This window comes from Camelus bactrianus, chromosome X, assembly GCF_048773025.1.
Source record: "Camelus bactrianus isolate YW-2024 breed Bactrian camel chromosome X, ASM4877302v1, whole genome shotgun sequence".
Lineage (NCBI taxonomy): Eukaryota > Metazoa > Chordata > Mammalia > Artiodactyla > Camelidae > Camelus > Camelus bactrianus.
The window spans coordinates 17905034-18193391 of record NC_133575.1 but is presented as its reverse complement, the minus strand read 5'-3'; the positions used below and the strand labels follow the sequence as shown (position 1 = coordinate 18193391).

General features: G+C 38.7%; 7 protein-coding genes and 1 long non-coding RNA gene across 17 annotated transcripts in view; 4 read left to right on the top strand and 4 right to left on the bottom strand.

Annotated features, from left to right (window-relative positions):
* The window catches only part of EIF2S3 (eukaryotic translation initiation factor 2 subunit gamma), a 13179-nt gene extending 3772 nt beyond the window's left edge, over window positions 1–9407 (bottom strand). Inside the window, exons 1-9 of the mRNA XM_010970315.3 lie at window positions 9293–9407; window positions 8584–8647; window positions 7334–7461; window positions 7122–7243; window positions 4981–5075; window positions 3538–3696; window positions 2640–2774; window positions 1190–1284; window positions 625–769 (exon numbers count right to left, since the gene is read on the bottom strand). Coding sequence (XP_010968617.1) covers window positions 625–769; window positions 1190–1284; window positions 2640–2774; window positions 3538–3696; window positions 4981–5075; window positions 7122–7243; window positions 7334–7461; window positions 8584–8647; window positions 9293–9361 — 1012 coding nt within the window. The 5' untranslated portion in view covers window positions 9362–9407. The remainder of the gene's footprint in view (window positions 1–624; window positions 770–1189; window positions 1285–2639; window positions 2775–3537; window positions 3697–4980; window positions 5076–7121; window positions 7244–7333; window positions 7462–8583; window positions 8648–9292) is intronic.
* A 10150-nt stretch (window positions 9408–19557) lies between these two features.
* Window positions 19558–55368, top strand: KLHL15 (kelch like family member 15). Its single transcript, XM_010970313.3, has 3 exons — window positions 19558–19988; window positions 32611–33322; window positions 50060–55368. The coding sequence occupies exons 2-3, from the start codon at window positions 32618–32620 to the stop codon at window positions 51167–51169; spliced, it is 1815 nt and encodes a 604-aa protein (XP_010968615.1). The 5' UTR covers window positions 19558–19988; window positions 32611–32617; the 3' UTR covers window positions 51170–55368.
* A 23781-nt stretch (window positions 55369–79149) lies between these two features.
* On the bottom strand, window positions 79150–106628 carry CXHXorf58 (chromosome X CXorf58 homolog). The gene is given in 10 exon segments (XM_074359681.1): window positions 79150–83895; window positions 87516–87671; window positions 89843–89917; window positions 89919–90074; window positions 94525–94656; window positions 99866–99977; window positions 100396–100490; window positions 102437–102533; window positions 106111–106349; window positions 106497–106628. Coding segments are annotated over 10 exon segments (1254 nt in total). The 3' UTR covers window positions 79150–83835.
* APOO (apolipoprotein O) lies at window positions 106360–153409 on the top strand. The gene is made up of 9 exons (XM_074358864.1): window positions 106360–106635; window positions 127336–127443; window positions 128547–128666; window positions 131021–131075; window positions 134063–134158; window positions 136524–136615; window positions 140052–140132; window positions 150409–150474; window positions 153149–153409. Exons 1-8 carry the CDS (start codon window positions 106627–106629, stop codon window positions 150442–150444), a joined length of 597 nt encoding a protein of 198 aa, XP_074214965.1. The 5' UTR covers window positions 106360–106626; the 3' UTR covers window positions 150445–150474; window positions 153149–153409.
* Window positions 153410–155562: 2153 nt separating this feature from the next.
* On the top strand, window positions 155563–191994 carry LOC141576371 (uncharacterized). 4 transcript variants are annotated; one of them, XR_012504735.1, is made up of 6 exons: window positions 155563–155781; window positions 156700–156836; window positions 167118–167301; window positions 175316–175476; window positions 182116–182261; window positions 183717–189616. It is a non-coding gene; the product is annotated as an uncharacterized LOC141576371 (long non-coding RNA). The 4 variants fall into 4 exon arrangements; XR_012504733.1 differs by lacking the exon at window positions 155563–155781 and adding an exon at window positions 189625–191994 and having other exon boundaries at window positions 155922–156836; window positions 183717–184150; XR_012504736.1 differs by lacking the exons at window positions 155563–155781; window positions 183717–189616 and adding an exon at window positions 189625–191994 and having other exon boundaries at window positions 155923–156836.
* Window positions 191552–194596, bottom strand: SAT1 (spermidine/spermine N1-acetyltransferase 1). Its single transcript, XM_010970311.3, has 6 exons — window positions 194342–194596; window positions 194075–194126; window positions 193901–193984; window positions 192339–192440; window positions 192201–192241; window positions 191552–192071 (listed from the first exon to the last, which is right to left on the bottom strand). The coding sequence occupies exons 1-6, from the start codon at window positions 194405–194407 to the stop codon at window positions 191901–191903; spliced, it is 516 nt and encodes a 171-aa protein (XP_010968613.1). The 5' UTR covers window positions 194408–194596; the 3' UTR covers window positions 191552–191900.
* A 624-nt stretch (window positions 194597–195220) lies between these two features.
* Window positions 195221–248331, top strand: ACOT9 (acyl-CoA thioesterase 9). Of its 4 annotated transcripts, XM_045506870.2 has the most exons (19): window positions 195221–195882; window positions 197425–197653; window positions 205099–205521; window positions 215915–216117; window positions 226965–227143; window positions 229609–229706; window positions 231326–231371; window positions 233399–233569; window positions 233829–233866; window positions 237934–238017; window positions 238405–238508; window positions 242599–242672; window positions 245592–245659; window positions 246153–246264; window positions 246428–246518; window positions 246684–246769; window positions 247196–247283; window positions 247428–247578; window positions 248030–248331. In XM_045506870.2, exons 8-19 carry the CDS (start codon window positions 233415–233417, stop codon window positions 248116–248118), a joined length of 1140 nt encoding a protein of 379 aa, XP_045362826.1. In that variant the 5' UTR covers window positions 195221–195882; window positions 197425–197653; window positions 205099–205521; window positions 215915–216117; window positions 226965–227143; window positions 229609–229706; window positions 231326–231371; window positions 233399–233414; the 3' UTR covers window positions 248119–248331. The 4 variants fall into 4 exon arrangements, with proteins under 4 accessions (XP_045362826.1, XP_045362827.1, XP_010968608.1 ...); XM_045506871.2 differs by lacking the exon at window positions 215915–216117; XM_010970306.3 differs by lacking the exons at window positions 195221–195882; window positions 197425–197653; window positions 205099–205521; window positions 215915–216117; window positions 226965–227143 and adding exons at window positions 227316–227515; window positions 230685–230711.
* A 3328-nt stretch (window positions 248332–251659) lies between these two features.
* PRDX4 (peroxiredoxin 4) lies at window positions 251660–269628 on the bottom strand. Of its 4 annotated transcripts, XR_012504732.1 has the most exons (9): window positions 269260–269628; window positions 265946–266063; window positions 263131–263247; window positions 261088–261210; window positions 260170–260300; window positions 259122–259156; window positions 257444–257490; window positions 257158–257222; window positions 251660–253487 (listed from the first exon to the last, which is right to left on the bottom strand). XR_012504732.1 is itself a non-coding variant. In XM_074359392.1 (8 exons), the coding sequence occupies exons 1-7, from the start codon at window positions 269495–269497 to the stop codon at window positions 257172–257174; spliced, it is 813 nt and encodes a 270-aa protein (XP_074215493.1). In that variant the 5' UTR covers window positions 269498–269628; the 3' UTR covers window positions 251660–253487; window positions 257158–257171. The 4 variants fall into 4 exon arrangements, 3 of the variants coding, with proteins under 3 accessions (XP_074215493.1, XP_045362828.1, XP_074215492.1); XM_074359392.1 differs by lacking the exon at window positions 257444–257490; XM_045506872.2 differs by lacking the exon at window positions 251660–253487 and having other exon boundaries at window positions 257111–257222.
* Window positions 269629–288358: the final 18730 nt, after the last annotated feature.

Genomic DNA, 288358 nt, shown 5'->3' with positions numbered 1-288358 from the left:
AAACTCCTTCTTCACCAAACATTTACTTCTTTAATCCAAAGTTACAGCACCTCTGACTAATAGTCACTGTATCTTGCCTTTTTCTGGGTATCTGGTAATACACTAAATTGTATGAGACCAGAAAATCTATAAATTATCTCAGTAGTTCCTATATAATAGAAATTATCTTCTTTTATTCCCACCTCAGTGTAACTATGGTCTGATATGATTCAAATGGCATTTGTGGGTAACTTTCCACTTGTAAAACACACCTAAAAAACCACCACTCGCTACCCCAAAAACCATGTAGGTAAAAAAAAAAAAGAAAAAAGAAAAAAAAGAAAGTATAGTTAGGTATTTTAAGTGTTAGGTCATGAAACTTACTGTTACTGCTAGCCAGGGGCTACTTTATATAATTAAACCAAAATGTATTCTTCTTTAGGCTTAAAAATAATTTTTATAAACACATGAAACCATCTTATGCCCTAAAATCAACAGCTTAACCACATGTATGTCCCCCTACCTTGTTCAATTATTAAACCCAATTAAAAACCTATAATAAATTCTTAAGGGCAATCCATTTCCTATGCAAATACCATAAATATCCACAGATTAAACCCATAGAAATGAGAGGAAAATCCTTACCAATAAGCCCTCCTGGAGCAGCATACTGAAGATCATTATGCTCTGCGAAAAGCGACACAATTTTGGAAAAGATTGGTTTACACATGAGTTTTCCTTCACTATCTTTGGAAACAATACCAGGTCTGACCTCTATCTCCTGGCCCACCTATAAAAATATAAATAATTAATTAGAATCATTGTTGGACAACACAATTTTCATTACATATAAAAAGTTCTAATAGGAAGACCATAAAACTGAAAAGGCAGCTCTTTCCCTATTTCTAAGATGACTATTTAAAAAACAAGATATGGAAGAGAGCTTCAAAACCAGAACCATCCAACTGTTTCTAACTACCTATCACCATATAAAATGTGCTCCGTATTCACAGGAGCCTATACTCATAGAAGCCTATAAAGTTAGGGGTCAAACACATTCAAAAGACATCATAGTAAACAAAGAAATCTCTATCAAGTACTAGACACCATGAAAAAAAAATTATTTTCCAATTTGGAGTGTCCATACTATTTTCCTGATTAAGACAAGGGAAAACAAAAACAAAACCACAACAACCAAAATCCAGTTTACCTTTAATACTCCTTTTAGAATACTACCACCAGCCACGCCCCCCTTAAGGTCATCAACTTCACAGCCAGGCTTGTTGACATCAAAAGACCTAATGACTGAAAGAAAACAAAACAAATTAAAGTCAATTCTATTCACTTTAGTTTCAGAAAAAATATGATTTTGTAAGTTAACTTTTCTAAAATAGTAGACACATAAGATTTATATCACAGGGGTGACTTTGTGACAAAATCTCATAGTACTATTCCAACTAAATTTACTGCAGCCTTAATTATAATGGAAAAAGTGGAAATCACTTAAAAGTTCATTGATAGGAAGCATATTATGGTACATCCATGGTAAGGAGTATCATGCCCCTGTTAAAATAGAATTTTAGAGCCATATGTAATGAATAACATAGAAGGATAACTCACATACTGCTAAAAGAAAAAACTAATTATGCATAGTATGATTTCACTTCCACAAACAAAACAAGAAACGTACATGTTTATACATGATGACATGAGCAAAGAGAAAGGTGCAGGAATAACAGACACCAATTGTTAACTCTGGTTACTTCAGGGCTACGGGGTGAGGAAGACTGGACTTTTTCCTTTGTGTACCTCTATGTTATATGACTTCTGCAACAAAAATTTAGTTTTAAAACTTCAAAAAACTCTAGGACAATGTGACCTGCACTGAGGTTCTGAGAGCAGTGACCCTTAACAAGGGGTATGTATCACCAATCACCTAAGAGAACACTTCCCACGACACACAGTGGGTCCTGGGTGAAGACTCAGAGGGGCTCAAATGTCTGTTTTGAAAAGGCTCCTACATCTATGTAGAAATCATGAGCTTAGATGATCAAATTATACCAGTATTGGTACTAGGAACTAAAACAAGCGAAAGGGATGAAAATCTTCATTAATGGTACAATGAAATCACTTGTATGGAAGTTCTAATATACTGTTCCTAAGACATAATTCCATAGAATTTTTTTTCTTCTGTCAAGTCCAGAATATTCTTTTTTTTTTTTTTAATTGGAGTATAGTCAGTTTACAGTGCTGTATCAATTTCTGGTGTACAGCATACTATTTCAGTCATACATATACATACATATATTTGTTTTCAGATTCTTTCTCACTATAGGTTACTACAAGATATTGACTATAGCTCCCTGTGCTATGCAGAAGAAACTTGCTGTTTATCTATAGTTGTATTTCTCCTTCTTGATCACATAACATACCATATACCAAGCACAAAAAGGTCAAAAGTTCCTTCTGTACTCAGGACTCTGCCTCTTATCCAGTAATGCAATCTAGCATTGCCAAAATAATCTAAGAATTAATTGATTTCAAAAAAAATCTTATGAAGATTATAATTTCTCACCTCTGCAGAAAGAGGAAATATTAATAAACATCCTTAAAGGGGAATTACCAATATGGAAAAAGGTCAGACCAATCCTATCACTTACCAATAAGTCGGGGTTCTGAAGTAAAGTCTCTTGGGGGTACTGGAATTTTCTTTACTATGTACTCACAGACAACTTCAATATTGTATTTTAGCTGAGCAGAAATTGGAATAATAGGAGCTCCTTCTGCTACGGTACCTATACGACAAAATTCAGAAAGATCAAAATTCTTCAGTTTTACAGAACCTGTTATTTACATTACAGGAAATAGTTACGATTACTACAAGAGACGCCTAAACATCCCCACAGATGCCACCAGCAGGTAGAAAGTAATTATTCTTTTTAGAAAGGCGTCAGTATTCTACGTTTGCTTTTACTCCTGAAAATGACTACTACTGCCTTTAAGGAAAACAAATGTCAAAATACATTAACAGATTTATTTAATATACCAATAATAATAAAACTGTTACATAAAATACCAACACTCCTGGGAAAGAGCACTTTACTAGTTGAAAGATTTCTAATAACATGTAATTAACACCCCAATAAATGTCAAGATAAAATTATAGACTCTTTGCTAATCAAAGACAGCTGGCACATATAATATTTGCTCCTTATTAATTATATGTCAAATAGGCTGGTCAAAGAAATGGACCAAACATAATTAGATTTTAATCAAAGTGACATTTTGTTGTTGTTATGCTAGAACTGGGTTCACAGGAAGTCAACCTTTCTAACAAGAAAAACACGGCTAACAGAGGATCAAATGTCAACAATAAGGGAAGACACTATACCGCTAGAGAAAGCAATACTAAAAGATTAAATAAACCATTGTCAGTTCCAATTCTCAAAGCAGCTACTCAGTAAGAATAGAATTAAGACTTGACTTTTTTTTTTTAAATGCCTTTGTTTATTTTACTATCACCAAGGAGGATTTTTATTAGACATTATGGCTTCTTACCTTGTACAAATGCAAGGATCTGGTCATACTGTTCTTTAGCCTGGCTTTCTTTTACCAAATCAATTTTATTTTGTAGAATCAAAATATGCTTCAGTTTCATGATTTCTATAGCAGCCAGGTGTTCAGAAGTCTGAGGTTGAGGACAAGACTCATTACCAGCTAGATGATGAAGAATAAAAAAGAAGCATGAGATAGCCAGAAGTATTTGCCAGGATAGGCAAATCCATAAGAGACAGACAAGAGATCAGTGGGTGCCACAGGCTGAGGGGAAAGAGGATTAGAGTGACTGCCTAATAGGTTCAGGGTTTCCTTTTGAGGTGAAGAAAATGTTCTGGAACTAGATAGCGGTGATGCTTGCACAACATTGTGAATGTACTCATTGCCACGAAATTGTACACTTTAAATGGTTAAGATGGTAAATTTTATGTTATGTGTATTTTACTACCAAATATATATATATATATATCTCTACATGGCTGACATCTAATAAAGGAAACGCTTGAATGCCCTAGCCCTATTCAAGGCAGAAGTCCTGGATCATTGTCAAGCATCCATCTTTTGCCCCTGCCTCATCCCGCATTCATTTGCCTGCATTCACTGGAGCATCCCAATCATTTGGCTCCCATTCCTGGTCCTAACCAAGAAGCTTGGAATCAACAAGTTTGGCATTTCAAGGTCTGTCCTCAGCTTTTCCTCAGATATAAGGTATGGCTGGCTCTATCCAGTCTTAGAGATGTTCTGGCCCAGTCAAGCTCCTGAGAGGCAGAGTAACTAAGAGGGGAAGACACTTAATACATAATACAGTCCATGAATTTCAACTACTAACAGAGGTTACTCCCTAACAAGAGGAGGGAAGAACACTAAAAATAACAGTTTACATTATAAAGAAATAGGCATGTTCTGTTGGGGACTCGAACAATCATCCTCCCTAAGGGTGATGTTTCAGGTGTCCTGTACTATATCCTCTTGGCATACTTTAAAAAAATTACATAGCATAGCAACAAGATCTCTCAGCAGTTCACATAAGGGAAGTAACACAACCCTAGCCTTGAAAATCCCAATTCAGGTCTAGACTTCAGCACTTATTAAGATTTGCATCTAAATAAAACCATCATACACCAATGTTGCAGTAGACAGCTCAAAGACACATAACACAAAAAACATACATGTACTTTTACATGTAAATATAAAACTAAAAGGCACTGCCGACCTTTTCAGATATATACCACCATAAGAATTCTCACAGACATCAGGCCTAGGTCTATTTTGCTTAATATTTTGTGATAGCTGGTAGGCAAGGATGTCATCTTGGATGACACGTTAGTTACCATTCGTCACATTTAGGTACTAGATATGGCCCTTAAAGGCCTTAGTTCCCCTTTAAATATTCCATCTTGGACTTGACACAGAATGATTTGCCCAAACTAATTCTGACATATTTACCTATTAGCAGAAGAGCTGCATCCATCACTGCAGCACCGTTCAGCATAGTAGCCATCAAAATATCGTGGCCCGGACAGTCAACAAAGGAAACATGTCTAATAATTGAGAAATAACAATCAGTCCTAAGGTCAATCAATACTTCAATATGCAAGTTACAGATTTCATAAAATTAAATCTCTTTAAACACAGAATATGAATATTACATAAGAGTATGGAAATAATTCTTATTGCTATAAAGTCAAGTAGTTACAGGACTTGGTGCTTCTAGATCTCAGAAATAAGATTACCTATTAGCTCAATTCAAAACTAAATGAACAAACTCATAGAAAGAGACCAAATTTGTCATTACCAAATCTGTGGTCACCTGAGGTGGGGAGAGGGGGAACTGGATGAAAGCAGTCAAAAGGTACAATCATTCAGTTATAAGGTAAATAAATACTAGGGGTATAATGTACAATATGATAAATATAATTAACACTGTTGTATGTTATACAGGAAAATTGTTGACAGTAAATTCTAAGAGTTCTCATGATGAGGAAAAAAATTTTTTTTCTATTTTTTTAAGTTTGTATCTATAGGAGATGATGTTCACGAAACTTATTTCAATAATCATTTCATGATGTATGTAAGTCAAATCATTATGTTGTATACCTTAAACTTATACAGTGCTATATGTCAATTATCTCTCAATAAAACTGGAAGAAAAAATGAAATATGAAAAGAACAGCAGCAAAAAAGATTACCTACTGGCCGAGTAAAATCACTGCAGATCATTACAAAGCAAATGAAATCTATGTGTAGAAAGAGACAGAAATCCCCAAATCTAATCAAAATAAATACAGTAAAAAGTGTATATTGGGAATGTTACTGATTTGAAAGCTAAAACAGTGTTAATAGAATGGGCACTGCCACGTGAAAAAATAAATTGCCAAAAATTTCTCTAGCATCTTGAAAAGTTGGAATTGCCAATCTGAAGTGGAAATAGCAGCAGTTTTAACAAAACTATGTATGCTACTCATTCAGAATCATTATGTTTAATAACTGAATGCTCACACTGTCATATTCTAAAATAGGGGTCAGCAAACTGGCCCACTGCCACACCCACTCGTGCACATCACTTCTGCTTTCATAAGGCAAGAGCAGAAATGAGCAGTTGCAAAAGAGAACTTACGGCCTGCAAAGCTGAAAATATTTACTATCAGGCCCTTCACAGAAAAAATTTGCTGATTCCTGATAAGGGCCACAACAAGGGTGAGGCAAATGAGGCACTCACCCCAGGTGCAAAATTTAAGGGGGTGCCAAAAAACCTAATCAACAAGACAAATAATATTTCAATATTTTTAAAAATCAAAATTCATGCCAAAAATTCCACAATGAACAAAATATCAAAAATGTAAATGAAAACAAGATCAGCAATGATGCCATGCAAAAACAAAACTAGAAAACCAGTGATAAAGAGAAAAAAAACAGTAATTTGAGCCTGTCTTTATTTTTAAAAATGATATTCTGGTATGATTTCTTTGCATTAATTTCAAAAAACACTGCATTGAAATACTACTTATCTTGATTACTGAAGGCCTTTTTTTTTTTTTTTTTAAAGCTTTCTCTTTCCTCTTAAATTCTGGGCCTCATTCATCTCTCCCTAGTCTCAGCTCTGCCCTTGATCTAGAATTTTCTTGTGGAACATCCCCAACCCCCATAAACATCACTAGGTGAACGTCAGTATCCTCTGATAAAAAATAAAGATACGCAATCATATTCAGAAAACAGATGGGTAACAAGCCCCATGTATTTAAGAGAGGTGATTAAGAATAGCTTTGTTTCTCTATCTAAGAAGTAGAAACAACACTGTTTAAAAGAAATTTAGGAAGCCTGGCAAAAAGAATCCCTTAAGTCCAATGATCTGTTTCCTTCCATTTCATTCTACGTATGTGATACCTTTCCTTTGGAGAACTTTTCATGTAAGTATCTTAACATAGGTTTAAAAACTTCATTATGGACAATGAAGACAAAATAATGAAAAAATAAAGCCATTCAACAATTAGGTTCATTGTTTATTATCTCAATTAAATATTTCAAAAAGCACAAATCACAAGACAACAAAATGTGAAGTGCAGTGTTTTTAGCATGAAAGAAGTCACCTGACTAATTTGAAGTTCCCTTTGGTTCCTGGAATGTCTGTAGGAAATTCATCAGGTGTACTACTTCCACAGGATCTGTAACATTCTGGCCGAGGACAACTTGGGTCATCAAGTTTATAAATCTAAAAGTTTCAATGAAAAAAAGATATGGATTTGTTATCTGCACATTCAACAACTAAAGTTAATTTCTAATTTCACTGTACACAGCTCACCTTAGCATTAGCATAGCCAAGTTTGATTGTAATATTTCTTTCTAGTTCATTTTTGAACCTGACAGTGTGAACTCCAGAAATAGCTTTAACAACCGTAGATTTCCCATGAGCTACGTGACCAATTGTACCTATAGACAAAGTACAAAAAATTAATTCACGTGCATTCAGTTACACCACATATTTTTTCATTTTCAGAGTAGAAAACCCAAAGTCACAACTCATTGTAAACATCAACGTAAAACCAACGATGACTTCAATTTTTCCTCCTACACATCCTTTCTACAAAAGATTTATTTTGATAGAGGACTGAAAAGGACTTTCCATGGAGCTGACAACCTTGTTTAAAAACTATACTCAGCATAATACAAGCTATCCATCTTATGTTTTTAATCACAGAAAAGAGAGCCTTCACATAAAATAAACACGTGATAAAAAGTACTTGAAATCTTGTTATCAGGAAACTTTCCAGCATTTCCAGAGTGAAGTAAATAGGTATAAGCAGCCCTGACACAACAAAAAGGAATCCATGAAAACAAGAGAACCCAGGTTTAATTACAGTAATGCTGTCAAGGGTAGCATGTATCTTATAACTTTTTAACAGCCTCATGGTAAAGCCTTACTTTTAACTAGGTTTTACTGTGTTGTTTGTACAGACTCAAATACCCCAAATTTAAATTCAGTCAACATAACTTCTCCTCTAAAGTTCTAGGTACCAATTAAAAAAAAAAACCTCTACTTAATAATAGCTTATATATCAAACAAAACTTTCACACAAACTCTGCCCTTGCAATAATCCTGTGTGGCAAGTACAGTCGCACTTCCCCCATCTTTATTTTTTTAAGTTATTTTATTTTATTGTTTATGGGGGAGGTAATTAGGTTTTTAAAAAAGTTATTTATTTTTGATGGAGGTACTGGTTATTGAACCCAGGACCTTATACATAATAGGAACACACTCTACCACTGAGCTATACCCCACCCCATCTTCAAACTGCTACATGAGTACATATCATTTTATGTTATTGAACTTTTCAGATGTCTGTATCTTTTCTTTTCATCTGGTCTGTAAACTAGGCAACGTAACGTGCAACATGGGTTCCCCAAATATCTAGCAGGTATTTTGTTCACAAGAGCTTAATATCTATTTCTTGAATATCTGCATCCTCATATGATTAAGGTAATCACACAAAGGTTAAAATTACTTGCTGGAGAGCAATCAAGTCAAGGTCTCTTAAGTTATTCTTATCTTACCTATGTTAATTGTGGCTTGTCTGCTGATAACTTCATGCGAAAGTGGCGTCAACTTGGTAACATCCTGCAATCAAATATTTTATTTTTATTTTGTTTTATACTTAAAATTTTTGAAATATGTTTTATGTTAGTCCCAGGTGTACCGCAAAGTGATTCAATTATTATATACATACATTCTTTTACAGACTCTATTTTATTATAAATCACTGTACATAAGACGAATCACAACTGTGACTACATTTACTCTCTTCTACTTCTAAAGCGCTTTTCCTATACAAGCAATCTTGGACTCTGATGACTGGGAAGCTCTAAAAGTCCTTCATCGTTACACAAGACTACACCTCCACTCACTATGGGAGACACGGAGGCTGGAGGTCCCCCAGTCTTGAGAGCATTAGCACTGAGGAGAGTGTAGACATTCACTTCCCAGACCTTGAAAAGTGAAAAACCTTTATGACATTTAACACTGTGACATTCTGGCCGAATCATTCAGGAAGCTCGAGGTCCCACGATTTCACATCCCCACACCCAGCTCGCAGACTGGCAGAGGCGCGTGGGGCGGCGCGAGCGCAGTTTAGGGCGCCCGGCTTCAGGGCTCCCTACCCCATGCTCCCGACAGCCCGGCATCGCCTCATCTCAAAGCCTCCATGGAGACCCGGCAATCCTCACTCCTGAACTCACTCAGCATCCTCCCAGAACGATGCCTTACCAAAGTGGCGAGATCTTGCCGAGAAAGGTGCGGCTGCCCTAAAGTCACACCAGCCTCACCCCCCGCCATCTTGCCCGGAGAGGAAGGAAGTCGCCCCGGCAGCTGCCTGACCGTACGCAGGCCCCCTTGTGCCAGGCGGGGCAGCGGAGGCGGGAGGGCCGGCTAGGGCCCAGCCCTGGGAAAGGAGGATGCCCGGTGCAGCAGAGGCTTCACTGCTTGGACTTTTCTTCCCATGGATTTGTATAGTACCTGCTGGCAGGCTGACTAGAAAATACAAGGCCAAGTTTCAGGATCTATTCGTGGCAGACGTGTTGGATATTTGTACAGGCAACGCTGAAGGCAGCCCCAAAAAAGGCCCCTTCCTAGGCGGGTGATGCAACCGATGCGCGCGCTGGCGGGGGGTGTAGCTATTTCCGTTTCCCGAGGGGATGGCCGAGTTTCCACGGGCCTGGGAATCTCATCTGGGGTGTGAGGCTAGACGTTGGGAATATCCTTCTTTACCGATTTCCATAATTTAGTAAGGCGAGATCGGCTCCGGATCTGGCCAGCCTGTGACGGTGCTCTTGGCCGGGAGGTGGTCTCGCACTGAGCTGGCGGGCGGCGGGGAGGGCGCCCTCGCGCGGAGGTTCAGTGGTCCAGGGATGGCACAAGCAAAGTCTCTAACTTACTCTCGGAGAGAGGTTTCTAGAGCTAGGGAGGTGGTCCGTAGTATCGCTAATGGAGTTAGCATAGGATAGAAGCTAGGTGTCGTGGGAGCGCCCAAAGGGGTTTTTTTAAAAAGCTGATCCGAGAAAATCCACTCCTTCAGTGGAAAGATTACCAATAAATCAGTATTTTAAAACGTAAAGATTTTTGAGACTTTCTTAACCCCTTTTTCATCGTGTTAAAAAGAATTCCAGGAAGTTTCATTTTCCTCCAGGCATATCTACACTTTACACGTTTTTTATCATGAACATGTATTCATTTCTAGCCAGAAAGAAAAATTAGAGATGAATAAGAATTTAGGTTACCTGTGGTAATTGAATACTTAAGCAAGGTCAAAATTAATATATGTTTTCTATCACATACGTTTTAGGTGCAACAGTTTACCTAAAACAGGAAGTTACGGTTCAATAAATGCATTCACTGCTTAAGTGATGGTAGAAACTGTACAATATATTGTTTTTGGCATTATACCACCACCCAAATATAACTTATAAATGTATAAGTTCCTAAATTTAGAATTTATCTTACATTCTAAATAGGTATACCAGCCAATTCAGAAAACTCATTGCGGTAATAAAAATGTGTAATTAGGGGGGAGGGTATAGCTCAGTGGTAGAGTGCCTACTCAGCATGCCCAAAGTCCTGACTTGAATCCCCAGTACCTCCATCCCCCAACACACACAAAAAAAAAAGAAAAAAATTTTAATGGGGAATTAGTGGTGATGGTTACAGAACTGCAAATATATTTTAAAAAGTGAATTGTACTGCTTAAAAGGGTGAATCTTATGGTATGTGAATTACATCTCAATAAAAAATACAAAATTTGTTGACAATAACATATATAATATGCTTCACTGTCAGAAACTTTTATTGGAAGTAGGAATGTCACTAAAAATGATGCTATTAATAAGAACAGTAGTGTTAACATTGGCACTAGCTAAACGAGTATTAATTTTATTCAATCCTCACAACAATCTGATGAGGTATATACAGTTATTCCCATTTTACAGGTGAGGAAACCGAGTCCTAAAAAGATAACATGCTCACAATTTCACAGTTAATAAATAGCAAAGCTGGAATTCATAGACGATTACAAGTGTTCTTTTTTTAAAAAATCGGCTTTATTAAGATAAATTTGCATATCATAAAATTCACCTTTTACATATACAATTAAATGATTTTTAGTAAATTTACACAGTTATGCAACCATCGCCACAATCCAGATTTTGAACATTTCCATCACCCTCAGAGATCCCTCTTGTCATTTCCAGTTGCAGTCAACCCTGGTATCCATTTCTTGCCCTAGGCAACCACTAACGGTCTCTCTGTCTTTATAGATTTGCCTTTTATGTACATTTTATATAAATGGAATCATACAACATGTAGTCTTTTGCTTCTGGCTTCTCTCACTTAGTATAATGGTTCATCCATGTATATTTGAAGTTCATCCATGTTGTAGCGTCTACTAACAGTAGTTCATGCCTTTCTATTGCTGAATATAATTCCATTTTGTGAACAAACCACTTTTGTTGATCCATTCACCAGTTGATGGATATTGGGATTGTTTCCACTTTATGGCAGTTGTGAATAATACTGTATGAACATTTGTGTACAAGTTTTTATGAGAACATGTTTTCATTTATCTTGGTAAATATCTAGTTGTACAGTTGCTGAAATATACAACTGTATGGTAAATCTAAGTTTACATTTTGAGGAACAGCCACATTTTTCCCAAGTGGCTTCACCACCTTACATTCCCACCAGCAACCTATGAGGGCTCCAGTTTCTCCACACATTCACTCACAATTGATACTGTCTCTTCTTTTTATTATAGACATTCTAGTATCTGTGGTTTTAATTTGCATTTCTCTAATGACTAATGATGTTGAGCACCTTTTCGTGCACTTATTAGCCATTAATATCTCTTCTTTGGTAAAATATCTATTCAAACCCATTTTTTAAGTTTGAAAAGGGAGAAGTAAACATTTTTATTCATAGGTGATACATTTGTATATGTGGAAAGTGCAAAGGAATCTGTAAACAAAGTAGAAGAACTAGAACTAAAAGGTGACTTAACAAAATCACTAAACACAAAAATCCATTTTATTTCTATATTCTAGCCAAAGCGTTAGAAAATGAAATTAAAATGTCATTTATCAAATACTTGGGAACTAATTTAATACAAAGTATGCAAGTCCTCTAAAATAAAAAATTATAACATTAATAAAAGAAATTAGAGAGGACCCACATAAATGAAGGACATCTTGTGAATCTGAAGACTCCATGTGTTAAGAAGTCAGTTGTCCCAAATGGATCCATAAATTCAACACAATCCCAATCAAATTGTTACTGATCAGGGTTCTTGGACTCCTTATTCAATGGAAATTGATTAAAGGCCAGAAGAGAAATTTAGGCAAAGCTTTACTGGGACTTGTGCTGCAGCAGGAGGGCAAACCCATTTTTAATTTGGGTTGTTTATCTTATTGAGTTGCAAGAATTCTTTATATATTCTGGATATAAGTCTTCATCAGATACATGATTTGCAAAAGTCTTCTCCCAGTCTGTAGCTTGTCTTTTCATTTTCTTAATGATGTCTTTGAAGAACAAAAGTTTCTAAGTTGATGAAGTCCAATTTATTTCTTCTTTTATGGTAAGAACACTTTGCCTAACCCAAGGCCATGAAGGTTTACTCCTGTTTTCTTCTTAAAGGTTTATAGCTTCAGCTCTTACATCTCGGATCTGTGATTCATTTTGAGTTAATTTTTGTGTATAGCATGAGGTAAGGGTTTAACTCCGTATTTTTGCATGTGGATATCCAATTGTCCCAGCATTGTTTATTGAAAAATACTTTCCCTATTGAATTGCCTTGACAGCTTTGTCAAAAATAAAATTACTATAAAGTGACTATAAAAATGTCTATTTCTGGACTCTCAGTTCTGCTCCATTAATCTCTACGTCTAGCCGTAGGCCAGTACCGCATTGTCTTGATTTCTGTAGTTTTCTAGTACATTTTGAAATTGGAATGTGTAAGCCCTTTAACTATGTTCTTTTTCAAAACTGGTTTGGCTCTTCTAGAGCCTTTGCATTTCCACAGAAATTGCCGCATTGGCTTCTCAATCTGTACAAAACTACCCTGCCGGGTTTTTGATAGGGATTGTTTCAAATCCGGAGATAAATGTGAGGAGAATCACCACCTTCACAATATGGAGACTTTCGTTCCCGGGGTGGGTGGGGCCAGCCTGCCCCGCCTCGGCTTATCATTCCCACGCCCCTCCCAGTCGCGCTCCCTGGACAGCATCAGGCCACCAGCCGCCCTTTCCGCCAGGCCTGGGCCCCAGTCGTTCACGTGTACTCCCCCTGCCTCCACTTCAGCTCCTCCCGCCCCAAGCTGAGGCGCCCAGAACCGACTTACAAGTCCCCCTCTGCCCTGTATCGACAAAGACATTCTGTCCCGAGAGAGCTATGCCATCACTATTTTTTTTAAGAACTTAGTTTTAGGACCAATAAATAACCTCAGAGCCTTGATTCAATCCCGTCTCTATCCTGAACCACAGTCCCCAAACCCTAAAGCTGTGCTGCTGGCAACAGTCATTACTGGAGGCTTTTCTTCACTTCTTTCATCACCCAAACACCATATAGCAGCTCTTCATTGCTCCCACTCACCTCAACTCTGGCGCTCACACTTAGAATGTGTGTGTGTTTGCAGGCACATCTACTGAAATGCAGTACTGATGAATATGTGGCTTGTATCTTGAGGCTTCAAAAGTAGAGTGTTGCTTTTCACTGGGTCATAAAAAAAACATAAAAATGATGAAGTTTGGCAGAGGATTTGTTCTTTTAACTTTTTCATTTACAAGGGGGCATTGTCTACATTGTGTTTCAAAGTAAATACATTTCACTGAAATGATGACACCCGTCTCATCTCTGATTGATAGTGGGTGTTTAACAACTTACAGTACTTTTCTACCCAGAGGAGCACACCACACTCTTTGTTTTACTCTTATCTCACTGGTTACTCCTTCTCGGTCTCCTTGACAGTTTTCTATCTTCTCCCAGATGACTCCCTAATGTTGGAGTGCCCCAGAGCTCAGCCCTTCCTCTACCTACACTCAGTCCCTTGGTAATTTCACAAACACCTCATGAATATGTGGCTTGCTTGTTGAGGCTTCTGAAGCAGAGGGTTATTTTTCATTGGTTTGTAAGGAGCACAAAAATGATTCTTTTAAACTTTTGTTTTAATGTGTTCATTTTCAAGGGGGCACTGTCTACACTATACTTCAAGGTAAATATATTCAGTGTTAAAATGGCAACAACATTCACTGCAGCTTTTATTGACGGTGGATGTTCAGCAACTGACAGTACCTATCTCTCCAGCTTGTGGTATACCACACTCTAGTCTCCTAGCCCAGTGCCCTGGGTTTTCCTACCTTCGGCATGCCCAGGGCCCAGTCCTTGCACCTTCTCCTTCCTCCCCCATTCCCTTCAAACCTGCTCCTCTTGAAGCCAGCAAACGACAATTCCATCCTTCCTTGAAACCTCTCTTTCCTTTATCCCTACATCCCGGAAATCCTGGTGGCTCTCCCTTCAAGATTATTTGCAGAGTCTGGCCACTTCTGACCGTCTCCACTGTGGCCTCCATTCCACTCCATTGTTGGAATAGTCCATCTCTTTACCCATCTCCCTACTTCCACACTTGTCCGCCTAATTCTTTTTTTTTTTAATAGCCCATTTTATTTTTGCGTGTGTCATCTTTCCAATGCTTTTTTCCCCCTATTCAGTTTTATTGAGAGGTAACTGACATACAGCACTGTACAAGTTTAAGGTGTAAAGCATAATGACTTGACTTACAAATAATGTGAAACAGTCATCACAATAAGTCTAGTTAGCATCTAACATCTCATACAGATACAAAGAAATAAAAAAGAAAAAAATGGGTTTTTTTTCCCTGTGATGAGAACCTTTAGGATCTACTGTCTCAGCAGCTTTCAAATATACCATAGACCACTGTTAACTAGAGTTGTCATGTTGTATATTACATTATGCCCAAATTTTATTTTTTACACAGCAGCATGAGTGTTAATCATAATGCTCCTCTTCTCAAAACACTCCAATGGTTTCCGATTCCTCAAAGGCCAAAGAGCTTACAATGGCCTACAAGGCTTTACACAGTCTGGTTCCTCATTTTCTTCAAGTCAAGGCTAAAATGACTACTCAATCATCCAAGTTAAAATTGGAACACCTCTCCCCCTTGACACTCCTAATCTCTTTATCCTGCTCTATTATTTCCCATAGTACTAGTCTCATTCTAAGAGGCTGTATAATTTGCTTGTTTATTTTAATTGCCTGACTTATGTAGGGTAAAATAAGGCAAGGATTTTTATATGTTTTGCTCATTACTGGGAGATCCCCAGTGCTTAGACCAGGACTTGGCACACAGTAGGCACTCATTAATATTTATGGCATGAATAAGTGAACTAGCATAGTAGATTACAAGTGAACAATTTATGGAATTAAGTAGGAGTAAAAGATGCAACAGTGTGAATATCGTTTAATATGTTCATCAGTATAACATAATACAGTGGAAAGAGCACGGGTAAGAGGCAACATGGGAGGGGAGAAGCCCTACTGCCACGGTCTCAACTTGGCAGCATTCCTGATTTTTGCTTCTTTTCCCTCTCCCCTTCGTGTTCTACTGTAACCCTATTAAGTGTTCAGCGGTTCTCCAAATAAAGGTGCCTTGCTGCCTCTTCCAGGCCTCGAATGTACTGCCCTGTGGGTATCCTTTACTTTCTTCCTTTTTCCCTTTAGGTTGAACCTAGGGATCGCCGCCTCCGAGAAGCCTTGCTTGACCCACTGAAGCCCAGATTACATCCCCCGCCTCTGAGCTTGCTCACATCGCACCCCATGTTGTCTAAGCCGGTCACTATATTTTGGGGACTCCAAAACCAAACCTGAATGTACGCTTGTGGGCTGGCCACAGGTGCTAAACAGTTACTCTAACAGCTGCCAGCAGAGAATTGTGTGCTAGGGCTTTAAGGATGGAAGTGAATATGAAGAAGATTTGGACTCCTGGAAGAATCACATTGTTTAGTCCTCTTGACCATATAGATATAAGTTATCACTTCATTTTCTGTGAGGTAGCTCCCCACAGTGGTGAAATAACACAAATGTAAATAGTTCAGATGTACTCTGTGTCATGGGGGGAGTGCCCTTGAAGGGCTTTTGTTTGTTTTTGTGCCCAAATCCCTTTTGTATTTTCAGGGATTTGGTATTCTTCCACCTGGGCCAAGGGCATGGGTTTGGGGGCTCATGAGATTGGAGAAGAGAGATGAGAGAAATATCTGATATGCTTAAGAACGGGTTCCCACCAAATACTACAGATCTGACTTAGAGAATACCAGAGAGAACATCCCTTTGTAAAGATCTCTAGAAGCCATGACCTGCTGAAAGAGACTGAAGTTTCCTGCGATAACTTTAGGCTTCTGCTTTGCTAAGGAAGTAGAGGGAGAATTAAGTTTGTGAGTCAGGAGTGCAGAGAGAGAGAGCTGGAGAGATGTGGAGAGATGGTGACAAACCAGAAGGCCAGAGGTAATAGGAGAGAAGCTAAGAAGGGCCATTCCAAGTGACAGGTGACCAGTGATGACCAAGATGTGTGAACATTAGCCAGGAATCCTCCAACGTGCATGAAGACACCAATTTCCTATTAGTCATGCAACACAAAGGCTCCAGTTATTCTATTTGGCTGTTTAAACAACAAACTTGAAAGGCTGGGAAATTCAGGGATCCTCAGATTGCATTTTGGAGGCTTCATCTGGGATAGGCATCAGGAAGAAGTCTGCACTGATTTGGGGGATAGCGGTAGACCCTGAGGAACTGAGACGGACTGGACCCCACAAGATGCCTTTTACAACCCTGAAGAGTTACAGAGAGCTTGGCAGAAGTTTTCAAGAAGAAGGAAAATGCATATGCACCTTTTTTACAGTTTGCTAAGGGTATACGCTTTGATTCCCAGAGATTGGGGTGGAGGCTAGTTACATTAAAGTGATTACCAAGATAATTACCACAGACTCTGGATTTCTGAAAAGCCTAAACTTGTTTTTAAAAGAAGAGGAAGGACTAACACAACATTGTGTAACAACTATATTTCAATAAAAAGAAAAAGGAGGAAGGGGAGAGGGTATCCAGTCTCCTAAATCCTCAGAACCCCTAGGTAGGGACTTCCTTCTAGCTCCACTACCACTCCCAGTCCCAAACGTCCAGCATACCTCCCGTCTTCTCGGACTGCGAGATACCGGCTTTGAGGACTGTATTCGCAAATATTTAACCTAGATGGCTAGGAAAAGACAGCTTCCATTTGCCACATGGGGCTCTACCAATGTGAAAAGATGCCCTCAAGGTATTTAGGAGCTGCCATTACTTTCCAGTAATTGGAGAGAAATGTAATTGAAGCCAGGAATTACCTGGAGGAGTTAGTTTATTTAAATCATGTGGTTTTACTTTGCTTGGACTTGGAGAAGCAGAATACTTCTTACTATACTAGACTCTTCTATAAAACTATTTTTAAAAAATGCTAGTGAAAGAGGCATCGATGATTACGAGAACTTTTTTTTCAGGAGTGGCTTCTACATAGTAAATACATAGATTGGTGGAAAGACAAGGCCCAGTTCCAGAAACCGTATATATGTAAGTATATATGTACACCGAATATACATACACAAACACATTTTGGACTTTATGAAATGTGCTGTCATAAAGGAGTGTCCTGATCACAATGGCTCATGACATCACTGTAGGTATACATACACCTGCTACTTAGAACACAGACAGTTCAGTTCCGGCTTGAACAAGGAACAGAAGCAGCTGGGCAGGTCAGTGCCACTTTATGTAATATACAGTACAGTTCAAAATGTATGTGTTAGCTAATAGACGAAAATAAAAATCCAGAGCTTTTAGATGTTCAGAAATAATGTATGAAAACTCAAAATGTTCAACGCTGAACGAACACTGTTTTAAAAGTATTTTATGGCTTATAGTTTTTAAAAGCTTATGTTATAGTTTAAATCTGAAAGGGGAAGCGTATTTTCCTATTTTCAAAAGATTAAGGTGATTCTCTATTTTTTTTTTCCCACGAAGTAGTCTAATTCAGCAAAACGGTACACCGTGTGTGCTATTTTGGCCTCTTGGGAAACATGACATGTTCAAGTTTGCTAGAAAGAGCTAATGATCACTTTTTGCCACACATCTCACTTTTTAAGTTCTTCGGGCTACTGGTCTAGAGAGAAAATGGCGGCGGGGGATGGGGGTAGGAGAAATTTCTTAGCTTAGGATCAAAAAAGGGCAATGAATGACTTAATTTAAAGTTAGTTGTAGAACCATCGGCCTCCAAATGTGTATTTCTATCATTTACACTTTTCCCACAAAGAGATTTCACAACAATAAATTCACAAAACAGTCCTACAGTGTAGTTTTAAATTCTTAAACCAAGAAAAAGCGGTATGTAGAAAGCGTAGCTAGAATTCTAGAGCCAATTTGTTAAAACGAACAATCACCCAAAAAAATCACTGCCCTCTGAATGTTCGTTCTTGCCATCTCATTTTGACGCAAATAGAAACTGAACAGCGTTTTTAGATCCGGCATTTCTGTGTGGTGCAGACATGCCGTTTTCTATGAATTTTATCACCTCTGGGAAACGTATTCCTGAAACGTGTAATTGTTCAACACGCCAAATGGATCTATGACGCAATAATCCCCTGCAAGTTGCCTTTAAAAAATGATGTCATTCAGCGCAGATGTAGTCACTTTTATAACACAGGTAGATATGGTAAATCCCCCACCCCCACCGTGTGCAAGATGCAAAAAGACGTTTTCGGGTTTCCTAACCCTCAACTTGTCGAGGGTGAGCACACCGCAGTGGCTCGAGCCCACCGTTCGTGGAAGAGAAGAGGGACCGCTGCGAGGGGACCAGCCGAGCCCAGCATTCCCAGCCCCGACGGCGACGCCGCGGGGGAAACTGCGTCCCGCCGGGCCCGCCGCCGAAGCGTGGGGCCGCCTCCTTCCCTCGGTGAGGCCCGTTGGCGTGGCCGGCAGAACGTGGGGCCCCGCGGGCGTGGGACAGCCCTACCCCCACCCCGCTCCCACACCCGCTCCCGCTCCCGCGGCGCCGGAAGTGACGCGCGCTGGCTGAAAGATGGCGGCATTGGCGCTCGACCAGGGGGAAGGTAAACACCCTCCGGGCCGCGGCCCGCGCGCGGGCCCCCTCGAGGCGCCGGTGGGGGCTGAAGGCGCCTCTCGGCCTGCGTTCCAGCCCTCGGCTTTTCACCCTTCGACCTCCCTACCCGCGTGGCAAGCTTCCGCGTTGCGACGACGGCGCACGGAGCCCCCTGCCGGCGGGCCCCGCCTCCCTGGGCGGGCCCCGGGCGGCTCCCGCGGCCCACAGGGGGCGCGCGGCCCGGAGCGGCCCCTGGCTCGTGGCCCCGCACGCTCCGCCCCTTGCCCGCCCCTTTCCCGCCTTCCTCCACCCCCGGCGTGGGTGATCCTGAGGCTCCGCGCGCTTCGGGGCAGAAGCCCGGAGACGCCGTCGTCGACGCCGCCACCGCCGGCGCTTCTGCCGCTGCCCGCGGCCCCCCAGTCCCTCTCTCCGCCCGAGGCCCGGAGTCGGCCCACTCGCCGAGCCCCGCCGGGCGCTGCGAAGCCCCTGGCGTTGGCAAGGCCGGGCCCGACCCCGACGCCGCGCCGCCTCGCGCCGAGCCCGACTGTCTCGACTCGCGACTCAGCGCTGTCTTCTTTCCCAGGAGTGGTTTCGAGGGGGCCGCAGGCGCGCAGACTCGCCCCCCGCCGGAGCGCCCCGGCCCGGCCCGGGAGCGGCCCCTTGTAGACGTTCGAGGAGCCTGCCGAGTGCCGTCCCGGCGCCCGACCGCCCACCGCCCGGCCCGCCGGCCCGCTTCTTCCTGATGCAGACTGCCGTCCACTAGAGGCTGGACAGACCCCCGAGGTGCGTAGCCGCCCCTGGCCCTCAGGCCTGCGGGAGCCCGGGCTTCGTGCGCGGCCCCGCGCTAGGCACGGATTCGGTAGCCCCTTCTGCACCGACCCGAGTCACACATTGGGTAGACGCCGGGATCTAATTTGTCTTTGAGTTTACTTAAATTGTTCGAAATTTAATTTTTTTAAGGAGAGAAAAAAAAAAAAGGAAGAAGCATAATTCAGCCATTTTTTGCAGCACACAGCTGCAGGTACTATGATTATTTTCTCCCTAACCCGTCCCTTGCCTTTAAAAATTCCATTTATGCCTGAAATAGAACTATGCGAAATGCGAAGGATAAAACGCGGAATCAGAAGGTCTGGGTTCGACTGGGTGACTGTGAGAAAATCGCTTACCGAACCTCGGTTTCTTATCTATGAAATCGAGTCAGTAATAGCCACATCACAGCATAGTGAGGACTATATGAGGTCATATATGTGAAAATAATCTATAGCTGTAAAGTGTTGTAAAAATGAAAGGCGATTTTTGAAGTAACCTTTGCCAGAGTGGTTAATGTTGTAGTGGCTAACTGTTGCTGCCTCTTTATTTCTATATTATAAGTATAACCAGTAAGTGTGGAATAGCCAAGCAGTGCTGTGAATCGACTAGATATATAATCGTCACGTTGCTTGGCCTTCTTCCTACGAAATGCTAACTGCTTATTTAAATAACGGTATTTTTTAATTCAAATTTAACGTTACTGTAGTGCTTTGCTTTTCAATTTTCTAGGCCGCTTATACTCTTTTCTTACTCGGAATATTAAACACCTTATGTTAAGTCTTTTAATATTTTTCGAATTTACATTTTCTTTTGTTGATATGATTAAATTGTAATTTTGAAAATGCTTTTAAGATTCATATCCTCATTTGAATGCCTGTTTTTCATATCTAGGGAACAAGATGCCTGAATATCTCTACTAATTGGAAAATTGTTTTTGAAAGCTTATAAATGCATTTAGATTGCTGTAATTCTTAATAGATCTGGAAATGTAAAGAAAATTTCAACTTTTTGACACTTAAAGTAGTATTTATGTAATTTAATTCTTTTTTAATCATCACAACACTTAGTAGGTGCTTAGGACCAGTTTTTAAGTGGTAAAGGATGTTCATTTGCACTTTTTAATTGATGATTAACTTGGGGGGAATAATACGATATATAAACCATAAGTATTTGTGGTTTGAAAATTGGGCTTATTTGTCAGAATTTATAATATGTATGTGTAACAGATCAGTATGGAATCGTTCTAATTCAGCACACAAAAATGCCGTATGGTTTGGCTTTTAAAAATAGCCCACAAAAAGTGAAAGAGAAGCTTTTCTTTAGTATATTGTTATTTATACCTAACAAATGGTTTTCTGAGGTTTTTTTCAGATGCTTTTTAAAATTTATCATCCAATACCGGTTGTCTCTCAGAATATGCCTTTGTGTTTTGTCAAAAGGCAGAGTAATATAAGGCGAGAGTGATTAAATTAGCAAAAGGAAGAGCTGACTTTAATGTGCTAGCTTTTATACATTGGACTTATCACTTGTCCTGAAGATAAAATTTTAGCAGATCAGTGCTTTATTGGGAATTTCAAGGTTTGATCTCTCTGCCTTGATTTGGGTTATCTGGGGCTAAAATCTTGGAACCAGGGCTGGCATGGCTTCATGGGTGTTCAGAAGGGCCTCAAACTTGGTTTAATAATCTGCGCTTAATAGTGGCATTGTACAATATGAAGATAAATGGTAAAATTCATGCTAATAATTTAAATTTTTAATTTTTCTTAGAATGCATTAAACAGCAAATAAAAAACATCACGACAAGTCGAGAGAGAGACCTCAGAAGAAAGGAGCAAGCTTTATATTTTAGTACCTTTAATGTCACTTTTTTCCTGCTTTTGAACAAGGGACTCCACATTTTCGTTTTGCCCTGGGTCTCGAAAACTATGTAGCTCACCTGTCGTCAAACTTGCCCTTTCCCATTCATCGTAAATGTTTTGAGAGTGAATAACATTAACTGTGAGGGGAATGAATCTGTAGCTTATGAGAGGTTGGATTAATTTATTAGAATATATATTTTCTCTGAATTGGAATGCTATAGCTGGTACAGGGTTTTTTTCCTGAAGAGGAAGGAAAGGCAGTTATTGCTGAAGCATTGTAGGATACTGGTTAAACTCTGAACTCAGGCTGACCCATCTCCACCACTTCTTGAGAATCATAGCCTTGGGCAAGTTACTTAACCTCTGTGAGCTTTGATTTTTCTCATCTCTAAATCAGGTATGATTACAGAACATGGAGCGCTTGAGGGTTAAATTTACCTATTCATCCCACAAATACTTACTAAGCACTTATTATGTGCCAAGCACCGTTCCTAGAAAATTTCCAGGTACAAGAGTCAATGAAACAAAACAAAAAGAAAGAAAAGAAACAGAACAACAAACAAACTAAGGAAAACAGCCTATATCTCCTGTTAGGAAACAGGAAAGGGGAGAATATTCTGTTTGATGGAGTAGGTTGGGGGTTTTTGATTTTAAAAAGGGGGTTTGGGGAAGGCCTCACAGAGATATGACCCAGGAGTAAAGACCCGAATAGAGCCATGTATATCGGGATTAGTGATGCAAGCTGAGGGAATGGCAACTGCAGAGACCTTAAGGTGGGTGGGAGGCTGCTTTTCAAGAAAGGGCAAAGAGGCCAGTGTATCTGGGACAGGGTGAATAAAGGGGAGGAATTAGGAGATAATTACTGCTGTTTTAGGAATCGTTGGAGGGACTCTCATAGTTCATCTTTGCCATGGGTATATGTTATACTGCTGCTGGTCCAAAAGTGGAAGGCCTTTTCAGAATTAGAAATTTTAACTTTGGAATAAAGAAACTAGAAAAGGCAAGATATTTTTTTCCCAGTTTTTCTGTTTTTAATGTAAAACCTTTAAAACTCATCTGGCTGAATCATGGAAGCAAATAAAAACAGAAGATTTATTCTTTGTCTCTAATAAGATCATTGGATTTAGTTAACAATTCTGCATCATTTTAAGATTTGCAGGAAATCTGCATCGTAACATCATGACCTTCCAAAAGGTTTAGTTTAGTTGTATATTTCTTGTGTAGAACTAAAATGTTAACATTATAGTATTGATGATTTCATGATAGGATGTAACTTAGAATATTTGGGGTTTTATTCCCCAATAGAGGCTTTTCCTAGAATTCTCACTGGATCCAATCTCTAAAGACTAGGGAAGCTGTTTTCCATGACATCACTCTTGGACTACTTTACTTGTAGTGAGGAATAAGCATTAAATTAAAGTCTTCTGATGAAAAAATAGCGTTGAAACAGGAGTTTTTCGTTTTTTCTTAAAAGGTTTCTTGTATTGTAGGATGACTAAATGCTAAACATACCTGAAAAGTGAAGTAAGGATCCAGATCCTTCCTAAAAGCTTAGTTACATGGTCATTTGCAATTTGGTACTGAGTTATAAAAACATTTTGATGGATAAGAAAGAATTTCCAGTAATAAACAGATTAAACTTATGCAGCCTTTCCTCCCATATTAGACGGAGTTGTTTCTCATTTGAGTAGTGTGTCTGAGGGTAAAATGACTGCTAATAGAGCTAATAAAGTTAGTCTGTTTTTGAATTTTTCTTTCCTTTTAGATTGAGAAGTTGGACACTTTGAGGTTGTTGAATAAAAAATTTTATAGGTTACAGAAATTGTGAGAAATTTTATGACTCAGAAATTAATTCTATTTTTATCGACAGTACACCTTGCAGTTTCTTTTTAGTATGCAAGTATGGCATTTTCTGCATAGGCACCAACATTGGTAGGCTAACAGTTTGAGGATACTGGTAGTATGAAATAATTTAAATTTTTCATTGGAAATAAGGATATCAACCTCTGAGAATCTAGCTTTTGTACTGAATAGAGTTCTGAATGAATTTTCAAGCAGCTATGGGAGGAATGTAAAAACATTAAATTATTGCTTATGGCATAAACATGGAGGTTGGTTAATTTTGAAACATCTTCTACTTAATTGCCTAGAATTTTGCCTTCCAATCAGAATGACAGCCTTCTAACTGAAAAGGAAGCATTTAATTTCTTTCTCTCTAATTTCCTGACCAATTTTACCCCCACCAGACTTCTTTCTTTACTGGTCACTAGAGAGTTTGAACTGTTAGAAATTTCTGTGATATAAATAGCAATAATAGTCTTCCAAGGGAGAGGTAGGAAGAGATTGTGTATGTATGTGTTGTCATTTATCTCTTGTACCATCAGTGATACTCAAACCTTTTGGTCTCAGAACCTCATTATACTCTTAAAAATTGGGCTCTCAAAGAGCGTTTGTTTATGTGGGTTGTACCTATTTATATTGACCATATTAGAATTCAAAACTGGGAAGTTTAGAAAATACTTGCAATTCATTCTAAAAAGCCATTACATGTTAATCTAACTAATAGCATTTTTTAATGAAAAAATAACTATTTTCCAAAACAAAACTTGGTGAGATGAGTGGCATCGTTTTACATTTCTTGCAAATCTCTTTAATGTCTGGCTTAATAAAAGACAATGGGCTTTTTATCGGCTTCTGCATTCAGTCTGTTACAATATCACATGTAGTCTCTGGAAAACACTGAGAGAATGAAAGTAAAAAAGACAAAAATCATTTTTAAAATTATTATTATGAAAATTGTTTTGACCTCACGAAGTCCTCTTAGGGGATCAGGGCCCCAGTTGTCCCTGGACCATACTTTGAGAGTCGCTCTACCAGTCATTTCTTATGCAGAGAAAATGTGAGGCTTTCTTTTTTTCATTAGTCAGTGCCAAGTTTATGGAACAGAACAAACTCCAGTATTTCTTTCCTACTAGTATAAGTATGCCTTGTCATTTAGTTTAATTTAAGTTGGTTCCCCTTTTGAAAAAACCTACCATTTGAAATTCTGAAGGCTAAGTATAGAATGCAGAAGTGTAGAAGCCAAGGGTATAATGGTTTATAAACCATGATTTCTCTTAATCTGATGATCTGTTTTGAAAAGTGAGGAGACAAAATTTTTTACATTGAGCATTTTGTCTATCAGTAAATATCTTTTCTCAAAGTCCCTTAAGGGATTTTTTTCCCCCAGCTGTCATTGATTTATAGAATTCTTATTTAATTTTGCTTACTTTTACAGTGATTAGTTCTTATAATTATTTGTCCCTTAAATTGTTACAATTCTTTATCTTAGGCATAAGATTTTATTTTTCTTTTTGTATTCTTCATATACTTACCCTTTTCTAGTTATTTTATTTGCTTATATGTGTGCTTTTGTGCTGTTTTTGTTTTATTTTAATCTAAGCCTCACTTTTTTTTTCTTTTCTTTATAGCTTCCAGGGTATTGATTGTGAACAAGTTGGTTTTGTTTCACATGTTCATTTGTAAGTTTGCTTGTTTGATGCCTCGAACATTGATGTTATAGATCCGTGCTGTCCAATAGAATATAATGCAAGCCACCTATGTAATTTAAAATTTTCTCATAGCCACAGTTTAAAAAGTAAAAAACAGGTGAGATTAGTTTTAATGTTTTATTTAAGTCACTGTATCCAAAATATTATTTCAACATGTAGTCAGTATTAAAGTTAGTATAATGACAAACAGCTCATACAACTCAATAACAAAAAAAAAAAAAACAACCCAGTCAAAAAATGAGCAGAAGACCTAAATAGGCATTTCTCCAAAGAAGACATACAGATGACCAACAGGCACAAGAGAAGATGCTCAGTATCTCTAATTATCAGAGCAATGCAAATCAAAACTGCAGTGAAGTATCACCTTACACCAGTCATAATGGCCATCATTAAAAAGTCCACAAATGATAAATTGCTGGAGAGGGTGTGGAGAAAAGGGAACCCTCCCACACACTGTTGGTGGGAATGTAATTTGGTGCAGCCCGTATGGAAACAGTATGGACATTCCTTAAAAAACTAAAAATAGAGTTACCATATGATACAGCAATCCCATTCCTCAGCATATATCCAGAGAAAACTACAATTCGAAAAGATACATGCACCCGTGTTCATAGCGGCACTATTTACAATCGCCAAGACATGGAAGCAACCTAAATGTCCATTGACAGATGACTGGATAAAAAAGTGTGTGTGTATATGTGTGTGTGTGTGTGTACATACATACACATACATATGCAATGGAATATTGCTCAGCCATAAAAAATAATGAAATAATGCCATTTGCAGCAACATAGATGGACCTAGAGATTATCATACTAAGTGAAGTAAGTCAGACAAAGATAAATATCATATGATATCACTTACGTGTGGAATCTAAAAAATGATGCAGATTAACTTATTTACAAAACAGAAGTAGACTCATAGACATAGAAAACAAATCTATGGTTACTAAAGGGGGAAGGGAGGGAGGAATAAATTAGGAGTTTGGGATTAGCAGATATAAACTTCTATATATAAAATAGATAAACAGTCAGGTCCTACTATATAACACAAGGAACTATATTCAATATCTTGTAATAACCTACAATTAGAAAGAATAAAAAAGAATATGTATAAACTGAATCACTGTGCTATATAGCAGAAACTAACACATTGTAAATCAACTATACTTCAATAAAAAAAAAACCTTGGAAGCAACAGCAGCAATAACAAATTGGTATAATGAGATACTTTAACTTTTTTTTGTACTAAATTTTCAAAATTTGGTGTTTATCTTACATGTAGAGCACATCTCAACTTGGTCTAGCCACATTTCAAGTGTTCAAAAGCCCCGTGGATGGTGGCTTCCATATTGAACAGCACAGACACAAAAAGTAGCTACTCTTTTAGGGCAGAAAAGCCTAAGGAGCCCAGAAAAGCTAGGTTATACTTGTGTGACCAAAAAAAAAAAAAAAGGAAAACAATGCCATTACAAATGAGGTCCAGTGTTTTGACTACCAGTACATCTCCTGATCTCTTACAAACTTGCATTGTGGTAAATCTCAGGGAGGTATGGGGTTTCTAGAGGAAAGTTTGAAGGATGTTAAGTTCCCATGGTTTTGGGTGATAAAGAAGCATTAGGTAAGAATTGGACAGGGAAAACAACATTGATTGACCTTTGGTGGGGTGTCTTGTTCCAAACTAGACATTTAACTTATGTTAATTTATTTAATCATCACCCCAACTCAGTAATAATAGATGATGATTAATCCTAATATGTGGATGGAAACTGAGGTCAGGAAGTTAACTAAATTTCTTCCAGTGACCCAGATGGTAAGTACTAATAAGTGCTCTGATTTCAAAGCACTTGTGATTTCTAACCACACTATTTTGTATTTTTTGCAAATCACATTCTAGTGTTAACTCTATTTCTAACTAGTTGTATGACCTTGAAGAAAAAATTCACTTGGGGACGTTAGTGTCTTCATCTATCAAGTTAGAATTGGCCTGGGTCCTGAGAGACTTTACTGAGAAGATGGGTTGGTGGTCGAAGTGCTGTTGCTAAGGAGCAGGGTTTCTCCAGAATTAACTGGACTGTTAAAGGGTCAGATGTATTTTATTGGTCCCAGCACCACTAAGTGAAGGGGAGCATAATAATAAGCCCCAATGTTACGGTGTACTTAAGGGCCATATACTTTTCTAAGTCTTTAAGTGTTAACTCACAGCAGCCCATGAGGTAGGTTCTATTAATATTAGTATCTCCCTTTTACAGATAGGACTTTAGAACACAAAGAGGGTAAGTAGCTTGCCCCAAGGTCACAGAGCTAATAAGAGTTAGAACCAGAATTCAAATGTAGATATCTAACTCCAGACCTATACTCTAAACTCAGTACTTCCGTTTAGAGACTGTATCATGTTGGTCAGTTAATCACTGAGTATTGTTTTCTACTTACATAATGCTTCCCATAAAAGTGTAAAATACTGCTGCTGCTCTAAAGCTGTTAGTCTTAGTGAGTGATGCACCAAGCTTTTTTGGAAAGGAAAAAACCTGCATATTTCCCAGCTATCACAAATTAGTTTTAGAAAGTACTTTAGATCAGATACACTTCACAAATGCATTGCTAACACTTTAAAAATAGCTGTAGTTTATTTACTTCGCATATCTATATAAGTGCTTTACACATGCATAAAATCATATAAAAAGAATAGATGAGAGGTTTATGACTATAGATTTTCAAAGATCATCATGTTGAATGCTTTTATTTTATATATGCAGGGATAAGACCAAGAAAGTTTGAGTAGCTTACACAAAGTATAGCTATTTCTGTTCTAAAACTGTATTCGTTAGGAGCCTTGGTTATACATAGGAAAAATCCACTTAAGGTAGTGAAATGGGGCAAATTTATTCTGAGCTTGTAAGGATTTCTCTCAGAACCCATGAGCAGGAATAGAGCTGGGCCTTGGAACTGGAAAAATGAAGGCATTAGGGAGCACTCCTTGTCCTCTTGGCTTTATTCTTCTTTCTCAGTTGACTGGCTTTCTTTGATACTCAGCTCCCATGGCAGGCAGAGGTTGGTACCCACAGCTGCTCTTTGACATGTTCTAGTTCCAGTTATACACAGTTAGTGCACATCTGTCTTTTTCTCTTTCTCTCCAGTTCTTTCTATTCTTGACACAAGATTGTCATCTTGATTCATATTTCCCACCCCGATCTGACCATATGTGAATGGGGACAGGTTCACAGAGTGGAAGCCTGTCTGCTAGGAATCCCTCTTGGTGGGCTGCGTGCCCAGAGGAGAGTGGGTGCTGTCCTTACATCTTCAGGGTCTTTTGCCTCACAGCTTACCAATCCTCTTTTTTTCTTTTTCTGGCTTCTTTGCCTTATAATGTTTCTACCATATTAAGTGTCTGGAACCTAGATTGCTTTTTTTGAGAAAGCATAGTATCTCCTTTAAAAAATTTCCTTTAGATGCAACCTTTCTCAGAAAAATGAGTATTAGCTGTTTGAGACCTTATCAATAGTGATAACTATTGAATAGGGAGGGTTACTTTGCCAAGAAGTGAAATATGTGGTATTCTAGGCACTGTCAAAATAACAGATTAATGAAACACAATCTCCTCTCAAGTATATGAATACTGTTGTCCAACATTCTATTATTAAATCTCCATTAAATGTGACCAGTAAATTTTGGTGAGTCAGAAGGATAGTTGGTATCCATAATGATCCTGAGAATGATAATGAAATATCAAATTTTTATCCAGTTTAATTTGTTGTTTTTTATTCTAATTATTGTGAAAATTGATAATTGGTGTGATGTTGATAGCCCTCTACTGACCAAAATGTTTGATTATTCAGATATCACACTGTGTGATGTTCCTTTTGTTCTCTGTATGCATTTGTGTACATATGCGTTATATCACTTAGAAAATTCTAAGCTCATTAATGTTACTTTTGAAAATAATTCAGTAAGTAAAATCTGATAGTTTGCTTTAATCTTGAATGTGTTAGTAAAGTACTTTTGCCAGGCGTTGATTGCAGTGTCTAAAATATTTTATATCTATTTTCCAAATTATAGACAGCCCTCTTGTGTTTTACCTTTCCAAAATGACAGTATATAGCTTTTGGATTAATGGAGCGGTAATAAAAATTTGATAGTAATTTCATTTTGTTTATACTTTGCTGTCTTAGGTGTAATGTGGTATAATCAGACTTAACAGGTAAGTTAGGGACAAATGTGGAGAAAGAGGTACCTAGAATGCCTCTTGATAAGGTGGGGAATACAAAAGAAAGAACTGATTGGGGAGAGAGTAGAATTGTTATTATTTTTTAAAGTTTAAGAACAAGGAAAAGTTTGTTAGGCTGCCAGAGACACCAGCAGGCCACACAGACGAGAGGTGCCTGTGTGAGCTCCGAGGGTAGAATTACGATTCTGTTTAGTCATGCCGATTTTTAGATCTCTGTGGGGCACCCAGAGGTATCTAACCAAGAGATTTGCTCTGTACGGTACTAGTGTAAGGGTAGAGATTGGGACAGAGATGGCCAAGGTAATTAGAAAAGGTAGGTATTAGTAGAAACCATAGGTTTAGATGAGAAGAGAAAAGGTGCATTAATAGGATCCTGGGGAATACCAATGTTTAAGGGCTAGTTCAAGGAATAAAAGCCCAGGAAGGAGACTGAGAAATTAGCAGCCCAAGAATAGGAGGAGAATTAGGAAGATAGTGTCATGAAACTGAGAGAGTGATGAACCAAGGGGGTAAGTCATACTGCAGAAGGCTCCTGAGAAATAGGGACTAGGATGTAACTACTGGATTTGACAGGGAGGTTTTTAGATTTTTTTAAAAAGAGCTTTTTAAAAGCAATAATAGGGGGGTAGGGTATAGCTCAGTGGTAGAGTGCATGCCTAACATGCACAAGGTCATATGCTTTTTTTGAAGATGGATTAAAAAAACACAGATTAGCAAAAAGGGGGGAAAACAACGCCTGATACTCTACCATCCCAAGATAACCATTTTTTTAAGCATTTTGATATATTACCCTTTCAGACTTTTTTCTTATTTATTAACAAAGTTTTTTTTTGAGATAACCTCAGATTGTGATAACTACTAAATAAATGGCTTTTATGTCAAGATGTCAAACAAAGCAACAAAATCTAGTAATAGCCTATTCACAGGAGTGGAAAAGTAGTGCCTTTTAGCATGTCCATGGAAGCTGCCTTTTCACACTCAGCAGCTGAGGGCTCTGCCAAATCCAGGGTGCAGAAGGGATTCCTGAAAGACACACACCTCTGTTGATATCTAACATAATGCCTGGCGCACAGAGGTGCTCTTCTCTAGTAAGGAAAGAGAAAGGCATCGGTAATAGAGTGGTGAGGCTGGCAGTGGCCTGCCTGAAGAAGGAGGTAGGGAAGGTGCCAGTAGTGACTGTGGTGCCAGTTGATTTGCTGGAGGGCTCGTCCATCCAAACACTCAAGCAGGGTAAGGAAAGAGCTTGGGAGTTGGGGTCTGATACCAGAAGGTCTAGGCTGGAGGAGAACAGAGGTAAAATTTGAAGATGATAGACCAAATGAAAAGAGTGAAGGTTAAACCAGAGACTGGGAAGTTGATGGTTAAGATTTCAGATGTGGACCATTTCTGGATGGTGACGAGGCCCAGAAGGTTTGGAAATAAGGGTTTAAAATGGAGTAAGGGGGTAGGTTGTAGGAGTTGAGTGGTCAGGGAATTTTGACTCAGTTTTTGGATGAGTGATTTTATGTGAACATTGAAGAGATGGGGGAAATGACTCTTCACCAGGTACCAAAGTCAGCAGCAAATGTGAGAGATATCAGGATATGTGTATATGATACTTAACAAGGAACAGTAGAAGACGGATTTTTATCTGAGAGAAAGGCAATATTTTAGAAAAAGAATAGTAGAAAGCTAAGAGAAGGCTTGGAAGGTAGGTTGTAAGCTATAGAAGAGTATTTTGTTTTAAGAAGAATATGGAAGAGGGTTTTTTTGTTTTTTTTTAATCAGACTGTGGAGAAAACTTTCTGTGACCAGCAGCATGAGCCTGTAGGGGAATTTGTTTACACTGAAGCAAGGTTCCACAGGGCACAGTGGAAAGAGTTGGGAGGTAATTCGTGGATGGGAGGAGGGGTCATTGGGGAGGAAGCTTGGAGCTGTGTGAGAATGAGAGTTGAGAAGAGGATAGATAGTTGGCCTGGGGGGTTGTGTGAAAAGTGGAAAATTACTTTGCTTCATAAACAGTCTAACAGACTGAATTAGTTTATGCTGCTTTACTTAAGAGATCTAATTATAATTCCACTATTTTGGCTTCATTTCTCTAATAATGCAAAAATGCAGTTTGATATCCTTTTAAAGTTACATATTTTAAATATTTAAGCAATACATGGTCACTGTTTTTAGAGTAAGGTTAATGAGGTAAGTAAAAAGGAAAAGATAAACCTCAAAATTTCCTGAAATCCCACTACCTAGGGACATCATTTTGGTACATATTCCTCTAGACTTTTCCTCATCTAAACGTATATGTGTATTTAATTTTTGAAAATATACTGAGTATACTACAATTGCCTGCTTTTTTTTTCATAAAATAATACCTAATAAAGATCCTTTGTCAGAATAGGTAGGTGGCTGCCATCATTTTTAGTTGTTAGAGTAATCTATTATACCGTACCATATTTATTTCTATTGTTGGGCTTTTGAATCCTTCCAATTTTTTTTACCATAAATAAGGCTAGAAAGAAAAACCTTGTGTGTACAAGTTGGCATATTTATCTGCTTATTTCCTTTGGATAAATTTCTAGGAGTTTTCAAGGTCAACAGTGTACTTTTTGGTTTAATTTCACTTTGTCTCTTTTTCTCATGACAGTATTTGGTTGAGAAATCCTTTTTGGTTGATAATTTGGGGACATGTTTAAATATATTTGGTGAACAGTGTAAAATCACTAGGATAGGCATATATTGTTTGTAAGTTAACAATTTACCATTGTTCTATAGGTATTTAAGAGATTTTTTCCCCCTGGGTTTGGGAGCCAAAAGTATTACCCTGCAAACCTTTAAGTTGTCTTCTCCCAAAGGGTTTGTACATGTAGGACTTAGACAGTGGAATTGAGATAATTATAAAAATTGTTTAAGCTCTGAGTTAATAATGTCTTCAGAATGCATGGAAATGATTAACACAGTTTTCTTTGATTACTTTTTTTCCAGGTGATTCATGGCAGGGGACGTGGAAGGATTCTGTTCCTCCATCCATGACACCAGTGTCTCTGCTGGGTTCAGAGCACTGTATGAGGAGGGATTGCTTCTTGATGTCACTCTGGTTATTGAAGATCATCAGTTCCAGGCCCATAAAGCACTCTTGGCCACCCAGAGTGATTACTTCAGAATTATGTTTACTGCAGACATGAGGGAGCGAGATCAGGACAAAATTCACTTAAAAGGTCTAACTGCTACAGGTTTCAGCCACGTTCTTCAGTTTATGTACTATGGAACTATAGAGCTGAGTATGAGTACTGTTCATGAGATTCTTCAGGCTGCCATGTATGTTCAGCTTATAGAAGTGGTGAAGTTCTGCTGCTCATTTCTATTAGCGAAAATCTGCTTAGAAAACTGTGCAGAAATTATGAGACTCTTAGATGATTTCGGTGTTAACATCGAGGGAGTCAGGGAGAAGTTGGACGCCTTTCTGCTAGAGAACTTTGTTCCACTCATGTCCAGGCCTGACTTCCTGTCTTATCTGAGCTTTGAGAAGCTCATGTCTTACTTGGATAATGATCATCTGAGCAGGTTCCCAGAGATAGAGCTGTACGAGGCTGTGCAGTCTTGGCTGCGGCATGATAGAAGACGCTGGAGACATACCGATACCATCATTCAGAACATCAGGTTTTGTTTGATGACCCCATCCAGTGTTTTTGAGAAGGTTGGTGCATTTGAAAGCAATAGATAGGAGTTATCATTTAGCTAATAAGGCAATATTTCTTTATACATAAGATTCCCAGGCTTGGTCAGGAGCCAAAAAGAGAATGAATTGTTTCTAAGAATAGTTTATGTGTAAGAAGTCTAATTTGTTGTAGCTTGTGCATTTAGGTTTTTAAAAATACATTTTGTGGGTGAAAGATGAACCAGGTAGGTGGTAGAGTAGTTTCATTTTAAAAGTACTTTTAAAGTTGAAGTGTAATTATTTAACCCAAAATATTACAAGTATGCTTTAGCTTTTCTTTCTTTTCATAGAATAATTAAATTTGAACGGGGTCAATCTAGCTCTCTTTAAAAATTAATTTAAGTGATACATGCTGAAATTAGAGTTGAGAGGAGTTTTGTAGTTCTGAATGATATACATTAACACAGTTCTGTTTTCCTCTAAAATGTAGTAAGGAAACGTAAGATAGTTCTTGAAAACCAATAGGCCCAAGTGGTGATTTTCTTCTCTACTCTTACCTAGTTCTGCTCTGCCCTCCCTCCTCTCCCCGTTTCACTGTGCATACTAACTAAATTTAACCATGAAAACATATGTTTTTGTTGAAAACCGTTGTTTTGGCATTTCTAAACAAACAGACTATAAATCCTCTATCTGCATTGATAAAATATCCCTTTGCACATTTTACCATGTGATAGTTCTGCTGTCTTAAAATTGTCTTTCTCCAAAACAGCCTTGGCCTTTTTGCATGTAAGCATTTTTCATTTTTATATCGGAGTCTCGCTTGTGATCCTTTCTTGCCCAAAGGAGAGAAAGCAGTTTCAGTAATTGCTTAACTTAATTGGTTTCTAATCACATGGTTACCTCTGGGGCTCTGTTTACCTCTTGCATCTTTTCTTCTTTCTAGAAAGCACACTTAAACCTGTGGTCGACACCCTTCATGTTAAGTAGTTCCTCAGCTTTAGTTACCAGACCTGGTGATAAAAATATATTTGCAAAGGAGAGTTATTTACACCATTCGCAAACTAAACAAATTTGCGCCTTTGAATAACACTCAGCAGCCCCGGCATGTCTTTTTTCCCCCTCTGAAATGCTGTGAAATATCATTAACTTACACTTTTATGGATAATTCAATTTTGTGGAGTTTTATTTTTATTCTAAGAATGTACTGATAGGGTAGAAATAATTGAAACTAAAGAATACATTTCTTAATTAGTTTTTGTTTAGTGATAATCAGCCCCACGTCAACTATGTAAATCATTTGTCTCTGATGTTTTGATTTTTCTTCCTACTATTGTTTTTATTGTTCTCTTTCCCTGGGGGAATCCTGTTTTGTCTTTAATGTGTTAGATGCAAATACTTTCCCACTGCTAAAACAAACAAAAACCCTCCAACTTCAGTCTAGATGGAAGTACTTGTAAAATAGAAAATAAAATTTTCCCTCTTGCATGACAATATAATGGATAATTGATAGCAGTAAATAATTTTAAAGTATTGAGCTGCAGAGCCTTTTTATTTTCCAGCTATCAGTTTAAGGTGGTCAGTAGTGACAGTGGCTGAAAGTTAATACCATCAGGTAATTTTGTAAATCATATATAACAGCAGTTGTACCTTCTGATGGATTCTGTTTGCATGTATAACATAGGAGGTGGTTATTACTTAGTGGTCAAGTATTGGGAATCTCATCAGAATAAAGATGTTATTAAGGCTTCCTTCTTAATTTCTTAGGAAAACTTAAGGCCCCGGCCACAGAGAAATCTTTTCAATTTTTCAATATAAATCTTTGTTTTATTTTAGTGATTCTGGTAAGATAAATGGATGGGAAGGTAGTCAGTGATTCTTGTCTTAGCAGTGTATGAGAGATGTTTATCAAAGGAATGTATGGCTTTCTAAATGTTCAAAAACACTAAGGCATGTTTGAGACCTTATCTCTAAAAATTAAAATGGAAAATTTGGTTGGGAAATAAGAATTTGAACTATTTTACCCCATCCTATTTTAAACTCCTTGAAAATAGGGCCCATCTATTTTTCCAGCACTCTGCAGGTCTCAAACAAGGCCATTTTAATATCCATTATATATGCATAGAACCAGAAAGGGCACAGAAATAAAGACATGTTATATCTGTACAGGTCCTTTTTTAGTATGAGAATCTACATAGGGAAAGGTGTAGGCAGTTTTGATTTGTGGTTTTATCCTATTTGCTTCATATATTTTTTCTATGCTAAACCTTTGAAAAGAAGTTGAACACATTATGACACCTCATCCCTAAATACATATTAACATGCCTCTCCTCAGAATAAGGACTTTTTCCTACCCAAGTTCAACACTATTTCACCCAAGAAGATTAATAATAAAAGACCCTAATATCATCTAGTAGCTAGTTCATATTCAAATTTTCCCGGTTGTACCCAGAATGCCCTAGAATCTAGTCATGGTTTATGCATTGCTTTTGGTTACCATGTCTATTTAATCTTTCTTAATCTAAAACAGTCTCCTACCTTTTTTATTTTTTTTTGAGAAAAATCAGATTGTCGTCTTAGTGTCTCCCACATTCTGGATTTAGCAGAGTATTTCCTTGTGTTGATGTGAACTTAGAACTTAGTTCCTCTCTTATATTTCCTGTTAGCACATCTACCTTTTAGCATCGTGTATTTTCAGGAACAATTACAAGAAAATATTGTTGTAATGCCAGAGAAGGCCTTCGAAAACTACTTAGCAACTCTAATCAAACTTCGAATTTGCCATTCTTTTTTTCTATTAGGAGGCTAAGTAGCCCAATCCTGTGGCTAAAATTATCAAAGATTTTATTCACACTATTCTGTTAGGTTTCTTTTAGATTAAAAAATTCTCCCTTAAAAAAAATTGGAGCCCTTCCATTCAATTTATTGAAATTAAAACTAGCTGAAGTGTGAAAGTTTAAGAAGATTATTCTTTCTTACTAAAAAAAAGGTAGTGTATATAACTCTAGAACTGCGCTGTTCAATACTTGTGGTTACCGCTTGTGGCTTTTGAGTACTTGAACTGTGACAAGTCTGATTTGAGATTTCAGAGATTAAGAGGACAAAAAGGATATAAATTACCTCATTACTAATTTTTATATTGATTATGTGTGGAAATGATATTTTGGATATATTGGGTTAAGTAAACTGTATCATTAAAATCAATTTCACCTTTTTACTTTTTAAAATATGGCTACTAGAAAGTGTAAAATGACATCTTTGGTGTGCATTTGGGGCTCAGATTGTGTTTCCGTTGCACAGCGCTGCTCTAGAGGTTCAAGGAGTAAGTTGTGCTTTAGCAACTCTCTAAATACGCATACTTTTTCACATATTTAACCCCTCTCCTGGATTCCCAGCCTTTAGTGTTAAATGAATTTACCTAACTCTTCTGTGGAATAGCTGATGAAGATAACTTGAGTATAGCGTCTCTTTGTCCAGATCCTTTCCCTGGCCTCAGGAAAATGAAAACTGATTGAACAAAGCTTGGTGAAGGAACCTTTGGAGATTTTAATTCCTCCTTTGGTAGTAATGATCAGATCTGAGCAGTGGCTTGGTAAGGGGGCATTCTGCTTCTCTCCAAGGAATAGCCCCCACTGATTCCAGGAACCTGGATCATGCCCTTTAGCTGTGCCAGAATCTTTGGGTTTATTCCTCTGCAGTATCTTTTACCCTAGTCCTCCACTGGATTTTCTCCCTACCTGAAAACAGACTGTCTTAACTTTTGTACTGAATGCTCTGTGGGACATGACCATCACCCAAGACTTCCAGATTTCCTCACCGAGTTCTTACAGGCAGTGATTCTGGTTATCTGAACACTTCACACGTATGTCCAAGGCTATGTACCAGGTGCTCTACACACAGAGTCTACGGGTTATCTCCATTTTATAGATAAGAAAACAGGCTCAGAAAGGTTAGGAATCTTATCCCAGAATAAGTGTCAGTGTCCAGACTGGAACCTAGGTCTGCTTGCCCCAGTCCAAGCTAGAGTAGGGAGAGGACCCCCAACGTGCAGGAAGCATGTGGTTAACCCTGTGGCTCTGCTTGGGTTGTTTAGAAGTTGTTAAAGGTGAAAATTCTAACATGTTTGTATGAATGAAACATAGCCTAAGAAATTTATGGCAGTTAAAAAAGTATAAAATGTAGGAACACTTTTAAGATGTGAAAGCACAATTCTGGGGTTTTCACTGCATAATCAAGGAAAGCTGAAAATAAGTTTAAGGATCTTGTCCTTTTGACATAGTTGTTTAAGAGTTCTTAGGATTCATTTTAATCTATAGTGGATTCCCAGTTTTAAAACCAGACTTCAATTTCAGTTTTTACTTAATGCAAATGTCTGTGGCATCTATTTTACGAGCTTTGATGGTCTTTGCATCTGTTAACAGAGATAAGACCTGACATTTGTTATTCTGAATTTCAGTGAGGTGAAGATTTAAATAGTTTAAACTTGGCTCTCTTTGGTCTTACGGTTTTTAAAAAACAATTATTGCTTTATTGGAAACATTTTATGAAGTAAATGTGTATTTGGCAAAATGCGTATCATACTTGACTTTTTTGTATGGAAAAGATCTTTTTAGAAAAATCGTTACATTATTCATTAAAATATCCATATGTTGATTTTTTTTAGTAAAGTGACATTTTAATATTTTTGAAACCAGGGCATCTTTAGTATCATAAATATGCATAAGGTAAGATTGAGCCTACCAATGATCCTCTTAGAAATCATATAAATAATAATTGTAAAATCTTTCAATTTTTCAAAAAAACCCTCTCTTTTCTTAAGGAATCAGATTACATAGATGAATTCTGCTTTATTCCATTCTGTTTTGTAAATTAGCTCATGATATTCAGACACCCTAAAATAAGAAAATAATGTTAATTCTCTTTTACTGAAAATATATTTGGATTTAACAAATCATATCTGCATTTTATTTTATTTTTATTAAATTTATTTATTTCTCTTTTAATGAAGGTACTGGGGATTGAACCCAGGACCTTTATAACTGCATTTTATAAAAGTTTGTTGTGATAAGGATATTTACAGCTTTGAGGTAATTTTGATAGTCTGCTGTAAAAGATAACTTCATCACTAGAGAATATTAATCCTAGGATCAGACTGAAAATTAATGCTTCAGAAAGGCTTCCTAACATTTGTTTTTAAAAATGTCTTTTATTTAAGGAGCAAAATTTGTGGCTTTAAATTAAAAACTATAGTTTAAAATGGGGATAAGGTATTCTGGACTCATCTTCAAACTAATAGAATTCAAAGATTACAAATTAAGTATCCAAGAATACCTTACCAAAGTACCTGAGTGCCTTACTAAGAAGATAGTGACTCTCAGAACTGGTCTTCACAAAGCACTGATAATCTTCCAAATATTTTTTCTATCTGCATAGTTGGTTTATGTAGTATTAATAATGGACTGTGACACATAAGGAAATTTATTCTTAACATGTCTTGCTTGGGTGATGTGATATTCTGGTTGAGGCACAACCCACTTGGTAATGAAACTGCCTGGGCACGGGCACATCTGTGTAAAGTGTAGGTGCTGTGTACCCTCCAGAATTCCTTCGCTTAGTCGCTGTAACATGTTTTGACTAATCTAGCACTTTGACCAATCCAAAATTCCTATCCAGAAACCAGATCATTAACTGTAGTGTTACCACAGTTTAGCCCAAAAAACTTGAAAAAAGTAATTCTAATTACTTCAGCTACAACCAGACAAATCTAGAGGAAAAAACCTCTAACTCTCAGAGTTTTAGAAGTATGCAAGAAACAAGCAGTGCTGTATTTGACAATAAAAAAATTTTTTTAAAAGTTAGCAACCTGGATTTAAAATGTGAGATTTGATTAGAATTTCTAATAAGCTTGAATTGCCTTGGAAAAAGATTTAAATACCCTTCATATATTAAATAGTTCTTATACAACTATAAACTTGAAATTGCTTAAGTTAACAATCAGCTCACTTGCCCCTTGGAGTGAAAGCACAGAGATGAGCAGGTTTTTGTTTGAAACTAGGTCAATGGGTTAAGCGTACTTTCTCAGTTAACTTAATGTCTTTTTTTGCATGTCTCCTTTTTGCTGACCCCTGCCACCCCACCCCAGGCCCCATGGACTTGGATGATTATAATTAATACGTGTGCAGTTCTTTAAAAAATCACCCAAGGTGTTTTTCTCCTCTCAAGTCTTCTGCCATTTATGTATAGCTGTAGAGTGCTTTTATTTTCTACCTTTGACTTGCATTCACTCTAGATTCACAGGTTCCTGGAGAGTGCCGGTAATCTAGGTGTTGACTGCTGTTAGATCCCCTGGGAAAGAGGATGTATTAAGCAGGCAGGTACCTGTTGAAAATGGGAGTTTGAAAATTCAATCTTACTTGCTGATTTTCCTTTTAAATAAAAGGGAGATGAAAACAAAAGCATAGAATTGGAGTAAAAGGAAAGGAAGACATGGAATGGGGACAGCTGTGATTACTTGTAAAAGGAGAAAACCTTTTTAATGAATTGGGAAAAATGGAGGGGGGAGAAACCAAGTAATAAGCAGAAATCAAAAAGGATCAGAGAAGTCAGAAAATGACTGGAGAAAAGATTAGGAGCAGGAAAGGAACAAAGAGGGGAGATATTAAGATTTTAGGCTTTAAAGTTTTCATTCTCAAATTTAGTCTTTACCCAAAAATATGTGTCATAGGTAAGCCTTGTTCATTCAGAAGTTAGTTTTAGGGTTAAACCTTTTATTTGGCTTTCCTTCTGCTCTTCCATATTTATAAATAAAATATTTAAATAGTTGAGAGTATTTCCATAAATAGGGGGAAATGTGTAAAAAAAAAGTGAATTCTTTTATTTTATTGAGTTATAGTCAGCTTACAATGTTGTATCAGTTTCCACTGTAGAACACAATTTTTCAGTTATACTAGAACATACATATATTCATTGTCACATACTTTTTCACTTTGAGCTACCAGAAGATCTTGTATATATTTCCCTGTGCTATACAGTATAATCTTGTTTATCTATTCTATATATACCTGTCAGTATCTACAGATTTCAAACTCCCAGTCTGCCCCTTGCCACGCCCCTCCCCCCTGGCAACCACAAGTTTGTATTCTATGAGTCTGTTTCTGTTTTATATTTAAGTTCATTTGTCTTCTTTTTCTTTTTTTCTTTTTTTTTAGATTTCACATATGAGCAATATCATATGGTATTTTTCTTCCTCTTTCTGGCTTACTTCACTTACAATGACATTCTCTAGGGCCGTCCATGTTGCTGCAAATGGCGTTATGTTGTCAGGGTTTGTGGCTGAGTAGTATTCCATTGTATAAATATACCACATCATCTTTATCCAGTCACCTGTTGATGGACATTTAGTCTGTTTCCATGTCTTGGCTATTGTAAATAGTGCTGCTGTGAACATTGGGGTACAGGTGTCTTTGAAGTAAGGTTCCTTCTGGATAGATGCCCAGGAGCGGATTCCTGGGTCATATGGTAAGTCTATTCCTACTCTTTTGAGGAATCTCCATACTGTTTTCCACAGTGGCTGCACCAACCTGCATTCCCACCAGCAGTGTAGGAGGGTTCCCTTTTCTCCACAGCCTCTTCAGCATTTGTCATTTGTGGACTTTTGAATGATGGCTGGTGTGAGGTGATACCTCATTGTAGTTTTGATTTGCATTTCTCTGATAATTAGTGATACTGAGCATTTTTTCATATGCCTATTGATCATTCGTATGTCTTCCTAGGAGAATTGCTTGTTTAGGTCTTCTGCCCATTTTTGGATTGGGTTATTTGTTTTTTTCTTACTAAGTCATATGAGATGCTTATATATGCTGGAGATCAAGCCTTTGTCAGTTTCATCTTTGGCAAAAATTTTCTCCCATTCAGTAGGTTGTCGTTTTGTTTTGCTTATGGTTTCCTTTGCTGTGCAGAAGCTTGTAAGTTTAATTAGGTCCTATTTGTTTATTCTTGCTTTTATTTCTATTGCTTGGGTAGACTGTCCTAGGAGAACATTTTTGAGATGTATGTGAGATAATATTTTGCCTCTATTTTCTTCTAGGAGGTTTATTGTATCTTGTCTTATGTTTAAGTCTTTGATCCATTTTGAGTTTATTTTTGTCTGTGGTGTAAGGGAATGTTCTAGCTTCATTGATTTACGTGTTGCTGTCGAGTTTTCCCAACACCATTTGCTGAAGAGACTGTCTTTATTCCATTGTATCTTCTTGCCTCCTTTGTCGAAGATTAGTTGACCAAAAGTTTATGGGTTCATTTCTGGGCTCTATTCTGTTCCATTGGTCCATATGTCTGTTTTTGTACCAATACCATGCTCTTTTGATGACTGTAGCTCTGTAGTATTGACTGAAGTCTGGGAGGGTTATTCCTCCAGCCTCTTTCTTTTTCTTCAGTAATGCTTTGGCAATTCTAGGTCTTTTGTGATTCCATATAAATTTTATTATGATTTGTTCTAGTTCTGTGAAATATGTCCTGGGTAATTTGATAGGGATTGCATTAAATCTGTAGATTGCCTTAGGGAGTATGACCATTTGAACAATATTGATTCTTCCAGTCCAGGAGCATGGGATGTCTTTCCATTTTTTTAAGTCTTCTTTAATATCCTTCATCAATGGTTTATAGTTCTCTGTGTATAAGTCTTTCACCTCCTTGGTTAGATTTATTCCTAGGTATTTTATTACTTTGGGTGCTATTTTAAAGGGGATTGTTTCTTTATTTTCTTTTTCTGTTGATTCATCCTTAGTGTAAAGAAATGCAACTGATTTTTGAACGTTAATCTTGTAACCTGCTACTTTGCTGAATTATTTGATTAGTTCTAGTAGTTTTTGTGTGGACCTTTTAGGGTTTTCTATGTATAGTATCATGTTATCTGCATATAGTGACACTTTAACCTCTTCTTTTCCAATTTGGATCCCTTTTATTTCTCTCTCTCGCCTGATTGCTGTGGCTAAGCCTTCCAAGACTATGTTGAATAGGAGTGGTGATAGTGGGCAGCCTTGTCTTGTCCCAGATTTTAGTGGGAAGCTTTTGAGTTTTTCACCGTTGAGTACTATGCTGGCTGTAGGTTTGTCATATATAGCTTTTATTATGTTGAGATATGTTCCCTCTATACCCACTTTGGTGAGAGTTTTTATCATAAATGGGTGTTGAATATTATCACGTGCTTTTTCTGCATCTATTGAGATGATCATGTGATTTTTGTCCTTTCTTTTGTTGGAAAAAAAGTGAATTCTTGAACTTAGTTTTACTGTCTAAATATTAGCATAATCAAATGATAAGATGGTCTTAACTCTTTTCTAAAATTACATTATTTTCTATCTTTTACTTAACACTTATTTCATTCCTAGTGGTCCTCTCTTACTGTTGCACCAAAATTGGAAGGAAATTAGACTTTCTAAACACATTTATTTTTTAATTAAATATTTTCACTCTATAGAAAAGTTGAAGGGATAGAGGACTAACCAAATTGTGCTGAAATTCTTATTAGAATGTTGTCCTGAGGGGTCCTCTCCCTTGCCCCCATTTGCCCTGGTTACTTGACTTCTGAAGTTCTGTCAATACTTTAGACTCTTGTCTGCTCAGAGAAGAGAGGATGGGTAAATCCTTATTAAAAATTTGTCTTCGTGATTTGGTATCTGACTGCAATTATACTATTAGTGAGAGGATGTGTGTTTAGCAGGAACTGATTTTTTTAATAGCCTTATCTCTGCTCATTATTCAGTTTTTCAGGACAAAGGGATTAATTAAAGGTATTTTGCACCTAGTTTTTTTTGTGATGATTTTTGTCTCACATGAATCAGTATAAGCTTCAGTTCTGAGCATGATTTTATAAGTAGACTTTGGATATCAGGGTAGATGGTTTTGCAATACAACATATAAAGGCTGTTCCACATTTTACTGAATGTCAAAATTAGTATCAAATGAAGATGTGGTTCCCAAAGATGTAATTTTTTGCACTAAAGCTCCATGATAGTAACTGCTTTATTTCTAGATGTTTCTTTGAGAATATTGGATCATGGAGGAGGGATGATAAAACTGCTAGTACTCAGTCTTCCTTCCACATGACACCTCATACTCATTCTGAAAATTAGGTTAGCATTTTTGGGCATAGGAAGGGGCCAGAGAGGTGTCTATTCATGCAACTTACTCCTTTTATAAAGGGAAACTATCTAGAGTCTTGTCCATGGTCATACAGTGACTTGGGGACAGTGTCAAGTCTAAGCCTGTGGTCTTGAGTTCAGGGATTATTACAGCCCCCAGTCCCTACCCCTCCCACCTCTCCACCACTGGATAAACTGATAAAAGGCATTTTGTTTGGTTTAGTATAAATACACTGAGCCTTTTAAAAAATCCTTTTGAAAGGTGAAAGAATTGATAATACCTTAATTGTCAGGCTGAAAGCCTAAAATAATTTTTTTGGACTGTAGCCTGTTACAGTAGATTTTTTAAATTGTAGATTTTAAAAACTGTAGATTTTTTAAAAATTGTAAATAAAGGTAGTAAACTATGAAAATGCCCATTTAAATTATATTGCTGGTTTCATTTTAATTCTTTCAAAATTAAGAGTGGTATAAACAAATTACCTTTAAAAGTTAAAAATTTAGTAAGTGGCTTATATAACATTTTGACATTGGGCAGAGAAACATGGAATTTTTATTAGCTAGCTATTATTTATTTGACTTAATACATATATTTAGAGGAACCACATTCAAAATGAGTAATTTCTCACATTTTCTTCTTTACATGCATATGTGCATGCACACAGTTATATTAAACTAAAAGTTTATAGAGGAGGAAATGGCCAATTTAAAATTTTCAGATCACTGTTTTTAAGAGGCAATATATGCTTTCATTGTGTTCAGAATAAGACAAAGTGCTTTTCATAATACAATTTTAAGTATCAAAGCAAGAAAAGTGATCAAGAATGAATATATTCTTCCCATGTTTTAAAACAAGACAGCTTTTTTAATCCTATGAAAGGAATAAGGAAATTAGTTCAGAATATGAAAGAAATGTCATTCTTTCCATATCTTTCTTTTGAGAGCACCTGATAAACAGATAGTTAAACTGTTACGTGAGGACCAAATGAGAGAAATGCTTTCTCTATGAAAAGATGAACCACGTGTTTCTTTTGGGATAGCTCTCTTCATTAATGCATTTTAAATGATTCCATTCTTAAAGGTTTCAGCCCTACGCTTTTTGTTTTAAAGCAGAGTATATCTGTAATTACTTTGTCCAGGATTATCAAAGAGGCATTAATTTCCTCTTTTCTATAATGAAAGGAACTATTTATGCTTATTGATATTGTGTGGTTTCAGAGGAAAATTACAGCGATAAGTAGCTCTGGGAAAAGGATAAGGTAGATCTCAAACTTCTAGCCTTGGCAGAGAAAAGTAGGAGCTAAATTTCTTTGGTTAGAAGATCTTCTATGGTATAATAGCTGTTCCAAAAGGCACAACTTCCGCTATCATGGGCTTAGAGGTAGAACAAATTGGGTAAAGATATAGTTTTGATTGGGACTTTAACGTAGTGTTGAAGTGATTCTTGTAAACTCTTTGGAACCCAGATATCAAAGGAGCACAGTAGAATGCCTAGGGAGAGGACAAAGGGACCAGAAGATTGGGTATAAAACGAAAGACTAGGAAATGACCGTTAAGCTGGCCAATTCGATAGGATCTTCAAGAACTTGGGGTTGGAGGATGCAAGGCCATTATAGGCCATTCTGCATAGTCCTCGTGTGATGCTGGAATCTCTCTCCAGCAGTCCTGATAGGTGGTCACACCTGGACTACATCTAGTGGCAGGATGCTCAGACTCCAGAGGTAGACAGGTTTTGACTTTGGGAACATATACCCTTACCATTTTTATTGTAATCCCTGTGAAAAAGCCAAATCTATTTAGAACCTAAAAAGGGCAAGTCTCCTGAGAGCTCACTGGTAACTACATGTTGTACATGTATTATATATATGTTTTCCCCTGCAAAACAGTCCATTTTTATTTTTTGAGAATATTATATATACTGTTCTGCAGTTTTTGTCATTTGACATTTTGAACATCAGTGTTAGTGAATATGGACTAACCTCATTCTTTTTAATGATTGTATATGTTATATTTATTCAACCAGTGTCTTAATAGATATTTGAGTTGTGCCCAGTTTTTGTGCTCTTACAATGATGCAACAAACATCCATTATCTTGACAGTCCTAATTACAAAGCTTTTTCTTATATTGGCCTAAAATCTTTCTCCTAACTTCTACATATTGGTCCTGAAAACAGTTGCCATCTTTCTCCTGAGTCTTCTCTTGGATTGAAACAATCCTCATCTGTTTGACCATTCTTCGTGTTATTTGGATCCTTTTGCCATCTTCTGGACATGATCCATTTTGTCACTGTCTAAAGTGTAATGATGGAACTGAACACTCTCTTAACTGTGGTTTCAGTTGAACAGAGAGGGTAGGATTATCTGTTCTTTTAATTCAGTCCGTGATTTTATTAGCTCTTGAGGCTGCCATATCACATTGTTAATTCGTATGGAGTCAGTTAAAGCCTTACATTTGGAGTTTGTAGATCCCTGGAGCATCTGATAAAAGCTGTGGACTTGCCACCACCTCACCCTACCCCTCCAAATGGATTAATACAATTGTTGTAATTTCAGGTGGTTCATGGGTCCTTGGTGTTTCTCCTTTCTTTATGACTAGATTTTGTTGGTTACTTTGCCAAAGTCATGGATTCTCTAGCATTCTTGTTTAATCAAAACTTAAACCAGAAATGGCCAGTCTTGGCATTACTTGATGAGTCTGTGTTGCCTCCTAGTGTGTAGTGCTTTCCTACTATATGCAAGTGCTAACTATTTTTTTTAACAATCCAGGATCAGCCTCAAGCTAACCAGTCCATATTTTGAAACCTGTCTGGCTTGTAGTCCTTTCCCATTCTTCATGATTCCACACAGGTGACAGAAAGCAATTAAGCAGCCTTATCTGCAGAGCCTTCTAGGATCCCAGGACATGATTTGTGAGATCAAATGACTTGAACTCAGTGAGAATATCTGGCTGGTTTTTCTTTTTTTTTCCTTCAGCCATCTTGGATTTAAATTTCTTCTCAGTCATCATATTTAATCTTCAGATTACAAAGAATAAAATATTATTAACTAGGAATGGAAATAGGAGGCTGTTTCTCTTTGTCTTTGTCAATATTACATTAACAGTCCCATCCGGGGAATTCACTTTTCCCTCTATTTTTTTTTTTTTTTACTTTAACCTTTTAAATGCCACTTATTCAATATCTGGCACTTTGTAAATTCACAGTTCATCCTGAAGCTTTAGCCCTGTTCACGGTATTCTTAGAATCCATTTCACTCTTTATAACACTTGTTCTATGTGTCTGTTTTCTTTCAATCATCTGTTATAAGTGTTTTTTTAAACATCTGAATTCGAGAAAGCTCTCTGTGCAAATGCATCAGATTCTTAAGATTTCCCCTTTTCTTCCCCTCATCAATGTGTTTTGCAGTTATACAGTCAGCATTATGCTTTTAAGAACCTCCCAGCCTTGTTGAGCTTCTTTACACAGTTTCTGATCTTGGAATTGATCCTAATTTTCCTTTGAAAATCTTGAAATCTGCCTATCCAGTATGGGCAGCATTCCCCTGCCTTTCTTTCTTGATCTCCAAACATCATGGCTGCTTTCTCTAAAGCTTCTTCCTAGTTACATGTTACCAGTCATGTTTTACTGGTGAGGATTAGGTCCAAAGTAATAGTTTTTCTCATTTCTCCTCTACTTTCTGGAAGACTGAATTTTTACATAAACCAAAAGCGTATCTTCAGATGTATTGACGTAAATTGAGTGACACTTCCACAGATGTCCTCTGATCAGTAATAATAGCTAATAACAGCTGTTATTTTTTTTGTATACTGCCACCTGACTAGCACCATACTAAGTCCTTTCCACGTCGGATTACCTTGCTTGTCTCCTACCTTAGGGATATGAGTTGTGGGTGCTGTTGTTATCCCAGTAATATAGATGAGGAAACAGGTTTGAGGGTGTTGAGTCACTTGCCCAAAATTACACAGCTTGTGAATGCCAAGGTCAGATATTTCCTAAATCGGATTCTTAATCACTATACTGGGCTGCTTGATGTGGTGCTTAATTACTATGCTGGACAAGATTCTCTTACTTCAAAACCTGTGTAGCTGTCAGACCACTGGCTGTGCACAGTAGGCATTTAAATATTTAATTTGAGGTTTATGTTTCTTGTTGATTTCTAGGGTATTGCCTTTTAGCTCTTACAAATCAGTAAGAAAAAGATGAGAAAAATGTGTGAGGCACACTGTTAGGCAGTTCATAGAAAAATGAATGGAAAACGAAGATATGAAAAGATGCTCATTTTTTACTAATCAAACATATTTTTGATGGTTTTTGGAGACCCATTTTTTGAATGCAAGACTTTCTGTTATGTGATACTTGAAAAACAAAGAATGCAAAAATGTTTGTGAAACTTCAGAAATAATCAGTATTAACCCAAGCAAGCATATACAAAATTTTATTTAATTGGGAGACCAAAGTACTGTTGCTTTTTAAAAACTGAATATATTGTGAACATCAGTACTCAGTGATGTTATCTTTAATGGCTGTATAGTATTCTGTTGTTTCTCATAAGAGATTGAAGCTCAGTTTGTTTCCTTTGTTCTTTATTTTAATTTTTTATATGTGAAGTAAAAGTAAAGTATAAGACCTCAGATCTCATCTTTTTTCTTTATTATATTATTATTCTTTTTATTGAAACTGTTCACCATTATTCATTATTTACTGTGATATCTTCCACAGTTTTTATTTTGCTAGGAAGAATTAGGTTGTATGCCCAATCATTGTGATCAGTATGATTGATTCTTTGTGTTAAGAACAATTATACTATACTTTTTTTTAAGAGGGGTCATTAGACTAATTCATTGAACATGTTAAGTGTTTTAATAAATGAGTATGTAATTTAAAGAGTTTTCTAAAGAGTGATGGAAGCTGTGTTGTAACATACTGGAAATTGAGCTTTGGAGCAAGACTGTCCTGGTTCGAGATCTCAGCTCCACTAGTTTTAGTCATGTAAATAATTTGGGCAAGTCACTTAACATTGTAAGCCTCAGTTTTCTCATCAGGAAAACAGGGATGGTTATTGCTGTCTCACAGGAGGAATAATTTAACATGAGATGCACACGTAAAGCAACCATGCAGCAGTAATGTCAATTTTCCCTATTTTATGTAGTTAGATAAGGAGTTCTCAACCTTTTGTGGCACTTACGCCTTTGCTAGTCTGGCAAGACCCCTGGAAGGACCTCTTCTCAGAATAATGATTTTAAATACATAAAATTTAAAGGTTGCGATGAGCAAGGAAACTATGTTGAAATACAGTTATTGAAGTACCTAAAACATTTGTGATGCTTTCTGTTTCAGATAATTTTTTGGACTAAGGTGGGGAGCTAATGAGAAAGATAGAAGGGGAAAAAAAAAAGAGTAAAGGAAGGAAAGCTTATAAATACATATGCTTGGTTTTGATTCCTTCCCAAGCTGTTATCACCCTAGATTTCCAACAGGCTCATAGTCATTTCCACCTCAGCATCCTACCAGCAATTCAATTTCATCACCAGTGAAGTTGAATGCCTCTCCCAAACCAGCCTGTTTTCCGTGTTTCCCTTGAAATACCACGCTTCCTATCACCTCAATTCTTAGTCTTCAAATCACATTCAAGTTCTCACTTTTTCACCCTATTCCTTCTTCAAATCAATGCACTCCTGTCACTTTATCTCTACAGTGTCTAATTCTACCATCTAGATTTAAGACCCTCTCATCATTGTCATTCTGACACAGGCTGTTTCTGCTTGGCCTCCAACTTCCTACCTCTTTCTCAAAGTATCCCTTGAGTACTTCAGACTAGTTTGATACATTCTGTATGTGACGTTCTATGGCACTCACAGATGTGCTGCACACCTCGTGCCTGTCAGCTGCCTCATTTACTTACTGGTTAACGTGTATTTGTTTTCACTTCCTCAGATATATTCTAAGTTCTTTGAGGAAACAGACCACATCGTATGCATTTTTTTTAATCTCCCACAGAACTTAGCATAATACTTAAAAGTGCTTCATAAGAGTCTAGCAGTTGTTATAATTAGGTAGTTCCAGATCCAAAAACAAAAAGAAAAATGACCTTTTCTTGTCAACTGAACTTTCACTGTCAGAGTTGATGATATTAGACCAAGTCTGTATGTCAAAAACCTACTGAGAATTTTGTGTATATTTTAATTTTTACTAACTCACTAACTTAATTCCCCAAATTATTCAGTCATGGTTGTTCTTACAGCGTTCTTTGTGGTTAAGAAAACCATGGCCGAGGTTTCCTCTACTGTGAAACCTTTATTTGTCCTTGAAGAGCCACCACTTGTAGCCCAAGGCCTAACATATAATAGGTGATGAATACATTTTGTTGGAGGAATTTAGCTTGTGCCTAGAATTAACTTGTTTATTTGAAAAAGCTTGGGAATGTGTATAGATTATTACAAATACAAATTACAAAAATAAATACAAGAAAAGTTTTGTTAAAAAAAATTGAAAGTATGTGATCTTAACAGGAAAGCAGTTTTAGTAAAGTAAGCCTAACATACACTGATCTTCTTAGTGGGCTTTGATATTTTGTTTGCCACTGATGTTCTTTTTTTCTTTCTTTCTTTTTTTTGTTAAATTCCTTTACTTGTGTTCTTAGGTTAAGACATCAGAATTTTATAGATACTCCCGACAGCTGCGCTATGAAGTTGACCAAGCACTGAATTACTTTCAGAACATTCACCAGCAGCCTCTGTTGGACATGAAATCAAGCCGCATCCGCTCTGCCAAACCCCAAACTACAGTATTCCGAGGCATGATTGGACATAGCATGGTTAACAGTAAAATACTTCTCTTAAAGAAACCAAGAGTCTGGTGGGAGCTAGAGGGCCCACAAGTACCTCTGCGCCCGGACTGCCTTGCTATCGTCAATAACTTTGTGTTCTTGTTGGGCGGGGAAGAACTGGGCCCAGATGGCGAATTTCACGCTTCTTCCAAAGTGTTCAGGTATGATCCGAGACAAAACTCTTGGCTCCGGATGGCAGACATGTCTGTACCACGTTCAGAATTTGCAGTTGGTGTTATAGGGAAGTTTATTTACGCTGTAGCAGGCAGAACCAGAGATGAGACTTTCTATTCAACAGAGAGATATGACATCACCAATGATAAATGGGAATTTGTGGATCCTTATCCAGTTAACAAATATGGACATGAGGGGACAGTGCTCAATAACAAGTTGTTTATCACTGGTGGAATCACTTCATCTTCCACCTCCAAGCAAGTGTGCGTGTTTGACCCTAGTAAAGAAGGGACCATAGAACAGCGGACCAGGAGAACTCAAGTAGTTACCAACTGTTGGGAGAATAAGAGCAAAATGAATTACGCCAGATGCTTTCACAAGATGATTTCTTACAACGGCAAGCTTTATGTCTTCGGTGGTGTCTGTGTGATCTTGAGGGCCTCTTTTGAGTCTCAGGGATGCCCCTCCACAGAAGTGTACAACCCAGAGACTGATCAGTGGACCATCTTGGCATCCATGCCAATTGGTAGAAGTGGCCATGGTGTGACTGTGCTGGACAAACAAATAATGGTTCTTGGAGGCCTTTGCTACAACGGTCATTACAGCGATTCCATTCTCACTTTTGATCCGGATGAAAACAAATGGAAGGAAGATGAGTACCCGCGGATGCCCTGCAAGCTGGATGGTTTACAAGTATGCAACCTGCATTTTCCAGAATATATACTGGACGAGGTCAGACGTTGCAACTAATGACATCTTGCTTTAAAAAAGCCAAACAAAAAATTTGTTTGCAACAAAGTGGTTAGTTAAGAAACATGAAGAAAAACCTCACCAGTTTTACTATCAAAGCCATTGGTCTAATATCATAAAAATCTTTTCATTCTGTGCTAGCATCCTTTTTTTTCTTTTTATTGGCCTCAAATTCACGCAATAAGTTAATTCTAAGCGCTAGCTCTTGAAACTACTTCCAGAAGCAGTTTAGTAGAACGATCCACTTATCTGGGAAGTTGATTTTCTGCTTTAAACATTTCTTTCAAATGTCAGTGTAGGAGTCATGCATCTTCTAAGAGAAGACCTGATAAGTGTCACTGGGTGTAATTTCAGTTCCTATCTCTATCTGAAATCTTTTTGAACACTTACTTCAGTGTATTTCAGTCTGTTAGACTTTTTGGTTTTATTATTTAAGTTTAAAACTCTTGACCTTTTTGCATGGCTTTTTGCTGAAAATGCAAAAATATAAATTTTCTACAAAATTAACTTTTTTATATTCAAAACACTATTTCTAAGCTGCCTTCTCTTACCTGCATTGTGTTAGTGAAAGCATATCCATACTTGCATACATCTTACGAATATATAAGGCACATCTTCTTTTATGCGTGGTAGGATTCTGTATTTTTAAGCTAGTGCACTTGCACACACAGTTTGCCATACTTGTTGAATTTTAGATGTAACGTCTTTTCATGTATTAACATTTTTAGAAAGTTAAAATAACTGGAGTCCTCATTTGGATCAGCGTAGCCTGTCTTCTATCCATACTGATTCAGTAATATGCGAACTCCTTATATTCCTGAAGCATGTATGGATTTATGAAAACTAACATTTTATGTTTTATTTTCAAAAGTAAACGTTAGTGTTCCTTATCGATGTATGTCTTCTTTTTGAAAATGTTTTTCTTTGCAGTTTGTTAATGTTACCGTTTTTAGTGAGAATCGGAGTGGTATATGACAAGCCCTGGCCCTGCAGCGTGCAAGCACTTTTAAAGAGAATTTAGGTAATACCAGACTCCTAAATAAAGGCCCCTTAAAAGTAAGTGCAACTCCCGTTTTTTACATTCAATAAGGCTGCTGCATCTGTTATTGAATGGAAAGTAGCAACTTGTGGAAAATTTGAGCTCAGTTTTGACTTAGAGATAAAGAATAGAATTATAATCTTACTGGTCATATCTACTTGTTTATTTAGTACAAAGTATTTAGCGGCACTGGGGATGTAAGCCCTCAGCTTTTGTTTTATTTACTGAAAGCTACTAGCATGAAGGATAGTAACCTCAAAGTTCAGAATGGATCAAGAATAACTGTTTAAAAGCGTTTATAATAAGTGTTCTAGGATTAGCCGCACCTTTCAACTCTGTAAACTAGAAGGAAAAACATGTAATAGTTGTCAAAATTAAGCAAGAAGACCAGGGGGTGGATCATTCAGATTGATGCCATTTTCTCCTGAGTAGAGTCTATATCTGATACAGACTAGATCTACACTGGCAAAACTTGCCAGATCTTAGGATATTGGTGCAATATTGCAATGCCTTCTATATGGCTGTTGTATAAATTTTCTAGTTTCACCTTTTTTTTTTTTTTTTTTTTTTTTTTGCTGCTGCCACCACTGAACATAAAATGGAAGACTGAAGTCATGGAAATGTGAAGACTTGTTTTGTTTTTGCAATTAAAATAGACAACTTTGAAAAAAAATCTGATTTTTAGAACTCCACAACTGGAGGCATATAAGTTTAACAAACAGTCAGGTACATAAGTAGTTTTTTAAAAAGCAAAATATTGGGATTGGTTTTAGAAATCAACTGAATAATATTCTTTTGAGACTTAAATTTTTATTAAGTGGTCCTACAGTTTACTTTCAGTTCCTAAAAGTGAAATTCGGTATCTTGTTTCCCATAGTAATATGGGTAAAAGTCTTTTTCTACATCTTAAAAATCATTGTTAGTCATTTTACTTTTGAAAACTAGGAATTAGGTTAGCCATTTAATTCTTTTTCTCATATATTAGTTGGCTTAGCATTTTACATGTGTGTTATCTTGCTTTAAAGAAAATAATAACATCTTCATTATTTTCCTCATTGTTGTCTTTTGCTGGGAAAGACCGAGACACAGGGTACCCTTATCAGGCTTTTACACTCCAGTGGTGGGTTCTTTTTGATTGCTTAGATAAGACTTCGTAGACCTAGTTAAGGTAGATCTGAGCAAACAATTGAATATTCTTGGTCTTCCATTGTAAAAACACAAGGCCAAGGTCAAAGTTCATGTTTTGGGAAATTTGTGAAATCTTAACTTGAACTAACTCTGGGTTCAGCTTCACACATAAGTCATGTCTGACCTGATGTTAGCTGTAATCAGTTTTGAGCTTTAAGAATAGTTGTTATTGCTTGGGTTCTGAATGTAAGAGAAAAAACTCTTCTGTTTATATGTAGTGCTAATTTAGGTTATTTTAAATCCATGATTAACATACATTCCCTTTTAAAATTATGGTTTAATTGCTGAAAGAGATTTATTTTTGTTATACTAAACTATGGAAATTTTTTTCATAGAATTTTTTCAAGTTTATTTTTTGTGTGCTTCATTTGGAACCATTTTTGTTGGTATACGTTGTATGTGCTCAAAGTAAGTTTTAATTCAGTGAGAGATTTAAAACTATACAGTGTAACTCTTGTGATCTTTGTGTGTTAATTTTCACTTTACATTTTAAATGCCAGACTTTACAAAAATAGCTGATCTTTATTAACTGCATCTTAATTAGAAACGTTTGTTCTCTTTCATGTCTTTGACCTTCTAAGATTTGATTTTAATCTGCTTAAAGAAAATCCTTGCACTACAACCTTTTCATAAAATTCAAGATTCTCACATTGAAGGTTTTGTATTGGAGGAAATACTACTGGTTTTTAAAAAGCAAAGCTTAATTAATAGAATTATTAGCTTTTCTTGAGACAGCTTTCTCTGTGTCCTCATTACTTTGTTCTGTGTGAGTGTTCCTGTAACTTGTGAAATATTGACTGAGCCCTTCACTTATCTTTTCTAAAGCAGCACCTTTGGACACCTCATTCTGGGAAGCCTGCTCGAGTCATAGTAAAGGACACACACATTTGTGTGGGGAGAAGTGGTAAAAATGGAGAGTTTTGTCTTAATTACATGAAACTAAGCTTTAAAATATTTTATAACAAATTATTTGAGCTGCATAATCTAAACATGTCAAACGTTCAGTGGGACTATTTTTATATATGTATATGTGGTTGTAGGTCATAACATTTCAGTTTATAATATAAATTGTTATTTCAGTTTATAAGCTATCTCAGAAAAGACTAGCTCTTTTGAGAATACATAATTTAAAGTTTCAGACTGAAGTAAAACACAACATAGACAATAGTGTAAATTAGATATAAATGAGGGCTATATGGCAGTAACTGCTAGTGCCATTTTTCTTGTTTGCCTATTACACATTTTTGATTTTTCTTTTTGTACTTTGACCATTTTTAGGGATCATACGTTCTATCAGATTAGGTTTGGTTTGGGAATAAATATCTTCTAAAAAGAGATTTATCTTAAAAATAAAAGTTCTGAAAAATTAGTTTATCAAGAATTTATAAAGTCAAATATTCAATAGACATAGACTGGAATAGATAAACTCATGAAAGTTATATCCTTTCAGTATACCAGTATAACTCTAATATTACACAAGTAACATTGAGAGAATGCCATCAGCTTTGTTTGTTCCCCCTTAATTTTCTTGGATTTTCTTTTTACATCTTTGGGAACAACTACATTAAAAACTTTATTAATCAGTATATCAGTAAGGAGTAGGTGTTTGCTTTCTGAAGGAATGTTCCAGTGAGGTGATCAGAGAGGTTATTTTCTACCTAACTTGTATATGCCCTGTACGCCTTGGGCATACTTTGTCTATAGAAAAATATTTTGACCTTTAGGTACATTTTGGGCCAGTAGTCAAATAATCCTAGGGCCGATTTAAAAAGTCTTAGAATAATTTAAGGTTTGCCTTTTATACCTGTTTTGAAAGCCTTTACATTTTTGTCAGGTAATTTTTCCCAAGCCGTGAATATAATCTATTCAAAACATGTTTATGCTATCCATTCTGTTTTTAAATTGAAAAAAAAATGTTAAAAGTGTTTATGAAGAAAAGTTTAAATAAAATATTTTTAATCTTTAAAATATACTTCTTTATCTCTTATTATTTACTATCTTTATATAATTCATCACTTTCAGTCACTCATGACTTGATTAGCAGTATACATTTTGTTTTCCTTCAACGTGCCAAAGGAAGTGCCACAAAAATGTGATTTCTACCAATGCTTTCAGCCACAGATTGAAATGAGAGCATTTGAGTGAAATTATTTACACTTAAGATGCAATGGAAATTGTATAACGAAGCCAAGTCATTAAAGTTCCACTAACAGAGTTTTGCAGAGTGGAATTGAGAAAAAGTATTTAAAAGCCTCCAAGCCCTTAGTTTGGTGATTTTCAGATTTACTTTAGCATTTTTGATTGATTGTTCTTAAAGTCATTTCTGAAATTAGGGAACAGGAGGAAGAGAATCTGCTACAACACAAGCACTTGGATACACTTAGGCATGTGTGTGCCTTCTTAAAAATGGACTCCTGAGAAACCTCAGCAGGATTCCCTGGATCCTGGCTTCAAGCCACATTTCCAGCCTCTATCACTTCTCGTGCTCCATTTTGTTGTGATCTTTGTACGTTAATTTATAGCCTCAAATCACTTGCTTTCTTCTCCCTTCCCTGCTTGCAAAATCCACTTACTTGGCAAAGCCCAACTTAAATGCTCTCTTCGCCTCCTGAAACCTGTTATCTCTTCCATTGAATTAATTGCCTTTTCTACACTCAACACTTTACAGCTCTTACTTGATTTCATTTTGCATACTAGTTGGGTATAATTCCTTCTCTACAACTAGGTCATAGTCTTGGATGATGGGACCTTTTATTCCTCTTTGTACCTTCATGTCTAGCATGATACTTTTTGTATGTAATAGGCACTGAGCTAAATATTTATTGCAGCATGTGACAAATTCCACATGAGTTACAGACAGATGCTGCAGGCATTCGAAAGAGGGAGATAATATAGTTCAGGGTTTTTGTCTCTGCTTTCTTCTCAGTCTGCGTACTCCCTGTCCAGTTTCATCCACATCTATGGCTTAACCTACCACGTTTATTCTGGTATCTGTTAAATCAGTATTTCTCAACCCAGAGTTCCAACCGTCTCCTGAACATCTCTCACATGTTTTATCAGAATCTCAAACTGAACAAGTACAAACCTGATACATTATCTTCTCCCCCTAAACCTGCCCCTTGCCCTACATTCCCTGAATTCTTACGTGGCTCTACCATTGCCTGGGATTGTTGAAGTCAGAATCTTGGGAATTGTCCACTGATGCCTCTCTTCCACTCCACCCCAACATCTTAGTTCTTCCACTCCTATCAATTTAAATTCTCAACTTCCCTCACCTCTCCGGCCATACTGGCCTCCTGGAGCTTTCTAATCTTCTACCTCCACAATCCATTTTCTACACTGCTGCCAGAGGGCACTTTCAAAAGATAAATCAGATCCCGAGATTCAACAGCCTTCAATAATCCCCCTTTGCCATGAGAATAGGATCCAGACTCTCTAGTATGCCCTTTGTATCTGTTCAGTTTCTCTTATGCCCTAAACTCTAGCTCTGCAAGCTACTCGGACTTCCCTGGATATGCCATGTTCTCTCCAACGTCTGCCTCTGCGCATGCTCTTCCCCTCTTCCTTTCCTGGCTAACCCTTTCTTGGCCTTCAAGAACCAGCCTGGGCATCGTGGCCTTTGTGAAGTTTTTTTAAACTGGCCACCTTGTTCTTACCATAGTACCTTGTGGATGCCTAGACCCTACCTCCTCTGATGCTTGATTATAACTGTCTTCTTCTCTATCCCACCTTTAACTGTACTCTTTGAGGGCAGATACTGTCTTTATTTTCCAAGAGTCTGACTTAACATCTGGCACATTGGTAAGTCCTGCTTAATAAAAATAGAACCCAGAAACTTGGAAGGTCACCAATGAAATACTCCTGGTGAGGAGGGGCAGCTGTATTAGAGAGCTTGATTGTCTGCCAAAATTGACCTCCCTGAGGAATTTCCCTCCATTCAGTTTCCACTACCACTGTTCCCATGTCTAGAAGGTTGATGCATGCATACAACTATCACAGTTGTCAACAGATAGTTCTTCCCTTAATATCCAGTATTTCTAATCCAGGCTGAAAATTTCAAGTAAGACAAGGCCAAAGTGTGTGGTGCAGATCATTACTTCCATGAAATGCTCTGTGTGTGGGGTGGAGGAGTGTTCAGCGGTCACCATAATCTTGAGAAACACTGTATGTCATTTTCTTAGAGAATCTCAAATATTAGCATACCAAAGGCTCCGAAAAGTCCTGATGTTAACTCATTTTGATTTTTGTTTAGCTCAATGTAAACAAAACATTTGACAATTGAGCTTTTTTTCATGGAATATACGTGATCCATGAATGTTCTTGAAAAAGCCTGGCTAAGGAGTAACTGGAAGAAAACAAGTACCAAGAACCACTAATTCAGGCACTCTGGTCTACAAAGGAGGACCTCCTCCTGCAGCTCCAGTTAGTTTCCAGGCTAAAGTCAACATTTTGCCAAGGTGACATTACCCTGGGATCTCATATCCCAAGGAAGGTCCCACCTTCTCCCTTCAGGAGTAGGATGAATTTGTATAATTTGTGCAACTTGTATCATTTAAGGAGCAGGACTTCCAGAATGGCCAAGTAAGGAGCTCAGCAAAACCTCTCCCTAAAAAGTAATGAAAAAACTGAACAAACTTGTCAAAAAAGAAAAAAATGTAAAGATTGGAAATTGACCAAAGGCATACAACAACTTGGGAAGCATGTATTCAAGAAAATGTACTGAACTTCCATGAGAACAGTGGGAGTCTGTGATGTTTTAGCCTGGGGCTGCTCCCATCACAACTCCCCTTCCCCCAGCTTTGTGTCACAGAAATTCTAGCAGGGCCATCGGAGGGGCCTGCCTTTATTTGGAGTGGAGTGTGAAAAATCCCATGTATGTCAGTGTGGCCGACACTGCAGCTAGCCTGAGGTCTCAACAGTGACTGGGTTTAGCAATAGACTGGTGGACAGACTCAGATCTTGGGAATGAGATAGCTACTTGAACCCTGGTAGTCTGGGAAGCTGTGCTCATGGACAAGACTATGTGTACCTAAGGGAAGACCTCAGAGGGTCCTAGCAAGCCACTTATCCCTGGCTGGATGTGAGGCCTTGTAAATAGAAAATAAAAGCTGGAATAGACTTGGAAACTGCTTAAACTTTGAATGCCTTCCTCAGGCCACACACAGATTGCTCAGCTAAGTGTGGAAGCCTTACTGGCTCAAGGTGTTTAAGTGTAACTTCTGACTAATCATTGGCTGACCATGAAGCTATGCTGACTATGAGCTTAAAAATAAAAACAAAAATTAAAAGAAAAAAACAGCTGAGACATCAGTGGCTATATGTGGGTGGGGGTGGGGGGGAGAGCCTCCACAGAATTCCTCCAGGCAAGTCACTAAACAAACACAACAAACCAAAAAAAAAACGCAAATGACCACACAGAATCCAGAGTTGCTACAATATATTATCTAAAATGTCATTTCCAAGGAGAAATAATGTCAAAGAAACAGGAAAGTGACCCATACCTGGGAAAATATGGAGTCAACAGAAAACTCTCAGGGATCAGAGTGTTATGAATATGAGTGAGATTAATTTTGTATCTTGTATTCCACATAAAATTTTATTAGAAACAATTTCACAAGTCATTAAAATTTCTTGGAAAATAATATTTTTAGTGACTGCTTAGTGTTCCATAATATGACTATACAATAATTTATCTAACCATGCCTCTATCGTGACACCATACTACATTAAAATTTTTTTCTTTCATTTGATTATATATATATATATATATATATATATATATATATATATATATATATATATATATAAAAATTCCACACTTAAGATTATTTCCTTAATGTAGTTTTACAAGATGGAATTTAAAAAACAAACTAAAGTCCCAGACAAATAGTGCTAGATCAAGCTTCAGGGAAATTGTACGATATACCTGCATCAGCAGTTAAGGAGTTTATAACCACACTTTATACTTATAAATAAATTAGTGATCTACTAGGTAGAAACTGTATTTTAATTATTATGTCTTTGATTATAGTGAGGAGTAATTTTTCACATGTCTATTTGCCATATATGTTCTATGAATTCCTGTTCATGTCCTTTATGCATTTTTCAATGGTGTTTTGGTGTTTTATTATGGATTTTGAAGGGTTCTTCATCAAATATGCTTTGTAACACTTGAGAATACTATTCCAAATGATGACTAGGTATCTTTAATTATTGGGATGATTATCAAAAACCATATAATCAAATTTCATTAAATGTGGAAAGCAAATAAAACAATTTAGAGAAAACAAAGGGCTGTAAAGTACACTGACAGAAAAAAAAATGGTTAAGAATCAAGTATATTTGAAAGCTAGGAGAAGCTGATAAAAATATTAAGAAAGCCATGTAGTAAAGATTCAAAAGAAACCCATTCAAAAGTTAACAAACAGCATTCTCCTTAGATCTGGGGTATAAGAATTTTCTTTGTAGGGTTCCATCTTCTGTGATGGAAACATAAAAACATACATTAAAACTTTTATTGAATACCTGCTACATGGGTGCTAGCGGGAGTGAAAAAAAAGATCCACTCTGCTCTCAAACTAATGAGGAAACAAACACCTAAAAATCACTTAAGGCCAGAAAAGGTGCTAAGTAGAAGGAAGAACAGGATGCTGTGGAAGCTCAGAAAGTTAGTCACTACTGATGAGAATCAGTAAAAGGTTCATGGAGGAATTGGCATTTCTACTTGGTTATGGAGATTAAGTAGGATTTCTCTAGGTGGAGAATACGAGAAAGGGTTTTCAAGAAAGGATGTGCAAAAAAGCACAGGAGGTCACGAGAGGCAGGAGGTTCTGACCCAGGCATGCACCCAGATCCAATCTATCAGTTTTCTATTCAAGTGGATTCTAGTACCGGTAGAAATAATCAGCATAACAGCACCTCGTAAAATTTGTTATGAATGAAAAAATGGCTCATATTTATTTAATGGCTCATTTATTTTAACTCATTAATTTTTTTAAATCTCTGAGAATTAAAAAAAAACCAACCACAAAATTTTTTAGACTCTGTAAAAATAATCAACACAATAAAACTGACAATGTCAAAAACTTTATACAATTATATTTGTAGTCTTATGTTGGGCTCCCTGGAAGCTGACTCCAACTGAGATGAGAATGAGAGTGCAAGTTATCTGAGCAGTCATTCCAGAAAGCACCAATAGGGAGGGGGAAGTAAGAGAGGGATGGGGATGAGCCATTAAAGGGTGTGCCATCAAGCAGCTTTTCACTGAGGTTGACTGGGTTCAATCCCATCGCATCCCCGGGTACTACGAAAAACCGTGTATGTAGCACATACCTTAGTGTCACCCCACCAGAGGTCGAGGAAGCTGGGGTATTGATTCTCTGACTGCTGTCTGTCATTGACTTTAGGGTTATTCCCAGGCACTTTAACTTCCCAGCACTTCTGGCCTGGGATGTCTGAGTGAGAGAAAGCCCTCAGGTGAAGAGTTGCAGGTTGGAAGCCAACCACCATTCTTGTGTACTGAAGGGCGAGTGCCAAGGAGGTATGGGGAGGGCCACCACTATCTGCTACATTTGTCACTGACTCAAAACTATCAAAGAATCACATCTTGACAAAATTTAGGGCTACCAAATTTGCAACATGGGAATTGGTAGACATGATTGCCATAGAAGTAAACTCACTTGTAAGAGGTTAAAGTTTTTTTATTGGGACCAATTTTAAAACAAATCTTCATAGTGACATTTTTATAATAAGAATTTTCAAGGTGAAAATAATTTCAATAAAATAAAAGCAAATAAAAAAATTTAAAATATATACTAGAAACATTTTACCTGCATTATACAGAAAAATGGTATCAAGGAATTAAATTGATTTGAGTTTGCTCAGGAAAATATGTTCTTCATTAAATTTCATCAGTGTTGGCATGATTCTGATTAGAATGTTTGTACTCACAAACATGGATTCACAGTGTCCTCGGGCTCAAAACAAGAGGAGGATTGAAACATCCTGTTCTTGACTTGCTAGAGGCCAAAAAATGAGGATTTGTGCCAGGGGAAATTGCATGGGTAAATGTAGAGTGGAAAAGCATATGGAATGCTTTGGGAATGATGAATTCCTCACTGACAGAGCTATGGGAGCAGATGTTAAGCAAAAAAAAAATCATATTCATGAATATTCTGTGGATCTGCAGAGTTCTTTGTTGAAAGGCGATAAGAGAAAAATTGGATATTACAGCTCTCCAGTGAATTTCCTCACAACTTTTCACTAAAATAGCCCATGACCTTACAGAAAAGAATAAAAACCCATTAAAATAATGAGAGATTGACAGATAACATAATATAAAATTGTGAGCAGCCTTGAAAATAATTTTAAGGCAAATGGAGTTAGACTGAGAAAAACAGATCCATACGTCACCTTATGGAATATTCAGGCTTCCCTTCATGGAGAAAGATTTTCTTTTTTAAAAAAAGGTACATTGTTCTTGCTCCACCAACTGTGTCCTGACTCAGAGATTCGGGCCTTTACTAGCCAACGGACTGGGCCTTCATCTCTCTTGATTCTAAGGAGCTACATTGTGTGGCAGGCAGTTTTGATCCTCAGTTTTGCCCCTTGCCTTGAAACCCTTTGCCCCTACCCCTGCCAGTGCCCTCTGCCCCTGCCCCGGCCCCTGGCCCCTATCCCTACCCCTCAGTCTACCCACTGTCTTTTTTCACATTGAGACAGAACAAGCCCAGTAATCAACTAGGCAGGTAGTGACGATGGACTGGCCATGGTATAAAGCATATCCTCCCCCATTACTCACTCAGTGTAGGTGACCATAGACATAGAAGAACCATTTCACTTACTGCCATTGGCTTCCAGTACCAGAGGAGACAATGAGAGGAGGGCGATAACTATCAGAATACAAAGAGGTACAATAAGGGAAAGCCTATTAGAAGCGGAAATGTGGACTGGAAGCTGTGCTCAACTCTCCCACTTTCCAACTACAGATATATCAAAGAGATGGAACCACTACTCAAATGGATAGAAGCTGAGACTAAAGTCAAGCCACAAGTTCTGTTGTCACACTGAGTCTGGAAGGGTCTTCCCTTATTTGTATATGAATTAAAAGAAAAAAATAAATTAGAGTTTACAAACAAAGACGATGGGATAAGAGAAGTAGTTGGAAGACTCAGGGAAAGAAAATACTTGTGGAAAACTATTTGCTTTCAGAGCCAGAAGAAAAAGTCAAAACTATCTGGCATCTTCAAAAGATTGCAAATAATCATAACCTCTGCACACAGGAAGCAAAAGATCATAGGTAGATGAAGAGCAAAGGTGAAAAAGTAGCTGACTCAAAGAAAGAGTATAAGAAAATCCCAAAGGCAATAGGAGAATTAAAATCCACATGAAGTCAGCAAGGAATAGAAAGGATGCCGTAGAAAATTCACTTGCTGATGTGAAAGACATCTTTGAGATGCTTTCCCAGGGTGCAGATGAAAATGACAGAGATTCAGTTCTTCACCACATGCTTCATGAACACCTGCTATGTGCTGGTCACTGTATTAGGTGCTGGATCTAAAGGCTTTCACATTCTCTATCCTCAGAGTATGAGAGGCAGCCATTAAACCCTTAAATACAAATTAACATATAATTGCAAATTATGCTGGTTGCTGCAACTGGCACTATAAAGACTGCTCAGGAGAAGCCAATTCTGATTGGGTGCATAAGAAAGGTCTCTCTAAAGAAGGAATATATAGCTGGAGATATAAAGATGAGTAAGAGAAAAAAAAAAAAGTAGGTTAGGGCGTGTGGCTCTACAGCAAAAAAAGGATGTGGGGCAGCAGAGAGCCTGAAAGAGGACTGAGAAGAGAAAGGTAGGGAATGTGGTGCAAGATGTGTTGGGAGAGGTACTATGGCCAGATCACACAAGCCCACCTAAAGCTGGGTGAGGAGTTTGTATTTTATTCTAAGGGAAATGGGAAGTCATTTGAAGGGTTCTAAGTAGGTGGCTGATGTGATTTATGTTTTAAAGGGTCATCTGTTTCCCCAGTGGAGATAAGGATGGAATTGGGAATCTCACTGAGGGGGTCGGGGAAGTATGAAGTGTGATGATGACGTGGACAATGGTGGTGGCTAACACTGCAGAGAGAGAAGCGTATGGAGTTAGGACATGCGCTGGAGGTTACAACTGGCAGAAGTTGGTGATGGGTTGGGTAAAGGTGCTGGAGAGGGGACCATCTTGAATACAGTACATGTGATGATGCCATTAATTACAATGGGAAGATGAGCAGGAGAGCAATTTGGGGAGTGCAGGTTCAGGCCCTTCAGGTCTCAGATGCTTGTGAGGTGTTCATGAGTGAAAATGTCAAAAAAGTCCCTGGATATAGAAATCTATATGAAGTTCAGAAAAGAGATGAGAACTAGAGAGATAAATTGGACAGTCATCCACTATTACAGATAGTACTTATTTATTTTGGTTTTATGCACCTTTTCCTGATGGAAATATTCAAAGATACACAGAAGTAGACAAAATAGTATACTGAATTTCTATATACCCATCATAGTACACATAATGTTTTGTCATGAGAATGGTAAGTATCCTAAAGAGAGAAAGATCCAACTCCCCCTAAGTTTCTTCATCCTCAAAGTGGGAATATCTGAACCTACCTCATGGAGTTACAGTGAGAATAAAATGAGATTAACAGTGTGTGGTAACCAACTTTAGCCAGTAATATTTTGTTGTTGAGTGGGCAATATTGATCCAATATTGGAGGAAGAAAATAAATCAAGGTTAGTGAGTAGAAACAAATTAAGTTTCTAAACTCCAGAAGAAAGTATTCAAACCATTGCACTCTTACGGAAAGAAGAATGAAACAGAAGCTGCTGACACAGCTATGGCATGTTTTGTAATTCTCAAAAGGTGAGGCAAGCCAAGGACACAGCAGGAATCTGACCTAGTAAAATTCAAGTTTCAATGAAGTGTGAATTGTGTATATAAGACCACTAGTCCCTGGCAATGGAGCCCCCACTTTATGGCAGAAACATTACATTAAGGGAAAAGTCACATGACAATGAAGTACATAGTGAAAGGTCAGAACATGACAGGATCTGGTCTGGTGTGGGGTTGGGAAGGTTTCCACTGTAAAGAATGACTTCCTGAATAGACCAAAAGAGAGGGTTAAACTGTGCCTGTGCTCTAGAGCACAGCTTCTCAAACGTTAATAGGCACACTAATCGCCCGGGGGTGTTGTGAAGAAAAAGCTCCCTCTGCGGCAGTGGGTCCAGGATGGGGCCTGAGATTCTGCATTTCCAACAAGCTCCCAGGGGTCTCTGGGATCCTCCCCTGACTGCCTAAGTCTGTCACTGAGGAGTATGTGTGGCAGGTACCTGCCAGCACTGCTGCTAGAAAGACAGTAGCCCTGGGAAAATGGCAGAACCCATTCCTTCGGGAACCCTCCCGGATAAAGGCGCTGGCTTGTGGTGGCCAGGGGCTTTGTCCATCCCCCTGGGCCTTCTGTGGCCCAGGGCTGGGAGTAGAACAACGAAGGAGTCAACCGCTATTGGGATCAACACTGTCACCCACGTCCACGCCCCCAGGAACTCAGCATGCAGAGGTAGAGGAGAGAGAAAATGATGGGAGAGATGACAGATACGGAGAACGGAGAGTGAGCACTGGCACACAGGGACTCGCTGTTCCTAGCCAAGAGATGCAATGAAAGATCTTCTTAGAAAAAGGTTTTCCTAAACTTAAAGAAGATTTGTATCTGCAGGCTGAAAGAACTTACTACAGTTCAGGGAAAACGAACTACCTACACACAGACACATTTGGCAACAAGTTTTAACTACAAGGGGGAAAAACCTACAATCTAATGACAGGAGAAAACAAATCGTCATTAATTGAGGGCTTACCTTGAGTTCTGCACGCTACTTGGTGCTTTCCCTGAGTTTGCTCATTGAAACCTCATAGCATTCTAACAGAGTGCTGGTGTTGGCCTTTAAGTGGACTGGATCCAGAAACTCGGACGATCGTGTCAGGATCCCTCTGCTCTCCAGCTGCCTCAGCTCTCTCATTCCACGTGGGAGCAGGCAGGCTGCCCCAGACGCGGCACAGGCAGCTCCAGGCTCACGTTGTCCCAGCTCAGCTACCCCAGGAGGAAGAGAGTCCCTCTTCTGGTTTCACCATAGAAGGACACCCATTGTCTTGTTCTGCGCTTGCCCTTGGATCCATCACGGTGACCAAGAGGATGGAGTGAGATTATTTGGCCAGGGGCTGAGGGTCTATGTTTAGAAGTCCCACCAGAATTAAAAGGTTGGAGTAAGAAAAATAGACAAAAGAGAGGAAGGATGGTTTGGCCAACAAAAGCAAAATGTCCACGACAGGGGGGTCTATGAGTTGCCCCACTTTACAGATGACAACAGTAAGGATTAGAGGTCAAGTGACTTGCCCAAGGTCACACATCCAGTGTAACTGAAGAGCCAGGATATAAACCAAGGCAGTCTGAGCAGAACTCTTAACCACTGTGCTGTAGGCAACAAAGTGAGTTTGGTTTCAGACTTCTCTGCAACATCAGCTCTCAGAAGAAAATGGAGCAACAGTTAGACTTTCTGGAGAAAAAGACTAACCAAAGATTTCTGTGCTCAAATTATCTTTCACAATAATAGCTAACAAATGTTAAACATACACTGTGTGACAGTAACTGTTCTAAGTGCTTTATATATATTGACTCATTCACTTCATGGACAGCCCTGTAAGAGAAGAATTCTTATTATGCTCATTTTACAGATGAGAAAACTGAAGCCCAGAGAGGTTAAGTAAAAGGTTATCTAAGAGACAGGATGGTGCCTAGGGAATCTGATCTTTTAAGCCTACGCTGTGAACCGCTATTCCATACTGCCAGGGTTCAAAAGCATATTATCAACACACACTTCTTGAAAAAAATTAATGAAAATATACACCCCAATAACAAGAAAGTTAAAAAAACTGAGTTCTAAAATTAGAAAATTGTGTAAAAATGACAAAGTTTTTAAAAGTCTAAATGATTAATCTGTATCTTCATAAAAGATTTTATTAACAGAGAGAAGAGGGAGGGAAGTAAAAATGAGCTTAACCTGGGTGAATCAGAAGGAACTAAAAGATTAGCATTTCATTTTTCAAAAACATTTTTATAGGGGGAGGTAATTAGATTTATTTATTTCATTTATTTTTAATGGAGGTACCAAGGATTGAACCCAGGACCTTGTGCATGCTAGGCATGCACTCTACCACTGAGCTATACCCACCCCCCAGCATTTCATTTAAAAATTCTGATAATTTAAGAAATACAGGCCACAGAATGCCTTTTTTAAAATTGTTACTCAGCTTGAAAATTTTGTTTCTAAAAGAAAACAATAAGTTTTTTTTTTTTAAAAAGGTAAGCAGTAAGGGTTTTTGGTAATATGCACTTGTGGATGCAAACTTATTTGATGTGTTTCACACCACTGCTGTTATCTTTATTGGTGCTCAAATTATCACAACTGGGGCTAGTGGGAATTTGAAGTTGGCTCCTCAGTCCTTTTGCTGTGATCTAGTAGTCTCTAATAGCTTTACTGTTATCAAAATACCTTGTATGTGTTCTTCCCCAGACCCACAGGATGCTTAAAGGTCATACTTACTAGTCCTAAAAGGAGTATATATGCCTTCCAAAGCATGAGGAAGATAAAAGCAAAGGAAATACTCATAAGAGAAAAAGAAATCATAAACCAAAGGAAATGACAAAAGAATTTTTTAAATAGCATAGCAAAAAGATGAAACATAATAAACTAAATATATTAGTTACCATGATAAATATAAATAGATCCTGCTCCCATATTTAAAAATAAAATTTCCCAGACTAGATTTTAAAACATCAATTCTATGTTATTTAAAAGAATCACACAATGGCACAAAAAGATCAATGTAAGAGAATGGGAAAAAATATGCAAAACAGATACAAATGAAGGGAAACAAAGATCAAAATACTTGAATTAGTAGAATTTAAGACCAAAAACTGAATGAAATGAGACTGAAATGTATAAAACCAAAATATGAAGGATAGAGACTCAATAATAACAATTAGTAAGTCTTATTTAATAGATTCCTGGAAAGAAACATGTATACCAAACAATACACCTTTTTTCCTAGTGCCCATGGAACGCTTACAAAAACTGAATATATAGCTGCACTATCATGGCACTTACACAGGGTTCAGTTGCTGAAGGGGACTCACAGGACCCAAACTGGCAAAGCTTACAAATGTACAGTTTATTATAGGGAAAGGACACACTATAGCAAAAGCGTGAAAGTCAGAATATACATTGGGCCTATGACTCACAGCAGGGGTCTGTCCTCTCGCTGTAAGGGCCAGCCCAGATGACTCGTGGATCGGGAGCCACTGATGTATGCACAGAACACTCCAGAACCAGGGAGACTAAAATGAAATCTTTGCTGAGGTTGTTTATATTTTGCTTGTCACCTAGGCATAGCTCTGCTGCAGGACCAGCAGAACCCTGGGGCAGGGGCTGGAGAGTATCACACTAAGAGCAGGTGCAACTCTTCAATCTCATTGTTATTAATAAACAAAGCTGACAAGCTGGGTGAAACTACCCTGAAATTCTTTGGACTCATGGTTACATAGAGACACTATACATTAATGTTTCATGCTTTGACCAGGAGTCAGCGTCAAGCAGGAGCTTTAATATAACCAAACAGCTCAGGTTAATTGCAGATCTGCTGTGATTATCCTTTACAGCACAATCACAAAACATGAAGTATAGTTCAATAATTTCCAATATGCTGAGACCACACAAACTCTATTTTTGGATCACAATAAAAAAATTAATAAATAGGATGAGTACAAAGTAATCAAAAACACAAATTATAGTAAGGCACTTTTTTGAGAATATATGTCTGATGAAAATTGACAAGAATGTTAATATCCAGCATCAGTAAGGATCCAGGGGAACTAGGCCTCTTCATTTACTGCTCCTGGAAACATAAATCTGTAGAATCTTTCCCAGGTACATCTTGATAATGTATATAAAAATCCTTAAAAAGGTACATTCTTTCAGCTCAGAAATTATCTATTTGGCATTTCATTTTGAAAAAATAATTGAGAATATGGGCAGATGTTTATTGTAGCACAGTGCATAATAGCAAAATATTGGAAACAGTCAAAACGACCAGCAATATGGGGACTGTTTCAGAAGTTATATCCATGTCCAATTATTCAAAATAATTTTGTAGAGGTCTTTTTGTGGCAGGCTCTGTTAGTTGCAGGTCTAAAATCCTTTCCTGTCTTCTTCTGTAGTGACAGATCCCAGATATTGTTCAGAGCAGCAATGTTCACTTTCCAGGCAGAAAACCATAACAATCCTGTTCCCACTTTCCTAGCTTCCCTTCACCTAGGAATGGCCATGTGATCCGGTTCTGGCCAATGAAATGTGAAGAGAAGTCTCCTGGGGGCTTTGAGAAAGTTTTTTGCTTTTCTTATAAAAGGGCAAGATTCTGTTGATACCAATAATCATCTACTGCAGACCTTATATTTAGGGTGAAAAATTAACTATTTGTTAGGCAAGAATTGATTAGGTTTTCTTTTATTTGGAGCCCAAGGTGTCTCTCACTGTGGCAGATGCAGTGATGCGCTTCCTCAGATCTCCCTTCAGGACTCCCAGGTACTGGCAGTTCTCTAGGCTGCTGGTCTTCACCTGCCAACTATCTCCAGGAATTGTACTCAGGTGAAGTCAGCTGCCTTGCCCAGTGTCACATCCTCGTCCTGGGAGGCAGTCCACATCAACCTCTCCGTAGAAGTGTAAAGGCCCCACCTCCTTTCTTCAGTTTGCAGGGTCCTCCCAGCTCCAGGGCTGGAGCCCCTGTGACTACTGCACCATTGCCTAACTTCCCTTTCTGCCTAATCCTACTTTATTCCCTTCCCTGATGGTGTTGATTTTAAGAGTACTCTGTAATAAACTTCCTGCACTCAAATCTCTCAGAGTCTGTTTCCTGGGGAACCCCACCCACAGCACTGCTGACACATTTATTCACATAAAGGAGATGTTCCAAATATACTGCTAAATGACACAACAACAGGTTATAGAGCAGTATGTATGGTGTTTTCTTATTATACAGATTATATATCTGCAGTGAAAGAAATTCTGCAAAGGAAAACACTAACAATTTAACACCAGAACTTGTGTTTCCAACAATACATTGAACTAGATATTTAGAGAAACTCCTAATTCAGAACACATTAAATGCCAAAAAAAGAAGTTTTAGTATTTTAATACACATACTAGTGATGGGAAAGTAAGGGAATTCCTGGCCGGGGCAAGGGGAGGGAGGCAGAAATAATAGGAAAGCATAAATCCACAAGAGCTAGAGATCATATTTACTCTGGAGGTATCTGCTGATTCCTGATGGCCTTGAGCAAGGTTTTCATGAGCCACTGCTATAGGGGAGAGGAGACAAAGCCTAGAGCCCAAGCAGTGTGAGAGGTCAGGATGGAGATGCTTGCATAAAGGCAGGAAAGTCAAAGAACAGTAGCCTCAAAAAGTTTAGCAGGAAAAAGCCCACCTTGAAGACGGAGCTGGAGGAAGTAAACTTCATGGCAGTAGCCAAGCACAAGCAAACTCACATTGGTGTGGGTCAGATCTAAACTTGAATTGCTGTGGTCAAAATAAACCTTTTACCCAAAACAGAGTTCAAAGTGGTCCTTGGTAGTACCCTCAGAAAATTGTCAGAAGAAAACAAAAATTCTTCTTGGGAGGAATACATTTACCAACTTCAAAGAATTACCATAAAGTTACAAATTCAGAATAATAAATAAATCACTAAATCCATGAGGGTCAGCATAAATATCAAAATTCAGTATCAGGCACATGGACACACAAAACTATAGATATAGGACATCCAGATACAGATTACAAAATAATAACATTTGTTGTATGTAAAGAATTGAAAATAGAGTTAACAGAATAAGGGCAGAGACTATCAAAACTGACTAGGGTGAATTTGAAAGAAAGTCAAATAGGAGTTTATACAATAAAAAAGTAATAATTTAAATTAGAAACACAAAGAATGTTTCAAACAGCAGACAGGACTAAAAATAAAATTAGAGAATTAGAAGATAGATCTAAATAAATGACCAGTATAGGAAAAAAGACAATGATAGAAAATTTTAATTAGAGGTTAAGAGAAATAGAGCATAGAGAAGGTCCAATACATGTTCCAAGTGGAATTCCAGGAGAGAGAAATGATAATAGAGGAAAAGGCAATATACAAAGAGATAAGATTTCAGATATTACAAAGAACAACAATCTTCAGAGGCAGAAACCTAAGAACTCCAAGTAGGATAATTAAAATAAGTCCACATTTAAACACATAGTAATACAACTGCAGAATACCAAAGACAAGCAGAAGACTTTTCAGTAATGGCAGCCAGAAGACAATAAGATATTATCTTCGAAGTGGCAAGAGAAATTACTGTCAATCTAGAATTTTATACCTAGCAAATAAACTTTTATGAATGACAGTAAAATAGAGATATTTCCAAACAGAAATAGACATCATTAAAAGAACTTTTAAAGAACATATCCTGGAAGGATAAAAATGATTCTAGGAGGAATATCTGGGACACTGTCAGAAAAAAAGATAAGAAAAAGAAATAAAGGGTATACATATCAGAGAAGAAAGAAAATCATTTATATTGACAAACAACACTTCCATGTATAAAAACCCAAAGAGTCTACCAAAAAACTACTAGAACCAATAAGTGAGTTTATCAAGGTTATAGGACAGGAGGTCAATATACAAAAATCAACTAATTTCTGTATACTAGCAAAAGACAATCAGAAATTGAAAACTGAAAATAGTACTATTTACAAGAGCACCAAAAACATGAACTCTTTAGGTATGATTTTTACAGAATATGTGCAAGATCTGTATGCTGAAAATTACAAAACATCAATGAAAGAAATCAAAGAAGACCTAAATATATAGTGATATACTGTCTTCATAAATTGGGAGACTCATTGTTAAGATGTCTGTAGTAGGCAGCCTTTAAGATGGCCCTTAATGATCTCTGCCTTCTTGTATTCACGCCCTTGTACAAACCCCTGAACTTGAACGTGGGCTACACTGGGTATTGAACTTCTAATGAACAGAATAGGGCAAAAATGATGTCACCTCCTAGATTAGGTTGCAAAGAGTCTGTGGTTTTGTCTTGAGCACTTTCACCCTCTCACTCTGAGGAAAGCTAGCTGCAATGTTGTGAGCTGTTCTAGAGAGGCTCACAAGTAAAGGAACTGAGGGAGGCTTCCAGCCAACACCCCAAAAGGAACTGAATCTTGCCAACAACTACATGAGTGAATATGGGAGCAGATCCTCCCCAGTTGAGTCTTTAACTCAGCCTTGAATGACAACTTGATTACGATCTTATGAAAGGTCTTATGAAAGGCCCTGAGGCAGAAGCACCCCACTAAGCTGCACCCAGACACCTGATGCACAGAATCTGTGAGGTAATGAATATTTGATGGCGTAGACTGCTTAATTTTAGGCTAGTTTGTCATGTAATAATAGATAATACAATGTCAATTCTCCTCAAATTGAGGGATAGATCCCAGAAAGACTTTTGTAGAAATTTTCAAGCTGACTCTAAAACTGATATGGTAAAGCAAAGGAACTAGAATAGTCAAAACAGTTTTGAAAAAGAAAAAAAAGTTGGAGGACTCACAGTGCGTGATTTCAAGATGTGATATAAAGCTAGAGTAATTAAGTGTGGTAGTGGCAAAAAGATAGATACAATAGATCCATGAGCTAGAACACAGAGTCCAGAAATAAACCCACACATATATGGTCAATTGATTTTTGACATAGGTGAAAAGGCAATTTTTAAATAGATAATCTCTTCAACAAATGTTGCTGGAACCACTGAACATTCACATGCAAAAGAAACAAACAAAAGAGCCTCATTGTATACTTCACATCATATATACAGATGAATTAAGCATAGATCATAAACCTACATGTAAAGTTGAAAACAATAAAACTTTTACAATAAAATCTTTGTGACTTGGGTTAGACAAAGATTTCTTATCTCTGACACTAAAAGGATAATCTATAAAAAATTGATAAATTGGACTTCACCAAAAATCTGCTCTTTGAAAAACACTTTTTTTTTGAAAAACACTTTTAAGAAAAGGAAACAGACAAACCATAGTCTGAGAAAAATATTTTCAAAATACATATCTAATAAAGGAATTGTAAGCAAAATACATAATGAACTCTCTAAAGTCAATAATAAGAGCACAAACAATCCAATTAAAAATGGTCAAAATATTTGAATAGACACTTCACTAAAGGATATGTATGGATGACAAAAAGCATAAGAAAAGCTGCCTGACATCATTAGTTATTAGGGAAACGCAAATTAAAACTACAATGAAGTACCATTCCACTCCCTCTAGAATGGTTAAGATTCAGACAACTAATAACATCAAGGGCAAAGTAAGGTTGTGGGACTACTAGAACCCTTGCCTGTGGGAATGCAAAATGCTACAGCCACTTTGGAAAGCAGTTTGGCAGTTTCTTATAGAGTCTGACATACACTTACAAAGTTAAACATACATATAAGAATAATAGCCTTCCAAATATGCCCACATCCTAATTTCTGGAATTTGTAAAAGTTACTTTACATGCTAAAAGGAACAAGCTGCAGATGTGATAAAAATAAGGGATGAGGAGATTATCCTGGGTTATGTGGGTGGGCCTGATGTAATCACAATGGTACTTATAAGAGGGACACAAGAGGAGTCAGAACAAAAGGAGAAGGTAATTTGATGATGCAAGTAGAGATTAGAGTGATGCGCTTTGAAGATGAAAAAAGGGGCCTCCATCCATCCTCCTGTATTCCACCTGAAGAAGGAATATAGTGGCCACTAGAAGCTGAAAAAGGCAAAGAAAAGGATTCTCTCCTCAGAGTCTCCAAAGGGAATCAGCTCTACTGACATCTTAGTTTTGGTCACTTAAGACTCATTTTGGACTTTCAACCTCCAGAACTGTAAGAGAGTAAGTTTGTGTTGTTTTAAGCCACTAAGTTTATGGTAATTTGTTATAGCAGCAGTAGGAAACTAACACAATTTACTATATCACTCAAAATCCTAACTCAGTAGTCTTATTCCTAGATATTTACACAAGAGAAATGAAAACATATGTTTAGACAAAATCCTGCATGCATACGTGTATGGTAACTTTATTCACAGTTGTCAACAACTGGATACAACCCAGATATCATTCTACTAGTGAATGGATAAACAAACTGTGGTATATCAATAAAATGGAATAATATTCATTATTAAAAAGGAACAAACTACTGATGCTTGCAACACCCAACTCAAGATCACATTACAAAGATTTTCTCCTATGTTTTCTTCTAGCTTTATAGTTACAGGTTTTACATTTAAGTATATGATCCATTTTGAATTAATGTTGGTATACGGTGAGCATATGGTGTTAGGATCAAATGCATTATGGTAAGTAGGGCTGGGGGTGGGGGCAGTGGTAGAGGGTAAATGGAGAATGACTGCTAATGGGTATGAGATTTCCTTTTGCTGTATGAAAATGTCCTAGAATTGACTGCAATGATGAAACTGTACATTTTAAATGGATGAATTGTATGGTATGTGAGTTGTATCTCAGTTAACCTGTTTTTTAAAAAGTCATCCAGATTGGAAAAAGGGAGCAAAATTGTCTGGTACCAGATGATCTATGTGGAAAATTTGATGGAATCCACAAAGAAGCTACTAGAATTAATGAGTTAGTAGGATACAAGAACAATATACAAACATCAATTTTATGTCTATATATTCACAATGAACAGCTGAAAATTAAAATTTTGAAAAAGTAATTTCATTTATATTAGCATAAAAATATTAAATATTTGGGGATAAACTTGCCAAAAGACGTGAAAAACCTGTACACTGAAAACTACAAAATATTGCTGAGAGAAATTTAAAAAGGCTAAATTACTGGCCAGATATACCTAGTTCATGGGTTGGAAGACTCAATATAAAGATATTAATTCTCTCCCACATTCATCTATAGATTCAGTGCAATCCCAAAGTCCTAGTAGGCATTTTTTTTGGTAAAAAAAATGACAAGTAGATTAATGGAATAGTATAGAGAGTTCACAAACAAATCCACCCATATATGAACAACTTATTTTTTCAAAGGGTACAAAGGCACTGCAGTGGAGAAAGAATAGACTTTTCAACAAATGGTACTGTAATAATTGGTTATCCACATGCAAACCCCCCCAAAAGACAAAAGGAACTTGGATCCTCACACCATATACTCACTATATATCAAAATTAATTCAAAATGGATCATATACCTATATGTAAAACCTATAATTATAAAGCTAGAAGAAAACAGGAGAAAATCTTTGTGACCTTGAGTTAGGTGAAAATTTCTTAGATAGCACAATAAAAGTGTAAGGCATTAAAAACCAAACTGATGAATTAGACTTCATCAAAATTAAGAACTGCTCTTCAGAAAACACTTGTGATAGATTGAAAAGACAAGGCACAGACTGGGAGAAAATCTCTGCAAAGAAGATCTGATAAAGGATTTGTACCCAGAGTATATAAAAACTTTCAACATCCAGCAATAAGAAAACAAGTAACCCAATAAAAATATAGGCAAAAGATTTGGCAAGATACTTCACCAAAGATATACGAACAGCAAATAAACACATGAAAAGATGTTCAAAATCATTAGTCCTCGAGGAAATGTATGTCAAACCACAGTGAGATACCACTTCACACCTATCAGAACAGCTAAAATTAAAAAGACTGATGATATCAAGATAAATGGAAAGCCTATGTTCACACAAAGACTATACATAAATATTCAAAGTAGTAGTTTTAATTGTAATAGCCCCAAACTGGATACAACTCAAATGTCCATTTACAGGTGACCTACCCAACATGGATAAACAAATTGTGGTCTAGCCAAACAATGGAATACTACTCAGATGAACCACTGATATATGCAACAACATGGATGAATCTCAAAATTATCACATTGAGTGAAAGAAGCTAGACCCAAAAAGAGCACATGCTATTTGATTCCTCTTATATAGAACTCTAGAAAATGCAAACTAATTTATCCTGACAGAAAACAGATCAGTGGTTGCTTAGAGATGGGGGCTGGGAAAGGAAAAAGGGAGGGACTAAAGTGGCGTGAGGAAACTTATGGGCATGATGGAGGATACGTTCACTATTTTGACTGTGGTGATGGGTGTATGCATATGTCAAAACTTCTCAAATTGTTCTTTCAATGTGTACAATTTATCATATGTCTATTATACCTCAACAAAGCAGTTGAATTTTTTAAATTAAGATTTGTGTATTGTATATTGAGAATATTTTTCCCTGGCCCAATTTTCTATGTGAAGATTATAACCATAGTCATGCTTAACTAGGCACTCACCATTTATTAGTTATCAGAGGCAGAAAAACAGGGATTAAAAGCATGTTATTTTCCTCCTCTTTGAAAATTATTCATCTTTTTACTTGCAGAATTAAACTTCTTCAATCAGTATACTTCAACATTTGGCTAGAATGTGAAACGTTTCAGTAAAGTCCGGAAGGAAATAAATGACTTGATAAAACATAACATTTAAATTTGAAAAATTCTATCATACTGTTTTGTCCATTATATTGTTGATCTCTCATCTCAATCTGACTAAAATACTATTAAGTATTATTAATTTCACTAGCATGGAGCTTCAAGTCTAGAATCAACTGAAAAAAAATGGAGTTCTGTCAGAAAAGGAATGTGACTCTATAATTCAGCCCCTGTTCCAGCTGTTCTTCACGTGTGAAGGCAAACATTTCTGACACTTAAGGAGTCATGTCCGTTTCTGAAGCGATAACTGGAAGCAATAAGAATGGCATATGAAAAATTAATCAGAATGAAGCAAGCTCCAAATGTGAGAAACATTGGTGTGATGTTCAAGTTAATGTTCTTTGATTTTTGCTTATGAATGTCCAATTGATCAAGCATCATTTGTTGAAAAGATTATTCTTTTTCCATTGAATTGCTTTTGCATGTTTGTAAAAAAAATTAATTTGGTGCATTTCTGGGTTCTATTTTGTTCTATTGATCTATGTGTCTATTCCTCCACCAGTATCACACTATCTTGATTACTATAGCTATATAGTATGTTAACATCAGGTAGAGTGATTCTTCCCACTTTATTCCTCTTTATCAAAATGTTTTAGCTATTCTAGTTCCTTTGTCTTTCCATGTAACTTTTATTTTTTTATTTATTCTTTTTTAAAATTAAAAATTTTTGTTGTTTTGTTTTGTTTTTAAATTTCCAAATTCCATTTAGAATAAACTTGTCCATATCTACAAAAAAGTCTTGCTGGAATTTTGATAGGAATGGTGGTAAACCTGCATATCAATTTAGAGTTAATTAACATCTCTACTATATTGTAACATCTCTACTATATTGTCTGCCAATTCATGAACACAGTATGTCTCTCTATTTATTTAAATCTTTGATTTCTTTCTTCAATGTTTAAAATTTTTCAGCATACATATCCTTTACATGTTTTTCCTAGATGGGTTTTTTTTTTTGGCAGTCATTTTAAATGGCATTGTTTTTCAGTTTTCACATGTTTATTGCTAGTATATAGGAATAGACTGATTTGTGTGTATTTATCTTGTACTCTGCAGCCTTGTTGAACTCATTAGTTCTATGAGTTTTTTTGTGGATTCTTTGGGATTTCCTATGTAGACAATCACGTCATCTGCAAATAGAAATAGCGTACATTCTTTCTTTCTGATCTGTATGCATCTTATTTCCTAAGTGCTATGTTGAATAAAAGTGATGAGAGTGGACCTCCTTGCCTTGTTCCTGATCGAGGGAGAAAGCAGTCAGTCTTTTACCATTAAGTATGATGTTAGCTATATGGTTTTTTTTTTCAGTGCTCTTTATCAAGGTAAGGAAGTTCCCCTACGTTCCTAATTTGCTGAGTGTTTATTATGAATGGGTGTTTAATTTTGTTAAATGCTTTTTCTGCATCAATTATGTTATCATGTGATTATTCTACCTTAGCCTGTTGATACAATGGATTACAGTGATTGACTTTTGAATATTTTACCTTTATATCCTGGAATAAACCCCACTTGGTCGTGGTGTGTATACTTCTTTTTATATATTGTAGGATTTGATTTGCTAAAATTTTTTGAGGATGTTTATGTCTAAGTTCGTGAGTGATATCATTCTGTTGTTTTCTTTTTTGCACTGCTTTTGTCTGGTTTGGGTATTATATTGCCCTCAAAATGAGTTGGGAAGCATTCCTTCCTCTTCAATTTTCTGCAATAGTTTCTGTAGAATTGGTGCTAAAACTTATAGAATTTTAAAGCTGGAAGGCACCTTTGAAATCACTGAGTACTGACTGGGATCTTGATTTGACCATAGGGACACCAGAGACCCCATTTTTTTCTCTCTAGGTAGCCAGATTCAATTGTAGATTTCTATATCTTGGCAGATTAGCAAAGGAATTAAAACGACTATTCTTGACACAGAATTAAAAGAAGACAGTATGTTCAGAAGGCACTAAAAAGTCATTTACTAACAAAGCTGATATTTGTTCTCTTCAGTGCACTATAAAACCAGGAAATGATGAATGAATTCAAACGTTGAAGAAATAATGAACCAAAGCAGTAAAGGCTGGTGAGTCTTAGGTTGTTTTTCACCAGAAACTGACTCTGAAGCAAGGATTCCAGTGCAAGTAGTTTATGTAGAAGGTACAAAAACAAACAAATACCTCAGTAGGTGAATGAGGAAGTTACTGGGGAAGTAAGACAAGGAAGGTAGGGCAGCCAACAGAGTGAATTATTAAGTCCACTGCCACTGTGGGTGACTGAAACTTAATCATGTCAGGGAAATTCTGAGAACCAGTGTAAGGCACACACATGCCTCAGTTACTCCACCAAAGACAGAAGGAGCTGGGATATTTATATATCAAGTTCTTTCAGGCACTGAGTTAGAGTCACGTTTGAGGGGCATTAATTCCCTGGCACTTCTGGTCTGTTATGTAAAAACCAACAGCAGAATGCCCTAAACAAAGGTCTGCTTACAAAACAAAAACAAAAAAATCCACAAAAAAAAACTCCAAAACCAAAACAAAAGCAATAGTTTTACCTATGGGTCCCAAAATTACTATTGTGGGTTTTGCATTCCTCTCTTAATCCATTCTTCTCTTCTTTTTGTGGTTCTTCATTTGTCTATACTGACATTTTACAAAATTACATTTTCCTAGGTTTAAATTTAAAAAATTGTTTACCACTCGTACATTGTGGTGGTCTTCCTAATGATGCTATTAAATATGAATACAGAATTTTATGAATAAGAAAAAAAAGGTGGTCAGGGGTTGGTAAGTTGGAAGTTAGGCTGTGTGCATGAAGCGGTAAAGGCCAGGGGATACATGCTGCACATCTACAGCACCTGCCATAGCTGGGGAGGGGAATCACATTTTGAAGACAGTGAAATCACCTTCCATAGAAAGATTTGTGTGATTTTAGAGGGAAAATATGAATATCATGATTTAATTTATTCCAAAATTACTCAAACTATAGAAATATATTCCTGGGAGTGATGCTGTAAAACTTGTCAAAAATAATATTCCTTTGATGCTGTGCCTTCAAAAATAATCTATGAAGGCAAAAAGGGACTGACAATGCATAGTCTTTGCATAGAGCATTTTTATTCACTTTAAATTAATGCAAACCTGAATATTATCATCTTATGCTATTTAGCATGTTAAAAGAATTACATCAACTTATTTGTGCTAAATGAAAAAGTACTCTGAATGAGAAAAAAAAAGTAATGGATTGCATGCTGAGAATAACCTATGGATTAATATTTAAAGTTTCTCAAGAGATGATGTCATAATAAAACTTCCTGGGACAGAGAGTATAATGGCATTAGTCATAGATTTCCAGAAATGCTGATCCAACATCTTTTAACACTGGAGGATTTTTATTTATAGAAATCTGTAACAATTATTGATCCAAAGTAAGCTCAGGTTGTGTTTGATTCTTTCTTAATATTCCATGATGGAATGGTATAATGTTTGCTATTTATTTTTTTAGTCTGGTCCATAACCATCATATCTTGATTTTTTTCACTTTTCGAAGTTTCTCATATCTTTGCAAGTGTTGGAGAATATAATTTGACAGGTTAATTTTAATACCAAAGATTGTCACAATTTAATATTACCAGGGAGAAATGAATATTCACTCTTCCAAAAATACAGAAGGAAATGACTTACTTGTGGAGAACTTTAAAAAATGATACACATGAATATTTTAAACTTAATGTCATTTGTATGAATCATAGCTGAATATAATACTGTAAATTTATAGAGTTGGGTTGAAATTTCTTGGTATTTGGGCAATCTTCATTCTTTCTTATCGTTCTGGTCCACAGATTTGAGCATCTGACCTTACTTCCAAGCAAAGATTGAATAGTAGAGGTGAAGTAATTTCTTGTTACTAAAACTTCATTAATTTCATAAGCATAATATATATATACAAAACGTTCACTATCAAAACAAGCCACAAACTTATTTTAAATTAAGCCACACTTAAAATAATTTAGCCAAGTACTGTTTATGAACAGGAAGACCTGATGTCTTATTTAAAGCAAATCAACATTTCTTCAAGTTGTCAGTATTATTTTAGAAATAATTAGCATTAGTTAAGGAGACTGTATTATTGGTTTATCATAGGAAAAAGTTACAGAGAGCATCAACTTATAGAGTCTTATTATTCTGTGTCCTTTTTTAAACTTAAGGTTCTGATAACTTAGAACTATGTAATCAAATTTCCTCTTCTTTTAAAAAATCCTTTATTGCTGAGTTCCTACAAACTGTTCCTATAAAAGTTGCAGTCACCGTCAGTGGTGCCTGGTAAATGTACTAGCCTTGAACAACAGACAGAGGTTTCTATACAAGTGGTTATGCAGTTAATAATTTCTTCAGGAAGGCATTGCTGCACTACTTCTATGCTATTATCAGGAGTCCCTTTGTCAGTTAATATATGTTTCACATATAAGGCCTAACACTTGAAGATGCCTCCTAAGTTGGCGACCAAGCTAATGTTACAGAGTAAACTATAACAATTTGTCCCTCAAAAAGATTCTGTCAGTTGTCTGAAAATATTGAAAGTATTTAAAAATTACTTCATATTTTTTATAGCATCTCATTCAGGCATGTAATAAATGTTCAATATATATTCACTGAATTAGTATTTTTGCTGTTGTCATTGTTGTTAATAATAAAGAATGAGCCTTTAGATCCATCTACCAATTTACAAGAAATACAGGGGGCAAAAGAACATGTTAAGCTACCCCATGGGAATTTAATCAACAAAATCCAGATCATGGGAGATGCTACAGATAAACAATTTAGTTTTGTCAACAAATTGTAAGAGGGGGAAAGAGAGGTGGATGGGGAACCTACAGATTAAAAAGAGGTAAAAGATGTATAAAAATAGTAGGTGAAATTAAATCATAGTGTTTATGGATGCACACTTAGGTGAGGAAACTATAAAATAATGAAGTGATTACCACAATAGTCAGAAGGATGGTTACTCTTAGGAGAGGAGGAGCAGGTGGAGCACTTCTGGGGTGGTCAGCCATCGTTCTTTTTCTGACATGGATGGTAATTACAAAGGTGTCCCGGCTTCCAATAATTCATTAAATTGTATATTAGTTTTCTATAGTTTTCTATAGGTGTGTTATATTTAACAACAAAAAAGTTTAAGAAATAAACAAGAAATACATATATTTTCAAGTTAGTTACCAACATGACACCACAACAGATGTCCTCAACACCTCAACAGATGTTGAGAAGAGATGTCCTGTAGCTCACCATTATATAGTATAGACAGATACAATAGATATAAATAACAGCAAGGTCACAGAGCATAGTAAAATGTAGTAAAATAATTAGGAAGTGATGAGTTTTGAGTAACTAACTGTGCTTTTAATATAACAGTTTACTCACTTGTATGTTTATACAACTTAATTTTTAATAATGGCTATATTTAACAACTGGCTCACGAAATTCCTGGAAATGTAACAACCAGCTTGAGCAAAGCTAAGTATGAGCTGCTCTGGCACACTCCTGTCTGCATCCCAACAATTCTGCTTTCTCGTATTTTTAAAAGAAATTTAGTTTTTAAAATGAAATGCATACTTGCACAATGTTTTAAAAGTCAAATAGCTCTGCAATGATTGTTGAAAAATCCACTGGACTCTGCTCCTCTTCACCCCATTTTATGATTCTTAGAGGTAACCATTTCAATTATTTTAAGTGATTCTTTCTTATAAAGACACCAGTCCTATTGGATTAGGGGCCCACCCTACTCTAGTATGACCTCATCTTAAGTAATTACATCTACAACAACTTTATTTCCAAATAAGGTCACATTCTGAAGTACTGGGGGTTAGGACTTCAACATACATTTTCTGGGGAAGAGGACAGGACACAATTCAACTCATAACAGTGGGAAAGGGATTTTGTGTTTTAATTGCTTCTTAAACAGATTTTCAGACAATTTCTTCTCCTTCACTTCACCCCTTACTTTCAAAAATAGCCTGTGTGCTGCTGCCAATTCCTGAGCCTTCGGGGTGGGGGGGGGTGTCTCATGGTGTGAACTGCTTGGCTTCTTAGCTTTCCTTAGCCAGTTTAAGACACAGTTTTCTCAGATATGCTAAGTCAACTACTACTCATAAGTTTTCCAACTGACAAAATTTTGCCACTGTTTTCTCTGATCTTCTCTGATCTCTCTGTATCATTGAAGGTTTATGCCTTTAAGAAAAGTCTCTTTACCATTGTTTTAGTGGGTTTGAGGGGGTAACAGAGACTAAAATAGATACTCAAGCCAGCATTTTCATTCTCTCCTTCTTAAATAATGTCTTCTTTCTTAATTCTCTTGCATCTCAAACCACAACAAAACTTTTTAGAGAAAGAGTTTCTCTAATCTCTATATATGTGAATAATGGAGGGATAGAGAGAGACATGGGGTAGGGAGAGACAGAATCAGATTTGGTTGATTTAAATCCACACTCTATGATACTACTCTGCCTCCATGGAGTGGATAAACAAACATCGATATAGTACTCACCACTCAAAAAGTGAATGGCTGGAAAGCAATCTGACAATGCATATGAAAAACAATGCATATGTTTAACATCTCTGATGCATAAGTAGTACAACTCTCAACATTTTATCCTAAGGATATAATTTAACAGAATGAAGTGACACTGTGAACTTTCACTTATGGTGAATGGTAGACTAAATATTCTGAAAAACCATCCCACTACAAAAACCTACAAACCCTAGATAAAATACAAAAAACCAAAAAAACCTTTTAAAAGGTATAGTTGAGCTTGTAAGAAGGAAAATCCTCAGGAGTGAAAAATAAAGAGGGAGCTATAAGCTAGCATGGGATGTGACTGATGACCCTGAGTACATGTATCACTCCCAGGAACCTAAAGTCTCAGGTCTTCATAACCTCATGTATGTGGGAGACAAGATCTTGGGCTCAGATAAGGTTGGAATTGAGACCTCCACATAAAACCAGACTCTCAACAGACAGTAAGGTAAGACAAAATGTAGATAAAAGAGAAGGAATGCGGGAGACTCAATCTTCAGTATAACTAAAGAGCACATAGTATATTAAAGTTTCGAGACAGAAAAGAGAGAGCATCTAAAAGGAACAACAATTAGACAGGCAGTAACAGTGGAACAACTTCAGATTGCTGAGAGAAAACCAAACTACTGTCAATGTAGAATATGACATCTACTGAAATTATGTGTTTAAGAATAAGGGTAAAATGAGGACATTTTCAGAAAACCAAAAACTGAGCTATCACCAAAAGATGTTCATTAAAGAAGTTTTCAAGCGTATTCATCAGGATAAAAAAAAATAATCCCAGAAAAAAAAGTCTGAGATTTATAAAAACAACGATAATGTCTAATTTGGAGGTTAAAAACAAGATGGTGCTAAAAAAAATTGGATAACAATAACTTTAAAGACAACAGGATGATGATTAGCATTCTAAGGCCCTTGGATAGTTTGGGAAGGGAGGTGGGGCTATTGATTTAGATTTTACGGACACATTGCTAAACTTTAAGAGTAATTACTAAGAATAAAAATAGAGTTATAACTCTCAAAATAATAGAGGGGGAAATGTATAATCAAAAGAACAATCTGAAAGAAAAAAAGACAGGAGGGGAAGACAAAAAATCAAGACAGATAGCACAAAATAAAATGGTAAAGATAATTCCACATATCAACAATTAATTAAAATCACAATAAAGTGTAAAGTTTCCAAACTCACCAGTTAAAAGAAAGATATCCTCAGACTGGATTAAAACAAAACAAAACAATCCAGATACTTGCTGTTATCCTAGAGAAAACCTAAAACACAAAGAAGACATGGTATATCAGAATAATTAATGTTAGCTGCTATAACAAACCATCCCTATGATCTCTGAGGCTTAACACAACAATCAGGTTTATTTCTTGCTCACATCAGAGTTCATCAGGTCAGAGTGCTGCTTTGGCTGTTGTTCCTTCAATCAGTGACATAGGAATCTGGGGTCTTTCAATCTTAGTTCTACCATTTTGGAGTTTTTTTGCCTCAAGCCACGTGAGCAGGGGAAAGAGTGCATTGAAAACCACGTATGACATTTTAGGGGCCAAGCACAGAAAGGCTATACATCACTTCCACAACTGTAACTGTAAAAAGAGCTTGGAAATGCAGTCTTGTGTTGCCAGGAAGAGGAAATGGAATTAGTGAGCATCTAGCCAGTCTCTGACACACACAAATGTTGAAAATAAGAAAAGATGGAAAAAGGTATGCCAGGCAGACACTAACCAGAAGAAAGCTAGAGTAGCTGTGTTCATAATGGACAAAACGGTCTTCAAAGAAAAATATATTGTTAGGAATAAAGATAGTAGCCATATAACGATAACAGATTCAATTCGCCAGTAAGAGATGCAGTTTCTAAAATAAGGTGCCTAATGATATCTTCAAATAACATAAAGCGAATATTGACAATTACAAGGAGAAACCAACAAGTCCACTACCATTGTAGGATGTAACATATATCTTTCTCAGGAATTGATGTCGCACAGACTAAAAATGAGTAGCATAGTATAGGAAATAATAATACAATTAACAAGTTTGATCGAAAGGACATGTATCTAACTACAGGGAATGCACATTTTTCTGAAGAGTACAAGAAAGATTCATGAAAACTGACCATATACTTAGCTATAAAGCCAGTCTCAACAAGTTTCCCAGAATCAATATCATACAAATCATGTTCTCTGATTACAGTACAATTAGGTTAAAATAAATACCAGAAAGATAACCAAAATAAAGAAGACCGTGTATGATGATGTTCACTCTAGCATTAATTACCTATAATAGTGAAAAATTCAAATCACCGAAATATCCAATGATATGGGTATGGTCAAGTAAATTATGCCTTATCAACCCAATGGGGTATCATGTGGACATTAAAAATTACTTGTTTAAAAAAGACTATGTTTAAAATATAATATTAAGAGAAAATTTAAAATCTATATGTTACTTATGATTACAACCATGGGAAAATATTTGTGCATTTAGACAAAATAAGTGTGCAAATTAGAAAGGTATGAACAATTGAAAACAGTTGTTATAGTGGTGAGATTATATGTAATTCTACTTTTAAAAGGATTTTCTGTGATGTGGTTACATTGTTTAATGTGAGTTAAAAGAATCAATAGAAGACAGGCTCTCTGTCTGGCAGCTGATGCTAGTTATGCCTTAATATCCATTACCCCTTTCTTTTCTAACAATAGAATTTTAGTTGGGTACATAACTGCCCAAAACAAGAGTACATTTCCCTGCCTCCCTTCTAGCTAAGCATTATGATGGGACAAAGTCATAGCCAGTGAAATATGAGAAGTGGGTGCCCTTAAACGTAAAGAGTCTGTCCTCCTTTGACCTTTTCCTTCATCTTGTTACCTGAAATCTTCCTTTAGCTTTGTTATGGCCTGTTACATGGGGGTACTGAATCTGATATGCATTTGACTGGATGAGGGACTGCTTTCCAGTTTAATAAATGAGAATCTGTGTGACTCATGAGGACAAATATGTGTTTTCTATTCAACCGGTGCCAGTACAAGCTCTGAAAACAACAGGATTATCCATCCTATTTTTGGAAATCAAATGAGGACATATTAATATTGAAGAGTACACATGTATGTTGAATATATTCCAGTGGGAAATATACATATTTACTCCAATATTCTTTATCATTTAAGAGAATGTTTTAGGAAAGGATGGAATCCATTTATAGGCTACTTTGCACAATTTAAATCAGGAATAAACCTCCACATTTTAAATGTTAAACAAAATCAAAAACTATTTTTAAAATGCAATAAATAATGCACTTTGTTTAATTATCACAGCCTCAGGGAAGATTTGATATAATCTAATAGCCTGGATCACAAAAAATCAATAATTTGTACTATATCAGGAATGAGAATTTATCAATTCAAAAGGAAATTGATAAATATTACTCAAAACAGTCTTTATATTTAAAAAAATACAAAGCACAACATTTTTTTGGTAGTGGGAGGTAATTAGGTTTATTTATTTATTTATTTTCAATGGAGGTACTAGGGATTGAACCCAGGATCTGGGTTAGCATGTGCTAAGCATGCGCTCTACCACTGAGCTGTACCCTCCCTCAACAAGGTGCAACACTGAAGCGGAGACAACATTCTGCCCCAGGTGCTCACAATGCTCAATAATGATTAGGTATGCCATGTCATGCCTGCTGTAGCAACAAATTCATTATTATTTTTATTATAATTCAGAGTAGGTCAATCACAAGCTGTTCTATAAAAACAACATGCTACTAAAAAAAAGATACTGGAGGCTGACTCAAGAGCAGCCTTTTATTCTGTGAATTCTAATATTTATGCGAAGCATAGCCTGCTCAAATATTTTTTTAAATGAAGGAAAATCGAAATTGAATAAAAGGTACAGGGACTAAATACTCATCATCTTGAACAAAACCATATACAGCTAGACTGAGTGCATCTAGTTGAAATAATTTATTTAGGTTAAAATTCTGTCAGCAAGAAATATTTATACCTATGTTAATACAAAAGGGCTTAAAAATCTGCCACACTTTTGGTTAAGAGAGCATACCAAGGGCTTGTTTATATTTCGTTTTCCTTGAATGCACATACTCATCATTTATAGACAGACAAGCAGATTATTGAATAACTTGATTTTCTGTCAATTAGCTGTGCATTAACATGATGGAGAACTATTAATACACAAGTCTTGACACCAGGCAAATAATTCCTTTTCCTCTTTTTCCAATTCATCATTTGACACGAGTTCATTAACTTTCACAATGTCAAAAGAGGGGGTGGATAAAACGATTGTCTGTTTTTGCTTTGTACCTGATGTGTCCATTTGCAGCTCCTAGGTAGAATTATAAATAAAAGTGGAAAGTGTTTTATATTTTATTTTTCACTATTTTATGTTTTTATATTTGACTGTTTATACTTAGCCTCATCTCAAAATATTTTATAGCAGATTTTTAAAAAATTACAAAGTAAAATATGAATACATGTTCATTGTAAATATTCCTGCAATGCAGTATACTGAAGCAGATTTTCCACTGCATATAGTTCTTAGTAAGTGTAGATAGAAATGACTTCCATTTTGAGAAAAGCACCATTAGAGATGCGCTGAATCAACAATGTCAACATATAGAAATAGGGTTTTTTGCCAACTCATGCTGATGTGGAGCCAAAACGGCCGTTATTTACCAGAATAGCTACTCATACTGTTTAAGAATTTTTAAAATATGTGTTACCAAGAGGAACGTAGCTTTATACTATCCAGGGTATATACCAAATGTATGTATTTCATCCTTGAACTTGTAGATTAGGAAAATTCTACTTATGAAAGTAGAATTACTTACAGTTTGAATATTGTCCAAAAAAATACAAGTTAAACTTACACTTTCTGCAGAAACATTTTTCTCTTTAGCCATCTTATAAGCTTTTCTCATTTTTTCAACTTTCATTTGAGCTTGCTTGGATCGACGACCCAGATGTTTAATTTGACTTTGCTGCTGGTAGCGTCGATATAAAGGTTGAAGACTTGAGAAGGATGAGGGGCACCTAGAAAATATTTGTAGTATAGACAGAAAAATTCCATAAAATAATACAATTTAAATGTAAAGCAAGTTCCAAATTTTATTAAAGCATCCTCTAGCAAATACGTCATAAACCTCAGTGCTTAGAGCAATACTGCATGTAAGTTTTTAGGTCAAAGTTATCATTTCTGCCTATTATATAGCATGGTTCTTTATCTGCCACTTATGAAGGTGTATAGATAGATGATGTTTATGATGATGATGATGAAAATTATAAGACATGGTATCAATTTAGAATCAGTTTTCTTAGAAAACACCATGCAGTAGCCATTTGAATCTTTATATATAATCGTATATTAACATCAAAAAGGATTACATTGCATAATGGCTGAAACAAGCTGTTTTTATGTGTTGGGACCAGACACAGTTGGTGCCGTGCTCATAATCCCCTTGGCCATACCAATGCAGGACACGAAGGCCCAACTTATAACTGTCAGCATTGGCCTCAATTAGGCGGAGAGCTTTCTTACGAAAACAAGAGCCCACATGCAGGGAAAGTGCCCCAGAATTAATACCTCCCCTCCTGAGCTACCCTTAACCAATGACTAATGGGTGCTGGTGTATAAATATCTTAACTCCCTTGCCCGCTGCGGGATAACTTGAATTGCATGTTCTACACTGGTTAGGGCGTTCCCAGGAGGAATTAAGTTTCAGTTACCCACAGGGATAACCTGCTTGTTAACATACACTGTTTTGGCTGCCTGCTCTTTCCTGTTTCATTTCTCTACCCCACTGATGAGATCCTGGTGCTTCCTGGGATCACCTCCCAAATAAGCTACTCGTACTCAAATCCTTATCTCAGAGTTTGCTTCTGGGAGATCCTAAACTAAGACTTCATTAAAAGAAGCCTTTAAGAAAGTACTTTTTCCCTCTTCAATTGATATAGAATTTGGCTACTTATTTGCCTCTTTAAATGACTCATTCTTGGATAATCAGAGCAGGGAGCCTACAGTTACATATGGTGACAGAGAAAATTACACCATTTATTCAACCTTGGTGGTAATAGGGTTAAGTTCCATATTCAGTGCTTATACGGATGAGTTAGAGGAAATCTATTTCATGATGACAGACTGAGCCCTATACCAGGCCATCTGTCTGGTAAATGTATAGCTTTGATTATAAAATAAATGGGCTAAATTATGTTATTGGGTCAGCACCCACTCATTTCTACTTCTGAAAAAAGCCCAGTGTGTTTGCCTAACAGTGCGTCACCAGTGTCATTTCATGTACTAAAGGAGTATTTTTCATTCCAAATACGACTGTGTGAAAACAGACTATCAACAGGTCCTCTTCAGTCTGATTATCTCTTTTTAAGAAAAAAGGCTCAACTTGTAAATAAGATAGGCTAGGTAAGACTTGGTAATGGAAAGAAAAAAGGAATATAATTGGTGCAGTCATATTCTGTCCATGTTGTTCCAGATCATAATACAGTCTATTTTGCTACAACATACTTTTCTATAATGTGAACTGGCTCATATATTATTGGTAAAGAAGGGAATAATGTCACTGTAATTTATATGCAATTTATCCTCGGCAAGGGGAGCCAGAATAGCAAGAGAAGAATTACAACCTTCAGCAGAAAAGGAAAAAGTCTTGCTCTGTGCAGCATGGGCAACAGGGGCCCTTTTGGCTACATTTATGAAAACAAGAATTAACACCAGCACCTAGGACTCTCTCCCCAGAGAGGCCCCCCACGGCCAACAAGCACAATCTTACTGCCCTCCACCCTACTCCTTGCTTTGGGTGGTACATGGTTCTTGGCAGGTCACACTGCCTCTCATGCCCACTTAAAAGGCCATCACATTGGCCCAGGTCTCCACTTCCATCTGCACTGCCTCGGTGCCCACTACCTGCTCTAATTAAAGAGTGGCCAGTATTTCCACTCTATTGTACCTTTTTTTTTTTAATATTTTCTGGGGCAGACTGCCTAGTGATACAAGTTATCTCCCCAGGTACCAACTGTCCTTTTTGTTAGTGCTCTGTTTACAAAGTTGCATAAGTTTTGAGCAATCTGCCCCAACCTCATTTTTCCCAAATGCTGTTATTATCTTTTGTGAGCTATTTGGCAGAATGTGACCATTTCCAGAAGTGCCCCTAGTATTGCAAACCCCAGTGAAGGATCAACTTTTCCTAACTTCAGAAACAATTCGTAGCTGGTGCTGACGCATCTCTTCTGTTTTTGGTCTTTGTAACAGATACTTCATTTACTTTTTTAAGACGGTTTGAGATTATTCCAGTCTCTGCATAATCAACTATGTCATACATTATCATTGTCCTGGGAATGCTTTCGAGGTTTAACCTTCGCCAATAGTTATTTCTGCCACCAGAAGATGCAGGGGTCTCATCCAGAAGACTGGAATACTATATGGAAAAAATAACTAAGCATGATTAGCTGTAGTGCTTTAGAATGTTTGTAGACACATTTCCCAAGGTTCCACTCAAATGTTACTTCGTCCAAACAGCATTCCTTGATCCCATCTCTGAACTTTACTGGAATTCCTCTTCTGTGACTCTTATTTCTGACTACTTGATGTTTTAGCTCTCTGTGTATCTCTCAGCTCCCCTACTGGAAGGGAGGATCCTTCTCATACAGTATCATGTACATAATGTCACACTCACTAAATATATATCTAATGCATAAACATTACTATTTATTTAATGTATAATCTTATTTATTTAATGCATAAACATTAAACCTTTAAGGTAAATATAACTTAGATAAACTAAACTCAGGATGAGCCTAAAAACTGAAAATAGCTATGTGATCTACGTATCTGCCAATGTTTGTTTGTGACATGCTTGCATTGAGAAGACAGTTGCACAAACCTTTTTAGAAATAATTAGCTCATCTCTGGCGCTAAGTGGCGAATTTCACTATTTTCATTTCAAGTATTTGTAGAAATCGCACTTTTCTCTTTTTAAAATTTAAAATATCAAATTAGGAATTAAAAAGGTAAATACATGTAATCAATCAACCTTATCAATGTTCACTTAAGAGATAGAAATAGGGCAGGAGGAGCTACAATGCTAGGAAATGGAATAATAGCTACGCATTTAGGATATTACCCACCCCTCCATACACACACACTCTCTTGCACCTAAACAAATACAGGCAGTCCTCCTTTTGTATCATTTAGGTATGCACGAATTTCAATTACCACCATTTAGTCAAATGAACTCAGTCCTTCAACACCATGGTTCAAATTTCAGTTATCACAGTATTACTGAGTAATTGCATAAAGTACAAACTCTGCTGCTAGCTTTTCAGTCCATTGATTAGTACATAAATAACAGATATGCACGGTGGTAAATGACAAATCAGTTCACTTCTTTCAGAGTGTGTCAGTGACTGGTCACTGTGGATCTGCTATTTAGTTCACACACAGACAGCAAAGTATGTAACTGTGTTGCCTCTTCGTCTCCCAGTGATAAACCCATGTGACATTTTATAGATAAAGATAATCAAAGGGGAGAAAAGTCCAACAAAGAAACAAAGTGGTAAGACTGGAAATGAAATTCACAGACTGTTAATTGGAGTTCTAGAAGAAACAGGTGACCATGGGGATGTTGACACTATCATCATTCAAGAGACTGCAGGTAGGCTGCTAGAGGAACTTGGTGAAAGTGAATCTAGCAACATAAATGAGGAAAATGGCTGTGATGAAAAGGATGAAGTTTTCTCAGAGGAAGTAATGCTGGCAAAAAAGACACTTCATATTAAAGAAGCTCTGAGATATTCCACAACATTAATTTATTAAAAAAATTTAGAACATTTATTTTATCTTAGTACAATTAATTCAATTTAATTTATTTTAGGGGGAGGCAATTAGATTTATTTATTTATTCTTAGAGGAGGTACTGGGGATTAAACCCATGACTTCATACATGCTGAGCATGCACTCTTACCACTGAGCTATACCTATCCCCCAAGATATTCCACAACACTTAAAGTGCAAAGGACAAAATGTTGGTAGGTGATCCAAGGTTAGAAAGAAGTATGGCAATTTGCCAGGGCATAGAGAAGATGTTCACTCCTTATTGCTAGTTATATGAGAAGAACAAGAGGGCAAGCGCGGTTTAAATTACTCTTGATAAACTGGGTTTTAGGTTTTTATTTTTAAACAGATTTATTGAGATTCACATCTCAATAAAATGCAGAGTATAAAATTTAATAGTTTTTAGTATGATTGATAAGCTTTTTACAAAGAAGTTAATAAGCTTTTTACAGAGAAGTAAAACATTTTAATTCTCAATGTTTCTATTTTAAATTATAGTGTACTAAATACATGTTTTGCTTTTTTCCATTTTCCTATATATTTATAACAGACAGTAAGAGTTTTTAATGTTCTGACAAGATTTTTGAAAGGCAGGAAACAATCACAATTTTTCCCATTGATGACTGAGTTTGCTCTGCATGGTTTACAGCTTGTGTGGTCATTTTTATGGCCCTGAACTACTGTGCAAAGTGAGGACTGCTCGTATATTTTATTTCCAGAGAGTGGAGTGGTAAAATGGGTAAACATCTCAGAACTGTCAATGATCGGCTCTGTATTTATTGGCTATATATGACCTTGGGCAAGTTTTTAAAAATCTCATTAAACTCCATTTTTCTAATCTGTTAAAGGGTCACATAATTTACAAACTTGAAGATTAAAGCAGATAATATGCATATAAAGAACTAAAAACAATGCTGTGTCTGTCCATAAAGGGCTCAATGAATGTCAGCAATCATTATATCTCTCTCTTCCAATTCGTCAATCTGGTGACTTCTTTCTATGACACCAATGCTTGGCAGAGTCACAGTCTGCAAGTATGAGACCCATGTCCTTAGCAAATATAGTTGACATCCCCAAACTCTACTTATTTCCTGGTTCACTTCCCTATTCTTCCAGGTTTAGGCTCTCAAAGAAAGAAAACAGAATTGGGAATCTCTAAAGCACTGCATTTAATTTCATGTTTCACAAGGAAGCAACTGAGTGAACAGTTAAGGCCATATATTATCATTACTATGAGCTAGAATTTTGGGATCACTTGTTTCTTTAGAACTTCTAAAATAAAACAGGGTAATAATAGTACCTACTTCTTAGGGTTGTCATGATAATAAAGGGAGTTGGCATTACACAGCATTTGCTATTATTATTATTCAGGTATCTAGTTTAAGTTCCCTGAGTCAGCACTGCTGTCCGACCTGTTACGCAAACCAGAAACCTAGGAGCCATGTTGGACAACTTCTTTCGGCTTACCTCCCTGTCTTCAAGGCCCACTGCTTTTATTCTCTAATTATCTCTTGCATCTCCAGCCAGCCCTAAACCAAGATACCACCATCTCTCCTAAAATCTGTAGGAACCTCTCAACTAGGAGAATGCTTCTGCTGTCTCTAATCTGTTCTCTACATTGCAGCCAGGCGGATCTCTTCACTTATTAGATTATATCACCTCATTTCCTGAAACACTGCACCAGCTTCTCACTGGGCACAGAATTAAGGCAAAAAACAAACACCTTACTATGGTTGAAAGCCCTGCATGATGATCTCCTACCAGCCCTCCAGCCTGACTGCATACCACACCGTCTGTGCTCTCTCTTCTCCAGGTCCACAAATTTGCTTTCAGGATGTGCAGCTCCTCCTGCCACAGAGTCCTGGGGTGCACCACCTGCTGAGCCCCAGACTGAGGCTGTGATATATTGTTGATTGCCTGCCTATCAACCATTTCTCACTTTTCTCTTACGGAGCCGATTTTTTTTTTTCAGGTATGGAACTGACATATGATCCAGGAAGGAGGCCCCCAGCTCATGAACCATGAACGTTCTAAGTCAGTTGTGGAAAATGATCTCCTTTCCCCTTATCACTGATTGGTTTATGGGGAGCATGTGATCCACTTCTGACCAATGGTACCTGTGGGGAAGTCTGTTGAGGGCTTCTGGGAAAGTTTTCTTCCTGAGATAAGCAAAAAGATGCTAGGAATCCCCTTCTTCCTGCCTTTTAATGTAGTTGAGAATGTGATACTCATCTTGTTACTGTGTGAAGGAAGCCACGAGAACTGTAGAGAAGCTGACCCAGGACCCTGATGTCCTTGAGCTGTGGCATTAGCTAGCCCAGGACACACCTGTCCAGGGACTTCTTATATGGAACAACAAATGTCCTTTATTGTTTAAGCCTCTTGTGAATTGGGATATTCCATTACTTGTAGCAGAAAGCATCCAAACAATAATAGAACCCTTCCTCACTAGGTCAAATTCCCGTCATGCACTCTTAGCACCATGTATTTATTTTTTTCTGATGTTTTTAATTGAGATAAAATTCACATAATATAAAGTTTACCATTTTAACCATTTCAAAGTGTAAAATTCAGTGGTTTTTAGTAAATTCAAAGTATATATCACTACTAATTCCAAAACACTGCCATCACCCCAAGAAGAAACCCTACATTCCTTAGCTATCACTCCCCAGACACAAAAAGCCACATATTATATGATTCCATTAATATGAAATATCCAGAATAGGCCAATTCCGAAAGACAGTAGATTAGTGGTTGATAGAGGCTGGCGTGATGGAGGAATGGGAGGTAACTGCTTAATGGATGTAAGGTTCCCTTTTGGGTGACAAAAAGGTTCTAAAACTAGATGGTAGTGATGTTTGCACAACACTGGGAATGTACTTAGCTCCGCTGAATTGTACACTTTAAAATGGGTAAATTTTATATTGTGTGTATTTTACCACAGTAAGATAATGGATGATTCTTTATTCTTAGAGGATAGGATCAGATGGCTTATTTTGTTGTTTGTTTTCAGTATATAAATCTAAATTCCTTACTTGCACGTAGTCTTTCAGAGTGACAATATCTATTTTTTTAGTTATTTTGAACTTCTGGAAAAGATGTTCATCTTCCATAATTTGATGATAAAATTTCTTTTCCCCCATCACTTTGCAAGCATCAACCACTGCCTATAAAGAGAATAGAAAATACTTTTAAAATAGTAGTATAACAGTAATAACTATCAGCACACACTTTACATTTTTTTTGTGACAAATACATCAAATACTGTTCCTTTCTTCTAGCAGTTTGCTATTCAATAAAAAGACTGTATTTACAAAGAAAATATTTTATAGGATTTTTAAACCACTTAAAATTTGTTTCCATAACCATATCCACATAGTTTTAAAATGCAGCTAGAGGAGTAGTTGAATCTATAATCCTCAGAGGACCATAGTTTTTAAAAAAAAATCTGTTTTTCCCTCTATGAAAAACATTATTTTCCTTAAAAAAAACAAACAAACCTATAACGTCATTCATGCTGTCAATGCAGAGAAAACTTATCTGGTTATTAAGCAGGTTGCCCTAGGAACCGCACTGAAAGGTGGTACTGGGGCCAGCTCTCTTTTATGTGGTAGTTAATACATCGCCCCCAAACGGAAACATGTCTGTTTCAGAGTGCTTAGACCTCCCTCTCCTTCAAGCTTCATGCTCAGTAGCAAAAGAGCAGCAAAGGGTTTTTTCTTTTCTCTCCGAAATGTCAACATTTTGTACTCAAGAAAAGCACCTGAGAGGGCAGAGACAGAAGAATCACAGAAAATACGGAGTCTCAAATCGTGTCTGGCCCTATTTGCACCATACCCTTCCACATGTATCTACCCTTGTGCGAAGAGCTATACACAGACTGTGAGTACAGACTTAAGAGCTCCCCATCCTCCTCCCCACCCCACATCAGTATGTGCTGACTTTTCTAATACATATTTATATTATATGTTTGTGCTTTTGGCCACAAAGGGTATGCTCATGTGAAGGGAGACGTGGCATAAATGAAAATTCAAGTATTGTTTGATTCCAGATCAGTTTCTCTTTTTCTTTGTATCTTAGAATGTGATACTGTGAAAGTATGGGAACTCGGTGTTATAATGCTGATATAAGGCCACAGAACAGCAGTTGAGACAGGATTAAAAATCGGAATCTCTATTTTTTCCTTAATACACAGTACAACAGCAAGCCTTAATGTATTTTCTACTCCGATCCTCACTTTTGTTATCCAGAGTATTTCTTACTTATTTCTTTATTTAAATTCCAAAACTTAGAACTCAGACACATATGGAAAAATGAAAGAAAATATTCAAATGGTTGTAGTTTTATTCCTAATGTGCTAAATTGAAGGGACAGAAACAGTTTCCTAAGAATGTGATGGAACCTTTCTTTAGGCAGATTATTTTTGTTTTCCATTTCATTAGTTTCTCTATACATGATGCATCTATGGAAAGGGCAGTATTGGCACATATCCATTATGCGTTCTTGCAATTAATTTCCTGTGGGTTCAAATTAACCATCCCTACAGTGACATTAAAGGTAAAAGCAAATAGTTATACACTGAAAGGTCTGAAAACTATATAATTTCTGTCTTGAGAATTTCTTTAGATATAACTATATTTTATTTTAGCTCAAGTTACTTAGAAAAGGTATTTCTTGCCAGTTCCTCCCTACTCTACTCCACTCAGCCATCGGCACCATTCTCTCCAAGTCCCAGTTTCCTTATTTGTACAGTGTCTCAGCTGTGTGGCTCAGCTGTGTCAGGCCCACTCCAGTCTCTCGGCCAAAAAAACCCCATGCCTGGCAGCACAGGGCAGGCTCGTTGCCCACTTGTGACAGGGGTTTGAAAGAGAGTTTGTCCTCCAATGACCAAGATGTTCTTTATCAGACATCGACCGTGTATGGTCAAATTTAGGAAAGTCCTTCTGGATAGGAAGGGATAGGAATGAAGAGCCCAGCACCAGGAGAAAGGGAAGGTGAAACTAGGCAAGGATTCCAGGAGAGCAGTCAATCAGACAAGGATTCCAGAGGCAGGTTCCATTCCTAGTGGGTGACTCAAAGGGTCAGAAGGGGGCATCTCTAAATTTGACACCTTCCTTGATACCTGGCATCACTGTGGCCCAGAAGCCCCCACAGCCCTGCAGCTACTTACTGGCATATATCTATACTTGGGCTTGTCAAGTTACTCTAATATCTCAAGTCACTTCCCTGCCTGGCTGGAAATTCTCACTCACAAAGGTAGTAATAGCTGGGATCCCCACACAGGAAGGTTTCTTGGTTCGGTACAATTCAATCAGTCTCAGAATTAATAAAACCACCATAACTGCTAGTGTTCTTTCAACCTTGAAGGGTGCACAGTACAGTGGAAAGATGGAGAAGGGTTCAAGTCTCAGTTCTGGACTTGACAAGTCTCTCCAAGTTCCAGGTTCCCCTTTAGGCAAAATGGGATAACATGTACCTCATCCGAGTTATCAGGGGCCATATAAGAGAACATGCTTAGCGGGGTTCCTGACTCTGGAGTCAGGCTCACTGGGTCTTGGTGTCAGTTCCTTCACTTTGTAGTTGTGAGACCCTAAGCAAGACACTTAGTCTTTCAAAAATGAAGACAATAACAGAATCTACATTCTAGAGTTTATGAGAATTAAATGATAATGCACACAAAATGTTTAACATCATACTTGATAGTGCTCAATAAGGGCAGCTATTATTAATGATAATATATTTTTTGTTTTTTACATAAATGCCCAATCCTCAAAAAGAACAAGGATTTTCAATTTAAAATAATCGTTGCTGGATGTTAATGCTTAAGAATTGTCATTTACCCAGAGGTGTCCAGGCCACAGTGGGTTTGAGCACCTTTAGGACAGTGTTTGTCAAATCATATTGTGCCTAGGATCACCTGGGGGTCTTGTTAAAATTCAGGTGCTGATTTGGTTGGTCTGAGAGCCTGCATTTCTAATAAGCTCCAGGGGAAGCCAGTGCTGTGGGTCTGCAGACTACACTTTGAGCAGCAAGCTTTAAAATATTCTAAATATAGTTGGTAGACTAACTATAGTGACAACCCTCTGTAAATAAGCATTGCTCTGAAAATAGACCATTGAAGTAGGTAATTGAAAGGAGATCTCTTTTTTATACACATGGCTATCCAACTGTTCTAGCACCATTTGAACTGCTTTGCACCTTTGATGAAAATCAATTGATCTTCTATGCGTGTGTCTATTTCTGAATTGTCTTTTCTATCCCATTGATTTACGTATCTATCTTTTTGCCGTCACTTCACTGCTGGGATTACTGTAACTTTTAAAGTCTTGAAATCAGGTAGTGTAAATCGTCTAATTTTATTCTTCTTCTCCAAAGTTGTTTTAGGCTATTCTACATCCTTTCCCTTGTTTTTGCTTTTTGTTTGTGTGTGTGTGTGTGTGTGTGAATATATAAGAAATGCTATTGGAAAGCAGTAAGGAAATGAAACCAGAAATGGAAATAAGAACGAGGGGAAAGATGGAGCAACTAAAAAAGAATTGCTGAAACTCTTCTCCTTCATAAATGAACTTGATTAAATACCTGATTGGTCTAAAACTGACTTATTTCTTTCATATTAAGAAATAAATAAACTTAGGAAAGTTATATCAGTTTGCTAAAGACACAATGTCTACATTCAAAGAGCAGAGGAGTTGAGTGAGCTTACAGTGAGAAAATTTCCACTTCTACAGGTTTTATATTAACCATGAATCCAAGTTTTGCCAGAGTTTGTTTTGAAGCTGAAATAAAGGGAAAAGGAACCCTAAACTATTTTCTCCAAGTTGGGTATGTTCTGATTATTGCAAACCCCTTATAATGTTTAGTGAAAAACTCAAGCTGAATAGTATAATCACATTTTAAAAATAACAAAATTAAAAAAATATATATTTGTGTGTTTTCATGGAAAAAATGAAGTTTACACAGCAAATTATCAACAGTGATTACACCGTGTGAGTGAAAGTTACAGCACAGAGAAGAAAGGCATAAAGGCATATATGCCTTTAAAAAAAACTCTGTGCTATTTCCTTTTTTCAACAGTTACTTTGTAGTTAAAATAACATTTAAGCTATCATACAGCACTTTAATGCATTTTGATATACACACAGTACTTTCCAGTCACTGTCTCTAAGGTTTTTATTTGCTCCAGCCTGGGGATAGCAGGGGCCGCCAGGAACGGTCTCTGGGAAACTTCAGTTCTTAAAAAAGTTCTATTGTATAATCTCAGAGAGGCAACAATTGATGACATTTTATAGGGACAACTATAAACTTATTTTCTAGATAAATCTGGCATGAATTTATCTCTTGAATATAGAATAAATACCTACGTTCACATTTGAAGTCTTTCTATATAAATAAATATTAATGCTTCTGAAACACCATATTTCACATGAAACCACTAGTTCTTTTGATACATTTCTGAAACTGAGTTAAATTTTTTCTGATATTTCCTGAGAAGAGAGAGAAAAGCAGTTTCTTTTCCTTCTCTAATATTCGTCAGAGAATAAATGCTGCACATGCTGGATCTGATCAGAAACTGCCAGGCTGTGTGGTCTTCTATCCTGAACATGTGTCATTATTGATGATTTCATATGGGTCATACTTTTAATGTAAAATATTTCCAGAAAGCTACAGGAAAATAATCTTTGAGGTATGGTTTATAAAAGGCTAAATATGAGAATGTACATTATCTTTTACTCTATTAGAGTCATGTGTAAGGGTCACAGGAGTAAAACTTATGCTGCAGATCCTCGCTATTAAAATTGTGGTCAATGGATTAGCAGCAGTGGCAGCACCTGGGAGCTGGCTGGAAATGCAGAATCTCAGGCCCCATCCCAGATCTACTGAATCAGAAATTGCATTTTAACAAGATCCTCAGGTGAGTGCTATGTCGTAGACATAATTATGAAGAATTACATGAAACTTAAAAGTATGAGAACTCACAAAAAAGGATTAGTATTTTAAAAGTTCATTTTCAATACTGTAGCACAGTTTTTCTAAATATGCTATCAGAATCCAAGAAATAATGATAAAATGCCATTAAAACAAAATTGCATCAAATGTTCAGAATTAAAAAGCCCTGACTAATGGGCCACTTTAATTCATTATTAACAAACCCAAATTTTCATACAAAGAAAACTGATGGGTATTTTCTAGGGCCTTATATAAGTAATTCATTTCAAATTTTTTTAGCTATTAAACGCAGACAATTTGAAACATGATGCTTAAAAATTACTACCTGCCTGCTAGGTGGTTGAATGATGAAACAACTTAGCCTGTATAGTTTGAATGCAATTCGTATACTACATAGATTAACACAAAATGTACATCATGAAACATTACCTCACTTGATGGCTTTAATAAATTTTTTCCGCTGAAATACTTGTAACCATGGCCTTCAGTATGAAGGAAAATTTTAAACACGATCAAAGGTGGAAATGTTTCACCGCTAAATCTGAAATAGAGACCAAAAATTAGTTATTTGGCACCAGGCTTGGGGCTCAGTTACTTCTTCCCCTTGTACTTAAGATCGTTCACATAGTTTCTTGCATGCAGGGTAAAGGCTATGCCAGAGCACAGAAAGAACTAGTAATGAAACGGATCACAGAGGATAAAAGAGCCACACTTTGGCATGTGTGCTCACAACTATTCTCATATATGTGTCAGACATACTATGGGAGATGAGAGCCACTCTCAAGGCAACTTTTGGCCCAAGAGTCATGCCTCAGCTTCTTCACATAATAATTGTAAATAAGAGTAACACATTCAGTTTGTAATTATACCCTGAAAAGTTATGAGGACTTAAAATAAATTTCTAACATTTCTTCAAATTAACCAGTACTTCTTGAAATAAATCAGCATAAAAACATTACCTCACTCTAACTTTACACTTCATGCAAGGATCTTTAACAAGCTCAGCCTCTAAGGGGCTTACTTTCTTCAGAATTTCATGTGTCACGTGATATTCCTGAAATAGATGATGGTGCTATAAATGGAAAGTGGTACCCTACTCAGACACAATTTATTGAAAATAACAGAGCGGGCATGGTAAAGTGAAAAGTATACTGAACTTCAAGTTCTGAAGATCTGAGTTCTAGTCTTGGCTCCCCTACTTATCATCTATGTAGCCTTGAGTTAATTACTTCATCATTTTGGCCTTCATGTTTGCATATGTGTCCCTCCTTGAGATCCCAGGCACTGTTCTTTCCCTATGACAACACTTTTCACAATGTGTTGTAACTACCGATACATACATGTTTCTTGCTAGACTGTAAGCTTCATGAAGGTAGGGGCTATCTCTTTCTTCTTTACCATTGTATTCCTAGCACCTAGTACAGTGCCTGGAACACAGCAGGTGCTTGGAAAGTATCTGATGTTGACTGAATCACTGTAAAATGAGGATGATAATAGAAATGTTACTAAATTTTAAGTACCTCTTATATACCACACACTACGTTGGGTGCCTTATATACATAACGTCATTTAATCCTTACAACTCAGCAATATTATTTGAATATTATCATTCCCATTTTACAAATGAGTAAGCTGAGGCTCTGGGAGTGTCTGTAACTTAACCAAAGGCACAGAGGTGGTAAACAGAGATGCCAGGATTCAAACTTAGGTCTGTTTGATTCTAAAGCCCCCACGTTCTCCCTATACAACACTGCTCAACCTTTATGCCTGTGACAATCACATAAAAATGTACACCAAAGGGCTTTTAAAATGACAAAGCATTATTAATGTAAGGTAGTAACTTGAAGAGCTAGGGTAACAGATAAAAAAAGAATTTCCTTCTTTTTTTTACTAAAAGAGTCTAAAATTATGACAAACCAGCCTTATGATAATTAAATATAAGTTCCATATATGAAGATAAGAGAATGGACCTGAAATGTCACGAGTTTACCTAGGTGGGTTTTCTCTGAGGTATTTTGCTTTTACTGACATCAGAAATGGGTCTGTGGGTCAGATGGTGAAGTGTACACATTGCTGAGAGCTCACAATTTTTTTCAGAGCTGCTAAAATTCTCTTAATGTGACTATTACTATTTATAGACTGCTGTAATCACCGGTGAGTTTATTAGGAGAATATTTGGTACTATATGAAAGAAGGCTTAATACTCTGCCAGGGTCGCCAGAGTTTTTTCTTTGGGGAGTGGGGGGATATGCACCTGTTTGTTTTTGCTCAAATAGAACTACATTGTTCATAATGTTCTGCTGACTGCTGTAATCACCGGTGAGTTTATTAGGAGAATATTTGATACTCTATTCGAAAGAAGGCTTAATACTCTGCTAGGCTCGCCAGAGTTCTTTCTTTGGGGAGTGGGGGGATATGCACCTGTTTGTTTTTACTAAAATAGAACTATTGTTCATAATGTTCTGCACTTGCCGTTCTCACTAATGAGACATTTTAGCTACCTTTCTGTTGCTAAATCATATGCAAGGCTGCAAGATTTAAAGGTATGAAAGCACCAACATTTATTTAACCAGTATCCTACTGATGGATTTATATGGTTTAGAATCTTTGCTCTTAGAAACAACAGTGCAATGAAATTGTACATATATTGTAGAATGGATTTCTAGAATTGAAATTGCTGAGTGGAAGGCAAAGGCACTTTTAATTCAGAGATTTTTTTATTGTTGAAAGATCATTGTCTCAAATCTTCAAATAAGAAATCGAATTTTAAAAATCATATTGGTTCCAGAAAAAGGAAATAATAGTTACCCATGTTAAAGATAAATCCAGAAATATTCATTTAGGGTTAACCAAAGAAAAAAATCCCACAACCCCATGCAATATTATTAGATTCAAATAGAAGAGATTTTAAAAGGTTATATATTCTACCTTTACTTAAGACACCTTTTAGCTTGGTAAGTAATTAAACCTATCAGATCAAATGAAAAGCAAAATACATACCGCCGCACAAACTGTGTACTTAAGGAGTTGAAACACTGTTTTGTCCAGATGAGATAACCAAGCTCTCTGTATCCTGTGGGCTGAAATCTCTTTATTTCTGAGAGGAAGAAAAAAAAAGTTAAGATTTGTGAAGCAGTTTTCATTTTCTTAAAGTCTCGGGGGAACTCTGCATTTATGCTTCCTCCTCCTGTGCCTCCTCATCCCCCACCCTAAGACTGACCTAATGAGGAACATTTGGATGTGGTAATTAGAACTGGTCATCTGCAGAATCCAGTCAGAATGAGGATATGAAATACTTGAGAATATTTCCCTTGAGATTAAAAAAAGTCTTGGCCAAAACTTTATCCTTGAAAGGCATATATATACATATATTTTTATAAAATTAAAAAGTGTGAGGAGACAAACATGCTTCCTAAAAACGTCCATGACCTAAAATGATTCCATTATAGTTAGTTCTTTAAAATGCTGCCCAACTAGTTCAAGTGCTATGAAAATAGAATGTGGAATAGTTGAAGTTACAGTAGGCCCAATTCTCTTCCAGGAGCTGATGACCATGCCCTAGAAAAAGAAACTCCCTTCTCTGATCTTTCTTTGAACCAGGCTCATCCCAGTCAGGTCAGAGCATTCTTCTACTTCTGATCACATCCCACTCACTCTCCAGGAACCACCCCACCAACCCTGTCATTACTCCTCACAGGGCTACAGACAAAGAGAGGTAGATACTCCTGCATAATGCCACCATTGGCTGGCAAAATGCAGACTGTAAGATGTAGAGTAGAAAAGTCCTGAAATATAGAAACAAACCCTTGAATACTAGCTGATGCCATTTACTAGCTGTTTAACCTGCAAATCACTTACTTTCTCTTGGATGCTGCTTCCTCACTTACAAAATGTAATAATAAGACAGGTTGTGTCAGGATCAAAGAGATGTGTGTTAACATGCTTTGTCAATTATGAAATACTGTAATTATAATAATTATTATTCAATTCAAAAGTAATTTGAAAACACACAAAACCCCTCTAATTTACCTTGTTTGGTAAATTGGTAAGTGTTTGATATTAGCTGGGCAAATACCACACCAAAACTGTCCAGTTCAGGAAAATGACACAAGGCGAAAGGTGGTTAGTTACTGTTGTTCTCCCTTTGTCTTTACAGTATTTGACAAATATACTTTGTCACCTTTTTTCAAGCACGGATTATCTGATTTTGGAACACCAGTAACTGATGTCTTCAGAGAATGACTCATTTTCCTTACAATGAAGTACTCTGAAAGTACATAAATTAAACATTTGAGGTCTTAATCTTTATTATTACACTGTTTGGATGAGACTCAAGTGCTATATGATTGTTGCACTAATCCCAGAACCCCTTAAAAAGGAAGGTTTCATGGATCTCTTAATGTTGCGTATATTTTTTGTGTACTAAAAATATGCGGTATATTGGAAGACAAGTGGATCTGCCCTTAGCCTTCTAACTGGTCTTCCTGTCTCCAGTCTCTTCATCCTCTACACTGCAGCTGGAGTTAACTTTTTAGAGCAATAATCCAACTTTATCACTCTTCAACTTAAAATCTTTCAGGGACACCTTATTTCCTCCAAGCTAAAGTCCAGGCTCCTTAGACTTGCATTCAAGTCTTTTCACAATCTAGTTCCATTCTTTCAAATCTCAAAATATCAACTTTCTACTAAGATTCCTCTCTATATGGTAAGAACAAGAACTTGCCAAAATCAATGTTTTACAACTCTGTGTTGCTGATCATACCATTTCCTTTAGCTGGACTGACTTCCCTACCACCAGCAAACATCAATTCATCCTTCAAAATCCCAGCTAATTCATGCCTTTTCTCTGAAGTTTTCCACCTTTTCCTTTTTACAGAACTACTCACTACTGTCTCCAAGTCCTGTAATACTGTACATGTTTTTCTTTTATAGTACTTCTCATATTGCATCATAATTTGTTTTCTTGGCTGTCACCCCAACATACTTGTTGAAGGCAGGAGGCATCGTGCTAATATGGAATCCCTAATGCCTAACAGAGAGGAGGGTTTTTTATATGCTTTTCACCCGTTTTACCATGGAATAGCTGTGAGATTTTGGGCAAGTCCCTTAACCTCTCAGTAGCTCAGTTCCCTTCCTGGTAAAGTGAGAGGATGTGTACTGAGTGATCTGATTCCACCTCTGATTTTCCACCCTTTGACACATTATTCCAATTTGGATACTGCTCCCAAATTCTTAGCCTCTGCTTAGTGTTTTGTACTAAACCAGGGCCTCCTTATTTATTTATTTTTTTAGTGCCATGGACCCCTGTGGACAGATTCCTTCTAAGAACTATTTTTTTTAATGCATAACATAAAATATACAGGATTGCAGAAGACTCCAATTATATTGAAATCATTGTCAAAATATTTTCAAAAACAAAATTACAGAAATGTGTCTTCTTTATGCATTAAATAAAATGAGAGCTCTAATAACTATTGTCTCATGAAGTGGTAATGAGCAGAAATATTTCAAGAAATCTGCCATGACTGTAGCATGATATGAAAATATCTGTGCTTTCTACTGATGACAAAGTCACAAGTACTGCTGATACTACTGTGGTTTGTTACCTACACTATAATTGAGAGAAATGCTAAAGTTCAGTTAGAGGTTAGTGAAAATAAAGTTGCTATTTTTCCCCAAGTTCTTGTACCCCCTGAATTAAAAATTTCTGCCCTAATTTATCATTTATAAATCACACTTTTATATAATATGACATTCCAGTACTGATGTAGAACCTTCAGAGTTCCCTTAATATTCCTCCTTAGGGATGCGGATGGGGATAGCTTGGAATATACAATTCTCTTGAGAAGGAGAAAATCAGCCCTTAACATCTGGGAGCTGGCCTGGCACTCACAGCTGGGCTATGGTGTTAACCCTGGCTTACACCACCCAGCCCAGAGCAAAGCCCAGCTTCCTTGAACTTGCGCCAAATCACCCAACCAAAACCCAAACCCTACAACAAATCTTTCTAACACCCTCTTACTGAGATGCCCCACTGTTTCCCAAGGTGTGCATTTTCCTGGCAAGAATAATAAATAAAACCAACTTGTTCAACTACAGATGTGGTCTTTGGCTGGAGAGCAGTGACACAGCACCACTCAAACCCCCAAAATCTTCTGGATGCCCACCTGAATGGGTTTATACTTTCTATGGGGTTAGAAGGGGAAATACAGAATGAAATTTTAAACATACCTCCCATTATGGGACACTATAACAGTTCCCTAGGTGAGATCATAGAGTTTAAAGGCAGACTACCTAGGTTTGGATCCCGGCTTCCCAATTTCCTCCCGTGTGACCTTGTACATATTACCTCTTTGTGCCTCAGTTTCCTCATCTATTAGATGGGGGAATAATAATCGTGTCCACCTACTTGGGATGTCGGAAAGAGTGAGGAGAATATGTGTAAGGAATTTCGATCATAGCTGGGCCTATAGTAAAAGCTGTTGGTGCTTGTTATTCTTGTTAATAATTATTGTCATATTAAGGGATAAACATCTGATTCCCTGTGAGGGATAGACGCTTAAGAATTTTACAGAGAAAAAAAAGAGTCTTTCGAGGCTAAAGGAAGTAGCAAATTAGTTTAAATTTAAAATATTAGAAATGTCCAGCCCAGGGTAAAAAAAAAATTTGAAAACCTTTTGTGAGGTAAATCCAGGCCCCGAGGTCGGCGGCTTCCGGCTGCAAGGCTTTCGAGGCCGCCTGAGGCCTGCTGAGCGCCCCCGCCCGGCGGCCTCCGCACATAGGATTCCCAGCCTACGCCGCTGGGCGCCCAATCGCGGCGGTGACGGAAGATTCCCAGCGCCGCGCGGCTCCCGGCCCCTCCCTCCTTGCGCCCCCGCGTGCCGCCCACACTGAGCGGGCGCTTTCCTGCCGCCTAGCAACAGCCGGCGCAGGGGCGGAGCCTCCGGAAGGCGGGGCTTGAGTTCGCTTGCCGCCCGAGGCGCGACGCGCGGCAGCTCAACGACACCGCTTCCAGCCCAGGCTTCCGAGCTAAGCCTTCGCGGAATCAAATTGGCTGTACAGCCGTCATCCGCACCGCGGCCCACTTGCGGTCGGAGGAATTCGACCCTACCCGGCCGCCGTAGCTACCTCTCCCTAGTGGGCGGGGCCAAGGTCCGGGTGACCCCGCCGGAGCCGCCGCTGCCAGCGACATGTTCAAGGTGAGAGCGTGGAGCAGGGTCACAGCTGTCGCCGCCCCCTCCCGGCCGCCCGGAGCCCTCCCCGCGCTCTCGTGGGCCTCTCCGGGGACCGGGCCCCGCTCGCCCCGAGGCTTTTCCCGCCTCCGGGCCGGCTGCGTCTCGGCCCCGCGGTTCATTCACCGGTCCCCTTGGAGCGAGCGGCTGCCGGGCGGAGGCGTGAGACTGGGGGTGGGTGGGTGGGGCCGTTTGGGTCTTGCTCTCATGAATAAAACGCTTTAAAAAGCTAAAGTACCTCACAAAGCATCCACCCTTCGGCACGTGCCCTCTTGAATCCGTGGGTAGGGTGAGGCCAGCTCAGGACACTAAGGGGTCCAGCTTTGGTTTGGCGAGGTCAGGTTTCAGAACCTGGTGTATGAATGGGGGAGGGTCACCTTCGGAGAAGCTGCTGCAGGATGTCGGGGAGGCTGGCATGGAAATGGCTGGGTGAGAGGGGGAAGCTGAAACTTCTCTCCCCTCCCCAATGAACATTATGTAGATAGACCCCCTTCTGAACATTTTATGAATTATTGTCTTTTGAAAGAAATCTACTTTTATAGTGAAGACTTTCGAAAATCTGCATTTGAACATGAAGCTATTCTACTACTTAAAAAAAAGTAAATGTTTTTCTATCATGAAAAACAAATCACTAGCTACCAGAAATGAGTCTCTAAGAAGCATTGCACCCATTAAATAGTGCTAGGGAAATCTCACAATTGTACTACTCATTTAAAAGTTCTTTTGCGCTTCTGCAATGTGCTCTGGGTGCATTAGGACAGGCTATAAAATCAGAACATGGATTTGGCCTTCCAGTCCTGGCATTGCCACTTTCTAGCTATATGACCTTGGGCACGTCACTTAACCTTTCTGTGCCTGTTTTCCTATTAGTGAAATTGAGGGAATAGCATCTACCTTGTAGGTTTATTATAAGGGATAAATAAGTTACTATGTGTAAAACACTTGGAAAAGGCCCTGGCACATGGAATTGACATCTAAGTATTTGCTTTTATTTTGTTTTCAGACAGCTCACAGTTTAGTTAAGAAATCAGATCCCATAAGCAACTTGGGTTCACTTGATAAATTTGTGTTGAACACCTATTATGTGCTAGGAGCTCAACTCAGTTTTAGGGTTGCAACAACAAAGGTTATGCTGTGATCAGTTTATGACTATCAACAATGTACTGTGATAGTTAAAAGGAGAGCAGGATCTCCTCTGTCTTACCAGGGATTCTTAACCTGTGGTTCTATGCCTTCAGAGGGTCTGTGGATAGAATTCAGGGAGTTCTTGAACTCTAATGGGAGAAAAAATAATCTTTTTTACCAATCATTTCCTTCAGTTATGAATGTAGATAACTGTTTCAGTTATGTATTTCCAAATAACGACCTTAAAACAACAATTTATTATTTCTCACCGTCTATAGATTGGCTGGGCAGTTCTGCTGGCATCCCCCAATGATTGAATTCAGCTAGTGGCTAGACTCCAAGGTTGCCTTATTCCCCTGTCTGTGGGCCTGAAGCCCCTCAGTGTTGCTATCTTGGGCTTCCTCACATTGTTACTGGGTTCCAAGAGGGCTAGTCCCCATGTGTGAACAGCCGCTTGCATCACATTTGCTGATGTCAAAACAAGTTACGTGGCCAAGCCTAGAGTCAATATGGTGGGCACCTGCACAAGAGCATGGATATAAAGACATGTGGTTCATTGGGAATGATTAATAAGCTACTACAGCAACAAAGTATACTAGTATTAGCAGTACCTGTCACCAATAGAAGTCAACAGGACTCATGAATGTCAGACATTTTCATATCACATTACAGTTGTTGCAGATCTCAAAATAACATGCTCATCACTGCTTCAAAATTATAAGATTCACTATTATATCTTTTTATTTAATGAGCAAATAAAGAAGCACATATTACTATATCAGTTTTGGGGTTTTAAAAATATTTTTGTAAGTATATTGCCATATAATTGGCATCTTATGCAGTTAGAAGCATCATTTTGAGAAAGGGTCTGTAGAGCTTATCAGACTGTCAAAGAGGTCTATGGCACAAAAAAGGCAAGGAACCCCTGTGGATTTCAGGGGAGGCAAATTCTGAAAGATGGGAGTTTCCTCAGGGGAAAGTCAGCAGTGGTACTCCATTGGGGGAAGTGCCAGTAGCTCATTTCTGCTGTGTCATGGGAAAGGTAAAGGGAGCTGAATAGAAAAGCTCACAAGGAACCTTGGCGGACACCAAAATGTAAGAAAGAGAAAGAGGGGAGGCCAGGGCTGTTTGAGAAGCAACTTTTGATAAGCAGAAGTAGGAGCACAAGAGTGATACTTGGAAAATTAAAGGAAGAAAAGTTTCAAGGACAGACTATGTTAGGATGCTTTTAGGTGGAAAAACCCAATTGCTTAAATAGTAAGGAAAATTATCTCACAGAGTCCAGAGGAAGGGTGAACTCCTGTGGGTCAACTATGTCTTCAAGGAGCCCGTCTCTTCTTGGCTTTCTGCTATAAGATTGGTTCCCCTAATGGTTGTTAAGATGACTGCCAGTAACACATGTTTGCCCATTTACTAGAGCAAGAGAGAGGACAAAACGCCCATGTTTGGATTACACTTTTACTTCAGTCTCATTGGATCACCTTAGGTCAGGTGCCTGCTGAATACCAGTGCTGGGGGAATACCATACCCTGATTGGCTTAGACTAAACAGGATCAGCTCAGGATGGGGTCACTTTACCTTAGTCACATGGGAAAGAAATGAATCCATGAACACAATGAGGGAATGGAGACTGGATGTGCGCCCATGATGTCCATTACAGAAAGATGAGTTAGATGAGTTTGGAGCCGTGTTCACTGATTTGGGCAATTTGTTTGGAAAGCTTTCATGATCTTTTTTATGTAGGTTTTACTGATGGACTTGAAAGCTAGATTAGTATGGGTTGGTGACTGAAAAATGAGTAAATAAATGGACACAGTGTTGGGGTTTATAAGCTTGACTGTCAAGGGAGGAGGGAGAACATAGTAACTAGAGGGACATGTTTGGTCAAGATTCTAGAGTTGCTTTGTGGTTGTTCCAGTATTCAAGATTTGGCAGTGTTTATGGCTTAGAGAGGAATGTAGGGAGGGAACTTTTATAAAAGAGAATCCCTCAGCTTTAAAAAGGAGGAGAGATACTCCCTTCCACCTGTGAGATGGAAAGAAAAGAAGGGTGGGAGTGATTATAGACTAGTGGCTCTCAACTGGATGATACCTCCCGCCTAGGGTATGTTTTAGAAATTTGGGTGGTTCTTCACGTCTTTAATTTAGTTGTGTTAAATGTTTATATATTGAAATATAATTCTTGTAAATCTTTCCTTTTTGTTCTCCATTGTGTTCCCATCAAATCAACATACTGGTCTCTTTTTTGGAACTTATGTGTGTAAGTGGGTGATGAATTTTATTTCAAGAGAGCAAAAGAATTTAGAAAAATATGTCATAAAATGGCAGTGTCAGGTCTAGTAGGTGAGAACCAGTGCTTCTCAAACTTTAATGTGCGTGCAACTCTTGTTAAAATACAGATTCTGATCCAGTAGGTCTTGGGAGGGGGACGCCTCAGAGTGTCCATTTTTTAACAAGCTTCTAGGTGGTTTAGATGCTACTGGTCTTTGAATAGCAAGAACTGAGGCAGATTGGTAGATGAATGGTTTCTTGTGTTTTCGAGGTGGGTGATTTTATGAGCTGGTGGTGGTGGGATTTGGAAGAGGCATTGATAAAGAACAACAACAACAACAACAAACCAAATGAGAGGCTTTGAGGGCTGTGCTGAGAGCCACTAAGGGCAGCCTATCATGATTGCAGCCTGGGAGTGGGCTTGAGCAAATGGTAGGATTGATCTGGCTTTGAGAGTTATCATCTTGGGTCAACTAGGACTGGAGGGCAAAAGAATTGATAGTATAGGCATTGATGGGAAAAGTACAATGTGTTTGACGAGTTATTTGCATATGCAGTTAAAATATTTAAACTCTAATCATTGTTTTGATTTAGTTTTCCATCTTCAAGTCAGTAGGGGGCACTGCTGGATTACAAAACACATTGAAAATCTGCCCTGTGTTTGCATTCTGTTGCAGCAAGTAGTTTTTCCGGGTGTTGAATATTGGATACATACACCCAGTCTCCAGATTCACGTTACTAGATTTCATTCGTTACACAAATGTTTATCACAGTTCAGCTATGGGCTGGGCACTGTGTTGTACCTTGGCGGGTATAAATGAAAAGACTTGTTTCTTACCTAGGAGAGAGTCCCCAAATTTGGCCACACGTCAGAGTTATTTGTGAGACAGTTCCCAAGGCCCTGCCCATGGGTCTGATACAGTTTTTGGTGAAGTCCAGGAACCTCTAGTTTTGAAAAAGCCCCCCAGGGTGACCGTGAAACTTGAGTTTCAGGAGCTCACAATGCGGTTAGTGGCACAGACATGAAGAGTTCATTCAGGTGCAGTGGGATAAGTGCTCTGATATAAAAAGGTTGGGGAAACATAGAGCAGTATGTCTCAACCTTGACTGCACATTAAAATCACCTGGGGAGCTTTTATAAGTCCTGATGCCCAGGCTGCACCCAGACCGATGTCATCAGGATCTCTAGGGTTGAGATCTAGGTGTCTAGTTTCTAGGGCATGTAACCAACCTTGAGAACTACTGACTTAGAGGAATGAGCACCAGCAGGGGGCATCAGGACACTTTGTAGAACATGCTTGCCCTGGCCTTTGAAGCTGAGCAGACAAGGTTGAAAGGGCCTTCCAAGCAGAGCAGAAAAGTGCATGCAAGGAAACAGAAGCTGAGTGTTCAGTGCCAAGTTAAAACCTTGGACTTTACCATGTTACCTAGGTGTGAGACACTAAAGTTCTCTGTAGCTGTGTCCTCATCTGTAAAACAAGAATAAGACTAGCACCAACCTCAAATTGTTGTGTGGATTAAATTAACTCAAACCCAAAGTTCAGCACAGTGTTCGGTACAAAGGAAATGTTTGATAAATATGAGCTGTTACTAACTTTTAGTTGGTGTCTTGTAGGAGGCTGCTATGGTAGTGTTATGGTGGTGCACAGTCTTGGAGCTTTCCAAAAGTTTTTTGTTTTTGATGTCAAAAGTTGGTAGTTGACTGAATGTGGCAGAGTTGGGAGAAGGAGAATTTAAGGATGCCACCCAGGTTTTTGGCTTGGAAATTTGAGTGGTTGTTAGAACTATTCATTGAGGTGGGAAAGTAGAAGAAGGCTGAGTTTGGTTTTGGGGGAGGTGGTAATTTGCTTTTCAACAAGTTGGACTTGTTGAAGTATCTGTGGACATTAAGAGGTGGTAATCAGTTGACATGGAACCCAAGAGTATGGAGTTTTCATTAGACAGATGTGGGCTGGAAATGGGGGAATCATCAGATGCTTCAAAGGCCAGAAAATGGCCTAGGGAAAGCTGGTCTGCGTCATTTCCTTCCTGAAGGGCGGAGTTGTGACCTGTACTCAGAGCTCAGTGCTCAGAGGAGCCTGAGATGACCATAGCTTTGGCTATAAGGCATTATTACCTCACATACTTGTTTTGTGGCTGTTTGGTCTCAATATAATTCCTTTCTTTCTGAAATTAATTTTCTGACCATGAATAGTACATTACTAGCACAAACTGAGGGGAGAATTACACTGCTAAGTGGAAAAGGAAAATCATCTGTAAATTGGAAAAGAAATACTGTAACTTTATTTTACTTGAATATTATTTTCAATGTCACATATTTTGAAAGATAACAAGAATTTTCCCCCTTAGAATGTATCTCTGAGGGAATTCTCCTTGAGGAATTATAGCGAGTACATTTTTACTCACATAAATACATATTTGTATGCAGAATTAGTTGGATGTTCTGCCTTTCTTACCCTTCAGAGATGTTGGGTGGTAGATCACAAAGAAGAAAAAACTGCCCTTCGCTGCTGGCTGCAGTCAGAAAGCACAGGCTTGGGTTTCAGTTGTAGTTTCTGGTTTCTGGCTGAGCAACCTTAATGAGGTTTCTTAATCTCTCAGAGTCCCCACATCAGGGTACTGTGGGGACAGTCACATGCTCCTCCATATCACACAGGATTGTTGGGAGGTTCAAATGCGATAACATGTAAAAAGAACAGTAAACTACAAAGCACTGTATGAATGTTTCAGATATTTTCAATCCCTTCTGCATCACATCTGTCCACGGAAGTGATCTAGTGTTTTAGGTTAGCACTATGGACTTCGGACTGTAAAAAGTAGCTGAAACTTAAGTAAATTCACTTCTCATTTGGAACTGAATTTACTCAGGACCCTGTAATACTCTTCTATCTATTTCTAAAATACAAATAGCCTCTTATGTGCAGGTAACACTGAAAGAGGAGAAGGAAGAAGTAGATGAATTACACCTTAAAGGAATGGAGAGCAAAGACAAAATGGAGAACAGTAGATAATTCACTAGACATTTATGATAAATGAATTTATTACCCCCATGATCCCTATGCATATTTGTAGACTTTATTATGATTTAAAGGTTTAATTTTTAATTTATATGTATGTGTGTTCCACACCCATATCCTTTCTAGGCTAGTCTGGGACTTCTTAGAGGCCAAGAAATGAACTTTGATACCTGTTTGTATGGTACATTTAAAATTAGTGTAAGTAAGTAGATGCATAAGAAATCTCTATAGCAAAGGTACGTATCTGTTTCAAAAACTTGAGAGTTGACTTATTTATAATATGACAGGAACGTACCAAAAGATTTTTTAATGAAAGAATTAAAAGAGTTTGTATCAGTTGATTTCACCCAGTAATGCTTAAGTGGAATTTTAGTGCATACAACATGAAACTTTATGTGGATATTTTCAGGGGGGAAAACATGCCTAAAGATAGATTTTAAAATTTGGAAGCTATTTTTTTTTTTTACTTTTGCTGGGGTTTTCCTGATCTTTGCATGGCCTCATGCCATTTTTTTCTTTAGAAAACTTGAACAGTGCCAGTTTCTTAGTGTAGTGGGCTTTAAAACTTGTGTTCTTTGTGCCCTAAAACTTGTAGCAGCAAGAATTTAGAACAAGGGTTGTAGAGTTTTCAATATGCTGAGAGTCTATAACTTTGAATATTAAGCCATATTTTCATAATAGCCTTATAGGCAACGAGTTGTATTTTGAATGAATATTGTTTTAAAGGCGCTTTAGATACAGTTACCCTTTGTTTTTCTACTTATGGTAACTCTTTGAAGCAATGCAGTGTGTTTTATTCAAAGCCCACACTGGCTCCAATTTAAGGAGGTCTTTGGTTGGGTGAGGATGGGGAGGCCTCAGTGGGAGCTGGAGATAGGTTTGCAAGTGCACGTTCATTGCTTTAGTTGGGAGGAATACTCAGTGGTTTCTTTTTTCAGATGTGCCTTTTCATTCCTTTGAAGAGTGTTTTTAAATAGGATGTATGAAAATAATAAAGGTTCATTTGTCTCCCTCCCCATCCCACAGACGTCAATCCTTGTGAAAAAACAGCCTGTTTTTCTTTGTGCTTGCTGAAATGCGTCTCCTTTCCCATTAGGGGTGCTGCTTCGTGTGTCGTATGATGACATGGGTTAAACTGGTGAGTGAGTAAGTCAGCATCAAGTGATACGAGGACTCCACCAAGTTTCCTAAGTCTTCTGTTAATGGCTGACCTCACTTGGCAAATATTGATTCTGAGCCTGTTGGTAGAGTCACATCGTTTGGGAGCACTGTTAAAAGTTGCTGTGTGTAGTCCAAATATTGATTTTTCTTGTTTTCGTTCCTTATTCTCAGAGATTTTTCATTATGAATCCAGATTGTCATCAGCTGAGTTGAGCCTTGCACACGATTTTTTTTCCCAAAAGAGTTTTGTGGTTTCCTTTTTTCCTTAGAGAAGAAAAAGGCTGTGAATAACTGAGATGAGGTTGAAGGCAGTTATTGTCAGTTCCGTGTTCTCTGTGCACACAGTGATCTATTAGGAACCGAAACCTGGGTCTTTAAAGATAAACTTTACTAGCTCTTCCTCTTAGAAAGTGGAATTTTTTTTTAGTTGTTTGAAAATGTAGAAACATTTGAAAGGCAAGTTTTGTAGTAAATGTTCCCCCTATGATTTTTTTTCCTCTCTATATTTCCTTAACTCAGAAGAGATTGAATGGGTCTTGGGATGCCATTCCAAGAGGGAAAAGAAACATACATATTTTAGAGTTTTAGGTAAGCACTATTAACTTTCTGTCTGAATGAGGAAGTTCAAAATAAATTTGAAACATGGTAAATTACATGTCATCTGTGTTCCAAGTCTGTAAAACCAGTACAGCCCAACCAGATGACTCAAAACCTGCCTGAATGAACAATTATCTCACTCTTTGGCTCTGAGGTTTCCTTCCTGTTTATCAGACAAGTTTATTATTTTTTTGGCATGAATTTAACGAAATCTGATAACTAGCAGAAAATGAAACAATTGCAAATGAAACATCTTTGCTTTGCTGACCTAATTTTGTGGTGAATTCTGCCCTCCAAAGATAAAACAGAAGCTGGTTTTCTGTTAAAAAAATAATGTTAATCTTGAAAACAGTCTCAGTTTTCTTCTTTACTTATCTCTTGAGATCACAGTGTGCTTTTGCAGTGGATAAGGAAGAACTAGGAAGTATCAGTTACTCCAGTACAGAATGACAGAATCGAAAGTTTCTTGTAAAATAGCTGTTTGTCATAGTTGGAAGACATTTTTCTTTTCATTGGTTAAAGTCTGAACTTTAAAAATATTGGCTTCATAATTCCTTCACTGTGAAACAGATTGAAATGATTGTGGTTTCTCTTGTTGTTAAAGTGTAAGTGCTGTCAGATTTATACACCCAAATGAGTGCCTGTCAAAACAGTCATTTTGAGAGGACAGATTTAATTATTCTGTCACTACATCTCTTCCAAACACACCGTCACTGATCAATATATTTATTCCAAAAATATCATCACTGATCAAAACATTTTTGTCCCTTTTCATTTGGAGTTGTCATCATACTCTGAGGTGGATTCTTTAGAATATTCTCAGGAGCCAGCCATTTTCGTTTCTTGCATGTTTCAAAACAAATTAATATTCATTGCAAAAACTTTAGGAAATACAGATAATACTAAAGAATCTTCTTAATCCCACCACCTATAGATAACCACTGTTAACATCTTTCTCAGACTCGTTTCTGGGCATACTTATATACCCTCAATTTGACATTTTCAGAAATCACACAAATCCCTCCCCCCTGCTTTTTAAACAAATACCATTTTCTAGTCTCCTTTTATTTCAAATATGTTGAGACTGATTTTTTTATAGGCTTAAAATTTGATCTGAAGGCATTTGGAAATGGAAGCCATATGATCACATATCAAAAGTAATTTTCCTTTATTTGTTATATAAATAGTTGCAGTAAATTCTGACTCAGTATATGATATGTCAAGGTTACTACTTTGAAGAGAAAATACTTTTTTTTTGGAGGAGGTACACTTTTTTTCTGGCTGCATTTTAAAAAATCATCTTAAGCAATTTTTTTTAGTTCCATATTTTTGAATTGTGGTAAAAAAACTACATAATATGATATTTACCATCTTAACCATTTTTAAATATACTGTTCAGTTGTATTAAATATATTCACACTGTTGTGGAAAAGATCTCCAGAATTTTTTCATGTGGCCAACTTGAAACTGTACCCATTAAACAACAAATCCCAATTTCCTCCTTCCCCCCAAGCCTCTGGTAACCACCATTCTACTTTCTGTTTCTATGAATTTGACTACTTTAAATACTTCATATAGGTGAAATCATACAGTATTTGTCTTTTGTGACTGGCTTATTTCACTTAGCATAATATCCTCTAGGTTCTAATTTTCCATTGTGTGTATATACTGCGTTTTGTTTATCCATTCATCTGTCCACAGACACTTGGGTATCTTTCACCTGTTGGCTATTATGAATAATGCTGCTATGAAGGTGGATGTGTAAATTTATCTTTGAGACCCTGCTTTCAATTCTTTTGGATGTATATGCAGAAGGGGAATTGCTGGATCATATGGTAATTCTATTTTTAGTTTTTTGAAGAACCTCCATATTGTTTTCCTTGTTAATTGCACCGTTTTATAATCCCACCAGCCATGAACAAGGGTTCCAGTTTCTCTATATCCTCGTCAACACTTGTTATTTTCTGTTTTTTTGATAGTGGCCATTGGGTGTGAGGTGAGAAAATACCTATTTTAAAAATTATATAAGTAATATTATATTAAAAACTAATATATATTAAAATAGATAAACAACAAGTTCGTACTGTTTAGCACAGGGAACTATATATTCAATATCTTGTAGTAGCTTACAGAGAAAAAGAATATGAAAATGAATATATGTATGTTCATGTATGACTGAAGCATTACGCTGTACACCAGAAATTGACACATTGTAAACTGACTATACTTTAATAAAAATATATATATTAAAAATTGTGTAAGTAATGCTGAATTAACTTTTCCTTGTAAAAAGTCAGTGTATAATACAAGGGAATATATTCAATATCTTGTAGTAGCTCATGGTGAAAAATAATATGAAAATGGATATATGCATATTCATGTATGACTGAAGAATTGTGCTGTACACTAGAAATTGACACAGCATTGTAAATTGACTAACTCAATTTAAAAAAGAAGCAAAAAAAAGGTCAAACAGTGCAGTTAAGATAATTATCAGTTTCCCATCATCTGCTTCCCTCTAACCCTTTTCTCAGAGAATAGCCTCTGTTACAGGCTTGGTATGTGGCCCTCCAGATTAGAAAGGATGTGTAAAATACAAGTTCTGTACTGAATACTCGTTATGAGGGAGGCATAGTCTTCTGATGTTTGAAGAATGTGGACTCATTTAGTTTCTCTTTATTTTTAATTCAGTTTATGACACATTACTAAGGACAGCAATGCAACCTGTTTGGGCAATATTGTTGATTGTTTTCATCATTTTGTTTTACCCTAAATTCTTTCACATAATTTATTTTTTGTTTTATGTTCTTTTTTAAGAACAAAGATAACCTCAAAAGTATTGTCAGTTTTTTTAAAAATCCATTTCAGATTTTTACCTCTTAAACAACTGAAAAGAATCAGATTAAAAGCATTTTGTTTTTACATGAAAAATGCTTTCAGTTGGAAATTTGTGCAGAAAAGTTTAACCGAAGATCAAAGAACCAGTGTAACATATGGGGAAAAATACATAATTGTGCCTCATTTCCTATAAATAGGGGAATATTTAATTTTAAATGGCATTTACTTTTTTTTTTACATTTTTTATTGAGTTATAGTCATTTTACAATGTTGTGAAATGGCATTTACTTTTAAAATGTCTCCAAATGCGTTTATTTTCCACCCACAGTGATAGATATAAAAATGATGTTATTCAGTAACTTTGGCCATAGCTGCACATTTTAGTATATAGGATATATGACAGCTAAATGATATAATAGCTAAAATGCAATAATTAAAACATTAGATTTATTTATGCAGTTTTTGATACCAAGTTGTTTTGAGTAGATTACCAATGACTTTCCATCTGACCTTGAAATTAAAAGGGAACTTCTGGATTGAGAATGTTTGTGATATGCAGCAGCCATGGTTTATGGTTGCTTATATTTTCTCCATCTAGAGATTGTAGCTACGTATGAGTATAGCTGAACAGATTGTAGTGTGTCAGAAATCATCCTCATGTTCCAAACCTTCGGTTTATTTTGTTACAGCTCTTTACAGAGGCTCTTTTTAGTGAACTGAATCTTAACATCAATATGGTGGGTGACTTTGCTTAAAAAAAAATGGAAGGAAGGAACGGAGAAAGGCAGAAAGGCATAAACTTCTGATTGTTGATTCTGTCTTCTCTCTACAGTTGTTTCCCAGAATTACCAGTTGTGGTACATAATTCCTTTTTCTGTGTTACTCCTGTCCTTTGGTAGTGCATTTCTCATAGGTGGTGTAATTCTTTGCTTATTCACTTTATCAGATGACGGAGCCTGCAACCACATCTTGTTGTTTTTGAAGTCTATTTTCATTGTTTCATTAAAGAGTTGCTTTGATGTTGTCCTTTGACTGTGTGACTTGTAAGGCTATTGAATGAGGTAGGGAACTCAGAGAAAAACAGGTTTTTGGAGAAAGAGAATTCATTATGAGGCAGCAATTGAAAAACCTGGTGAGACACACAAGCCTGAGGCTTAGGGAGAGGCCAGGCTGGAAATATGATTTGGGCATCAGTAGCATAAGGTGGGTGTTAAAGACCTAGATTTAAATGAAATTGCTCTGGAGTGAGAAGAGGAGAGGGTTAAGTACTACTCTGACTCATTAACCTTGAAGAGATGGGCAGAAGAAGAGAAGGCCCAAAAGGAGAGTAAAAGTGCCCTGCAAAAAAAGCTTATAGGATGGGGCCAGAGTAGAATCGGAAGCCAGAGTAAGAGAGAGTTTCAAGATGGGGGAGTGGTCACAGTTTCAGGGTGCAGCCGAGGTACCACATGTCCATTGGAGTTTAGTAACTGGGAGGCCATTGGTGGCCTTGGGAAAACTGGTTTTAGATATATTGAGTAGTGAAGGGAGGAGGGAATAAAGTAGAGAAGGCAGACAGAATCTGTCTAACTTTGTGTTGACATATACCATATATACAGGAAAGTGCACAGATCACACGGAATTTTCAGAAACTGACCATACTAGTATATCTGGTACTCAAGAAGCCTTCAGGGCCCTTCTAGTCATTGCCCAGCTTGCTAAGGGTATCCACTATTCTGCCTTCTAACCAGACTTAAAAAAAAATTTGTCATTGGAGGGAGATGGAAGGATAAAATAGTTAGAAAGGGGATCAGGGGTGGGGAGGTGTTGTTTGTGTTGTGTTTAAGATGGGAAAGATTTTCTTGAATGTAAATAAATCCCATAATTTCTCTAGTGGGTGGCCAGTCACTGTTTCTTTTTAGGTTTAGGATGATTTTCATTTCATTTTTTCAAATGTTTTTAGAAATAAGTACGATTGAGTGTTTATACAAACTTAAGTTGAATAACTGTTCCCAAAGCATCTGCTTGTAGAATAGTGGTTTTCTAAACTTGGCTGATCGTGGGAATAGATTCTTGGAGCTCTCTTAGGTTTATTGAATCAGACACTCTGGGGGAAGGCATTGGAATCTGCGCTTCTAAAAACTCCCCAGGTGATTCTGAAACCTTCTGTGTATACAGGCCTGCAACGCGAGGCTTACGTTTTATTGAACAGGAAACATGTATTTTTAATGGAAGGTCTAATAAGATAATAGATCTGTAATTGTAGGAGAATAAAAGATTACCCTTCTTAATAAGGAGGGAGACTATATACTGGGTTTTTCATGAAGTTGAAGAAGAAAGCAAGTTATCAAGGATTTGAGCCCCACCATTCCTGAGCGTCCTTGAATAATTCTAAGGGTGACTTATTTAGCTTGAGATTTTTATTTGTCTTTAAAGCAGTTTTACTGGGACACAATCAGAAAGTGGTCCTGGAACTAGAGAGTGGGCAGTACACTTTTATTTGCAAAACAAAGATAGTTTAGCCTTCTGAATATCCATTATGATCTGAGTGTGACCTCATCCAATTCATACCTTGGTTAACTGTGTCCTAGAATCTGCCCTTGCTGCTGGTGCTGAAGACTAAACTCAATCTCATGCCTGAGTCTCTAGAAAAATATTTTTTTTTAAATTGTGACCTGTGTCTTTCTGAGTAAACGCATGAGCTTCCCGGAAACTCTGTAAGGGCAAGCAGGGATTACGTCTGCTTAAGTGTTGTGTCCTGTTTAGCACTGTGCCTGACATGTAATAGGTATATAGTAAATATTTGTTTTCGAAATAAAATTCTAGTTGACCTCTTCCAATTGTTATATCACATATAACCCCGCTTACCTAACCAGATTTATTTTGTTCTCATCAGTCCTTGATGGGCTTCATTGGAGAGACTAAGACGTGAAAGCCTTTAAGACAGTGGTGGCCTACTCCTTTGCACCACTTCTTGTTAGGGCCCCATCCAACCAACTGCCAATCCTGGTGCTCAGTTTCCATTGACATTTAAGCCCTCTGAGAACTATGTAAAATAAAAGTTGAAAGACAAAGAGAGTCCAGAGGTCTAAGATGGAGAATATACCTTGATAGGGGGAGAGTGTATAAGATATCTTGCTGGGGAATAGAATCAGACAAAAAGAAAGAGGGTTTAACCACATGAGCCAGGGAACTCAATGACACTCCCTCTGAGGTTTGCAAAGCTAAGGGTCACTAACTCACCTTTGTCTGAGCTAAATTTTAGTTTCCCCTATGACTATGGGTCTCTTACAGCTATATTCAAAACCTCAATCAAGCCAATAAATTAGGGTCCTTAATTTGAGATCCCCAACTAGCTGAATTCCAAGGGGGCATCTAATAACTGAAGGGCCCACTGCAGAGGAAAGGCTGGATCTAAAGCAGTGCAACTTTTGAATCTAGTTAGTCTGTGGCTGTGGCTTAGCACTCATTGAAGATAGAGCTCTTAGCAGAGTGGGCTTGACTTTGTTCTAGTAAGCCAAACTCATCTAATCCAAAGTAGAGAATGTTTAATTAGCTCTTAGAAAGTGCATATATACCCACTTACTGAGCCAGGCCATCTGCCCTGGGTGGAGAGTGAGCCTGGCAAATAAGAATTCTCAAGGACTGTCACTTGGGACAGTGAGTGCTCAGGCCATCGGTACCTACAGCCTAGAGGCTTCAGCTACTCATCGGAAAAGGTCCAGAGGCGATCTCACTTCCCAGGAAAAAGTCTGGCTGTACTATAATGGGTCAGAACCCGTTACTGAGAGAGAACGTCTTTGTGTTCATATCTGACCAGGCAACCTAGCAGGAGTGCCCTTGGTGATAAAGCCAGAGCTTCAGTGATTATTACCTGATTGGTTAAATCTTTCTTCAGGACATCTAACTTCTAGATTTGTATTTCTTTTCTTCCCTGGGGAGACAAAGGATTGAAGAAGGTTCTTCTTTGCCCCCCCTTATTGCCTTCACACTTTCCTGGCGTGATCTCTGCCAATTGTAACAACGTTTCCTTCTTAAATTGTAATATTGAATGGGTTCACCTGAATAATCAATATGAGCTCTGACAAATTATGATAGCCACCTGGCAGGGGCCCAGCATCTAGAATCCCCATTTGTGATAACTCTGGTCTGGTCAAGGCAGGATAAGGTAGTCTCTCACCAAGAGGAGCCCTCTTTGAGGCCCAAAAAGAAAGTGAACCACCCAAGATGATGGGCAGTGCATCTGCATCAGGCTTGTCTGCCTCTGGATCTTTTACCCAGGCTCTTCCTGTGGGTTTCCATTGCACAGTTCTGTACCACCCAGATCCTTACTACAGTCAGGTATGTGGCTGACTCCTTCCTAAGAATGACCCCCCTGGTCTGTGGTTCCCACCCATATTTTGGCATGAACTTGGCATGGTTTAGGTGTGTGTGGATTTTTTTTGAGATATAGTTTACGTACAGTGAGATGGACAGATGGTAAATTGTACAGATCATACAGCAATTTGAGTTTTGACAAATGTATACACCTTTTGTAAACCACACCCAATCAAGATATAGATCATTTCTGTCACCCCAGAAAGTTCCCTTGTGCTCCTTCTCAGTAAGTCTAACCCCCACCCCCACACGCTTCTCTCCCAGGCATTAACTGTTCTGATCTCTATCACTGTGTATTAAGTTTGAGGCCGTGGATTTTAAAACATACAAATTTTCTTAAAGTCTGGCAAGATACGTCAGAAAATAATATTTGTTCAGATAAATCAGTGCTCCCTAATGCAGGGGGATGCCCCCAGGAGACTTTTGACGGTGTCTAGAAACAGTTTTGACTCATGAGTGAGAAGGGTTCCTACTGGCATCTAGTGGATGGAGGCCAGGGATGCTCCTAAGCCTCCCACAGCGCCCAGGGCAGCCCCACAGCGGAGTGATCCAACCCCAAATGCCAACAGTGCTGAGGTTGAGAAACCCTGAGGTAAATCATGTGCTCTCTGCTGAGAGAATTGTGGCCCTGGGGAGTGTTAATCTGTGGCTCTTCCAGGCCTCTAGGGGTGAGAGGTGTTTTTTTTTTTTTTTTGGTTATTTGTTAAGAGCCTACAGAAAGCTCAAAAGGCAACTGCAGGAAGGGGCATTCTTGGGTGCCACCACCCTTGTGGCCACAGTCCTTGCTGTGTAGTGGGAGTGAGCATGGGCTTGGGCAGGCGGAGATGAACAGGAGAAGAGGGAGGTGAAGAAAACAACTTGGGCAATAAAGGGACAGGCTTAGCATAATATTAAAACTAGAAAAATGGACAAGAGGGGAAAATAAAGTGGAAATTAATGATACCTGAAGTACAAGCAACAGCATCAAAAATAAGCAAGTGAGGCTACATCAAACTAAAAACCTCTGCACGGCAAAAAAAAAAAAATCAACCTACAGAATGGGAAAAAATATTTGCAAACCATGTATCTGATAAGGGATTAATAGCCAAAATATATAAATATACATACAATTCAATAGCAGAAAAACTAATAACCCAATTTAAAAATGGGAAAAGGACCTGAATAGACATTTCTCCAAAGAAGATATACAAAAGGCTAGAAGATATATGAAAAGATGCTCAACATCACAAGTCATTAGGAAAATATAAATTAAAGCCACAATGAGATACCATCTCACTCCTGTTACAATGGCCATCATCAAAAGGGCAAGAGATAAATGCTGGCATGGATATGGAGAAAACAGAACCCTTGTTCACTGTTGGTAGGACTGTAAATTGATGCAGCCACTGTGAAAAACAGTATAGTGGTTTCTCAAAAAATTCAAAATAGAACTACCATATGGTCCAGCAATTCCACTTCTGGGAATATATCAAAAGGAAACAAAAGCACTAACTTGAAAAGGTATCTGCACCCCCATGTTCATAGCTGTGTTATTTACAATAGCCAAGACAAGGAGACAAGCTAAGTGTCTACTGATGGATGAATGGATAAAGAAGTTGTGGTATATATATATATATGTATATATATATAGTGAAATATTGTTCAGGCATAAAAAATGAAGAAATCCTACCATTTGCAACAACATGGATGGACCTTGAGGTCATTATGCTAAGTGAAATAAGTCAGACAGAAAAAGACAAATACTGTATGATCTCACTTGTATGTGGAATCTAAAAGCAAGCAAATAAAAAAACCAAACTTGTAGAAAAAGTGATCGGACTTGTGGTTATCATAGTTGGAGGAAGGTGGGAGGGAGGAGGAATTGGAGGAAGGTGGTCAAAAGGTACACATTTTCAGTTATAAATAAGTACTAGACATGTAATGTACAACATGATGACTATAGATAACACTCTTGTACAATATATAGGAAAGTTGTTGAGAGAGTTAATCTTAAGAATTCTCATCACAAGGAGAAAATTTTTTCTTTTTTTTCAGTGTTTTTATATTTTTATTGAAGTATAGTCGGCTTACAGTGTGTCAATTTCTGGTGTACAGCCCAATACTTCAGTTATATAGGAACATACATATATTCATTTTTATATTCTCTTTCACTGTAAGTTACAAGATATTGAATATAGGCCCCTGTGCCATACAATATAAACTTATTGTTTATCTGTTGGTTTTTTTAATATATTAGTATCTGCAAATCTCGAACTCCCAATTTATCCCTTCCCACCCTGGTAACCATAAGTTTGTTTTCTATGTCTGTGAGTCTGTTTCTGTTTTGTAAATAAGTTCTTTTGTCTTTTTTTTTTTTAGATTCCACATATAAGTGATATCGTATAGTATTTTTCTTTCTCTTTCTGGCTTACTTCACTTAGAATGACATTCTCCAGGACCATCCATGTTGCTGCAAATGACATTGTTTTATTATTTTCTGTGGCTGAGAAGTACTCCATTGTGTAAATACACCACAACTTCTTTATCCAGTTATCTGTTGATGGACACTTAGGTTGCTTCCATGTCTTGGCTATTGTAAATAGTGCTGCTATGAACATTGGGGTGCATGTGTCTTTTTGAATTAAGGTTCCCCCTGGATATATGCCCAAGAGTGGGATTGCTGGATCATATGGTAAGTCTGTTTTTAGTTTTTTGAGGAATCTCCATACTGTTTTCCATAATGGCTGCACCAAACTCTTTTATTTTCTTTTTTAAAAATTGTATCTATATGAGAAGATAGACATTCGTTGAACCTATTGTGGTAATCATTTTACAGTATATGTAAATCAAACCATCATGCTGTACATCTTAAATTTATATAATGATGTGTCAGTTATTTCTCAATAAAACTGGAAAAATGCATTAAAATTCAAGAAAACGTTAAATTTAAAAAGCAAACGAGTTGAGATATAAAATAAAAGATGAAAGTGAGTGAGAATATTCAGTAAGAACATAAAAGAACATCTGAATTAAAAAACAGTAGAAGGCTGTGAGATGAAAAATGAAATATGTGAAAAGTAGATAGGATTACAGGTTGAAAGCAGGAATTGAGAATTAAAATGGTCAACACACGGCATTATATCTAATGAGGATGAAATAGGGGACAGTATGAACCCAAAATGTTTGGATGATGGAGTAGGAAAAGGGGTGGGGCACCAGCTATTGCCAGTAAGGAAGGGAATCTGAAACACAGTTGGGGCAGGGCCAGCCAGCTGGCTCAGTGGAAAGTCCCCAGTTTAAGCAGCATTGTCAGTAAGTTGTGGTCAGACCCAGAGGGCAGAGAGCATTGAGTTGGCACTTCCAGATACCAGCAGCCTCGTAGGCCCTCTCCAGGGGCCACCCTTACTGTCAGCAGTGGCTTACACTAACCTTTATTCTGGAAGCAAAAGAAATTAGTGGCAATATTGCCTTGAAAATAATACCTTTCAAGTATTTCACTTAATGCTTCAGGGTGTGTGAATTATTTTTAAACCAGTTAAAGTAATAACCACTCTTTTAAAAAAAATAGCTTCTAGCTTTTTATTTGCTTCTACAATACAGGAATTTCCTTTTTTGGTGTGTGACTCCAGGCATACATTTCAACAGATCTTTTTAGGTTTTATCCAGCATTATATGTTTTGTGAGGATTACAGAATAGCCTAGTCTTTCATATTACAGGCACTGTAATCTTAGGAATATGATTTCCATGGTGCTGAATCATGCCTAAGTAGTTAGAGCAAGTCAATAGCTCATTTATTTTTCTCCTCTCTTTTGTCCATTCACTTAGGCAATAAACAGTTATTGAGCATTTCTTTTGTGCTAGGCACAGTTAAGGGCACTAGAAATATAGGATAAGACACAGCCCCATCCTGAAAGGACTTCCATCTTGGTAGGGAGAACTTGGTAGACATAAACAAACGGGTAAGTGAGAAAAGAAAATCAGTAAATCTCCCTGCTCTTTGGTAGTTCTATAGAAAGACAAAGCAAATATAGAACATTCTAGCCAGAGGAAGCAGCATGTGAGAACCCATGATTCTGGGAAGCAGCATGAGAGAAATATTGAGAGTTCAAGTTTTGTGGGAAAAGGCAAAAGGACAGAGAGATGAAGTTAAGAAGGTGGTTGAGGTCAGATCATAAATGAGCCCTGTTTGTCTCACATAAAAATCCTAGGTAATAAATACCAAAAGATCTCAAATAAGGATATAGAAGATAATCAGGTTTGCAGTTTAGAAAGATCATTCTTTCGCAGTGTGGTGGTTCAAGTCATCAGAGGGCCTGATGAATTAAGCTGTTGAAACAATCCAGGAAAGAAGCAAGGGCCCAAGGGAAGATTGTACTGGAGGGCATAGAGAAGAGAGAGTGACTTGAGGCCATTTAGTAGGCAGAATTAACAGGACTTAATGGCCAGTGGGATGGGGGTGGTGCTGAAGATGACCTCAGAGTTTCTGATTGGGTTGTCCTGGATGGAATTACCATTCCTGAGAGAAGTAGAGGAAGAGGGGGCATATCTGAGGGAAAGATGCTAGGTGGTGAACTGCTGTGTAATACATTTTTAAAATGTATTATTTTTTGAAAAGCTTTCATGATTCCACAGCACACATCCACCCATCAGGCCTAGTGTGGACTCAGAGGCACAGACAGGATCCTGATGACTTGGTTTTTGGTGTGTTTGGTCTGGGGACCCTGTGTCCCATCCAAGTGGGAATGTCCAGAAATAATAGGATAAGCGAGTTGGGAGCTTGGGAGGGAACTCTGCGCTGGAGCTGCATATCTGGGAGTCACTGGCTTTGTGTCGAAGCCATGGGCATGAGTGACCCAGTCAGAGAGAGCAAAGCACAGAAAGAGACGAGTTCGGGAACTGAGATCAGGGGAGACCAGATCTGGATGGGAATGGAAAGGGAGAGCTGAAAGTTTGATTAGTAGAATTACAGGAAGAATCTTCACTCTGTTCAGGGAATCACTAGGTAGGATCGTTTAAAACTCCTTCCCTTGTTGTTATTGATGATTGTGTGTGTGTATCTTTTATTTCACTTGAAAGGCTAAGTAGAAAAACCTCAGGAACTACTGTCTTTTAGGAATTAGAATAAAGGTGACCTGAAACTTTAAGTTCGTGAGAACATGTTTTTTAGGTTCTGATTCCCATAAGACTTCAAGAATACATTTATTTCTCATAAAGTGCAATAAGCCTTTCAAGACAGGAGTGGCTGAGGTCACAAATGTGCTCACATTATGTACATTCAGTTTGTAGCCATGAGAGAAGACTTAAGATGGCTTCTGTGTTTCAGGTAATTCAGAGGTCTGTGGGGCCGGCCAGCCTGAGTCTGCTCACCTTCAAAGTCTATGCGTCACCAAAAAAGGACTCACCTCACAAGGCTTCTGTGAAAGTTAATGAGGTAACATGTTGTGATATATTTTCAATGTCTGATTTAGTTACTATAGGAAGTATACACATTGAATATCAATTCTGAAGATACGTTTTTTATAGTTTGTTTTTCTTTGTGGGAAGCCTCTAAACTATGGCTTTTTCAATTGATAAACTTTAATTAATGGTACTTAGCTAAGGGCATAATTAAGGAATATTTCCTAGATTTTTTTAGTGGAGAATCTGCTGTGTCCTAGTAGATTGTAAGCACAACTCACTTCTAAGTGATCTGCCCGATTCTAGACTGCTTATCAAGCCAGGAAAACATACGTGTTTTTCCCTCTCCTAGGAAATTAAAGACCTGGGCTCATTCTGCTTCTTGGCTGGATTAGAGGCTCATAAGTAGATGCTTAATAAATACTAAGTAAAGAAAACAAGAAATTGTCTCTCCATTGTTGACATTCTTTTTCGTCTATACTTCTCACTGATTATTTTGGATATCTGGTTTCTTTTGACTTTGAGTAAGTGTCATAAAGGTCTACCTCCAGTCATGGCTATGGTTACTTATGTGGTGCTTACCTAAAACTAAATACCTTACTTCTTTGCCCTTTACTCTCTTCTTCTCAGGCTTTGGGACAGTGGTATTTTTAAGGGTGAAGAAGGCAGCCAGTGGTGGCTGTGAAGTGTCACCAGTCTGTGTTGGGAGCAAACCTCTCCGGCTTTGGTTAGCACTAGACTGCTCATTAGAACTATGTCACATGCTTTTTAGTTACTCTCAAGCTTTTTTTCCTACCCTTCCTCCCACTCACCCTTTAGAGTAATACAATCCTTCCAAACTAAATCTAAGGGGGAATATCAAATACCAATATATAAAACGTGTCAAGGAAGACTGCTTTGTCTGCTACCAGTAGGTTGGTGGGAGGCTAGGGCACCTCATAGCCCTGCTCTCTTGGCCTGATTGATTAAGGAAATAAGCAAGGTGCCAAGATCCTCTGAAGCAAGGTGCACATAATCCTTGGTCACTGTAATTCATGAATTATTAGAGATACAATGCTTACAAATTTGATAATGATTATGTTATCTCATTCCTGTGTACACGTTTTGATTTTTGTTTTGTTTTTTTAATCTATACAGCTTTCACTCTACTCCATTCCTGAGGGGCAGTCTAAATATGTGGAAGAGCCAAGGACCCAACTTGAAGAAAGCATCTCCCATCTCCGACATTATTGTGAGCCATATACAAATTGGTGTCAGGTACAGCTGTTCTGAAAATGGAATGAGTGCATTTCTGTTGAAGTCAGTAGTGAAAAGTCTGTATTGGCTGATTATTTTCAGAAAAAGGCAGTATAAAGGGCCCTGCCTTAAGAGTGCCCAACTTAAAAATGCTCATCAGTCCCATCTCTGGGGGCGGGGCAGGGTGGGGAGCAGAGAGCCCTAGCTTCCTGTTGGTGACTGTTGCCACAGCCACAGAGAGAATTTCCTTCTCACTGAATAGCATGTGGCACCTTGACTAGAAAGCAGAGGACTGGTACCTATCTTGTTGGTCACAACTAGGAAAACATCACCCACAAGGGGAGGATATGGGGCTGGATGTAAACATTTATATCAAAATTAGAAAGTTTCCCTCCCTACAGAGATACTACAGCTCAGTACCACTTTAAACTGGAATGGGTTCAGAGCTTTTTGAATGCTGTAATAGGAGGGTACATAACTAGAAACGGGTGGAATTACATACTTGAGTGATCAAAGAACTAAATATGCAGATTGACTTCTACTGCTTAGGTTTTAGATCAGGCATTTGTCCTTCTGTTCATGAAGGCATGTCTGTGATTTTTAACATCTGAAACCGAAGTTTACAGTCTATAGAATGCTTTTGTGGGCTTTGATACACGTATTTGCCGTACTTGATTTTGATTTTAAAAGTTGATGACGGAATAAAAGTATGAGTGTGGCGTGGTCTAGATTTATTTTGCTTGAGATTTATAAGCTTAATTTTTATCTAGAACTTGTTTTAAAATTTTTAATTTCCTCTATCTGTGCCAGTGCTGAAGTTTTGTTCACCAATTTAGAAAGAAAATAATAAGCATAGACTCTGTCAGCTGTGTAAATTAGACCACTATACTTCAGTATCTTGACTGTATTACTGAGTCTTGAAATACCTAAAGACTTTATATATAATGTGTTGTAACTCACTTAGACTTTATTCTCTTGTTCTAGAAGATTTTTAAACCATCTGCTGGTGGTTAAGGTCAGCACATTTGCAAATATTTTTGTGTCATGTAGATATGACTACTGTTATTTCTCTTTGTTTTTGGAGGGCGGGGATTATAAAAGTTCTTTGTCTTTTTACCTTTCAACCTAAGGTTGATTTTTGTTTTTTACTTTGTCGCCTGTGCATGTCACTCAGTGCAGCAAAATACCCCTTTACCTGATAGAATAGTTATTACATATTTGTTTGTACTACTTCTAAATAAAAACACTTTCTTTGTGATTATACTGTTTTCATTTTCCTATAGATTGAAGTCTTTTTTCCCCCTTAACAGAGGCACTGGGGATTGAACCCGGGACCTTGTGCACACCAAGCACATGTTTTACCACTGAGCCATACTCCCCACCCCCGATTTAAGTTTTGATAAATGAAAATATTTTTAATTCCTTGCTCCTTTTTAAGGCCTACAAGTTCTAGTCTCTTTCTTTAAGAACTAATTTAATTTTTCTTCATGATAAACAGATTATGCTAGCAAAAGAAGTGGGCAGTCACTCTAGACATTGATCTGCAGTTTTTCTTTTTTTATGGGCAGAAAAAATTAATAATGGATTTTAATGAGACATATGCAGTTTTTGTAATGTTCTTTATGTCCTCCACCAAATTCAGCATTTAATATTTTAGGCCATTTTTAACAGTACTAGGGTAACTTGCTCTGACTTGAACTGAATTAAATAAAACAAATCCTTTTCCAAGTGGCAACTGGTTCTGTTACCTTCTGATACCCACGTATCTCTTTTCCCAGCCTTACTGTAGACTTCTTGAATGTGGGTCCCTTCTTTTCTTTAGGATCATCTGTTGTTCTTATACAAAGCCTTTGTTGTTGTTGTTGTTGTTAAAAGAATGTTAGCACTTCATTTGCTTCAGGATTGTGGTGTTTCTCCAAACCTGCATATAGACTCCTTTGTCCCATTAAAGCTGGTCATTCCTGCTTCAAATGGACAGTTTTCAGATATAGGCTCTAAAATCCAGGCAAATCAGGAAATAGACTTAATATGAAAGATTTAATCTCAAATAGAAAGGATTTCCACTTAAATTTTCAAGGGGATTGATTTTTGTCCATTTTCTTCAATTTTAATAGAAGACCAAAAGGGCTGGGTTGTTGAAACCACTTCACTTGAAATCTTTGCTTCCTGTGGCAATAATAAGCTGTTCTGCTGAGGAGTTTGCGGTGAAGGAGAAATTACAAAAGAATAAACAACACAAAAAACCCCAGATAGACAGTATATCCCTTTGTTCAAAAAGTGTTAGTAATATGATAATTTATTCAGTAAAGACAAATATATTTATTGTTACTTTCTAATCAGTAAATGCTACTCATTGATTTTTTTAATCTTTTTAGGAAATGTACTCCCAAACTAAGCCCAAGATGCAAAATTTGGTTCAATGGGGGTTAGGTAAGTTGATTTTTAATTAAGCATAATCAGTTTGTTTGACATTAAACTCTTTAACTGGGATTCCATGGATGGGCTCCAGGAGATCTGTGAATTCCTTAACATTATATGCAGAATTAAGAGCTATTTGGATTTTTCTGGAAAGAGGATCAATTTTTTTCATCCGATTACAGAGAACTAGTGTCCCCAAATACTCAGGTAAGTCTCTTCAGGATCATTAGGATTTTTGGCCTAGTAAGTGTGGATTTACTGGATTTTCTGTCTTTAAATCTATTTCCAGGTGCATGTTTTAACTCATCAATAGGTTTTCAGAATCAGGATAGCTCATTTGCACGGCTATTAACACATAGAAGTTTAGAGGCAGGAAGGAACTGGGCTGGTAGACCTGAGAAAGGCTTTATTACATAATTATTAGTGTTCTTACATTTTTCCTTTGTTTTTAATTGCTTTTGATTGTTTTTCACATCCACTTAACACATACACTCATAGGGTGGGTTCATAGTCTGTTCTAACTAGTTTCAGGAACTGGTGAATTAATAGACATAGATCATATTTCATTCCCCTTATTGGGCATCTCAGCCAGTCAACTTCTTGTTTATACAGTTGTTTGTTTCCGTGACAGTATAAAATAAATAAACGTGAGTGTAATTTATTTCTTTGTGAAGATCGTCATAGAGTATTGATGTGCAGATACCGCAAAACTACCAGATAAATTTTTCATTTGAAGACAGACATGTTAGTAGCTTACCAGTTCTTTAAATTATTCATGTATGTTAATTAACATCTTAATTTTATAAATATTTATTTAGTGCTTATTATGTGTCAGGAACTAGTCTAAGTGCTTTAAAAATATTAATTTATGTATAATCCCCATAACAACTCTGACAGGTACTTTTACCTTCATGTTTTACCTGAGGAAGCTAAAGAACTCCTGATCTTTTATTTATATATGTGACTGAGGTGGTCGCTTCATTGTCCCCTCTCATTTCCCATTGAGTCATAGCAGTAGACATTATCTGCAATGTGAGTCTTTTTTTTTTTTTTTCCTTCTCTTGGACTCGTAGTTACTGTAAAGACTCTTAAGAAGAAACATTCCATTATGAGTTGCGTTGTTGTCTGCCAAGGCAACTAGTCCATTTCCCAGCAGTCACAGCCAAGACATGTTACTAGAAGCTGGGCTTCAGCCTCATTGCAGTCTTCCAGCGTGTCTTCTTTCCCATTTCTTTGTGATTTACCCACTTTGGCTCAGCTTACCAAGGCTTCTGGATGTCCTTCTATCAGCTGCTCTGTGTGCGTGTCTAGAATTGAAAATACCATGCTGGTAGGCAAAGGGAAGTGGAAAGCTGCCTCAAATGACCCAGACAAGAAGATGAAAAGTTAAAATCAGGTTAAAGGCAAAATAAGTAAAAGTCCAGACAGGAATTAGTGCAAACAACACAAGCCCTATAGTAGTGTTTAAAATGACCACATTTCCTGAAGAACCCAAGAACAGGAAAATTGGCACATGTCTGGTATTATCTTGAGGAGAGAATTACTGAGTATTCAGTAATAAGTTCAGTTCCACTTACATTTGTTAAGTCACCATCATGGCAGGCATTGAAGAGAGAGAGAGAGGCTGGTTAAGAGAGTGGTCACAACCACTGAGCTGCATGTAATAAAGTATTCAGTACTAGGAGAAATACAGAGGTAGTCATGGACCACTATCAAAGATACAGAGGAAGGAGACTAGTTTGATAGAGACTGAGGACATGGGAGCAGTCAGGGAAGGAGTTCTGAGATGAGTCTTGAAGGAACAGAGCCACACAAAACGTGGGGGTGGGACTTGGGCAGCATTCCACTCAGAGGGCACGGCATGACCAAGGCTCGGAGTGGTGGTTCAGCGTTGGGTGTCCGGGAACTGAAAGCAGATAGGGAGTGTTGAAGATGAGGCTGAGAGACGTGAAGGCTTTTCAAGTCATGACCTGCCTGAAATCCATTGTTGATTAATTCAGTGTCCGTTAACTCCTAGCAGTGTTTTTAATAAATGTCTGTTGAGTGAACATCCACTATTTACCACTGGAGGAAAAATGGCATAGAAGTCTAAGCTGTCCACAATTAAGGGGCAGATATTCTCCTTGAGGAGACGTGAAATACACCCCTGAATAATTAAACACACGGGCTGTACAATTAGGTACCGAATGGTGGTACCGAGAATAAGTATAATGGGACTTTAGAAGAGAAAGAGGTGTGGACTGATGAGTGTAGGAAAGGCTTTTCTGAGGAGGTAGGACTTAAGCTGGCTCTTATTTGGTGGCATTGGCTCAGTGGAGAGGAGAGGAGGGGAGAGGGTAAGAGGCATCATGTGAATGAGTCATACGGCATGTTCAGGCATGGCAAATAGGCTCACGTGCTGCATTTATTTGTATTTATTTTACCTATTAACAGTGTCTGTTTCCCTCATATACTTGCACTACAAGTTTTCTTCATTATCCAGATTTACTCTGTTCTTGAGTTTGAATAATGAATTCACATGGCAAAGGATACATTTTTTTTCCTGAATCTAATGTTTTTGGTTCCTGAGTTTCAGAGCGTAGGCAACAAAGCTTCAGATAGTGACAGATCTATCTAAAGATTTATCCAAGTTTATTCTGTTTCTAGGTTTGGGTAACAAGCAAGGGATCCCTGTATTTGTATTTCTCCCCTTATGAATAGTTGATTCAGATTTATTGCCTTCAGGAATATGAAGGTAATCTAACATTACTTTATTGTCAGAATGTTGTTAGACCAAAAACTTTGAAAATTGGGTACTTTCTCTGTGACTAGTAAATCATGTTTACATGTGCATAAAAAGAATGTGTTGAAAAAAGTCTATTAACAGAAAGCAAAAAATAGGCATATGTTAGATATTTTGTTCTTTTTATTTTTATTTTGAATTGGAATATGGTTGATTTACATGTTTTATTTTTAATGAGCAATTTATGGAACTATTTCCCGTTTTGATTCTATTGTAGACAGCTATGAATATCTCCAAAATGCACCTCCTGGATTTTTTCCAAGACTTGGTGTTATTGGTTTTGCTGGTATTATTGGACTCCTTTTGGCTAGAGGTAGGTACAGTTTTGTTTTGTTTTTTTAACAGTTCATAAGAGAGAGATAAGATATATATTTGGTTCTTTCTTTTTATCTACCAGTTTTCAGAATACTGAGTTGGTTCCTGGATATGTCCTTCTTAGTATGTAATTGACATGATTGTTTTCTCCAGTATATTTGGTTTTAAGCATATATAGAAATTATTTTAAAAATAAAGTGAAAGAAATTATATACTCTTGGTTAAAGAAAGAAATTAGTTACCCTTTATAGGCACATTTACTTGGTCAAATTCCTATTGCCCTTTGGTACAGAAAGAGTGAACATTCTTTAACCAAAATCTGTCACACCTGAGAAATTGTTTCTGTTTCACTATTAAGATCAGGCTATTAATCATAGTAACTAGAACAGTGATTTCATAGAGATTTTATTAATTTCCTGATGTAGCTTCATTCAGTGATGATATAAAAACTTTTAAAACACTTAAAATTAAAAACTAACACATATTAACTTAAAACATTACTGTACTTCACTGCTGGATTATAAAATGTTTATAGGAAATAAAGGATGATAAAATACTTCACTATAATGAGATTATTATGAGTTACTTGAAGTTTCACTGATTATAAAATTCATACTTCACAAAAATCCCTAAAACCGGAAGACTGAACCTTGTGATCAGGTCCTCATAAAAGATAACTTTAGAGACTAGTTTGGTACCCAATTTCTCTGATATTAAAAACCTTTTCTGTAGATACCTTAACCATTCTTTTAGAATCTGGTGGAAAGCTGCCCTGGTACCAGTCCCTCAACCTGTGGAATAAATTCCTATTGTGGTTTCTGTGCCCTCCTCCTGTCTTGTGCAGAATATATAAGAATTGAATTTAGAGTTTATTTTTACTAATCAACTTGGGCAATAGTTGAACCAGCTTTTTTCCCCAAACTTCTTTCCCCTCCTTTCTTTAAAACTGTCCAGAAAAGCGTTCCTGTCTTGTTTAGATAGTGTTTAGAATTTATGAAGAACCCAAGGCCAGGGTGTTGGAATGTTGGCTGCAATTAAGGAGCCAGGAATGTGGAATCAAGTGAGATTAGCGTCTTTCTTCCTCTCCGTGGTTAGAGCACGTGGAAGAGTCGAACAGGCTTAAAGAAGGCTCTCCGTGCCGTACGTGCGTTTTCACTGTCAAGTGTTTATCTTCCCCGTATCCACTGGGGTGACCATCCTGAGGAGGATTGGCGACTGTGCTCTCCTGGGCAGAACAGCAGCATAAGGATACCCACTATGGTGGGTGGGTCCTAATCCTTTGTATTTTGTTTGCTTGTTTGTTTCTTTGTGCCTCTCTCTTTTTCCTTTTCCTAAGAGAGCTCAGTAGTATTAAAATAATTTAAAACCTTAATTCTTTTTCTGAAAAGTACACATGCACACATAGTCATGTGCACATACCAAGCAGCAGATCTCTTCCCGTGGGTGCTGAGGTACAAGGGCCTGAGGTACAACGTCGGGGGTGAGGGTGTCCCTAAGCAAGATGAGTAGGAGTGTAGGTATGTTTCTGGGTGGTCAGTGGTTTGCAGGCCCCTCCAGGTACATGATCCCCTATGCTGGCAGCAGTAGGATGGGCTCAGAAAGTCATTCCTGGGGGAGTTTCTTTTCTTTCTTTTTCAGCCTAACATTTCTTTTAATTTTATTTTTAAATAAACTTAGATATATTTAAGGTGTACAACATGATGTTTTGACATACATATACCTAGTGAAATGATTACTGGAGTCAAGCTAATTAATACATCTTTTCACATAGTTGCCTTTTTTGTGTGTGAGAGCACCTGGAATCTCCTCTCTTAGTAAATGTCCAAGGTTCAGTGTTACTAACTCTAGTCATCATGCCATACATTAGATCTCTAGATTTATTCATCCTGTATTGCTGCAGCTTTGTACCTTTGACCAACATCTCCCTGTTTCCCCCACCTCCCCACTCCTGATAACCACCCTTCTACTATCTGCTTTTATATATTTGACTTTTTTAGATTCTACATATCAGTGAGAATGGTTCCCTAGGGCTGGGGGTGATGGAGGAACTGGGGGGTAACTCCTAATGGATGTGAGGTTTCTTTTTGGATGATGAAAATATTCTAAAATTGATTGTGGTGATGGCTGTGCACTCTGTCAATACACGAAAAGCCATTGAATGGTACACTTTAGATGGTGAGTTGTGTGAATTATATCTCCCTAAAGCTTTGAAAATGTAGTGGTCCTTTCTGGTGTGTATATTAGGCACATTCTCTGTCAATCTAGGATCAAAGAAGTCTTTCTAGTGTTAGATGTACAAAAGCAAATTGTGATGATAAGGATAATGAAACATCTGATGGTGTCCACAACCTTTTATTTAATAGGTTCAAAAATAAAGAAGCTGGTGTATCCACCTGGTTTCATGGGATTAGCTGCCTCTCTTTATTACCCACAACAAGCCATCGTATTTGTCCAGGTAAGTTAGACCCAGTAAGCTAAGATGTTTCTCATACTGTATGGGTTTACTGCTTAATTTTATTTTATTTTGCAGCATTTGTCACACTAGACTAAAATTTGTTGGTACAGAATGAACTATAGCAAAGTTTAATGTTTTTCTCCAATATGTACCTCAGTTCTGGCTCTCCTTCCAATGTCAGTATTCAGAAAACACATGCTAATTTGAATATTAATCAAAGAAAATTTAAGATACCTTTTTTCCATAATTACATGGAAGTCTAGAGACTCAAATTCCAAAGCTGATAGTTATGGGCCATTCTCAGTTTGGGCATATCTGGTCCTTGGAGTTGCAGGCATGGGCCTGTGCTCTGGCCCTCTGTGCCTTCTCCCTCATCCTGGTGCCAGCCTCTCTATCCTTGCTGGGGACTTCAGGGAGTGCAGTCCGCTCTGCTGGGAACACCCTTCTCAGGGCTGTCACTTGGCCACTCCTTTCAGTAGTTTTCCTTCAGGCCTCAGCTTGATGGCATCCTGGCAAGTAGAACACAGAGTCAGGGACACGGGTAAAGCCGATGCCTGAGTCAGCTTGAGCTGCCATAACAAAATACCACAGACTGTGAGGCTTAAATAACAAGTGTGTTTTCTCACAGTTCTGGAGACTGAAAGTCCAAGATCAAGGTGTCAGCAGGGTTGGTTTCTCCTGAGGCCTCTCTCCTTGGTTTGCAGATGGCCACCTTCTCAGTGTGTTCTCACACAGCCTTGTCACTGTGCACACACATCCCTCGTGTATCATCCTTGTCTTGTAATGACACCATTTATATCGAATTAGAGCCCCACCCTATGACTTCATTTAACCTTAATTACCTTTTTAAAGGCCTTGTCTCCACATATAGTCACATGGTGGGTTAGGGCTTCAACATACAAATTTGGGGGACACAGTTCAGTCCATAACAGCTGGGCCAGCAGTTCTTAAGAGTGTAGTCCCTGGAACAGCAGCATCAGGATCACCAGGGAACTTGTTAGAAATGGAAATTTTCAGGCCCCATCCCAGACCTACCTACTCAGACACTCAAGGTTAGGGTCAGCAGTTTGTGTTTTAGTAAGCCCTCTAGGGGATTTTTGGCAAGCCCATGATATTTGAGAATGACCGATGTACTAGATTCCCTCAGGGCAGTGGTGTCTGCACATAGTGGGACTCTTCACATCGTGTCCCTTGGAAAACTGGTGAGACCAACGCAGACTGTAGGTTTTGGGGTCATAGACAGCTTATGGAGGCAGGGACCCAGTTGCCAGAATTGCCATATCACACTGAGACTTGGTCCTGGGAAGAGTAGCAGTGCCGTCACCAGAATTGGGCCCTGAACCAAACTGACCTGACATTGAGCTCCCTGGAGTCCTCGTGACAGGATTGAGCCTAGATCCTTGGATGGCACAGCAGTTGTCGATGGGAGCCCAGTGGCTCCAGCTGTGGGAAATTGTTGGCTTTGGGGGCAAATACCAGTAAGATCTTTCTAGCATGGGCTTGATGTTGTTTATAGCAGTCTTCGAGGGGTGAGGCAGATGGTTACTGTTCCTCTGCCTGCTTCAGCCCCAGCTCTGGAACACTGAATCATGTCTACCTGCCCTAAATTGTAAAAATAATCAAACATCATCTCAGTCTGTTACGGTTTAGATAGTAGATGGATTGGGTGGGGAGGGTGAGCTTGGCTGCTGGTGGAGAAGCATATGTAGCTGCCCTTTGAGGAGAAGTCTTTTTTTATCTTATGTGCCACAGCATATGTTGCAAAAGATTTTTTGTATTCACAATCAAGCTAGTAGGATGCAAATCTGAGTTGTATTCTGACTTATTTTTAAGTCAGTGGGAATGAGTTTTGTCTTTTATTTTGTACCTAGGGTAAGCCAGAACAAAGCAATTAACTATTTTCACTAGATATAAAACCTTAGTGATCTGTTTGGAATGATGAACAAATTCTGGAAATAAATGGTGGTGATAATTGTATAACATTGTGAATGTAATTAATGCCACTGAATGTACACCTATAAATGGTTAAAATGGTAAATTTTTTGTTATGATCATTGCTTTGATCAGCAATGATCTACATTTTTTTCCTTGAAATTGCTACAATAAAACAAATCAAATGTTAGTGATTGAAAGAGAATTTCTGATACTGTTTCAGTGTCGTTTAGTTCCTATTTTATATTTTCTTTTTTATCTGTCTCTGTCTCTTTTTTTAATGGATACTATGACCTTGAACAAGTCACTTAATTGCTTATATTCTGTTTTCTGTTCAGTGGTGTTTGGATAAAAGTACTGTAAGAAAACCCTTAAAGTGATGACATATGTTATTTTTCTCTCAGAAATTTAAAATACTGAGAAGAGTGCCATATTCGTGGTAAATGCTTGATCTGTCTACCAATGGGTCTGAGAATCATATCATATTTTAAGAACAGTTGGAGCAACTGGAAGAACATAACTTATAAGAAACCAGCATGTTCGGTTTACTAGCACTGTGATCTTGGATTAGTCACTTGGACTCTGAATATTTCCTTATAATTTTTGCTTACTTACCACATAGAGTTGTTATATAGAATAGAGATAAATCATGTGAACGTGCTTTGTAAGTTAAGATGCTATATATAGATAAATTACTATAAAAATTAGAGAATAGTAACTACTTTTATGAATTCAAAGTACTGTCATATGAAGGAGTAATCAACATTGTCATAAATAGGACCAATGAATGCAAATTATTGTCAGGATTTTTTTAAGAAATCTCAATGCTTAAAAGAAAAGTTTCTGACAATTAAAGCCAGCTACTAAAAGGTAGACAAGTGCATTTTAAGGTAGTGAGCTCCCTGACCCCAAGATATTCTCTGACCCTGGGGCCTGCCTCTCAGGGTATTGTAGAAAGGATTTTGGATCAGAAGGCAAAGTCCCTGCAGAAACTCAAAGACTTTATGTTTTGGGGGACCTGGGAAAACGGAGAGCATCTTTACTAGGTTCACCTATGTTTTTTTTTTAACCTAAACCCCTAAAGTAAATGATTGATTTTCATTTTGGCAGATGTTACTTGGTTGTCTGTTATGTGCTAAATGTGATAGGTAAAAGCCTTCTTTCTTGTCTTATTTTCAGGAATTTCCCATATCAGCTATTATCTACATTTTTTTCCTCGAAATTGTGAAGGTTTGAAATATACACCTTTAATTTATGGCAGATTATTTTGAACAATACTATGTATGGCTAAACTATTTTTTCTTCTTATGTTATCATTCTTACTATCTTTTTATTTGCTTACATTGCACACTTTTAATTTGTATGTCCCAAGGTTTCTGTGGTCGTCGTGGTTGTCATATGCGTAAATACAGTTCTTTTGGAAACAGGAAAAAGGAAAATGAAAAATTATCTTCCTTACCGGTCATGTATGGAATAATAATGAATTTTTATATTTTGTTTCAAGGTCAGTGGGGAGAAATTATATGACTGGGGTTTACGAGGATACATAGTCATAGAAGATTTATGGAAGGAGAACTTTCAAAAGGTGAGAAAGATCTTTTTCATTATCTTCCTTTTGGTTTAAATACGTAGTTTCTCTAGGATTTTAGAAAATTCTTGATAACCACGTTGCTTGCTCTTGCTTTTTCTGTTTGTTTTCCTTTATGCCTCAGCTCAGATTCTCTGGTGGCCTTTATTGGAGGAACAATAGAATTTCTATGCATTTCGTTATTTTCAGCAGGTCTGAATAAGTAATGACCATAAAATGCATTCCACCTCAGTCTTAGACCGTAATTTCCACTATATTGCTTTACAATTTGCTGAAAGTGTTGCATATTATCTGATAATTTTATCAAAACTAGATTTGGGGGTGGGGGGTGGGGGTATAGCTCAGTGCTAGAGTGCGTGCTTGGCATGCATGAGGTCCTGGGTTCAATCCCCAGTGCTTCCGTTAAGGAAAAATAATTAAAAATAAATTTTTAAAAATTAAAAAATAAAGAAAACTAGTTTCAAAGGGAACATGCTGTGCTCCCAGCAAAAGACAAATAACCAAGCCGCCTCCTCTTGCTATTTCATCATAGGCTTCATTCTTTCCTTTATCAGTACTGTATCTGCCCGTCACCTAGCCATCTGGGCTCAGTTAAGGGTGGAAGCCATGGCATGTTGGGGACCAGCCGCCAGTTATAGGCCATGTCCTCTGTGTTGACTGGCGGATGAGCAGCAGAGGGAAGGAGGTTGTGGAATTATAAGGACCTGTCATTTTTCGTCTTTTCTCACAGCCCATGTTTAGATGTTGCCCATGTTTGCTGGAACATTCTCTCTTTCCTCTGATAAGGCATAGAGCAAGTCATATCTCCTCCAAGTGCCTGTCAGGCACAGCTTGATAAGGAATAGTTAGGGTTCTTATACTAGCATACCTTCTATATCATAGAAGACTTTTCACTCCTGTCATCTCAAATCAAAATACTCCTTTACAAAATATAAATAACTATCTCAAAATTAAAATCCAGGATTTCACATTGGAATTTGGAAGTAACATTATAGAATAAACTATACACCTGCCCCATTTGTTACATAAATAGTCTTCTAGTGAAATCTCAAGACTAATTTTTGTACTGATGATTTTTAAAGGAATTAGTCTCTATCAAGCCTGTTTAAACTAGCTCTTGAATAGGAAGTTCTGTATTAATATAAAGTGCCCTTTGGCAATCCCTTTTAAAGAATAAACACTCATAGTTTTATTTTCATTTCTCTGACATTTTCTTTGGAAGCTTTCTTTCCTGTTTAAAAATCTCCTTAAGTCCACACTGAGTTTAATATGGGAAAGGAAACAGAATGTCAGGAAAGCTATACACAGCCTTAGAAAGAAATGAGGAAAATGAAACTCAGCCTCTGAGTGATCACTGCAGTGTTGAGCAGATGTGTGCACACTGATGGGACTATGGTTGGAATATAAGCTAAAAAGGCCAGCATTTTGTGATAATTTGAAAACATTAGATATTAAAGCAACTCAAATTTATATGCAAGTTGTTAGGGAGTGAGATAGTAAAGCTGTCTCATTAGCCCATGGTGCATCTGCGTGTCTTCCTCTGGGCTTCTCTCTGCGCTTGTCTTCTTCAGTGTCACGAGAACTTAGTGTTCTTCCATTTGTTTACTCTCAAAGCACAGTTCTCCCGACAGCTCTCTGTCCTGAATAGAAGGTAATAAAATGGATGTTGACTACTTAAACATTTAGTACAAGTTTTAAGTGAAAAATAGCAGAAGGCCCTATTAGTTCAAGATTTGCTATGCTTAGATTTCGGGAGTTATTTGATAGTGAAATGCCATTGTTTTTTATTGATTCCCTTGCCCCCCCCCCTTATTGGATCTTGTGGGTTTCAGTATTTTTTTGTTTTGTTTTTGCTTTATTAGAGCAAATATTTAAGCTGCCCTGAAACAGGAATCTTTTGGGACCTGGGAATTGTCTCTTTCAAGGGAATTGGGGAACACTTTATGAAGTACATTTTTGTTTCTTAGCTTATTTGGAAATTTTTTTTAACTTTTTTTATTGAGTTATAGTCATTTTACAACGTTGTGTCAAATTCTAGTGTAGAGCACAATTTTTCAGTTACACATGAGCATACATATATTCATTGTCACTCTTTTTCGCTGTGAGCTACCACAAAATCTTGTACATATTTCCCTGTGCTATACACTATAATCTTATTTATCTATTAGTTTTTAAGTCAAGCTTCCATTACCAGTTTCAGGTGCAATCCTATTCATAATTGTGCTATAATAATGTAACAGATGTACATATTTTCAGTTGTATGTAGTCAAAGAAATTTGTAGACATTGTGTTTAAAGTGGGGCCCTGAAATTTTAAGTGGTATGAATGATGGTTCAGTTCTCAATTATGTTATTTCCCATAATGTGTCAGAACTGTGAATCAGAGATGGCTGTGTGCAGAAATATTGTCATCATAGTGGGTCTAGGTTTTTGTTTTATTTTTTTGAGATAAAAGAACACAAAATATGTTATAAATATAACATATGTAAATAAAAAATAACTGTATATATCTATATACATACAGTTTAAAATCCAACAATATAATGACCACACATATACCAACCAACCACCCATCTTTAAAAACAGGAAATTACCAGTGTCTTCCAAGTTCTCCATGGGCTCTTCCAGCTCCCCATAAAGAACCACTATCTAGAATTTGGGGCTTTTCATTCCTTTGTGTTTTCTTTTAGTTTAACCATGTATATATTTTTTCTAAAACACCGTAGTTGAGCTTGCCTGTTTTTTGCCTTTGTAATACAAATAGCTATATCAAAATACATATAAATAAATATATAGTTTATCTAGATGGAGTCTTACTACATGTATTATTTAGTAAGTTGTTTTGTTCCCTAAACATAATGTTTATGGACTATATGTGGCTGTAGCTTATTAATTTTTGCTGCTATAGAATATTTCCTTGTGGGAAAGTACCCATGTTGATGGCTAGTTGGGTGGTTTTCAGTATATTGTTGTTGCACACACAGGTCTGAGCATATTTTTGTATGTGTGTCTTGATTTATTAAGAGTTTTTCTAGACCAGGATTCCTTGTTCATAGGATCTGCACATCAATTTTACTAGATGGCGGCAAATTTTCCATTTTTGCCAGTCTGGTGGCTTTATAATAGTTTTTCACTATGGTGTGTATGTTGTGTGTGTGTGTGTGTTTGTGTGTATGTATGTGTGCGGCTTTATTTTGTTCCCCAATTATTATTTTGAAAAAATTTCAAAACTACAGAACAATTATAGGAATGATATAAACGAATATATGCTTCACTTAGATTCACCAGTTAACATTTTGCTACACTTGCTTTGTCTTTTTATACATGCTCAGGCACTTACACATATGTGTATTTATTTTTATGCACCATTTGAGAGTTAGTTGTAGATATTGTGCTTTGTAATCATATCTAATTCAGTGTGTATTTCCAAAGAGCATGGACATTCACTAATATAATGACATTACCATTATCATACTCAGGAAAGTTGACATTTCATTGTTTATATAAACATTATCTAATATATAGTCCATAGTCATATTCCCCCAGTTGCCCCAATAATTTGCTTTCCTTTAACAATTTTTTCATTTCTTTTTTCTATAGCTGAGTGAATTATTATAAGGCACACATTCTTATAGCCATTATCTGGGACAAAAAACCAGAATTTTGCCAGCCTCCCCAGAAGCTCTTCCATGTAACTCACCCCAATCACACTCCTCTCTTGCTGTGCAAAACTACCGACTATCGTGACTTTTGTCATAATTACTTCCTTGTCTTTCTTAATGGCTTTATCACCTCAGTATTTATCCCTTTCAGTTAAGTCTTGCCTGTCATTATTATTTTTACTTGATATTCCTTTGAAGTCTTATTTTCCCCTTGTAAGTCACTTTTTAAAAAATATTTTTTATTGATTTATAATCATTTTACAATGTTGTGTCAAATTCCAGTGTAGAGCACAATTTTTCAGTTATACATGAACATATATATATATTCATTGTCACATTTTTTTCTCTGTGAGCTACCATAAGATCTTGTGTATATTTCCCTGTGCTATACAGTATAATCTTGTTTATCTATTCTAAAATTTTGAAATCCTGTCTATCCCTTCCCACCCTCCGCCCCCTTGGCAACCACAAGTTTGTATTCTGTGTCTATGAGTCTGTTTCTGTTTTGTATTTATGCTTTGTTTGTTTTTGTCACTTTTAATCTAGAAGTTCTCCTTCCATCTTCCTCTTTTCCTTAACGCTGTTATCTGTTAAGAGAACCTGGCATGTTGGACCTGTGGCATTTCCAGCAGTTTGGGTTGTGTTGATTGCACACTGATAGTGTAGTTGAACATGCTCCTCTCTTCTCTGCATTTCCAACAGATGGACTGCTGGACCTAGAGGCTGCATAATCAAGTCTGTGTTTGATCTTGTTGGCAAGGCTGTAGGTCTGTGTGGGCACCTACGCTTCACTTCAGCATTTTAGTGATTGTCGAGGCTCAGTGCCTAGATCCACTGATTCACTGGGAGCTGGAAATGGTGATATTCTACTTCTGTCATTTCATTTTCACATATTAGCTGGAATACTTTAATAAGGAGCTGCTTTTCCTCATCTTCAGAAGGTCACCAATTAGTTTTTTTTAAGTAACATGAATTTGTAGATTTAAACATATTTAGGTTTGAATTTTTTATAATCCTTATCCTTATTAAAGTTCAGATTATCCCATTTTAGCAAGTAGAACTTGACTCTGCATCCTTTTACATTACTCAGCTAGTCTGCAATAGTTCCCTTGCTATCTGGGATGTCACAGTGGTCCCAGAATTTCTCATTGTTGTTTTAATGTACATTTCTTTGATTGCTAATGAGGTTGAGCATCTTTTCACGTTTCTTGGTTTCTTCTTCTTGAAATGCCTATTGATGTCTTTTGGTCATTTTTCATGTGGGTCATTTGTCCCTTTCTTAATAATTTATAAGGATTCTGTACTTTTCCCCAGATGCTAATAATTTTGGTCACATGTTTGCAGATGTCTTCTCCCAGTTTGAGGCTTGTCTTTTGAGTTTTGGTATCTTTTGATGAGCAGAAGTTCTTAGTGTAGTTGATTCATTGATCTTTTCCATTATTCATTGATCTTCTCCATTTCACTCTTTGTCTCTAGAGGCTTAATAAAAGCATGAAACTCTTTATCGCTTGTCCATTGCTAATCTGAAGCCCTTTCAGAATAGTCTAAACCCAAGGTCTGAGTATCAGAGTTGGAGGCCTCTTGTGGGTGTCGGGTGCCAGGGTAACAGATGGCACTTTTGGAGTTGTCTTCTAAATTAGCCAAACACAGCAGTGTATCTCAGTAAAAGCCATGTTTAGTTTTCACTAGGGTTTTTTTTTTTTTTTATAAATGTAACAAGTTACTATCAAAGAAGTGTAGAATGACTCAAAGGCCAACAGTAACTAAAAAGAAAAATCTTAATAATTCTTTAAAGGACAGGAAATACATAAAGAAATATAAACCTGTTACTAATGTGAAAACTGAGCAGAACTTCTAAAGCTACACTTTGCACAGTTGTATTCACGCCCTTGCTGGCTCAGCGGGAAAATGAACGGGAAGCAGCAGCCATCATGCTGAGTAAATGTGGCCAGCTTCCTCTTCCTGCATTTGAAATTCCTCAGCTTTCTAAACACTCAAGTTTAGCTGTAAGTAAGTTACATGATTTAAAAGTGATCGTCTTTGAAATAAGGAGTCACAGAAGGTGAAATACAATATGATTCCACTTACATGAGGTGTCAAAAATAATCAAACTTGTGTAAGCTGAGAGTAGAATGATGGTTGCCAGGGGGTGGGGTTGGGGAAACGGGGAGTTGCTATTCAGTGGGTATAAAGTTTCAGTTGTGCAGGATGAATGAGTTCTAGAGATCTGCTGTACAACATCGTGCTTATAGTTAACAATACTGTATTATACACTTAAAAATTTGTCAAGAGGGTAGATCTCATGATAAGTGTTCTTAACCACAATAAAATGAAAATGAAAATAAGGACAATATGGTGGGTTTTCTGTAAAGCTAAATTTGTTCTGAATTAGTGCCCTTTCTAGTTTTTGCTATTTAAAATTCTAAGACATAAAGGTACTAGGCAATGATTTTTCTTTTTTCTTTTGTTTTTAAGCATCATTACTTAGCAAAATAAAAAGTAAGAAATCCTGAAAAATACATCTCTTTCTTCAAAAGGCATACACTTTTGGTATCAGAAAGGGCAGACAAGGCAGGCTGCAGCATGGCCTGATGGCTAAGAGAGTGGACTCCAGAGTGGGTGCACCAAGCTCTCCCATCACTCCCACCCCCACTTCTTACAAGCCTTGTAAATTGCTCCAGTGCTCTGGGAAATGGAGGTAATACCTCCTGGCACTGTTTTGAGGATTAAGTGAGTTTATCCACATGAGAAGCCCAAAATGGACAGACTCTAGCACCTGATAGCCATGATGGATGTCATGTGACGTATGCACATGAGAAGGTAACATCTCCTCATGGAAAATGGAGCCTTAGTGCTTAGACTCATTAGTCAAAACCTCCTATCAGTGTTTTCTCTCCTATTGCTGCCATAACAAATGGCCAAAAATTTACTGACTGAAAGTAATACAAGTTTGGACAGACTGGGATTTCAAAATTTGTAGATACTGACAAGCATATGCAGAATAGATAAACAAGATTATACTGTGTAGCACAGGGAAATATATACAAGATCTTGTGGTAGCTCCCAGCAAAAAAAATGTTACATTGAATATATATATGTTCATGTATAACTGAAAAATTGTGCTCTACACTGGAATTTGACCCAACATTGTAAAATGACTATAACTTAATAAAAAGTGTTAAAAAAATTTGTTATCTCAGACTCTAGGTCAGAAGTCCACTGCTAAGTTAGGGTGTCAGCAGGGCTACATTCCTTTCTGGAGGTTCCAGGGGAGAATCCACTTCCTGCTCCTTCAGGTTGTTGACAGAATTCAGTTTCTTGTGGTTATAGGACCAAGGTCTGTTTTGCTGGCTGTCAGCTGGCAGCTGTTCCCTGCTTCTAGACACTGCAGCAATTCCTTGGCTCACAGCCCTCTTACAGCCACTACAGATCAAGTCCTTTTCATGTCCCATTTCTTTGACCCTGCCTTCTGTCTTCAGCTTTCCTCTTAGACTACAGGAACCCATGTGACTCAATTAGGCCCACCTAGATCATTCAAAATAATCTCCCTATTGTAAAGTCAGCTGATTAGCAACCTTAATTCCAATGCCACCTTAATCCCCCTTTGCCTTACTGTAAGGTGGTACAGTCACAGATTCTGGGGCTAGGATGAAGACATCTTTGGGGGAGCCATTATTCTGCCTACCACATCCGGTGAACTGAAATTTCATTTGGGTCTTTAACAGGTCGTTTATCCTTACCATTTATTTCTTCATCAAAAAAGTTAAGTCACCTACTACATAGGATAGGTAATGTTTATTGAGCATTTCCTGTGAGCTTGGCCCTGGATGCTAAACTCTTTGCTGAGGAAGAGTCTGTGAGGCAAGTTCTATTACTATCTCCTTTTCATAAATGAGGAAACTGCATTTTGGAGACGTTAAGTAATTGATCAAAATAATTCAACTGGTAAAAAAATTCAGTTGGTGAGGGGATTAGACAGTCCATTGGGTTGCTATACCTCAAAGGTTTGGCTGGAAATCCCCTTTCACATGGCAGTGCATACTAATTAGGAATAAATGTTTTGATTAAAATGAATGTTTCAATTTTGCTGATAGAAATTATCATTCATGTTTGTGGACATGGTAAGAAAATAAAATTTCTCCTGTAGCTTAGCCAAGTTGACACATAAAACTAACCATCACAGTACAGTGTTGTTTAGCTTATTCCTCTAGCCCTTTGCAGTCCAATGTGGCAGCCACTAGCTTTTGAGTACTTGAAGTGTAGCTAATCTAAACTGAGGTGTGCTATACATGCAAATTCATACCAAATTTAAGACATGGTACAAATAAAAAGATTATAAACTATATCATGATTTTAATATTCATTGATTTTATATTGATTACATGTTCAAATAATAGTATTTTAGATGTGTTAGGTTAAATAAAATGTATTAATCACTTAAAAAAACCCAACGAAACCCAGTATGTATTAAAATTAGATTATAAGGAGAATGGTTCCTTTATACGGTATTTTAAATATAATTGACTGAAAACACACAAAAAATTAATTTCTGGCTTGTGCTAAATTACAAACTGTCTTTTGAAGTAGCAGTGTTGTTTTTGCTGGGATCATGATGATTTCTGCCAAGAGAGATCTGATTTGTAGTAGGATAGATAGGCTCAATACTTCATTAGTGAAATACTTGACTGTCATGTTTTGTTGTAAGTGATATGTAATCAAACAAGAAAAATTTCCTAGCAACAGAATTGTTTTCTTCAACCAGAAGAATGTTTTTATGTGCTCATTTTCTTAATGTCCAAAAGATAAAAAAGATTATGAATTTAGCATCTTATATTTTTGAGATTAAGATGCTGGCAAATATAGATAGTAGAATATATAAGAAGATCACTAGAAGTACTTGGCAAGCATTATGTTGAGGTAATTCATACCTAAAACGTATTTAACTAGGTAGGGAACCACATAGTTTTTATGACAGACCCAATTATTGGACATGGTTATCTCACTCAACCTTCATGAGCCTCTTTTTATCTCTTCTTATTCATCATTAATTACATACGCAAACTTTAACACTCATCAGATCTCTAGGTTTGACTTAATTCCATCTGTTTATTCAACAAGTGTTTGAATACTGTGTGCTAGGAGGTCCTGGGATATTGTGTCCTTGTGAAGCTTATATGTTAGTGAGGGATTCAAACATGAATGAAAGAATTACACAAATCAGGAAGTACATGGGTGCTATGAATGTGAGTAAAAGATTCTCATGTAGATCTAAGGGCAGAGGACAGGGGAAGGCCTTGATCTAGGGATGAATAGCATTTAACCAGGCAAAAATGAGGGTTGACCAGTTTAGGTCAAGGGATGTATTTTGCAAAGGTCTTATCTCAGGAAAGAACTTGACGAGTTGGAAGAGCAGCAGCAGGAAGACCTCTGGGGCTGTGTGTGTGTAAGTGGCTGTGGAGGAATAGAGTAAGGCACACAGACACTGAGTCCTGTAGAGCTCTGTTAAGAGCAACAAGTAGACCCCAGTGTTGTACGATGTTCCACCGAGCAGTACATACGGCCTTGTTCCCCAGAACTCCATCATCAAGTGGGTGTGGTCTGTAGACAGAGTGACCAATATAATTTATCATCCAAACCAGGATACTCTTGAGAGTGAAGGGGGTCGTTATTAATTATGCTAAGACAAGGGGTATAAACCAGTATGTATAACTTAAGCAATCCAGGGTGTATGCTCACTGTGCTGAGAACTTCAGTAAGTCTGAATTTGCCTGGAAACCATGCTCTGAAAATCCAAGCTTAGTTATGTGTTCATGCTTTCTCCCTTTCCCCCTCCTTCACCCATGGATAACTCTGAGAGAAGGCCACCGGTAGAACCTGCACAGAATCTAGACTGCAGAATCACAGCCACATTGTCCACTCACCTGGAGCCTAGTGTTTTTTAGATTGCCCTGTCATGAGAGCTCAAATCCTTGACTACATCAGGTCTTATTAAGGTGTTTTCAGGATTAAAGTGTTAGAAACATGTAGGAAAGAAATTAAGGTCTTAAACATTTAGCACATGAACTTTTCCCACTAGAATCTTTCCTACATCACTTCTCCTGGATGACATGACCTAATTATATGTTCCCAGATGGCAGCCAGCAGAATGGGTGTGGTCTGATTATAACCTCTTCAGAGTAAACATGTTTTGTGATTTGGCTCCTATATACAGAGTGGAGTACCTACAGGAAGCATCCCCATAGATGTAAAGCCTTTTTTAACAATGACAGTGGCATGAGGTAGTAAAGCAATCTTTTCACTGTTGATTGGATTTTTTTTTTTTATATAGAATCAGTTGTTGGCCAAATCTGTGTAGTGAGGATTAATGGAGCTTTATTTCTTGCTAGCCTCTGTGCCTGAGTCACTTTCTACAGCAGGGCCCTCAGGGAGCACTAGTAATTCCTTCAGTTTACTGAAAAATGGGTCACTTTGCATCATTACTCATACTAAAATATTTGCATAATATTCAGCCAAATACTGAAGATGTACACTTTGAGACAGTCCCCTATTTCTTTAGAAGTTTCATTATTTCTTTTGAAACTGCATTAATATTCTTACTTTTTGTTTTACAAGCCAGGAAATGTGAAGAGTTCACCCGGAAATAAGTAGAATACTCCATGCTCTGTCCATTTTAATCAGGTAAAGAACAAGAAAACTATGGTTATTTTTAGCATTGTTAGCAACAACTGAAATGACTTGTCTTTAATTAATTTAATTTAATTAATTATAGCAGAGTCACTTCATATGGAAACCTAAGGGTCAGGATGATAATTTCATTCCGTCTTTACTTTTTGGGCTTAAGTGCTATGACTTATTGTATTTGTTCCTGAGAAGTACCTGGACAAACTAGAACTTGACAGTTGGGATTTATCTACAAAACTATTTCAAACAGTTGAAAAATGCCATTATTTATTAGGCTTATTTTTTTTCAAACAGCACTTCACTGTAGTAAGCACACTTGTATTCATCTAATAATCGATAAACATTTGTTAAATGCAAGACTATTGTTGAGAAGCTCAAGATTATATAGAGATGTTATCATAAGTGACATAGGGAAGTCATAGGTGTAATTTTCTTTCTTTAAAGATTGAGTAACCTGAGGCTAGAGAAATTTAGGATGATATCAGATGACGTCAGAAAAATCGGTGTGATTTCTTCTGGTCTTATACTCAGTTCATCCTGCAGCCCTGAGCGTTCTCACTTTTCACCTCCACTGATAAGAAACTCACCCCACAGGGCAGGTAGCTTTGGGCAGTTCTAATTTTTAGGAAGCTGTTTCTTATACTGAGCAAAAATATGTTTCCTTATAACTCCTATACAGTGATCCTGATCCTGCCTTAGGGGACACAGAAAACAAATCCAGATCCTCTTTCACATCACAGCCCTTCATATCATAACCCCAAGTCAGCATTTCTCAAATTCTGTTACACAGATTACCTGGGGAGCTTGTTAAAAAGCAGAGGCCTAGGCCCCACCCCAGAATTGAAATCCCTGGAGAGTGAGGCCAGATGTGCATCAGATGTGCTATTAGAAGGGAGACTAGAGGGTCGGCAGCCAAGAAGCCACACATGTCCTTCAGAGATTTTCCATTGAATATGATTCTATTTCTTTACAGAGAAGATGAGCCACAGAATAAAGAGAAACTATGTAAATATCCATTTCATTTTTCAAAAATATTCTGGGCCAGAGTTCATCTTACTGTGTACACAACCTTGATTTCATTCTTTATTTTTTTAGATCTTTAATCAAGATACAGATTTTAATTATAAAAGTGATGCATATTTGTTGTAAAAAATTTTTTTGTTAGATATTTTTCAAGCTTGTCTTGTTCTCCATTCCTTTCCTAGAGGTAATTTCTGTTAATAGTTTGGTGTATCATTCCAGACTTTTTTCTGTATGTGTAATATACACGCACACACACACACACACCCTTTTGAGTTTTGGATAGAATGAGATCATATTCCTTATATTGTTTTCAAGTACATTGAAGCTCCATAAAGGGACATATTGTAATTTTATTATCACAGCTCAAGAAATTAACACTAATTCCTTAATATCACCTAAAATCCAGGCTGTATGCAGATTTCACTGATTGCCTCATTAATAACTTTTTACAGTTGTTCCATTTGAGTCAGCATCCAAACAACATCTGCCCATTGCATTTGACTAATGAGTCTCAAGTCTCTTTTAAACTGTAACAGTTCCTCCTCCCTCATTTTTCTCTTATCATTTATTTGTTGAAAAACCAAACTTATTTGTCCTTTAGTATTTCCCATGTTCTGGCTGTGGCCAAGTAAATCTATTTAGTGTCATTCTGTTTATCTCTTGGTTCCTCTCTTCTCTGCATTTCCCATAAAGTGATAGTTGGATCTGAACGCTTAATCAGATTTAGGTTCATTGTTTGGTTAGAATACTTTGTAGACAGTGCTACGGTTAGCTGTGTTGAATGAATGAATTAACTTCCTTTCTTTTCACGGAATATATTGTGTACACCTTTTCCTATCAGTACTTATGCATCTATCTCATTCCTCCTTTAGCTGCTTGATAATTTCCTAGTACGGACTACCATGATCTTTTGAATCCTTATTAATATAGATTGTTTGCAGTTTATAGTTTCTTCACAGTGCAGTAAATCTATTGAATTCTTAGAGAAGTCCAAAACTGATTAATAAACTGAGATAGAAAAGGTAAGCTAGTGATTTACATGTTTAATTTAAGAATTTTGGGTTTTATATCAGAAGATCTAGTGAATTATCATTGGCCTCTAAAATATTTATAAACCTCTAATTGCTAAGTAGATTCGTTACATATTAGGAAAAAGCAATCTGGAAAAGAGTCGGTGTATCTTTGGATTGATGTGTGTTTCACTCCAGAAAAGAATGATGTGTGTGAGGAAAGGTATATGTTGGACTAGCAATGATTTAATTATGCTCTCCTCCAGCAGATGGATGGAAATGCAGCTTGGCTTTCAGAAGGAGAGAGAGATGGTGTGTGCTGTGCCATTTAGACATTTATTTTTAATTTATTCATCCATCCATCTGTTTAATTACGCTCATATACACAGTCAGTTGAGAATCTGAATGCAGTATTGATGTAACACAAAACCTTTCTGTTTTTTAATGTACCCATTTATAAAATGGGAATAATTACATTTTTCTCTGGCTCACTATGATCCTCATGGTCATATAATGGTAATGCGAATACTTGATATAGTTTCTCTATTTAAACCTGAAGAATTTTCAAAATGCAAAATTTTAGAGCTGCTTTTATTGTGATGGGGCACTGTTTATTTATGTTTTTCTTTTTCTTTTAGTTATAGGTAAACATTGAAAACTCCATACAGTAAACCAATATTTCTACAGAAAAATGGCAGAAAAGTCAGTATTGAATGTAGTAAATTGGCATTCTTCTTCAGGAAAAACTACACTAGTCCTCTTTGTTCTCTTGGATGATTCCATACTACAAGTGGACTAATCGGAAATTCTTTCACCTAGAGAAAATGTATAAGCCTTAGAACTCCTCGTTCTCATGTTGCTATTTATGTACATAATTAAAATTCTAAGTTAAAAAAAAAGTTGTCTTACTTTTTTCTTCTGATATTATCTGAGTGACAATTTAAGTGTATCTGGTGTCCGTGTGTGTGTATGTGTGGTGTATGTCTCTGCGTGTACATGTATGTGTGTGCGTGGTATGTCTGTGTGAAAGAAGACCATTCACTCTTCTTAGGGCATTATCAGTTGGCAGTCTCCAGAGGTCAAGTTGAGAAGAGTGGCTCTGGAGCTGAGAGACGATGCTTCGAGGAACAAAACTTGTAAGTAATAGTTTGCCTGACACTGATTAGAAGACATACAAAAGAAAACAATGACCATGACCCCTTGTGTGCCCTTGCCTCCCAACTTGTACAGATCTTCAGGTTCTTGAATGCCAGTGGGAGATGCATCATAAAGTCTCTCCTCTGCGAGTGAAGGAATGGCATGTGGTCGTGTGTGTTGATTCTCTGTATGTAGCCCTTGTATTTGCCTTTGTGGCCCCTGAACGCACAGCTGATTGAACTCCATCTTCCCAGTGCTGGTGGGAACTGCAGGAATCTCTTGACTTGTCAGCCAGCCAGGAAGGATGGTAGGGGAACAGGATATGAAAGAAAATTGAGAATTTCTAAATTCGAGTCAAATTAGAAATAAAGGCCGCTCTCCCTTCTGAGTGAGACAGATCACACTCTGTCTATGGAGTGTGTATCTACTTTTACTTTAAACTGAGCACCTAACCCCTACACCTCATGGCCTTTCTCTCACCTTCTGAAACAGCCTGTACTCTGCCTATGGAGTGTGTATCTCTGAATAAATCTACTTTTACTCAAAAAAAAAAGATTTAGGGATTAAGAATCATCTTTGTATTCTTGTAGCATCGATTTATTTGCTAAATTGTTGACCTTCCAGAGTTGATAGCAGTTAGTAAGCAGTTAGTAAGTAAGTACGCAGATGGAACATGCCCATGTTAATGTTAAACACATTTAATAGAGCCAGGATGACAGGAATGGTGCCAGCACTGTTACTGCATTAATGAGCTGAAGCACGTTTGTCCCTAGAGTAATCCCCCTAGTGACCCAGATGTCTTATTTCCTTTTATACTGAAATACTTTTGTATTAATGTACTAGTCATCCAAATATATTAAAGCTGTGCCTAAATTACAATATTTTATTGTAAATATTCTATTATTATTTCAGACTTTTCCCATTGGCTTGGCTTCCCACATAACCACCAGAAAGTAGAGATTCCACAAGTTTCCTCATTCTTGAGATTGCTTGATCTAGAGAAGATGAAGGAATGGCCCCCACCACACTGTGCTCTGGAAATCATCAGTCAAAAGGTGTTTCAGTGCCTCCTAGTTGGAAGGTATTACTTCCATTTTTAACCCTTTAGGCATATTGAAACATTGCCTTAAAACCTCTTAACTCCTTCAATGGGAAGGTGGGGGTGGGTCTCAGAGCCAGTGCCTGGCCCATATGTAGGATAACAAGCAAATTGCCTCCTACACAGGGTCACTCACTTGCTTTTTTATATTATTATCTTTTCCTTTCATGTTCTTTGCATCCAGTGCTACCTTTTTAAATTTTTAAAAAAATTTTTTTATTGAAATATAGTTGATTTACAGTGTTTCAGCTCTGTGCCCTTGGGCCGGCCAGCCCTCCAGCTGTGGGGCCTCCCTGCTACCTTTTTTTAATATTCAATACTTTTTGCATGCTTTCCATTAACTTTGAACTGTAGAGAATGTAAAACTTGCATATTATAATATCTTGCATTTCCCTAGCTCTGTATAGTTTTCAAAGTGTTATTTTATATCTTTCTTTCCGTGGCTTATGTTTTGACCTCAGTGCATTTGTTTTCTCTGTTTCGAGGTAATGCTCTCTACTTGCATTTACACTTTTTATTCTGTTTCTTACGACCATTTTTTCTTATAATAAGGCTGTGATTCTCAATCCAGTTTAACTTAATCAGCATAGTTCTGTTTGAAAAACTTCAGGGCTTTGGAGGGAACATTCTTTACCATACAGAGTGATTTAAGCTCCTCTACAAATGTGGTATGTTCTGTTCTGTGATAATGTGTCCTAAGAAAGATTATGTTGTCAAAATCAAGGTTTAAAAGCAGTTGTTTCAATGGAGAAAAAAAGGGGGCTAGGGGCACCAATTTATGCCTTCATCAATCTTATCTGTGTCACACCTTAGGACAAAGTCACAATAATAGTTGTAGATAGAAGAATCAAGGCCAGCTGAGGGACCACCCACCCAGGCACGGGAGTAGCAGGTGCCTGGGCTGCTGGGTCAGCAGCTTTTGTCCTGAGTGCAGAGCTGGATCCCAGCCCTGTAGTGGCCCATGGAATGCAAAGTACTTCCCTAATGGATCGGTGGCATTATATCCAAGTGGCCTAAAGAAAATTCAAAATATAGGTAAGATGCCTGTGTTTACATACAGAGATGGAAAAATGTGACTTGCTTGTGGAAATATAGCAAATCTATGACAGTTATAATTAGGCCATGTAATAAGTAACAATGATTTTCATTAGTTCAAAGATGAAATTTAGAACGCTTGAGTTTGGCAAAAAAGAGAGACAATCTTGTGTTTTAATGGGGCTCTCTTGGTGAACGCACTTTGTCCTCATTGGGGAAAGGCTTGGTATTTAGAGGAACACTTTTTTTTGTAACCAGCACTGTTTATGCCTATTTATATAAGCTGAAGGATTTACCATGAGTGTAAGTTTTCACTTTTTAATTCATTGCACCCATCTAAGTTAATGCAGAAACCGCCGTCAGAGGGACCAGCAGTATGAATGTGGGATTAAACCCTCATCTGAGGATTAGTTTTAATTAAAAGTAAATATTTGGAATAATGGTTTTGCTCACTACCGGTCAAAAGAAACTTGCTTGAGGTTTTGGTTTTCACCCTGTACACCTCCTGCCTGCTGTTTTGTTTCCGTTCTGAGAGGTTCAGGTTTCAAGTCAATAATTAGCCAGCACATAGTTCTAAAGGTACAATTAGGTCAAACTCCAGACACAACTGAAGTTCAGGCTTATTGATATTTATGAAATGATAGCAAAGGAAATTTCTCCATGGGAGAAAAGTTTGTTTTCACAAACAAGTGTTTCACTATTTCACATTTTGTTTACTTAGCAGTGCTGAATTAGTCACCTGTGTTCCACATTTAAGGGCCTTTATCTTAATCAGCTCTAGAGCTTAGTTGTTGGACTTTAGCTGAGACTCTTAAAGGCAAAAGAAAAGCAAAGGAAGTGACTGTTACCCCTGCCCACCCTCCCACCTGTGAAGTCTGCAGACAGTATTTGCAGTCAGTCCGTAAACTCTCTTCTCAGGTAAACCTTGGAAGACTCCCTTCAGTGCTGGCCCCTCTCAGGAGTGTACAGGACAGATGGAAGCAAAAGCAAAAGGCAAAGATGGAGGAAAATACAGGATTCAAAGACTGCTCCCCATACTCAAAAGTGAAGTCAGAGTGAGTCCTTTCAATATTTGCTTAGATGATGCAATGCTGGGATTTTGTTGGTGATCCTAAGTTTGAGTGTGGTTGGAAGAAAATGATTTTAAATGCTTTCTTCACTACAGGGAAAAAATCAGCTAAGTATCAGCCATCTAATTTATCTTCCATAGCTCTTCTACGTTGAGAAAATGGCTTTCAGGTAAGGATAGAGCCTGAATACACACATTACTTTTTCCTGAAACCCCAGCAAGACAAGAGGAAAGGGGTTGTTTAGATGGCATTAGCACACAAGGAAAGGCTGGGGAGAGGGAGACAATAAAACTCTTGTTTTGGGTTTTTTTTTTAATTATTTATTTATATTAAAAAAATTTTAATGGAGGTACTGGGGATTGAACACAGGACCTTATGCACACTAAGCATGTGCTCTACCACTGAGCCATTACCTTCCCCCCTGTTTTTTGCCATAGACTTAGTGGACTCAATTGACTCTTGAAACCCTGTACCCGTATAACATTGACACAAAAATAACAGAAACATTTAAAAGCAAATTCTAAGAAAAGGAAGTTAATAGTAGAAGTCTCATTTTTACTTTGTAAACTTTAGTTCCATGTGTCCAATGGAGCTCTTCCTGTAATGAATGCAGTATAATACAAAATAACATTTCTTGCCATTTTTTTAAATTTGAGAAGGTTCTGGTGTGTCTTTGTATCTCTGGACATTTTGTGGGTCATATCTCTGATTCATTTTCTGAATCTTTCATCAGGAATGTAATCCTCCATTGCAACATTGCTCAAGAGGGAGGCTGTGATACATTTGGGGGCGTGTTCCCCAGAATGGGAAATCATGTTGTTTCTGTGAAGAAAAACAAACTGCTTAGTCTGTCGTTAGCCTGGCTGAGGCCTTTCACAACCCAAAGTGGCCGTGGTGCTCCCAGGGCCTTCTCTGTGTCATGTACCTCACTTGCCTCCTGTTGCTGAGGGTGGAGAGGAGACTGTGTCTCCTTTCTGTACCTCCTCTCTGTCCTATCAAGCAGACATGGTACTGTTTGCTGCTCTTCACTTTGTGTTACTGGCTCTTTGTGGTTCCACTGACCTAAAGATGCTTAACTTATGACTAATAGATTTCTTTGTGCAATTACTGTTATCCCCTTGAGACACCTTCTGTTCTTGTTACTCATTTCTAGGCAGGATGTGAGGTTTAGGAAAAGCTTGCACCCTTACAAAACCTTTTAAACTTATTTATACTCCTGCTGAATTCACTATCACTCTTCAGGTATGAGGAACTGAATTTCCAGACATGAAAACCTTTCCTCTCTGAACTCCTGGATCACTTTCTGGATTTCTTATGACTTCATGCATGTTCTACTATTGTTGGTTCACACCTGATCTCTAGTAGACTATAATCTCCCTGAGGCCAGGGCAAGTATCTTTCTTGTTAGTGTTCCCACAGTGCTGACCTAATGCACTGACATATACATTGCAAACTGTGTGTTGTATGAACTCTTTAAAGTTCAAAATTGCATTATGATTTTGTTTCAGTTGAGCCTTTGAGGGTACCCATAGGCATTGGATTTGTTTGATTGCCACCAGCCTGAGAGTGTGTGTTGCTGTGTTTCTGACTTCCAAATCTAAAAACAGAGGAGACTGGGCTAGGCACTCTGTAAAGGCCTTCAGTCCCTGTAACTTTCCCCTCTTAGATTTATTAAGCACCCATTGAGTGTATGGTCTAGATATTTTGTTATGGTAGGCAGGGAGGAGAAATACAGTTTGCAATTCAGTTGCAAAGACAAAGCGGGTACACAAAACAGAATAATTATAGGGCAGCATCATTATAACATACAGATTAACTATCTAATAGATAGTGATTCCATATATTCGTCTTGTGCAAAGAAGTACCCAGGGATATTTGTCTAACCCTTGAACTTGTAATGTACCTAGGCAGTGATTTTACTTTTTTTGTGTATGGTAAGTCTTTTAAAGAAGGAAGAACAGTAATCAGAGGAAACAAGCCTGGTAAAACAGAGGACATTGACTTTGGATGGATGATTTTACTTTGACCGTGTTAGGACTTAACTTGTGCTCTCTTTGTGATCACTGTTTCCCCTTGAAACACTTTCTGTCCCCGGCAGGTCCAGCCCAGGGCTGGGCTTTTGAAGCACCCTTGATATGTTCTTCTAGCTCATTCCTTAATGTTATTGAATATAGATAAGATTTAATGTCTTATCACTTTCAATATGAATAGGAATTTAAATGTCTGGCTAATAATAGTACCAGTTCAGATCCTGCACGTCATGCTTTAATGAATAGATATGTTTAATTTAGTGTTTATATTTATTTATTTATTTATTTTCCGTGGGGTAATTAGGTTTCTGTATTTATTTATTTTTGATGGAGGTACTGGGGATTGAACCCAGGACCTCATGCATGCTAGACATGCATTCTACCACCGAGCTATGCCTTCCCCTTTTTAATTTAAATTTAATACCCATTTGCATAGTAAGATATTCTACTGTCCTTTAAAAATCTCTTAGCTTAAGCATGCACCATACAAGATCTATTGTTATAATATACTTGTTTTTAAAATTCATAGAAAGGATGAGCTTCAACTCTCTAAAATGATGACAAAACCAGAATATACTAGATACCAAAGCTGAATATTTCCTTAAGTAAATTTCAAATTAGGACTTGAGTGAGCACCAAGGCCTCTGTGCAGAAGAGGGTTAGCATAGCAGGCCTGAGACTGCCATCTTTAGAAAGTCTTGCTTGCTGGGTTGACCCTTAGGAAACTCAACTTCTTAAAAGTTCCCCAAGCTGATAAAGCCTGGGGCACCAGATTCTGCTCTATCAGGTCACATAGATTGTTTGTGCAAATGTTGTGATTTATGGCAAACGCCTCATTTCCTCCTGGGAATTGTGAATTTTGGTAGTTGCGAGGCAGGGGCTGCCTATATGACCAGCCCCCAATAAAAATCTTGGGTGCTGAGTCTCTATAATGGATTTCCCTAAGGTAGAAGCTTGCACATATGTAGCTGCACTTTTTCTGCTGGGAAAAGGAAGATGCTCGTGGATCCCTCCCAGGCTGGGAGGGAGAGAGCCTCTGAAGCTTGTGCCTGGATTTTTCCAGACTCTGCCTTTGTCTTTTTCCCTTGCTCGCCTTGTATATCCTTTGCTGTGAAACTAAGCCACAAGGACAACTGCGTGCTGAGTCCTGTGAGTCATTTCAGTGAATCGCCGAATGTGTGGATAATCTTGGGGGGACCCCCCCCATACAGCATGTTGAAATGGTATTTGTTTTATTTATGTAATGCCATCTTCCCCTCTGCTTTAGAGGAAAAACATAAATAAAAGGACTATTATATTTATTTGCATTAAATATTTCCAGGTCACAAGACATTAAAAAACAGGTTTTATTTGTATTCCTTAAGCAAAGAGAAAGTAGTTTTTGAAAGCCACCGAAAACTCTTAAGCTCCCTTGTTTAGACCAAATTAGTGATTGGATTTTTTTTCTGATTCTCACAATAGAGTCTTTCTTCCTTCCCTCGGGCTATGGAGGCAAGCTGTTTGGGCTAGTTCATAAGTAAATAGGTCATAAACTGCTCTCCATTCAAAAGTGACGTACTTATTAAAGCATTTATTTGTCCTACAGAGAGAGCACTAGCTCATTTCAAATATTGTTCACAGCCTAGATCCGAACGTTAAAGAGTACACATTGCACATTTTGTTTTAAACACAATAGTTTGTTTGTTTTTTGATGGTGCCATAAATATTTCCCTGGGAAAGCACTACCAGATAGGTAAAGCTTTTACATTGTGTGGGATCATAGACCTAAATGTAAGCACTAAAACTAGAACTCTCAGAGGACAACATAGGACTAAATCTTGGTTAAGGAGTAAATCATGACCTTGGATTGGACAATGGTTCCTTTGATACAACACCAAAAGCACAAGTGACAGGATAGATAAATTGGGCTACCTCAGAATTTTAAAACTTTAGTGCTATAAACAATATTAACAAGAAAATTTAAAGATAAGCCATTGAATGTGGAAAATATTTGTAAGACATATATCTGATAAGAGACTGTATTCAGATATATAAAAAACTTTTATAACTCAACAATAAAAAGACAAAAAACCTAATTAAAACTGGACAGAGGATTTGAACAGACATTTTTCCAAAGAAGATATACTAATGGCCAATAAACACATGAAAAAGATGTTCAGTATCCTTAGTCATTAGGGTGATACAGATGAAAACCACAATGAGATACCACTTTACATCTACTAGGATGGCTATAATAAAAGACAGACTATAACAAGTGTTGATGAGGCTATGGAGAAAACAGTCCAGCAGAACCTCATATTATTAAGCCTGGAGTTATCATATGACCCAGAAATTCCATTCCTAGGCATATAATCAAGAGAAATGAAAATGCAGTCTTCATAAAAACTTGTACACAGATGTCCATAGCATAATTATTTATAACAGCCAAATAGTAGAAACAACTAAATGTCCATCAACAGATGAATAAACAAAATGTATTTTCACATAGTGGTATATTATTCAGCCATGGAAAGAAATGACATAGTGATACATGCTACATCAGTGACACTTGAAAACATTATGCTAAGTGAAAGAAGCCAGTTATATACTGCATTGTAAGACTGCATATTGTATGATTCCATTTATTTGAAATGTCCAGAATAGGCAAATCCATAGAGACAGAAAGTAATGGTTGCTTGGGACTCTGGAGGGTGGGAGTGGAGTTGAGTGTATCAGTCAGGATTCAACTAGAGAAACAGAACAAGTGGAGATCTGTATTGAGAGGTTTATTGCAAGGAATTGGTTCAGGTGATTGTAGGGATTAGCTAGGCAAGTCCAAAATACATAGGGCAGGCATCAGGAAGGGTAGGCTGGAACTTTCAGGCATGAGCTGAAGCTGCAGTCCATAAGTGGAGTTTCTTCTTTAGGGAAACCTCAGTTTCTGCTCTTAGGCCTCTCAACTGATTGAATCAGGCCCACTTAAAATCAACTGATTATAGACTTTAATCATACCTACAAAATAACCTTCACAGCAATACCTGGATTACTGTTTGAACACCTAGGGACTGTAGTCCAGCCAAGTTGATACATAAAACTGAGCATCATGGGGTGGGTATGGAGGGTGAATGACCACTAGTGGATTTCTTTTTGAGGTGATGAAAATGTTCCAAAATTGTGACGATGGTTGCACAACTCTGAATATGTGGAAAACTGTTGAATTGTATACCTTAAATGGGAGAATTGTATGGTTTGTGAATTATATAAAGATTAAAAAAAAAAAACTGTGTGTACTTGCATACCCATGTTCATAGCAACACTGATCACAGTAGCCAGGAGGTGGAAGCAAGTGTCCATTGACAGATGAATGGATAAACAAAATGTGATATATCCATATAATGGAATACTACTGACCTTAAAAAGGAAGGAAATACAAAATAATTTTTTTTAAAAGAAAAGAAATCCCATCACATGCTACAATGTGGGTGAACCTTGAAGACATTATGCTAATTGAAGTAAAGTCAGTCACAAAAGGACAAATACTGTGTGATTCCACTGATATGCTATCTAAAGCACAGTAGTCCCCCCCCTTATCTGTGGTTTCACTTTCTGCAGTTTCCCTTACCCAGTTTCAGTTACCATGTCAACCGAGGTCCAAAAATATTACATGGAAAACTATAGAAATAATTCATAAGTTTTAAATTAGCATTATGAGTAGCATGATGAAATCTTGTGCCATCCTGCCTGAGACATGAATCATCCCTTTAGCCAGCATATCCACGCTGTATATGCTAACTGCCTGTTAATCATTTTGGTAGTCATGTAGGCTGCCAGATGGACTGTGGTGGTATCATGGTACTTGTGTTCAAGTGCAGTGCAGGCATACCTCAGATACAGCAGGTTTGGGCCCAGACTACTGTAATAAGGCAAATATTACAATAAGGCAAGTCACGTGAATTTTTGTCTCCCAGTGCATATAAAAGTTATGTTTACACTGTGCTGTGGTCTGTTAAGTGTGCAATAGCATTATGTCTAAAAAAACAATGTACGTACCTTAATTAAAAATAGGTTATTGCTAAAAAATGCTAACCATCATCTGAGCTCTCAGCAAGTCATAACCTTTTAATAATAGTAGCATCAAAGATCACAGATCACCATAACAAGTATAATAATAATGAAAAAAATGGAAATATTGCAAGAAATACCAAAATGTGGCATAGAGACATGAAGTGAGCAAATGTTTGGAGAAATAGCACTGATAGACTTGCTATCACAGGGTTAGACACAGGATTGCCACAGACCTTCAATTTGCAAAAAAAATGCAGTATCTGCAAGGTACAATAAAGTGAAGCCAATAAAACAAATTATGCCTGTATATAGGGTTCGGTACTATCTGTGGTTTCAGGCATCCACTGGGGGTCTTGGGACATATCCCAGTGTGTAAGAGGGGTCTAGTGTAGTCAAACTCAGAAACAGAAAGACTGATAGTTGCCAGGAGCGGGGAGGAGGGGGAGATGGGGAGCTCTTGTTTAATGGGTACAGTTTCAGATTTGTAAAATGAAAAAATTCTGGAGATCTGTTGCATAACAATGTAAATATACTTAACACTACTGAGCTATATACTTAGAAATGGTTAAGACAGTAAATTGTATGTTGGTTTTTTATCACAATTTTAAAAATGAAAAAAAAAAAGACTGTCCTGCATTGCACTAGCAGCACCCCTGTTAACTGTGCCCCAACACCCTGTCTGTCCCATACCGTGTTGTACATAGTCTCTGAAATTAGAATGAGGGAATTTCTCAAAATGTAATAAAAGCCTACCCTTAGGGAGTTCCAGTGATATTGGCTCAATTATTTCTATTTGTGGCTTATTTATTAACCTGTTTCTAGAAAGCTGATGGTATTTAGAGATGGTGAGTTCACATGATAAAAATTTGAGGTAGTGTTTACATTTATTTTTTCTAATTAACCAAGACAGCTGCTAAAAGCAAGTAAAAACCTGGTCTTGAATGATCAAAATGTGGCTGCCTGGCCCTTCTCTGAATTTGGTGGACTGCTGGGGGTTTGTCTTCAGGGAAATGATGCAGAGCCCAGACCTGTGGTACCCGCCTGACTATGTCCCCTATGGTATTGTGATTCTGTCTGACCCCATTTTCAGGCTGATAGTGAGGAAGAAGAGCAACTCATGCTAAAGCCTTGAACCCTGGTATTCCCACTTCCTGGTTTACCCCTTTCATCTTTAAGATCTTTTGCCAGTTGCCACAGTTGATAGATTCATCCAGAGGGAGGGGCAGCTGGAACTGGTGACGCCAGCAGGCTGAGGGCCCTGCTCTTTCTGCCAGGAATGCCTTTGCCTTAACCCAGTGGTTCTCAATCAGGCGATTCTGCTCCTCAGGTGACACTTGGCAATGTCTGAAGACATTTCTGGTTGTCTCAACTATGGAGAGGGGGTGCCACTGGCATCTCGTGGGCACAGGCCAGGGATGTCCAGTGCACAGGACAGCCTTACAACAAAGAACGATCTGTCCCCAAATGTCAGTAGTACTGGGAGTGAGCAACCCTGCCCTGGGCCTTTGCAAGGCTAGCTCCTTGACATCCAGGTCTTGACCTAAATTGATCTTTTGTTGGGTGGGTTCTGATCAGCCAGTGTAAAGGTAGTTTTATTTCCCTCATTGCACTATCACTATATTTTGTCTATCTTTTATCTACACCATCTTTCCCCCACATACAATATACTAATATATAAATTCCAAAAGCCTACAAAGATTAGAGACCTCACTCCTCTTCACTGCTGTATCCCTAGCTTCTTGCATAGTCTTTGGGACCTAGTGAAATGAATCAGTATTTGTTTCATCAATGAATCAAAAGGACTTGACTAGCTCTAGAAACTTGGCCTCCTCCATGACCCCCAGGGCATGCCAGCTCCTTTTTCTTAGTCCTAAAATCCCTGGTCCCTTCCTGCCTCCCCAACTCCTCCTCTTACCATGGTGGCAATGGGGGAGGAGTGAAATTCTTGGAGGAAGCAGACCTGCAGGGCTCAGGGGAAGTCTCTGGAGCATTTACCACCAGAGGAGTGGCGGAGAGGAAGGACTCATGGGAAATAAAAAAAGCTAAGTGGGAAGGGCAAGGTGGAAGAGTCTGAGTTTGCCTGGCCATTCAACATCTTCAAATGAGAAAGAAAGGAATTAATATTTATTGAGTGCTTTTTAGGTACAGGGCAAAATAATCTCATTTAATCATTTTAATTCTTCTTTTTTTCCCTTTTATTCAATTAAAAAAATTAAAGTATAGTTGATTTATAATGTGTTAGTTTCTGGTTTGTATGATTCAGTCATACATATATATACATATTCTTTTTCATTATAGGTTATTACAAGATATTGAGTATAGTTCCCTGTGTTTATCTATTTTATATATAGTAGTTTGTATCTGCTAATCCCAAACTCCTAGTTGATCCCTCCCTTTCCCCTTTGGTAACTATGAGTTTGTTTTCTATTTCTGTGAGTCTGTTTCTGTTTTATAAATAAATTCATTTGTATCATTTTTTAGATTCCACATGTAAGTGATATCATGTGATATTTGTCTTTGTCTGATTTACTTCACTTAGTATGATAATCTCTAGATCCATTCATGTTGCTGCAAATAGCATTACTTCATTCTTTTTTATGGCTGAGTAATATTCCAGTGTGTGTGTGTGTGTGTGTGTGTGTGTGTGTGTGTACACAACTTCTTTGTCCAGTCATCTGTCAGTGGATATATAAGTTGCTTCCATGTCTTGGCTATTGTTAATAGTCCTGCTTTGAACACTGAGGTGCATGTATCTTTTTGGATTAGAGTTTTCTCTGGATATATGCCCAGGGTGGGATTGCTGGATCATATGGTAGGTCTGTGTTTAGTTTTTTAAGGAACCTCCATACTGCCCTCCATAATGGCTGTATCAAACTACATTCCCACCAACAGTGTAGGAGGGATCCCATTTCTCCACACCCTCTCCAGCAGTTTATTGTTTGTGGACTTATTAATGATGGCCATTCTGACCAGTGTGAGGTGATATCTCATTGTAGTTTTGATTTGCATTTCTCTGATAATTAGCAATGTTGAGCATCTCTTCATGTGCCTATTGGCCATCTGTATGTCTTCATTGGAGAGATGTCTGTTTAGGTCTTCTGCCAATTTTTTGATTGGGTTTTTTTTTGTTATTGAGTTGTATGAGCTTTTTTATATTCTGGAAATTAAGTCCTTATCAGTTGCATCATTTGCAAATATTTTCTCCCAGTCTTTAGGGTTATCTTTTCATTTTGTTTATGGTTTCCTTTGCTGTGCAAAAGCTTGTAAGTTTAATTAGGTCCTATTTGTTTATTTTTGCTTTTATTTCTATTGCCTTGGTAGACTGACCTAGGAACTTTTAATACTTCTGAGATGAGGACACTCAAGTCTGGCATAATCAATTAACATGTATAAGACCACACAACTAGCAAGTGGCAGAGTTGAGATTTAAATCGAGGGTTATGTGATTCTAAAGACCAAACTTGTTGACTCCTTTGCAGAGATCAGATAAGATGAATACTGTCCTTAAAGAGCTTCCAATCTGGTGCAGGGTTGGGGGAGGTAGGCCCCCAAATTAGCATGTGAAAGTTGTAGTGGGTATGACCTCTTCACCAACTTGGAGGTACAAGTGTCACTTCCCTGTAATCAAGTTAATAACTTGATTACAATTGGCTCAAACACCCACATACCCAAATTAGTAGTCAGTCCAGTATTGTACCCTCTCTCTCAAACCCCCCACCAAACTATATTCAAGAACCTCAGGGGTTTACAAGATCTGAATTGGTCAGTCCTAAATGAAAGGCAGACATGTGGTCATTACCACCTGGTCACTACTGAAATTAGTCATTGCCAGAGCTGGAGTGGTGGCCCAAGATTGCGACTGTTAATATTCAGGTAGCTGGTTTCTACTCATGGACTCAGCCATTGTCCCAGAGGGAGTCCCCATGCCAAGATAGTTCCAACATCAGGCATGTACCAAACCTGCTATGATCAGATATGGCCACAGCAATATTTCTGGTTCCACATGTTCTTGTAGAACCTGACTGTCCTCCCACCAAAAGAATCTAATTCTCTTCCCTTTGAAAGTGGGCCAACCTTAGTGATTTCCTCATATCAAATTGGATGCAGCAGAAATGAGCTGCATGACTTCTGAGGTTAGGTCATAGAAGGCGATGGGGCCTCCAGCTGATTACTTTGCTATGCTCGCCCTCAGAACCCAGTCACCATGCTGTGAGGAAGCCAGAGTTGCATGGAGAGACCACGTATAGGTGTTCCACTGACAGTTCCAGCCGCAGTCTGGCAGACAGCCAGCATCAACTGTTGGACATGTGAGTAAGCCCTCCATCAAGTCCTCCAGCTGAGACATAGTGGAGCAGCAACAACCTGTCCCTGATGAGGTGTGTTGGAATTGACGACTCACAGAATCCTTGAGCATAAATAAATGGTTGTTTTTCCGCTCCCATGTTTTGGGGTAATTTGTTTTACTGCCATTGCAATGGAAACCCCACGTATCACCTGTGAGATTTTCAGCTCTGCCACTGAGATCAACAGTCCAGATATCCCCATCTTCATTGTTTTCAAGGGCCTAGTCAAAGGTCAACTATGCTCATTCTGATGCCTCCCAGGGAGATTTCATCTGTTGTGCCTCTGTTTTGACATAATGTTTGCCATGGAAAGCTAGCTACTTGTGTCTGCCTGCCTGATCGACTGTGAGCTGTCTTGGAGGACGGGCCCACATTGTATTTGCTGTCTTCACTGGCACCTGATATATGGCAAGGCTAACAGCTCCTTCTCTACTCACTGCATGAACCATTGACTCCAAATTCAACCCCCTTATACAGTAGCAGACCTCTTCAGTGGCTTTGTTATGTCCATATGTATGTTTGTATCTTTTCTTTAAAAACAATTCCTATATATACATACAATGGAACATTATTCAGCCTTAGAAAGAATGAAATTCCAACACATGCTATCACATGGATGAACCTTGAAGACATTATGCTAAGTGAAATAAGCCAGACACAAAAGGACAGGTGCCATATGATTCTACTTATATGAGGCATGTAGAGTAGTCAAATTCACAGAGACAGAAAGTAGGTTGGTGATTGTTGGGGGGCTGCAGAGAAGGGAATGGGGGCTTAGTGTTAAAATCAGGAGAGTTTCAGTTTGGGAAGATGAAGAGTTCTATGGATGGATGGTTGTGGTGGTTGTACAACAAGGTGAGTGTATTTAATGACACTGAACTGTACACTTAAAATTGGTTAAATTGATAAATTTTATGTTACGTCAGTTTTACCACATTAAAAAATGATTTCTATATTATCTGTTATTTCTGAATATCACCAAGAAGATATGGGACCCATACCAGAAATTCAGCCCTGGAAGAAGCAATGGTGATGCCTTCTGGACAGTTTCATCTCTTCCTCAGAAGACTTCCATTTAAGAGCCATGCAAGAGAAGTCACGTGCACACAATGGGAGCCTCTTCTCTTTTTATCATGTGCCACTGAGAGCCTTCACATTGAAAGTTCAGCCTGTTATCCTCCCCGTGTACTTTCCACTCCTGTGGCTTTGGGTCTGCCAGCAGATTCTAACTTGGCAAAGCTCCTAAGGCACATGTCTTAACTCTCCACATGCTCTTTGTGGTGACCCTGGACTTGGTAGTAGCATACCCAACATGCCTGACCCCTTGGCTTGAAGGAAAGAACACTGAACGAGGAGCTAGAAGGCCTGGATTCAGGTCCCAGGCCTGCGCCTCACTGCCTGTGTGGCCTCACAAGCCGTTTTACAACCATGTTCTACTCTCACTTTCCCCGACCTGTTACAAATGTATTCTGAATTATATGCTCGTAGAATGTGTGCTCGCCTACCTTTCTCCCCAGATGAAGACTGTTAGTCATTCACTCTCATTGTGAACTGGTTTAATCAGATTACAAGAGGGTGTTGGACAGTTTTGTTGTATGGAGAAGACAGGCCTAGAAGAGGTCAGGAGTGAGGGAGGCAGAGGAACCAAGAGGAGTCTTTGGTAAGCACCATGGCAGCACTGGCTTCTAGGAACAGGGAGAGGAGTCAGGAGACTACCAGTCAGGTTAAACTACCTTTGCAGTTACACAGGAAGAGATCATGAAAACAATCTAAGGTAGGTTATCTTTGTGAGGTAGAGGACTGGTACCCTCCCTAAACTGAGTCTGATGTCTTAAGGAGAAAAAGGGGAGGGTCTAAAACCTCTTCCCTAGTTCTTTATTTTCTGAGACCATAGCTGTATCACTTAGGATTGGGCTCAGCTGTGACTAATAGAGACCCTAAAACTAGTGGCTAAAAATACAGAAGTTTATTTCTCAAAAGAAGTTTAGAAGTAAGTAGTCCAGAGCTAGTGTGCCAGCTCCATGGTCATAGGGACTCAGGCCACCTTCAGCTTTCCCCTCTGTCATCTTTAGGATATAGTCTTCATCCTTATGGTCTAAGATGGCTGCTGGAGCTCCAGCCATCACATCATAGTTCCAAGCAGCAGAATAGAAGAAGAGAGGAAGGTGCACATGCCACCTCCCTTCCAAGGCTTCCCAGAACTTCCACCCATTACTTAAGCTTACTTGTTAACTGTAACTTAACCTAGCTACAGTGGAGTCTGACAAATGTAGTCTTTTAGCTGGTAAGCAATACGCCAAGTGAAAAACTGGGGTTCTTTTCATTTGGGAGAGAACTGGAGAGTAGATAGTTGGTAGGCAGCTAGGCCCTGCACCACAACTGCCTAAAAGGCAGCAATGGGCATGGTCACTAGGAAATCCAATTCATTCAACCACACATTGCCTTAGCATTTATTGAGCAGTTGGAGTGCAACAACCACTTTTACTTTAAAACTTTAAGCTCCTTTTCATGTGTATAAAGATATGAAATTTATCTGTCTTACCCAGCCAACAAAATTTACTGAATGCCAGCAAATGGCAGCATAGCACTGGAGAGGACAAGATGAGTAAGGTATAGCTTTTGAGCCTTCCCTCACTTTATCACTACTGCTCCTATTGCGTACATTTGTGATACTCTACACTCTCATGTTCTATAAACAGCTGTGACCTCCTGCCGGAGGGGAAATATCGAGGTGGGAGAGAGGAGGTCATGACATTTGAGGCAGCACTGAGAACCCAGAAAATGTGGAATGCAGTGTGAATATCTATTGTTTCAAACTGGAGAGAGCTGTTTCCCTGAAAGGGAAAAAGTTAGATTTAGTACTAAGAATAGAGCAAGAGAAACATCGCCCCAGTGCCTTCAGCTGAGAAATGAATTTCATTAGAGTCACAGTTATTGTCTATTGTCCCCATTGGTTGTTCTGGCTGGGCTGAGATCTGATTTCCACTTCAATTCTCACACTTGGCATTATTATTTCCCTTTGTGTAACTTTTGGGAAAAAATTCAATATGAATCAGATTTTGTTTTTGGTTCCCACCAAAGAGAGACTTTTTTTTTTAATACGCTGAGAACAGGCTCAGACTTAGATCAAAATACTTCCATCACAATGGAATACCTTTTCAGAGTGCTGTTGAGTCCTCTGCCGTTCATTGTTTCAGAGTCTGCATTTGCACGACTGTTCCCGTCCTAATTTAGAACGGAGTGCACCTGCTGCCTAAAGCTTTGACTTCCTTTTGCTCAGTCTTCCTCTTTTAGTTTTTCTTTTTATGATATTTACAAACCTGAGATTTATTACTGGATGCTTCCCGGTCAAAAGAACCCATAGAACTCCCCAACTTCAAGGGAACAGTCAATTTCCTGATACCCAGTCTTTCTTGTTCTTACAGGCAAAGTTTGGATCTTCAGCCTTCTCAGATTTGATCCATGAGTGATCAAATTGGCTTCCAAATTTTCTTCCTTTAAATTACCCAGATTCTGTTTCTGATATTTGAAACCAAGATTTTAAAAAGTTGTGGTAAAAAACACATAAAATGTACCATCTTAACCATTTTTAAGTGTACAGTTTAGTAGTAGTAAATACATTCACATTGATATGAAAAAGATCTCTAGAACTTTTTCATCTTGCAGAACTAAAACTTTACTATTGGGAAGAAATTTCCCTCTGCCCTTCCTGGTTCTTCTGGCTGGTCTAAGAATTAAATTGACAGGAGACGGATTAATAGGAAAAAATTAAACAGAAGTTTAATAACATAATATACATGGGAGAGACGCAGGAAAGCTGAATCACTACCCAAAATGGCCTAAGCCCTCACCTTAAGTATCATCTTCAGCTAAAGACAAAAGAGGATGTTGCGGGTAGTGGTTTGGGACTTCAAAGGTGAGGAAGACAATGCACATTGGAGATGGAAAAGCAGATGTTTCATAAACAATGTTTGCTGGGGCAGACAGGGACAATGGGACACAGCAGACTCTGATCTCTAGGCCCTTCCCTTCTTGTTTTTAGCTCAAAATAATCCACTTTTTGGGATAACAAGTTTTGCTCTTCTATAATTCCCATTAAATGACAACTCCCTTTTTCTCCTTCCCCACAACCCCTGGAAATCACCATTCTACTTTCTGTTTCTATGAGTTTGACTAAATAGATACCTCATATTAATAAAGTATTTGTCTTTTGTGACTGGCTTTTTTAACTTATAATATCCTTGAGGTTCATCCATGTTGTAAAATGTGACAAGATTCTCTTCCTTTTTAAGGTTGAATAATATTCCGCTGTACATAGGTACCACATTGTGTTAATCCGTTCATCCATCGATGGATATTTGAGTTACTTCCACCTCATGCTGTTGTGAATAATGCTGCTATGAATGTGAGAGTACAAATATCTCTTTGAGACCCTGCTTTCAACCCTTTTGGATAAATACCCAGAAGGGGAATTGCTGCATCACGCGGTAGTTCTAGTTTTCATTTTTTGAGGAACTTCCATACTGTTTCCCTCTTTCAGTTTTAACCCAGAGGTATGTAAATCTTTATCTCTTTGCAGATTCAGAAGTGTACATCAAGGAAATACCAATATTTTTGGCAGACATCGAGAAAAAAAGGGTGGAGCAGAATTTATATCAAATTGAAATTATCAAAATGAAGTTATAGCGAAGTCACAGCTATGAGCCTTTCATTTTGAGATCAGACTCAAAAATATGTCTTCATTTTCCATCTGATTTTCACTTCTTTATACTATTTTTGACTTCCTCTCTTTAAACCTCATTTTCCTTTACTAGAATGAGTTCTCAGAGATAGGGAGTTAGAGATCACTTTTTTCTGGCTTCACTGCCTTTAACTGTTAGGTGAAATAAAACTAGACAGAAACCAAAGGCCCTGCATGTGCACCATTACATGAGTAGTTTTATGGCTAAAGCTACATGGCCTTCTGTTCAGACGGTGGTAGCGATGTTTGATGTCAAGCACTGCTGTGCTACACCTTTACACCAGATTTCTCTGATTGTTGTTAAAACACACACAGGCAGGGTCCCGTCTCTTAACAGTCTTAACTTTGAACTTTTTTCTTTTGATTCAAACTCAGCCTAAGTGGGCATGAGTAAAACCAGTACGACAGATGCCAGCCATGGAAGTTTTCCCTTATACCTTTTTCTCCCAGACATTTGAAAGAATGGGAAAATTAAAGGGTGTTTTTTTGATGCCCAGATTTCTTGGAGTAGTAGCCCTCTGAGGATACAGCTGGGGTGGAGGGTACTAAGCTAAGGGAGATGGAATCCGGACTGTGGATTCGACCTACCTCAAGAAATTCCCTTCCTTCTCTGAGCAGCTGCCTTGCTTTCTAAGCAATCCTGAGGACACTGGTTCTCACCCTTAACCACACATTTGAATCACATGAGGTGATTTTTAAAATTCCCATGTCCAGGCTGCACTCAGACCAGTGACATCAGAATCTTGGGTGGGAGGAACGCAGGCATCAGTATTTTTGTAAGGTTCCCCAAGGCTGGGAACCACGGTGCCAAAGAGCACTATGATTTATAAATTTACCATTTTTATTAAGACACAAACTTTCATTTCAAAACTGAAGTACCACATAATCTGTGATATTTATGGTCTGAAAAATATAAGAGCAAGTATCCCTCGAGGATTATTCTTTGCCCCAAAAAGAACAAATGGGTAGCATGTGTGGGCTGGAAATCAGTATACCTGCAAATTAAGTTCCATTCAGAATCATTTTTTCATCTTATAAATATTTTCCCTCACTATGGCTAACGTTTTATTTCTCACATTTGTATGCAAATTTATACTTTCCAAAGAGCTCCAGGTCTGCTCTTCCTTGGAGTGTCCACTTATAGGTTCCCACACAGACTGCTTCTTGTGGTTCTAGTGAGTATTGAATGCTTGTGACTCACTGGAATGTTTACTTTTTAAATTCTTTTTCACAGTTGGCCTCCCTGTCTCCTTCTACCTTTGATGTTAACTGGCTAACACTGTGGTTCATTTCCTGTTATTTGCAACTTTAGAATCAAAAGCATAAATGAAGTCAAGGAAATGAAAGGCCCAGGTCAGCTATCTTGTTAAGGGTCACAGCTGCGGTTCTAGAAGGTCCCAGTTCAACAACTGGCTTGTCGCCCCTCCCTCCGTTCTCCGAATGGAGGCCTCTCCTGTGGAGGCAGTTATTAAGGTTGGCCCAAGGCTCTCTCAGAAACTGTGTTATCTTCATGAGTGGTTAGTTTTTCCTATGCTGCATCACATGTTTTGTTGCTTGGGAAATGTATTTGATGAAACAAGTGGATAATTTGTCCCAGTTTATTCAGCTTATAAGTCCTTGTCCTTGGACGTCCTTTATCCCTGAGATACCAGGAATAACTAGACAGTGCAAGTTTGCTTGTTGGTTAGGGGGAAGGGGTGAAAAGGAGGCGTTATGGACGGCTTTTCTTATGCAGAATTTGGAGGCAGAGGGACTTTCATTGCAATTTATAACTTAGTTCAAAATTCCAAGGTCATAAACTTAAACATCCACCTCTCAGGTTGGTTGTGCGGATTAAACAAGATAATGTAAGTTTGGCCCGGTAAATGTTTCTTAAGCAGCCACCTAGTGTGCTCACTTATTAGAAAAACATTCTGGTTTCAGTATACTTTCTGTCACAAGAAAAGAATTGAATTGAACAAGTCTTACCTTTTACCCTACTATATGCCAGGCTGGTTTTGTGGGGGGAAGGAACCCTAACATGACTTGCTACCAAGCTATTTAGGACCTAGGTGGGGAGAAGAGCTCCCCCCGTGGGGTAGATTGAGGAATATGAGGCAGCCTGTAAGTGGGGGCTGTGGTTCCTGGGGAGACTGATCCCCATAGACTAGGGTGGACCATGGAGCTGAGAGTTCAAGGACAGAGAATGAGCAGGAATTCCAATGAGGAAGAACATCTCAAACTGCTGTGCTGTTACCTCAGTGCTTGGCCTGACTCCCAAGGCCTCGGCTGCGTTTTGCAGCAGGTACTCCTTCAGGGCAGATGGCAGCCGACAGCCCCAGGCTACAGCCTCCAGCTTGTGAACTAGTAGGAGCCTTGAAACCCGGGTATACCCAGCCCTGAGCCAAGTCCTGGCATGAGGGGAGCTTAGAGAGGAGCAGGGCATCATGGCTGATAATCTTACCAGGACACCAGGACCATGGAGTCTAGTAGAAGGGGAGTTCTGCAAATGAACAAAAGAAGGGAAATGGGGAGTTGGTTGGGCAAAGACTGGAGCCACTACAGGCCATGATAATTTCAGTTCTGAATTTTTGTTTTCTAGACAGAAAACTAAAAATCTGGACTGTTCCATTAAAAAAAAAAAAACCCAGAAACTAAACAACCTTATATGTAGTCCCCTTGCACTGTCTTCAGGATGCTGCGTTAAGATCATGTGATACTGACCCCTATATTGACCCTTCAAAAAATGTTCTTTATGGTGCTCGCCTCTCTTTTCTTGCCACTCAGCACATTTTCTCTGCGATGTCTCACAACCCCTCTTTTATTTCCCCCTTGCTCTTTCCCTGCTTGCAAATCATGTGATTCTGTTTTTAAATGCTGTCTCCTTCTCATCTTCTGTATCCTGTAGACTTTTCACCATATCCTCTTTTGGACTTTTTCTAAAACAAAACACTAATAATGAAAAACTTTCCTAAAAATTGTTAGGATTTTGTATACAACATACACTGGGAGAGTTGGGGCTTTTACCACTGGAGTTGCCCCAGAGTTCACCCTGAAAGTCCAGGTTGGGAGAGTGTAGATTGTGATGATGATGTGATTCTAATTTTTATAAAAAGAAAGAACTCAGGCACAAATCCAACAGCATCTGCCACACAGCTTCAAAAGTGATCTTCCATATAAATACTCACATTAGAAGATATATTTTTTCAATCAGACCAAATAATCCCCTTCTTAACCTTTAAATAATCCTGAAAATGTATTAAAGATACTATTCCCCAAATATGCATCAATGTGTTTCATATGTTTTTTTTTTTTGTTTATTTTCAGTACTGAAGCAAAGTAGCAAAGATTTATCTGAGTTCTGAAGACACTGTTTCCCTAGCAGGAAATGAAACTGCCAATGTTTCACAAAGTGCTTAAGTTGATGAAGAAATCATGCTGATTCACCAGAAGAAAATGGTCTTAATCGTAATCAACTGAACACTTGTGTAAGTGTTTTTAAAATTAAGTTGCCTTAAAAAATCAAATTGCTTTGTAGACAAAGTCATGTAATGGTATAATCCACAATTAAAAATGTGTTTTTAGAATTTCTGACTTAACGTGCTGAATAGAAAACATGAACGTCACAACCCTTTAACATTTTGGGATAGGGTGGTTGAATTGGGAGTGGAAAGAGAAGTCATTGGAAATTTTTAAGAAGAAAGCAATGTCAGGTCATATATACCACTTTTTATTTTATTGAGCGTCTGCATTTTTTGGTGAACTGTTTATATTTTTGCTTTAACCCAGTTAGGAAGTTGTGTAACTTTACACAGTGTCAAAGGTTTATTTTGTTTTGGTAACTACTTTTTAGCTGGTTATTTAGTTTACCTTGTAGTGTTCCAAATTATGTCTAAAACTATAGCTTGTTATTTTTCCAAAATATGATTTATCACTTTGCTAACATTACACCCATGACCTTTTCTGCAAGAGTAATCAGAAAGTAACATACTGAAAGTCCCAGCCTCCCTTGCCACCAAGAGTTGCCTTGTGACACATCTCAGCCAATGAAGTGTAGGTGTAAGTGATGGTTAACAGAATTTTTTTTAAAGGCCAAGCTGTATAAGGACAGGCTGTATATTTTACCCTCTGCCTGCGCCTTTTCCCCATGTAGAAAATGAATAAATAGTTTGGAGGTGCCTGAAGTAACATTTAACCTGATTGCTGAGGAAAAATAGGGATTAATTAGGTGAAGGAGAATGGAGATCTTCAAAGAAGGATGGTGCCCCACCAAGAAATTATATATAATAAAGAATTTTTGAAGGGCTGGATATCGGATGTGTCTATCTTGGGATCATCAAAAGCCGGCTCAGTGAATAAGGGGGTATTCCAGCTCCAGTGGCAGAATTAAGGCCACAGTTGGGTGAATGGAAACAACAAAGAGACAGCTTTGACCCCAGGCTCGCTGAACTTTTTTACCAATGGAACTTTCCAGCAACACTTTGAGCTACCATGTAGGTAGGTAGTCATTTCCCCATCACCAAGTGTGTTGAGGCAGATGCTGGCTGATGTCCACCCAGGAAGAGTAGAAGTGGGAGTCCTGTGTTACTGCAGTGATTGTCCTGTTTCAGTTTCGTTCAAGCATTTTTGTTCGCATATGCCCAAAAAGAATTTTGAACAACTATGTACCCCCTCACATATTTTATTTTGTCTTTTAAAAATTTAAGTTTTAAATTTTCTCTTGCATATTTCAATTGACATTTTATATTTTTAAAATCATAGATTAAATAGTTGCAAAGAACATGATTTTTTAATTGAAGTATAGTTGATTTACAATGTTGTGTTAGTTCCTGGTGTACAGAATAGTGAATCAGTTATGTGTATATACATAATACATATATATATATATATATATATATATATATATATATATATATATATATATGTTCTTTTCATTATATGTTATTAAAAGATACAGAGTATAGTTCCCTGTTCTCTACCGTAGGTCCTTATCGTTTATTTTATATATAGTGGTTTCTATCTGCTAATCCCAAACTCTTCATTTACCCTCCCCAACCCTTTCCCCTTTGGTAACTATAAGTTGGTTTACTATGTCTATCTGTTTCTGTTTTGTAAATAAGTTCATTTGTATCTATTTTTTTAGATTCCAAATATAAATGATATCATATGGTATTTTTTAAAAATTTATAATAGACTTTATTTTTTAGGGCAGTTTCAGGTTTACAGCAGAGTTGAGCAGAAAATAGAGTTCCCACATAGCCCTTCCCACCCACACATACATACTCCTCTACCCTCAACATCCCTCATCAGTGTGGCATATTTGGTACAATCGATGAACCAACATGGACACATTATTATCAACCAAAGTCCGTAGTTCACATTAGGGTTCACTCTTGATGTTGTACATACTATGGGTTTTGACAAATGCATAATGACATGTAGCCACCACTATAGTATCATACAGAATAATTTCATTGCCCTAAAAATCCCTTGTGCTCCATCTATTCATTCCTCCCTCCCTCCCTCTCCCCTGGAAACCACAATCTTTGTATTGTTTCTGTATCTGTGCCTTTTCCAGAATGTCATTTGGTTGGAATCGTACAGTTTGTAGCCTTTTCAGACTGGCTTCTTTCATTTAGTAATAGGTCTTTCAAGTTTCCTCCATGTCTTTCATGGCTTGATAGCTCATTTCTTTTTTTTTTTTTTACTGCACATATTTTTTAAATTTACATATATGTACTGTTCATTGTTTCTAGGAACGTTTAGAGCTTTAGCTTTTTTAATTTACATAGTTATCAAAGGAATAAAGCCAACCACAAAATAAGAATTAACTCAAAAAGATACATACACCCTGCTGTTAACAGCAACATTATTTATAATTGCCAAGATATGGGAGCATCCTAAGTGCACATCAATAGTTGAACAGATAATGGAGATGCAGCACACATATATGTAATGGAATACAGCTCACCATAAGAAAGAAGGATACTTTGCCATTTGCGGCCCTTCACTCACTTTATTTTTTTGCACTTCAAAAAGCAGAATTTTATAACCGGCAGAAACATTTCCATTACATCAAAAACAACAAAATACCTAGAAATAAACCTAACCAAGGAAGTTACCTATACTCCGAAAGCCAAAATGACACAAAGAAATGGAAAGATTTCTCGTGCTCTTGGATTGGAAGAATCAACACTATCAAAATGGCCACACTACCCAAAGCAATCCACAGATCCAACGCAAGCACCATCAAAATACTCGCAACATTCCTCACAAAACTGGAACACACAATTCCAAAATTTATAAGGAACCACAAAAGACCCCGAACAGCCAAAGCAATCTTTTGTAGGTCTTTTTTTCCCTCTTTCTTCTTTTTTGTTCTCTTTTCTTATGGTTTGGTGACTAGAGAAGTTTCTTTAACATTTGTTGTAAAGCTGGTTTGGTGGTGCTGATTCTTTTAGCTTTTGTTTATCTGTGAAGCTTTTGATTTCTTCATCAAGTCTGAACGAGAGCCTTGCTGGATAGAGTATTCTTGGTTGTAAGTTTTCCCCTTTCATCACTTTAAATATATCGTGCCACTCCCTTCTTGGCTGTAGAGTTTCTGCTGAAAAATCAGCTGATAACCTAATGGGAGTTCCTTTGTATGTTACTTGTTGCTTTTCTCTTGCTAATTTTAATATTTTCTCCTTATCCTTAATTGTTGTCAATTTGATGACTATGTGCCTTGGTGTGTTCCTCTTTGGGTTGATCCTGTGTGGTACTCTCTGTGCTTCCAGGACTTGGGTGACTGTTTCCTTTCCCAAGTTGGGGGATTTTTCAGTGATTATCTCTCCAAAAATTTTCTCAGGTCCTTTCTCTCTCTCTTCTCTTTCTGGGGCCCCTATAATGCAAATATTAGTGTGCTGCATGTTGTCCCAGAGTTCTCTTAAACTATCCTCATTCCTTTTTATTCTTTTTTCTTTTTTTATGTTCTTCAGTAGTGATTTCCACTAATCTGTCTTCTAGCTCACTGATCTATTCCATTGCCTCATTTAGTCTATTTTTGCTTCCTTCTAGTGTGTTGTTCATTTTAGTGATTTTATTCTTCAACTCTGTTTGGATGTTATTTATATTTTCCAACTCTTTGCTAAAGACTTCACTCTGTGCATCTGTACTCCTCTTGAGTTCTCTGAACATCTTCGCCATCATTACTTTAAACTCTTCTCAGGTAAATTGCCTGTCTCCTCATCACTTATTTCCTCTTCTGGGATTTTATCTTGTGGCTTGGCCTGGGAGATATTCCTTTGCCACCTCATATCATCTATCTTTCTATGTGTTTGTAGGTTCCTTCCACAGGCTTTGGGATAGTTGTTTTCTTATTTCTAGTATCTGTGCCTGGTGGGTGAGGCTGGACTAGAGGCTTATGCAGGTTTCCTGGCAGGAGGAGCGGTGCCTGCCCACTGCTGGGTGAAGCTTGGTCCTGGACCTCTGGTGGGTAGGGCTGTATCCAAAGGCCTTTGTGGTTTAGGAGGTCTGATGATGGATGTGGCTGTGTTCCCACCTTGTCTGTTGCTTGGCCTGAGGCTTCCCTACAGGCTGTTGGGTGGGGATAGGTCCTAGTGCTAATGATCCAATCAAGATGTCAGCCTCCAGGAAAGCTCATGTAGATGAACGCTCCCAGAATGTCTGTGACCAGCTTTTTGTCCCCTGGGTGAGCCACAGCCGTCCCCTACGGCCCAGAAGACCCTCTAAATCCAGCAAGCAGGCCTGGCCCAGGTTCCTATGAAGTCACTGCCTCTGCCCTTGGACCTGGTGCACACAAGTTTCCGTGTATGCTTCCCAAGCGAATGGAGTCTCCATTTCCCCCAGTCCTGTGGGGCTACCGGCACTAAGCCCCCTGGCCTTCAAAACCAGGTGTCCTGGGGTCCCCTTCTCTTCCCAATGGCCGGACCCAACCTGAGAAGCCTGACATGGGGCTTAGAGCTCTCACTCCTGTGGGAGAGCCTCTGTGACTTAACTAATCTTCAGCTTGTGGGGCCCAATTATATTGTGAACACGCCCCTCCTACCATCCTGCTGTGGTTCCCTCTTTATGTTTCCAGTTGCATAAGATCTTTTTTGCTAGGTTCCAGCCTTTTTTTCGATGACTGTTTAGCATTCAGTTGTGGTTTTGTTGTAGTCGCGAGGAGAAGCGAGCTCATTGTCCTACCACTGCACCATCTTGACCGGAAAATCTATCATATGGTATTTTTCTTTCTATGACTTACTTCACTTAGTATGAGGATCTCTAGGTCCATCCATGTTGCTGCAAATGGCATTATTTCATTCAAAGACATGCTTTTTCATGTACTGTGTATCATGTACATACTATAAATCTATTTTTATTGCTTTGAAATCCCAGCACAGCTCATTTAGCTCATTCAGTTAATGAAAAGTGCCTGCTCTATACCTCATGGCACAGCCAGTCATTGTCAAACCAATCAGCCAAATCTAAGTTTTAAAGAATTGTGGAAAATATTAACCCTCTCCCTGCTCACCAGTCAATGGTGGACCTAAAACTGACATGATTCTTGCCCTCATGAACTTGCGCTATTATGAGACACAGATCTGAAAGAATTCCACAGATAAATAGCAAATCACAATTGGGAAGAGTGCAGTGAAAGAGGTGTTAGTGGAATGTATAATAGGAGGTGGATGAGTGGTCTGGGAGGGCTTCCCTGTGGAAGTGACATTGAAGCAGAGAGCTGAGGAGGAGTAAGAGTTCGTTATGTGAAGGGGGATGGAAATCCTTAAAGAAAATCTGCCTTTATTTTTCAGTTCAAATAAATGTTAAATACTATCTCACTTCTAATGCTTAGATAAAGCAGTTTGTCACATGGATAAAATAAGTTGCTGTTGCTGTTTCTCTCAATGTTTTTCTTTTACCAGAAGATCTCTTATTTTCAGGTCTTGAGAGAGAAAATTGTCCCAAATTTAGTCTGGGATAGAACTTTTATGTCTAATGTAGTTACAGTCTTTCCTGGGAGGTAAAAAACAATCCTGACAAAATGCTTGAGTAAGCAATCTCTTTCTGGAAAGTTATGGTTACCCTCCCTGCCCCCCTGCCCCCTTGTCCCCAGCCAACTGCTGACACTTTTTAACCAGTAGTTCCCTTATTGTACCACTTATATCTATTCCAAGAGAGAATCTTTGAAAGAGAAAGAAAAATACCATGTGATATCACTTATATGTGGAATCTAAAAAAAAGACACAAATGAACTTATTTACAAAACAGAAACAGACTCACAGACATAGAAAACAAACTTATGGTTACCAGGGTGGGAAAGGGGTGGGAAGGGATAAAGTGGGAGTTCGAGATTTGCAGATACTAACTACTATATATAAAATAGATGAACAGGGTTCTTCTGTATAGCACAGGGAACTATATTCAATATCTTGTAGTAACTCATAATGAAAAAGAATAGAAAAGGAATTTATGTATGTATATGCATAACTGAAACATTATGCTATACACCAGAAATTGACACAATGCTGTAAACTGACTATACTTCAATTTAAAAAGAGAGAGAGAATCTTTGAATTTGCTTGCTTAGGAACCTTTTTCTGTGTGGAGTTAGAAATAAAGCCTTGGTTTGTGCTCCTAAGCAATCTGAGAAGCTGGTGGAGGGGAGCAGAATATGCACCCCCCACAACATGCCTCTTTGGCATAAGAATTATTTTGGACTGATTATTTTTAAGAACTAGCAGACATAGGCAAAGCTCTGAAAACCAAGTAGAAATTACCCTTTTATAAGAGACATTTACACTTAAGGAGAAATCTCCATTTATAAGGGTGTCTTCCTCCCTGTACCAGGAAGAAGAAAACGTCTAAATGTCTAGAATCTCTCTTATCATTTGGAGAAGGCAACAACTTAAATCTGCCATACTTCTGTTTACTCTGCTTTTCCTGATAACTACCCATAACTGGTTCCCCTCACCTCCAGCATCGTTCTTTTGTCCTTTGCTGGAGATGGTATTGAAGGTGGTCGCTTGGGCCATTTTGTCTCGAGAGTTACTCAGTTTCCCTGGGTCTCTCCCATGTATATAGGAAGTATACGTGTTATTAAACTTCTGTTTGTTTATCTCCTGTGAATCTGTCTTTTATTACAGGGGAAATCTCAGCCAAGAACCTTGAAAGGTAGAGAAAAAATTATTTTTCCTCGCTGACACTGGCTTAACTCTCAGAGAACTCCCTCAGGAGTTGGACTTCACTGAATTATCTTTGGTTTGGTGCCTAGAGGTTTTTACACTTTGAGGTAACACAATCTGCTAAGATTCAGGGTGGATGAGGGATACACCTTTGTTTAGTCACGTGGAAGAAGGGCTGTTATGAAAGGGGAGATGGGCAAGGGGAACTGAGCGTGACCTGTTTACCTCAGAGCCATCGTCAGGCAGGTTATTTCCAGAAAGAGTTTATGTGGTATTTGAGGTTTGGAAACCAAGTTCCTAAAACTCAGTCACCTGGAAAGTTCTCATATACTTCAAGTGGCAAATATTTCCCAGTTTGAAGGCCTTGAACTAGTTGACTCTTCTCTGCATGGGGCAGAGGCTTATATAAGTAACTGTAAAGTGACTTATCAGAGATCATGTCAAGCTATGATTCTTGGGGTTCTGGGACAGAGGCCCCTGGGGCAGCAGCCTACATCTTTTCGAGTATCCTCAAAACCCACTCTTGTCAGTGGCTCCTTTGAGGACAGAGTGATTATTATTCAGTGGTTATTGTTACAGAAAGATCACATTGTGCTGTAGTTTCTGAAATGTAGGCCTTGATGAAGTAGACTAGAAAGAAACATAATATTTTGAGTTTCTCCCCTAGGGTTTGTTTTAAAAGCTAAGTCTCAAATAATTATCATTTGAACCAAAAGACCATATATATTTCATTGGAAGAAAGGCATATTATTAAAAAAATACTTTTGGTTTTGTCTTATCACTTGTAAATATTAAATTTTGACTTCCTTTCTCAATCCAAATCTCATTTTTTCCTACAAGCCATTACCAGGAAATACCGAAGTTTTAAAACATACTATTTGTTTTTTTCCCATTGAGTTTTAGTTAGAAAGAATAATAAACTTCATGAAATTCAAACCTAGGACAATACACCCAGAAAAATACTAACACAATAACCTGAATTGCAAAACTTGTTCAGCAAGTTTCAGCTGGAGGTTAATTAAAACCTGCTCCGAAACCTCTTAAAACACAGACAGGAATGTAAACCACACACACCACCACCTAGATTCTTCCCTTGGGAGTTTTCTCCTCCCCACTTCCCTGGATTTCGATGGGAACTTTTCCCCAGAGTTCCATCTGGTTTGGCCTGAGACCAATAGGATTCTGTTTCTCCTATCCCAGGGGAGGAGCAATAGCACGGTGGGTAGGCAGCCTCTCCTTAGCAGTTACAACTAACAGCGTGCTACAGCACTCCTGAAGCTTTTAGCTCGTCTGGGAGGTGGAGTGGTGTTGGGGTGGGGACTAAGGGGTTGTAAGAATTTCCCCTGGTGTTTCATGTTTTAAGATACAGAGGAGTTAAGTGACATTGTTCTGGACAAGACAGCACAAAGAGAGGTCAAAGGCAGAAGAGGAAAAGGTAGAAATGCTGCCTGACATTTGACTTGCCGGTCAGAGAATATTGAACTGACCGAACACTCTAGAATTTTAGCTGTATATTCTTTCAGAAGTTCCTCGGGGTTACCGCTATTATTTCTTTTGTCCAGCCTTGTTTAGAGTGATTGTCAGCTAACACCCTGTTGGTGGATAAGCATCTGCGAGATGTGCAGGAAACAAGGCCGGGGTGTGAGCATAACATAACGCTGTAACAACATTGCACAAGACTGCCTCAGTACTGCATGCCAGCATACGGACCGACCATCTCGCTGACAGGCATTTGGATGGTGATTATTGCTGGATCATGTCCCGGAATCAGGCTTGAAGCCAGAGGAACTGGAAAATGATTTTTGTTGTTCAACTCCTTGGAAGCCCATGTGGAAAATTTAGGAGAGCACATTTTTGTTTCTAGTAACAGAACTCATATATCATTTGAGGAAGAGAGAGTGAAGTGGGATATTTCCTGAACCACTTGTCTTGCCTTGAAGCTGGTTTTCTGTGGAACAGTCGAATTTTCTTTCAGAGCTGGCTGAGGAGTTTTGAGGTAGGGAGCAGTCGACAGTCCCACATTCCCCAAGCTCCTCCACAACTAATCTAAGCACAGGCAAGACCTTTTCCAGGTGACAAAGAAACAGTCAGTCCCAAAGCACCACCAGTTTTAATGACTAAAAGCCACTATGTATGGTTAAACTAGACAATGAATTGTGGTTTGTGAGGTGTATCTGGGGCCCGGCTGTCCAGTTCAGATCTCAACCACATTACCTTCTGGTTGTATAACACAGAATAAGTTGCTCCACCCCCTGCACCCTACCTTTCTTATGCACAAAAGGATGGCTTTGTTTTAAGGATGAAATGACATAATCCATGTGTAACACGTGGGATGTAGAAAGCACTCTATAATTATTGGCTTTCTTTTTTTTTCCCCATTAATTTGTGACTCTCAAAATGGATGCCTGCTACAGGTAAAGAATGACATTAAAGTTGATTCTCTCAATTTCTCCCTAGAACTAGGGCTGATTTATTCCATTTATTCATTGACTGTTCAGTGCCCACTGTGGGCCATGCCTGGAATGAGGCCCTGAGGATATAAAGATTATGGGACCCCGTCCCTGCCCTTGGGATGTTGACAGTCAAGGAGGGAAACATTTTTGTTCTGAGTGTTATGGCCAAAGCATGCATCATTCAATCAATCAGTCAGTCAGAGATCAAACTGTGGGTCAGCTGCTTTGAGGAGGGCCAGGTGTGTGGTCGAGAAAGCACATGTCTGTGGAGGCACAGACCGGTGACAGCCCCAACCCTCACTCCCTGTAGTGAATCCAAGTTGCTCAACCTCTCTCAGCCTCCATTTCCTCATCTTTAAAATGGGCTTGATTTAGTGGTGTGCCAAAGCCTGCTGCTACTGGCTTGGGAGAGCTTGTTAAATTTTCAGGAACTTTGCATTTTCCAGTTGTTAAAACCATTAGTAGTTTGAGATCAGCCTTGGTGGAAGTATTGGCACCCTGTTAATCAGCAGGTTCTACAGATCAAGGTTCCTCCCTAACCCCAGCTGTTTGGCCAGCACACCACGTGAACATGTTGGGGGGAGGCCAAACTTGACCTTTTACCCTCTTGGGGTTTTTAGCTGGGCCTGAGAATTTAATTAACATAGAACAGATTAACAGGAGAAAAGCATACAAATTGATTGACTGTTTTACATGACATGGGAACCCTCAGAAGGAAAAGACCCAAAGAAATGGCAAAACCTAAAAGCTTCTCTAACAGGTTGGACGAAGAGGGACGATTGTAGAAAAGTAACTGAAATATATGGGGAGGCTAAAGGCAGAGGAGGATTGTTTTAACAAGCTCTGTTTGTACAGAATTCTCTCGGACTTGACTCCCAGTTGACGAATGTTTCTTTTCTTCTGGTACACTGAAGGGATCTTTCACATGGGAATTTTCTCTCCTCTTTTGAGAAAAAAAAGGGGGAGGTTAGAATGTCCTTCTTGCATTTGCTGTTTTTCAAGTGCCTTTAGCTCAAAATAATCCTTATGCCAAAGTAGCATATTTTGGGGTGGCATATTCTGCCACCCTTCAAATACCCTACACTATGAAGATTGTTATGAAGATTAATGAAAATTGTTGTTATGGAGATTAATGAAATAACAAAATCACAGCATCTGGCACATAGTAGATGCTCAACATAGCATTACTGTATCACATAGAATATATTAATCATGTACATCCTGCACTTTCATATTCATAATCTTATTTAGTCCTTATAGCAGCTCTGAGGTAGTTTATTTTTAAACCCGTAAATGAAGTTTATTTTTATCCCCATAAATGAAGAAGAGCCAGGATCTAATTCAGTTTCCTTTGACTCCAAGTGGAGCATTCTTTCCACCAAACCCAAACTGCCCCTGGACCATGTTGCTCTGCAAACAAGGATCATTGTCATTGTAGATTTAGCTGTTTTGAAACCACTTTTATTGTTGTTATTGACTGGATGAAAGAAAGCAGTATAAGCACTGAGGTGGAAGAAGACAGGCCTGGCCCGCAGCTGGTAGAAGGCTGCCTGAGCTAAGCTGGAGGTGAATGCCACCACTCCCAGCCCCCCTTTAAAAGGCTCTGCCTGCCGTGCCCGTGTCATTATGAAAACAGAGAGCTGTGAACACTGCTTGCTCCCAGAAAATGTTGCTTCCCTGGAAACCTCTGAAGTTCAGAATTACCTTGCCATTGATGTCAAGTCTGGGGTAGGGAATGTACAAGATGAGCCTGGGACATTTTAAGAGCAAGGAAGTTAACAACGAAAGGCTTTTGGGGTCATGTCCCAAGGATTCTGAAGCCAACTTGAAGAAGCTCCCATTGGACAATTAGGGAAATCCAAGCTTCAATCAGAAAAATGATGGCAATAGATCAAGAGACATCGGAAAAAGTCCATGAGTTAATAAAGATACGTGAGGGGGGGAACCTAATTGGAAGATGCTGGGGAAGCCAATTCAGTGTTTTAAAACCTAGTAAATAAAAGGGCAGTCTCAAGCATTTATCCTGCCTTTGCTGGGTCAGCTGTACTTCATGGTAATGAAATACACGATTGGAGAAAGTTCTCTTTACAGAAGTATTTTAGGTAAGAAATGAAGAAGGAATGATAGAATATCACATTTTGAAACTCCTAATGAATCAGTGCACCTAGGTATTAATAGCAATGGCTGCTAGCATCACAAAAAAAGATAACCAGACATTATATGCGTCTTGATGGGAAAAAATATTATCTATGAAATATTGTTGCTGAAAAATCAAGCCTAAATCTGATCAAGTTGGGGCTCAATTGGTAAAAGTTTTACCTCTGACGCCTTTGGCCTTTTTTTAACCAAACAAAAGCAGACAGTATTGCTTTATGGTCTCAGCAATGTTTGTCAAACTCGAGTAACATGGACCCCTTTCAAAGGAAAGAATTCTTACAGAGCCCCAGTGGTGATTGAAATTATTCTTGTTGTATTATTTACTATAGACATACAAATAGATTTGAGCATTTTATGTTTGTGGCTCCTATACAACTGTAAATCATATACATTTATGAGTCAAATGCAAACAAAACTACTAAACTAATAAAATTCAAAGGGACAACACTGATTTAATGTGAGAGGAAGGTGTTTTGCTGAATGAAGTTGCTGCTTGCAAAGGAACATGGTACTGATGGCTGGGGTGGATGTTTTTGGTTTCAGCACTGTATGCCATTGGCTGACACAATTCTCCCACCATTTTTCTCTAAAAACTCTCCAGGAGATTCTCCTTCATGCAGTGTAATGTCACTTCACTTGGTCTTTGCTTGGCAAGAGCTTGTTGTTAATGACGTGGTGCCAAGGTGAGCAGCATAAACACAGACTGAAATGGTTGTACTAACAGTTATGACTAGGATTTGATTACAAGGTGATTATCTAGATCAGTGGCAGTGAAACCCGGCTTTACTTTGGAATGCATATTAAAATATAATTAAAATAAGAGCCTCTCAGGGTGGGGCATTAGGATTTCTTAAAAGCTTTCTAGGTGATTCTGGTGTGCAGCCAGTACTGAGAACTACTAATTTCAGTGATCCAGAAAACGCTTATGCAGTTGGCCCTCCATCTGTGAGCTCTGTATACGTGGATCCAACTAACCGTGGATGGAAAATATTCTGAAAAATCAATTCCAGAATCCCCGTTGGATACTTAGGGACAACTGTACTGATTATTCTTTGGAGTATAATCCAAAAGAAACACCAAATTCAGTCATTCTTAGAGAGAATATGAGGTCCTCTGAGAATATGGCAGTGAACTCTCAGGGGTTTGAGAAATTTGGTTTGGAGTTTGATTCCCAGGCCTAGTTGTGTGGCCTTAGGCAACTTAACCTCTCTGAAGGTTAGTTTCTCATTATAAAAAGAAACTAATAATAGTATCTACCTCACCGGATGTTTGTGAGAATTAGGTGACATAATAACTATACAAAACACTAAACAATGCCTAGTTCCTGGTGAATACTTAGTAAACGTTAGCTCTTATTAACTATTATGTTGATAACCACGTGGAAGGTACTAAAACTTTTGCTGAGCAGATGTGAGCCACAAGAAAGAAAGAGATGATGGAGGAAGAGTGTGTTGGCAGAACCCTGTGAGGAAAGGCATTTGGTGGCCGTTGTTAGATGAGGCAACAGAGGCAATGTTGATGGGGGCGAGTGGCAGCTGGGTTCGGTAAGGGTGTGGGCCTATCAGCCAGAGCTGTGGGTGACAGCTGATTGGCATGAAGCCCAGACCCACGGCACAAAGAAAAGAGATGAGAACGAAGCACAGAGTCACCCTGAGATAACAGTCCAGAGGAAGAGATGATGAAGCAATGATACTGAGCAGCACCCTGTGGGCTCCCCCACCACAAACCCCTGCCTGTAGTTTATGGAAAAGCTGAAGTCTCCCAGGCCTCCTTGAGTCATAGATGAGTAGCCCAAGCAGTTGATTAGGACAAGCCTGCAGGCACTGGGGGATGGCGATGACTCTGACCCCCTGTCTCAACAATTAACTGAGATTTCCTTTTAAAACTTTCATGGCTGAACAGAATCTTTGGAGATGGTTTTTTGAGGGGGATGCTGGATCCACCAGATTGAAGGCATTCTGATTAAAAGCAACTTTCCATTTTTGTTATCAAGGCTGTTGCCCCCAGGATCATATCCCTGCCCCTCCCTCAAATAGAAACCAGTTACTCTTATCTAAGTCTCAGGAGGCAGCTGCAATGAGAAGAAACAAGAATTGGTGAGAACCAACGGAGCCCAAGATGGTGGAGGATTTGACTTCCAGTGGACCTTGAGCCTCATCCACTCATTGTAATGTATTAGCATGCTAAGTGACACACCCACCAGCGCCATGACAGTTGACGATTGCCATGACAACAACCGGAAAAGCCCATACCAGGACTGAAAAGCCCATACAAGGGCTGATTGGCTCCATCACACCTGGAAGGAGGACATGATGGCAGAAGCCTCTCATAAAAGTCCACGTGGCCTGAGCCACAGCTGGAGCTGTCTCTGCCGGCCTTCTTGGCTGGCGACTCGTCGCTCAAGTGCTTTTCTTCCTTTTCCTCTTTTGGAAAATAAAGCAACTTTTTCACTTTGTCCCTCTGCCTCTGCTGCTAAATCTTTCACAGCCAGCGGGAAGGACCCACACTTTGGTGGGCCTTCTAATTTAGGGGGTCTCAGTGTCCACTAACAGCAAGAAGACAAAGATAAGGCCAGTCAAGCTGGTAGAGTCCCAGGAGCAGACATGGCTGCCTGCGGACTCTGAACAGGAGCTAGGGTCTGGCTGGTAGGTGGTGGCTGGCTTCCCAGGGCCCTGCCAGCTCCCTCAGCTGCTCTGAGCAGCCACTTGTCTCAAGGAGCAATGCTAAGTGCCATCATTTAGGGCTTGCTGGGGACTCAGGACTGGGTAGAGTGGGTGTAAAGCATTAATAAATCATTAGGTTTCTTCTGAATTGTTGCTTCTGCATTTCTGTGAAAAAGACTCTTACTTTCTTTCCCTAGAAAGGCTGCCCCATGGAATCTAAGCAGTTGATGATCTTGGACTCTGGTTTGGACCATGACAGATGGTGCCTCTACTGTCAACCCTGTAATCAGATGTGTAGCAGGATGTCTCGTAAGTCTCTGTGTGGACAAACCCAGCTCCTTCCTGTTTTAATAGTATGAAAAATTTTGATTTTATAATTCTTTTAAGGGAGATAACTTAGTATATAACAGTTTAAAAAAACAACTACATAGAGAAAACCCCAAAATATCCTTATATAATAATTGAAAGTCCTTAGGCCTGAAGTACTATTCTTCCTAAATGATCATGTCAGGTATAATATTTTAGTAAAACAGTAATTTAAAAGTTATCTTTACAGAGGCATTACTTACATGTACCCCTCCCCATGGCCCCCTTTCCAGGTTTATCAGTGTTTATTATTTCCTTTCATATAATTTCCTCAGAACATGTTCTCTTGCCTGGTGATTTCAAGCTTTACAGATTTGTTTTATGGTTCAGTTTTTAAAGAGGTATCTTTATAAAAGAGTTGAACATTCAGTGGGCTGTTGCTGTGATGTTTTTGGTTCTAAATTTTTAACTTAAGGGACTTCTTTAAAGTAGATACAGAAACTTCATAAAAGCTTTGATGGCGGCAACACTGGGCCTTTAGAGCTAAGCTCTAAGAAGACTGAGAAAACAAAGAGTTACATTGTAACTCACTTGGTTAATCTAATTTATTCACATATTTAACCACAGTCAGCATGTAGTTGTTTTCCTCAAAGAGGCCCACTTTCCAAAACACAATTTTCAAAATGTCTTCTTTCCCCACAAAGCTCCTTCTGTTACTGTTAACTCTTTTTATGCCTGCCAGTGTTTCTCTCCTGTAGTTTGTTATTTGCCATCCTAGCAGGACCCTGGTTGAGAATGGACTCAGTCTGTTTTCATGACGTGCTCTCTAAGCCACCAGTAAATCCCAAAGCTCACCTGTTAAATACAGTCCAGGAACCCACTTGTTTATATGGCTACTCTCTAATTTAGGAAACCATAAAAGACACTGAAACCAAGGGCTGCAGGACGAAATCCCCCTTGGACTGAGAAGCCCAGTATTTATTTCCTGGAGAACACAGAAAAGAGTACTGCTTTTTAGTTATCTGATGACTTCTTTTGGAAAACAGTAATCTTGGAAATCACTGCAGTGGTATTAACTACCACTTTCATTATTGTGGGAATTAGTGGGTTTAGGAATTTAGGTCAGTGTTATGAGTAATAAAAGGAGTTCACCTGTCTAAAACTGTCTCCTCTTCAAGCATCTTTAGGAGTTTCTTTTTCAGTCTTGGAGAAAGCTTTTATTCACTTCTTCTCCCCACCCCCCAGTTTTCACTCCTATTGTTTCTGGACATAGAAACCCGTTGTGTTAACGCAGTACCAAATTTCCGATTGGTACCTGTGTCCAACTCCAGCCTTTCTTTTAGTTTACAAATTTCCTATACAAATGTGGAATTTTTGTTGCTGCCCGATTAGCAGTTTCCCTCCAGAATAGTATTTTGTGTGGGATGAGGTTGTTGTGGGCAAGATGTTTTTCCCCCCAATTTCCAGTGTTTCAGAATCCCATTTCCACCTCTTTCACTCGTAAAAGAAATAAGCTTTTTCATTGTGGGCCTTAGTTTCTAAGCTCCTGCAAATTCTGTTGGATTAAGTGTACAATGTCCTCAATGTAAAGTTATATTTTACATGTTGCTACATATATAACTTTGGGATTCAACTGGCTTCTTTCTAGACTTTCAGAGTACCAGCACAGCACAGCTCCTGACCATAAGGCACTTTAAATTGGGTTAAAAACTCTTAAAATAATTTTAAAGTTATGTTTCCTGGCCATTTTTATTTTGCACTCAACAGAGAGAAGTGTCTAAAAAATAAGGGATTAGTAAAAAGGCTTACACCAAACAATTAAATCAAAGGGTAGTTTATTAAAAAAGAATCAAAACAGAAACTCTAAGTACCAGTGTGTACATTGTACACATTTAAATGACTCACAAGAATGAAGTTTTTTCATAGACATTATCATACCACCTTGTTGTTTATCAAAAGATGTTCAAGAGAAATCTGACTCCAACCTGCATACAGGATTGCCATCTTAAACAGACCTTATTTCAAACATGCAACAACGCCACTGGTAATAAAGCTTTGGAATGGGTGCTCATTCTATTATTTCACTACGAATAGGATAGAAAGCAGAATAAGTTGAGAATTTAATCTAAAATAGAATGGAAGCTGTCATTGTCTACACCAGCACTCCTCACTCCTCTGCTGCCATTTTTAACAAGTACTCCTTGTCGATCTTGAAGAGTCTCCATCCCTCTTCGCTGGACAGATCAGAAGCACCTCTTCTTTTGTAGAAGTTGATAGATGGTTCATTCCACTCCGCTACCAAGAAGTGCATGCTGCTGCAGCGACATTTCATCGCAACCTGGTACACGGGAGAGTAAAACACAAACTCAGTGACATTTCACCTGCTTTTCAAGACCCAATTTTGATTCAGTCATTCAGATAATCCAGTACCCCTTGCAAATCTAGAAACCAAAAAACCTAGACGTACCTGGCTTAGATTCTTCAGAATTTCTGATCCTATGCCAAAGCCTAAAGGAAAAAGAAGTACCATTTTAAAAGTCATTTTAAAGCACTTCAAGCCCTGATTTCTCTTTAGAGCAGCTACCCCGCCAGAACTCAACCATACCTCTGTAATCACTCATCACGAAGAAGTCCTCAAGATACAACAGTTTGCCAATCCATGGGTCATAGGTAAAATAGTACATGGCAAAACCAACAATGCTGTGTCCTGTAATAAGAGTATCACACGCGTTATGGATGAAAGACAATCTGTCAAAGTTGTAGCTGCAAAATCAGAAGCCTATCATAAGTTTTTAAAAATATACATGCATGTATTATACAAATAAGCTACTGGACTGAACTGTCTTGACTTTTATGCTAGTGCAGTCCAGGTCACTGTTGGATGATCTCACTGTTCTTAGAAAATGTATTTGCAAAAAGCACATATTAGAGCTAGCTGAAGCCAGGCTAAAACCGTAGACTGGCCACTCTGCAATCTGTTGGATCTCACACTCAGGAAGTGAGAATGCTTTCATTACTTGCCAGAGAGAAAGTGCTATGGTCTTAAACACACACATTATTCACATCCTATTGATATACTGGTATGTTGACTTGGGAATAAGTCAGGTTTACACGGCAGTTCAGAATAGTAAGTATTTGTAGTTTAGAAACTCTGCTTCCTTAAGGTCAGGACATCAGGCCAAAAGTACAATGTTTAATTTCAGAACTTGCCTTCCAATTCACACATTTTCAATTTGCTCTTCTCAGTTTTTAAACTGGAAGCAGCAGAGGTATCCAGGTATGATGTAACATCCACATACCTCTAGAAAGTACCTCATCCCTTATGTTTTCTGCTCATTTTTTCCAGCTTGAGGAAATGACCTCAGAAAAAAAACTTAAGTGCCCTTCCCCCCGCCAACTTCCCCTTTTAGCTCTGTCTTCTGACCAGTCAACAAGGACCAGCAAGGAAAAAAGAAAATACACAAAAACAAAAAAAGGAAGAAAGAAAGAAAAAAAAGCATCTGACTCCCTTTTAATGGGTGTCTGTAATTCCAATTGGAGGCAAAGGTTTCAAATTAAACTTTCTAGCCATTTTATAGTCCTTTGCAAACAGGAAGCGAGTACAATGGAGCTTCTGATCTACCGTGTTTTAAGTGTGTGATAGTAGGGCCTTACCTCATTTATCATGATCATCTACTTTATTGTGTAAAGGATCTTTTAGTTACCTCCCCGCCCATCCATGTACACGGAAGGGCCATGTACATGGCGAAGCTAGAGACTGTAACCTGAAGATTGGGACAAATTAAAGAAAAAAATGTGATTTAACACAAATACAAAAAAGGTTACGTTAGGGTCAAATAAGAACCATTTATGAAACTGAATTACAACAAACGACTTTATGCCTAATTTTTCCGGGTCTCCACAGCATTCTGATACTTACTTAATCAGCTCAAATTCTTGAGGGTCTCCACAGCGCTGATACTTAAATAGCTCTTTTAACCCGCCCTAATATTAAGTGCAGCACATTTATTTTTTTTTCCCTCAGTAGTTGGAACACTGGCTGGCTATTTTTCTGGCCAACTTCTCAGTAGGTAACTCGAGCCTGTGTTGCCAGTGGTTCTACACAGCAGACACTACGTCTTACACAACACTTGGTCTCTCCAGCTTCTGGAAGTGGGGGGCAATTACCTTCCGGAGTCAGGTTCTCCTTGGGCACTTCTGCAACCAGGCAGTGGTAGAAAGGGTGCTCTCCGAAACCATCCTCTAGCAGATCTGAAAGAAGGGGCAACAGGGACAGTGTTGGCCTCGGTCAAGGTGGAAAGCACCGGACGCTCGTCGCCCGCCCCGCCACTGACGCGTTACCTTTTTCAGTTAATATTACTTGTTCTTCCATGTATTCGTATTTAGCCAATTCCTGGGGCGATGCACATAGAAGAAAGGGAAAAAGAAGAAAAGTAAGTGAGGCCCCGACCGGGCCAGCTCAGAGGGAATGGGGTGGGCGAGGCGGCGATTCCTTCTCGGAGTCTCCGGCCGGGGCGGGGGAAGGCGGGCGGAGAAAGCGGAACCTGCCGGAGACAAGGACCTCATCCCCTGACTCCCGCCCCGGGAGGATCCCGTGCCTCCCGCTACCTTAATCAGCCGCAGGATGTCACTGCAGTCGGCGGCGGTGGCCGGGCGGATCACGAATTTAGCCATTTTCGTCTTTTGCTTTTCTTCCCTTTGCGGACCAGGCCCCTGTACTTGAACAGCAGGAGGAGGTGGTTCCTCATTCGTCTCCCGGGAGCGTCCTCTTTCCAGTCAGGATGGCACCATGACCCGACGAACCTCGGCAAGCAACGTAACAACAACAGCAGACTGCGACTAGAGCCGCGCCGTCCAGCGTCCGGGCTCTGCTTTTTAGCGTGAAGTAGCCCCGCCTCCGGCCTTGAGGCGGAGGCGCCTCATCCAATGAGGCCGCGACCGCCCCCACTTCCGGGCACCTCCCTCTCTTCCGGGCGCGGGTGTGAACCCTGCCCGCGCGGGCGGGGGCACGGGCGGCGGGGCGGGGCGGGGCGGGCCGGGCCGGGGCGGGGGCGCGGGCGCGGGCGCGGGCGCGGGCGGCGAGGCACGCGGCGGGGCTTTCTAGCGGCGCCCTCTAGCGGAGCCTGGCGGAGCCTTCCCGAAAGCCCGACCTCGGAAACTACGCGTCCCTTTGTAACCTTTGCAAAAGGAAGAGAGGGGTTCCTCTTTTGGTCTTGGACCGGTGACTTTGCTGTTTCTTCCTTGGCTGGCTAGGGAGGGAAATTTAGAAGACCTGGCCTTGGGCGATGGGAGGATTAGGGGATTAGAGTAGCGGTTCTCATAGGGTGGCCTGGGGGGCCCTGTGGGTCCCAAGAGCCTTTCTGAGAGTCTCCGTCAAAATCAGTTTCATAGCAATAGTAGGATGTCATTTGCCTTTCTTACTGTCGCTGGAATTTTCCAGAGGAGACTTGATGTCTGATGACGTCATCAGTCTCATGACTAAAGGAATGTGTGCTTGTATGTTCTTGTGTTTTTCTAGAATTTCCTAAGGTAAGCTATTTGGATTCTTCAATAATTTTTTCCCCTTCGACTGGTAATTTTTAGAGTTAACAATGTTTTCTTTCTTTCTTCCTTCCTTCTTATTCTTTCTTGAATCTCTGACCTTCCTTGTGAAAATACTTTTCTTCTGCCTGGGGTACCCTCCTTTAATACTTCTCTTGGTGAAGGTCAGCTTTTGTAAAATTTTCTGTTTTGCTTTTCCAAATATGTCTCTAATTCATCTTAAAATTCTGGAAGGATTTGTTTTGCTGCTCAGAGAATTTGAGGTTGGAAGTTTTTTCTTTCAGTATATCAGTGACAACCTGTCTTCCGGCTTCCATTGCTGTTGAAAGTTGTGGTCCCTACTTGCTCCATCCACTGTGCTTCTCTTTTTTCCTTTTTGTTTTGAAATAATTACAAATTTCCAGGATATGTGATGACATCATTGCTCTGGTGACTAAACGAATGTGTGCTTGTGTGCTCTCATGTTTTCTAGAAGTTTCGAAGGCAAGCTTTTTGAATTCTTCAATAATTTTTCAGTGTCCTGAGAGCAAAATGTTTGAGAACAGTTGGATTCGAGTATAGCTATTCCTGGAATGTACCCAGGGAAGAAGTATTCAAGCCTCTTGAAGGTAGTTTTTCTTTTACAGCCCACCTTCCCAGACAGAGCCTCCGAGGGCCCTGCTTTGGCTGCCCTGCCTGGGTTCCAGGATGAGCCAAAGAGAAAGCATAAAAGGGGCCTGCAGTGTTTTCAGTTTGTAGGTTGGACTGTTACCAAATGACCCACGCTAACATTCAACAAGTAATTCTCTATTTTTGCTTGAAATATCCTGTATGTAGAAAAGAGAGCAAAAATAGTTTCTCTGTTACCCTTCCCACCCTCTGGGGATTTCATGCATCGTGAGTCACCGTGAGAGGTTATGAAATGTCTTTCTCAAAAATCTTTTAAAATAGCTTTGATTCTCATCTGCCTGAGCTACTTCAGGTAGTGTCTTTCCTGACACTATGACACATGGGTGACCATGCATAGGCCCTTCCCTCCTGCTTTGGTCTAACTTGTGGGTGGACCCAGGAGAGCTTGTTACAGAGTCACTGCTAAACAGTCAGTTAGAGCTTCATGACTAAGCACTAATGACAGCTGCCTCCTTGAGGCAAAAACAAGGCCATTTTCAGTATGAACTGCTTGGTTTTTGAGACTAATGGTTGACTCATTGAAACACATTATCATTTGTTTCTATTTATTCTGTTTTTCCAATTTAAATTCACTTTGCCACTGTGACACGGATAGCCTATTCTGAAAAACAGGTGACTAAAAAAAAAAAAAAAGCTCATTGTGATTGTGCATGTGTAGAAACTTAGAACCGTAAGAAACGTGAATTTTCTTCATGGCTGTGAATCAAGTTAGGCTTTTCCATCGTCAGGAATAGGTACTTGCCATGAATAACCAACATTATCCCCTCTTGATACTGGAGTTTATATTTAAAACCACATTAAAAGGGATTAACTGCCTAGCATTTGGAAACTTTAATTTGGTTAATGAGTCAACACATCAACAACTATTTACTAACTATTGTGCTAGATACTTGGGGGTTATAAAGGAGGACTAAGCTTTGAAACCAGCCCCCAGGGCATACAGTTTACTTTAGAGATGTGTTTGTAATTTACTATAACAGAATTTAGTATTTGTGAGAAAGAGAATTCCCATAACAGAAGAGGTCTGGGTAGGGGGAGAGTAGGAGGAAAGGAAATGGCCAAGGCGCATTGTGGGTGTTTTACATTCATTGTCTCGTTTAATATCAGCTGTCTTGTGAAATAGCTCTTGTTAGCTCCATCTTACAACTGAGAAAACCAGAGGCTCGGAGGGCTATGAATTTGCCATGGCCAGGAAGTGGCAGAGCTAGGAAAGAAGGAATTCTGTTGATTTCTGGCCAAAGTGAAGCTGTCCAACCTGCCCTATTAAACTGTTATGGAAGGTGCCATCATTTTTTTTTTCTGTTTGTAAAAATAATGCATATTGATTAAGAAAATTGGAGTAATGCAGAAATGAAACAGTTAATACCTGTAAGTACTTTGATTTCCTTTGTCTTTTTTTCTAAGTACATATACATATAGGGCTGATATTCAGTTGGTATATACAGTGCAGTGGATTAAAAATGTCCACAAATTCCTTGCAGCTCTTCTCACCAAGAGGTAGAGTCTATTTCTCTACTCCTTGAATTTGGACTGGCTTTGTGCATTGCCTTGACCAATATAATACAGTGCAAGTGTTGCTGTACAACTTCAACCAAGACCTCAAGAGATCTTAAAGATTATGCTTATGCCTTCTTGGAGCACTGCTGTGCCATATGAAGAAGCTTGAGCCAGCCTCCAGGAGTCCAGTTGACAGCCAGCACCAACTGCCAGGTGCGTAAGTGAGGCCATCTTGGACCATTCAGTCCCAATTGAGCTGTCAGATGACTGCAGGCACACAAGAGACTAGCTGATCACAGCCCATGTTGTCAACCCATAGAACTGAGACCCAATAGAAAGGTGGTTTTAAGCTGTTAAATTTTAAGGTTGTTTGTTACACAGCAAAGGTTAACTGAAACCAGTTGGCCATTTGGGTTATTTACACCTGACTTCCATTCTGATTGGTTGTGTTGTCCATTCTGACTGGTCTGTGCTTTGCTGTACCCATTTAAAAGTATTTAAAAAATCACCTGTGTGGGGTGTATGTGTGTAATAACAACAAATTGGTTTCGTGTATCTATAATGTCTATCCTGCAGAATAGTGTAGTGGCAGCTTTGGACTTAGATACTCCCCGTCTGTGTGACTGTGTCAGTTAACCTTGTTAAGTCACTATTTCTTATAAATGACAAGTTTCTTATGTATAGCACAGGGAACTGTATTCAGTATCTTGTGGTAACCTACAATGAAGAAGGCTGAAAACAAATACATGTATGACTGAGACATTATGCTGTACACCAGATATTGACACAGCATTGTAAACTGACTATACTTCAATTAAAAAGTCACCATTTCTTCATCTGTAATGAGTAAATAATAATAGTATCCTTCATATGAAGTAACGTATATTAAGTACCCAGCATAGCCCCTGGCATAATCGTTAACATTATTATTATTAATAGCATATTTTCCCATGTTGCTATCTAAATTAAATATATATATATACATATATATATAATGGCTCCTTTGAGTTCCACTTGTGCAATTTATTCTGTTGTTGAAGATTCAGGGTTTTTTTCAATGATACATAATGCTTTGAAGAACATCTTTCTCCCCAAGTTTTTACCCAGGTTTCTAATTGTTTCCTTAGATAGATTCGTAGAAGTAAAATTACTAGATGAGCAGAGATATAATTTTGTTGATCTGGAGCGAGAGAAACACCCTGGGGCTCACTACATGAAAGTGTAATTTGAGATGAGTCTCCAGATGTGCTTGCTCTAGCTTGAATTATCTAAGTTTTGATAATGTGATAACATCTGTGTTCCACAGGTTGTAATTCTTGGGATGGACTAGAGGTTGGGTCTTTCTCAGAGAGTGGTTTTCTTGCCACATGTGAGTGATAGCCTATGAGAATGATCAATAAATAAATACAACCAGCCCTCTCCTCTCCTTTTCTCTTCCCTTCTCTTTCCTTTTCCTTTCCTTTCTTTTTGAGAAAATGTAATTTAAGGCATGGAAAGCTGTTTCATCATTAGGGGTGGACCATCAAAAATGTAAGACTTCTAAATGTAAAATATTACAAGATTTGAGGCTGCAATTAAAAGAGGCCAGTAAGCAATACGTAAAGTATTAATCAGGCCTCTTGTTTGCAAGTGGTGGTACCCAGTTCTATCCTGCTTAGGCAAGAGGGGAATTCACTGCTCACTGCAGGAAGCACAGGTATGACAGGAACCAGGACCTTGTGGTACATCTGAAATATATGTTGAGAGAGAGAAAAGATCATGGATTGTACTAGACAGCTATTTGTTTCCCAGAACAGCATTTTCTGCTTTTGAAAAATTACTTTCCCTCTATATCCAACTAAGTAGTTATCCGTAGTCAGGGGGCTGCCAATCAGAACCTGGCACTCCTTTGGTCAATATTGTGACCCAAGCCATGACAATCAGAATTTTTTCTCATTGACACCAAGAAAGTCCTTTCCTTTCTGCTGTTCCATCTGGGAAGTTGTGGAAGTCTGAGACAGTGACTTTGACCTGCCAGAAAAGACTGACCACCTTTGGGTTTCTGGTTCTGCACAGCTGCAGCAGAGATGGCCTGTATCCTCCCAACTACCACTGTTGCCTACTTTTGACCTTCTCACCTTCCCCTCTCCCCAAACCACCACCATTACACATACCTGTGAGAAAAAAGGGAGCCAAATGGTCATAAAGTCCCCTTTCCACTTACCACAGAAAGAAGTGGAGATAAGAAGCTTCCTAGCCAGGGATGGAGATTGGGGGTGGTAAATGCCGAAATAAGAGTGATCATATTTTAATTCCCAGGAATGTGCCCAGCTGTGCTCATTTCTGACCCTTACCACAAAGAATGTCTATAGCAAACTAAAGAGTGAAAAGCTGTATTGGTAGACTGGAGCAGAGACATTCTTCTGTTGTCAGGAGTCATCTCAAGCCACCCCTGTCTATTTAGAAGATGAAATCTATTTGCTATCCTAGCCTGAATCCATCCCAGGCTGTTACTCTTACATTCCCTGGGGGCTCTTGCTGAGGATCATAAAAAATTGTGGCGGAGGGACCACTGAGACCTTTGGTTGAAGTTTAAGAGATGTGACCATGCCTCCTTTCTTCCTGTCTAGTGCCCCTTGTGAGGAGGTTAGAACATTGGCAGTTGTACTAAGTCCACAGAGATTGCCCTCTGGAAACCAGGCATAGAGGCTGAGTGACTTTTAAGAAAGACATGGATATATTCCAAGGCTAAGAGTGGTCTTGTTGGTCCAAGAGCCTTTGCTGTCTACCACGAACACTTTCTATCTCAAGATTCTATAACAGAAAGGTAGTTATTTCAAACCCAATTGTATCATAGCACCCCTTTTGTATTAGTTATCTATTGCCACAAAACAAATTACCACAAACTTAGTGGCTTAAATTACATGCATTTATTATTACAGTTTCTGTGGTTCGGGAGTTCAGACATGGCTTAGCTGGGTCTTTTACTCAAGGTGTCAGCCAGGCTTCATTCTCGTGTGGAGGTGTGGCCAAGGAAGAATCCACTTGCAAGCTCAAGTTGTTAGCATTGGCAGAATTTATTTCCTTGACTGAAAGCCTTGGCTTCTTAATGACTGTTGGTTGTGGCCACCCATGGTTTCTGGAAGCTGCCTGCAGTTTCTTGTCATGTGGTCTTACCTATTATGGCTGTTTACTTCATCAAGCCAGCAAGGAGAGTGTCTGGAATAGTCTGCTAGCAAGATAGAGTCATTTTTTTTTCTGAAAAAAAAAAAACAAAAACGACATAACATAAAATTTACGATCTTAGCCATTTTGACGTGTACAGTACAGTAGTGTTAGCTATACGCATATTGTTGTATAACAGATCGCTGGAACTTTTTCATCTTGTAAAACTGAAACTCTGTGCCCATGGAACAACTCCCTTTCCCCTTCCCCCAGCCCTCTGGTAACCACCATTCTAATTTCTGTCTCTAGGAGTTGGACTACTTTAGATACCTCATATAAGTGGAATCATATGGTATCATTTTGTGACTGACTTATTTCACTTAGCATAATGTCCTCAAGGTTTATCCATACTGTAGCCTGTGAAAAAATTTCCTTCTCTTTCAAGGCTGAATAATATTCCATTTTATGTGTATACCAGATTTCTTTATCTATTCATCCATTGATGGACATTTAGGTTTCTTATACCTCTTGACTATGGTGAATAATGGTGTAATGAATATAGGTGTGCAAATCTCTCTTCAAGATCCTGTTTTTAATTCTTTTGGGTATGTACCCAGACGTGAGATTTCTGGGTCATATGATAGTTCTATATTTAATTTTTTGAGGAACCTCCATACTGTTTTCCATTGAGTCTGCCCCATTTTACATTCCCACCAACAGTGCACAAGGGTTCTTTTTTCTCCACTTCTGTACTTGCACTTGTTATTTTCTAGTTGGTTTTTTTTTTTGATAGCAGTCATACTAACAAGTGTGAGGTGATACCTCATTGTGATTTTGATTTGCATTTCTCTGATTATTAGTGATATTGAGCATTTTTTCATGTGCTTGTTGGCCTTTTTTTTTTGAAAAAATATATATTAAAGTCCTTTGCCCATTTAAAAATCAGGTTATTTGTTTTGTTGTTGTTGTTGTTGACCTGTAGGAGTTCTTTTCTGTACTTTGGATATTAACTTCTTAACTGATATGTGGTTTGCAAATACTCTCTCCCATTCAATAGGTTGCCTTTTTCACTCTGTTGATTGTTTCCTCTGATGTGCAGATGCATTCCCATTTGTTATTTTTTGCTTTTGTTGCCTGGCAAGAGAAGAGTTTTACATAATGTAACATAATCATGGGAGTGATATCTTATCACCCTCACCATATTCTCTTAGTTAAAAGGGAGTCACAGATCTTGACACAAAGGTGTAAACACCAGGAGGCAGGATCATGGGGCCACTTTGGAGTCTATCTGCATTTAAATGGCAATAATAACCTGCTTCTTGTTCAACATTTAACAAACATTCGTTAAGGTCTGTTTTCCTCCCAAGCATTGTACTTGAGGAGTGCTGAAATAAATATGGCATAGTTTGCGCCCTCCAGAGACTTAACAGTTAAACATTACAGGCCCTTATTGTTCTAGTTATGGTTGGAAGGGATCTAGCCTTCTGGAGAAAAAGGACAGGAACAATCAAAACTGAGGGGCAGATACACAATTTGTCATCCCTTCAGGGTGACCTACCTCCTCCAGGCAGCCCTCCCTCTCTCCCCTTGTGAAGTCATGTGCAAAGGGAACACTCCTGCCCATCACTCAGCTCAGGGATCAAGGCTCTAACTCCTCATAAATGATTGGGAAATCTGAAAAGTGCAGTTAGCCATCCTGAGACCTCCTGAAGTATCAGCTCTTTGAATCTGGGCATGGCAGTTACTCAATAAGATCATAGGAAATAATTGCCTGTTAGTGCACAAAGTGTAAGACACCCCCTCTTTTCCCTATGCCTCCTGGGTCCACGCAATAGATTTTAAAGTTCAGAATCCAGTTTACCAATCCTTGTACCATTCATAAACTGGCAATTAAATGTTAACAGTGAATTTGGGAAAATAGAGGATACTTCAAAGAAGGAAACGCAAGGGAGTGAACTCCACCCAAATCAGCAGCCTCTGTTTGTCCTGAGGAACAAGGAACAGACCCACTTTCCGGCCCTGGTATGAGTGGATGTTGGGCATATTCTGCTGGAGACAACAGAGGTTATTACCTGAGAACTCATTCAGGAGGTAGAGGATGTGGGAATGAGTCATGCCTTTTGGGGTGATGATAGAAGGAGAAGCGTGCAAGAAGATCAAAAGGTGACCCAGGGCCATAGGGTTGGGAGAACTGTAATACATTTTAAGTCTCCTTAAAAGATTAATTATAGGAGGGTGCTATAGGAGAGGAAGAAATGAGATAGATGTGCAGTAGCATTTCTTAGTGCCTACTATGAGTGGTATGTCTTGCTTGGCATTTTACAGATGTGATTTCATTTAGTCTTAGTTTTCTTGTATTATTACTTATTTTTAACATATATCCTGCTTTGTTATCGAAATTCTGTTGAATTAAAAAGATATTTGTTGTTATACTAAAAAAAAGGGTTAATTATACATTTCCATTCCAGAGCTTCAGGGAACACCGGGAATAAAATCAGCAATTTAAATAAAATTGGCCTGGATGAATATAATTTGGAAGAACAGGGTTTTTTTCTGTCTTTAAAGCCCTCCAACCTCTATTGTTGAGATGTCTGTCATCATAGAAGCATAGAGTATTAGCGATTCTCTAGTCCAAATTCCTTATTTAATAACTAAGAAAACTGAAGCCCAGAGAGGGTAAAGTACTTGTCCAAAGTCACACAGCTGAAAGTGGCAGAGTCAGAAATACAGCTGGGGTCTCCTGACCATTAGTCAAGACATCTTTTACTACACCACTGTGTAATTATAGTCCTCACAGATCTTCTGGCCAAAAAGGAAAATTAAAAAACAGACATTGTATCAAATACTATCCTAAGGCTGGAGCTCAGGTAAAAAACTGTAAATATTCAACACATTTGGTCCACATCTCACAAATTAAGTTTCACTAGTGTATGCCTTGTTTTATTACAGAAAAGAATGCTTGCTCTTGACAGTTCCAGTCTCCCCAATTTCTTCCTCTTCCTGAGCCTTCTTTCTCTGCCTTGCACCCCTGACCCCCATCCCAAGAACGGGACTGATAAGTAGGACTCTGCAATAGGGATCAGGAATGCCTACTGAGACAACTATAAACAATTAGCTTCCTAGGAGATCCCCCACACCCTAGGAGGCTGCAGGAAGCTGCCCCCATCCAGACTCCTTCACAGGAGGATTCCAGAGGCTGTAAGGACTCTCTGCTCATGGAGGAGTCCTCTATGAACATCTAGTCAGTGAACCTGGGGCATCACCATACCATCCTTCTTTCTGAGATGAGCACTGTCCCACTACTTTGAAAGTGGTCCACAGTTCTTCATTTATATTCTTCCCTCATAGGTAGAATGCACACTTATCATCTGGCAAGAAGAGTGGGTTTTCCCATTCAAGCAAGTGACTTAGAGAATGCCAGCCTGTTGGCTTGAAGCCAAAGGGTAATTGACTCAGAAAATACTTTTTGGAGGGTGGAGCTGAGTGCACTTGTGTGGCAGAAAAAGCAGGGACTTTTGAGGCCAGGCAGGCCTAGATGCAAAGCCAGCACTGTCAGTTACCAGCTGTGTGATTTTGGACAAGGTTCTTGCAGCTCATTGTGCTTATATGTCAGATAGAGTTAACCTTCTCCTAGGGTTGTGAATATTAAATACTGTTGTAAAGTCCTTTGTAAAGTGCCTAGAATATAGTATGAGCCCTCTAAATGTTTATTCCTTTCTGTCTTCTTGTGAAATAAAGATTATAAGAGTTTTTGGATTAGGAAGAATAATTGTTAATGGTCCAATGGGGAGAGAGAAGGATTTGTCCCTAAACCTGTTTTCTTCCTGCCCTTAAACAGAATCATTCGCTTATTCATTGACCTTTGTCACAAAGCTTTACGTCTCTCATGAATAATAAATGTGCGATGATTCTGTTAATGTTTGCCAACCCAAGAGGCCTGCTCCAGTATCATAGAATCAGGAATCATCACAGAGGCTGGGTAATCAGTATTGTAATCCCTATTGCACTCTGCCTGGAGTTTTTTATCTGCCGAGCCAGACATCATGTGGACAATCCAATCCAGAGCACATCATCTAGGATAAATTATTTACAATCCTGTCTCCCTTTAGAAATGGACCTCATCTGTGACCTAATTAACATTCCAACTATAAACTACATGTGGAGACTCTTTTTTGAAGAAGCAGGCTTAGTGAAAATAGGAGAACATGTTGAAAAGGCATTATGCAGAACATAATAATTCACACAACTTTTTCTCCCTTCTCTCTTTTACTGGTATTTGACCATTATACAAACTAGAGGGAAATTATGCAGGTATATAGTGCTTAGAATCTGGGCAGGACAGCAGATAGAACAATGTCCCAAACTTTCTTTCAGTACCTAGTCTGAAGCCATGGTAAAAACAAAAAGCTACTGAAGAGCTGTAAATAGTGGTTAAGCACTCTTCATTTACCTTCAGTAATATATAACAATGTAACACAATTTACAATTTTATAATTCTCCTACTCAACTTTCAGAATGTTCCAAATTTGTTGAAAACTACAAACATATCCAAGAATCTCAGCGAATGCCAAGCAGCATAAACACAAAGAGAACCACATCAAGCCACTGCAGAATCAAATTTCTCAAAACTATTGATACAGAGAAAATCTTAAAGTTGATATTCATCACCGGTTCTTCATCAAAAACAATGCAAACCAGAAGATGGTGGAACATCTTTAAAGCATTGGAAGAAAAACACTGTCAACCCAGAATCCATTGATAATGTCCTTCAAAGATGAAGGCAAAATGAAGACATTTCAGATATGCTGAAGCCAAGAGCATTCATTGCTAGTGAACTTGTACCACAAGAAATGCTAAAGGAAGTTCTTCAGGATGAAGGAAGATGATATCAGATATACATAAGAATCTATGCAAAGGAATGAAGAGTACCAGAAATGGTAAGTCTGTGGGTAATATGAAAAACATTTTTCTTGTTTTTAATGTCTTTAAAAGATAATTAACTGCTTAAAGTAAGAATGACAACAGTATATTATGGGATTGATAACATTTGTAGAAGTAGAATGTATGAGCACAAAGAATGGGGGAGACGGGATGGAAGTATATTGTTATAAGATTCCTTCATTATATGTTAAATGTTATAACATTTAAAGGTAGACTGTGAGAAGTTAAAGATGCATATTGTAAAGCCTAGAGCAATCACTAAAATTTAAAGGTACAGCCAATAAGTCAATAGAGGAGATAAAATGGTTTCATAAAAAATAGTCCAAGGGAAGATAGGAAAGGAGGGGAAAAGGAACAAAGAACAACAACAACAAAAAGGAATAAAGAACAGGTGGGACAAGCAGAAGTGTAGGACTACTGTTGTTTCTGATATGCCTATCAGGTAAGAAATCACCAGTGGAAACTCCCCAAACAACTTATATTTACCTCTCAAAATTGGAATGAGCTGAAGAATTAGTAAGTAAACATGATATCCAGACTCTCACAAATGGAATTAAATAGTTTTTGTTGATGATAACATCAGTTATATTCTAATTCATTCAGCATTGAAGTCAGTTCTGTTTATCGTGATAAAAGAGATAATTTTGGTTCAGAAATGCACAACTTAGATTCTAAAGAAGTAACAGATCAGGCAAATGAGTGTTGAGAAAGGAGACCTGAGGTACTCAATGCTCTCACGTTTAGGATGGTTGCATGACTTGAGTGTGGCATTAGAAATGAGTGAATTAGGATAGCCTCTGAAAGTGAAACTTAAAACCAAGCAGAGATATGCAAACTGTATCCATCCCAGGCCAGTTAATATTTGGCTATAAACTGATTGAATGTATTAAGATAACTAAATAGAGAAGATATATCTTATAACAAACTTGATCATTGTATCAGTTAGGAATGCTTTTGACTACAGCTAACAGAATAACCTACTTATAGTAGACTAAACCATAAAAACTTAAAAGAAACTCAATTAGAAACCTGGAGATAGTCAGTTCCAGGGCTAGTTCAGCCATTAATCATGTTATCAAGGACCTGGGCTTTTAAAACCCTTCCACTCTGCCAGTCATCCTCAACTCATCTCATGAATGTAAAAGGGCTGTGATAGCTCCAAGCATCATGTCCTCACATCAGCATCCTAAGCAGGGGAGGAAAGGTTGTGGGCAAACATCTTTCTTCTACTGAGGCTCTGTCTTTTTATCTGGGAAGCAAATCTTTCCCAGAATACCCCAGATGTCTTCCCTTTATGTCTTACAGGACAGTACTGGGTAATGTGGCGGCAAGGGAGGCTGGGTCAGTGAGTATTTGGCAAAGGGGAACAGAGATGATATGTTTGGCCAAGACAAATTGTGCTTCTTTCTTTGAGGTTGGGCACATTGCTGCCCAGAACAAAATTGGGATTCTGTTAGCAAGGAATTAGAAGGGAATGCCTATAGGGTAGGCAACTGAAGGTGTCTACTAGGAGCAGTCATGGATGCATAGGAAAAGAATCTCAGAGACCAAAAGTAGCACCATTCGCTCTGGCACTGTGCTGAAACAAGAATACCCTGATGCAAGAACTCCAAGTTGAATCATGAGATGGGTCTTTGCATATTATAGAAATGAATACGTCAGTCTCTCCTTATTCATTCATTCATTTCACAGATTTTTATTGAGTTAGATGTTGTTATAGTCTCTGGAATTTTAGTCATGGAAAAATCAGACAAAAATTTTTGCCCTCATGGCGCTTACTTTCTAATCAATGTGTCCTAGCTAAATGCAACCGATTCCATGATCATCAGTAAATTTTCTGATTATTACTGGATTTCTCATGGTCACTAGGCAGTCCCACATTTCATTGTGAGCTAAGAATTTGAGATTCTTATTTCATTTATCAGTCTCTTGGTTGATGTGAGTCTTCCTAAGGACACAGAGTCACCTCTAGTGAAGTGACAAATCAAGTTCCTGACTTGCATATCTGCGGGCCAGTACCTGAACCATGGTAAATTCAACAAGGTGTTTCAACCCTGTGAGCAATTGTGGCAGACAGAGAGACTCACAGCTTTCTCCAATTAATACCCCAATAGTGCATGTTTCTCCTATTTGGAATGTTTAGACTTACTCATATGTGTGAAAGGGATACAAGAAATAAATATTAAATGATAAGCTTTTAAATCTATCAAAAAAGGAGTACTGACCTTAAAACTGTGATTTGTACAATGTATTATGAACTGATTGGATTCAAATTCCTCCTCAGAGGATCCAAGCTTAAAAAAATGTCCTATTGATGAACATTTAGATTGTTTCCCTTTTCCCCCATCATTTCAAACAATGCTATTATGAAATATTCTTGTATATATCCTTGAGTACAGGAACAGTAATTTGTAGGGTATTTGCCTAGAACTGGAATGCTGGGCCAAAGGGTACATGCAGGTTCAACTTTACAAAACAGAGCCAAATTTTTCTCCAAAGTGATTCTGCCAATTCACAACTTCTCCTAGCAGTGAATGAGAATTCTCAGTGCTCTCTATCGTTACCAACAGTTGGTAATTTCACTTCTTGGTTTTTGCTTATCTGATGGGTATGAAATGATATTTTATTGTGGTTTGAATTTTATTAATGTGATATTGATGTTTTCAACAGTATGTTTGTTTATTGGCCATATATTGTTTCTTCTACTTGAATTGCCACTTCATGACGTTTATCCACTTTTGGTTGGTTTCTTTATCTTTTCTTACTCATTTGTAGTAACCCTTTTATATAATTTATTATTCCAGTTCCACATCCCTCTTTTTTTATTATTGTTGCAGACATGTACCACATCTGTGGCTAGGATTTTTGTTGTTGTTGTTAATAGTGTCTTTGGCTATATGCAAGTTTTTCAATTTAAAGCAGTCAGATTTATCAATCCATTTTGAACTAAGACTATGTTATTAGGTGCAAGTTTAGAATTTTTATATTTTCATGGTGAATTTTTCCTATTCTCATGTTTGTGCCTCTTTATCTTTATAGTGCTTTTAAATTTAATTTTCTGATGAAATATACACAGCTAACACACCTTTATTTTTTTAAATATTTACCTGATATGTCTTTTCTCCTAATCTTGACTTTTGACAGGCCAGCAGGAATGGTCCACCCCAGTTGCAGAAAATAAGGGCCCTGTAGCCCCAGTGTCAGCTTGCATCTGGTTTTGAATTTCATGCTTGTTACTGTCCCCTTATCACTTACTGCTTCCATGGTGGACAGAACTAAAGGTGGGATAAGGATGATATGTATGTAAGGATCTAGCCAATAAATGAGGCAGACTCAGATCCACCTGAAAGGATCAAATGAAATAGTAGTAAGTTCTGCATCTATTTTTGTGAAAACACAGTGGCAAGAAGTAGAAAGGAAGTTTCCTTATTCCCTGGCTTGAGATAGAAAAGAATCCTAGATTAGGAAAATTGACATTCAGAGATACGGTTCTGAAATGACAAATTTCAAAACATTTTGTTTACAGTATGTTGAGGAGCCATTTGATGATAACCCATTGATTAAGTTAGAATCATGTGTCATTACTTTATAATAAAGTAAAAATTAACTGTAGAATACATTTGTCCGCGTGAGGAAAGAAACCAGAAAAGGAGAAATATTGGCTGAAGGCCTGGAAAATGCTGAATATGTACATGACAGGGGAACTTGAGGATTACGATTTGAGGCCTCGTGATCATCTAGTTTTCTAGATGACTTCTCATGCCCAGTTTGGTTTCTCTGACTCTGCAGAATCCTCTGATTCCCACAGCAATTGCTATTATACATGGTTGGGAGCATGAGTCTACTTCCCCAGATGGACCTGCATCAGTTTTCAGGGCAAGTCTGGGGTATAAGACTATGCCCTCTGCTGGAGGACACCACTCACTGCGGGTCTGGTAATAGTTGGGAAATCCTTGCTAGCCTTTTTGATTTGGGGGAAGTTACTTAATGCCTCTAAACCCCGATTTTCCTTATCTATAAAATGGGAATAATATGAATACTGATCTCCTATGGTTGTTGTGAGGATTAAAGAAGGTAATTGAGCAATAAGGGCTTAATAATTAATATTATCCCTACTACTATTCTCTCTTTGTTCAACAAATATTGATTATACATTTTCAACATTTTAGGCACTTAAATAAGTACTCAAAACTTGGTGGCTATCATACTGCTCTTTAGTCATTTTGCCAATCCATTTTATTATATGATTACAAGGTATCAGGCACGAATGCCAGGTGTAGGAGCCACAGCAGACAAGATGTTGGGGCAAGGAAAAGCAACTTTCTTCGGAAAGCTAGCAAACCCAGAAGATAGCGGACTACTGTCCTAAAGAACCATCTTCACTCAGAATAGAATTCAGGCTTCTTTTATGCTAAGGGAAAAGGGGAAGTGGGAGGGGAGGGTTCAAGATTAAAGGGTAAAAGTGGAGTGCAGACTTCTTGGAGACATCTGGCCTTCAAGGGAAGCATAACATTTCTTCGTTCTTCTGTTTGCTCATGTAGGCTAGATTACAAAGCTCCTGCGAAAACTTCAAGTTGTTAGCGGTTATTTTTACTTTACCATTCTTATCTCTGCTTATTAGCAAGGTTTCTAGGCTGAAAGCAAAGCTATCTACAACAGGTAGTAGCCATAACTAACCCAGGACTGTGGGATGGGAACTTTCTTCAGGGAACTTAATGAGCTATTTGGGCACAAGGACCATTTCTCTAATATTTAACTCGTTGTGCCCAGGGTTAAAGTAATAGAATACATAAGCCGAAGAATGAGAGAGGTGGTTTCAACATGGTGTTCTTTTCTTCTTCTGTTACACCTTTCCTTTTCCCTTTCCTTTCCCAGAACCTAGTAAACTAGGGGGAAAGTTCCACTGAAGTACTAGGAGAACAACTCTGCTATAACAAGAGAAAAGAATATAGACACAAAGCAGCGCAGACCAAGACATCCACTCCAGCCTTTCCAGGAGACACCAGAAGGAAGTAGTAGACTCGTCTTTCCTCAGCCCACAGGGAAATCTCAGCCCTTCAAACTTCTTTTGTTCTTTAGCCTTCAGCAGGGCATCAGTCATCCAGTTCCTTCTGGATGAGACAGACCAGGGGGTAGAAAAGGATGGAGAATTTCCTTGGGCTTGAAACCTGCAAATAGGTAGAAGAGGGAAGAAAAGAAAGAAGCCTTTACTTACCATGGTCCTCCCTCGAAATAATAAGCTACAAAAAACAAGTCAGACCTTTCCCACTGCCAACATTCACGCATTATATAATGCTACAAAGAGTTGCTGTCTCTTTCCCTATTAAATGCCCACTTCTGTTAATTAAGCTTTCGTAGGTGGTGCCAGATCCCAGGAATAGGAATGGGACAGGGAGGAAAAAACAATCCTTTATGGCAATAAGAAAAAGTTATTTTGAATTTAAAAACATCTCGAAGGGGTTAGATTAATGCATGGATAATAGACTGATTGAATTAAATTTTGGATGCTGGGGAGGCTACCTTTTGAAGTTGCTATTTATATTGTTCTCCCATGCAATGAATCATCCTTTTTTTTTTTTTTTTACTGCAGTGGACCCAGTCTTTAATTGGACGGACTGTGAATTTGATGTCTAATGTGGATCCTTTTGTTTTTATGTTATGCTCTTAGGGAAGGTTCTTTAAACCCATTCCAGCTGGTTTTTGAAGGCTGGATTAGGACCAAACCAGCCTTTGAAGGTGGGAGCATTGCTTACCATTCCTCTCCTTCCATTACTGCTCAAGAGCTGGTTTCCATCACCCAATCCATTAAATCTTAACTAGATGTTGAGAATTAACTATGTGCCCAGACTCAATTTAAAAGATGGCTCCTGCCTTCAAGAAGCTTACAATATTATTGGAGTACCACAATGGACACTTCAAAAAATTAAAGAAATAATACAAAGCAAATTATAATTAAGTGCTAAATTGTCAAATACAGACTTAGTGAAATAGAAACTTAGAGAAAGTAAAAGTTAATGATGACAAGAGTCAGGAAATCCTCTTAGAAGAAGTAGGACTTCAGTTAGGCTCTGTGAATCCAGAAAGGGGGAAAGGTACTCAGTGAAGGAAGTACAGTACAAACAAACCAGAAAAAGAAACCAGAAAAGTTCAGAACCTATTTCCTTGTCTGTGAAATGAGTCAGGAAGCCACACATGAACCCCTCTGCGGCAGTGACTGTCATTTTCAGTCTTGTGACTCCAACATCAAGCAGAATTTTTCTCATAGAGTAGGCCCTTGATAGGTGTACTTGACTTGAACAAACATGGCATATGGAGGAGATGGTTTGGAGGTTTGGCTACCTGGGGGCAAAGTTCATGTTAGCAAGCAATGACTCTCCCTCAGGGATCTGGTGCTCAGCTCAGAACTATCCTGAGAGAGGCACGTTACTTCTCCCAGAGCATGGAACTGTGTCCTCTGAGAATGCAGCAAAAGGGATGTCTTGCTTATGCAACTCACTTCCGCTGAGGACACAGCCCTAGTTGCCTCCAGCGTAAGTTTCATCTGGGTGGGTAGTGATGGTGACACTGCTAGGTCACTTAGGGAACTCTTGCTGGGAAATGAGCACCGGGCCGTTGGTACGCTGATACATTGATACCTGGCTACCTTCCATGGGTACCTTTAATTAAAGTGATGTACTTTAATTAGCCAGGTATGTATGATAATGTGAGACAAAAGGACAAACATGTTCCTGTTTAGTTGTTTAGAAACTGTTCTTAGCCTCTTTATAAAAAGTTCAGTTATGAAACTGGAAAATTCAATTTGGGTAATTTAGTGTCTTTTTCGCTAAGGGAAGAACTCTCTCAAGTGTCACCTCCTCTCTGTGGCTTTACAGGCCACTACCCTGTCTCCTCACCATGACTCCTCCAACACTCCATCCAGCAGAATGCATCATTTATATTGCTTCCTCTGAGATCTTATGGCACATTATTCATTGGAGCAGTTATCACAGTGCATTTGATCACATCTTTGTGTTTTCTCTCTGGGTGATGGATTCCATGAGGTCAGGAAATCTCTCTGTTTGATCTTTGCAGCCTCGGCACCCAGCAAAACACCTGGCATATAGTAGGTACTCAATAAATGGATTAAATTAAATTGATATATTTTCCCTATTGATAATTTTTAAACAATTTAAGATGGAATTCATCAGAAAAATTCTTCATATTCATTACTTTTACTTTCTCTAACTCAGATGTTAGAGACTCTTGGTCAAATAAAAACCCAGGAGGGTATAGCTAAAGTGGTAGAGTGCATGTTTAGTATACACAAGGTCCTGGGTTCAATCCCCAGCACTTCCTCTAAAACTAAATAAGTAAACCTAATTACCTCCCCACTAAAAATTTTTTAAAAAATTAAAAAAAAAAACCCACCCCCAGAACTGGTTTGCAGGCGATTCTGAAAAGAGGCTGAGAGAAGATGGATGAGGGAGGAAGCAGACTCCTTGTGGGGTAGGGTCAGAAAGAGAAAGTGAAGAATCAAAAGAGAAGAGAAAGGGAAGTGGAGAATTAAAACCAGATTTGACTGACTTCGGATGAGATCAGTCATAGGGTTATATGCCTGAGGATAATTTAGGTATAAAAAGCAAAGATACAATATTCTATTGCTGGGTAGCATATTACCACAAACTTAGCAGGTTAAACAACACATATTTATTACTTATTACTATATTAGTTTCTGTGGTCACAAGTCTGGGTATGGCTTAGCTGGGGCTTCTGTATAGGATGTCACAAGGCTGCAATCAAGGTGTCAGCCAGGACTGGGGTCTCATCTGAGGCTCTGGGTCCTCTTCTAAGCTCAAGTGGTTGTTGGCAGAATTCATTTTCTTGCTGCTGTAGAACTCACGGCGGCTAGCTTCTTCAAGGCCAGCAGGAGAATCTATCTCTATCTCCAAGGACAGCCCGATCTCTCTTTTAAGAGCTAACCTGATTAGATCAGGCCCACCCAGGGTATTGTTTCCTTTGATTAACTGAAAATCAAACTGACTAGGGGTCTTAATTACATCTGCAAAATGCCTTCACGTTTGTCACATGCCATAACTCAATTATGTGAGTGACAGCCATCAGATTCACAGGTCCTGCCCATGCTGAAGAAAAGGAACATAGATAGCAGGGAGTGGGAATCAAGGAAGTCATCTTAGGATTCTGCCTACCACAGGCACTGAATCAGAGACCTCTAAATGGCATTGTGCCTCCAATAGGAAAAATAGATGAGTCTGAGTACCAAAGGGTAGAAGTAGGCATGGTCCCAATTACCATCACCCCTAATGACCCCTTGTGGAACTTTATGTTTCCTAGACCTGCAACTCTGGGCTCTGCAGAGTTCAAGGTTCTGTTCCACAGAGGATCACACTCTTCCCACTGGACAGCAAGGGTCCCATTGAACTATAGGTATAACCACTGCCAGGGCTTTGGACTCCTGTGGCCAAGGAGTCCCCATCTTGGCAGGGGTAATTGCCCTTAATCAGAAGGAGGTATGGCTGCTGCTACACAATGGAGCAGGGACGAAGGTGTATGGAACTCAGGTTGGGGGATGGTGTGTGTATTTATATATATTTATATTTATAGAATTTTTTTGGTGGATGTGACAGGCAGAATAAAGGCCTCTAAAAAATGTCCCATCCTAATCCTAGGAATCTGTCAATATTTTAGGTTACATGGCAAAGGGGAATTAAGACTGCTAATCAGCTGACCGTAAGATAGGGACATTACCTGGGTTATCCCGGCGGACCCAGTGTAATCACAAGGGTCATTAAAAGAGGAAGAGAGAGGGTCAGAGTGTCACAGGAAGATGTGACTATGGAAGAAAGGCACAGAGAGATGCAGTGTGGCTGGCTTCAAAAAAGGTAGAAGGGGTGCCAAAGGGTGCAGGTGGCCTGTGGAAGCTAGAATGAGCAAGGAAATGAATTCTCTTCTAGAGCCTCCAGGAAAGAAAAACGCTCTGCTAACACCTTGATTTTAGCCCAGGGAGATCTGTGTCAGATGTCTGACATCCAGAACTGTAGGATAATAAATGTGTGTTGTTTTCACTCGCTAAGTTTGTGGTAATTTGTTACAGCAGAAGAGGAAACTAATAAGGTGGGTATGGAAAATACTATCCAGATCACATTGTCCAGGAATAATTCACTCTTGCTGTATCAAGAGTACTTTGCATGTTCCTCAATTAGAGTTAATGTCATTATATTATATTGGTTTGTTTCCATTTCCTCTCTCTCTTAGGCTGTTTGCTCCTCCTAGTCCGGGACTGTGCCTTATTCATCTCTGTATTTTTAGTCTCTCAAATGTCATTGAATCTCCATGCGTGTCTGTGGTGACAAAGGAGGAAGTGGGGAGGCACGTGTGGAGGAGATGCTCTGGTGGTGACGTCAGCAATGGGAAGGAGAAACCCAAGAACTGGTGGAGACTGAACCGGCTGACGTTAGTTCTCTGCCGTGTGGGCTGGTGGGGCTGGAATGTGGAGAGTCTGCAGGTCTGCTGCAGGCTTAGGGAGGCAGTGCCAAAAGCAGCTTGGTTTCTGTGGGGCTATTGGTCCAGGAATGATTCAGCAGAATTCTGAGTCTTCCAGATACACCTGATCAATTATAAACCCCTCTCTGACTCCCTCCCACTCCCGCCACCCAGAGTATTTCTCAACCCTTATAGTCCCAGACTGGAAACCACAGACTTTCAGTTAGAAACTGAGCAGCTCCAATCACTAAAGTATTCAATTTGGGATTCCCCTGAGTGACACCATTTCTCTAGGTACCCAACACTAGACTTCAGTACCTTGAGGGGCCCTGAATGTGATGTGCCCTTTAATAGCAAACCCAAGCTCTGGCAGGTTTGGCCTGACACATTTATTCCAGCAAATTAGAGCAGATTGCTCTCAGTTTATGTGTGTGTGTGAGTGAGTGTGTGTGTGTGTGTGTGGTTAAAATTAAATACAAAATGGAGACTGGACTTGAGAATACCCTGTGCAGACAAAACCATTTAAGACAGTAAGCAAAGCTCAATCTAGCTTATTTCATAAACATAAGTGGAACTTAACCTAGGTTATTTCTTATAAATGCTGCTGACAATCATAAAAAAAAACAACTTAAGTCATCTTCCTAAAGATGGTTTGAGATAATCACTTGTAATCAATCCCCTGCCATCTGGAAACCCCCATTGTAATAACCAATCATTGTAAACATTAATAACTTTCTCACTTTCACTTTATAAGCCATCCTATAACTTCATGCCCCTGAGCTTTATAACAGTCTTTGAATTTGGAAGCTCCCAGTTCACAAACTGTTTTCATACGCATAATAAACTCTTAACTAAATTCTATTTATTGATTTGGTGGGTTTAATTTTGTTATTTCTGAATTTCTGACAGTTTTCTGACATTAGAAGTGGGATCCAAATAAGACTCTCAACAACTCGGAGGCCAGTGAGCAACCAGATGCTGGTATCCACAGGGTGCATTGAGCTCACGGCTTTCTCCCCAACCTTGCAGTCAACCCAAGCTCCGCTCTCTTTGCATTTTGAACTCTCCGACCTTGTTGTGCACGTCTGTTTTCTGGTTGTTGAAGCTTCTTGGTAAGTCACCCTTCTGTCTGTAAGGGGAGAAACTGTTATTCCCTGGATTTTAGGCAGCAGTTGGATTACTGAGCTCCACATAGACTGTTTTAGTGAATCTAAAGGCAGAGATAGGTCCTGCCTGGTTTAAATCTCATTCTTCTCCCTCAAAGACTCCTGGTTCTTATATGTATACCCTCTGTGGACCAGGATCTTGTACCTTTCTGGAAAAATGGGTGAACTTTACAAAGGATAATTTGGAATTGTAGTGACACTTTGGGGAAATTTTAACTTAGACAAGATAGTCCACTTTAAGGGTGCCCTTCAAAACAGAATCGCAAACTTCTCAGAGACAATGGAAGATATTCTTCCACTGGTATGTAGAAGCTTCTAAGAGGCAAAATGACTCCAAAATAGCTTCTCTGAAAGAATCCTTACAGTGCGCGCACGCCCCTCCCTGCCACATTCTTCAGTAAAAAACTTTGGCCATTTGACATCATCTGAGCAGATAACCTTAAGTTAGTTTGTCTGCCAGAAACAAAATTTGGCTCCAGATTCTTTTGAATTTTGTATTATTATATCTGAGACATAGCTAAAATTTTAAAATGGAAACTCTAAGATTTCTGTGTCTGTCTATGTATTATGTATGTCCATATATGTAAATTATGTATATGTGATATTTTCAAAGGAGTTCTACTTAATTGGCTTATAGAGAAATAAGCACTTATATAAATTAAGTATTCCTAAAACTCGCAGAAATAGAGACTCTAAGCCAGTCGTTTTCAAGTTCACATGATCAGGATAATCTTTTTTTTTTTGGTAGTTTGATTGAAGTTCAGTCAGTTACAATGTGCCAATTTCTGGTGTATGTCCCAGTCATATGTATGCATACATATATTCATTTTCATATTCTTTTTCATTAAAGGTTATTACAAGATATTAAACATAATTCCCTGTGCTACGCAGAAGAAACTTTTCAAAATCTATTTTTATATATAGTGGCTAACATTTGTAAATTTCGAACTCCCAAATTTATCCCTTCCCATCCCCTTTCCCTGGTAACCGTAAGATTGTTTACTATGTCTGCAAGTCTGTTTCTGTTTTGTAGATGAGTTCATTTGTGTCCTTTTTGTTTGTTTGTTTTAGATTCCAGATATGAGTGATATCATATGGTATTTTTCTTTCTCTTTCTGCCTAACTTCACTTAGAATGACGATTTCTAGGTCCATCCATGTAGTTGCAAATGGCATTATTTTATTCTTTTTTATGGTCGAGTAGTATTCCATTATATAAATATACCACAGCTTTTTTATCCAGTCATCTGTCAATGGACATTTAGGTTGCTTCCATGTCTTGGCTATTGTATATATTGTTGCTATGAACATCGGGGTGCATGTATCTTTTTGAATTAGAATTCCCTCAGGATATATACCCAGAAGTGGGATTGCTGGATCATATGGTAGGTCTACTTTTAGTTTTTTGAGGAATCTCCATACAGTTTTTCATAATGGCTGCATCAAACTACATTCCCACCAGCAGTATAGGAGGGTTCCCTTAGGATAATATTTGATAAATAAAAGCTAGTTTAAGTTTGTTGGTTTAATAAAAACAGGTGTGTTTTTGGAATTGTCAATATTAAATGTAATGCAAACATACAATTTTTTCTACCTTTGTTTACTAGTCAAATAAGCTCATGTCCTCTCTGTATTACAAAATAACTTAAGATTATGGCTAGCTGATGTCTAATCTAAGTATAATTGTTAAAAACAAGTAATTTAGATAAAAGTAAATAAGATAAAAGTTTATACTAAGCTAAATAATGGATATTTATTAAATATCTAGGTCATTTCCAAATAAGATAATTACTGAGACATAAATTTCAGTTGATCTACTTTTGACTTCATAATTTTTACAGACAAAAGATATTTGGGTTTATTAATAAATATGTCTTTTGCCACATTAAAAATTGTATTATGAAAAACATGTTTCTAAAAAGTATAAGTTTTTATAACTATGTATTTATAAATTTTCTAATTACTATAGGATGCTAATATATGATAGTTCACTTTTGCCTGCTTCCTAGTTTTCACTGGAAAGTAAAGATTACTCACAGTTAAAATTTATAATCAATATGTAAAAATAGAACTACTAGAAACAATAAAGGGTGAAGGAAAACAACTTTGTATATAAAGTAAGGGAAAAAATAGGATTTTTAAACTATAAGTGAAGGTTTATTTCATTTCCTCATAAAAAAACAACTCCATAAAATCCTTGAATTAAAAACAACAGTTTTTTCACTAAGTATTTGCATATATTTTTCGACATACTTTTTTCTCCCTTCAAATTCCAGTAGAATTGAGATATTCATTATCTTGTCACAGCCACATACCCCATAATTATGTCAACAGAACTTCTATCCATTCTTCATAAAGCCCCTGAATAACTAGGATTAAGAAATTAAACTCATTGATCTAAACCCAGGGCTATTAATCCCCCACAAGTGCCAAAGCACTCATTATGAGACTGGCTCTTCTGGTTCCTCACTAAGGATGTATAGATATGTTCTACATCCTGAAAATAATAGACTGAGTTTACATGGCATGGATACAAGCAATAGTTACTGCACAAGTGAATGGGACACAAAAGCACCTGAGCTGGTTGATCAATGTGTTGTAGAGAAAGGAGCTGATGGCTGATTTTCTCTTTCCCTCTAACTCTTTACAGCCAACAGCACATGAACATTATGTTAGACTGTTCCGCCCATGCTGTTTCTCACTTTGATTCAAAGAAATGAACACTGACATTGCTCTCCCCCACATTGATTGGAAGGAATCAATATGATAGTGAAAATATTGCTGATTCTAGGGATATGGAACATCAAAGGATCCTTATTATGAAGGCTGAAGTTGAAATTTTAAACAATTGAAGTATAGTTGATTTACAGTGGGATATATTTTTATATGAGGCGTATGCAAGGAATATAGTGTGTGTATTTCTTAAGGAGACAGAGTAATGTTGTCTAAAATAAAATGACTGGTTTTTTTCAGAATAAGAAAGGAAAAAGAACAAGACAAAACCTAAATGAAAATAGAAAGATGCAGAAGTTTTATGGAAAAGAAATTTTATGTTGTGAGGTCATAGCAGGCTGAGATTGAATACATTTATTCCCAAGGATATTTTTTTAACATTTTTTATTGATTTATAATCATTTTACAATGTTGTGTCAAATTCCAGTGTAGAGCACAATTTTTCAGTTATACATGAACATATTTTTAAAATGAGCTCAGTTATGTACTTATACAAAACTGGAGTTTAATTTTCTCTCTGTTAAAATCACAAAACTTTTTTAGATTGTTGATCTGCTCTTAATAAAATATTATAAAAGGTTTTTCTTTACCTCTAATGTGACATGCCTAGGAAACAAGGATTCTGTGTCTTGGGAAATATTTCATGTGCTCCATATTGTCTTTATCAGATCTTTGATTACTTAGGAAAACTGAGTCTTTTCAATTTTAAGAGGTAAGGTTATTTACAACTATATAACTTTCTATTTTTGCCTTTGAGGTCTTTTAATTGTCACTTTGGTAAGTGGAAAAATAAGTATTCTTTCATAGTGATTTATGCTCCTATGTTGATCAAGTGTTTTAAATCTTTTGACATTTTTAACAAACTTCCCCCAAATTCCAAATGAAGAGTTTTTGACCTCAAACTAACTTTAGGATTTTCTAAAGGGCCCCTAGAAGATCTCAAAAGATTTGCTCTCTCTCCTTATAAAAGTGAAATGTTAATTTATTTAGGCTTATTTGATATTAAATTGCATGGAAGGGGAGGGTATAACTCAGTGGCAGAGCACATGCTTAGCATGCACGAGGTGTTGGGTTCAATCCCCAGTACCTCCATTTAAAAAAATTTTTAAAAGCTTAAGCCGTCTTCCTAAAAATGGTAGGAGATAATCACTTTTAACCCATCCCCTGTCATCTGGAGACCCCCATTTTAATAACTAGTCATTGTAAATGTTAATAACTTTCTCACTTTCACTTTATAAGCCATCTTATAACTGTATGCCTTGAGCTTCATATCATTCTTTGAATTTGGAAACTCCCAGTTCAAGAACTGTTAAAAAAATTTTTTTTTCATATGTGCAAACTGTAATAATTATACCTAATAAAACTGAAAAAGGAAAAAAATTCCTTCCTTTTATTGAGATATAATTGATATATAGCACTGTATACTTTTTTTTGGTGGGGGGAGGTAATTTATTTGTTTAATTTTTTTCCTAATGCAGGTACTGGGATTGAACCCAGGACCTCATGCTTGCTAGGCATGTGCTCTACCGCTGAGCTATACTCTCTTCCCAAGAACTGTTTTTATATGCATAATAAACTCTTACTAAATACTATTTATTGATTTGGTGGTTTTAATTGTGCCGTTTTTGACAATATCTATGTATGTATGTATATCTATGTTTTTATCCTATCTATACCTATACCTCCTCAGGGAGATATATATGTATATATGTAGACATACATATGTATGCATATGTATATCTATATGTGTGTGTGTGTGTGTGTATGTGTATATATATATAAATAAAATCTCCTCAGGGAAGTTTTATGCAAACCGTCAGGGCCAGGGTGAGGGAGATGGAGGAACCTGAGCAATACACAGGGAGTAAGGAATTGGGGGTAATAATAGGAATTAGAGTCAAGGAAGAAATGGCCACTTTGAAGTGCCATTTTAGGAGTAAAAAAGGGATATTTCCTCCCTCCAGGCTTGGTTTTTGCCTCTCCACAGATGATGCCAAACAGAAGCCATATGTGGTGTCCTGTGCATTGTGCTAATGAGTTACCTATATAAACAGAACGAAGCAGTCTAACAATCCCATAAAGATCACACATGAAGATAAACCAGCTAGAATAACGTTATTGTTTCTGAAGATAAAGTCAACTAATACTAATGGCTCCCTCCTGTCTTTCTGCGGCTCCATCTTCAAATAGCACAAGATACAAATTTACACCCAAAGACATGTAAACTCTAGCAACCAGCATGATTCTAGTGTCTATAAAATATACAGATCCTCCCTGTAAAGTAAGTTTCAAAAGCGTGCGAGCACTCTGAAGCATGACTTTTTGCAGAGATAGTAAAGTATGTTTATAGCTTTGTTCCTTCTGTGGTTATGCATTCTGGTGCAGCTCTAATTGTATCGGAGGTACTTGTTCATTTTCCTTGGATTGAGGAAGGGCAGGGTTGGTTCCTATGCTACCCCAGCTGAATGGGCTGCCCTGGAGTCTGAAGGAAGGTGCTGTTTCCCAGCTGGGATGGTAGCAGTTGGGGTGGTACGAGGAAAATGATGGAAGGGAGATTTCCGCCAAGATGGCAGAGTGGTAGGACCATGAGCTCACCTCTCCTTGCAACTACAACGAAACTGCAAGTGAATGCTATAACAACCATTGACAAAAGACTGGAACCTAGCAAAAAAAAAAATCTGCAACTGGAAACATAAAGAGGGAACCACAGCAGGATGGTAGGAGGGGCGTGTTCACAATATAATTGGGCCCCATACCCTCTGGGTGGATGACACACAAGCTGAAGATTAGTTAAGTTGAAGAGGCCCTCCTACAGGAGTGAGAGCTCTAAGCCCCACGTCAGGCTCCCCAGCTCGGGTCCTGGCATTGGGAAGAGAAGAAGACCCCAGGACATCTGGTTTTGAAGGACCGGGGGACTTGTCTCTGGGAGCCTGACGGGACTGGAGAAAATGGAGACTCCATTTGCTTGAGAAGCATACACGGAAAGTCACGTGCTCCAGGTCCAAGAGCAGAGGCAGTGATTTCATAGGAACCTGGGCCAGACCTACCTGCTGGATTTGTAAGGTCTCCTGTGGACGTGGGGGATGGCTGTGGCTCAGCCAGTGGACATAAAAGCTGATGATGGATATTCCGGCAGTATTAATCTACATGAGCTTTCCTGGAGGCTGACATCTTGATTGGATCATTAGCACCAAGACCCAGCCCCACCCAACAGCCTGTAGGGAAGCCTCAGGCCAAACAACATACAGGGTGGGAGCACAGCCCCACCCATCAGCAGACTTCCTGAGCCACAAAGACCTCTAGACACATCCCTACCCATCAGAGGTCCAGGACCAAGCTTCACCCAGCAGTGGGCAGGCACCGCTCCTCCTGCCAGGAAACCTGCATAAGCCTCTAGTCCAGCCTCACCCACCAGGCACAGATACTAGAAATAAGAAAACAACTATCCCAAAGCCTGTGGAAGGAACCTACAAACACATAGAAAGATAGACAATATGAGATGGCAAAGGAATATCTCCCAGGCCAAGCCACAAGATAAAATCCCAGAAGAGGAAATAAGTGATGAGGAGACAGGCAATTTACCTGAGAAAGAGTTTAAAGTAATGATGGCCAAGATGTTCAGAGAACTCAAGAGGAGTATAGATGCACAGAGTGAAGTTTTTAGCAAAGAGTTGGAAAATATAAATAACATCCAAACAGAGTTGAAGAATAAAATTACTGAAATGAACAACACACTAGAAGGAAGCAAAAATAGACTAAATGAGGCAATGGAATAGATCAGTGAGCTAGAAGACAGATTAGTGGAAATCACTACTGAAGAACATAAAAAAGAATGAAAAGGAATGAGGATAGTTTAAGAGAACTCTCGGACAACATGCAGCACACTAATATTTGCATTATAGGGGCCCCAGAAAGAGAAGAGAGAGAGAAAGGACCTGAGAAAATTTTTGGAGAGATAATCACTGAAAAATCCCCCAACTTGGGAAAGGAAACAGTCACCCAAGTCCTGGAAGCACAGAGAGTACCACACAGGATCAACCCAAAGAGGAACACACCAAGGCACATAGTCATCAAATTGACAACAATTAAGGATAAGGAGAAAATATTAAAATTAGCAAGAGAAAAGCAACAAGTAACATACAAAGGAACTCCCATTAGGTTATCAGCTGATTTTTCAGCAGAAACTCTACAGCCAAGAAGGGAGTGGCACGATATATTTAAAGTGATTAAAGGGGAAAACTTACAACCAAGAATACTCTATCCAGCAAGGCTCTCGTTCAGACTTGATGAAGAAATCAAAAGCTTCACAGATAAACAAAAGCTAAAAGAATCAGCACCACCAAACCAGCTTTACAACAAATGTTAAAGAAACTTCTCTAGTCACCAAACCATAAGAAAAGAGAACAAAAAAGAAGAAAGAGGGAAAAAAAGACCTACAAAAGATTGCTTTGGCTGTTCGGGGTCTTTTGTGGTTCCTTATAAATTTTGGAATTGTGTGTTCCAGTTTTGTGAGGAATGTTGCGAGTATTTTGATGGTGCTTGCGTTGGATCTGTGGATTGCTTTGGGTAGTGTGGCCATTTTGATAGTGTTGATTCTTCCAATCCAAGAGCACGAGAAATCTTTCCATTTCTTTGTGTCATTTTGGCTTTCGGAGTATAGGTAACTTCCTTGGTTAGGTTTATTTCTAGGTATTTTGTTGTTTTTGATGTAATGGAAATGTTTCTGCCGGTTATAAAATTCTGCTTTTTGAAGTGCAAAAAAATAAAGTGAGTGAAGGGCCGCAAATGGCAAAGTATCCTTCTTTCTTATGGTGAGCTGTATTCCATTACATATATGTGTGCTGCATCTCCATTATCTGTTCAACTATTGATGTGCACTTAGGATGCTCCCATATCTTGGCAATTATAAATAATGTTGCTGTTAACAGCAGGGTGTATGTATCTTTTTGAGTTAATTCTTATTTTGTGGTTGGCTTTATTCCTTTGATAACTATGTAAATTAAAAAAGCTAAAGCTCTAAACGTTCCTAGAAACAATGAACAGTACATATATGTAAATTTAAAAAATATGTGCAGTAAAAAAAAAAAAAAGAAATGAGCTATCAAGCCATGAAAGACATGGAGGAAACTTGAAAGACCTATTACTAAATGAAAGAAGCCAGTCTGAAAAGGCTACAAACTGTACGATTCCAACCAAATGACATTCTGGAAAAGGCACAGATACAGAAACAATACAAAGATTGTGGTTTCCAGGGGAGAGGGAGGGAGGGAGGAATGAATAGATGGAGCACAAGGGATTTTTAGGGCAATGAAATTATTCTGTATGATACTATAGTGGTGGCTACATGTCATTATGCATTTGTCAAAACCCATAGTATGTACAACATCAAGAGTGAACCCTAATGTGAACTACGGACTTTGGTTGATAATAATGTGTCCATGTTGGTTCATCGATTGTACCAAATATGCCACACTGATGAGGGATGTTGAGGGAAGGGGAGTATGTATGTGTGGGTGGCGAGGGCTATGTGTGAACTCTCTGTATTTTGTGCTCAATTCTTCTGTGAACCTGAAACTGCTCTAAAAAAAATAAAGTCTATCAGTAAAAAAAAAAATGATGGAAAGTGGGTGGGCAGGGGAATGGAGAGAAAGAGGATGCAGAGCCAGGAATGAATGGAGAGAGCCAGATTTGTTGGAGGAAGTGTATTAAATGGGAGGCAGTGACAAGGTGAAGGATGATGGGAAGATTAGGCTTGAGTAAGACAGATGTCCTTTGAAATTTTACCATTTAAGTCCTATTTTATTGAAAGAGGCATCTTTATTGAAGTTGACACTTTGAAGTGAAGATGTCCTATCCTAAAGAGACCCTCTGATCCCATGTCACTAATAGTATGACATGTTTTACATGTTTGCCATTTCTAAGCAAGAGAAAATTGTTAGAGGAGAAAGAGTATTGCTCTTGACATAAACCTTTCAACACTTGGATTTGATGAGCAGTCATCATAAAAGTGGAGCCGAGGAAAGGTAGGAAAAGTGATAAAAATTACCGCTGTTTTGAAATTGCCTAGCCTGGGTTTTACTTCTATTGGAGCAAGTGGGCATAATACTAAGCACTTTCATGTAACAGCTCAATAGTCTTTACAATATTTTCTTTAAGGTTTAGGGGGAAAATCACCTTTCCATTGTTTTTTCTCAACCTCCCAACTTTATCCTAGATCCTTTTGTGTAAACTCTATATTCTTGGAAATAACTTTTTTTAAAAGTGATTTCTCTATCCTAATGAAATCACAGCATACATCAGTTTGTTTGAAAGTTGATGATATAGTTTTCCAAGAAAATTTTCTACCTAAATTAGATATCCAAAAATATCTATAGTTGAGAAGCCCAAGGAAAGATGGTTACTAGATACTTTTCACTAATAATGCTAGTTTGAACTGATAACATATTGTTAAGTTTGTTATTTGATATTATTCTTCTACTTATAATAATGACATTGATAATGTCTTCTGTATCTGTCAGTGTATAAGGTGCCTTTTATTTGATTTTAATGGTAATTTCTGTTACTCTGAGACCATATCAGAATAGAAGGAATGGAAAATAACAGGAAAAAAAAGATGGGGTGGAGAATCTGTTAATTCAGGACAGTGATTCTCACCACTATACAACTGTTGCATGTCTCCTGGCCTGACTTTGTGACCCCTTTGCCTTCTATCCCTGCTATCCAAAATCTGGTAAAGCTTATATACTTTACAACAGCATCACCACCACACACACAGAAATCAGGGTTGCTAAGCTGTTTCAAGAATTTTATGTGTGCTGCCTGTTGAGATAAGTGTAGATGTGGATGAATGCTAGACTGGCTGGATTTTAGCAGGGGTTCCCTGAGGTTTGAACTAAGGTAAGTGGGCTAAGTGATGAGATCTGGTTTTTTTTTCTCTTTAAATAACACCCGCAGTGGGACATCTATGGGGTTAGTTGCTCGGTGCTCCTTTTCGAAGGAGTGCTCCATATCCCCATCTGAGTGGCTACTTATGGAAATAGCCATGTTAGTAGATTGTGACCTTCTCATAGGTCTGGGTGAGGGGCTTCCTGGTAAGTCAAATGGGTAAATATGACCTTGTCCTGGCAGCCACAGTCAACCAGTCCAGGGGTTGTACCTGATCCCAAGTGGACCAATGATTTTATTCTCAGGAATTTTTGTATTTGATACAGATTTTTGGGTCAGTCTTTATGCTGTGGCTGTGACTGTAAAGTTCAGGAGTTTCTATTGCCATGTGCAGGAAGCTTTTCAATAAACAAGAGGCAGGGGACGTGGGAGGGAGGATCCTGCTTGGTTTCAGAATAGTTGCCTCAAAGCAAAACAAAACCATCACTGAAAAGGTACAGGCAATATGAACAAAACAGAAGGCGAGATCTATGCAGGTCAAAAGGACAGTCTTATGGATGTGGGACTGCAAAAAGCAGGAAAAGTTAGGTAGAGAGGAAAGATGAAGCCCCAAAGACCATGTTCCATTTGTAATTCATGAAGTGATTTTTTTAAAAAAGCCAACTTAAAATTGACAAATTTTTAGTAAGCCTGGTGTTATCAGAAAAAGCATGCAGTATCAATTTCTTTTAGGAAATTACCACCTTCAAGGACAAAGCAAAACTTGCATCTATTTTGGAAAGATCCCCTCTCATTACCTTATGTCCTCTTTAAAAAAAATTTTTTTATGGTAGAGGTGATTAGATTTATTTATTTTCTGAGGAGGTACTAGGAATTGAATCCAGGACCTTGTGCATGCTAAGCATGCACTTTACCACTTGAGCTACATCCTCCCTCTACCTTGTTTCCTCTTTAGACTACTTTATCATGTTTGAAATTATGTGATTTGCTAACGTGCTTGCTGACTTATTTTCCTTCCGTATAACGTAAGCCCCCTAAGGGCAGGGAGTTTTGTTTATTTTGTTACATCTCCAGAATTTACAAACAGTGTCCTGCGCACGGCCAACAGCTGAATGAAATGGAGAACCCGATCATCCAGTAAAATCTTCTTAACTCTCTGGCCTTGAATCTCTCTAGGCAAGCCGAGATTCCAACTATCAAACACCAGGGGGCAGACCGAGACTAGAAGAGGAACAATAGAAGAGCCAAGGCGTTGGGGTGAAGGTCGCGTGGTCTTCAGCGAAGCGGGATAACGGAGACAAGGTCCAAGGACTTGGCCGCCCCTCGCCTCTTCGTCACTCTGGCGGTGCTGCCAGGTACATTTAATCAACAGATAGGCGGGTTCTCTAGTTAGCGACATGCTCCGCGCTGCTGATAGAGCGGGAAGCTCCAGGGAGATGGACTCCAGCTTCTCGCCAATGAGCAGGGCTTCAGGTGCTGCGTGGGGCCCCCGGGCAGCGAGACCCCGCCCCCGGGCAGCGTAGCCCCTCCCACCACCCCTCCCTCGGGCTCGCTTCAAGGGTGCGGTCGTGGGGAGCGAGGTTTCCTCTCGCGCTCGCGCTCGCGCTCGCCCTCGGTGTCTTTCGCGCTCTCAATTGCCTCAGCTTCCCTCCGCCGACCGGCGGGCCGGGCCTGGGTTTCTGGTCACTTGCGCGGTGGCGGAGCGCAATGAGGCGAACGGCGCTGCGGTAGGTAGCCCGGGGCCTGGCGGGGCGCGGGCCTGGGAGCGCCCACTCGAGTCCTCCAGGCTGCTAGCGGGCCCGGGCGGAAGGAGCGGACCGCGGCATTTGGGCGGAAAATGGGGCGTGGTAGGGAAGGGCGCCCGCCTGCTGCGACCCCTCTGGGACTCCGGCCTGTTGGCCTAGGGTGGGGCACCGCGCCCCCAACCTTAGCGTCTTCTGGCCGGGAGTTTGATATTAAAAGTGTAGCGGCAGTTTAAGGGAGGAAGTTGGGTGTTCCCTGAAATTCCATTTTCTTTGCTCATCAATAGTGTGGTTTTGAGTTAGCTCCTTGTCAGAAAGCTAGTACTTAGAGTTCCACATTATTTTTCCAGCCCTCTGCGCTCTTAAGGTTAAGTGCTTGACCTACTTGGACTCTGACTTAAGGGTGTTGTGATGTGGGCAGAGGTTGCAGGGCACCTTTTGGGCTCTCAGGACCTGTGTTGTATATATAAAGGGAAATAGCCTGCGACTGAAAAGTGTGTGTGTGTGTGTGTGTGTGTGTGTGTGTCAGAGTCAGAGCTCATTTCTTACATCGAGATCATCTGCTACATGTATTATAACTGCTAATTAATGTATTGAGGGCCTGATTCCTTTGCTCTTTCAGCTAATAGTAGCAGTGGAAAATACTAGCTTTTTCCATTGTGCTTTTTAAAACCTGTTATATTCAGGTATAGAGTGCTTGTTTCTGAGATGGCAGAGTGAAGGATCACATACCCTATTTCCTCCAGTGAGGGATTTGAACCTACAGAAGATTCATAAAATGAAATAGTGAAAAAGAAAAAAAATTCAAGTCATGTTCTGAGAAAAAGCAAATTGAAAAGTCAAGAACAAAAAGACTGAAATATTAATCCATATATAGAAGTACAGAAATGGAAAATTTATTGTGAAAAAATAAACCCAAAATATGTAAAATAGAGGCTTTTTAGCTGTGTGATTGGAGAAAAAACACAAAACCGAAACCCCAAATGCTTTAAAAAGCCTTCTGGTCTTAGTGGACCAGCAGGGATTATATGATGACTGGCTGGCTAAGGAATTAAGTTAGCCAGCGAGTATATGCTCATATTTATGTGTTCTTTTTTAGCATAGTTGACTTGGTGAAAGGACCAGGATTTGTTCTAGCAACACAAGGGTCAAAACTCCATGTAGATTTCACTAAATATTTCTACTGAGAGACTTCCTGAATGCTGGAATTCAGAAGAGAAATCTATAGTAAATTTGAGCTCTAAAGAAAATGAAGAGTGTTCTTTCTTTTTTTGGTTAGTCATCACTTGACTCGGCATTAGGTTGTAAGCATTTACCAGTCCACTTGAGCTACAATGAGTAACAGTATCTGGGACTCTTGACCTCTTCAATGCCTTGCCTTCTTCAGCTGTGCTCTCAACAGATCAGTTTGTCAGTCCTGATATTATATGTGTGTTATCCCTGATATGATAGTGTGTGGTTAGGAGTTGACAGGTCAGCAATAGTGAACCAAAATCAACTTAAACAGCTTATTCCTGGAGAGCAGGTTAGGCACATTTGGGTAAATAGTTTTTATTTTATTCCATTAGGGAGTAGGAAATCTTTGCTGAAGTCCAATAAGTAAGTACTCTCTTTGAGTCTGGAAAGGGTTAATTCTGTTTTCAAAGTTGATTGATTTATAATTGGGTTTAACTTATTAATTGAGGAAATATGGTATAATAATAAAGAACAAAATAAATGTTCATAATTGGTTTACTCAGCTGTTTACTGAATTGATTCTGGGCTTCTGAAGCTAATACATTAGAAAGAGCAAGAATAAATTCATTAACCCTGGTTGATATCTTTTATGTGTTTTGTAGATAACTCCCTAATTGGTCTCTGCTCTCAAGAAATGTTTCCTCTAGTTGAAGAGATGATTTATGGAGTAGCCTCATATGGAAATATACATACACTTGAGAAACAATTGCAGACCACTGCAAGACAGTATTGACTAAGGGTGTGAGACAGCCGGGTGCTCTGGGAGGAGGCACAGGTCTTTGGGGTTGCCAGGGAAGAAGCCATGGAACCGAACTCTAAGTGTGTTTCATCTTGTTTTATAGGCTTTGTACCTGGAGCAAAGGGCTGTTTGCTCCCAGCAGAGGACTGACTCAAGGATCTCAGGATCCCGAGAAACAAAGAGTCTTCCACATTCGTGAAGGCAAGCATGGGTGTTTACCTTTTAGGCCATATGGGGAAAAACTGTTGTATTTGGGAGGCATATACGCAGACAGTTTAGGGCAAATAAGGCATACCAAAGAAGATCTTTCATAAGCTTCTTATGTATAAAATGACCAGGATAGGTTTGGGTAGAAATCACATTCAGAATTTGAACTTTGATTCCTGGGAGCCTTGGAGACCGAACTCTTTTAGTTAAATGATTTCTACTTCCTGTGTGTAGGTACTAAGGGATAGACACGGAAAAAAGAGATCTAATACATAAGCAGGAGGTGCGCCCTTCAGTTGTACCAACTAAACACTCCTAGCCTACAATTTTGTTAGAGGGACCCTGTTAATCCATGGTTAATTGAAGTTAATTTCAGTTACTAATCTGATAGGCAAACTATAAATGTCTTTATCAGTGTAAGAATATTCATTATAATGAAAATTGTGGCTTCTTTAAAGGATCCAAATAAATGTATGTGTATATATACAATTTAAAATTCTACTTTTTTGACCCTTAGCACCCACCTTTCTTGCACTGACTATAAACTGGTCATAATCATTTTATGTCAGTGAGCATCTGTGTACTATTTGGGATACTTGATACTTTCCAATCTTTTATTCAGGGAGCTCAGGAGGGAAGAAAATTAAGAACTAAGACTGATTTATTAATGTATACTTTCTGCAATTTTCTATGATATGATTGTAATTAGAATTTACACCTAATAATGGTGTATAATAATTGATGGAAAAATCAAACATTTTTTCATGAAAGTTAAAATGCATGGCTTTGATCAAATATTTAGTGATTGCAAGGACCAAGGAGTGCTATAGTTAATTTCCTATAACTGGAGTATGTATTTTTAAATGTTACAAAAAACTTATGAACTCAAATATTACTTAAAATCCTATAGATTTATTTTTTGCTATTGACTTACTACTGCTTATCTAATTTATTTTCCCTTTATCCGTATAGCATGTTCACCTATACATGTGAATCACGGTGTGTGTGGTAATTAGTATCAACTTTTTTTTTTTAAGTGCTTAAATTTTTTTTTGCACTGATTCATTCTTGCACTTTTGAGCAGTGGGCATTAACTAAAATTAAATTACGTTCTTTGCCTTTCCTTTTTTGCTTCATTTTTCTGGCCTAAACATTTCTAACAATTAGAGTAGTATAAATATTTGAGAAATCAATTAGAATGAGACTCAGATTTAGATATGAGTCCTAGTCCCACAACTAAGTAATTGATCTACTACTGCCTTTAAGAAGATGGGTGGGGATTCTGTTCATAATTGTCTCCATCAAAAAGAGACTCCTACTGACACTAATATAGCCCCATCCAATGAATAATTGGAATTATTTTTTGTTTGTTTATATAAATCCCAGCAATTGGCACAAGAATATTCTTCACTAAGGAGACAATAGTTGTCTCAAGTTTTCAGGAAGCAAAGGCCTTATCACTTCCCTGAGCTGTTTGTGGCATTAAATGGAAATTCATGGATCTTTCAAGCTTTTGAGCGCATGAATTGCTTTTTATAGTTCTTGAGCTCATTGCCGTAATCCAGTTCTCATATTCTTTATTTTATGGAACGACCTCTTTATTTTTGTTTTAGTTCGAGATAAGTTGCGGGAGATAGTAGGAGCATCCACAAACTGGAGGTACGCACTCTGTTCATTCATTCTTCCATCCCTGAAGTGGTATGCTAGGGTGTATTTAGGCTCAGTTGATGGTCCCAGTGTAGGATTGGGGGGACCCTTTGTTCACAAATGGGTTGAGAGGTTTTTTAACTTGGGGAAAACGATGAACATTCCAACATACTCATCAGTTGATGCATTGTTGTCATAAAATCATATGATTTACATGTACTCTTCATTTTTCACAGTGCATTCAGGTATATATTACCTCACTGATTCTCAGTGAGTCTTGTGACATGCTTATGGCATATGTTCCTATTCCTTTTTTGCATATGAGGAGATTGAGACTTAGACATTGAATACTTAAGTACCACAGTTTGAGACTTGAACCCAAGTTTCCTGGTTTTTCTATTTCATGCAGCCTAACTCCTTTATTGCTTCTTGTAGTTCATAATTAACCAGGTCTTGATAAACAAAAAGGTCTTACTGCATAGCACAGGGAACTATATTCAATATCTTGTAATAACCTAAATGAAAAAGAATATATATGTATAAATATATAACTGAATCACTATGCAGTATGCAAGAAACTAACACAACATGGTAAATCAACAGTACTTCAGTAAAAATAAATAAATAACTGTTAATCAGTTCTCTTTCTCTCAGTATTTCTCTGCTATAAAATAGGAGAATATCCCTCTTGATTTGTAGAATTTTGAGGCTAAAATGAGATAAAAAGAAAACACAAGAACAGTAACAATCTATTGTTGGTATAAAATTATCTAATGAATTCTTTCTATCTTTTTATGTGAAAAATTTCAATTTACTGAAAAGTAGGAAAATGAATGCCTATGTCCCCACCATCTGAATTGGATACTTTATGAACGTTTTTTCCAGATTTGCCAATATATATATATTGGCTGAACTATTTCTAAGTAAATTATACGTATCATGACACTTCACCTCCTCTCCGATTATATTCCAGTGCATCTCTAATAAATGAATATATTCCATATAACAAATTTAGCAGTCATGCATCTCCAACAAGTAAGATATTCTCTTATATAGTAAAATTGACAGTAATTCTTTAATAGTATATTATTCATTCATATTCAGAATTCCTCAGCTGTTCCCCAAATATCTTTTATAGCTTTGAAAAAAAATCAAGATCCAGTAAAGGATTACATGTTGCATTTGGTGGTTATGACTCTTGGTCTCCCCTAATCTAGAATAATAGTTATCCCTCCTTTTTTTTTTCCCCATGAGCTTGACTTTAAAGAGGCCAATCCATTTGTCTTGTCAAATGTTCTACATTCTGGATTTACCTGGGGCCCTTTGACTTGTTTCTCTATCCCTTATATTTTTTGTAGTCTACACCTTTCTGGCATTAATACTTCATAAGTAAAGCTTAGAAAGACAGCTTAATTAATGATACTGTCAACATTGCCTATCCCTATGTCTTTGTCTCTCTTCTTCTCTTCCACCGTAATCGTCTCTTCTTTTTGTTCCCTTTCTGTCTCCTTTTTGTGTTCTCTTCTTTACCTTTTGCTCTGCCTTCCATACTTCTTTTGGATATACTCCATTTTTCCTCCTCTGTCTCTCTTTCTTGAAATTGAAGGCAGAGAGAGAGAGAGAGCTGGGGCACAGAGAATACGAGACTTGTCAAGGTGAGAAATGGGAATCTGGAGTTCAGTGGCCATGTCGTTCTTTAGTCCATGTATCTGTATATCCTATTACATCAATTTCTGTATTTTTAATTTGATTTTAAAGATTCTGTTCTTTGAATACACTTTTTGATGCGATTGAATATATAGTTCATTTGGATATATCTGTGTCACTTATGTTTTTCTTATCTACTAGTCTAAGTAATTTTAACAGAAATTTAAAAATTCACCAAGTGGCGGGGGAGGGGAGGAAGGGAAGGAAAAGGAGAAGATATAGGTCCAGACCTGCTCTTTCCTCCATAATGGTGTCTGACTGACCTGTATGTCACTGGGGTTGTGAGATAGAACTGTCCTGTGTTTCATGAAGCTTGTGTCCTTTCTTCTCAGAGACCATGTGAAAGCAATGGAGGAAAGAAAATTACTTCATGGTTTTTTGGCTGAGTCACAAAAAGGACTGCCACCTAGGAGAATGAAAGACAGTTACATCGAAGTTCTCTTGCCTTTGGGCAGTCAGCCCGAATTACGAGAGAAATATTTGACTGTTCAAAACACTGTAAGGTAACACAGCAGTATTTTTGTTTGTGTCATTTGTTTTTATTTTATATCCTTTCCTTATTACAACTTTGAGATATAATTCACATATCGTACTGGTCACTTATTTAAAATGTGTGATTCTGTGATTTTTAGTATATTCAGAGAGTTGTGCAGCCATCACCACAATCAATTTTAGAAGATTTTCATCACCCTACAGTGTATTATCTTTCCTTAAAGGCTGATCATCATGATTTTCATTTCATCAGTTTTCTTTATTTCACAGGTTTGGCAGGATTCTTGAGGATCTTGACAGCTTAGGAGGTACTGATATTATTTTAGTATTTTTAAATAGGTACTTATAACAATACATTGAATCCTCTGGCTGGAAAGGGTCTTTTTAATTCTTTAATTTGCACAGATGAAGATATTCTAATACAGCAGAAAAAGAAGGATGTCTACTACTTCTGAATTGTCATAATTATTTAATTATGTATAAAATGTAGATTCCTATTTAACAGAGTTATGCTCTTATTAATCCTTCTTTCTCATAACTTTTTAAAAAAAAGTCTTAAATTTACCAAAAAGTTGCACATAACAGTACAAAGAATTGTTCCTTCCTGAATCATGTGAGAGTATATTACTGACACGATGCTCATCACCTCCAAATATTTTTCACGTGTATTTCCTACAAACCAGGATATTCTCCTTCGTAACCATAATACAACCCTCAAAGTCAAGAATTTGACGCTAATACTTTTTTTTCAATGATGAGAATTTTTTTTATTGAGTTATAGTCAGTTTACAATGCTGTGTCAATTTCCAGTGTAGAGCACAATTTTTCAGTTATACATGAACATACGTATATTCATTGTCACATTCTTTTTCACTGTGAGCTACCACAAGATCTTGTATATATTTCTCTGTGCTATACAGTATAATCTTGTTTATCTATTCTACATATGCCTGTCAGTATCTACAAATTTCCAACTCCCAGTCTGTCCCTTCCCACCCCTCTCCCCTGACACTAATACTTCAGTAGTATAATCCTCAGACCCCATTCAACTTCCCCCAGAGGTTCTTTATAGTAGAAGGATCCAGTTCCAAATCACATGTTGCATTTAATTGTCATGTCAGGGATAGCTCCTCAGTCTTCCCCTAACTTTCATGACCTTGACACTTTTGTAGGTTGTGGGCCAATTCTTTTGTGAAATTTCTCTCAATTTAGGTTTCTCTGATGCTTCCCCAAGATTAGATTTGGGACATGCATCTTTAATAGGAGTGTTCCAGAAGGCATGCTGTGTTTTTATTGCATCCTATCAAGGGGTACATAATTTTAGTTTGTCCAGTTACTGTGGTGTTAACTTTGAGTCATTGATGAGGGTGGTGTCTGCCAGGCTTCTTCACTATAAAGTTACTCTTTTCCCCTTTGTGATTAGTACCTTGTAGGGAGGTGCTTTGAGACCTTGTAAATATCCCATTCCTCATCAGACTTTTATCAATTTATTCTTTTAAAATCACTGTGAACTCAGGGATTCCTATTTTATTGAATGGGTTATAATAGATTTCTATCATCTATTTTAATGCTCAAATTGTCCCAGGACTGTTCTGCTCTCTTCATGCTGCCTTTTGTGGTTTGTTTGTTTTTTGATGTATCCCCATCATTCTTTGAGCACTTCCTCACTTTCTGGTACAGCAGATGTTCTAGGCTCACTTGTACTCTCCCTGCCCCATTCCTGGAATCAGCCAAATCTCCAGGGAGCCCAGATTCTTTTTAATGGAGAATGATATCTAGAAACCAAGATCTGGGTGCTGGGAGTGGTCGTTGCTGCTGGGGTATCACTGTTCCCATGCCCTTTCAGTGGGTGAGTATTTGCACATACACATGCATTTACATCTATGTCTCTCTGTCTTTGAAAACCCCGGGTTCATACTAATTGTTCCTATTCCAGTTCAACACCACAGGTGCTTTCTTATTTACTCACTTTTTCACATTTGTAATTCCTTTCTCCAACTGGCTCCATTATCCATAATACATTTACTTATTTGATCAATTCCCCTGAATGTAGCCAGTTCCATATTGCTGCCACCCTGAACCCCATCATGAATGCCCCCCCACCTCACTGGGGTTCTGCCCCATACCAGGTTCCCTTGTGCAGGTCACCCTCCTCGTTGTGCTCAGGCTGCAGTGTGCTGTGCCATCGCTCTCGTTGCCTCTCTGCATGTCCTCCTGGCTCCGCTTGGTCTTCAGCACCCTACTCTGGGCTATCTTGCTTGCTCCTACCTAATGGCTTTTGGACTGAATTGTTAGGAAAGTGTTTAAAGAAAGCATCTAGAGGGAGGGTATAGCTCAGTGGTAGAGCATGTGCTTAGCGTGCACGAGGTCCTGGGTTCAAGCTCCAGTATGTCCATTAAAAATTAATTAATAAATACACCTGCTTACCTCCTCCCCTAAAAAAACTAAAAAAATTTTCTTAAAAAATATAAAGTGTCTAATAACCTTTAAAATAGAGACATAAGTCCATTGTTAGGCTTACACCAAGCTCCATTTTTCTTCGCATTAAATAAACCTGGCCTTAAAAAAAAATCACACACACACATACACACACACACACACACACGACTTTGGTTTACTTGGGTGTTCCTAAGTACACAGACTCTCCTGCCACTACTCGCTTTTCCTTACAACCTCTTATTGATGGCCAATCCCTTTCACGTGTTCACTTGATTCTGTTCCTTCTATTTCTTCAAGGAACTTGGCTTATCACGTATGCTTTCTCCCTCATATCTCCAGCCTTTTCTCACCTTCACTTTTCCCTCAACTTATAAACATGTTCAGAGCTCTTCCATCTTACAATGAAAAACAGCTAAAATCCCCTTCCCTGTTAAAACTCTCAAATTCTCTTTCTCTCTTACTTCAGAGCTAACTTTCTGGAAAGAGTTAGAAAAAAAAGCATTTGTTCATTGCCTCTATATCCTGCCCTCGTGTTATTTCCCAGTCTGCCGTGTTCTGGCTTCGTCCCCTGGGCCGTTAGCTGCTGTTGCCAAGCTCTCCGTTGACTCTTACTGTGTGACCTCAAGGTACTTCTCAGGGCTTACCAGACCCCTTTGAGGCTCCTGATAATGTCCAGCTCATCCTTGGGCTTTGGTGACATTTCCTCCTGCCTCTCAGGCTGCTCCTTCCCAGTCTCCTTTGTAGGTTCCTCTTTCTCTTTTGATTCCTTAAATGTTGCTTATCTCCAGGGTTTGTCTTCTGCTTTTTTAAAAATTGTTATTATCTGCACATTCTCTGTGAATAATCTTGTTTACTCCCAGTGTTTCAGTTGCTATCAATATGCAGAATACTTAGGAAGCTACATTTTCTGCTTTTCTGAGTTGCAGACCAGTTTGCCCTCTTGCCTGCTAGATATCTTCATTTGGATGTGCCCTGAGTTTCTCGAATTCAACATGTTGAAAACAGCCCATTCTGCTTTTCCTGTACTATATTCTCTTTCTCAATGAATGGTACACAGTCTTCACTCATGCAGGTTAGAAACCTGAGTTGATTCAAGTCTTGTCAAGTCTGCCTCCTCCTTAGCTCTTCTCTTCTCTTCATTTCCACTAATATTGCCATAGGTCAGACACATATGATTTCTGGGTACCACAAAGGTTTTTAAATGGAATTTCTTGCCTTTCATCCCTCATGCCCCCGGTACATCCATTAGCAGATGTGTGGATGGGAGGATTTATTGTTAGTCAACAAATATTTATATTGACCACAGATCCTGTCCTGAAGGTTGATGATACAAATTTGAATGAGTCATAGCAGAAGCAGGGAGGCCACTAAAGAAGTACAGTACAACTTTGAATGAGTTGATATTTGTAAGGTACATAGAACCATGCTTGGCACATATAAATGCTTGTTAAAATATGGAAAGTACGTAGATAACCACAAGGCAGTGTAGGAACTGAGGGTGTTACAGGGAAGGAGGGATAAATGAGTGAAATAATAGCTTCATAATTAGGAAAGCGTCAGGAGAAAAACAGGTAGCTGAATCCTTGTGATTTGTTTCTTTTTTTTAGAAGATGTTGGGTGCTGTCAGACTCATGTGCTAGGGTCTTCTGATTTAGTTACTGTGTCTCTGTGAGTGATAACAAGCTACCTGGTAGGCCTGGGTTTGGACTTCAGTTTCCTCACCAAATCTCAAATTGAGCAGGCATTCACATTAGATGATCCCCAGATTTCATCAGTGTGTATAAACCTTTGGTCCTATCATAAGGCCAGTAGTAGAATGTGGTGGGTTGGGTCTTCAAAACAAGAAAAGACATCTTATGGCTTTCTGGGAATAAATTACGAATGTTGAAAAAAATTTTGCTCTTGCTTTATTTGGTTCTTTTCTGTTTTTCTACAGTTCTTATTTGCTACATGCACACCAAAATCCATTCAGCTAAAATGTCTCCATTATCAATAGTTACAGCCCTGGTGGACAAGATTGGTAAGTGATACTATTTTCTATGCATACTTAGCATTTTTAGTAATTACAAAATATTATTGAGATTAGAGGAAATATTTTCCTTTTAGGGGCAATTTTTATATACATATGCATATGAAAGTGTCTAGAATGCTATATACCAAGATATTTATTATAATTATCTTTAAGTGGAAGGGTTTTGCATGATTCCAGTTTTATTTTTTATGTTCTTTGCATTGTTTACATTTTTCCAAAAGACATCCAAATTTCTTTTGTATATCAAAAAATTTATTTTTAGTTTTGAAGACAAAAAGGAAATGTAGTGGAATGTGCCACAATTTTAAATGAAATTGTCCATTTACAGAAAATTTGGGGTGTGGTTTAGGCTCAGATTGGTTTTCTGTTTTGTAGATATGTGTAAGAAGAGCTTAAGCCCAGAACAGGACATCAAGTTCAGTGGCCATGTTTGTTGGGTTGGGAAGACATCCATGGAAGTGAAGATACAAATGTTCCAGGTGCGTCTGCGCCCGCCCAAACACTGCCCTTTTGTTCTGATACAGCTGGCCAGTCTCAGTGAAAGAAAAGCTTTTAAAGCTTGAATCTCCATAGACAGGTGTATAGCTCACCACTTCTAGAAAAATAATTCAAGTGCACATCATATGCATGGTGTGTTGTGAATATCGTCTTCCTGGATGAAGACTGACAGATTATTTGGTGTTTATGTTTAGTGTTTATTATGTTCAAATCATATACAGCTCCATGTTAAGGTTCTTATTTCTGGGTTTTGCCCAAGAGAATTTCACAACAGTTTGAGTTACATTAAGTATGAATGGGATTGGTTCCTGTTGGTTTCCAAGGACTGCTGTACCAAAGTACCCCAAACCAGGTGGCTTGAAACAACAGAAATTAATTGTCTTATGGTTGGGAGGTTAGACATCCAAAATCAAGGTCTCAGCAGGACCCTGCTCCCTCTAAAACCTGCAGTGGAGAAGCCTTCCTTGCTTCTTTGAATTTTGGTGGTTTGCTGGCTCTCTGGCGTTCCTTGGTTCATAGCTGTAACATTTCAATCTCTTCCTCCTTCATCATATAGCATTTTTCTCTTGCGTCTCTTCTCTTCTTATAAGGACATAATAATACTGGATTAAGGGCCTACTTGCTCCAGTGTGACCTCATCTTACCTGATTATATCTGCAGCAACCCTATGTCCAGATGAAGTCACATTCACACGTACTGAGGGTTAGGACTTCAACATAACTTCTTGGGGGTCACAATTCAACCCATAACAGTCACTTAGATTATTATAGCAGTTAGGAACAGCCTCTGTAATGAGCAAAACTCAGAATAAAGAAATTCGTTAAGAAAAAGTACCTCAAAGAGGATAATAGCACAGAAATCAAATAATTCAGAGTATGCCCAAGATTTCATTGTGAAACTTATTTAAAAATAACTTATTCAGTTATGTTAGGATATTCAATGGGTCTGTTAATTCAGATAAATTTTTTTCTGTTATAGGATTTGAAACATTTCACCTTTTGGAAAAAGTCTGAAAGTTGCTCTGTAGTAAGTTATTTGTCAGAATAGTTAAGTAGTTTTTTATTTGGTGCTATATGTAAGCAGTTGAATTTCTTAACTCTTATGTTGATAAAACTGACAGTAATACTGCTTTTAAAGCAAAACATTATAAAGTTGTTGGGGATGCTGCTATGGTTTGTTCACAGCCTTTTTAAATTTTCACAGTTGATTCACGGTGGATTCCTGTCATAGGACCTGCTTTCTAGGGTATCTTGCCAAATAGGTTGAAAAAGAGATACAGGAGTTTTGGGGAAGAAAGAGCCAATGAAAATCAGTGTCAGAAGGACAGACTTTTGTTTTAAATTTACATTTCTCATTGGCTATTTTGATTAATAACTCATGGCTTGAGTGATCCTTTTATTCCAGAGAGGGAGCTTGGTGATAGGTGCTTTGCCTCTGGCTTGGCTCAAATGTAGGTTTAAATCCCAGCTCTGCTGCTATTAGCCATGTGACTGCGGGCAAATTTCTTGTCTTCTCTGAGCCTCTTGTTTCATCACCACAGTAACCACTAATCAAATGTTGGCAATAATATTAATTTATTGCCATTATTGTGGAGATGGTCCTATATATCTCTTCTAGGCTTAACCTTCAAAGGCGTCTTTCGGGGTTCTTGTTCAATCTCTCCCCTACGTGTACTCTTGCTACCTCAAGTGCATTGTATTCCAAACTGAGTGCATCATCTTCCTTTCCAGTCCTGTTCCTCCTCTGGTTTCCCCTTTGCCGCCCTCCTGTTTCTCCCAACTCCAAACCTTTTTGAAAACTTTAATTTTCCCTTTGCTGTGCAGGCTTTTGCCAAGTCATGCAAATTCATTACCCACAGCTCTTCACCGGAGTCCTTTCTTCCCCTTCCCCTCAGCCTCAAGCCCTCACTGCCTCTTGTGTGAGTACCTCAACTGTCTTGTAATCACTCTCTCTGCCTCTAGTCTGTTCTCTCTCTATTAGTTTTACACATTTCTGCTGGATGGATCTTCCAAAGCTGATCTTCAGTCATATCACTTCCCTTCTCAAAAATCTTCAGTGACTGTTATCTGGATTAAAGTCTAAATTCTTTTGACTAGTTAGGAACCAAAGTGCTTTATAAACTAGCGACAACCTACCTTTGCAGCTGTATTCCCTCCAACTTACCTACCTTCTTAGAGCTTACTACTGGACACCTTGAGCATCCTAAGAGCGGGGAGTTATTCATCTTGCATTGCCGATGCTTGGCACTAGTAGGTGTTCATTATAATAAACTGGAACTTAAGCAGCAGGTGAGCAGATGACTATCCTTGCGTATACTTTTCCCTGTGCCTGGACTCCTTGGGCTCTGACTCTGCACAGCCCCATTCCACTGGTGCTTCTGGGTCACTTCCTGCCCAAATCCTTCCCCAATCCTTTTGGTTCATGGTACCTATTCCTTCCCAACACCTCCTTCCTCAGTACCCTTCCTCTGACCCTCTCTCCTGGCACCTGCCGTTCCCTGCTCTGCAGATCTGTGTCTGGACATGTGTTTTCTCTTCCACTAGACTATGTGCGCCTGATGACAGGATCTGGGTGTGAGTCACCTAGCCTGCTTCCTGACAGCCTTTCATTTGACATTCACTTAGCAGTGGTTTATGGAGTGTCTCTTCTGTGCTTGGTGTATAGCCGTGAGCAAGACAGAAGGTTCCACTCTGCTGAAGTTCACATGCTAGTGGTGCTCAATAGTTACCTGCCTCAGTTCATTCGTCGGCAGTCATTGATTGGGTGTCTGCTGTCTGCTAATCTTTGTGCCAAGTGCTAGGGATACAGACGTGAATAAAAATGGTCTTTGTCCTCAAGGAGCTTACGGTGCAGTAGGGAGACACACGTAAATAAATGACCATGATATAGTATGCTAAGTATTATGCACTATTTCTCAACAGGGATGCTCTTGGCCTTGTATGTGAGAAAATTCTTTGTTCTGCATTATGAGCTGCTTAGCTCTTTGGTTACATCTGCTGTGCTAGTAATGTCCCCCAAGTTATGTCACGACTGAAACCAGCCCTGTGCACTTTCACGTGTCCCCTAGGGGGTGGTGTCCTCCTCTCCTGTTGAGGACCACTGTCAGGAGAGGGCTCTGTTTTCACCTAGGTGGCAGGCAGAGGAAGGAATGGTGAGCTCTGCCTGAGGAGTCTGGATGTGGCCAGGAGGGGAGGAGTGTCTTGAGGAGTGCAGGCCTGAGGGAGGCATCAGGCAAAGGCAAGGAGGGGAGTTGAATCAGGTGACAGCATGGGACATTCCAGGACCTCCAGCTTGTCAGCTGTGGCTCGAGGAAAAGGTGCAGGCACAAGGGGAGTGTGTGGTGAACAACCAGAGAGGAATCTGGGCTCTGTTGTGGAGGCTGTATGCACAGTGCCAGCAGGCTTAGACCAGATGCCGGGAGAAAGGGGGAACTCCTGAGAGGTCTGAACGGGACAGGTGTACAGGAAGATTGGGGACTCTTCCCGTAGCTGAGGGGGAAGGTGATAAGGGCCTGAACAGGCAGCAGGATGAGGACTAGTGAGGAGGTTTGTTGCGGATGACACCAAATATACTCTCAGGTTACAAGATGACTTTATGATAATGACTTTCCTGTAAGTACAGACTTCTAAGGGTAAAGAAATACCTTAAAATCTCAATGGCCTGTGCACTGTAAATATTTAGCTTAATTCACAGAATTCTCACTTACCTTACCCCTTCTTGGGAGTCCCTGTGCTCTGCTAAGGAAACAAACATGTCCTGGTAGTTGGCACGCTCAAGTTCCTGTGAGAGTGGTGGGAGGTTTGCCTGGCCGGGTGTGCCAATGTGAGGACGGGTGGGCCTGAAGAGAGCCAGAGTCTGCCAGGTGCGGGGCAGCACGTGATAGTGGTACAGAGGGTCCCTCTGTGACCTTTGCCCTTGGGTCCCGGTCCTGCTCAGCTCCTGTAGTTTGTGCCCATCCCAGCACTTCTCGCACCGGGCACTGTGGGTTTTGGGCATCTCTCTCCCGCGCTAGACTACAGGCTCCTTGTAAATGTGTTTCTACATCTGCATTTTCTTTCCTTTGTTCTCTAGTTACATGGTAATGAGTTTTGTCCTGTTTTGGATGCAACATTTGTAATGGTGGCTCGTGATTCTGAAAATAAAGGGTAATTACTATTTTTTCTTAATTCTTTATTTGGAAAAATATCCAAGATACATAAAAATGGAGAGAAAGCTATAGTGAATTTCCATATACCATCACCTACACTTAAGAGTTTAAACATTTTTGCCATATTTGTTTCTTCTGTTTTTTAAAAGTATATTCTCTTTGTAATATTTTAAAGCAAATCCCAGACATAATGACATTTCACCTCTAAATACTATAGCGTAGGCATATCTTTAAAAACGAGGATAGTTTCGCAAATAACTGCATTACCATTAGCATGCCTAAGAAAAATAATAAGTCCTTAATATATTCCAATAGTCAGTTCATACTCAGTTTTCTTTTTAACAATTTGTTCACATCAGGTTCCAAACAAGGTCCACATTATTATATTTGGTTTGTATGTCTCGTAAGTCTTTTTTTGTTAACAGCTTTATTGAGATATAATTTACATACCATACAATTCACCCATTGAAAGTATATAATTTAATGGCCTTTAGTATATTCACAGAGTTGTGTAATCTCTTGTTTGTTTTAATCCAGAATAGGTGTGTTTCCCACTGTCCCCTATTGTTTCAGATCATTAACTCGTTGAAAGCCTGGATTGATTGAGCTATACAGTGTTCCACTTTCTGGATTTACCTCATTGTTTCCTCTTTTTTTTTTTTTTTTTTTTTACTTTTTAAACTATCCCTAGTATTTTCTGTAAATTGAAGTTAGATCTACAAATTTGGGTTCAGTATATTTGGTGAGCGCACTTTGTAGGTGATGCTCTCTCTGTATTTCATATTGTATCATGTCGGGAGGTGCAGATTGTCTCACTCATAGTAATATTAAGATTGATGCATGGGTTCAAGTAGTGACAGACTGATCTTCCCATTGTGTAGTTCAGTTTATCCTCTTATGATCAGCAATAATGTACAGGTGTAGAACAGTATAAGGCGTATCCAAAGTACGCTTTGTCATCCTGTGCGTAGCTGGTTCCCCGTCACTCTTTCACCAGTGCTTTTGATGTCCGTTGCTGATCAGTGCTTTAACCATTCTCATTAGGGGATGTCAGATGATTCTCAAGTTCTGTCATTCTTTCTATATTTATTAACTGGAGATCTGTAAAGAAGAATTTTCACTTATCAACTAGGGCAGTTTGGTTTGTAAAGGAAAGTCAGGATCAGTGTTTCATTCTTGCCTTTATCTACACATTTACTAGCTAGTGATGACATAGTTTTTCTACTGTTTTGGCTTTCGGAAAAAGTATCGTGAGTTCATGGATTCCAGTATGGTAAATATATTTCAGTAAATGGCAGCCTACTATTCTTCCTGCTGCTGCGAGTGTATCTTTGGTCAGCGGGAGCTCCTTCAAGCTGGCTCCTGTGATAAGCTATTTTGACATTTCCCCTCTAGTCTTTGATACCCTCCTGCTCTCTGGTGCAATGAGGTATCTTAGGCTCATCCTATACATTTCTTGCTCTGGGCCTGGAATCTGCCGTTTCTCCAAGGAGTCCTCAAGTTCCTTTTAGTGAGAAACCGGTATTTATTTAGACACTAAAATCTGGGTACGCGAACTGTACATTGTAACTGGTTTGTCATTGTTTCTAGGCCTTTTCAGTGGATGAATGTTAAAAAGCAAACCTCTTGTCTTGAGTTTATACTGTTATTTCCAAGTCAAGTTTAACTTTAACTTATTTGGCTTTATACTTTATCTTTTTTCTCTTAAACTGAATTCTTGTTTCCCAATAACAGTTACACCCAAGGCATTCAGAGTGGGAAAAACTATTTCATTATATGTGTGGGACTGAGGTGGGAGGGAATATTGCAGGATTGCTGTTTGTACAGGACAGAGTCTAGAGGCCTATGGGTAGTCTAATTTGTTTTAGAAACTTTAGAGTCTGTAATGAGAAATTTCTTCTGCTGTATGAAAAGCTGACTTGGAAAACTCAGTTAAGATTGGAAAACACCTCGGTGACTCCAATCTGAGCGAAGAATGAATACCTCGGTCTTCTCTAGCTCCTCCCACCAGCTCCAGCCGACCTGGCGCTTCTAGTGGCTGGCCTGGGGCTCCTTTTCTATCACTGGGGGCGTTACTTGAAGCTTCTTTCCCAGCTGATGCCATTTTCCAAGCTGCCATTTCAGTTCTTTTGTTTCCATTTTTGTTGCATCAAACCTTTGGATTCTACCACAGTGAAATCCTATCCCTTTTCTCAGTGTTTTATCTTGAAAAATTTGACACTTACAGAAATGCAGAAAGAACAATGCAATGAGCATCCATATACCCTTCACCTAAATTCACCAATTACCACTTGACCACATTTGCCGTACTCTTGCCTTCTCTATAAATACATACACCTTTTCCCCCAGAATCAAAATTTGAGACTACTTCACCCATAAATATTACAGCATGTATCTCCTAAGTATAAGATAATTCTCTTATATAATCTCAGTGCCTTTATTATATCCAAGAAATTTAACAGTGATACAGTTATATTACCTAATGTATGATGCATATTCAAACTTTGCCAGTTGTCCCTAAAATATTTATAGCCTTCCCCCCTCCCCCCCAGTGACCAGGGACCATGTATTATATGTGGTTATCATGTTTCTTTAAAATAACCACCCTTACCACTTTCTGTCTTTTGACACTGACATTTTTGAAGAGTCCAGGCTGGCTTTCTTGTAGAATGTTGTAAACCTATTTTTAACTGTTTCCTCATGATTAGAATCAGGTGAAACATTTTGGAAAGTGGCCGTATCCTTTCTAGAGCATGAACTTTCTAGTCTACAGATAAGTCTGTGACTAGAAGGCTCCCCTAATTGTTGCAGAGTTCTTAGGTGAAGTAGTTAGGAAGCCTTACCCATGGTGAACATTTTCAGTCTTTATTAAGTAATGGCGTGTCTTTAATCTATTCTTTTCTTTTCTTCTCTTTAGGCCGGCATTTGTAAATCCACTCGTCCTTGAAAGCCCAGAGGAAGAAGAGCTCTTTAGACAAGGAGAATGTATATTAATTTGTTCATAATAAGATACAGTTTAGAAAGCACATTAACTGTAATGCCGAGGAGATTATTTAAAAGTATGTATGGACTCCTCATACCCGTCAGGTGTCTGGAACGAGAAATTACCTTATTTCTTTATTTCACAGAGTCCATACTTTGAACAGTTTTATCGATCATGCAATATTAAGTGAAGTAATTTGTTTTCTCATTTTTAATGAAACGGGGAATGTATCTTAATAAAAAAACTGCTGGTCGGGGCCGTAGGTCAAGATGATTGTAAGTGGTCTTACAATGAACTGATATAATTTCTATCTGAAAGCAAAGAATCACAGGTTCTTATGTAGCCTCAGCAGCCTTCTCTGGGGTACATGTACAATTTCCAGTGGGCCTTTTGAAATCTGGAAATACTGTGGAGGGTCCAAGGTGGCCCAGGTCAGGAACCCAGTGCTATAGTGTGGTCCTCCTGATCGTAGCTCTTTGTTGTCCCCGATTCCAGTGAACAAGGGGAGAAGGGTCGCCTTCAGCTCCACATCGTTGCTGAAAATGGCTCCCAATGCTGAGGAGAGGACAACCATACATGAGATGTTTCTTAGCACGCTGGATCCAAAGTAAGTCAGCATGGTGAGACTCCAGGCTGGGAAAGCATGTAAACCTTGGCCTTCTCCAGAGCTGCACTTGGCTTGAACATATTGGGAGGTGTTTGTAAATATTTTACTTTTCAGCAGCAAAATCATGGCACTAACAGGGTTTACTCAATCTGTATTTGTACAGGACTATAAGTTTTCAAAGTCGAGTTTTGCCGCCTAATTCGGTGTGGATGGAAAATTCCAAACTGAAGAGCTTGGAAATTTGCCACCCTCAGGTATTAGAATTTAGTGAAAGGTCTTCTAAACAGGGTAACTTGGATTTATGACACTCATCTGAGATTTGACACACTTTTAAACTGACCTCTGTTCTATGGCATTCCTTTGTTCTATAGATTAGGGGTGGTCACAGGCTTGTATTTATTGATACTTATGTCTTCTAGGAGCGGAACATTTTCAATCGGATCTTTGGTGGTTTCCTTATGAGGAAAGCATATGAACTTGGATGGGCTACTGCTTGTAACTTCGGGTGAGTTAGATTTAAGGTAATTGTAACTTCTGAGAAGCCGTTTATATGACCTGACTCAGTGAAGCATTTTGGACTAGTCTGGATGTGTTTGGGAATATATTATATTTTTGAATAAATGCCACGCTGATACCAGCTGGGTTTGGTCTTCATTTTAGAAGGCTCTTGCTCTGGTTTTGTAAGTTAGTGCATCAAAGACCTACTGAGAAAAGGAGGTGATGATATGCAGAAGGGGAAAGATGCAGTGATTTTTGGCACTGATGTGGTCACAATGGCATCTCTTACCGTTTCTCATTGGCATGATTATCTCCTCCTTCTCTAGGTTTATGCTTTGATCATTTAAATTTTGCTTCAGCTGATTGTTAGGGAAGGACTAGACATCATCTGAATTTTGCCCTTGACCCCAGCGATGCTGTCTTTCCCCGATAGTGGTTCCCGACCGTTTGTCGTAGCCGTGGATGATATCATGTTTCAGAAACCTGTTGAGGTTGGGTCATTGCTGTTCCTTTCTTCACAGGTAGGTGTGCGGTGAGAGATGAAATACAATTTTGTATCGTTGGGGCCTAGGAAAGAAGTTCTTATATTCTTAAGTCACTGTTTCTCTTCTGATTGTTTTCTTCCCCCTTTTCGGTGTGACTAACCATCATGTTTGAAATCTTAGGTTTGCTTTACTCAGGAGAATTACATTCAAGTCAGAGTCCACAGTGAAGTGGCCTCTCTTCAGGATAAAGAGCACATGACCACCAACGTCTTTCATTTCACATTCATGTCAGAGAAGGAAGTGCCCTTGGTTTTCCCCAGAACATACGGAGGTAAGCAGCAATGGCTGCTTGTCCCTAAGGAGGGAAACATTTAAAGATGTTTTTCTCCTTTTAAATTGTTGTGGGAAGTACTCTGATGCCCATCAGCCCGAGAGTGTATCTTTAGGGGATTGTGCTTTAGAGGTTCTGTGGCCCTGAAGGCCTGGATGCCCTGTGGCCCTCAGGTGCCCATTGCTGCTTTGCCCACCTGGCTGTTGTCTGAAGGGCTGGTGTCAGCTACAAGCAGCCACTGGTGGTCAGGACTGGCCCAACCAAAGGGAAGGGGCAGGAGTTGAGGCTCACTCCCTTGGGGACATTGTGTGTTCCCTGGCGCAGTGGGGCATGCCTGGCGCTGGTTTTGCATTCTCGTTGCCGTTCTGGTATTCCCAAGTAGTTTTGTGTTTGTGCACTGATTTTCTAAGGTGCTATAGGTTTATCCAGGGCCCTCTCTCCTGTGTTCCAGAGTCCATGTTGTATTTAGATGGGCAGCGGCATTTCAACTCCATGAGTGTACCAGTGACCTTGAACAAGGAATACCTCGTGGAGCCCTAGGAAGACTACACTTGTTGGAGACCAGCGCCCTGCAGTGACACAATGCCTGATGGAGGCCTGAGCAAGTGTATTGGTTTTAGTATTTATTCTCATCCTCCATAGAGAAGAATGTATTTAGCTTTTAGGATGACCAGAAAAGCGGAACGAAGAGAATGGCTGGGTGGGGCAGAAGGAGAAAGAGTTAAACAATAAATACTTTCAAGACAATTTAAATTGAGAACCTACTGTGTTGCCTCCTGTCTGCTAAGGAAATTAAGACAGAATGCCTTTTTACACAATTGGAAACATTCTTTTCTTATGCATACTGCAACTGTCAGTCTACAGTTTCCTGCCAGGGCATTTGAGGGGCATCCTTTAAACCTGACCTTTGCAGCAGTTCCCCTGTATTGAAATCCCATCACCCTACATGATTCCTTTATATTTTTGCCTCCTTCTGTTTCCCAGCTTTTGTTGTTAGCAGAGGGTAGATGAAAAGTTGGGGTGAAGGGATTTGATGAAAGATAACAGCACTTGTGAAGATTTGTGGGAAGCTTCAGATCTTAAAAGTATCCCAAGAGGAGGTGTTCACAGATGGCCTAGGTGAGGAGAAGCAGCCCAGTGCTCGTTGTTCATTCACCGCACAGCTCTGCAGCACACTCTGCTAGGGGCTGGGCGGTGCGTGTCTGATGAGCACGATGCAGAGCCACGGCAGGAACGGCTGCTTCTGCTTACGGAGCACTTGCCGTGTGCTAGGTGGGCGCTCTCCTGGGCATGTGACATGTATTAGCCCATTAAGTTTTTCCACCAACACTCTGAGCAGGTTCTGTAATCTGCTCAGAGGGTTTGGCCACTCAGGAAGCTGAAGCACGGAGAGGTTAAGTAACTTGCTTCAACTCCCACAGCTAGTAGGTCGTGGCACTGGGATTCAGAACCAGCTAGTGTGGGGCCCGGGTACTGCTTTCTGGGACTATAGCAAGGGGAGCCAGGCCCAGTATCACAGTGCCACCCAGGATCCCCAAGGGATTCTCAGGAGTCTGCAGCCGAGACACAGTGTCTTCTTTGATGGGACGGTAAGTTGACCAAGTTCAGAAGAGAAGAAACCCAGGTCGCAGAGAGGAAAAAAGTCATCTCCATAAAGGTATTATTTCCAGGAAGGAAACAGTCTTGAGTGAGTGTGGGTTCTAGATCAGCGGTCACAAACTTGGCTCTGCCTCAGAATTGGCCAGAATACTTTTTTAAAAAAATTCTTACTAATTTAATGTTTATTGAAATCACAGTTAACATGAATAAGCACTTCCGGTGGAAGCAGTCATGGAACAAACACAGCTGCTGCGGGGGCGTGCAGTTTGGCTCACGGATGCCAGCATGTGCTGTGTGGTAGTAGCTCGGCACCGGTGCTCGCCTCCCCGCGCCATCCCTACGCCCTCCAGAGCTCCACCTGGCCTTCAGGCCGGCATTTTGCAGATCTGCCTGTAAGCCGGTGGGGACCCTGAGGTGGCTAACTGGAAAGGACGGGCCCTGGAGAGTTGTGTGAATGTGTTAAGTGGAGTTCAGTTAAGCGACCTACTGTGTGCTGGTGTGCACTGTGCATTTAGCCGTTTATTGCTGTACACTGAACCTTTTGCTTGAACTTTTCTTGCGGTTATAAGAAGTGTTACGGTAAATATCCTAAAGATAAAACATTTAATCCTTAAATTATTCCTTCGGAAAATTGTTGAAAAGTGATACTAAATAGTACGCATACATTCAAGGCTTTGAATCTGTATTTCATATAACCCTCCATTCACTTAACACTTCACTTCACATCCACTTAAGCAATTTCCCTGAACTTTGCCATATTTTATCCTTTACTTCTAAAAACATTTTTGCCATTTTTATAGGTGAAAAATGACATTCATTAATTGCCGTTCTTCGAATTCCACTGAGATTGAACTTTAAAAAATCTCTGATTGTCTTTCTAGTCAAATTACTTGTTTGAGTAATTTTGGGTGTCAGATTTTTAACTCAAAATCTGTTACCTACCAGTGAAAGTTTTTATATGATAAGAACTAGAGATTTTTATATTTAATATAGGACTTTAAGAAGATGAGATAATATGAAGCCAACTCCGCAAGATAAACAGTAGATTCTACATGTTTAGTGTTCACTCCCTCTTCGTTAAGGAATAGTGGACTTTTAACCAGTACCAGCACAGCTGCGTATTTACTGTGGAACTCCCTAGTGTGGGTTGGACATAGTTTTTTTTTTAATTGAAGTGTAGTCTATTTACAGTGGTAGTTTCAGGTATACAGCAAAGCGATTCAGTTATACATATTTACATACATACATATATGTATTTTCAAATTATTTTCCATTACAGCTCGTTACAAGAGATTGAATATAGTTCCCTGTGCTATACAGTAGAAATTTGTTGTTTATCTATTTTAATGTGTATCTGTTAATCCCAAACTCCTAATTCATCCCTCCCTGCCTTCTCCCCCTGGTAACCACAGTTTGTTTTCTGTTGCTGTGAGTATTTCTGGTTTGTAAATAAAATTTGTATCTTTTTTTTCTTAAGATTCCACATATAAGCGACATCATATGATACTTGTCTTTGTCTGACTTACTTCACTTAATACGATAATCTCTCAGTGGGTTGGAATAGTTTTGTATTGAGTAGTTTGTGCTGACATACCACATTTTACTTCAGGCATTTCTTACCATCTTCTTAGTTTTTGCTTAGGTCTTTCTTCACTGAGCAATCTTTGAGGATGGTGTCTATAAAAGAGTTCGGTTCATGTTAGTACACTTTGCACTGTGTTGTGTGTGCCCGGGTGACACTGTAACCCGAATATGCTACAAGTCTGCCCGTTCCATTTGCTACCTGCATTCTCTGCGATCTGCTTTCTCTCCTCTCTTTGAACTGAGTCAGTAGCTTGATTCCTGAAGAACTGAGGTTCTCCTTCCACCCCCAGGCCCAGGAAGTTCAAAAATTTTTTTTTCTTTTTGGTGAGTTTGTGTAGAGAAAAAAGCATTTCATCTTTTTAAAGACACATTTGATTCTGTGGGGTGGCTGGGTTCATTTGGGAGGTTCTTTGTTCCGTGTGGCATTGGCTGGGGTCCCTCAGGCACCTGTGTTCAATCGGGAGCTCGTCTGGGGCTGGAACATCTGGCACCTCAGCTGGGGTGGCTGGAGTGGGTAGGGGCCAACCAGGCCACTCTAACAGGCTGGTTGGATTTCTTAAATGGTAGCTTATAGGTTCCAAGGACAACCAGTCAGATTCCTAGCTCCTCAATATGTCGCCCTCCTGTCTCTCAAAGCCATTTTTGTGGAGGGAATGATCAGCAGTGTCATGGAATTCACAGAGATGAGCCCTGGGAAAAGGCCACCAGTTTGATGATTGAGAAGTCATTGGTGAGAAAAAAGCAGTTAAAAAGCGATGGTGTCTAGGGCTTGATGGCAAGGGGCTGAGTAATTGCAAGTGCCCAGCTCTCCTGGGTGAATTTCTTGGACACTGGTGAAATGCTCTTTCTTAACCATTCTATATGTTTATATAAAACAATTTTTATCAGATTTACAAAATGTCTTATAAACATTTTATTGACAAGTAACATTGGGAAACACTGCATAGGATACCTCTCCTTTGGTGTTCTATAAAAGTGCATATTAGCTTATAAAAGACTCATTGAAATGTAGGGCTGTAAGAACACCTGTTTAACTTTTTTTTTTGGCGGAGCTGGGGAGGTAATTAGTTTTATTTATTTTTAGAGGAGGTACTGGGGATTGAACCCAGGAGCTCATGCATGCTGAGCATGTGCTCTACCGCTTGAGCTGTACCCTCCCTCCTTGTTTAACTTTTTAAATCAGCTTTTGTGAAATTTAACTTGATCATGGACTTTTTGTTGTTGTTAATACATGTGAATAAACCGAACACACTAGAAGTTTTCATAATTTTTACAAAGCCAGAACGATACTCTGTATTCTACTTTGTAACATGAAAAGGCAGGATTATATATTGTCAAAGTATGTATATTGTCAAATCATTATGCCCTTGCTATGAAGAATCAAATAGTAGTATTATGTTTCTTAAAAACAGATTTAGGACAATATTTTAGATCTGACTGACTCTCCAGCTTGCCAGGGTTGACAGTCTTACTTTTTAACAGGAGTGTACTTGCTTGCTGTCACTGCTGATGTTTTATAAAATGTTAACTGGTAACAATGCATTTAACTTTACAACAGATTCTGAATAATAATTTTTAAGCATTATGACCCTTTATAGATTAAGAGAGGGAGGTGAAAGGAAGTGCATCTGGAGGATGGTGAAGGTTAGTTTATAAGATATTTGCCTCCATTTTGATACAGAGAATACAAGTTTGTGTTATTCTGTTTCTGTGCAAGAGCCTCAAGCTGAAATCCAGTGCTTTATGCTTTACCATGAAAACATTTGGAAGTAGAGATTCTTTATTTGGTATATAGAACCCCATGGCAACTTGTATGTTAGTTCAGTGTGGCAAAAAAATCAGTCACAGAATGTAATCACCACAAAATAAGAATTTTTATGTATGACTAACACATATTGGATCCTTAGCACTGCGCTAATGACATCAAAATGGATTTTCTCATTTAATCCTTAAATTTACCATTTGAGGGCAAGACCATTACTCGCTTTTGCAGATGAGGAAAGTTAGGCTCAGAGAAGGAAAGTAACTTCCCACAGCTCACCCTGTAACTGTTCATAGATGGGGTTATGTGGGTTTGGCCCAGCTTAGGTCTAGAATCTTGGCCCTTTGCCACTTTCATACATATTTTTCTTAGCTAGTGTGATAAAGGGGTTGTGGTGATTTACACACACACACACACACATATATAAAATTTATATCAGAATATAATTAGGTCTCAACTGTAAGAGACAAGGATGGTTGAAATATTTCTGGCATTTGTTTTAATTTCCTCTTAGAAAAAAATTTGCTACAGTTGTGATTGACTCTAAATTGAATTGTGAATGTTTTCTCCCTTGGCAACAAATAATGAATTACTTTAGGTAACAGGAAAGAGGAATTAAAAATACGGATTTGGTAAATTCAAAAACAGATTTAAGGGTTTTTGACTAATCACATTGCTTCTAGATGAAATTCTTGTGTCATGAGATTATTTTGATCTAAGGAGATCAATCCGAGGTGGCTTTGGGGTCCTTTGGTCCAGCGGGTGGGTTTCGGGTGGCAGTGTGGCTTGAGAAGTGGTGCTGGCCCGAATGTCCGCACCTGTGAGGTCTCTCCTACATCTGCATCCAGCAAGTTCAGGGTTGGGATGGAGGATTCATCTCTTTGGGTTCTGTTTCTTTCTCCATAAAAGGCGAGGCAGTTTTCTCATTCCAGAGTTTCCTGATTTAGGCTTTCACTTGATATGCCTGTTTGGTTAGTGAAATATTTTAATGACTACATTGTAATGACTACCAATGAACTTTGATCATTTGAAAAATCAAGTTCCATTAAAGATGCATATGCCAAAGAAAATGGAGCTTCAGAATAAAACAGGTCCTTCTGAAAATCATTCAGTAAGCCAGTGGCATTGAGAAATTAATACTTCAGAGAAAGGATTATAGTAACAAAAGAAAGGGTAGGATATTTTGGTTTTTGTGTCACAGGAATCGTGCACCTTTAGTGGGATAGTATGTCTAAAACGAACAAAACTGTAATGGAGGGAAAGTGAAAATTATATATGACAAGGTATTGATATGCCAGGCATTTATTGTATCCTGATTTTTTATATTTACACATATACATATATAAATTTAAGTATATATATATATGTCTTTGTAAAAACAAGAGTGGCCCATTGGTGGGTCATGAAATTTAGTGGATTGTGGCCAACATTACAAAACTAAAAGATCCAACTGTCACGCATAGTAACGGTTAAGCGTTGTGTGATACTTGTTATGTTATGCCTCTGCACGGTGCACACACATTTACAGGTGTGCTAGGTCACAATATAAAATGTACTTCTAACTGGGTCATGGTCATTGATGGAAGACATACTCTTAGTACAAATTAAGATGCTAACTTGAGTTGTACTTAGTTTTGAATTGGTCTCAATTTTTAAGTTTTTTTCTTTTTTCCCCCTAAATTAGATTTGTACAAAATAAGGAACACTTAAGAGCTTTTTTTTTATTTTGAAGGGAAGGTAATTAGGTTTAATTATTTATTTTTTGGAGGAGGTACTGGGGATTGAACCCAGGACCTTGTGCATGCTAAGCATGCACTCTACCACTTAAGCTATACCCTCCCCCCAAAAAACATTTGAGTGTTAGTTGTTGCTCTTCTAGTTTATCTTGAAAGGGGGCCTCAGGACAAGGCAGTTGGAATTTTGGTGTATCGGGCGCCCTCTCGTGGCCATTGGGTTACAGTGAAATGTAACTCCATTTGATACAAAACTTGCAATTTTTTTTTCCTGAGGTCCTGGCTGAGCTGTACAGGTGGCCAGAGCTGGAAGTTAAGGAACTCACACCTGCAGATTCAGTTTTTACCTTCCATCTATTGTTGGCCACACACTGAACCTCTAACCCTAGCCAGTCAACTCTAAACTGTGTGCCATCTCCCAGTAGATCATCATGAGAGGAGAACCAGTCAACGCTTTTCTCTTGAGGTTGGGTCACAAGTGCTGCCTTTTTACAGGAGAGTACATTAGCACCTGATACAGCCTTCACTGGAGTGGGAAGTGGACTTGTACCTCCCCTTCTTTGTGACACGTTTCTCATCTCTGTCTTTCCTTGTCGTTGCTCTTGTTGGCCTTGGAGCCAACACAGATGTCAGCATTTTTAGCACTTACTCACCGTATTGCTCTTTTTAACCTGCTGATTTCCTTTGGGAGACTGTGGGCTTCTTGAGGGAAGGGATTGTGTCATATCCTTTTACCTGTATTGCCAGCACAGTACCTTGCACTTGTGCAGGTCATAAATAATTTCTGTATGAACAAATGCATAATTTAGGTGAATTTGGGTGTAACTTGGCTTTTGGATTTATTTAAAAAATTTTAAGGTTAAGCCTCAGGAAGGTAGATCTTTAAAAATGTATTTTTAGGATTTTACATAAGTGTACAACATTATGCCCAAATTGTGTTAATAATGGAATTGGTACACACTGCTTTGCTATCTAAGACTAAATACATAGTAACTATGATAAGCATTTTTTCTTTTAAAAGCTAAGTAAAAAATTCAGTGATTTTAGAGGAGTGTGCATGTATGTGTATGTATATGTGTAATATGTATATATACACAAACATATGAATATGCACACAGACACCCTCACACACCCTGGCATGGTGACCTTTATGGAGCTATTCACCTAAAATATGCATTTCCTCCCATTCATATATTAGTTAATTCTATTCAAAGAAATTTCAGTGACATAGTGTTGTCAGAAAGTTCATGGGTAACAAAATACAAGGATGCATTCCATGATACCATATGGGGGAGTTAAGAGTATAAAAATATCATTAACTAACAGAATAGTGGTTAATGTATTTGAGAAAAAAATATAAAACCTGGAAGTCTACTGACAGCTGGAGTTAAGGATGTAAGATTAGGTATACCCTTGGATATGGAGGAAATGATGGGAGTGGGGGAATGATTCCTTGCATGAAATTCTGGAGACGTAAGAAATCCTTGAAAGAGCTGTCCGCCACAACCACTGTGAAGCTCAGGACGCTCGCAAGGCTTACCTGCGAAGTATTCAATAGAAGATCAGAAATGTGAGGGAGAAGCAGGGCTTTATTTGTATTTATGAATCATTTCTTAAATTGAAGTATAATTTACAATGTTGTGTTTCAGGTATCCAGCAGTGATTCATTCTTTATATAGTTCAGATTCTTTTCCATTATAGGTTACTACAAGACATTGAATAGTTCCCCATGCCATATAGTAGGTCCTTGTTTATCTATTTTATATATAGTAATGCATGTATATGTTAATCCTAAACTCCCGATTTATCTTCCCACCCCCTGCTATCCCCTTTCGTAACTATAAGTTTGTTTTCTGTATTTGTGACTCTAGTTCTGTTTTGTAAGTAAGTTCATTTGTACCATTTTTTTTAGATTCCATACTTGGAACATACTTTGCTGTAGTGAAGGGTTATAAATGGCTGTTGAATTCCCATGTCCACATGCATGTCACTAATCACTTGCCATTTATGACAGAACTTGAGTGTCAGCCAGGAGGCTAGTACACCCCCAATTCTAGTGATGGCCTCCCCTGGGGTGAGGAGCTTTTTGTCAGTGTTGAGAATGGATTAGCATGGAAGACAGGATGAGGCAAATTCTCTTGGGTCCTTTTACTACATGGCATGTCTATAGATAATTATAGTAAAGCCGCTGCCATATTGGGGTGGTAAATGGGGTGATGGAATAGCACTGGAGTTCAGCTTTATATGTGGTTGTGAATAGTTGGCTACATATATTTAGTGATTCAACTTTTATTTGTTAAACTAAATATAAACATATTGTTACTTATAAATTTGGTATAAGCTGAAAATGTGAATTTAGAAAAAAAGGGGGGTCCAAAGGACTTTGTTGTATCTGGAGCAGTGAGCTCTGGGGTCAGCTGTCCCTGCCACATGCTATGGAGGGGACTGTGCTCAAAACCTCTTCTTTCCAGCCTCCCAAAGGTACAGAGAGATGAGCCACTGTGGAGTCTTAAGAGCCCAGAAACTAGAATTAGCCTGTTTGGGTTCAAAGACTGATTGTACCTTTGCTAGACAGCTATTTCTTCATCTGTAAAATAAAGAACTCAAACAGTCGCTGTGAGAATTGAGTAAAATAACACCTCTAACCTCCTAACGACGCCTGGCACCTGGCATGTACTCCATAAATGTTAGTTACTATTGCTGTTACTAATTTGAGTTAATCTGACATTTCTTATTTTGGAAAGATAGAGAATAACTGTCTACCTTTTGGCATCAGTGTCTAACTTGAACACTAAGTGTCTTTGGACTCTGACATGGATTTTTATATTCAAGAAATTAGTGCTGTAACACAGTGTGGTAATACAATGGTGAACTTTACTGAGAAGTTTCAAGCATCATGACCTGAGGAAGTATTTTCAGTTCAGTTTATCGAAATACTTCAGTTTTCCAGCTGGATCTGGGATTATCTGTTAAAGAAAAAAAATTACTCATTTAAAAAGCCTAAGTACATCATCATTAGTATGACATTAGTTGCCCATCTGTTGACTAAAGAAGATAATTATGTATCAAATTATATATGTTTAGGAAAACCTGGATTTGTCCTACCTGCTAATCTCAGCTATCCCAAGAGGCAAATCATTTGTTAGTCAATTAACATCTGTACTCAAGCACCCCCAAATTTACTTACAGCTCTTCTCTTGGCCACCAGGCTTTCATGGCATCTTCAGGTTTGATCTAATTAAGTCAAACACATTAAGAGAGCATGGCTACAGATGTTAATGTATTTTTAAAGTCATCTGCTGCTGAAGTGATGGTATGCTACAATCTGAAAAGGGGGTAGTGTGTTCAGCTGGATATTTTTGGAGGTCTAGAATGTAACCTTTTAATCTCAAACTGCAAAGTAAAAGAAATACTCTAAAAATAGCCTGAATAACTATTTACTGAATGGACAAATACTCTAAAATAAGTGCTCCCTCCTGGAGCATTACAGCCTTAGAAACCTCCTGGACTTAAAAAAAAAATTCTCACATTAACTGTTACTTGCGAGTTAGAGGTAAAGTATCTCTATCCCTATATAAAAATATAATCCGAGGGGTTTGTGCCCCCCCCAAAGTTAATCCAGTAGATAGTCAACATGTTTTCTGAAATGTCAACTCATCATCCTATGATACCCTTCTGAGTTAATCTGTCCTTGGGAGCTCTTGCTCAGCACGTGCCTGTGATCAAAGGTGGTGGTGTTCATTTGTCACTGCTGGTTTTGCTAAAAAAGCTCCAGGGCAAAGTGCTCCTTATGCTGAAGACCTATCCAGAAATGCTTTTTAAGCCTTCTCAGGTGATGCCTGCAGCTTCTATTCATATTTCTATTTGTAACCCTCACAATTCATAATTGTAAACTAACCTAGTGACTAAGTTATAAACTACCTAGTGCTCAAAGTACCTTTAATGCCTAACTTCAAACCCCCTCTGAGAGCCATCAGATCTATGTAGAGGTAGAGGTGAATAATTGGTATTGTAACATCAACTTTGATCCTCAGAGGCAAAGCTGTTTTGCAAACCCATCAAATCAGTGAAATATTACTTTACCTAATCTGTGTAAGCTTACAGAGTACATTTCTACTTCTCATTGTCTATTACTAACCATGCTTTTTTCGGTTTGTTAAGGAAGAAAGTCCTTATTTTATAATATAATAATATAATTATAATATAATTTTATAATATAATCCTTATTTTATAATATAAGTCTGTATTTTTCTTTTACCCTAAGATAATGATTTCTCCCTCCAATGCTCTAGTATTTTTCAATTTCCTAACTACAGTTTGTGTAAAATTCTTGATTTTTACATGAATGTTATTTTAAAAAGGTAGAGACAAGTTTCCAAATTGTCTTTTGGCCAGAGACTACTTCGGAGATTGTCTGTAAATTATACAGCCTCCCTAAGTTAGTGTACCTGTTTCAGTCTTTTCTTCCTTCAAATGACAAGGAGAGAAGCATTAGCTTCAGGGTTAACTAAGGCAGATTTTCTCAAAAGCTTTTTACTATACATAGAGAAGTTTTGCTTGTGACTATTTTCTTTGCCCTGAATTTATTCTACTAAGTTTCCACTGTTCCTCCTGCTTTCTAAATCATATGTTTCTGTGGATACTTGGCTTTAAAGTTCACAGTACTAAGTCCCATGTTCTGCTTCTCCAGTTTCAGCTGCTCTCCCTCCAGTCCAAAGAAGCATGTGCTCCTAGGAGCTCTGCCTAGCAGCATTGACTTCCCTGTACAAAATCAAGACAGTTCTATTACAAGGAAAGATTATCCTGGGGTTGGCATTTTTTTTGGCTCTGGCCATCCGCTTAACAGAAAAATCAGTTTGACTTACTGTTTCACTACCAGGTTTCCAACCAGCAGGGCAGACTGAAAAAACAAAAATTGGCAAAAGACAGTTAGAATTCAGTTCTCTTCAGCAACTCGGAGCTTTTCTTTTTCCAAATAAAGCTGAAAATAGAGCCTATATTAATGAGAACATTTCTAGGCCACTGAACACTTGACTTCTGTCAGCTTACCTGCTCACACCAAGGAATTTTAGTCATAGAGCTTATTAGCAGGCAGCTAATCTACTTTCATTTTTGTCAGTTATGTTTCGTTACATTTATAATATAAGAAACCAAATTGAGTCTTCCTCTCATAAAGTTGGAAAGTTTGGGAATCTGATCAACTGAAAGGTCTGAGCACAGCAAAAATTCCTCGAATGTATATTCCCTTAAACTTATCTGCTGTGTCCTGCAGTATTTTGTACTGATGCCATGGTTCACTGTCCAAAGAGACTTTAAAATTATTCAGAAGGTAAGATTTTCCCTTGATTTGGAATGCGCCCTGAGCCAGGCACCAAGTTACATTTTTAAAAGGGATATATAACATATGTTCTACTTTAAGAAGAATCTGGCCTTTTCCGTTTGGCTACTGCAAAAATTTGGGGTGAAAGGATGAACTGATGGATTACTAGTATGATGCTGAATAACCTTAAGGATTACTGAATCACTTTGAGGAAAAAAAGCGAAATCAAATAATATAAACATGCAAATAAAATGTACACTACTAAACATTGCCAGATTGGCTGGTACATTTTAACTTTATAGAAACATAATTTGAAAAATTACAGTAGCAGAAACTTTGAGCTCTTCTAAAAGGACTATGAAAATAATACTTTTCCCCCCCTCTTCAGTAAGTAGACTATATTAGTGATATTTTGTTAAAAGCACTTTAAATTATAATTTGATCTGCTTAAAAGATCTAATAATCTGAAAACAATCAATCAGAAGACTTTGGAATCATCCAAATTACTTTTAAGGTAAGAAACCAAACTAATTATGCTACTATCCCTCAAACTGAAAAATCAAAAGGCCATGATGGTTAGAAGGAAAGGGCACCTTCTCCGTGTTTGTCGGTGTACTGGAATGCTTGAACCAAACGCAGTGTCTCATCCACGGATCTACCCACAGGAAGGTCATTCAGAGTAATCTGTCTTAGGATTCCTTTGTCATCAATAATGAAGAGACCTCTGTAAAACATAAGAACGGTAGAGGTGTGGGCACGTGTTCTCAGTGAAGACAAATACTAGTTAATGTGAATCCCTGTTCCACCCACAGAAGGATGTTACCCAGAGCCCAGAACACACTGCCTACCTACTTAGCTGTATGCACGTGTCCACACCCCCATACCCATGCTTACCTACTGTATATTTTGGGATTATCACTGTGAAATGGTAGCTTTAAAATTTGTTTTTTTGTCAATGAAATGTACTGTATTGTTTACAGTGGAATCTTCATGTGTACTAGGTTTGGGATTGTACTGTAAATGAAATGATAAAGCTACACAGCAAAGCCTTCCTGTGGGTGAACGAGTGAGTGATCTTTCTTATCACTGGCTATTTAGAATGTCTTTGTATTTCCCTTTTCAGTGGTGGAAAAAGATAAGGTCACCAATATGGAAATTGCTTTTCCTTCTCAATCTCTCTATCGGTGATTCACTACTACAGCCTGGGAAAATATGCAATAGTTTGACCTACAAGACCTGCTATTGAGATAGGGGTAGCATTGCAAGAGTTAAAGTATACTAGTGATAAACATTTTCAGAGGACTTTACTATCTGTTTATTTAAGTCAATATGGATTTCAACCCAATAGTTACTAAGTAGGGTGCTTACCAATTGTTTTTAACGGTATCTTTACAACATTTTTGTAAATAGAGCACATATTTCTTGATCTAACCTTGTACCTTCTAACTCCATTTCAAGGAGGATTACAAACACATTTGTATTTATCATAGTGTAAAATCACTGAAAGGTACCTAAGGGTGTGGCCTGAGTCTTCCAGATAGACACCATAGTCCTTTGAGATCTGATGGTTCAAGTCGGAAAGAAGTGGAATACTTATTGGCCCAAGTCCTCCTTGTCTTCGAGGGGTATTAATCCTGTAACAAACAGAACATTTACCTCTCAGGGTTAAGTAAATGGCATATATTAAAAGTCAACACTCTTTCTTTGCATATGCAAACACACAACATCATATTCTTTCTCTAACAAAGACAGGCTAGTATACAGTCTATTTTCTTGCCCCCCCCCAATATATTTATATCCTTTAAACACTAAATATGGAGATATACATCACATTTTTAAATGTATAGACATACTATATGTTGCTAATCTCTATTGACAGACATTGAAACCGTATTTTTTTTTTACTTTTATCAATACTGCTGGAAAATCCTTATATTCTCAACTTTGTACACTTGTCTGATTAATTCCTAGAAGTGGAATTAAGGATCAAAGGATATGCAGCATCATAAGCATAACCTTAAAATTGTGATTGCAAGACAAAGCCTTGTGAGACAGGCAGAATACAACTGGATGGCATTTTCATGTGCAGAGAGACAAAGAAGTGTGAAGTCCACTTGAAGCAGCAAGGAAGTTACTTGTAATCTCACAGCATCAATCTTCAGATTTAAGTATTCTGTAACTTGAAACCAAGGGATGTGGACTGGGGCCTCAAGGGCAGGACACTGACACAGCAGCTAGAAAACGGGGAAATAATGCTCCAGATGTCTGCAGCCCTAGTTCTGACATCCATATACATGACATCTCATATACAGCTGAGAATGTATTCCCAAAGCTCCCTTGGGAAAGCAATCTCAAATTTTCTGGAATGACATAACTTTTTCCTTAGTGGATTTGTGTTTTCATTATTTAATTTAAATAATTTAATTTTTATTTTTATTATTTAAGTTCTTGGGAAGGTTTGTCTGAAAATTGAGTTTAAATCAAATATATTAAATATATAACGGCGTCTTAAAATGCTTCAGAGAATCAATTACTTAAGGGAATGTAAATTAAATTTAAATTGTAGCTCCTGAACTAATTAAAATTTTACATATATATACGCACATATATGTATATATAATTTACACTTATTGCTATTTACATTTAGTTATATATATACACACAAATATATATACATGTATATGTATATATATTTATGTACATAATGTGTAAATGAAGAAAAACCTGTTTTGAATTTGTTACTTTAATGAATTGAATGTTAAGTTTTAAAACCAAAATAATTCTGAACAATCTTTATTGTGCATAAAATTTTGTGAACAAAATTGAGGACGCTGTTTAAAAACTCACGTTTGACACAACATTGTAAAATGACTATCACTCTAAAAAAATGTTAAAAAAAAAAGAAAAACTCATGTCAACATGCACATTTCAAATTTTGAAACATGTTGCCTAACTGCTCTCCAGAAATGCTGAATCAAATGTGTATGTGACAGTATTATTTCTTTACACCTTTGTCAACACTGGATGAAATTCTTAAATATTTGACCTCTTGGCCAATCAGGGAAAAAAATGGCATCTTTTGTCAGTTTAATTTTCAGTTCTTTGCAATTAATTAGGTGGAACATCTTTTCATGTTTAATGAACTAAAAAATTATTTAAAGAATTATTTTAAAAGATCATTGCTTCTTAAAAAGTAATAAAAGCTGTTTTGAATTTGACTTAAACTAGACAACTGTGTAACAGAGAGAAATGATATTTTAAACATTTTCCTCCAGATTAAAGTTACCCAATTAGTCATAATAATCATACAATTCATTAGTTTTTGCTATGGATATTACATCTTTTGAATTTGACTTTTTTTTCAAAATATGAAATGTCCTATTAAATTGTTCAGCATTTTTACCATACTTTCATTGAACTAGTAGCTCTCAGATAAATTTATTCCTGAACTGTCTGATAAATAACTATATTCCTGTCATGTTAAAAGTTGTCTGCCCATAATTTAAGAGTATATCCATTCTTTTCCCTACAAATGTTAAGCGTAAGATACTGACCAGGCCAAATGGGTAAACTGTGAATCCACAGAGCATGCTACAACTTCAGTGTTTATCGATCTGAATTCCTCAATTCTATCACCAAAGGCGATAATTTCAGTTGGACACACAAAAGTGCTGAAAGTTAAAAAAAATCATTATCTTCAAAATACACAGATACCTAAAGTTTTGAATGATTTTGTTTTTATAAACACCTTTAGTATATAAAAATGAACATTAAGAACAATTTATGAACCTTCTCAAGATGTAGTCTAAAACATTGTCATTTGATCAAATATCATTTAATTAAAAAAGTATATTATAGAGTTCCCAATTACATCTTGATAAACTATATAAATTAATGGATCAGAGATGAAGCAATGGTCCCTTCTTATGGCAGCACCCCCATTTTGTCAGCTTTTATTCAATAATACTTTACATAGTGCTTTACAGCTTTCTAAAGATCTATACAAATTTTACCTCATTTCACTTTTTCTTAAACCTTCCTATACAAACCCTATGAGCTAGATGCATCTGTATCAATTTTGGAGATGAGGAAATCCTCTACCATTGCCCTCCCTTTCTTGAGAAGGTCCTCTTCTACCTTGTCTTCCAGTCCTTTTGTCAGAAGGGCATGTTTAGAGACTACTACCTTAGGGGAGTATTTTTCAAACCATGTTAGGGGCTCCTTAAGACAACTTACTGAGTTCCAACCAACATTTTTAAAAAGTAAAATAGAAAATATGAGAATATGTCACACATAGTAAGTTATGAAACATATGTATACATAAGTGCATATATATGTGTGTGTGTTCAGGAGTGATATTAAAAATGCTTAACCATCTTAACTCAGCGTTGGTTTTAGCTCTGAGGGTTTCTGAAAGGGACCAGGTGGGAAGGGCAAATTGGGGAGGGGGTTGGTATGGAAGTTTTTCAGTATTTTAAGGAGCACCAGCTGTACCGGTACAAACTGAATGTTACCCTGCATGTATGTGTTAAGTGAAAAATGTATTTCATACTGTGTGTCATGGTCAAGGAGGCCTGAAAAACAGACTCGGGACAAGTTCCCACGACAGCCCCAAGACAGGCTTTTCAGATGTCTCAGTTGTTCAAGTGGAAGATTGCCATATGCAAGCAAACAGTTCTAATCAAGATTATGTCCCTGGAAACCTGGGCTATGACATGTATTTTTAGTATTTTCCAAAAGGTAGGAATGATTGGCCCCTGCCTTCCTTCCTATTGTCCCATGAAATGCTACCTAGAGAGATATTTGCCCAACTTAAAAGTTTTGGCAGAAAACTGAAGGGTTACATTTGTGACTTTCCTTCCTTGCAGACTGTGGCAAATGCCCCAGGATTCTTCCTTCTCTAACCAGGCCCAGTCTGGCAGGCATTACACACAAACAGAAAGAAGCTCTCTTAGCTCCTTGCCCGAGAAGACCATTGCTAACATCATGCTCTAATTAGATACATCTTACTCATTACAGAGTTTTAAATAACACTGGAGAAACAGCATACTTGCTATGTTACACTAATTTCACAATTCAGGTTTAGCATCATGCATATTTAACATGTGTTACTTTTTGGTTTTACAGCAACATGAAATTAGAAGGCCTATCATTTTATATAAAAACTTCTACTTCTGGTTTCTATTAAAAATTAAGTTATATCATACATTTTAGCTAGTCAAGCCAGAGTACAAGTTGATTAGAAAGAAGCAAGTTCTTACTAATTTAATAAAGATTACGTATTATGTAGATTCATGATTTGTTTTAGCCCCAATGTACAAATTTTTACGAGAATTCTATTTGGATTAGAGTAGGGGTCAGCAAACTTCACTCCACAGGCCAAATCCAGCCGATCTTAATTTTTTTAAATAAAGTTTCAGTGGAGCACAACACTATTCATTTGTTATTGTCTATGGCTGTTTTGTGCTACAATTGCAATGTTGAGTAGTTGCAATAAAGATCATTTCAAGACTAAAACATTTACTATCTGGCCCTGTACAGAAAAAGTCTGCTTACCCCTGGCCTAGAGACAGCCTAAAGATAGGAGCTTAAGTATATCCTCCCTGGAAGTTTAAATTATATTTAGAGTTCTAGATTAGTCCTAACGGAAAAAGGACCTTAATAATACAGTGGCAAAGATAGAAGAATCTTCTTACTTTTTGTAACCAAAAAATATATTTAAAAAAAGACAGAAGTTGGGATAAGTCTCTTTGGTATCTTTTCACTTTCATGGAATTTGAAAAACACTCAAAATTAAATCCTCAATGTGACTAAAGCTGCAAGAGTATTTACTGTGAGTCAACTTTCTATCTACAAGTGTTCACTGTCACACAGTTAAAGAGAACTCCCCATAACCATAATTCATATTAATAGGTATTATTCCTTAAGCATTTGCAATATTTTCAGGAAAATGTTCAAATCACAGGAAAGCAACAGATGCAGCAAAGAATACAAATAATAAAACCATAAATGGCATCACTAGAGAAAAAGACTTATACATTTTTCAGTTAACAGATTTGTCACATAAGTTTTGTTATTAAATGCTTTCTAAAATATTCTCAATCCATTTTCTTGCATTAATGAATATAATTGTGGTTTTTCTCTAATGATTAATTATGTTAACTCAATCATGTGGATATAAGTATAAAGTATTGGGGTCAATGGCTTATGATTCTGAAATACCCAGTAGATATTACTTTCTTAAAAAAAATTCATCTCAGCTTGTCCTTTAAGAACAAGTGCTAAATAATGTCTAACTGTTGGATATTCTTGAATAATGACTGATATTGACTGAGGTTTTGCTAGCTGCTATATACACGTATTACTTACAAATCAAGTGGATAGAAGAAAAAAACCAGGTATTTTCCACGGTAATCAGTTAACTTCAGCTCCTTGAATTCTCCATTTATCACAGCTGTTCCTTCCCAATAAGGTGCTGGCTTGGAAACTAAGAAAAAAATATGATGTTCTATGACAACGATAAGTTTGGTGGGATGACAGAAGAACATCTTTAGGAAATCACTAAAAATTAGGGCTTCTAAATCTTTGGACCTCTTTAGCATCGTGGTGATGCTGATGGACTTCTCAGGCTAGTGTTATTGAACACATAAAATAAAATACTTAGAATTACAAAGGAGACCAATTATGCTGAAATGCAATTATCAAAATATCAAAAACCAAATTGGTGATATAGTAATATTTGTGCCCTATTATTAACACTTTAAAACTGCAAGATCTAGCAGTGATCTCATAACTAACCACTCAAGATCATGATGAGTATAAATGATGCTTCAGTATACTTGGAACAACCATAATGTGGCATGAAAATATCTGTGATTATACTGGAGACAGGTACAAGCAAGTACTGTTGAAGCTAATGTGGTTTGTTGCTGATGTTCATAATGGAAAGAAATGTTAAATTTTAGTTGGAGGTTAGTGAAATTGAAGACTTTGTCTCCCATTCACGCTCACAGACCCCCTACAATCCTTCCCTGCACTAAACCTTACTGGATACTTCACTGTAACCACTCCAAGTTAATCGCCTTCCTACATTTCAAGTAATTAGATTTTCCATTCTCTAACAGCAGTCTTCCAGATACACTAAATTAAACATTTTCCAGTTTCTCACATATACACGGAGGACCTGCTGCTACCTTCAAGGAGTAGGAAATTTGCAAATACGTCAGGCTAGAAGTGTAAAAATCCCAGACCGTGGGATTATTTTTCAGGGCTTTGAAAGAGGAGACCCCCTTGAACAGGTTTCAAGTGACCTAATGGAAATTTAATAGCTCACACTGCTCTCTTGTAAGGGTATGCTGTAATTCTAGCCAACACACCTTGATAATAATGTACCTGGATCTTCTGTTAACACATTCAGATAGACTTAAATTTTCAGAACCATTACATACATTAAAGCCAATACTTGCTTCAAAGTCTGACTAAGGTTCCTAGAAAGTAAGGCTTATAATAGCCAGCATTTATTATATTTTGTATAATAGCCAGCATGTTTGGTCACTCCGAAAATAAAGACAAACTTAAGATGAATTTCTCTGTGAAGTTAATATATAACATGTGATTACTCATCATGAACCAGCAGCCTAGCTCACAGAAATGCCCTGCTCTGATTAGATAAAGGCCAGGATGGAGAATTCGATAGCAGAAGGATACAGAACCATATATGCTTTACATACGTTACTTAAAATGCTACTGAAGTGTGAGGTGATAATTGTAATGACGTGCTACAATGATAGCTCTTAATGATTGTAGCATATTGGGAAAACCAATAAAACTGAAAAATTTTGTTCTGAAAATCTTGATTTCGGAAATTTGGGGTTTCTGATTTAAGAACTGCAGTGTTTAAAAAAAAGTGTCATCAATTTCTAGAGCAAAAAGAATGCCGTTTGCTAAGATCTACAAATGGAATTTCCAAAGCAATCCCTTGAATCTATTAAAAAACAAACAAAAATTGTCCCAAATATAAATCATATAATTAACAAAGATATTGGCAAATGCAGAGCAGTATAAAGAATATTTAAATCCCCTGTCCCCATTATCCCCTCCAATTTAATTACTGTTAACATTTTGATGTTATTTCCTTCCAGTCTTTTTTAAACACACAAATTTGGATCAGGTAGCACCCCACTTAAAAAAAATGAAACAGTAGATCATGAACAGCTTTTCATGTTACTAAAAATTATTTGAAAGTATTAATAGCTCCATAATATTACATTTTATGAATAAAACTCCTGGTATCTTTAATTCTAGATGAGCCTACCTATGACAGAAATGTAGCAAATACCTAAAATTTGAAAAGGTTTGCTGGTAGAGGGAAATCTCTTGTTACTATTTTTGGCTTCCATGAGCAGACTTGGATGGGATTTGTTATGGGAAACATATATAATGCCAGTAAACACTTAACTGGCTGACATATTTCAAAATATCTTCCCAGGCAAGTAAAACCAACGGGACTTGGAAATATTGATTTTAAAAGTACAAGACTAGCTTTTTTAAAAACAAAAATCAAAAAATAACTTTCAGTAGGAAAGAACTGCAAATGTTTAAGGAGGCAAAACAGTTTTTTTTCATTTATCACTCCCACTCCATCCTAAGTCATAAGAACATCCCATGTAACACTGGGGATTCAGAATTGTGCAGCATTACTTTTTCCACTGTACATGGACACGGAACATGCTGTAACTGGACCACAAAAGCCAATAAACATCTTCAGAATGCCAAATGGTCAGTAGGAAAAGCAGGTTACTTAAATGCGAACAAGGGACAGTTTTTATCTTTTAGCCCCTAGCCACTTCTTTTTGGCTAGTCTTAACATCCAGATGCAGCAGGCCACGACTTTCTCAGTATCTACTTAGTCTGACGTGTCCTTCCTGAAAGTGGTCATTAGCTGTGTACATTGGACAGAAATGCAAATAACCAAAAGGCAAATTGGCAGGACACAAATTTGGCACTAGGTTTATCATCAGCCCAAGTGCATTACTTCTAACCTCCTTTCCTCGGTTTCTCTACAAAGAACCTCCACAGTCCACACTGTAACAAGTTCTTCATTTCTGAGAAACACAAAGAATACCCATTAACTATATAGGTTTTGGGGAAGGTGGCTTTGAATACTCTCTGTAAGATGCAACAACAACAAAAACAAAAAAAAGAAAAATGAAATGTTTATCCTCCTGAGCATTTTGTTTAGTCATTTTTCTGTTTAGTCAAACTTTCTGTGAATCATTATTCAACTTATCAATGCATTCTTCCCCGAAATAGTACTCGAAAACAGACGCGATGTGTTGCAGACACTTTGTCTAAGGAAGTGTTTCAGTTTGCACAACATCCTCGATGCCTGCAAGCCCGGGACCAGGGCCACGCTCGTCCCCTCATCTGCGGCTTTTGGGGTAACCACTACTTCTTCCAAAATCTGATTAGTGGAACCCATCCCTTTCTTCACACCTGGAACCCCCCTCCACCTCACAGGAGAGAGTCAGGCTCCCCCCTGGGATTGAAGGCAGCCCAGGGGGTACCGCCAAAGCCAGGCCCCGGGGTAGCCACAGCAACTAAAGTACACGTGTCTCCTGGCCCTCTCCACCTCCCGCCTCCCTCTGCCACCGCTCACCCCGCCTTGGCCGGGCACCACCTACTCTTGGCTTTGCTGAGGTGCAGGGAGTGGTCGGCGACCGAAACCCGGGACGCCTCCCCCGGGTACACTTGTCCACCCGCATAGAAGTGGCACTCCTCTTCGCGAGTTCGGAGCCTCTCCTCTGCCTCCGAGCCCCTCAGAGCTTCAGCCGGCAACAGGAAGAGCAGTAGCAGCAGTAGCCTTCGGCTGGGGCCGGGGGCCGGAGTCGTCGCGGGTAGCGGCGGCGGCGGCGCCTCCATGACCACGCGGGTGCAGTCGCACGTCCCCTGGTTCCAGAGCCGCTTCTCCCGCCGCCAGACAGCTACAACTGCGCGCTCAAAGCGCGGCCTCGCGAGACCTGCTTCGCCTTCTCCTCTCCCCCCACCCCCACCCCCGCTCCCCGCGTTCCCGGCTTCCCGGGCTCCCCCTCCCCCCGCCCCGCCACGTGGGCGGCAGCCCCGCCCGCTCGTCCCCCTGCTGGCGTTTGCGCCTGCGCCCTGGGGCGGGCCAGGGTCGGGAACTTAGCCTAACTCTGCAGGGCGGCGTTGCCCGTGACTGGTCTCACGCGCCTCGTCTCTGGCACTGTTTTAGACATTCTTTTACGCTCTTCTCTTCCACAAAGCCTCACCACCGTACATCATCCCCCGCAAAGTGAAACTAACCTATAAGCCTTTGAATGGCTTGCATTTTATACTTCTAATAGGGACTTTTTTCCTTGAAGTGATCCGTGTTAATAGTGCCATGACTCTCCCCAACCCCCGCCCCTAGTTGCAGCCCTTTTAAGTCCTGGGAAAACTTGAAGAAAAGCCTAACCATTTACTTAGGCAACGCAAACAGGGGGTTTGGTGACTTAAGCCTGTCTCAAAGGTGTCTTTTTTTTTGACTTAAAAGGTTCCCAGAAAACCAAACTTTCTCCCAGCACAGTGTAGTTCCATCTTCTGGCAATTACCCCATCACATTACAGGAGGCTTCAGCAGCCTCTCTGCCCCAAGGGTCCCTTCTGTTTTCCTGTGAGCTACAGTCATCTTTATGAATCCCACAGAAGCCATTCAACAATGTCTTTCCTCTGTTAGACTGTCAGCTCCCTGGGGTCAAAATCGATGTCGAATTCTTGTTTCCCAAGGCACCTGGCGCATGGTGAGCATTAATTCAAGTTGCTCTCACGTATTATATGCTTACTCCTTGTGACAACCCTTGGAAGTAGATAGGAAACCTGCCCTTCCAAACTCACCCCTCACTCCAGTCCTGACCATTGTAGAACCCGGAAGAGTTTGTAGCGAATAAAGCTAAAGGCCTCTGGTCCACTCCTCCGTCGCCCTCTCCCGCAATCCCCCCCACCCCCCACTCCGCGGGTATTTGCGCCTGCGCCCTGGGGGCAGACCCAGGCCGCGCCGCATCGCGCAGCTCTGTAAACCTTTTCTTGGCGTCGACAGTGGCTGGTGTCCTGCCTCTCCCCCTGACCCCGACGCCTGGCCGCCCTCATGGTTGTTTTAGGTCCTGCTCATCCTTCCAGGTCCATCTCTTCCACAGAGCTTCACCGGAGACGGGCCTCCCGCCATTGCCGTGATTGGCCGTCCGCCATTACTGGTGACTGGTAGGTTTTAGACCCTCACAGCCTTCCGCGCCCACCTCCCCTGCAGAGCCTCGCTACCGCGCACCACCCTTCCTTCCCGCCCCACAAAGCTGAAACTAGCCCTTCTGTCTCGAAATGGCTTACTTTATACCTTTAACTCCCTCACTCCGGTCCTGACCATAATATGGTCTGCTTTTTGTTTCCTGTGGGCAAAGGAGGGAGCCACCTCTTTTGCTTGGGGGGGGGGGACGGTGGGGCGGGGAGTATGTCCTTACCCATAGCATTGTCTGTGACTTCTTCAGTCTCCGGGGGCCCGTTGATAGGAGTCCTTGGACGAGGCAGCTCTCGCGTCTCCCATTCTTCCCCTTCCCCAGCCTCCTGCTCCACGTGGAAGGGGATTGGGGCTCGGGGGGTTCGGGACTGAGTCCCAGAGATTCTGCTCAGGCCTATGCCTCGAGGCCGGCTTCGGTGATCCATGTTGACCGTTGGACAAACAGCCTCAAAGCCTCAGTGATCTCTAGGCCCTGAGCTGGGTCTCTAAATTTAGAAACTGGGAGAGGAAGCTTGGGGAGCGTATTTCCTGACACCTCTGCTCTGGACTGAGCTGAGGTGCCCCAGTTGGCAGCAGGGGCTGCCCACCAAGTGGGCCCCAGTGAACCTCCTGCCCACTGGAGAGAGTGGCCAGGTAAGCCAGCTCCCAGACACTAACTGTACACCCCTCAGTTCCACCGGAACCCCCTGGCAGCTGACATTCTGGGTGACAGTTGCTCTGAATCTTTCTGTCCAATGATAAACCCCGAGTGCCTGCCTGCTGCAGGTAGACATTGTGCTGTCACATGGCAGTCACAAGGAGGCTTGGGTGGAGCCCTACCCACGAGGCACTCACCATCCAGCTGGAGTCAGCTGCCCATGTTAATAAAATAAAACCATTAGACACAGGGAGGTGGTTCTATATATATAGAAATACCTGGGGAGCTTAAGAACATTAAAGTGTATGAACCAAGCCCCAGAGATGGTGGTTTAAGGGGTGTTTGGGGGGGGGGTGGTGTCCGAAGAGTGTATGGTTTCACAAATGGTGTGTCTGCTGAAGAATCACCGCTGATGGAGGTTAAGAGCACACGTTGTAGACTCGGCTGTTTCTAGGCTGTAGTCTGAGCTCTGCCTCTTATTGTCCTTGTGGCCTTGGGAAATTAATTTAACCTCTCTGAGCCTTCGTTTCATCTGCAGATGGGAGTCATTAATACCTTCCCCATGTTGTAAAACCGAAATGATACAAGTTTCATGATATAAATATAAAACCTGACTTGGATGTGGACCAGACTGAGGGACTCACTTCTAACGCACATGACAGGAGGAATGCTTTGTGACTTCTGAGTTAGGGTCATATAAAGGATAGTTTCTGTCTCACACTTACATTACTCATTCTGAAGAGGACTTACTATTCAAAAGATTTTTTTGAGATACAGTTCACGAAACATTTAATTTGTCATTTCAAAATGTATAATAAATTCAGTGACTGTTAGTATAGTTGCAGTGTTGTCCTTTCTGCTTATTGCTAATTCCAGAACCTCTCCCTCACCCCCAAGAAAGAAACCTCATTCCTGTTAGCAGTTGATTCCTCCCTTCCTGCTAGCCCCTGGCAATGACTAATCTGTTTCCTCTCTAGAGATTTGCCTATTCTGGACATTTAATATAAATAGAATCATACAACATGTGTCCTTTTGGGTCTGACTTCTTTAACTTAAGTGTAATGTTTTCAAGGTTCCTCTCTGTTGTAGCATGTATTAGTACTTCATTTCTTTTTTATTGTAGTAAAATATACACAATACCATTTTACCATTTTTAAGTGTATAGCTTAGTGGCATTAAGTACATTTACTTTTGTTGTGCACTCATCATCACCATCCTTCTCCAGAATTTTTCATCTTCCTATTCTGTAACTAAGCTATACTACCCCCCCCCAGCTCCTGGAAACCACCATTTTATTTTCTGTCTCTGAATGTGGCTGCTCTAGGTACCTCATATAAGTAGACTCATAAAATATTTGTCTTTTTCCATCTGGCTTCTTTCACTTAAACTTAATAGTTTCAAGGTTCCTCCATGTTGTAGCATGTATTGAATAATATTCCATTGTGTAGATATACCAATTTTATTTGCCCATTCATAAATTGATGGATATTCAATTTGTTTATACTTTTAGACTATTATGAATAATGATGCTATGAACATTCATGTACAAGTTTTTCTGAGAACATATGTTTTCAATCCTTAGGTATACATCTAAGACTGGAATTGCTGAACTATATGGTAACTCTATATTTAACTTTTTGAGGACCTGCCAAAGTGTTTTCCACAGCAGCTGTACTATTTAACATTCACACCAGCAATGTACGAGGGGTCCAGTTTCTCCACATCCTCTTCACTTTTTGTCTGTTTTTTTGATCACAGTCATCTTAGTGGATGTGAAGTGGTATCTTCGTGATTTTGATTGGCATTTACCAAATGTTTAATGATGTTGAGCATCTTTTCATGTGTATTGTCTTTGGAGAAATGTCTATTCAGATCGCTTGCCCATTTTATAACTCGGTTTTTCTCTCTGTTATTGAGTTGTAAGGGTTCTTTATATATTCTGGATACTAAACTTTTATCAGATATATGATTTAAAAATATCTTGTCCCATTCTCTGGGTTTTCTTCTTACTTTATTGATAGTGTCCTTTGGTGCAAAAGGTTTTAGTTTTGATGAAGTCTAATTTGTCTATATTTTTGCTTGCTTGTGCTTTCTTGTCATGTTTAAGAAGCCATTGCCTAATCCAAGGTCATAAAGCTATAAACCTAAGTTTCCTTCTAAGAGTTTTATAGGTACAGCCTTTACATTTAGGTATTTAATCCTTTTTGAGTTAATTTTGTGTATGTTGTGGGGTAGGGGTCAGGACTACTCTTTGAGTACTTACTGTGTGCCAGACACTGCCATTGGAGGGCAGTAATAATACAACGGACATGTCCTATGATTTTTGAGCTGAAACTCCAAGGACACTCACAGATATTAGTCAATGGTCACATACATGTCTAAACGTAAATTTGACCACATACTGTTTCTGATTTATAATGCGGGCCCAGAAACTGTGAGCATTGTGGGAAAAGGGTACACCCTCATGTGGTTGACAAAGTTGCATGTGTGATATGGAGGAAATCCCTGTCTGACACTGTCATGGGGACATTTGCAAGTTCCTTGAGAGACCTCAGAGTGTAGGCTCTGTCACATCGAGTGTCTTTCCTTTGAATAGTCACTTAGACTCTCCCTCAGTCCTAGGCCTTTTGTAACCCATTACTGTGTTGGGGTCCTTCTGCTCCCCTGGGTGGCCCACTTGGCTGCTTTTCCTTCTGTGATAGTCTCAGGCCATCATTTTTGTGGCGTCCACATTTGTTCCCTGGAAACACAGATTTTTTTCTGCATTTGTGGGCAGTTCAGTTTACATACAAGTCTGCCATTTTATTGTCCCTTCTGCCAGGGACAGTTCCAGCCCCAGCCTCTAGAGTTTACCTGTCTGAGTCAGACACTGATTCCTAAGATCCTCAACCTACAGGAGACACGAGCTTTCTGAAACTTTGTTACTTGCTTGAGGTAGCCACGTTTATCCCTCTCTCATTCTAGGAGAAGCCATCCACAAAGTCACAAGGACACTCAGGCAGCCTCTGGAGAGGCCCGTATGGGGAGAAACTGAGGCCTCCCATGAGCTCCCAGCACCAACTTGCCAGACTTGTGACTGCACCTCCTTGGAAGCAGATCTTCCAGCTCCATTCGCTTCTGCTGACTGCAGCCCTGGTGACATCTCGGCTGCAGCCTCATGGGACACCCTGAGCCAGAACCATTGGATTCATGACCCACACAAACAGTGAGTTTGATAAATTTTCATTATTATTTAACTTTACAGTTGTTTTGAAATACAGTTCATGTACATAAACTTCACAATTTTAAAGTGTACAGTTCAGGTTTTTTAAAGTGCATTTGCAATATTATGTGTATTCTGTGGTTTTGGACAAATGTATAATGACATATCCATTGTTATAGCATCATACAGAGTATTTTTATTACTCTAAAAATCCTCTGTGTTCTGCCTTCGCTCTTTTTTTTTATGGGCAAATAACATTCCATTGTAAAGATATGCTGTGTTTTGTTTATCCATTTATCAGCTGTTGGACATTTGGGTTGTTTCCACTTTTTGGCTGTTGTGAATGATACTGCTTGGAACATTAGAGGATACGTTTTTGTGTGGATGTATGTTTTCAGTTCTCTTAGGGATATACCTATACTGGAATTCAATTGCTGATCTATGTGGTAACTCTATGTTTGGCTTTTTGAAGACTTTTGACATTTTGACTGTCAAAGTGTTTTCCACAGTGGCTGCACCATTGCATGCTCGTACTATACAAGGGTTTTCTGATTTCTCCAAATCTTCACTAACACTTGTTACTGTCTTTGTTTTTGATTATAGCCATCCTGGTGGGTGTGAAGTGGTATCTCATTGTGGTTTTGATTTGTATTTGCCTAGAGATGTTGAGCATTTTTTCATGTACTTTTTGGCCATTTGTATATCTTCTTGGGAAGCATGTCTAGTCATATGTTTGCCCATTGTTTCATTGGGTTGTCTTTTTTAAATTTTATTTTTTATTGAAATGTAGTTGATTTACAATGTTAATTTCAGATATACAGCAAAACGATTCAGTTATACATATATACACATGTATTTTCAGATTCTTTTCCATTATAGCTTATTACAAGAAATTGAATATAGTTCCCTGTGCTATAGAATAGGTCTTTGTTTATCTGTTTTATATATAGTAGTGTGTGTCTGTTAATTAATTGGGTTGTCTTTTGATTGTAGAGTTTTAAGAGCTCTTTTTGTATTCTGGATACTACCAGATATATAATTTGCAAATGTATTTTCCTGTTTTGTGGATTGTCTTTACACTTTCTTGATACTGCCCTTTGACACAAAATTTTTTTACAATTTTGATGATTCCCAGTGCAGTTACTTTTACTTTGGTTGCTTATGCTTTTGATGTCATACTAAAGATGGGCAATACAAGGTTGCAAAGACTAACAGCTGTGTTTCCTTCTAAGAGTTTTATAGTTTGTAAAAGGGGGAAGTTGATTATGAAAAGGGAGGGAGGAAAATCTAATTGCGGCCCAGGGTTTTTGGTAGGTTTATATACTTTAGAAAAACATTCATATGGAAGGTGATATTGGGGAAATGGATTCCATTAGGACTCTCTGTGCCCGGGTTCCCCTAAGAAAGTCTCATTGTAGGTTTGGGGCTCAGACCTGAGCCAGAGAAGCACTGCATTCTTATGTCTATCTCTTGGTATAATGAGTGAGAATACGAGAGAAATGGGGAAAAGTAATTGGAAAAGGGGAATATGGCAGAGAAGGAGAGAAAAAAGGAGGCACGGGCGAATACCAGAAAGTTGTGCTCAGGTACAGTGAGGTAAGCTGGTGTCCCTTTATCCCATCTTTGTAGGAGTTGTTAGGGTGCATGGAGGCCCCCCCATGTATGTGACTGCCTTCGGGTATCTCTGTACCAGAATTCTCCTAGTTTTTCTCAGCAAATTTCCATATTGAATTATCTCCAGTGTGATGTTATCTCTGCAGTTTCAAGCGTGGGTGTTTCAGGGAGCCTTTTTGGGTAAATTTAAAGGACTCTTAAAAAGTTTTGATTGTAGATGCTCGCCGTGTTGACAGCTCTCTGACAATTCTTTCCTCCTCCTTCCACCTCACCTCTTTTACATCTCTGTGTCAGATAATGGGGAGTGCCGATGGATCCCACTTGAGCCCATTATGTTGCAGGCTGGTCAGCACCTCGCTGTAGGATATGGGGATATTTGACATTTGTCGTATTGGTCTTTAGAGCCTGTAATAGTTTGTAGGGCTGCCGTAATAAAGCACTACAAACTGAGTGGCTTAAACAACAGAAATTTACTATATCATTGTCAAAGCCAAGGTGGTGGCAGAGTTCATTCCTTCTGAGAGATGTGAGGGAAAGGGGTGTTGCAGGACTCAGTTGTTGACTTGAACATGGCGTCTTCATGTTCACGTGGTGTTCCCTCTGTGTATGTGCCTGTGTCCGGATTTCTTCTTCTTATAGAGACACATTGGATTAGGGTCAGTGTCGTGGCCTCATTTTAACTTGGTTATCTCACTAATGACTGCCTCCACATAAGGTCTTATGTTGAGGTCCTGGCTGCATTAGGGCTTCAATACATGAGTTTTGGGGAGAACACAATTTAACACATAAGTGAGCCTCTCTCACGTGTCTTACCTGAGAGGACATGCATTCAGCACCTCATTCAATGCAGGCTTTCAGGGATGTGCCTTTCCTCTGACTAGGCACTAGGCTCATGCTCAACCCCTGAATTTGTGACTCACCACTTTCTTGTGCTCCCTTTTTTCTTCCCAAGGGCTCCTCTTCAGTGCTTTTGTTTTAATGCAAACTCAAGTCATTCACCATGTAGAGGCCCCGTGTGGACAGGAAAAACCCAATTCTTTCTTCTGAACATGGTGAAGTGCAGTTCACTCCCAAGCCAGCGGTATTATGGTACCTTCTGGCAGATATAGTTCTAGCCCCAGGTTCCTGACTTCATTGTGTGAGCCAGATATTAATTCTTGTGTTGTTTTGCAAACTCCACAGGACATAAGATAAGCTTTCTGAAGCTCTTTGTCATTTGCTTGAAGTAAGGGGGAAATAATCTTTGTTCCTCCTTCGTCAGAGTGAGGAAATTTACCACATTCCATTTCTCAGGATCTGCGTCCGCATGGAAAGCACAAAACTTACTTCTTTGCGAGGTGGAGGTGCAGGTCACTCCTCAGGAGGATCTAAATACACAGCTGATAATTACACACACATGTTATTTTAACCAGTACTGCTTGACTGTGAGAAGTCTTGTTAAGTATATGTAATTCTTTTCTTTTTTTTTCCTTTTGTTTTCCATGTACACTTTTTTAAACATTTTTTATTGATTTATAATCATTTTACAATGTTGTATCAAATTCCAGCATAGAGCACAATTTTTCAGTTATACATGAGCATATATATATTCATTGTCAAATTTTTTTCTCCGTGGGCTACCATAAGATCTTGTATATATTTCCCTGTGCTATACAGTATAATCTTGTTTATCTATTCTACAATTTTGAAATCCCAGTCTATCCCTTCCCACCCTCCGCCCCCCCGGCAACAAGTTTGTATTCTATGTCTGTGAGTCTATTTCTGTTTTGTATTTATGCTTTGTTTGTGTTTTTTTTTTTTTTAGATTCCACATATGAGTGATCTCATATGGTATTTTTCTTTCTCTTTCTGGCTTACTTCACTTAGAATGACATTCTCCAGGAGCATCCATGCTGCTGCAAATGGCTTTATGTTGTCAGTTTTTATGGCTGAGTAGTAGTCCATTGTATAAATATACCACATCTTCTTTATCTTGTCATCCATTGATTGGAATTTAGGCTGTCTCCATGTCTTGGCTATTGTAAATAGTGCTGCTATGAACATTGGGGTGCAGGTGTCATCCTGAAGTAGGGATCCTTCTGGATTGTGTAATTCTTTTCTTGATTGTAGGGTGGTGTTCCTGATGAGGAAATGCCATGATAGAGCAATGGGACTGGGACAAGTGGACAGCTGGGAGCCCACCAGGCTTCCCCAGCCCAGCCATGAGGTTTCAGTAAAGTAAGATAGGAGTCTGATTTGAGGGAGTTGTAAAAGAAGGTCTCTCCACTGGCCAAGGAACTAATGGAGGTAGATGTGCTTAAAGAGACAGTACCATCTACAGTATCCCTAGGCAGCTAGTGAAAAAAACAAAGGGTACTTGATGCCTCCTTGTAGATTACCACACACTCAATGTGGCAGCAGTCCTCCTTGCCTTTGTAGTTCCAGGTATCATATTGTAGTTCCAGGTGTCACATTCTCAGACTCCATTGTGCAAACTGAAGGGTCTTGTGTGTCGCAGTGGATATACTAATGCTTTTTTCAAATCCCACCGAACCTATGTGATTAGAGTCTGTTTGCCTTCATGGGTCAGATTATGTTGTATGTTAATGTGGCAGTGCAGTGAGACCCACAATTTCTCACCAGCAGATAGGACAAAAACCAGGGAATGCTGAAACCTCATTGCAGGTGTCCTGGTACCATTACATGGATGAAATTACTTAAATTGGAAGGGACAAAAGCAGCAGATGGTCTGCCTTAGAGAGTTGGTCCAACTTCTTAGTAATTGGCGCTAGATTAACCTGTCACATATTAAAGAACAGCCACCCAAGTAAGGAAATGACTCACTTTGGGGTTTTGTTTTCCCTTCCTGGTATGTAATTGTTCACATTCATCCATTTGTAAAGTAATGGCTTATAGTCTATTAATGAATGCCACTAGAGGCACTCAGAAGTATTCCTGAAATTAAGTCATTAATATAACATCCAGTACTGATAGCTCAGTCTCTTTGAGGATGTTAAGGTAATGTTGCTATTTGTGCTTTTGTTTTTGGGGCTTGTCTGACACCGCAACTGGGCATGCTTCATTTGAAAGACAGTTGCTGGCTTGTTAGTGGGTAGTGATGGACATCAAGAGAGCAACAAAGCAAGAACAGCGGTTTTTATACCCTCGTATCCCTGTCAAGGGATTGGTGAGATGAGAATCCCATGAAGTGGTTATTACCTTCATGCCTTCATGTTTATGTGAAAGTGGCATATCAAGGAAAGACTTAATGGCATTAATGGTGTCTCATAGCTACAGGAAAATGTGCCCAGTCACTCTCCAGGTATGGCTATTGTAGATGTAGGGACTGGGTCATCAACTCAGGCTTCTTGATGATTTGGTACAGTAAGTTTCTTGTGGATGCTTGGGTCTAGTTTATTGATTTATACACTAAATTAAAATCCAGTAGGGGATGTGGGCCAGTGTAGCTTCACAGTACCAAAGAAAACTGTTTACAGTTGTGCCTGCAATGGGAATTCTGCTCAACTAGTGGAGTCTGGGATGTGATGCTTGTTCTGGAGAATAAGCTCCAGACTGCATCTTGCTACGTTTTTACTGACTCATGTACAGCTGTTAATGCCCTGGTAGTGTGGGTTGGTGGTTGGCAGCTGAAAGACTGGATGATAAATTTTTAGCCTTTGCTGGAATGAACATTGTTAGCTGAATGCTAAAGATGCATACCATCTGTTCATGTGTTTTATGAATACCCATGGATAAGGACCCTTGGAGGGAAATTCAGTGGAATCAGCAGCTCATCAGACATGTCCTGCCCAGGTTAGGACTAGTGCCAGCTGCATAGATGCTTTGAGACTGGGCCCCAAACAAGACCTGGAGATTTCATCATATGAAGCCATGGAATCCTGGAAATGTGCAGCTTGCCCACTGTATAGTTGAGAAGAGAGGGATCCTTGGGTCCCCTAGCCAGAAATACTAGAGCTGGTATTCTACCCTCCTTTCAAGTGTACTATTGTTCATGTACTGCAATAGATACCTTTTTTGAGTATTATTGCCAGACCCATTCCCAGAGCAGATTGGGGAATTTCTGTAATAGACTTAGGTTTTACTTCATTTTGGGATTCATTGGCTGCATCCAGTCAGACAACGATGATACCTGATTACAGGAAGAAGTACCCAGCATTTGGAGCCACTTGGGATGTTTGCTGAATCATTGATGCTCTGTGGACTAGCCAGGTAGCAGGAACCATTGAAGGATGGCTGGGATTCTCATAGAAGAAACTGAAAAAAGAGAAAGAGATGACTGCCACTCTGTTTTCAGTGGAATGCATGCTAAAGAAAGTCAATTTGAGTTCTATATGCGGCACTTCCCCAGGAGGGAACCTCCCATTTACACAGAATGTTTAATGATATTTTTTAGAAGCAGAATAAGGAGGCCTGGGGTCATGATGGTGCAAAATATGCCTACCACATTGACAATTCTCATTGGAAATTTTATATTTCTTCCAATTAAACTATTTTATATCTTTGCATGTGGTCATGGTATAATGCTAGTAGAACTAGTTTTGATCATTATTTTGCAAGGTGGCCCAGCCCCTCACGTTAGAATACAATTATATTGGGCATTTAATGTTTTGTGCTTTGGAACCTCTGCCACTTCTCTTATGGTAGAGGACGTGTTGCTTTCTCCATTCTGTTCAATTACAAACTTTTGGGGGCGTGTCTGACTCACACCTCCTTCACTTGCTACACAATTAATTGTAGGCATGATGAGTACATTTCCTTTTGCGCTTTCCTTGTTGTAGGTTAAGTGGTAATGCCTGTGTATTGCTATTTTCTCAGAATAACCATGAAAGGCGAGGTTTATCTGCCCAGGACATGAGATGGCACCTTCATCTGATGTGAAACCTCCTCTTCCTCTTGCTTTTGGGGTCAGGTATTTTAGGTTCTGCTCATTGTCCTGGTGGTCTTGGGAGAGACATTAAATCTTTCTGTGCCTCAGTTGCTTCGCCTTTGTGTGGGAGATATTTTAATACTTTCTCTATGTATTGAAGCTGAAATAAATGATAAATATAAAATCTTACTTCAGCTCTGAGACTCTATTAATTATAGAAATCAAATGTTTAGATTCAGTAAAAATGAAGGAGTTCCAAAGAATGCAAGATAAAGCTCATATATATTAAGCTAGGAGTGTTGTTGGGCCATTTGAACTCTGAAAGGAGCCTCTAGTTGAATATGGACAGCTTTTGATTATCTGTCATTTGTACAAAGAGTCAAGATTGGGAAGGGTGGGAGGATGGGAAAAGGCCAGATTACAAACAGGATTTTTATTTACATTTGGGGGAAAGAGCAAGAGTGAGAATCTTCTGCCTGGTGTTCATTGTTGGTCAGGCACATGTGTTTTTCTATGATAGTCTTAAAAAATCAAGGTCATGGGAGTTGGTATGTGGCTTGTGGAGCACACCTTATCCATATGGAGACAGACATTGAGGGGCTGTGATTCTGTGAACCTCATCCGTCTCCAGACATCTTTCTCCATTGCCTGCTCCATACTGGGCTGTTCTGTCATCGACCCATTTATTCTTTATACTGCATCTTCACCTTTTAATGTTCTGCCCTGGTCACACTCATACAAATTAATCTACCAGCACTCGATCTTATATGAAGTATGTCATTTCCAGAATACTTTTGAGTACTTATTATGTACCAGACACTCTTATTTAGGAGGCAGCATTAACCAAAGGGATGTGTTTCTGCTTTTAAAGAGCAAATTTTGGGGACATTGTCAGTAATTTATAGGAATATTATATAATTATAAAACTAAAATGCTTATTCTGAAAGAAAAATATAGACTGCTGTGAGGGTCTGTAGCAAAAACAAGGATTTATTCTACAGTGGGCTCAGAGCGGGTGAGTGAGTCATCAGGGAACACGTTCCTAAGAGGGTAATTTTGAAGCCTTGTTGACCATGTGGTTGTCACTAGATGAAGAAATCCCCTGGGTAGAGGGCAGAGTCAAGGATGAGGAATGAGCGTTTCAGAGGTCCAGAAGACAACAGTATGGAAGGTTTTGACACTGGAAGGGCTAATGTGAACCCCGGGACCTGGGAGAGAGACAGAAAGTGTGTGTAATATGACTTACCCACCTTAATTTAGAGATCAGGAATTTCAGCTTAGGGAAGAGCACCGTACTGGGAAGTGTCACCTGGTATGGGTGTTCTGGGTCCAGAGCCTTTGTTCCTGTCAGCTTGTCCAGTGCCTCTTAACTATTGAACATTAGTCAGTCTTTCTGAAGCACTTTGCCAGTGGTTTTCTGGCAAGCAGGGAAACAATCTTTGTTCCTCCCCCATGAGTCTGTGGAGGAAATTTCTAGCATGCTGACAACTCCTTCTAACATTTTTTTTCTCCTTCCAACTAAATAATTTTATATATCTGGGTTGGGTGATAGGCTAATTCATTTGATTCCGTTTCTTTACAAGGTGGCCTAGCACTCATTTTAGATTATGGGGGTATTTGTCTTTTTTTTTTTTTTCTGTCTTGGCCTTTGGCGCATCTGGCAGTGTCTTACTGAGAGGGTGTATGTTCCATGTCTAGTTCAATACAGACTTTCAGGAATGTGTCTGACCACAGCACCTTCACTCACTGCAGCCTGAATTTTTGCACTGTGGGTGCATATCCATATGTTCCTTACGTATTTGAAACATTCCCCTGTAGCCTCCAGTCAGATAACTGTTAATCTTTCCTCGTGGTGGAGCCTGTGTACTGCTGAAAAGCAGAGATACCCTCAGAAAGGAGGTTTACCTTCCCCACTGCTTGTGGGGGTGCAGGTGAAACTTTCTGTAAGATGTAGTGAATTGGTATTTGGCTCAGGGAACAGACTTCATTCACATGTAGACAGTCACTTAGGGGATATGATTCCATGAGCCCCAGAAATCACACTCATCCTCATTGTCTTCCTATAACTCATGTCCCGTAGTCCAAAATTTTGCCATTATCACATTTGTTTTTATATGTTTCTATGTTCCCATGCAGTGTCTTATTCATAATTATAGAAAATAAGACACTGAAAATGCATGTTATATTAACTACTTAATTTCAGGACTACTTTTGAGTGCCCATTATGTCTCTGGCACTTTTATTTGGCAGGCTGCATTAATCAAAGAGAGATATTTCTGCCTTTTAGTAGCTAAAATTTTAGTTGATCTATCAGGAACTTGGGGAATGCTCATGTAAGTAGGTAACTACAGTGATAGGAGATCTGTATTTTCTGAAGGATCAGTACAGACTGCTATAAAGGCTTCTAGCACAGAACTCAGGACTTTGCCCTGGGCAGTGTTGGGGTGGTTGAGTGAGTGGTCAGTGAAGGCTTTCCTGAGGATGTGATATTTGAGTACCTGAAGATGAGGTGGGTGTCATTTGCTTAAGATGGAGCAAAAGCTCACCACACTGTCTTTTTCCGGGCCCATGTGTCCTCCATGGAGTACACACAGTGTCCTTATCCAGGAGGTAGAATTGCAGTTCACTTGCCAGTCAGCTCCCCTTTGAACCTTCTGTCAGGGGCTACTCCAGCCCTAGCTTCTCTTCCTACCTGACTTAGACGCTAGTCCCCATGTCCCTCTAACTCTAGTGAAATGAACAAATGAATGCTTATTATGAAGCATTCATAAATGAGTGATGCTTATTGAGGCTGTTGCTTTTTTGTCAGCCATCCTATCCCTCATGCAGTAGTCCACCATGGGTCTCTAGTTGTGCAAGTCAGAGTTCTGCAGAGAAACACATTTCAGGTTATGGATGGAGCCGGCTTCCTTCCAGAATGGGGTGATCTTATGACTTAGGGGTGTCCCAGGAGGACGAGCCCCTGACTGTTATCCATGGGTAGGGCATCAGCTCTGCATTTGCCATAGTGACCTTGCACATATCTATATAGGCCATACAGGGGCAAGATTAAAGCACAGCTCATCTGAGTCTAACAAAATGCCTAAAGGTAAACCTGGAATGCGAGAGGGTAGGAGGCCTGTGAGGAAAGCCTCTAAGGCTGTGTCCCACTTGCCTTCCTATCTCCCTTGAAAGGTTGTTATGGGGCATTTTCTCTTCCACTCTACAGTCTTTTTAGGTCTGGGGCTTTCTGCTCTCCCCCTTTCCTGATAAGAGCTGCAGAATAGAAAACACTATAGTGTCTGTGACGTTGGTTTGCTATTGCAGACCACATTGCTAAATTCTTTAGTGATAAGGAGGCACGTGACCTTTGACCTTTGTCCCTGGGACCTCTGCTGATTTGCATAGATGCTTTGAAAGGAAAGAACCCCATAAGTCTAAGAAAAACATTTCTTCGTTGTTGCTTATGTATCTGTGTCACCAGTAAATTGAATCTGCTTCCTTCAGATGGGTGGCCATGACCACAGATAAAATACTCCCTCCTGAACTGAGGTGGCCAATTACACAGAGATGAAATGAGGTCTGCTCCTATAGGACCAGGGAGGAAGGGATAATAAAGGATAGGTTTGGGCACTTGCTTAACAAGACTGTAGATGTCTCCCCTGCTAGTCCTGACCGTTATGATGGAGGGGAAGGAGGTGAGATCACCTAGTTGCCTAATGACTGATTCCATATTCCAAGCCAGTCTGGCCACAACCACCTTGCTGATGACAGGAAGAGGACCAAGAGACCTAGACCCCTTGCTGAGATTTGTGCTCTTTAGACAGCTGTTTATCGAATACATTCAGTACCACCTTTCTACTCAGATCTTTCTTATAAGAACAGAGTGGGGGAGGGTATAGCTCAAGTGGTAGAGCGCATGCTTAGCATACAAAAGGTCCTGGTTCAATCCCCAGTACCTCCTACAAAAATAAATAAGGAAACCTAATTACCTCTCCCCACCAAAAAAAAAAATCTTAAAAAAATAATTCAAGCATTAAAAAAAAAGAACAAAGAGGTCTAGGGTAGGGGTTGGGAGCCTTCCTTCTTTAGCTGGAACAAGAGGCTTTTATCCTATTCAAGGTGTTTTATAGACCTGATGGCACTCAAAGTTGTGTAACCTTTCAGCTCTTGTGGACACTAGGGCAAAAGTTACTGTGGTTCTTAGAAGGTACCATGGATATGGTAAAAATTTCATGTTAGATGGGGTATAACTCTCAGATTGGACTGTGGACTGATGTGAGTTTATGGGTGGGCCCTCACAGACCAATGCACACACAAGACATTGTAACTGTTACTGCTGAATATATTGTGGGAAGATTTGTGTTAGATAGATGTAATTGTTCTCTTGATTGTAAGGGATGTTCCCAATAAGAGAAATGTCATGACTGGCACAGTGGTCATGGGATGAATGGACAAGTGGTAGCCCACCAGGCTTTCCCAATTCAGCCATGAGATATTGGTAAAGCTCTGGGGGAAGGATGGGGAAGAAGGTCTCTACACTGACCAACAAACTAATGCAGACAGAGATGCTTAAAGAGAATACACCACCTTACAATAAGCCTGTGTGACCAGTGAGAAAAGCCAGTGGGACATCCCACCACCACGTGGATTACTGTAAGCTCGGTTCAGTAGCAGTCCTCCTCACTCCTGTAGTTCCAGTTATTATGATGGTCACGGAGTCCACTGTGCCGGTTGTATGTAGCACTGGCCATTGTAATGCTTTTTTTGGATTACACTGTGATTGGATGATCAGAGGCTACCTGCCTTTATGGAGCTCAGAATGTAATACGTGTTCTCCAGTCTGCTGCAAGGTGCTCTGAGGCACTCTGTGATTTCACTGGCTGACTGGCTGACTGAATTCTCACCAGAGGAGTCTTGGTACCATTAAATGATGACATTATTCTGATAGAAGGACTAAGGGCAGTGTATTATCTTTGTTTTATGGACAGCCTAGTACCTGTGCAACCACTGTTGGAAGTTTAACCCTGAGAAGAATCAGCAGCCAGCTACCTAGATATAGTTCTGGTGAACCATATAAGCTGGTGCCCAGGTAACATTCTCTGAGCTCGTTCAGGAAAAACTGATGGCCTAAAAACCTCCAGAATACCAAATTTGGTAGAGCATATTATAATTTGATCAGTGTTGAATGAACTTCATACCCCATATAGGGAGCCTGTTAGCCCATTATAAAAAATTACTTAAAAGGTAGCTATTTTGAATCAGTGTGCTGTAGAAACTTTTTTTTTCCTTCAACAAACATTTATTATTATGTGGACCTGGCTTTTTGCCAGACCCAGGGGATACAAGAGGGGACAGACGGGGGCATGGCCGGTACAGTTCACACTGTAGGGGACAGCGACCCTCCCTTGTCTTCCATCCTCACCTCCACCTGGCAGGGCAGCTGAATGGAGGGGGGGCACCACGCAGGTGACTGGAGGGAAGGTGTGCTCATTTCTGAATTAGGGACCACGAAGCCACAGGAGGACAAGGCGGCACGTGAAACTGGAGATGCCAGCAGTGAGGCGGAAGGCTCTGGAACTGCAGAAAGAATTCTGGGCTTAAAACGAGATGTGGGCGGCAGGGGCTCATGGGTAAGCAATTCAGAAATTGTGGGGGGAAGAGCCTCGTGTGCTCTGGCTGTGAGAAACGTGTAGAAACTCTTAAACGCTGTATAGACCAGCCTTTCTACTTGAGCAAATCACTCATGCAGTGTGTTTTGAGAGAAAGTGTCAGAGACTGACTTTTAAGTGGACTGGAACCTGTGGCAAAAAGATGTGGCCACTAGGGAATGGCACCCTTTGGGATTTTTTTGTGGCACTTGCCTGACATCACCACTAGATATGCTCCATTTGAAAGACTTGTTAGTGGGTGCTGATGGACATTGAGAGAGTAACAGAGCATGAGCAGGAGTTGATATGCCCTAACTTTCCTATCATGAAGAAGTGAGTCCCAAATGAGAACTCCATCCAAGTGGATATTGCTCAAGAGATATCCATTTCTATGGGAAAGCGGTATATGTAGAGAAGAATTAAACTCAGACATGAATGGTGCCTCTGAGGTTCAGCAAAAAGTGTCCAGTAACTCTTCAAATGCTAGTGACTTGAGATGCAGAGATAGTGCCAGCACCCCATTTTCTGATGGCTTCTGTACAAACAGGCTCCTGAGGATGCCTGCGTCTGATACATGGACTCATCCACCAAACTGCAGGCAGACAGACCCTGGAAAAGCGCAGTCTGCCCAGATGGTAGAGCTTGCCTGCATAGCCTGCAGGTGGTGGTGCTTGCCCTGGAAAACAGCCCCCAACATGTACCTTGTTACATTTGATTGACTCTTGGGCAGGAGCCCGTGGGCTGACAGTGTGGACAGGTACCTGGCAGCGGAGTGACTGGATGATCGAGTCTCAGAATCTGTGGTAGCAAAAATCAGCCAGTTATACAAGATGTATACCTCCTATTTGTGCTCTGCATGATGCACATGAATCACTTTGAGAATGAAATTCATTGGCATCAACAAGGTGATCAGATACTTCCTACCCAGGTTGGCACCCTGATCACCTGGATAGACTATAAACTAGGCATGGTAATCCATCTACAGTTTGAGACCTGGTCCCAAAACAAGACCCTGTGATTCCAGCACATGAGGCCAGGGAGCCTGGAAATGTGCCAGAGTGCCAGCTGTCCATTCAGGCAGAGAGGGCATCTCCGGGTCCCCTACACAGAGGTGCTGGACCTCGCTTTGTACTCTCAGGATTACTACTGGGCACAGGCTGTAATAAATCCCCTTTCTGATTATGTCACTGCCAACTTTTTGTACGAGCACAGCAAATGGGGAAATTTCACGCAAGGACTTATAGTTGGGTTGTAATTTTACTTGGATTTGTTGACCACATGCAATCAGACATTGGAACCACTTTTATAGTAAACCGTACTCGGCAGTGGGCTACTTCATGTGACGTTCAGTGGACCATTTATTCCCTGCGTCATCTCCAGGCAGCAGATGCCATTGAAAGATGGCTTGAATTCTTCAAAAAAAAAAAAAAAGGAGTAGACAACTGAATCTCATTTCCCAGTGGAGCACACACTTAAGAAAGTCAGTTTGGCGTGTAAATGTGGCACTCCTCCGGCAGATACCTCCCATTTAAGTTGAATGTTTAAT

What these genes read in the sequence shown, in the direction of transcription:
- KLHL15 (XM_010970313.3), top strand. Translation starts at nt 32,618, where the DNA reads ATGGCAGGGGACGTGGAAGGATTCTGTTCCTCCATCCATGACACCAGT. An exon ending in CATCCAGTGTTTTTGAGAAG is followed by an intron (nt 33,323 to 50,059) that starts GTTGGTGCATTT and finishes TTGTGTTCTTAG; the next exon opens with GTTAAGACATCAGAATTTTA.
- APOO (XM_074358864.1), top strand. An exon ending in CATATACAAATTGGTGTCAG is followed by an intron (nt 128,667 to 131,020) that starts GTACAGCTGTTC and finishes TAATCTTTTTAG; the next exon opens with GAAATGTACTCCCAAACTAA. An exon ending in TGGACTCCTTTTGGCTAGAG is followed by an intron (nt 134,159 to 136,523) that starts GTAGGTACAGTT and finishes TTTATTTAATAG; the next exon opens with GTTCAAAAATAAAGAAGCTG.
- SAT1 (XM_010970311.3), bottom strand. Translation starts at nt 194,407, where the DNA reads ATGGCTAAATTCGTGATCCGCCCGGCCACCGCCGCCGACTGCAGTGAC. An exon ending in ACATCCTGCGGCTGATTAAG is followed by an intron (nt 194,127 to 194,341) that starts GTAGCGGGAGGC and finishes GCATCGCCCCAG; the next exon opens with GAATTGGCTAAATACGAATA. An exon ending in CGTGATGAGTGATTACAGAG is followed by an intron (nt 192,242 to 192,338) that starts GTATGGTTGAGT and finishes TTTTTCCTTTAG; the next exon opens with GCTTTGGCATAGGATCAGAA.
- ACOT9 (XM_010970306.3), top strand. Translation starts at nt 227,496, where the DNA reads ATGAGGCGAACGGCGCTGCG. An exon ending in TGCTGTTCCTTTCTTCACAG is followed by an intron (nt 247,284 to 247,427) that starts GTAGGTGTGCGG and finishes TTGAAATCTTAG; the next exon opens with GTTTGCTTTACTCAGGAGAA. An exon ending in TTTCCCCAGAACATACGGAG is followed by an intron (nt 247,579 to 248,029) that starts GTAAGCAGCAAT and finishes CCTGTGTTCCAG; the next exon opens with AGTCCATGTTGTATTTAGAT.
- PRDX4 (XM_074359392.1), bottom strand. Translation starts at nt 269,497, where the DNA reads ATGGAGGCGCCGCCGCCGCCGCTACCCGCGACGACTCCGGCCCCCGGC. An exon ending in TTCTTCTATCCACTTGATTT is followed by an intron (nt 263,248 to 265,945) that starts GTAAGTAATACG and finishes TTTAACTTTCAG; the next exon opens with CACTTTTGTGTGTCCAACTG. An exon ending in CACCGACAAACACGGAGAAG is followed by an intron (nt 259,157 to 260,169) that starts GTGCCCTTTCCT and finishes TTGTTTTTTCAG; the next exon opens with TCTGCCCTGCTGGTTGGAAA.